The 288358-nt window shown below is 40.9% G+C and overlaps 2 protein-coding genes and 1 long non-coding RNA gene across 4 annotated transcripts in view; 2 read left to right on the top strand and 1 right to left on the bottom strand.

Annotated features, from left to right (window-relative positions):
- RERG (RAS like estrogen regulated growth inhibitor) overlaps positions 1-84065 on the bottom strand; it is a 101917-nt gene extending 17852 nt beyond the window's left edge. The window contains exons 1-2 of one of the 2 annotated variants that reach the window (XM_032689275.1): positions 83975-84065; positions 82229-82403 (exon numbers count right to left, since the gene is read on the bottom strand). In XM_032689275.1, the coding sequence (XP_032545166.1) occupies positions 82229-82289 (61 nt within the window). In that variant the 5' untranslated portion in view covers positions 82290-82403; positions 83975-84065. Of the gene's footprint in view, positions 1-82228; positions 82404-83241; positions 83370-83974 lie in introns of those variants that run through there. The other variant, XM_032689276.1, reaches the window with a different exon arrangement.
- On the top strand, positions 83588-92099 carry LOC116787553. Its single transcript, XR_004357325.1, has 4 exons — positions 83588-83689; positions 89609-89703; positions 90400-90516; positions 91983-92099. It is a non-coding gene; the product is annotated as an uncharacterized LOC116787553 (long non-coding RNA).
- Positions 92100-127382: 35283 nt separating this feature from the next.
- Positions 127383-283707, top strand: PTPRO (protein tyrosine phosphatase receptor type O). Its single transcript, XM_032687231.1, is given in 29 exon segments — positions 127383-127695; positions 127697-127736; positions 127739-127791; positions 214620-214893; positions 225566-225724; positions 227695-227847; positions 229483-229929; positions 230912-231073; positions 233834-234033; positions 236398-236518; positions 238414-238607; positions 240977-241088; positions 246833-246984; positions 250698-250818; positions 253762-253901; positions 256510-256642; positions 258007-258127; positions 260007-260075; positions 263503-263586; positions 267315-267350; positions 268921-269002; positions 270017-270107; positions 270623-270699; positions 273014-273148; positions 274551-274673; positions 276193-276347; positions 278688-278823; positions 281113-281233; positions 282306-283707. Coding segments are annotated over 28 exon segments (3795 nt in total). The 5' UTR covers positions 127383-127575; the 3' UTR covers positions 281218-281233; positions 282306-283707.
- Positions 283708-288358: the final 4651 nt, after the last annotated feature.

Below are 288358 nucleotides of genomic sequence, written 5' to 3'. Positions count from 1 at the left end.
CAGATTACATCACTTTTCAGTAAAATAACTCTGCCAGCAGAAGAATCAGAAGTGAGGACATTAGCAATTCACTACACTTAGAGCTGTAGCGCTCAGATTTCTGCTGCTGGCAAAAATGATGCTTCAGGCAAAGCCATAAAACTTCCCCCTGCCCTTAGTAACACTGAATAGAAGGAGTTGAGATGGGCATTACTTCCTCCTTACCTTAGAAAAGTTGGGTGTACCCTGTGACCTGTTAGCCTTATTTAGACATGCTTAACTCCAATACTAATACTGAGCCAAAAATAGCCCAACAGACTGAAAAAAAATAATCCAAATGCTAGGTTTTGATTCAAAATAACATTGAGGTTGACACTGTCTGAAACGCATTACTTTCTGACTAAATTAACTAGCTAATTCCAATATTCATATTAAAATGGCCATTTCCAGTGCTTATCCTCAAATGCATTTTGAAGCAGCCAAGACTAGGATTGATGCAGTAGTTAATAGGAGTGATTTTCACAGCCCTCCACTGAGACTAGTCCAGGCTCTTCCCCGAACACTTACTGCTTGTGAAATACAAGAACTTGCAGGCTTAGAAGGAAAGAATCTCCAACAAACTGCTTTTTGGATTCCCACTGTGTTTTTCAGAGACATGACCATTACCTAAGGGAATTGATGTAATGTCCCAGCAAAGGAAGAACAGACTCATGTCTCTTTTTGCCTTTCCTTACACCCTCAGTTCCAAGTCAGCTGTTTTGTACATGGTATAAATTAGGGTAGAACTTGGCATAGGGCTTTCATTCACTCACGTTTAAACCTTCTGCCTTAGAAGTTATTCTTGGAGAAGAAACATGACTATCTGTCAAACACATTTGCACTGCAACTCCACTGAAGACAATGAACTTAGATCAGAAATTAACTTGGCATATAAACTGAGATTATCAACCACACAATTAATCAAATTCTTTCGAACTTGTGTGGCTGAAGCCCTTATTCAGCTTTAAAATTCTCAGTCCATATCTTTTGGAACTTTTTTGTACGTGTGTGATATTTTGCGTCTTGCTTTAGTTCTTTGTTTGGATTTAGTAACGTAAATGCTCTGGCTAAATTTACAATCTGTCTGAATACATGTCTTCACGAATTTGGTGTTGTTCCAGCTAATGCAAGCTGAGTTTTTTGGGGAAGAAGGGAAGCAGGGTTTTATTTGAAAAACATCCCCCTTCCCAAAAAGCTACGAAGTTATTCTAAGAAAAATAACAGTTCAGCAGTGAAATAACTGTATGACGACTCTTATGCCATGAGAATTTTCAGCTGTAAAAAAGTCTAAAGGTGGTCTCATTATTTAACTTACGAACAAATCCATTCCTGGTGCCCTGATGATATGTCATCAGTAAACCATACTTGGCAGGAGACACCGGAGTGGTTAAAACCAAAGGCTATAACGATCAAAAGGCACTTTCACAAATGAAGCATTTAGTTTTTTTAATGTGTGTATTTTTGTTAGAGTTCATCCCCCATTACCCTTCTCAGAGGCCTTTCACATATTGGAATTTTAGTCCCCTTGGAGCATCATGTGGTAAGTTCCAGTCTGCAGGATGGCAGTGCCACGGGATTCTGGCATGCAATGCACTGCCTCCTTATGCAGCTCTGTGTCCAGTTTTGGGAAGTAATGGTTCATTTTAAAAATAAAACCCTGAGAATTTAATTTGCTCCTGAAAGTGCAGGTCATTTGGGGGTGTCTCTGTGTGTGTATCTGCGTGTGTGTAAAACATGAACTTATAATACAGACTCCTCTTCTGATCCTGATAAGTGATGGATATAAACATGCAGTTGTTACTTCTGGCTCTGCATCTGTGGGCCTGGGTTTGCCTCAGCTTTGACAGTATCTGTGGGAATTCAGTGATGTGGGTGTATGAGAGGTGAGCGAGACATCAACGGGAGGATTTCTCTGCGTTCGCTTCCTCTCTCGGACCTCGCTGTGGTCACTTCTGACGTTCAGATCTAATGCAGTAAAGTAGAAGTTTACTGCAGTAAATTTAATGGAGCAAAATGAGATCAGCGAGGAAAAAGGAAAGGAAGAACTGTGCCAAGTATAAAATGTTCTGGTCGATACTGTCTTGCTGTCTCAAACTCTTCATATTTTACTCAGTTTGTAGTCACTGTCTTAAGCAGTGAACTGTTCAGAAAAATTACCACTTATGGTTTTGTTTTTCTCTATAAGGGTACAGGGAGGTCCTCCACTAACTGACAATATAAATACAAAGACTATATATACTTTTATATATAAAGATCAATTAAATATAAATAAAAAAGTATATATTATTTTAAATATATATATACTGTATAGCAATTTATATATAACAGTATGTGTATATATTCATGTATACATATATATATATACTGTGCTATAGTAAGTACAGACTAGGATTAAACAGCTGTGTGATGAAATGTGTTGCTCTTGCCCTTCAGGAGGTTAAACTGCTTATTGTAATGTAAGCCTTTTTTCTTCAGTGGTAATGGTGTGGGCTTCAGTCCTGTGGACTCAAATCCGAACACCAAAAACGGTTCAAATGTCCTTTTGTTCTGGTGGGGCACAAAGGGACGGGAATACCTGTCTCAAATATCTACCTTAGTCCCCACAGCAGGATCATGGACTAAACCAACATTCCATGTCCAAGTATACTTCAAAACCACTAATATATTATCAAATGTAAAAACTTATGCACTACGTATTGGATTTATATTTACAGGAAATAACATTTTACATGCTGAATTTGCACGTAGCAGGACTCCAAAGACTGCTCCAAATACTAATTCACTACATTGTTCAATTAGATGTCAATAACTGACCTTCTTTTGACAAGCTGTTTGGAAAGATTGTCCTATTGTGGAAGACACAGAGGCCACAGTCCTACTCATCTGTGATTTTTAGCAGTCTCTTCATCCTTTGGCCTGACCAAATGTCAGTGTATTTAGCGTCTCTGTCATTTTTTCAATTTCTAAAAGGTTTTGCAGAGTATTTCTTTTGTTAGCAGCAATTTCAGTTTCTCTCAGATTTAACTGCACTTTACTGATGTGGGAAATGCGTGATTTTAGGAACTTTTACTGGAAAGGGCCTGGGAATTGCCAGTATCTCCCTTCATTGGTAGAGATATCTGGATCCCAGGTTAGAATCAAAATTTGTCACTACTCAGAGGCTGGGGAGAAACCAACCTTGGCACGAGCCTGTTAGTGAAATGAGGGGCACTTTCTTTATTCATAGGGAAAACACAGGAGTCGTTTGTCAAAATCTTTGATTATAACCACATGCTAATGTTAATAGCAGGAAGTGACTCTTTTCTTGCTTCTGGTACGCTAATTTCACAGTAAAAGAACATCTCCATGTATTTGTCTGGCCAGTCTACTGTGATCTTCACAAAATACACTGATTAGGAGTCATTCATCCCATCACCACTGAACAGGGGTATTTTTGTACTTATGTTCTGCCCATTGCTTTCAGTGCTGGAGGCATTTTTTTACAATAGCTGCTGCATGTGGAATATAAGCAGGAGGCTTAATTTATATTACGTTATCCCATTCCATAACACATCATTCCAATATAAGGTCGTTATTGTTTTTTTTCCACGGGTCTCCTTCATAAAAGATAAATGATCATACTGGTGTGTCTAAAGGTTTTGGTGATTTTAGGATCACAGTGTGTAATATCCATACTTCTACCATTTCTCCTCTCTTGACTTCATTGTATAACTTACGCCACCCCTTTTGTGAAGACTAAACTTTCTGGTTTGTTATCACAAACACATCTGGTTTTCCAAAACATAGTTAATAGTAACACCTCCAGATGTGTGTCTGAGAGTATATTTGTGATGGGGTTGTAGAGGAAGCCATATGGATGAAATCACACAAATAACCACTGCTTTTCTAGATAACTGACAGGGGTAAGGTTTGAATTTCGATGCTGTTTTGAAAGACACTGGGTAAAGTAAAGTAGAATAGGATTCTCAGTATAAAACTTTGACATAAACCCTATCCCCCATCCCAAGGTAAAAAATAAAAAAGGTAAGATTTGGGAGGGGGGGGGGAGGAAAGAAAGAATGGGTGGAAAGCTTTTTTCTTTAAAAATCCAGTTCATTAAGACAATGGCAAGATGCCAAAATTTTCAGGGGGCTGTAGCTTTTTTATATTTTATTTTCCTTACATTTCTTCCAGTGTTGACTTCAGAAAACATCCCACTCTCTTTTTATGGTCTAATTAGTTAGTCATCTTTAAAAGGAAAAAGAAAGGAAATAAAGGGGGGGAATTCTATAATGCTTTCACAATGGCAAGATATTCTTCTGGTTCTTGTCAAAGCATTTTGGCATGACTGAATTTTTGTTGGAAAATTTTGAACATAAAGGCCAGTCTTTGGAAGGAAGCTAGGTTTTTAGATTTCTCTTTCAAAGGAAATGACTGAACACCTCATGAATTGTCTGCAAAGAATGTGCAACTCAGGAAATGCAAATTTAAAACAAGCAAATAAACAGATCCAGCTTTACTAGCTTCTTTATTCTTTTACTCACTGTTGTTTTATATTACACTGGAGAAATTCATGGAACTAAATTGTGTCTTTTTATCCAGATGTCATTTTATAGGGAGATGGCAAAGATGCACTTTCTTGGCTGTAGCCAACACCAGCTACTCAGCTTCAGCTGATTTGTGTCTATCAAAAGAGTTCAAAGTTGATTTTGCTCTGTCAGTGCTGAGCTTGACCCAAGGTATAGGCAACATGAGACACTTGAGTGACAGTCCAGAAAGGAAGGGCTGTCTGGCTGTTTTGGAGATGCCTTGAACTGCTCCTAGGACAGTGTGGGGCTGCTGCCTCATCCCCTGCCAGGGCAAAGGGATGAACATACATGAGCACCAGAAGGAGTGGCCATACATACATACATGGCCAGTGCCAAAGTGGGGAGTTTTGTTGCTGTCCTGTTATTTTGGTTTTGGGGTTTTGTGGGTGTTTTTGCATTTGGTCTGATCCCTGCTCTGTCCCCCTTCCCATGCTCAAAAGGCAAGAGGTGAATAGGAGGAACTGGGAGAAAGGGGAGGGAAGTGAAGATGCCTTATTTGAGAAGGTCTGCATGTCCTGGGAGGCCTGTGGACCACTTTCCCAGGGAGTAAGGGAGGGGGTGCATTCTCATGACAAAAGGAGATGAATTTTTTCTAATAAATTGAAAAGACAATTCTGTGTGAGTCCTTGGTCGGGGTAGGGACTGGTCTGCAAGGCCCAGATGTCCTGTGAGAGCATCCTGCCTGTTGGCAGCAACCTGGTCATAAATCCTTAGCCATGCTTGAGGGGGAGCCTGATGGTCAGGAGCTCAAGGAACCAATTTGCCTCCTGTTGGGGTTAGTGCTTGGTAGTTCTGTGGGTTGGCCAGTGTTTCATCATCCTGCTGACTGCTGTCCTTGCCAGCAGCAAAAGACATTTTGTTTCACATGGTACCTTCTGGTATGACAAACCCATTCTGGAAAGGCACAACATTCTCTCTGCTGCTAGGCTGAAGATTTACAGTAACTCTAAATGCTTAAAAATACAGTTTTATCAGGCTCCAGCAAGTCAGCTTGAATGAGAGGGCAGTTAACACACTGTAAGTAAGGCCAGTGGCATTAATGCTGGATCACTGCCTGGTCTTGGAACTTCCACAATAGCAAAAAACTACCTTTGTCAAATTGCCTACAACTTTGCTATTGTTTCACTAAGTCTGTAGAGATCAGTACAAATGGTAACTAAAAATGACATAAAGTGTATCTTCTCTCATTTGCCTCAGGAACTCAGGGATGGAAAGGCATGCAGAACTCCATATTTCATTTCAGTAGACAACACTAGGTGTTTCTGTGTGGTCAGAGTCTGAAGACTAGCTGTCACTCTCTTCTCAGCCTGACTGTACTAATTCTCTTGTCTTATTTATAATCTATATATACTATATCAAATGAGACTACAGCTTGCATCAAATTAAAAACAAGCTGTTCCCTGGCTTTTTTCTGTGATATACTTCATTTCTTTTACATGCAGACCTTGGCTTTCTGGATTTGGCTCCATGGAAATGTCAGATAACCCAGAAAAACTTTGCATTGCAATTACAATCCAGCTAGAGTAGGTTATACAGGAAGATCTTGAAAGATCATATGTCCTGTGCAATTTCCATCTTTCTTTGACAAAAGAGCTTAGTTGAACACTAGAAGTTCGTTTTAGCCCTAGTGATTGATGTTCCACAAATCAGTTGATAGATACATGCCTGTAAGGTGCCTGTCTCACAGGGAGATGAAGAATCAAGGCAACATAATATATTGAAAACTGACTCATGGATTTTTCATGATCCCCTTTTTTTATGAGCCAGATGACACAAGCATTGACAAATGTTACATCTTTTTAATACAGTGCACAGTACAATGTCTATGGGGACCCATTTTTTTCAAAATCAGCTATTAGCTGATATTGTGTTGCAGCTCCTTGGCTACCTGGAATTTAGGCAAGAGGGTAAGGAATTATTTTCCTTCTGACAAGCTCATTGCCAAGTACCCGAAGCAAACACGTGGAGAAATTCCCAGAAAAATGGGAGAAAGGCATGTGAGAACAGAGACAGTGACCCACAGTGGTTTTCAGGCTTGTGTGACTATTTACTAGCAACACTGTGTATGTCTTCCAGCTGCCTCCAGCATCTCATGAAAAATGATGGCAAATGTCCTGATGGTGGCTGTTGTCATGTTTTAGCTATTTTGGTTTTAAACCCTCCCTCCTTTTCTGTGTTGTGATGATATCTGCTCCTGTTATTTCCGTGCCCCCTGGAATCTCTAACTTTTGTTTGTACCAGTAATTTATTTTTTAATTACAGCAAACAGCTTTGCCACTACACATTGACAGTTAAGAGACACGGCAGCAGGAGCAGAGAAGCTCTTTAAGAGGTATCATGTCTACAGTAGGGTTTGTGATACTGGAGAAAAACAAAAGTGAATGATAGAATGGCTATGATTAACAACAGAAGTGAAACGTGAGGTAATCACTATGGACTATGTATTTCTTTCTCACAGTAAAAAGAACTGTGTTGCAAAGTGGAGAAATTATTAGCTGAAGGAGAAAGCTCAGTCTGATTAAAGGTTTTCTGACATACTGTAGAGATGCTCATTCCTAGAGGTAAAAATGTGACCCTTTGAGAGATGGGACTGGTAGCTACCTAATAGTATCTTATAGTGTTACCCCAGCATCACCTCTTTTATTTTGTGGAGCAGGCTGGAGGAGCAGGTGTGGGTGGAGAGCAACTTTTTCATAAATCACTAGTGACCAAAGCCTGTTTATGACTGAAGCCTCCCTGGTGATCTGCCTGATCTCACATCATTGCTCATTCCATACAATCTCCGTCCGTAGGAAGATTAATTAATCCCAGAACCTGGAAGTAGTGATTTCTTATCAGAGCATGTTATGATAGGCAAAGATAAATACTGCTAAGTAGTCCAACCAGTATACCACAGTGTGGTGTGCTTGCTTCCCAGTACTAATAACAGAATTAAATGAATTTAAACTAATTAATTGTTTTGATAAACAACTATCATCTCCTATCTCTGGCTGCAACTACAGTTTTATGAGCACCCATTTGGTGCCTATAATAATGTAGGGGTTATTATTAGCCTTCTGCTTGGAATCTGGACACACAATCCTGGGAACTGTTCAGAGTAAACTTTAAAATTATGTGTGTATGTGACACAGGGGGAAGCATGATCTAAATTTAAATGGTAAATTTCTGCTTTCATTTTCAACGCTTAAGGGCATTCAGCTAATAAACATCACATGTCTTCGAAGTAAAAGACACAGTAGTAGATAATGGATGTTGTAAAACCTCTGACTTATCTCAAGTCTGCAATTTGGGGGATTAACATAACTTAGTTTATGATGTTCATCACAGCTGCCAGGAGACCTGACTCCTGCGAGTGCAAGAGCTACAGGAAGTGCTCTTCTAGTTTCAGCTGGCTAATTAACTGTACTTAGTTAAAAGTCTATATTAAGCAGAAGTTCTGCTACATTCCTCCATGCTGAATAATGAGTTATACCCCAAAAATCTGAGGTGCTATCTGTGTGAGATTCTCTTGTCCATAGAAATTACACAGACAGGAAAAATAACTAGTCACACATTCAAGACTCTTTCAATTATCTCATTCAGTGGTTTATCCAGTTTGAAGTGACCTTAGTGATGGATTTTCTTCATTCCTATTACATGAGACTGCAACCACCAAGTTCCTGTTTGTTCTAGGGGGACTTAAATCCCACGGCAGTTTTGCAATTGGATTGTCATCTTTCCCTTTATGTTTTCCTCCATCCTGAGGCTCAGTAGGTACATGCTACCTAGTGGATAACAGTGTCAGGGGTTCAAAGATCCTTCAGGACTAAGGAAGCTTGATACCAGCTTCTATTATTTTCTCAGGCCAGCATGACAAACCTCTCATTGCTAAGTTTTTTCTTTTAATGCTTTGTTTTAAGAACACTTCCTCAGTTTCACCCCATGTGCTTTTTAGAGTGAGCAGAGAGAATATAAACAATTCCACTTTCTCGGCCAGCATTTGAATAAGACAGTATACATTTATTTTTCCTGTTACTGACTTGCAGAGTGCCATACACTGACTGCAGTAATCTGCATTTGCTTTCCTGTTCACAATGACATCATAAGAGCCATGAAGAAACACAGCCCTGGGAATCTACAATTTGACAAGTAAGAAAACCTTCAACTGCTAGTAATGAAAGCTGATTCAGCTGCTAAGGGAGCCAGTCCAAGAAGTGCTTTACATTCCTTACTTTGCCATGCCTTTTGTTTGGCTTTGCCCAGAATAATGGGTGATTACATTTTCAAGGCTATTAGTGCCTGGCAGAACAGAGAGGTAGCCAGCATGATGCCCAATGGCATTTAAATGGTATTGGTCTCTATGGACTGCCCTTCCCCAGTGTAATCCCATCCATTCCTGCCAACCAAGAGTTGTTGTCACTCCCCAGTCTGTAGCTCTCCAACTCGACCCACTCAGCCACGCTGATTCAGTTGTGTGTGGGGGTGGATTCTGTGCAGAATTCATGAAATTATCCTGATCCAACCCCAAAACTGGTTTGTTGGGTTTGGTTTGGTTTGTTGTTGGGATTTTTTGTTGGTTTGTTGTGGGTTGGATGTTTGTGTCTGGGGTTTTTTGTTTGTTTGTTTGTTTTTAATATTATTTGTTGGGTTTTTTTTAACTCTGACTATTCTACTTATCCCAAAAAAGGCACAGTGCCTCCAACAGCCGAAGCGGGCAAAGTGAGAGCAGAAGGTGGTCTTGTGAGGAAGGTGGGGAATGTTTAAATGGGCTTTGCTGTTAGAGGAAACACACCCTGCACCTGGTTATTTCACTTACACTAGGACATTTCTAGAAATTTCTTTTGAGACCTAGCTTCCCCTTTCAGCCCCGGAGTAGCTGTTGAAAAATTTAGTCTTTAGTTTCTCTGTACATTCCTCAATTTCATCTGGAACCTGGGTGTAATGCTACTGCTGCTGGGATAAATGGACTATCACTGCAAACAGACAAAGCAGAAGTGTTTTAGAAATATAAACAGTGCTTGGATCTGAAACAATGCTTTCACAAATGTACCTTTAGAAGCTGCATTTTCAACGAGCTGTTTACAGACCACAAGAATCGTCTGTAACTGTTGGCTCCTTACTGCTTTTAAAAAAAGGGAGGCAAATTTAGCTGGCATTTTTAACTTTTCCAATGCACCCTGATTCAGCCTCCCCCAGGAGATAAAGATGAGTCCTGTGGTCTCACAAGTGACTCTGCTGTGGGGTGGGGTGAACGCTTCAGCTCCAGCTGAGTTCAGCCAAAGCTGAAAACTTCGCTTTCCTTACAGGAGCAAGGGTTATTTATTTTTTTTTTTTTTAAGTAGTCTTAAATCTTCTCTTTGTTGTTTTGGTTTCATATAGAAGAAAATACATGATCTTTAAACTCTACTTACACGTACTGTCCTGCCCTGTCCTGCTCTTTAGATGGTAGAGCACCTGGGAGGGCTGTGGCACCTCCTGCTCATTCACCTAGGGCAGATGTGATGAAGCCTCAGTGGCAAGGAGCTCTAGGGGGAACAGTAAAAACCAGTCATCCTGCTCCTGCCCCCGAGCAGCACTGCTCTGTCATTCTCTCACTCTAGCCAGGCTTAACTACTTATCTGCTCTACCTGTTGTCCTGGAGGATGAGCAGTCAAAACAGCAATTCCTGCTCTCACCACCGTTATCGAGATCAGAGCTCAAGAAGGAATTTTGTTATTCTGCCTCATTCTCTGAATTCCCCTCCCTCCCTTTCTTCAGGGTTTAGCCCAAGAGAAGTGGCAAAAAGAGCTGAATAATTCAGTACTCTAAAGGAATGAGCACAGTCTGGTCAAAAAAGGTGGAAACAATATAAGCTCATTTTATTTAGATAAAGTACAACACTTAAAGATATGCCACCCATTGATACAGTAGATAAGGCCAGGACTGTGTGTTTGGAAAAGCAGAGAAGCAGCAGGCCCATTGTGACTCATTGTCAGATAAGCCACTGAGACAGAAAGCATTGGCTGGGAAAAAAGAAAAAGACATTCCTGGAAATAAAACTGACAATGAAAGGGCACAAAACTCACATGCCATGGAAATTATTCCTAGAGGAATATGCATCAGAAGGCTATTTTCAATTGGGCTGTTAAACTGTTCCACAGCTGGGAAGTGCTCTACCATTGCTTAAGGTAGCCAGATGTATTTCTGGGATGATTTTTGTACTGAATGCAGCCTGAGGCACAACCTACTGGAGTCATCAACAGGTTTGCCTCTCTTTGTGTAGGTTGAAGCTCATGCCCCCAGGGGAGACTTGTTTAGGTGCAATGAGATAAGTAATGTTCTCAAATTGATACCAGCAGCTGACCCAACCCTACTAGAAAGAAGTTTAAGACTTGGAAGTGCTTTATAAGTGTCCAGTCCTGGTCAAAGGCATCACTCCCAGTGCTTACCTGTCTCCTCATGCCATTCCCACTAAGCCAAAGCCCTCATCTATTTATTCCCAGCAGATCTTTCTTCAAGCTACACTAATTTACTGAAGTAAGCACTTAGCTTGACAGAGGAGGAAAACAACATCCCACAGACAGCTAATGAAACATGGACAATAACTGCTAGCTAGGATTAGACTCAGCTGTGGCTTCATTATGGTCTTGCCCCACCAGACTTGAGCTTGCTTACCACTCTCTGTGACCAGAGAGTATAACAAGCACCATATGGACATGTTGCAAACCACAACAGGCAACTAATGAATTTAAAGAGGTACCAAAGTGGCACACAGGGATGGGTGCCAAAGGTGTCATGATAAAAACACTGGTTTAGTACAATCACGGGCTGAGGGGGGAGTGGACAAGACAGGGTAGTTAAATTTATGTAAGGGAAGTAGAGGATATATGCAGAGAAAAATTAGTATCATTATGACTATCATTGCCCTTGTCAGTAGGGACTTGATTGAAACTTTTTTCATCAAAATGCTGCCATTTTAGGTTATTGCCCCTTCAATGACCCCTCCCACTTTGTGAAAGAAAACCTGAAATACTTCAAATGTAGGTAAAATTTCACAGCAGGATTCCCCATCATTCTGCTTGATCTATTTTTCTTCTTCTGCCCTTCTAAGCAGAATCTTTTTTCTTCTCCACTAGAAATAGCTTAACACAGAAAAATATAACTTTTCTGCTAACTAAGGTCTGGTCTGAACTAGTTCTTAGTAATAATGTTCTCATGCACTTTTTTCCCCTTACTCATCCAAGTAGTGTTGGCCCAATTTCCCATGGATCTTTAGATTTCTGTATTTGAGTCTTGATTCTCCAATACAGACAAGTAAGTCATGATTCACCCATACAGAGGACAAGCCTATGACTTAAGCCAAATTAAATTTACTTTATTCCATTTTGAAGGATTATGTACTACATAAATGTCCTTGTGCTTCTCTCCAATAGGACTTGAATTGCAGCAAGTATGCATTTTTTGTCTCCTTTGGTCAGTAAAGTATCATAAAAAGGAGGTTGATAAGTAACTAGTCACTCCACAGACTTGGTGCATGGCTACACAGCCCATGGGTGTTTTCCACATAGTCTTGGCAAAATAATTTTTCTACTGCTCTGTAAGATCATAAAATCTGTTTGTCTCCAAAAGCCCAATGTGAGCAAATTCCTATAATATCATGTGGTCTATGGTTGTCAAAATTTTGGGTGACACCAACTTAAAAGATTAGGAAATCATTAAAAGGCATTTGAAAGATTTCCCTTCACTTCAGTGAAGTTAACTTTTTATTCAAAGGCCTACTTCCAACACCAGCCTCTGTTGAAAATTCCCATTTACCATAAGCGTAAGTATATTTAAGCTTTTCAGATGCAAATTGGGACATACTTAATAAAAATTTTGCCCCTCACTCCCTGTTTATAACTTGAAATTTCTGTCATTTTTATTATTTCCAAGAAGAGGTACAACCCTTACTAGCTTTGCAAGTATTACTGCACCTGTGCCAGTTTTGACTTTCATTATATATTATATAGCAATATATATAGTTATTCCCATAACTTCTATTTAAAATAATTAGAAGCTTTGTGCATTAATATGGTATTTGATGAACAATACTATGTTATATGGGACAGCAAAGCAGAGATGAAAAAAACACAGAAATAAATCAGGAGCAAGTACAAAAGTGTTAAAAGGTTTTTGTTTCCTCAGAAGTAATTATGCTAAGAGTGTTTTTCTTCGAGAAAAAGAAGTATAATTTTCAACTGCAAATCGTACTAGCAGTACTCCAAGATAACTAAGAGGGGCAATTCAGAGGCTGAGAAATCATTAGGAAGCTTCAAACAATTTTGAATTAGGTTCTTAAACCTAAACAAATCGGTGCCCGAGCTCTTGCAACCAACTTACTCAGCAGACATGAAATGTATAGTTGGCCACTTGCACAATCAGCTAAATGTGAGAAAACTTGGAAGCTTAGGCTAATATCTAAGATGTGTTAGGGATCTACTTACTGGCTTTAGCCTCGGAAGACTAATTTTTCTATTTGATAGATTAGGCTCCTAATCTCTGGAGGACCTCATCTCTGTGCCTCGGGTAAAGAGCTGCAGGGAGCTGATGCCCACATTTAAGAGTGTTCTCCCTGCTTTCCCCATCACATATATTCAGCTTTCAATAATGTTAAGGATATTTGGGTTCCTTATGAATGCAGGGTCCTTTTGGCATACTGTAGGAAGGTTAGGGGCAGATCAAGGCTCTCAGTGAGTAAATGTGGTTCTTTCACAGTGAACTGTTAAGAAAACTCGTCTCCTTTCCTGAGTAAGAGATGACAGAAGTGAGGGCCCAAAACAATCAGCAACAACCGACCAGGTCTGACTTGTGTTTGAACTGCAGAGTGATTGCTTTACCAGCCTAAATAACAGCTGGATTTAGGCTTGACCTATTTGATTCAAGTAAAAAGCAGTTAAGTCTTAGCTTTCCTGTGTGTTAACAGAAAAGGGCTGCATGGAACCAGAGGCAACTTACTGTGAGCAGGATGAAGAGAGAGAAAGAAGCAAGAAATGTCAATAGGAAAGGACAGCAAACACTGGCACAGACAAATGCAGTCCACAATTCCAGCCAACTGACACACCAGAAAAAGAAAAAAAAGCTCCACAGAGCCACAAGATTCACCTTTCTGCAGAATTCCTATTTTGCTGTTTAAGTCCATATATAAAGTAGATGGGACAGGGAGAGAGAGAAGTGACCATTTAGCACTGGTCAGAGGCTCTTGGGTCTTTACCTATGGCAAAGAAACACTGAATCAGACCCAAGCAAATGACTCCTCTGGTCTTCAGAGGCACTACTGGATGCAGGCTATTTCTGACATAAAAATGACAGCAGAGCAGAGAGTCACCCACACAGACAGTGAAGGCAATCTCCTGGCCACACTGCCTTTTCTTCCATTCTAGCCATGCTTTTATGCATTAATGTTGGCAAGGTGAGTTACTGTAGAGTCCTTCAGACCAGAGTACTGGCATTTCTCTGGATACCTTCCCTTTTTTTTTTGCCAGCAGGAAGACAGGCTACTGCCAGCAAATCCCACAAAAATGGCTGTGGCATGTAATTAGATGAAGGCCAGGGATTCTAGAGTGCTTTGCATGGTATCTCTGCTTCTCACTCAATCATAACAGCCTGCTGAGCAGATCTGCTGCCGTTTAATTAGAGCGTCTGGGCCCACCTCCTGTTCCTCCGTAACGACATTAGTCAGAAGTGAACTGTCTGGTTCCTGTCTCTCCTAGGTTAGCATGAGCTACTGATGTAGGGCTGGCCAGATTGGTTAATTGCAGCCCTGACTTTTAAAGGTCAGGTCTTACGGAATCTAATAACATTCAGAAGATTTTTCCAAAACAAGGTAGATTGGAAAGAAGAGCCTGGATTCCTCCCGTGAGACGCTGCCTGTTGAGCTTCGGGACAAAGCCACCACCCTGCAGCATCCCTCAGAGGAGCAGCTGGCCAAGCCCAGCCACCATGGCCAGATGGCAAAGGGCACCTTCGAGAGCAGCAGCTTTCCCTTGGGTTTTGAGCAGCTGGCACAGTGCAGGGTTGCATCAGATTCTGGAGCTGTGCACTTAAGGAGAGAGGAGGAGTAAGGGAAAAGTGCACCTGAAATGAAGCTATAAAAACAAGTCACTACTCAGCTGATTTGCCCTTATGTGAGGGACTGCATCATACCCTAAAAACTCTCTTGACTTATCCTAATAGGAGAACTGAATGGTTGCTCAAGCAACATCTGTTAGGTAGAAAACCTCAGAAACCTGAAAACTGGCTTGGGAAGAATAAGATGTTTCAGTAAAGGACACACGTCCTCAGTTTCACGCATGCTCTAACTGTCCTAGTGAGGAAAGCAGTAGGTCTGCTGAGAGGGACCTAACTCTGAGGTACAGTTTATATGGTTTATTCATTGAGGCAAATAACCTCTATACTTGAAGAGCAAATTCTCTTCTGTTTTACCCTCCTTCATAGGAACAAACCCAGCAACCGGTACTGCAAGCACCTCTCTCTTGGCAGAAGAGGGGAGATAGCTGAGGGCAATTGCTGCCCTTTTTCCCTCCCAGAGTTCCCTGGCAGGAAGGAAGGGAGATCCTCAGCTGGAACACTTCTTCTTTCCCCAAATATATCATTTTTCCTCACGCAAACACTTGAATGAAACAGCTGCAAATCCTAAAAATCTCCAGTCCTTCCACTGTTCCTAATCCAGCCCGCCTTGAGCCAGGTGGCCTTCATCGGGAGAGCCACAGAAATGGGGAAGTTTTGAGAGACATCAAAGAGGAGCTTTTGTTCTGCTGCTTCCAGAGGAAGAATAGGCAATCTGTTTAATTACAGCAGGGACTTCCATTTCTCTTCTTGGCAGACAGCCTTGTCTAAAATCTTTCATTTGCCAATTCACAACTGAGTTTATACAAGATGAGTAGATTTTTTTTTTTGTCTTTCTGTGGTTGAGAGTTTTCTGACATTGTTTAGCTAGTAAAAAGTTTGAACAATTACATTTATGTTTTCCTTGATTTTCTTCATCCTTTTTTGCCCCTTCTTATTGAGTTTCTAAGGGCCTTTTCCTTGAATTTTTGCCTGGGTTTGCACGTGCTTATTTTAAACTGATTTGCATGTAGATGATGTTCAACTGGAAATGCAGTTTGGGTAAGATGTTTACAAACTGATATTAAAACACTCTGCTTGTTTGCACAAAACAGTAATTGAATAAACACCAGTTATTAGTTTACTTGCATATTTGCTTTGCAGTCTTTCACTTGGTTTCCACAAATAACATAGCGATATTTGTTATACAATTAAGAACATTTAGAATAGTCTAAAATAAATAAATAAAATTCTTGGTGTGTTCCCTTCAAGAATATGGGTTTTGTAAGAGTAAGACTTAGAGAGTAGCTTTAGTTTTTCTTATATTGCTGTCTTCCTGATTATTTAATTTTTTTGGTTACATATTCACCCACTGACCCCCTATCTTTTTTGTTGTTGTTTATTCTCCAGTTTCCTCCATGATACTCACTTTGCCTGCAGCATGACATGAAATTCATAAAAGAAAGCCTGGCATAAATGTATTTATGTTTTAGGTATCAAAACAAATTTTATACTTCAGATTTTTGTTATATTCTTTTTACATCAATAAGAACTTTCATTCACAAAAACCCAAGGGTATGCTGCTGTTCTTTGCAATCACATAATTTTGCAATTTTTTGTGTACTTCAGTTGCAGCCTCCTGATCCCTTTTGGCATTACTCTTTTCTGAGTTTCTCACCTAGTGTCTGTATCTCATTCCTCCTGCTATTACCCTGACTTAATACAAGCTAAATTTTGGATTCCTAAATCCTGCATATGTATCTAACAGCCTTCAAAATATTTTGCCTGTCCTGCCAGTTTATTGCTGATAAGCAATTGATGTTTCCTGTTTTCCAGTTAATGATTCACAATTAGAGACTTGCAAGTCGCTTCTATCCGTGTAATGTTTTCAGCTGTATAAGCAAGTCGATATAAATATTTGGTATGAGGTGTTACATAAGTCTGTTTTCACCCACAGTTCTGCAAGATGACTTACTCACTAGAAGAACATATTTCACCAGTTTTTGATAAACATGAGGTGTATGGATAACATACATAACAAGCAGAAAGCCACCCTGCAAAGTTGATGTAGAAAGAAATCTCCAGTTCTGGACTCCAACAGGTAATGCTACTATGTGACATTTTGCTGTGTAGGCTGAATTTTTTGTAAAGTTAGAACTTTATTACCTAAATTTTTTCATAAAATATAAAGTATATTACATCCGCTAAGTATATTTCTATGAAGAAAAACAGCACCCAGAGTTACTTTGAATACCATCTTTCTGTTTCACATCTTTCATCCAAACTAATCTATCTATTTGTTTCTGTTACTTGAAGTTCTCTGTAAACTTAAATTGCTCAGCATTTCTTTTGAAGTTTGAAATAATTCCCTTAACTTACTTTTCCCGTAATTTTTTCACGTGCTTCCGTTCTGATTGGCTTTGAGTGAGATCAGGAGAAAATAATGAACTTTCCTCACAGAAGGTTCTCTTAAGATTCTGATATCACTTGTGCAACCAGAGGTAGGTTGCAACAAAGCATCAAGACATTCTGCACATGCACCCACAGTCCTGAGTTCTTCTGGCACCTACATGCAGCACTAAATAGTGCACAATGTGCAGGCTCAGGAAGAGCAGCTGCACTGTGTAAAGGCTGTAATTTGACAAGCCCTCCAAACATTGCAGAAGTTCAAAGCAGGCATTGATTAGATTGAATGTTCCTTCAATTTGCTATCAACTCACTCTCTTTTGGCATTAGTATTCACTTAAAGCAACAAACAATGCAAGGTGTATGGCAGCAAGGGTATGCCAAAAATTCAGAGGGTGTGTGGGGGAAAAATAGTAGGCTCATAATATTGTGCCTGCAAAGATCTGTGCAGATGTTCTAAGTATCTTTTTCTAGATTCTTACCTTACTTTAAAACTCACTTATGTATTTTGACATATATTTGGCTATGTATATATTTTTAGCAAAATTGGAGTCACATGCATGATTCATGTCGGTGCATGTGGATAACATAGAACAGGGAGCACGTACGAAGCCACGAAGTCCCAGAATGACTCCTGGATCTTTAAGCTATGAGTTGCAAAGAACAGATGCCAGAGAAAATGTGCATTTACTATGATTGTGGTCTAGGTGGTTGGACTACTCAGGAAAACTGAAAGTCTTCCTAGAGCTTTATGCAACAGAGCTGACAGAGCTCAGACAATAAGAGGGCTCCCATGTTGAGAATCTGGGTTCCCTGGTTCTTCCCTCATTGCTGACAATCCTGGTCTCCTGAGCATCTGAAAAACTCAATTGTACCCAATATTCAAACGTAACTGGAGTAGTTTTCTTCCAGACTCTCAGTTATGAGTCCTAGAAGTGCAGTGACAATCCAAGAGCACCCTGGGTGCCACTCTGCTCCACTTGTCTACAAGGGGGTTACAAGGAGGGAGCGACCATTCTGGTTACTTCATTCCTGGGTTGTGAAAGCACTGACGAGAGCAGGTCAGAGATCTCACTGGCTCTAAGTAGAGGGAAAATGGCCAGTGAAGTAAGACCTGCACAAACTACAGTAAGCAGGAGGCAAACCTTTTGTGCAGACCCCAACAATCTGACTGAAAATAAGAGATGAGTTTGAGCTTCACTTGAGGTTCAGTCCAACCAACAGAATCATGTTGATTTACAGCAGCTGAAGACTTGGTCCAGTAGCACTGGCTTGACTTCAGTGTAAAAAGAAAGTGTTGCCAAAAATAAATATCTCCTATGGGTAATTTTTTTTTAACTGAACAAGAATTTGAGTGGGGGAGTGATGGGTGAATGTTTAAGAACTGGCGAGGTTCAAGGTGGCTGTAATCTCAACCCAGAGACAGTGTGTTACTATTCTGCCACAAGATGCCCACTTTATTTCCAGATGAAATATGTTCAAAGACCTTTCCAGATTAGGATCCATATATCACCCAGTCTTTTTATGAATCTGTTTAGGAGTAAATCTTTTCTTCATCTTGTAAATTCTGGCATGCTTGATTACTGCCTTCTACTGCTTAACATTCCTGACTACCCACCAGTGCAGACCTCAGGGTTATTTTTTTATGCTGTGGACTCCAATCCTTCTGGTTAGTCATGGATTAGACATTCCTGGTAGTATGAGCCCAGCATTTATATCCACAATAAAAGAAAACTCAGGTCTGGCAGCTCCTCTAAAGGTCTAAATCATGACTCTTTCACAAAGCCCTCAGTAACATATCACCTATAACTAGAGATATTTATTGAAGACCATAAACTGTTTCAACATTTTGACAATGAAAATGATGCTATGGTCTTCTCTGGATGTGCAATGCACAGGTTAAACAGCTGCTGTTTGAAGTATTACTTCCTCTTACTTTGCTCTAAACGAAATGTACCAGCTATTAATCTTTCCAGAGAGTAATTTGCTTATATTTTAGAGAAACAGGAAGAAGTGACTACATTTTACCTTTCCCTTCATAATTACATGTTCTCATAATTCCTCTCCATACTGAATTTTTATTCCATACTCTGTAGATTCTGGTGTGAACTCTAATTTTCTGAAGTGCCTTCCCCTTAAATTTTTAAAGCTCAATTTTTGGCTATGGTATAGCTGAAGCAACCTAGAGTTTAGCAGTTAGGAATGTGAATTATTTATTATGCAGTATAATTTTATTGTGGTAGTTTTTGTTAGACCCTAGACCTGTCTAATGTACCCATTGAACAGCATTTACCCTGGAATCAAAATACTGTGGCACAAGTGGCTACTTCCCTTCAAATGTAGGAAGGTTTGAAGAGAATGAACTCTCTGCCCATCTTGCTTGATGTTGCTTCTCCTGCTCTGGGCTTCAGCTCTCATTAAATTACACACTCTAGTTAGAAACTGAAGCTTGAAAAGTTTTTGCACTGCAGGAAAATCATCACAGGGGAGAAGCTGCCTTGGCTGCTACTCGTGGGAGTGGAAGACTGGCAGCTCCTACAGTAGAGAACCATATTTTCTTGTGCAGCAGATGTGGAGGGTTTGCTGGAAGGTTACGACTATTTCTATTGCACCCTCATGCCAGGGGTCACGTGTAACCAATAAAGTCTTTCAGGCTGAGAGCTTTTGCTTCTGAATATTGGTCCTAGGACCTGAACAGGGCAAGGAAAGAGCAAAGACTGTAGGGAGACATCCCTGTCAAGGCTGTAGCTAAGTGTGAGATTGCTCTAGAAAACCAGTGCAACTGAAGAAGCTTGACATTTTCATTTTCTTGTTTGCAGAACTAAATTATGTTATGAAGAACAATGTTCTGTGGCTGTGATTAAAAGTTTGAAATGTGCCATGTATCCTTAGACATGTACTAGGGTGAATGCACTCTCAAAGGGCGAGGTTTGAATCAGCTGTTAGCAGAAAAGGAGCTAGGAAAACAAGTGAAATTGTCAAAGCCAAATTAAAATACTTTTTCCTCCTCCAGACTGTCCCCTGACGAGTTACTGTGTTAGAATTTGGCTTCCAAACCATTAATTTGTGACCATTGATTTGTGTCGATGCACCTGTAATGCTGGAGTCTCCAGTAGCACTTCTGTAATGGTATCTCTGTGCTGTATTTGACTTGCATCACAGCAATGAATAGTTTAAGTGGAAATTCAATGAGTGCAAAGGAGCATGTATGTGTTCTTAAGCTATTTCTAGCTCTGCTAGGGATAAGATCACTGAATTTGTTTTGCTAAATTAAAAAAACCTCCAGGATGATGCAGCCCCGCTACCTGAAAGATTCTTGGTATTTTCCTATTTAAATCCATACTCCTCTATCAGGAAAGAACATGTAACACTCAAGTAACTTTGAGCATAGCTAAACAGCCAAGTGTTATTACAGTGCAAAATTTCCCTGTGGTTTTATTGTCCCCTTGGAACACAATTGCTATAGAAGTGTCTGTGGGAAACTGTACTAAAACTGTCCCTTTGAATGTATTAATTAGAATCTGTCAAGCATATTTTGACTGGAAACAGTTCAGGACACAATGAACATATTTTTGGCCTTATAAGGATGCTAAGACATGAATGACAACAAAACTTACTTAATACCTGTTATATATTTTTGGTATTGAAGTCAGACAGCATTATCGTCATCAGGGACTACTCTTGATCTACTGACTACGTGGTCTACCTTGTAATATGAAATTCTACAAAACAGCAAAGCTTTTAATCCCCACTTGTAGGCTTGGGTTGTTTTGGGCCTCAGTGTTTACTATCTAGGGACTTGCATTCGTCAACCACACATGAATATGGCCTTCTGTTGAGCAAAGAGGTGCCTGATATTTATGGTCCCACACTGTTGTAGGATGAATGAGTCACATATTTACTTGCAAGATTAGACTCCAGGGATGTGCTGCACAGCAAACAACCAATGCCTGTAGGTTCTGAAGCACTTTGAGGCTGTAAAGCACCAGAATAATGAAGCTGTTCCTCCTGAGTAATGTCAAAAATGTCTTTGCTATTCAAATACAGCCTCCAACGTTATCTAAAAGAATATCTGTGAAAGGCAAAGAGAACTAAGGACAGGAATTGACAGGCAAGTCAGCTGGCTAGTTGTCATAGTTCAACATCTCAGGATATCAAATTGTTTTCTAGACCTTGAGCTGGACTCCCTCTCCCCACAGAGAACTTCAAATGTCACTGGTGTGCGTCAGAGAAGATTTAAACTTAAAAAAACCTTTAAAAGTTTAAGAAGAGAGAGATGCCCTGTTTCCCCTCTACTTTGGGGCAATTGCAGGGAGGAATTTTTTTTTTCTGCCAGAAGAAATTTCTGCCTGAGAAATTCTGCTCTTCTGATTGAGAGAACCTGCTCTGTTCACTCAGTTCTTCGGTGACCAGTGCCATTTAGTTCCCAGGCTGTATCTGCTGCTTGGCTGTCTGCATAAGGAGCAGTAGAGAGACTTGGGGATCACTTCAGATGGCTGAATTAAGGCATGAAGTGGCATTAGAAATTCCCCACAGGCCCTTACGTGGCTCTAGCAGCCATTTAGAAAAGCATGGGTCCTTGACAGGTCCTGTCTCACACCAGCCAGCCTCCTGTAGCTGTTTCAGATGGCACTGGGTGACTCTGTTGGAGTAACTTCATAGAGCCCTGGCTATACATGGAGACTGTAGACCCTTTGCTCCCATGTAAACATGCAGGCATGTTGGACTGAGTATTTGAAACCAAGCCCTAGTGCTAGTCTCCCTCAACATCTCCTCCACAGGAGACTTTCTATAGGACTTGACACCTAAATTTGCATTCACAGGATGTCAAACAGCCTTGGAGTAATCATGGCCCAATAATAGTGCTCAACTGATCCCATAAGAGTGATGATGTAATCCCAAAATATTGAGATTTCTACTTTTTTTCCTTTTTCTTGCAGATAAATATGAGTTGCTTCCTACTTTTTTTTCCTTTTTCTTGCAGATAAATATGAGTTGCTTCTTACTAATACCTTTGACCTGCATTTCTAAGGATTTTCCTCCTTACAAGAATGCAAATGCCAAGTCAGTCAGAGCCCACTTAGGAGAATAGCCACCTGTGACAGTGGTTTACAAATTCATAATCCTATCATACGATCCAAACTAAATCATTTCTGTGGACACTGCTACAGGATAGTTCATAAACTCACCAGAACAAGGTTATAACATCAGCTTGGGATGACCTCTGACAGGCTAATACCCACAGTTTATCTCATCTTAAATTGTTCCCACAGGCAAAACATTAGTTTTGCTTTTTAAGTAACCAGTGGGAAAGCAACTCTGTTGTGAAAAACAAAGACGTACTGTTTTGCCAAGGATGTTTGTTATCTCTGACTGGGAGAGGCAGGACATTTACACTCAGAACAAGGTTACTGTGTCACAGAACTGTTTGAGAATTAAGAAGGGAGAAGGTAAAAGTTTATTTAATAAATACTTTCCAAGCAGTGGATGGGAAAATTAGATGCCATTGCCCTCAGCTTTGGCAAGGTACCTTTTCCCCAAAGGGAGACGAAGTCGACCTCAAAATAGCCTCTGCCTTATAGGAAATATAGGAATTGCTAAATCCTACTCCACACATACAATTTCCCCCTTCTCCCTGCCCAGTTACAATCCCGCTTTGTGCAAAACTAATGAATCGAGTAACTGGAAAGGCCCTGATGAAAATAACATTCATGCTCTTACACTGGCGAGATCAAACAGAAACTTTTACTGCAAGAGATCAATATCAACATCTGTGACACTACATAAACCACAGTACAGAAAGACAAGTCCTTACCCCTTAAAGTCAAAATTGACATAAAACAGAGCAGGTCAGACAGGGAACAGGAAAAACTATACAAATATTTTGGGGTTATCCCTACCATTAGTTGCCTCTGTTACTATCCATTCATACTTGCTCACTTACATTAGTTTGGTGGAAGAGGGGGAAAAGTTACATAGTGTAAAATCTTCGGTGTTTTGTAATTGATTTACAATTTAATTCCATTTTGGATTATATATTGTGCAAGAACTGGAGACCTTCACCTCTACTGCTGTCCAAATCATGAAGTCAAACAGTTTTTGTGACCTCTCAAGTAGGACTGTGTTCTTACTTATGCTACAGCTCTTTATCTTGGAAAAACGGACTTAAAAGTTTGCACTAATTCAGGACACATCCCTTGTTTGTGTTTGGAACAAAGACAAAAACAATTATTCTGCATTCTGAGAATTACTTGCACACCATGGACAAATAAAATACAGTGCTTGATTTCCACAATCATCATAGATTTTCCTTCTCACCCTGGAGTGTAAGCTTGCTTTCGTTGCCTGAGGTAGGTTGGTTGAGAAAGTAAAATATTCAGTCATTTCATGCTTGACTCTATGAGATTGCATCTCTTTTGACTTAATTTTCTTTGGAGCTTTGTTCCAAGGATGCTACTGTGTTCTGGATCAGGTAAGACTTCATGTTTTTAGTCTCTACATGCTCACATATTTAAGTGTGTGCTGGTTCAAAATGCCATCTGCCATTACCTGACCAGTGCCTGATACTTCATATAACACCAGTGCTGCTGCCTGTACTCAGACCTGCATTTTATGCACCCTGCAGTTTCAGGCAGTGTCTTTGGTTTGAGCCATCTTTCGAAGTGCAGGTTCCCTCTTATCTTGCCTTTCCAGTGTGTACTCAGGCTTAGAGACTAAAAAGGAAGGCTCTTTTTAACCTGGGGTTTCCAAAGACAGACCTTAGATTGCAGGAAGACAGACCTTTGAAAAGATTAGGAAAATGTGGTTGATAAATACAATTAAAGAGGCTGCAAAATGAAGTTCCAAAGAAGTGAAGTATTTCATTTGTATCCCTTGCAATCACTCATGACCTTTTTATTAATGAATGACGTTTTTGCAACCAGTCTATCAGCGACACTTGCCCTCCTTTCAGAAATATGTTGTGATCCTTATCATGTTGCTGCTCTTTGTGATAGCAAAATGGCCTGAAGCAAACACTGAGCTCATGTCATTTGGCAGTAACTCCATGGAACTCACTGAAGCTACAAATGCTTCTCCGGGGACAGGATCAAACTCAGGGTATATGTGTATCTGTTTTTTTAGGAACATATTTCCATTTTTGAACACTCCAAAAACGCAATTGTGACTTAAAAATTATTTTAACTTCCCCCATCTCTCCAAGGACTCGAAAGGCACTTGCCATTCGGTTGCAAAAGAACTCCCGACCAATTTCAGTCTCGAAGGTTATTTTATTTATAAGCCGTGAAGAACCAAAAATAGCTGTGTAGGTAGAGGAGAATGGCCCTTTTATCCGGGCTCTGCATTCAACAGTTGTGGTTTCATGAGCTGTGGCCAAAACCAGGAAATGGGCGGATCAAATTTCTCATGCTGTTAGTGCAGTTGATATTACCCCAGGGAAGTAATTATTGCCTCAAAGTTTGTTATAATACAGTGAACACAAACAATTTAAAACCACTGTGTACTGCATCCTCTTCTGATTCTCACAAACCAGCAAGGGACTTGTCCCTTCTTGAGGGTGCTGGTAGATCTGTATTCCCATGGACCTGACATCCCAGGGACAGTAGTACCACATACAACCCAACTTGCAGAGCTGTGACTATAGTCTGGTCTTCACAACAGACTTCAGCACAATCACAGTGGTGGTCTGATCACCAAGAACTCATGTGAGGCTTCAAGCTGGAAGAAAAAGGCTTGCCACTGGGCTGAAGCTTTATCCTGCAGATGATGGATAAGACCTAGGGATGGAGCCTGGACACAGAGACAGCTCTGCTGGACATGGTCTCACTACTAGTCCCATTGCTTAACACCCTGATTGCATCAAGCAAACGAGAGAACATATTACTCTCTATGCTCAAATGAACAGCACAAATCCCAGATGAATCAAGTTAGGATGTGATGTAAACAGCAACAAGCTGTAACGACTCTCCAGTATCCTGGCTTATCTCCAGATGCATTTGGATGGGAAAAGACTTTTGACCAACAGCCATGTGGGATAGATCTGAACCAAGGATGAAAAGGAACATAATCTTGTTGCTGCTTTCCCACATACCATGTGTTACCTCCTAGCATGAAGTTTTCTGTTCACTTTTAGCTGAAAGTCTGACGAGGTAGAAAATATTGCTAGTCATTGCCACAAGCAATGCTGTCTCCTGGGAATCAGAAATGCATTTAGCAGCTCCTCTTTATGAGCATTTTCTTTATTTCCCAGCTAGCAGCAAAATACTCCAAAGATGAATTTCACTCTGTTCTATGCAGACGATATACATAAGGAACTCCCAAGGGCATAATGAGGTATGCAGTGGAAATGCATTTCTGTGAAAAAGTATTTTCTGTATTTTCAGATTTCATGAAGCTGTTTTATCATTAGGTTCCTCCAATTCTACACTAGTGTATCCCCCCTTTGATAATGTGTTTTTTGTCTCATCCTGGTTTCCCACTGAAGTACTTTTTTTTTTTACTGGACTTCCTTCTTACTTACAATCCTGCAAGCGCAAAGATAAAGTCCACTTTTATTTTGCTTCATTACCAAACATTTATTATACAGAATGAGGGTGTAATCTAGTTTACAGTGTTCAGTGGTGTTCAGAAAACATCTGTCACAATTTTTAGTTCATTTCAGCCAAGTCAATAAATTTTTCAGCTCTATTTTGTGTCAGATTATGGTATAATTTTTATCTGAGGAATGTTTTCTATACAGAGGAATTAATCACAGCGTAAAAGTGAGCACTCAGACAGCATGCACAAGTTAAAACATGCTCTGTCCTCACTGTGATACATTTCTTAGATGGTTTCTCCATTCTAGGGTGATCATTACTCTTGAAGATGCTTCCACAGTGCAAAAGTTTTGCCATCACTAGTGTGTAGTAATATGCAAATGAAAAAGATTTATATTAGTGTTACTACTTTAGTGTTATTATAACTGCTCTCACTGTCACCCATATTTAGAATACAAAATGAATAAAGATTTATGAATAGCAATAGCACAGTCTAAAGATGGAAAAGTGGTCTCTGACCTAAGGCACATTTTCTCTTTGCCTCTGCCACACCGTGGATGGGGTACACAGTGTCTCTGCCTGTGTCCCCATTTCCTCATTTGCAAAGTGCAAGATGTTGTGAGATCTTTATTACTTAGTGGTAAAGCATTTGCAAAACTTTAGGCATTCTGAGGTCCATGTAGGGGTCCATATGGTCTTTAAACAGCTGCTGGAAACGTAACAAGGAGCAGAATTTGGCTTAATGAGGTTTCCCAGATAACTGAGTGGGAGTGGGTTCTTCTGCCCCGGCTAAATGTCATGGCAGGGGGGGATATATCTTGAAACTTCTAAAATGTTCAGGGAAAAGCTGACTCTCTGTCTTCTGCAATGTTTTATTACTACATAATAACTCTTCCCTTCAGCCAGTGGCTCATCTATCTTCCATGGCTTCATTTCTTAAGGAAAACTTTCCAAATTCAGAGAAGATGGACTTAATGCTTTTTTTAAGCCATGACAGACTGACCCATAGATCTGGTTTCTCCTCTATCTTTTAATGCCATATATTATTACAAGCCTTTCATTTAAGAAAAATAATGGACTTGGAAGTTGTGCAGAACCTTTGCAGGAAAGCAAATTCAGAAAGAAATGAGACATGCTGCTTTTACTACCAAAATAGCAGAATAAGGATAAGTTTCTCAGCTAGTCCAATGCTCTATTTAAGCTAACAACTGATTTATGCTTGGTCTGTGTTTGGCCCTGCTTTCTCATGCTGTCCTGTGTGGTCTACAGAACAAACACCCTATATACTAAGCAAGATCTCTAGAATAACGTTTCAGTTTAGAAAATATTTTTTAAAATAAAACTTCATTTTCCACAGAATTGTGGAATTTCCTTCACGTGTAAAATGCTGGGGAACACTTCTGGGGCCTGTTCTGTTTAATAGTGTTATCAATGATCTGGACAAGGGGATTGCATCTACCCTCAGTCAGTTTGCAGATGTCACTAAGTTGGGTGGGAGTGGTGACATGCTGAAGGATAGGAAGGCTTTGCAGAGGAATTTGGAAAGGCTGGATCGATGGGCTGACACAAATTGTGTGAGGTTCAGCAAGGCAAAGGGCTGGGTCCTCCACTTGGGTTACAACAACCCCATTCAACCATAAGGTGCTGGTGTGTGCTGAAGGAAGGCCAACAAAACTGGTGAAGAGTCTGGAGCACAAGTCTTATGAGGAGCAGCTGAGGGAGCTGGTTTTTTTTAGCCTGGAGAAAAAAGAGGCTCAGGGGGCCCTTATCACCCTCCACAACTAACTGAAAGGAGGTGGTATTGAGGTGGGGATTGGCCTCTTCTCCCAGGTAACAAGTGGTAGGATAAGAGGAAATGGCTTCAAGTTGCACCAGGGAGTTTTAGACTGGATATTAAGAAAAATGTTTTCATGGAAAGGGTTGTGGATCACTGGCTGCCCAGGGAAGTGGTTGAGTCACCATCCCTGGAGGTATTTAAAAGACGTGTAGATGTGGCACTTAGAGACATGGTTTAGTGATGGACTCAGCAGTGCTGGATTAATGGTTGGACTCAATGATTTTAAAGGTCTTTCCCAACCTAAATGATCTGATGATTTTTGTCTGTTTCTGTACCAGTACAAAAAAAAAAAGGCAAGCCTGTTGGTTCTAAGTTGCTTTTCTTTCACTGACAATTTAATTAGCTTGCAGAATAGTCTGAACTTTTACCTAACAGGACCACATTCATTTTCCATTAAGAAGTAAAATATTTTCATTTTCCAATACTAACCACCATAAAAGTAATAACAAAAGAGCAAAAGAATTAAAAATACGAACAGTCATGTATTTTCTGAGATTTCTCCCAAGGCAAAATGATTATTTTCTTAAACATCCTCTAATAATAATACCCTCTAAGATCTCTCGAAATCTTTCTAGTTTCGACAGGATACACTACTGCTTTTGGTAATACCATTCACTATTTTTTTCATATTAGCATTCACATAAAGCACATCAGCCTGCTCCAAAATATCACTGATTTGTTCTCTCACACAGCCAAATTAGGATAAAATTGCAGTTAAGAGTCTTGTCTTCTCCTGATGTGTGATCATTGTACATTTTACTGTTCTTAATAAACACTGACATTACATTTTAATTGTCATTACAGACTAATTGCTTTATCTCTGAGACCCCTGGGTGGTCTTTGTTCTGTGCATAGCCACAAGGTGCAGCTTGTCTCTTCAACATTTGTACCACTGATGGAGAAAGAAGGCTTCTGAAATGACACCTAGTGACTTGTAATCACTGAATCAATGGTTTATTGCTGTATGTCATAAGTGTGTAACTTTTTGGTCTCTCAAAAAAGTTAATTTTATTACATGTGGCACAGTGATGTGAAGAGAGACTGAAATGAATGGGCAGCAAAATATGGTGAAGCCTGTGTAAAGAAAAACTGCAGAGATTCATACTACAGCCAGTTTAATTACCAATCAGACTACATTTATGCATCACGAGAAGTAGCTTATTAAAACAGCTAAACATAATTACCTAATCTCTAATCTAGACAGGTCTGACTGTCCTTGCACAAAAGCCAGCGTGTCACCTCATCTTTGATGTCTGTAATCATAAGCTTTTTCCAATCTGCTCAACAAGAATTTTTAGTATGTAGAAACTTTAAGTCCACCTACTTCTTTCAGTTTATCAGTAGAAACAACTGACTCCATAAAACTCTGTTTTAACTTCCTTGTTTGAGCACCTCTGACCGATACTTTCTGGACTTCTCACGGTTATCAATGTCCTATTTATAAAGAGTTGTTCATTTTTAACAGTAGTTTGAGACAATCCAGTTTGGGTGCATCTCTCTGAGGGACAGGGCACCACGTACCCTGTTAATGGCATCTCCCCAGGGAACTGCCCCCATCAGTGTTTTAAAGAGGGTCACGCTCCCGCCCTACAGGCTTAATTCTACTTAGAATCAACAAGCTGCCTTCAGACCACCCAGTGCTTAGTCCAGATCCCCTACAGACCCCCATGGCTGTTTCTTTCTTGCAGTTTTTCACGTAGAGGTGCCTGTGATCTCGTGTAGACTGTACAACAGCTTGAAAGGGAGTGGCATTTCTATAGCCCAGGAAGATGGATGGTTATTGTGTGCTATGGGAGAGTAATGGGAGAGTGCTTAGGGGTCTTTGAGAGTGCAGGGCTGATGGGGAGGTCCTGGAGAACATGCTTTGCTCTTCATCTCTACTGCTATAGGAACAGTTCAGAGGAAACTACTCCCAGAATCACACTTGGAGGGGAGTGGAAGAATATAGTTGCTTTATTCCATCCCATGCAGGCAACCAAAGGACCAGATCTGGGAGCAAAGCATGCAGAGAACTTATTTATTACACAGTGTGGACATACTCTGAACTGATTTTTTTTGCAGCTTGAAGATGACCTTATGTATACAAATACAAGCATGAATTCTCATCTGTTTGGCTCAGTTTCTTTTGCCACTTCATTTTATTTCTCCACAATTCAACAGCTTTGTAGCTTCAGAACCAAACATGTGAAGTTTAAGAGAGCTTTTTATTGACTTTTTCCTTTACTTATCCCAACACTGGCTATTTATTTTACAGCTTCTGAGGTGCCCCTCATATCCACCTCTACCCCCTTAGTTGAAAGGTGACTCAGATATTACAGTGCAAGTTGTTATACATTCCTTTCAGGGATATTTAGAAAGTTGCTTCAGCTATAAAGATTGTAACCAGATCTCAGTCTGTCTGAAAGGCAGATCCAATGTTTGGATCCAATTGTTCTGGTTTATATACATTGCTCGGAATGTTTAGTTATCATTTAACTGTAAATTATGTTATTCCTATGTGTATCTGAGGTAATTTCTTCTGCTATAAGTGACATTTCAAGTTTTGTTCTCAAGGAATTAGGGTAGAAATCCCCAAAGCACTTAAATCACTTGAGCATACTGGAAAATTTCAGCTATTGCAAGCTGCAAATCCTGGCCTCTGCCATTGTGCTGATAACGTTTGTTAGAAAAGTCTGATGACAAATACCTAAACCCATCACAACTTTAAAACAAAAAATCCAAAACAGCACCACCTCCTTGCCCTAAAATTTCACCAGTATATGAACTTTGATCACAGGGGTAGGAAGTGTGAGTCCATCAACTGTAACTTCCTAAGGTTGTTCTTAATTTTAATACTTTAGCCTCCTTTTGAGAGTATTTCTGATCTGAATTCTGTTCTCATTAAATGATGGCAAACTCACTGCAGAGGACTTGACTCTGAACAGGAACCCTGGGAACACAGTGGGAATCCTAAAGCAGGCACCCTGGCTGTACTATACAATCCCTGCCTATGCTTTCTTCTTCCCTTCTATTCCCTGTTTCCCTCCAGCTGCTGCTCTAAGCTGGGGTTGGAGCAGTGCTACATCTATAGCTGCTCCACAAAGTCCAACTGCTTACAGGACCAGGATTCTGGTGGTGTTCTCCAGCTCTGCTCTTTACACAAGTGAGTGCCTTCAAATGGCTTCAGGCAGGTTCAATGAAACTGTAAATGTGGAGATTCTAAATGCAAATGTGCTTCTCACTTTCTGTTTTAACTCACTGTACATATTTTGTCCTGATGCTGCTTCCACTCAAAGGGAGCCTAGAGTAGTTCCATCAGAGGAACTGCTTCTCAGGAGAGACTCCAGCATGAGTTAGAAAGGATCTGTTAAGCAGAACAGAGAAACTAAAAAAATAAAATGGAAAATATTTACCCAACTATAATTACTCTCTAAACTTACATTTATACTTCATCAGCTTCAGACGGAATTATTACTTAGGTTTGCTGATACAGCATACACAAAAAAAAATCTTCTAACAACAGCTACAGGTACATTGTAAATAATACTTAATTAAAACCTCATAAGTAAATGTCAGCAGTATCCTCCAAAGCTCTGAGATAAAAAAAAAAATGCAGTTTTAAAAAAAAAATCTCTACAACTGCCTCTTCAGTGAAGGATGGTGAATTAATCTAATACTTTCTGAAAGGTTTACTGTAATAGTTTTATTATCCAGAAAAATGAGCATGTTCAACTACTCCACATATTTGGGAAGACATCAAATGTAGATGAAAGCTCCCACTTCAAACTTTATTGATGCTTAATGAGACAATTTTGCAGGGCTGCTGTACTTTCTCTTATCAGCAGCCTCCTGAATCTCCTGGATTGCTAATAGCTTCTGTGAAGCAAATCAGATCAGCATCTGGTGTCTTGTAAAAACCAACACAGCAACATGTACCAACGCCTGAACAAAACCTGATTTTGAGGTCTTAATGACACAGAAATTTCCCATTCAAACAGCTGCAAATATTTTGTTTCCCTTTTTCTCTTTACTCCCCTCATCAGTTTAGTTGGAAACCGCAGACTCAGAAAACTGCAGTTTTCTCATAGGTTGCTCTCACATTTTGCCATAAGGAGGGGCCTGGAGTGAGGAATGTCCCAGGATGTGGCTGCTGCCCTTAGCTGCAGGGCTGTTGCCTTCAGCATTCCCTCCGTCCACCTTTTCTGCTTCAAAGACAAGAGCAGCCAGGAGGAGATCATGATGGATGTGCCTCCAGCACAGCCAGAAGTGTCTGGAGATCCACCCTAACATTCCTCTCAAACCATCTGACTACCTGGCTCAGAGGAAGATCAGAAGTCAGTGTGCATCTTCACGCTCTGCACAGGCCTGCAGTTGAAAACCATTGTGTTAGTGTATTTTTCCCCTTGGTCAGGACACAGTAATCAGCTGTGTGTATCTCCAGAGCCTTGCAAATGTGAAGACAAGCTGGTTGGCTGTTGCCTGTAGTTCTGTACACCAGCCACGTGTGCCATGTACTGTGAGTGTCCTGTGTTGAACCTTTTGCAGCCCTGCTGAAGGGAAGCAGCTCCTGGAAGCAGCTCCTGGTTGAGGGGCAGCTAGTGAGGGCTGTGTTGAAAAAACTCTCCCTTAATCAGTGGGGAAACAAATATTCCTACTTAGGACTTACATGTGTACAAGTTGGAGGGGGAGGGATAGGAAGCCTCCTCTCACCTATGGTAACAACTCAGCTACGTTTTCTTTTCAAAAGACTGTGAGGTGCAATCAGAGCTGAGCCGCTTCCCACAGCTGGATGGGGATGGACTGGATGAAGCAGTTTGCTGCAGTATCAAGTCCAGAGACAGGAGAGGAGGTAGAGAAGGAAGGAGGTTTGCAAACAAAACAATAATAAAAGGAAAATGCAGCTTTAGGAAGATTGAAACCATTCGTCAAATCAGCAAGTGGTTTGGTCTGAAAGAAGGGAGAAAATTATTTCAGAAAAAGCAGAGATTTTGCTTTGGACACAGCTTTTTCATTGCTGATTTGATGTCATTCTGTAAAAAGTGCAAACATAAGGGCTTTATAAACCTGCAGGAATGAATTGTGATGTTTCATTTCGAACTGGACAAAATGCCCCATCTGCAGTCTTTGTTTCAACTCGGCCACCCTACCTTCATTTCTGGTGGCAGCAGGGTACTGTGACCCATGTCTGAGCCCTCGAGCCCCTGAGGGCATTCCAACTCCCTTCCTGCTATGTCCTGTTCCCACAGCATGCCTCCTGTCTGTCCTAACTGAAGGGATCTGCAAAGTGCCAGTCATGTACTGAAGCGCTTATGGATCCTGCACTTTGGCCACAACAACCCCCTGCAGCCCTACAGGCTGGGCACAGAGTGGCTGGAGAGCAGCCAGGCAGAGAGGGACCTGGGAGTTTGGATTGACAGGAAGCTGAACAGAAGCCAGCAGTGTGCCCACATAGCCAAGAAGGCCAATGGATCCCGGAACAGTGTGGCCAGCAGGTCCAGGGAAGTGATTCTTCCCCTGTACTCAGTGCTGGTGAGGCCACACCTCGAGTGCTGTGTCCAGTTCTGGGCCCCTCAGTTCAGGAAGGATATTGAGGTGCTGAAGCAGGTCCAGAGAAGAGCAACAAGGCTGGGGAAGGGACTCAAACACAAGTCCTGAGAGGAGAGGCTGAGGGAGCTGGGGTTGTTCAGCCTGGAGAAGAGGAGGCTCAGGGGAGACCTCATCACTCCCTACAACTCCTGACAGGAGTTGCCTGGTCTCTTCTCTCAGGCAGCTATCAGCAAGACAAGAGGGCATGGTCTTGAACTGTGCCAGGGAAGGTTTAGGTTGGATATTAGGAAGAAATTCTTTACAGAGAGGGTAATCAGGCACTGCAATGGGCTACCCAGGGAGGTCGTGGATTCTCCATGCCTGGAGGTTTTTAAGATAAGACTGGATGTGGTACTCAGTGCCATGGTCTGGTAACCACAGCGGTATTGGACTAGGGTTGGACTTGATGATCTCAGAGGTCCCTTCCAACCCAGCTGATTCTATGATTCTGTGGTACAAATAAGACTACACAGAAACACCAGACAACAGCAATTGCTGGAGCAAAGCACTGCATTTTCATAACCCTCCCACTGAACTGCATTTGTATGTTTATGCTGTTACCTGCATGAAATAAAACAGATATATCCAATTATGTAGTACAAGCTTAGTAAAGGAGTAAGAACACCACTACCAATTTGCCTAAATTACTGCCAGTAACACCTTCTCTTTACATCTGTTTTCCTTTTTCAACCTATGCTTTCTACTGGGATTTAGCATATTGAACTGGAAACTACAATCTAGAAGTTTAATGTATCAAAGTCATGGATGGCAATTTATGGGAGGAAAAAAAGGTGCAACTGTGAATTACCCCCGAACTACTGCATTTTGGATGGAGAGTGTTTTGCAGCTATAACTAAATTGTCCTACCCGATTTTGGGCTGTGGGTGTTGTGTGGGAATACGCATGTGCAGAGCTGATAGTACACATGTGAAGCAGATACTTAGGTGCACTGAAGACTGCATACAAAGTGCAACATCTGAATAATTATCACAGTGGAGAACTAACCTCCAGAAGTGTGTTTTAAAGCTATTTACTCTGCAGGCACAAAAGCTACATGACTAAGTGGCAGCCTATGAACAGAATTGTCTGCTTCCTCTGACAGCACCAATTGTAGTCCACATCATCCAGCACCATCGTGAAACAGCAGGTTCATGACTTTGCCTCATAGGTCATCAGAGGAGCACTTTATGCACTCTAAAAATCAGATGCATGGGTATCATTCTCCTGGTTTTCAGTTGTCATTTCTGAAAACAGAGCCATTTTCTTGAATTACAGACAGAAGAGAATTATAGTAAATTGAGGTTAGAACGGGCATTTTAGTCATTCAGTTATGGATGAATGTCACAGCACGTTTAGATGATCAAACTCACGAGGATAAATGTGCCATGTCAACTTCCCTTTGTGAATACTTGACATATGTGTGATGGCCATATTCTCACATGCTTTCATCCATTCTTTTCCAGGCAAAGTACTTCTTAAAATCCACAAGCACAGGGCTGTGTATCCAGTAAGAGTGAGTCAACGAGAGAATATTTATTTGCAAAGGCAGCTTGATTCAGTGTTCATCAGACAACACTCAGGTATCCAAGATATGACAATACTCCTAAAATACCTTATGCTTTATTTAATTTTACAGTAATATACCTTAAAAATGCTATGACAAACACATGGGAAGAGTTGAAGCAATCTTCTTCCTCTGTGTGCTGTATCTCCACTCCACCTTTTGTATATAAAAGCTTTATTTACATGAAATATAATCTAAATGTTTAAGTGGATAAAATAAATGGGGCAACCATTTTTTAATATTACCTGTCATAGACACCCAGGTTTTAATTTTTTTTTGTTATTAATATGCTTGTTAAGTTTGTAAAAAACAAGCTTTAAGTATTTAGCATTCAGGTTTTCCATTATATCTTAATTTAATTACTTCGTATCTATTATAAAATATTTAGATGCATCATCATGTATTATTTTTTCAAGACCTCAGTCTTGAAGACCTGATCATTTATTATTTTTTCAAGACCTCAGTACCTTTATGTACTCTAGGGGGTGTGGAAGGCAGATTCATGATAATGAATGAGTTTCTCAACATTGGAGATCTGTCTCATTGATTCCAGAAGGTGGACACCATGCAGTTTAATTTTGGATCTGATTCTGTAAATCTCCATGTGAGAAAAATGGCCTTAAACCCCCATATTCACAGTAGTGAATATGTTTAGTAAAACAAAGATCTTTACTTCCCACCTAAGAATTCCTTATGGTTATGGACCACAGTTGGTTATAAGCTTGTCATCAAAATCATTCTTTACCTATAAACTGACTTCTGATTAGCCATAATTTGTATTAAATATTCCTCTAATTCACATAATTCCTCTAAGTTCATATAATGAAAGAAAATGATACAGTAAAACTTTAGTTTTCCAGCGATGTGCTTCATGTAAGAGAATTAGCTCTTAACTGCCACCAAAGTCATGACTAGGACATGGACAAGTACAAACATATTGTTGTTTAGTTTTTACTCTATTCCACTTAATCTAATGACCTTTCAAATCAAACCCTTCAGAATACAGATCCCATGTTTCTTTAATAAAAAAATAATTAAATACAGCCTCCAAGAAATGAGTATAATTGCAAAACTCATCCAAATATCCTGTTATATGCAGACTCCTTGTTTGGTATTACTAATATTATGAAGGTCTTTGGTGACTGTTAATAACATAGCAATTTCCTCGAGTTGATTAACATTTTGATCTTTGCTTTCGGGTTGTAGTGGCTAAATTGTGCTAATAGATGCTTTACTCTGGGCTTTTTTTAGGCTCATGAGCAGAGAATTGTAATTCCCAGTACAACTGGAATAGCAAAATATCTTTCAAAGTGCAAAACATGACATTTTCAGAAGTCTTACTAAGTCAATAACTCCCCCAACTAAGGTTCTACTGAGTACCTTTTTTGACTCAAATAAATAATTTTTTCCCATAAAATTGTGATTCCTCTTTAAAAGATATTACAGGCTAAATTTAGTTTCCTGAAAGAGGATAAACTCAAAGATATTAGTATTTTCCTCCTAAGCCTTTTAGGGATGGGACTGTGATTTCTTTCATGTCTGTATACAGCAAGGAACCAGTTCTGAGTCTTTCATAACCTAAACAAAATAATGGTAACAATGCACAATGACTAGAAAGGGAGAAAGAATAATTCCAGATCTTATAGAAAAAGGCACACAAAGTGCCCAAAGCAAACAGAATAAGGAATTTACATTAAAACCATAAAAGCTTTATTGGTGATGAACATAAGAAAACATTCTGTGATTCTACATAGGAACGACAATACAAATAGTAGAACAAATGCTGTATTCCTTACTGACTGTGAAATTCCTTTACATTCCTCCTGGTTTCTTCATTGTGCTGGAAGGTTTCAAGAGGTAAAATCTAATTTGAACTGATGATACACGTACCTGGAGTCTGATACTTCCTATTTTAAGAGTGTTCATTTCGCACTTACTGGATCAAAATTCTGCTTTCAGTTACAGAGATAACTAGGGATGAGTTTTATTGATTTCTTTGAAATCACTTTGACCTTGTTTCAGCTAGAAGTTGGCCTAATGTCATTATTCTAAATAGATGGAAATGTGAAGAAATTATAAGAATGTATGCCTTTTCTTTTACCTGGGCTGGTTTGTGGTGTATTTCAGTTTTTACATCTGTGTATCTGAGATGGAATATATTTGTACACTAAACACTAGAATGATTCTTTTATTAAGAAACTAGTAAATCACTGATATTATTAAAGCAGATTAGGGGTTTTTTGTTGTTATTGTTTGTATCTCTTGACATAAGCAGCATTGTATTTGTTTGGGATCCTCTGAAAATTAGAAAAATGGTTGTATTTCTTCAGGCTGTATAACCACTTTGAGGTTGATTTCCTCCTAGTGCAGTATTCCAGGACAAGGGAAAGGTATAATTTTGTTCTGCCATACATTGTGCAATTAATGCCTAAAATGTAAACAAAACCTTCCCAGCAGATGAATGTCTTGCCCAGCTCAAAGTGGAGGTTTAAGGTCTTTGTCATGCTTAGACCCACAGTCTGACGTTCATTTTTCAAAGGAGGATTTATATAACCCCATGTATATCAAAAGGATCTAGATTCTTAGCAAAAGGAATTCAGAGTAGGCAATCATAATTTATTTTGAGCAATTAGTCATTGCCCTGTCAATGCCAGCAGAGTTCAGTGGGAGTTTCATGTGTACAAAAATGGTCTTCATCTTATTTAAGCACTTAAGGATTGCTAACATTAGTATGAACAACAGCTCTACCATAATACTTTAATTTCAAATGTGCCCAGATTTTCTAAACCCAGACTTAATCTCTGCTCCACTACATCAGATTCAGAGTGAGATAAGCTAGTAAAATCTTAGTTGGCACAAAACTGCTGTGGCAGAGTAGAGAACCTAGTCAGAGACCACCTCTTTTCATCTCTTTGTCATTTGCTACTTCACAGTAGCATGAAAAGCCTTCACACGAAAAGCCTGTCTCCATGCTCTAAAAGTAATGAAATCATATGCAGTAAGGGCTGCAGGCTGGTTGTTCACCTTCAGAGTCTCCCAGTCACATATTTGACCAGGGCACGTCACGAACTCAGTGCTAATTCAAACCAAACTATTCCCAAAGTTGTACCATAACATTCCAGATTTTTAAACTTTGTGCTGCAGTTGAGATATAAATCTTTGAATGCATTCCCTAGCATTCAATTTCCATGGAAATCACTGAGACTGGAAAATAGGAAGGATCAGACTTTCTCACAAGATTTCACATTCTCCTTGGTTCTTGCCAAATCCAAACTGTCATAGGAGCAGTCTCTCCTGAGGAATTTTGCTGCCTCTGTTTCTGGTTGACATCAAGAAGTGTTGAGGTATGTGTAAAAGTTAAGATTTCCTCCCCTGAATCTCAAATAGCACACAAAATTCAAATGCAGTCACAATCAGACGTTGGTTCTAAGTTCTCCATGTCCTTGCTACAGATATTTCATTTCTAAAAGCAGCCTGTTAATGTCAAACATTTCCCTTCTAGCATTCAGAGATTATGAGTTTATTGCAGCAGCTGTAATCTTCATGTATTTCAAGGGAAATATATTAAGAGACATTTTAAATGCCTTTTCTTCTATTAACATAAATCTTGGCATCTTGGGTAATAAAGTCAAATAACAGGGCATAAATTAAACCAAAAGTCCTGAAACAATAAAGAAGTCCTAAAGGAAAAATAAAAATATATTAAGATTTCAGGTTTAAAATTTTGTGTGGGAATGCAGTTCCTCACACCAGGTAGTCCTTCTGTCACCAGCACACAAAAGCTGAGGTGCTAGTAATGGGACACAAAACTTTTCACCAGAAGGCTTAATCCCTCAGCTCCACAGTGCGTGGAAAACACGAATCTCTGCTGCCTGGCTGCTTCTTGGTGGCTTCTGCAGATCAAGTTCCATGGAGACATTAGAAAAGGCTGGAATCTCCTTGCATCTGCATTTCAAGTTTGTTCCTCTTTTAGACCAGCTATAACCTAGGTTGCTCAGGCCCTAGTTCAACTAAAACAGCTCTGGAAAGTTTCCCAGCAAATGGGAGGAAAAGGACATGGGCAATGCACCTCCACGTACTGTGGGTTTACAGCTGCCAAAAAAAGCCCACAGGGACCCTCGGCAACTTGTGCACTTCACCAGCATCAGCTGGTAAAGCATAAAACCAACTGCAATCAACGCCCAGACTGCGATACCACTCCAATCCTCCCCCTCGAGATGAGTTTAGCTGCCGTCCTCCACAGCAGCAGCCCCGGGCTGTGACTCAGCCAGCCATCCTTGCTGCCTCTCCAGCAACGCTTCCACCCAGGCCACCGACAAACCCCCCCCGTGGTGAGCATAAAACACCGGGTGTGGGAGGCAAGCCAGTGATCCCAGGGCAGGGAATAAGCTGTGGAGAGGGACCTCCTGTCACCGGCAGGCATCCGCTGTGGCCACTCGGGGCAGCTGGCTGCAAACGCTCTCACACTGGATGGGTAGCAGCACCTCACAGCACCTCACAGGCTCAGCAGCTGTCACCAGTGCTCAGTGAATCTTGGAAAGGAATATCTGGTGCTGTTTTCTCTTCTGACGCACACGCGAGAGAGCTCACGCTGCTGGTGGCGTCTGAGGGTGCTGGGTGCCCACACAGGGTTGTGGCTGAGAGTCAGCATCTTTGAGAACACACACGCCACTTGGGTGGGAGTGGTGGATCCACTGAGAGTTTTGAAGGTAAGTATGTGTTCAAGTACCCTTGATGGCATACTGTTTAAACTCTGCACAGATGACAGTGCAGTAGGAGAAAACTGAGATGGTAATTGATGAGGACTCAGCTAAATATTTTGGGTAAGCCCTTCAACTAAAGTCCCCAAATTTACACTTCATATTTAATTACATTGTTTTAATGCCTTAATAACATAATTCAGGCTTGTAGGGACTTATTTATGTAAACTTAGTTTCACTGCTGTGAGACTACAAATGACCTGTTGTGTACGTGATTATTTCCGATGCTCTAGTTTACATGACCTGTCTTCTAGCTGCTCAGCTAAACCAAGCATAGGCTATCTGGGGGGGAGCTGTGATGTAAAGGCTATACACTGGAAGTGTGATTATTGCACATGGGGGACAAACCTGAGTACCCACAGTCTAACTGGTTGGGAGTCTAGGTTGTGGTATCCTTACACCAGCTCTGGGTAAGTGAAAACTGGCTCTGGCCTGTCACAGGAGAGTTCCACCTCCCCATACAACACTGAGTATCTGTTCCCAGACTTGCCACTTTGCTCTCTCCAGAAAACAACCTTCTTGCTTACATTAAGATGACTTCATGGATGATCCTCACATTTGTCCAGTTTGATATGTACTGAATTATGTCCCTGTCCTGGATTAGAAAGCTCAGCCCAGAGCTGAACTGAAACCACAATGCCAGGAAGAAGCAATCTTTCTCCATGGTACAGCTCTACAAAGGAGTCTTTTTAAATAGCATCCAAAATACAGGTATACAGAGACACTCTCTCCCTTCATGCCTCCACATCTCGTGCAAATGGTCAGTGTTTCTTTTGTCTTCTGCTTGTTAGACCTATGTCTCTGCTAACTGAATAAACAGCTTTTCTCAGGAAAATAAGCCCATGGGAAGGCAATGAAAACACAAGAGACAGTACAGGTGACCAACCAATTTCTCTGCCCTGGGTTTCTTAGTTTGATGCTAAGAAAATGCTATGAACATTATTTCAAATAGAAGAAGTTTCCATGCAACCTTTATCCCAATCTTCCCTTTTTTTGCCACCGTCTTGTTCACCCATTCAACTACTTTGATTTGATGCCTTTCTCTGTTTAGGAACCTATCTAGTGTTTTATTTATTGACTATATGGTTTCCAAATGGAAATAAGAAACAAGGGAATTTCAGAAGATATTACTTTGGGAATGACTGGGTATGTGCTGAGGTCAGTGTGGTAAAGCTCTTGATACAGTAGCAAACTCGGTAACATTTTTTCTGACAACTTTGTGTGCATGTCAAAGTACTCTCCCACTCTCACAGAACTTTCTCATACTCTTAGACAGAAAACTGAAAACTAAAATGAAAATAGAGTTTCAGGGGTTGTACACACTCTGTGCCTGAAAATGCTCTATTTTTGACTCTCATTATCTCCTTCTTTTGGCTTGTTCAAGTGTATTTTTGAAGTGTTTTCTTCTACGCGCAACATTTTATAAGGAGCCAAGTTAGAGCAAGGTCTGCAGTCAGTATGGACTGAAGCTCCAGGTAACCATGTTAGCTTCTAAAACAGGCTCCAGGACGAAGTGAGGCAGGTGGGACGTTAGACTTCTCTCACAGATGTTAAATAAGAATCCTGCTAGAAGCCCAAACATGGGCAAGGTACTTTCCTGTAGCAGCCCTTTACAGCATTCAGGGATAAAAAAGGGGGGGGAGGCATGAAGGGGCTTTTGTCTGGGCCAGGCAGCTGCATCCTTGTGTGTGCTGTAAAACCCAAAGGAGTTGACCTCTGAATACTTATGTTTATGCGGACTTACGTGGCCCAAGCTACACCATCATCCATGCTGGAAGCAAGTGGTGGGCAGTGACCCTACCACTGGTCACTTTGGTCACAACAACCCCAAACAGCACTACAGGCAGGGCACAGAGTGGCTGGAGAGCAGCCAGGCAGAAAGGGACCTGGGAGTGCTGATTGACAGGAAGCTGAACAGAAGCCAGCAGTGTGCCCAGGTGGCCAAGAAGGCCAATGGCATCCTGGCCTCTATCAGTGTGGCCAACAGGTCCCGGGAAGTGATTCTTCCCCTGGACTCAGAGCTGGTGAGGTCACACCCAGAGTACTGTGTCCAGTTCTGGGCCACTCAGTTCAGGAAGGACATGGAGGGGCTGGAGCAGGTCCAGAGAAGAGCAACAAGGCTGGGGAAGGGACTCGAGCACAAGTCCTGTCAGCATAGGCTGACGGAGCTGGGGTTGTTCAACCTGGAGAAGAGGAGGCTCAGGGGAGACCTCATCACTCTCTACAACTCCCTGAAAGGAGGTTGTAGCCAGGTGGGGGTTGGTCTCTTCTCCCAGGCAACTATCAGCAAGACAAGAGGGCATGGTCTTAAGCTGTGCCAGGGGAGGTTTAGGTTGGATATTAGGAAGAAATTCTTTACAGAGAGGGTAATCAGGCATTGGAATGGGCTGCCCAGGGGAGTTGTGGATTCACCACCCCTGGAGGTTTTTAAGATAAGACTGGATTTGGCACTAAGTGCCATGGTCTGGTAACCACAGTGGTAGTGGATCAAGAGTTGGACTCGATGATCTCGGAGGTCCTTTCCAACCCAGCTGATTCTATGGTTCTATGCCTCTTTACTGAGCATCTTCTGGCGACAACACATCAGACAGGCTGAGTTAACAGCCTCATTGTACTTCTCCCCTCACCCTTGTACTGTTTCTGCTGCCTTATGCACTAAACAGCTGCTGTCACCACCAGAGCAGGTTAATACCAAAAGGGAGGCACTTTGTCCATGCTAAAGAAATGGTGATGGTATTGTATTGTATTGAGCTCTTCTTCTTTTATATAGACTTTATCAACAAATTGTTGGAAATAAGGACCCTAATGTCACCAAATCTGCCCTGTGAAAGTTCAACTATAGCTATTCTTGACAGATATTTATCTTGTGGGTATATGCCTTCTGTGATTCTTCAGCTTTCCCCAATCTGTTTCCAGGGGTCCATCATTCTTGCTGTTACATGTTTGGCCTCAAAGTCTAACTGAACCCTCATCACTGCAAATTTAAGAGCCTTGCTTTTGTTGAATGCTTCTTGTTGCTTTCTCACTCTTAAGCAGCTCCAGGTAGAGTGGAGTGATTACTATAGATGATACTCTGTTTTAAACATACCGGTATAATATTTTTCCTATTTGCCACAGGCTAATTTGACTCATGGTCATAGCTTCTGATTAATTATAACCCTCAAGTCCTTGATGGATAACATGATACTCAGTCAGACAACCCTGAGGCTCTGTTTATTTCATTAACTTCTTCAGCCTTGGTGCAACACTTTCCACTCCTCTATGTTGTATCACAACCTTTTTCTAAACAGAAGTGGCCTTTTTCTTTAATGAATAGTCATCTTACACCACTTCTCCAAATCACCAGGATCATTTTGAATTCTTATTCTGTTCTCTGACACACTTATTGTTCATCCCGGAATAGTGCTGTAAGTATATTCTCCAACCCATCATGAAAATTATCAATTAATAAACGGCCCTGTGCCTGTCAGAGGTCAGAGGCTTACAAAGAGTATTTGCAAATTGACCCATTGTCTCTCCACCACTGTCTCTCTTCTAAGTTCAGTTCTTTTCCTGAATCATTTTCCAGGCAGGTCCTCTTTGAGGCTTCCCTGTGCATGCAGTTTTCTTACAAATAGTTCATGACTGAACTGAGAAGACTGACTCTTTATGACTTACTCAAGGCTAAGCGTTTAAATTGTTGAAAAACAGTCCTTGATCTCACTGCAAAACACCAAAGTAGGAAAACTCACTTGCTTCAGTATAAATAGCGAGCTGTTAAAAACTTCTTTGTTACTTCAGATTAAAATCCAACTGTGATTTGAGGTTTAAAGTTTAAATAACTTCTGCTTTTTTATTCTTCTAAGCATCTTGGTGCACGACGCACTCAGTCACGCCCAGCACCTGACTTAGCTATATCTTCCTTTTATTTCTATCTGCTTCTTCTGATCACAAAAATAAGCCTGGCCAACAGAAAGGAAGCTCTCATCCTCAGCAAAGACTGGGGAAAGAATGATTGTAGTCACAAACCTAATGAAGTTATGCAAATAATACTTGCAGAGGCTATTACACTTGAGTACCTTAGTGAGGGATTCAAGCTGAGATGCAACTTTCTCATAATGTGCACTGGGCTGAACCAGAATTAGTTATCCTTGGAATCTTCTTGCACTTGAAAGGTTAATTTCTAACTTCTGTCATTTTTTCAATTCTAGTGAAAACCACCCTTTTACTTGAAACTTTGGCTCTTGGAGTTACACTATGGTCTCTATTTTTACTACTAAGCCAGAAATTTATGACTCTTGGTTATAAACATGAGACAGAAGTGTAGCCAAACACATTACAGAGACTCAAAAATACAAATTTGAAACACAAGCAATGTTTCCTTTTTTTTTTCTTTTTAATTTACAAACCCAGTTCCATCAGTTTGTGAAGAAATTCCTTAATTTGAGATGAAATATAGGTCATAATTTTTGAGTTCTTGGGCTTGACGGCACAATTTTTGGCCTGTAGCTTAAAATGGAGCCTGTCATCTGAACTTTGGGAATCCATTACTGTTGTCAGAATCACACAGTGTAATATAGCAACTGCCCAAAGCAAAGCAAAACCAAACAAAACCCTTCAAGATACTATAGTCATTGTATCCACCTGTCTTGCTATTCATAAACTAGTTAGCTGAGGTACTCCACACATTCTGGAGGCTGTAACTTGCCATTCTTGTTTATTTTTGCAGGTGTCCTTGAACCACGTAAAAAACAGCAAAATAGCACAGGGTTGAGAAGGGGAGAGCTTGTTTGCTGCACAGAGTGAAACAGTAGGTCCTTTTCTCAAAGGCTGAAAAATGATCTATCAACTGCACCAAAAAATTTCTGCAGTTGGTTCGATTCATTTGACACTTCCGGGAGTACTAATTGAGCATTCAACAGCTCTCTCAAACATCTTGTTCCTGTATGTCAAAGGCAATCCCAAGGGCTTCTACCTGTTGCTGACACATTCCAGAAATCATTTCGTTTTCTCAGTTCTTTTTTTTTTTTTTTTTAACTGGCAGGAGAAGACATGAAAGCATCACAAGGGTAAAAGAGAAAGCTTTAAGCTTATAAAAGAAATGTTGAGAAGAGAGGCAATATAGCTAATAAAAGGCAAAAATGCCAAACCTGCTGGTTTCCACTGCCCTTGGAATGCTGTGCTGTCCATGTACATATGCATGTACAAATAACTAGTATATCTGCAAAAAGATTATTTATTTGACTGCCCTCTCTGCTGATATGACATAGCTCTGTTGAACTCATTAGAATTACATCTTTGTTAGACTGTGGCTGTTTAGCTCACTACAGAATAGAGATAAATGGTCCTTGGAACATGAAGCTAACCTGCTGAAGTGTGACTGCCTCACACAGTGGGGATGTGCCAGATGTGGCCTTGTTCTTCAGCTGCGTTTGAGAAAATATCAGGAAATAAAAGAACTACATTAGAAGTAAGACCCTTTCTATTTCTCATTAGAAAAACCTCCCCCAAAACAAGGTTATACGCCTGTCCCTGACAGGATAAGTGAAGTCCCTTGATAGTAACAAGCACTTTTCACTAAGCAGGAGTTACACCAGTGAACAAACAACAGGCATCTCCAAGATGCATTTCCCTTCCTGTAGAGTAACTGGTAAAAAGAAAAACACACAATTATCGTATTTGCACAATTCTTTTACAAAACTAGTTTCTCAGCAGTTTCAAAGACACTGTTTCATCTTCTTCCCATTCCCTTCAGGGATATTAGTGTCATCTGGAAAATTTAAGTCCATCTGAAAACAAATATTCTGGTGAAGCTAATAGCAACAGCTTTCAAATATTCTTTGTGCTTCTTGGTTAGGAAGTCAGGATTAAAGATTTACTATGTGTTTCTCCACTTCATTAAAAGCCTACATTTGTGTGCCAACAGTAACACATCTGTCACTGGCAACAGTACTCATTTTACCAGTGGTAGAGTTCAGCTATGGGAGAACCTACTGTGGTTCTCCCTGTGTTGTGGTAGACTCACAGTGGGTCATCATTTCTCGCCTACGACGTATTGTTCCCGAAATTTCAACGCATGCAACGCTTCCTCACTCCTTGACAAGGTTTACCAGGCCTGTCAACACCGTAATCCCAGGATCTCACATTAATTAATTTATCCTCACAGCATCCCTTTGTTAGATGCCAGATTTTTCAGAGAGCTCAGACTCAAATTTTTGAGTGCTCAACACCTAAACTGGATCCAGATTTTCAGAAAAGCTGGGCTCTCTTTTAGATTCTTAAAGTAGGTGCAAATTTTCCAAAGTTCCCAACAATGCTCACAGCAACGTCTGCTGCACAGATTGTGTGAGAAGTTGAGGACACAGTGTGCTAAAGTTCTTTTCTACCTATAAACATTGCATTTTGGTGCCTAAAGTGGAGGTGATTTCCTCGTAAAGTCTGGCTGTCAGAGTGGGAGGCTGAGTTCTTTTGAAAATCTGGATTGCTATTGTAAGGTTATCACTACTTTGCAGAAGACAAGCTGACAGATAGAGTGAGACCTCAGTGCAACGGAACATTTGCACGATGGGTGGAAACGAAATCAGAATTCAGGCTTTCAAGCCACCCATTTCAGTCCACACACACACGCATGAATTGGCCTGCAGTACGGGTGGCTTGTAATAGCATTATGTGTTCATCTCCAGTGAGAACTGCATGTCATCAGTGTGTGATGTGGGCACTGCTAAAACACGAGCTGAACAGCATCCTGCATGAGGACAGAGATGCCATATGCGACACAGGGAAGGAGAAAGAATTAAGCAAGTTCCTAGAAAGCAGCAATATAACACTTCGTGTGCCCTCCTCCTACTCAGAGGAACTGAGAACAGGCATACTGACTATCTGTGCTTGCATCTCAGAATCAAAGCAACCCCAGGAAAAAAAAAAAGTTTGTTGGTTTTTTTTTTCTGCACTAATCACTATCTTTTACTAACTCTGGTTTATAGCTTGATGCAGATTCATCCATTGCAAGGGCTCCTGCTCACGACAGCCTCAGAAAGAAAGAAGCCCACAGGGCTGAATGAACTTGTAAGTCTACACAGCACAAGTACATAACACTGAATGACACAGGGGCAGAAAGCACGACCAGGCATTAGCCTCAGTCATTCACACTGTTCACCCCTCAGGTTGCCCTGGCTTTTTTTTTGATTGTGCTAAGTAGCTCCCTCTGAGAAAAATCTGCCTCAAATGGAGTTAGCACTGAGCTCTCCAGGCTCTGGGAACTGGTCTGTAAGTCTATTAGCCACAAAGCCCAAAATAGCCAGCCTTGCCAACATAGAAGGTTAATTACTCCAAGCATGCATACATCTCAGCCAGTTGTTTCACTTCTCTTTCCCTAGGGACCATATTTAGTGCTTACTTGTTGAGACCCAAACGTACTGTTTCACATGGAGCAGCCATGCCTAAGGCTGAAATCCCACAACAGCCATGTCCAAAGCGATGGTAAAGCTCAGTGGTTTTGGTAGAGCAGGAGTTTGGCTCAAAGGAAGGACTGTATAATTGGTTTACTGCTAGAAATACTTGGTAAGACAGGAGAAAAAGCTTACTGTTAAGATACAGAATCCTCCCTTTCTTTGAAGATGTAGGCAGAGCTGATTTTCAAGCATTCCTATTTAGGCTCTGGCAATTGTTAGGTACCATATTCTGGTAGAAGTGGGTCAATTTACAAAGGACCAGAGCAAGACGGCAAGGGCCACCAACACTGCAGGTAGAGAGGGGTGGTTGCTCATCATCTATAAAAATGGCTGAAGCAGATTTCAAAGTGGGCCTAGATTTTCAAAGCCAAGGTGGCAGTATTTCAGTTTCCCATTAACTCTGCTTCTCCCAGTCACATAGGCAGTTCCACACAATATCTTAAATTTTTAAAATATTTCCAAACAGGCTATGTTAATGTTACAGAAGGGAATGCTCTGTCAGCTCCCTACCAGTGAAACATTTATAAGGTGGTGTATGGCTTCAGAAAGCAACACCTTAGGAAACTGGGAGGGTGGGTTTCAGAGGGAGGAGCTTTCTCATTTTAATTTCAAGCAGCAGGAGCACGAGTAGAGTGAGTCATAGCTCTTCAAACACGAACCCCAAAAGCAAATAACAAAATGGAACATGGAGAAATATAGATTAGGCAGCTAGAGCAAACAATGCTCTTAATCACTGCAGACCTAGATGGCGATTTCTCTGCAAAATGCCCAGGGAACGGGATGAGATGCTACAGAGGAAGGTAAATCATTGCTTAACTTCATTTATTCAGCACCTGACTTGGGACATGCTGAATACTGAGTGTGTGAGGAGCTGCACTGATGGGCTCCAGTGCAGCTGAGGGGGGCCATGGCTCATGTTTGCAGTCCTTCAGGGAGGGAGGGAGGAAAGGTGTGCGGCTACCACAGGAAAGCTGACTTCTTCAGAGCTGGCTGGGATGTTTTACGAAGTTTAGAAACTGGGAACACTAATTACCGCCACACTGAGTACAAAGGGTGGGTGGGGAAGATATTTCTAGTTCTCCTCACACCCCCTCCTGGCAATATCACTAACGTGAGTACCCCCATAATGCGCAGTGTAATGGTATCCCAGCAACCATGCTGAAATAATACTGGTTTGTACTGTATGTATAGAGCAGTACCTGTGCAAAACTCAAAACCCTTTACAAAGACGACAGCCATAATTATCCTAAGGGCTAATTTTGTAAATCAGAGTGGCACTGGAATACCAGTGATGCTTTTGCCAATCAAACAGGGGAACAGATGTGTATTTTTCCTGAAGACATTATTTATTTGTGTTGGCCAAAGGCAGGTTCCCTTCTGGATGGCTTTACCATAAAATCAACCTTGGTTACCTGCATGGCAAAATATGGTTTAGCTCATAAAGAAGCACTATCTTGCTGTGTTTCCTTACATGATGTTCCTTCGAGATCCAGAACTCTCTTGGTTGCTGTGGTCCAATACACCCTTAATCTAGTCTTCATTCTGCCACTGCCAGATTGCACAGTTAGACAGCAGGGTATGCTCTCCTATTTGCTTAGTTGGAGCCATTGCACTTCAATATTTACTAGCACTCCTGAGAAAAATTCCAGCAGAGTTGGGTTTGGGTTTGTTTGGGGTTTTTTTCCCTCTTTTTTTCCACTAGCGTTTGCTTATTTTTCAAAATTGAAACATTTTGAAGAGATGGTTTCTTTTGACAGTTTTCCTTCATAACCCAGGAAGCTTTGGGATCAGTCAGCACAAAGGCTGGGTTTCTTAGGGCTCTTGGCATTGCACTGCCTGTGGGGAAGAGAGCCAAGATGTCTGCTTCAAAGTTCTAGTCCCCTGGCTTTTTCTTTTTATGGAGAATTTTAAAATATGTCTCTTGTCAGAATAATACCAAATTTCAAACTATCTAAATTCTCTCTTAAGCAGAATCACTTTTCAACGCAGAACTGCAATATTTATGGACTTAACACCACTGCCAGAGGCACAAAAGTACAAAGCAGTCCTATTTGGAATATTACCCAACACTTACTTGTATTACAAACAATAATGTAGTGTCTTTCTAGAGCACATGTGAAATAGAAGGTCTCCTCTCATTGATTCATTGCCACCCAGATGACAAAGTCTAACTGGAAATAAATGCATCTTGTTAGATCTTGGATAGATCCCAGATGTTTCTCACTGGCTTTTCCAATCCAAATTCTCTCCAAATTTTAACAGCCTTTGTATTTTTAGACCTCTCTAGCATCTTCCATCTTGGACATTTGTAGGCCTTGGAAGCAGAGGAAGCACTGCAAGCCCCCATTTTGTAAATGAGAAGACTGAAAGCAGGAGGTTGCCAGAGATCACAGTGTGGTTCCAAGGCATAGCAGGGAGAGCAGGACAGACCACGACCTTGCAGGAGAGGGGAGAGTGTTATTTCTGGCACATCCATTCTGCCAGCCTCCATTCTAGAAGCTGGGAGGGCTAAGGAAGCCCTTCATTTTTCTGTCCAGAAAAGCCACAGCTACTTTGTGCTATGAAAAATAATCCACACTTTTCCCTTAAGAAGGATGCATTTCAGGAGTAAGTGAAACAACTTGCTCCCAATGGCAAATGTACCAAAAGGAGAACATTTTCCTGGGAAAAATGCTAACATCCCTAACTGTGAGCAAATGACCTCCTGTCCCTCTCTCCCCAGCTTCAATGTCCTTAAATGCAGGGGGCCTGCAGGCAGTTTCTGCCTGGCTGGTTGGCCCTTGGGGATGAGCAGCACCAACACTAGGAGACCATGCCAAGAGCAGAGCTTTGTGCTTCAGCTGTGCCCCACGGGGATTTAGAGACTAAATATTTCATTTCTTCTGCAGAAAGGACTGTGGTGTTTTCTCAGGAGGTTGATATTAGGCAGTGGCATTCATCTTGCAGGGTACAGAGAATTTCAGCATCCTAGGTTGTTACCATTTACAGCATTTTGAGAATCAATGAAACTGTCTGTGTATCATCTGTTACCATGGCCTGGAAGCATTCATTTCCAGAAAGAAGAACAGCTGTAGTAAAGTAAAAGTTGTAGTAAATACACAGCATATAGCTGCATTAGAACCGCTACATTAGAACCGCTATGAAAAGCAAACCAACCACATCCATTTCTCCCAAAACTTCCTTCCATCTGCACGCTAAACAACGATCTAATTTTGCTGGTGGCCTGTCAGGACTTATTTCTCTCAATTGGTGGGGCTGCACCTGCTTACTCAGTGTTGGTGAATTTGACTTACAAGCATAAAATTACCTTTGCAGGTCTGTTTTCATTGCAGTTCATGGACTATGAATAATTAACTAGTCATCTGCAACAGAGACATCTGCTTTGGCATACGAATTCAGGTTCTGAGCTGCAGCTGAATTCAGCACTTGAAAATCCTTTCAAATGAAGTCTTCTAATTCTCCCTTTGGTTCATTCTGGGAATATAAGAAGTGATGCACTTAGACTCATCCTTTAAGTGCAGTTCGTCATCACTTCTTGTATAACCAATATGAATCAATGTGGGAATGGCAAGCAACGCCTTCTGTTGCCCTACTAATTCTTGTGGATGATAAGTTTGTTCAGCTCAAAAACATTCTTTCTTTATAAGTATTTCCTTCTGTCTTCTCATTTATGGCTTTCTAGTTCTCTTTGATATGGTCTTTAATGCCCACTAAATGGCAAGACGGTTAAGGGGAAACTGGCTGCCTTTGAGCTGTTTGGTTGCATGCCAGGGAAAAGTGAAACCCTCTGCCCTCCCACCTGCAGCTGTGTTGTGTAAAGCCAGTAGAATTGCTACACCATGTGAATGCACAGTAATGTGACATCAAAACCCTACAGTATATGTGATCATCAAGAATGATGAAGTGAAAGGAAGGATATTGAAGGATATTGAGGGGCTGGAGCAGGTCTAGAGGAGGGCAACTAGGCTGGTGAAGGGACTCAAGCACATGGAGAGGCTGAGGGAGCTGGGGCTGTTCAGCCTGGAGAAGAGGAGGCTCAGGGGAGACCTCCTCACTCTCTACAACTCCCTGAAAGGAGGTTGTAGCCAGGTAGGGGTTGGTCTCTTTTCCCAGGCAACCCTCAGCAAGACAAGAGGGCATGGTCTTAAGTTGTGCCAGGGGAGGTTTAGGTTAGATATTAGAAAGAATTTCTTTACAGAGAGGGTGGTCAGACATTGGAATGGGCTGCCCAAGGAAGCAGTGGATTCTCCGTCCCTGGAGATTTTTAAAAAGAGACTGGATGTGGCATCAGTGCCATGGTCTAGCAACCACGGCTGTAGTGGATCAAGGGTTGGACTTGATGATCTCTGAGGTCCCTTTCAACCCAGCTGATTCTATGATTCTATGATTCTACGAAAATGGAGAGTGAATGCAGAGGCAGGTGGGAGCACCAGGAAAGCACACGCTGGAACAGTGGGGGATCTGACAGGGATGGGACATAAGCATTCAGTGAATGTGTAAAGATCTTCAATGTGCATTTCTCCCACAGTCAACAGACTGAGCTGTGTGGAAGAAGCAACAAGACAGCTTGATTTACAGATGATTAACCCCAGAGGGACCAAATAAACGTCATGGGATGCAAATACAAAAGGCTCCTGGGTGTCCAGTCCAGGATGGTGTCAGAGCTATCTTTTTTCCTAGGCCAGTGCTTTGTTTCTCATGTTTGTATGTCTAGATGTATTTTACTCTGGAACTATTTTCTACACATTATTCTGCTCTGTTAGTCCTCTCATGACAATCTTCATTCTCGTGCTCTTCTTGGTCTGTGTTTGCATAAGCACCCAACACAATCTGGTCTAGTGTGCTGAGAACTGAACTGCTACAACTATGGAGGCAACTAAACCTGGGAGGGGGGATAGTAATGGAGTTACTCAGGTTTTGGTTTTTTTTCAGATGTGGCTCCCAAGATTAAGCTCAGATGTCTAAAGAGGACAGCTTACAATGAACAATTTCTTCACCTGGGGCTTAATGTGCATTATCAGAACATAATATGCCTCAGATAACTGCATCTATTTGTCAAATTCGGATGGAGTCTGGTCAGCAAATAATTAGAAGAAGAGACAGATGGCTAGACAGAGTATGACAGAATGATGGGGGGGAAAATGAAGCTCCCTTAAGAAACCAGAATCACAAAGACAAAGCAAAATGGGACATTTGGATTCACGTATATTCTCATTCCACATTTTTTCTTGTGACAGTTCACACTTCTCCAGAAGTACCTCCCCTTACTGTTTTTCCCTTATCAATTAGACTTGTTTTTCTTGTGCAATTAAACTCACATCTCCCAATTTCTTCAAGACAGAATTACAGCGTAAAAAATAATGGACTACAGTAAATTAATGTGAGATTAGAAGAGTAAACTCAAAGCACATTTAAGACACTGTCTCAATAATAACCATTATACTCCAAAGCCCTTGCACATCCAGAAAAAATCTTCTACTAGACAAGTTCTCTGATTTTCTAACTGTATACCATCCTCTTACACTTTTTTTTTTGAGCAACAGCAATTCCAAATTCCACATAAATCCATGAATTACCATTCTACACAGCCCAAGTCCAGTTATATCACCCCTGGTATTAATGCATCCCTGCTTAGGAAAGATTCACAGAACCATAGAATCACCAGGATTGAAAAAGACCTCCAACATCATCGAGTCCAACTGTTAACCCAGCACCACTTTGTTCACCACTAAACCACGTCTCCAAGTACCACATCCACATGCCTTTCAAATACTTTCAGGGATGGTGATTCCACCACTCCCCTAGGCAGCCTATTCCGCTGCCTGACCACCTTTTTAGTGAAGAAATTTTTCTTAATATCTAATCTAAACCTCCCCTGGTACAACTTGAGGCCCTTTACTCTCATCCTGTCACTTGTTTACCTGGGAGAAGCTACGTCAAATGTGCTAATGTTGATAAAATACCCTCCAATAAAATACAGTAACAAAATACATATGGAAATGTACTTATGTATACCTAACTGGCATTCTGTGCAGTGGACACATAGCAGGGACTAATGTTGCTCATAAAATGTGTACATTAATATTACAATAGAGACAAAACAAAACTATATTCCCATCTCAAGCCAAACCTATTTCATGCTCAGTAAACCCTGCTTAAACACTGTTGTGGGTTTTTTTTCCCCTCTATGCTCTAGTTTAAGCAGAAGCAGAGGCCTAAAAATCTCATTATAAAGTGTATTCTTGCAAGACTTCCAAACTATTTTAGGATGTTCTGAAACTTTTAATAAATACAGTCAAAATAGATTTTTTGTGTTCCTTTCTAATCAAAGTTTGAGATATGTTTTTAACAGTAAAATCTCTTACACAAGAAAACAGTTTTAGATTAGTTAATATATAAATAGATAATATATAAATAATAAGATTAGTTACAAAACAGTTCCCCTTTATTTCTTTTGTTTCAGAGAAACACTCTCTGTCTGAGATTTATAAGTCATCTCCTTCCTTGGCATTTCAAAAGGTGATATTTGCCTTATATACAGTGGAGCATTTTAAGGCCACATTTTCAGCACAATTCCTAATGTAATGATATAGGGCATAAACATTGCAGAACCCATTTGTTGACCCTTTGTACAAGGCTCTATGTTGAAATACTAAATCCAATAAAAAAAGCCAAAGCAGTGATGGGAAGACTAATTCATCTCTGTCTTGGAAAGAGGAAATATAGGAATGAAACCATGAAAACTTATGAAAAACTGAAGCAAAATACTGGTAAGTTTTCAATAAATGACCTACTTCTGAGATCTGCAGCCCATTGGGAATACTGCATAATAGGCTGATAGTGCCCACATCATGAGATAACTTGCACAATGTTTCTGCACAAGCAGAAAGGATTTCTCTTTACTCTGTTGAAGGGCACCATTTCATAAACTCTCCCTGATAAACTCTCCTTCAGCTATTAAAAGCTGAAATATTGTACTTTTGCTGGATAACTCATAGGTTGCACAGACAAAAACATCACATCATTAGCAAGGCCAGTATCAAATGTAGCTGTAAACCATCAAAATACAGCTTTTGCTCACAGATCACGGCTTGTAATTTTGAAATTTTATGTTTAGATAAATAACTTTCCTCATCGAGAGTCACAGCTTTAAAAACTGTACTTTAGCACCATGGTAACTTCTTGGAATGCTGATTTTCTCAGGATGCAGGAATGTACTCTGGGCTCTGGCTGAGCACTTGGGTATATTATTCTCAATTTCAGTAGCAGGAACCAGGCAGTCCACTCTTGTACATGTCAAGACTATATATACAGCTGATAATCTCTCCCCAAATCTTCCATACTCAGGTTTGCTGGTATTTACTTCCTGACTATTTTAATGGGCTTAGATTGTGAAGTGTGATGCAGGTTTATAGCGTAGTGGCTTCTCTCTCCCATCAGCTTCATTCCAGAGTAACCTGTGAAGTAAAGAGAGCTGCCAGGGAGCTTGCAGAGCCCCTGCTGAAAGCCCTGTCACTGTATCTGCCCTGTCACTTGCACCAGCTGGCCCCAGGGCAGCTGTTTTTCCATCATTCTCTCCACCAGGGTGGTTGGGAGCAGCACAGGACAAAGCTCTGATAAGAAATGCAGTCTGTGGCCGTGGGGAAATAGGGGACAGGGTGATGGAGATCAGCTGATTGCAGCAGTCCTTTAAATTGGGCTGCTTGGGATAGTCTGAGCTTGGAGGGTACACTCTTGGGTGAGTGGGAAAACTGCTCAGAAATTTGTGAGGTGCAGTAATTCTGTGAAGTAATTCAATACCTGGAGATGAAGTGGGAAGCATGATGAAAGAACTTAAGAGTGCTATGAGGTTGTTGAGGAGCTGTGGCCCCTGTCTAGCACTTCCACTCCACTCACTTCTCCTGGCAGAGCTAAATATATCCCACTGCCATGTTGCTTATTCCACAAAGGACAAAACTCTCAGTTTGTAAAGACAAGGACTGAGGTGTCTGGTTGCTTGCCTGAAGTGGGAGCAGCTGAGGGAGGATAAGGACTGTAGAGCCCTGCAAAAGTGGTAGGAGACCTGCCCTGTAGCACTTGTCTGGGGCTTGATTCACCCCTGGAAGAGTGGAATTCTGCTTTGGCTGGATGTACATTGCTGGATGTACATTGCAATTTACCACCACGGGGATAAAAGTTCGGAAAGCTGGGAAGGAGTCACGTGACTCTGCACAGAAACCAATAACTGTGGATGTTCCTGAAGCAAAAGCTGATTCTGTGCCTGGATATGGGACAGGGATTTTCCTGCCTTCCTCACACATCAATTCCACTAATGTAACACATGTGTAGATTTATGACAGTGTAAAGTAACTAAAGAAGCAGTGAGAACTATTTTACAGTACATATTATTACAGGAGGGAACTCAGGCAAGGCTCTATCTTCTGGCCAGAGTTAAAAGAGCAAAGCAGAATCCCTTGGGGAATTCAAACTGGACTGGCTGTGGCAATTTTTCTGCTTTGCATTTCTTGCGCAGAGAGCGGCTTGAAAAATTTCCAGCTAGCTTTTTTTTTTTTTTTTGCACTGGAAAATGCCAATTCATGAAAATCAAGTTTCATGGGAATATGCTGATTTATTTTTTTTTTAATATTTTCGTTGTGCAGAAAAGTAAAAAGCAAATGGTGATGACAAGGTCAGGGAATGTTCTGATATTTCATTTCAAGCTTGTCAGTTTTAACATTTTCTCTTGTATAAGATTTTAAACAGAGGCAAAAATGAACCATGACTTTTTTAAATAAGAAAATCACTTTATGGTTAACTTTTGTAAATGCATGGAGCTGGAAACAGGGTGTGCTGAAAATAACAGATCCTTTGTGAGACTCCAAAATCTACTGCTGTTGGTTTCTGCTAGGGAGTTGCTTCCTGGGTCAAGGAGCTTGAAATGGGAGTGGGTAGGGCTGTGAATGCCCACTAGTTATCCACTTAAGGAATCGAGATTCTGCTGTTACTGATGAGTTTAAAAGAGGACGTTGGATCATCGTATTTCTAAGCCTGGAACTATAGCTTGGTGCTAATGCATTTCATAAAGCTGTGTAATACAAGCCTTGGGATAAGATGCTTTATGTCTGGAAAATCTATTCTAAAGCTTTAATTCTCACCTATCCCTTTCAAATACTGATACCAGAGTACTTGTATCCCCCATCTTATCTTGTAGGAGTGTGACTTTAATATATCCTTAACTGTGGCCAGTGAGGCCCCAAGCCCATTTTTGTGAAGAGTTGTATATTCATCCAGCCTTCTAATGTGATCAGACATAAAAGTACTATATAACCAGTCTTGGTTTTGATTAGTGGTCTCTGCTCAAGAATAGGATTAAGCAAGTTCAGATGTTCTAGCTGCTCTCTTGGGAGGGTTTTTTGGGTTTTTTGGTGTGGAGCAGGAGTGAGTGGTGTTACAGGGATTGAATATTATTGATTTTTAAACTGGTAAACAAATTTTAGAAGATTTGCTTCTCCTTAAGAACAAAACATATCTGAACATGAAATGCTTCTAGAGAATAAAGTGCTTTTTATTAATTTAGATATCTATGATTAACATCTGGGCTAAAAGTACTTCTTTTTCTGAAGTTAATCTAACTGATACAAAGGAATCCATTTAAACTCAATTTAATGAAAACCTGGTCTTGAAATATGGCTTTTATGCAGAAAGTGTCAATTTTGTAACACAACTATATGTGCACTAATTCCCATGTGCAAACTGTACCTACATTTAGGCCAGAAGTGTTAGATTCAGCATGTGTCTCTTGTCTGGTGATGGAAGAAGAGCAACTCTCAGAGCACCTTGTGAGGCTGTGTGTTGAAGCTGGAAGCCAGATGCCAGATGCCCCCTCTGATCCCTCTTGGGGATCTTCATACACATTCTTTTATATTACAGTAGACCAGACTGATGTGAATACCTGTTTGAACAGCACGGGATCAGAGCTTTAGAGTTTTTTAGAAATCCCACTTCAAAGGTTCCTCCCATCATGTAAGTCAGGCACTTCTATTATTTATCTAGCTCTGCTCCTAACTTATTTTAATCATACCAAAGGCTCCAAATAGCCTCTTTTATGACCTGTTTTCCAATGCCTTTCCTACATGCTTTGGAGAACAAGATGAGAATCCAATCTGTGTCCATGTTCACCCTCTCCATTTAAAGGGAAATACAGCCATGTGGGTGTCAAGCTGCTGCTTTGGGCAACACCGAATAATGAATGCAGGAACAAAATCAAACACTGAATGCCATCAAGCCTGTCAAATGGGCACCTCCCCTCTAACAACCTCAATTCAGTCTCCAGCCCTGAAAAGACCAGAGGTCAGTTAAGCTGCTGCCCCACCTGCAAGTCAGAATCACTGTCCATGATTTCAGGTGCTCTCCTCTTTCGTCCCAGCCTGAATCTGCTCTCTGTTTAATCAGAGACTCACAGAATATTCTGAGTTGGGACACACAAGGATCGTTGAGTCCAGCTCTTAAGTGAAGTGGGCCATACAGGGATCAATCCCACAACCTTGGTGTTATTAGCACCAACCAGGGTAATCTCAGGGTCAGTCTTGAGGGAGCATCGGGCTGGCAGGCTTGCAGCCTGCACATGCTGTTTGGATGCCAGTCTGCTCTGGGTGCAAACAGTGACTAGGCTATTTGAATTCACTTTATTTCCTAGCCCAGGTGAAGAGATGCAGCCCTTACTACAGACTGGCCTTTGCTTGTCTGACCTTAGCAACATGCAGATCCTAGGAAAGGCTGTGTTTTCAAGGGATGTGAATGATCTGATGCAATGAAAACAGAGGTGGTGCCTGGCTACAGTCAATGGAAAGCACTGAGAAACCTTCCTAGGTAGAAAATGTTCTCTGCTGAAGGCTTAGTATTTGGGTCTGAAGTAGTCAGTGAGTCTTTTGCTGTTTTTCTAGACTTTTGGCTTGACTCAGTTGTGAGTGGCCCTTCTCCAAGAAAAATGTTATGCTGTTTCTATGGGATACACAACAAGTCAAAGTTTTTTTCAGGATCTGATAATCCTACTTTCCTTGTACGCCAGTGTATCCTGCTATGTGATCTAGTAATCATCTGTTAGCTGCTGGTACTATATTTTGATCCAGCAGCCACCAAAAACACATGCATATAAACACCACGTGCTATCTGGAAAATGTGGAGAACCTTTAGAGTTCAGCAGCATAAGAATTCCCTAAAGAGACAAAATCTGTCTCAGTAGTAGACCTGGTATGCTCTGTATAGCTTCAGTCACACATATGCTAGAGAAGGGAAGACTTAAAGGATGGTACAAGATGCAAGTTGGTGTGAGAGGTCTGAAAGATCAATATTCCTTTGCCTTGCTTCTGATACAATACCATCTCTCACCAGCTTCAGTGAGGATACTGGCTCTTCCACTGAGTTCAGTCTCAACACTTCTCAGTGTCCATCATGACAATCTCAGTGACACCACCTGAAGCAATGATGAAGTGTAATCCTGTTGTCTTGAACTCTAGCTAAAGAAAACTTCATCTCATTATCTTGAACCAGCCCTGCAAATCTCGTTGCAGAACCTGTAAGAAAAATTGCATAAGGCATTGAAGCCCCTTCAGGTAGGGAATATGATCATTGTGGCTCATAAACCAGGATGCAAAACTTTGATTTGACAGTTCTATGAGTCATTTGATATCCTACAGACAATACTGGAAGCTTGTGTTTTATTTCTGAATCCCTGATGTGGGAAATGAAAGATATACAGTTTGAACTCTTGGAGCTGTATTTTGAGCAAATACCTGAAAAGGAATTCAACTGAATCATAAAATCAGGAGAGTTGTACAGAGAAGTATTCTAGTATAGTCATTATGCTCCAAATTTGCACTATCTCTTCTTATTTCAGAGAAATTTCCTTATCTTCTGAGAATGCCAGGACAGTTCTTTGCAGGATGTGCTCATCTCAGAGCTGCCTGCCATTGCAGTGTGCTGAAGATGAATTAGGTTTAATCTACTTCTAAGGTTGTGCTAATTCATCTTTATCCATTAGCAGAACAAATTCTGCACACCTTCCTTCACATACCTATAGCTGCAAAGTCCCTATGCATGCAGGCAGAAATACTGGAGGAAGGTCCTTTGGCATGGGCAGCATATTTAAATTTGTCATCTGTCTTAAGCTGTCCTGTGGAGCAGGATGTGTGTATATAGTACTTGTTGCTAGGAAATTTTCACTCATAAGGAAAAAGAATCCCATATTTACTGTAACTCCTTGCTTTGTAGTGACTTCTGACGGGGTTTCAGTGGTTCTTGAAAGGAAGCATTCTTAATTCTTACTGCACCCTGATGCTTACAGGCAGGTTTAATATCTCAACCCACCTGCTTGTCATAGGAAAAGGGCATCAGGTATACATTTAGGGGCTAATAGTACCATTGGGATATTGCATGGAGATGTTCTCTCAACTGTATCCCTCTCTGGGACAGAAGTTTCTACAGGGGAGAGCTATTTCAGATTAGTGCTTCACTGCCAGTGGGAAAAACATAGGGAGAGGGTTTAAAACGGACTAAGAGGAAAAACATTTTCTTTAAACCAACTTGCTGAGTGTCCTACATTCCATTAAGAAACATTTTCTAACCTCCAGTCTTTTTAAAGCAAGCATATAAGCCTGTTCCTCACCATAGAGAGAGCAGAATGTTCTTCTGCTTCTATTGGAAGACAATGTGCTTCATGCCCTTCAGAAGGGTCCTGGTGTATTCCTGGGTCAGGTACCAAATGTGTTGACCCCCTGCTCCATGGCAGTGTGAACTGGTGCTGCTGTCATTACTGGTATTTTGTCTTGCTAAACCCCAGTGCAAATTACTGATTTAGCAGTAACAAAACCCTGTACTATAGAAGGCTGTATAGAATCCAGGCTGTTTGCACAGGGATCCATGGATGCTGATCTGCTCTTTAACACAAAACATGCTTAAATTGGGAACACACATATGCCATATCCCACTGAGGCTAAAAAGATACTGTGTGGTTGTTATTCAGCTGGGGCCCCAGTGATAGCTCTTCCTCTTATAGAAACTGTTGTCTTCAAATGCATCACAGTCCCATCCTCTGAACTGCACAGACCTCTTAGCAGCAAAAGCCCCCCATAACTTTTTCTGGTTGTGCTTGTGGTATTTAGCTGGATTGTTCTTTGAATGTGCTCAGTGAAGGTACCCCAAGCCAGCGTGTCCTAGACATGTATGGGCTTGTGTGCCTAATGACTTTGGGGTGGGGGGGAGAAAGAGGGAGTTAAAATGCCTCAGCAGTGAGGTGGGAGGAAATGCAGGAGCACAGGGATGTGTTCTGTAGGACATATGAAGGCGTCTGAGTAGTGGATTCTGGTTGGTCCAAGCAGGAGCACCCAGAAGGCTGCTTGGATCCTTCCACCTTCGAGATTCCTTATGGAGAACATGCTCTGTTGGGTGCCCAGTGAATGGACAGGACGCTGGACTTTGAGGATACTGCCAGAGATGTTTTGACAAGATGGTGAAGGTACAGGTGAAGATACAACCTCCTTAGTTCAAAATATTCTAATTGATGTTTTTTTCTCCCCAGGAAACAGGCATTTCCCACATTCACACCTCCAAATGTTTTTCTTATAGATGATCTTTATGGTCCCTTTTTTTTACAAGAAAATCATTTTGACATTAAAATACATTAAGAGAAAACTAACTGGAGGCCAAGGAGGTAAATAGCAATAAAACAAATCTAATCTACTTTTTCTCCCAGTAAATTAATTTCCTCAGCAACCCTAAATACATTACGTCCTGACATATAGTGATATATCTTTTATTTCCTCCAAACCATTTTTACACAATTGTAACACAAGCTGACATGCTTACGTGTGGAGCCACCCACTGATGTGATATTCAACTATTTAAAGGTCTAAAAGCATTTATCATACCCAGGCTTTGTTGAAGTGAACATCTAGTTTAACAATCAGAGCTGAAGTGACCGACCTAAAGTTGTACAAGACCTCTCTGACAGATGTGAAACTTGGGTTCAAGTCATTACTTTTCAAAGTAAGACATCTATTCCTTAATAACAACTACATCATGAGACATAGGAGAAACTAATTCAGGCAGACACTACATCATCCCATTTACCTTTACTAGCTGCTGTTTGCATAGTCTTTCCCAAATAAAGAAAGAAGTTCACCTCCCATTAGGGCTATGCTGCATCTCCCACAGGGTTTCTTGCAGATAAAAAAGTGGGAGAACCAAACCATTCAGCTGGGCTGACATTAAACCCTTCATTTGGTCTTGAAGCCAACCGAGATAGCAAACCTCTCCCCAAAATCAGTGGCCCATAGCATTAGTACAGACAAAGGGCTTTCTGCCAACATATTAAATCTACTCTACAGAAGCATGGAAACTCTACAAATGGTTTCTAAGAAAGGTGACAAAGAAAACTACTCACAGAGAGTACATTCAGGGAAAGCTCTTTAATTTTAAGGACAAACATTCCCCTGAGTCATAACTGCATTAAACTTCCATATGTTAGAGAAGGAGGAGGTTGTGGCGTAAAGGAAATGGGAGGTTCCTCTAGTAAAAACTTCAGCTGAGCAGTTGCTGCTTCAGGCATCTGCTTGCAGGAATATGCCAGACAAAAACTTTGAATCCATATGGTGCACTGCAAACAAGGCACTCGTTGGTACACAAACATCAGCTGATTTTTGCAGAACTTTTGCTTTCTAGCAAAGAGTAAAATCTAGAAAATCCTCTAGTCTCTGCTGGGGCTTGCTGGTTCCTACTATAATTAAAGAGGAAGTAGAAAATCAAAAGTTACTGTACTCTTCAGGGGCTGGGAGAAGCTGAGGTAGCGAACGATTGTGACTTACCAAGACCACACAAGGAGTGAGAGAAACCCTCTTCTGTTTCCTAGTCTGCAGTCCTCATTAGGAGATGTGGGACTTTTGCTTTAAAACTCTACATAAAGCACCATGAAACTTGGAAACTGGATCATGGCACACCCACTGGATGCCCAGATAACCTCCTGGTTTCCTTATGTGCTCCTTGCAGCACATGGGGACATAGGCAAAGAATGTCTTACAGCCCAAATCCTCAAAATAAACCACCCTGTGCTTGGGCACAAGTAGGCTGCACACCTTCTTGCTTTGCTGACTTAATTGTAGTCCTCTTAACTGAGGGACTTAAAATTATCAAGACTGCATGTTCAGGTTGATAGAGCTCTTTTGAAGAACACTGTAGTCCTACAGGGCTTTTGATAAAGATGTTTAAAAGCACAGCGGTATAGCTCAAGTATTTGTTTATAATGAGACAAACCTTTTTTTTCTGCTTGGCTAAAGACAGATTAGGGGTTTAGAAATTGCTCCTAAATATCTGGGTAACTGTTTAAAAAAAAAAAAAGGAATAACAACCAAAACAACACAAAAAAGTTCCAATGAGCAAAAAAAAAATGAAACAACAAAACCAAACAAACCCCACAAATCTGCAACACTTTCAATAGCCCTAAATTGAAACTTTGTTAGACTTCTGAATAAGCATTTTTGTGTGTTATCTTCTCTTATAAGGGCTGTCTACACCTGCTTCCAAGGGAAGAGAAAACCCTATGGATGGCCCAGCTATCACAGAACTGGCCTTCCAGATAAAGTGCCCTTGAAAGGAGACAGGCAGAAGCAGAATAAAATATAAGCCAGCAACTTAAGATTCACATTAAACTGAAATGCAACTAGTCAGATTCTGCTCTCCATTTCATTGGCATTGGTTTGCATGGTCAACCTGTTGGCAGAAGTTTCTACATGATAGACACAATTCATCTGCTCAGCCTTAAGAAACACCCCATCCTGCTGTTACTGTGGTTAAAGGGGTCCTCTGTCAGGAAAACAGTCTTTTTGTGCCTTTTTTTTCAAATACCTGTGCTGAGACTTAATATGCCACCTGTAACGTTTGTTTTTCTTTGATATTGACATTTGAAACAGATTAATTTCAGAAATCTTTTTTATTTGTGGAGCTGAGTGCATATAAAATCATCTAGATGACTGACAGCCAGCTGCAGTCCTGTTTAGTCACAGAAATATTGCCATCTTTCATGACTTAACTTCATTTTTTGGACATTTTCTGCCTTTACTGCAGCCCTGACTGATGGCAGCAGACATTGTTAGAATCTCAGCTTTGTCTGAAAGCCCATGGAGATGTGTGTTCAGTCACCCTGATAATGCTGAGGAGTTTGAAAATGTTGTGCAGGTGTGTCCTGAATGTCCATTCCTGGAATGGAATGATAGTAAATTTAAGCCAATCTTATACTAATTTCATCAAGTGACCTTATATTCAATGAACTCTATATTCAATGAACTTTCTATTCCTTTTGCCCAGCACTTTAATGATGTGTTAATTTCTATTTGTGGAGTCCCATTTTCTCCAGTCTCTCATTGCAAAGCTGTTACATTCCCTTAATTTCTCATTTTCTTCAAACCACCTCAACTGCAAAGCAAATTCAGTCACAAACGAGCATCTCTGACTCTATCCAGGTTTCTGGCAGCCACAGATCCTGCAGAAGCACTTGCAGAACTGTGTATCACAGGAATGCAGGAATTCTCCTCCACCTTCCCCTTCTCTTACTCTATTCCCAGAGAATTTTCTCCACCATCCCCTCTTAGCTCTTTCCAGTCAATGATTTTAAGCATTTCTCTGAGATTAATAAAGCCTTCACCTTCTATCTCAGCATAAAATGGTGAGCAAGGAAATCCAAAATTATGGAAGTTTTCCCAAGTTTATATAATAAATAGCAGCAGAATTAAGAACAGATGCTAGAAAACTGGGACCAAAGTCTCTTGCTGTCAACAACAAATTGAGATGCAATTTCTGGATAACACTGTAATATGATGTTACTTCAGGTTTTTACAACAACCTGACTTCAAAGTTAAATATTTAAATGTATGTATTTTTTCAGGCTGCAAATTGGTGTAGACACACTTGGACTTCAGAACTGTCATTCGTTTGCTATGTGCAGGTAAATGTGATCCTTGCACTTTTATTTATACTAAAACTGTTCTCTTTAGCAGTTAAAATTCACTGAGAGTACTTTTGAACACTCATGTGAACTTGTATGAATGACACTGCAAGTCAGATTATGATTCTCTAGGAGGTGCAAAAAAGTAGGGACACGCTACCTTCCCATATCATAGGAAGAAAACTACTAAATTCTCTATCAAACTAGTAGAGCAATTAACTTTTTCCTTTTTAGGCAGATTTTAAGCCTACTGCTCAAGAAGGTTCAACCTCTTCTCAAAATCACCTTATCTTCTTCACATACAAAAATATAGAAATATCTTGAGGAAAAGCTTTCGTTCTGGATCTGTAGACATCTCCTGATCTTTGCTGAAGATCAGACTTTTATCACTTGCTGTAGTTGCAAAATTTATATGCGTCAGATTAATATAAATACTGGTTTCATGCCCCCGCAAGTCGCAGTCGAAACAGTGAATAAATACAGCTTTCAGAAAGCTCTGAACAAAGCAAAGGCCTAAGCAGGAAAAGTCAGACACAAAAGCATCCACTGCGGAAGGAATGTGTCCCCCAGAAAGGCAGCAGAGCTGTACGACCCCCCTTTCTACTGTCCTTCAGCAAAGGGATATCTTGGAGGGAATAGGGGGAGGAAAAAAAAGATGGTAAAGGGAGGCAGTGGAAATCCATCGAAAATCTTCTTTGTAACAGTGTTACGAAGACCTAGGGAATTTCAGACCCTTAAATTCCTGTGTACAGGGACAAATGCTGGAGGGGAGTTTTGCTTCTCCTAGCAAATACACTCAGCAATAGTCAGAATGACTAACTTAACACTTCCATAGGCCAGTGACACTACCCCGTGGGTAGAACTTAACTAAATTTTCAGTTCCCTGTCCCTAGGGCTTAAGCAAACAAAGGTGCAGTTTAAATAAGGTGTCATGGATGAAGAACTCCACACCAACCCATGCCTTTTCTTTTTTCCTGGTTTTCCCTGAGTAATGCACAAACAAAATTCCAAGTCTGGATATACTCCCAGAGTTTCAGGGGTTTGTCAAAAAAATTATTTGATTTTCAAGAGTCTGCAAAATTGGCCTTATTCTCAACTGGGATAACACACTTTTTCTCAGGGCAGTTTTGGACAAGGAAGCAAATTCATTCAGAGAGCTTGCTTTGGTATTGAAGTAGAAAGTGGAGGGAACTGAAGGGAAGAAATTACTTTAAAAAGAAATTGCATTAAACTCACTTTCTGAGTGACCACGAAATTGAAGTTGCCCTTAAACGAATTATTTTCCCCCCAGCTTGTTTCAGCAGCAGATGAACTCCAGCACACTGACTTCATTCATTTGTTATGTTTGGGGGAAAACACAAAGTGGAAGAAATGACTATCTAGTTGTGTATAAGGCTCTGACTTAGGCTAAGTAATACCAAATATAAACTCATGCCAGTGTTGTTGTTTATTGCATGCATTTAATGCTCATTTGTGATGTGTCTCCACGCAGTACATGCATTCTTTTAACATAAATTTCCTGGTTAAAATTGCACTAATGGTGTTAAATGGTGCCTATGTTGGTGGTAAATGTGTTGAGCTTTGAGGGTGAGATCCTTAGATTAGGGGTGAAAAGTAAGGTGCCAGCAAATCCATCAGATGAGACTGATCACAGTGCTGCTGTCGCTGCAGTAAAACAGGACATAAAATTCCACCAAAGCTGAACAGCTGAGCTGGTGTAAATGCCAGTGCATGGAGTGCCCTGCACTCATCACTTGGGGCAGCCTAAACTGGAGTCTCAGGACAAACAAAAGCTTCCTCACTGCCATGCAAGTGCTAAAACTTGGGGAAGGTGCATGAATCACTAATTTTTTTAAGACCCTTACAGGCATTTAACAAAGACAACTATCTATAAGTAAGGTGAACACTTAGCATTAATTTAATGTACTGACAGTGGTATCTGGAGCTACTGCTGCACTGTACATACTCAGGGTGTTAGAACTGCCTCCCAAACTGCTCACTGTCCTCGCTTGAACACGGTATTCCAGCCCTCCAATAAAAAGCCTGAAAAGAAAATCACTCAGGCCACGAGGAACTGATGAAAAAGTAACTGTTCTGGAATGGCTTCTATCTAGGACAGTAGACAAAACAGAAAAATAAACGATACCCTGATGTTCCCTCAGTGGCCTGTGTTTGAGAAGAGGTCTAACAGAGGCAGGCTTTTCTCTTTTAGCAGCACTTTATAGTTTCTTCAATTCATAAATAGCCCATATAAACTCCTTGTTTTGTTTGAGGACTAGAACTTTTGCAGGATTGCAGGCTCTGCCCAGGCTACTCAAAGATATGAGGCCATAAGCCCCTGCTGCCAAAAGATAATTGGAGAGAGACATATTTGTGTGTGTGCACGTATATCCACTTCCCTATATGTTGATACTGTACTTAAGTTAAATTTTCTCCTGAACCAGTGAGGTATAAACCAAAGCAGAGGGCTAAGGGTTTTTTTGTGCTGGGAGAGGTACTGGTTGGCCTGACAGCCACTGAGACAGGAGATCTCCATTTATCCACAGGGTAATTAGCCAACAGGCAGTAGCAAGAGGGAGATATCCCTTTGCCAACATTTTGCAACACTACCCAGTAGGGAAGTGTCTTTAACTGGCTGAGGGAAGCATTTCTAAATGGGTGAGTTGGATTAATTCTTTATTTCTAGTTGCACTTGATGTAAAAAAGATACAGAGTGCAAAAAGCTCCATCAAAGGCTGAAGAGAGAAAGGTTCACACTGATGTGCAGAGGCTGGGATGTCAGATGAGGCCAAACTTTTGCCACTGATCCCTGAGGCTGGGAGCTGCATTTTTTAGCTTCTAGAACTGCTTCCTGAGACAAATCTGTTTCAGATAAACTAATGGAAAGGCAGTCTTCATCCTAAATTGCTGTTTGCTCTTCATCTCTTTGGACTTTTGTCTCCCATGCACTTCACTACTTCTTCAGAGCACCTCTGTGCCAGCAAAAAGGAAAATGCAAGGCCAGTGTGCCCACCTTTATTCCTTACACGGCTCCCAGAAAATAAAGTGTCCTGTATCCACAGATGGAATGCTTTCCATAAGGATAAACTTGTGAGGAAAATTTAACTTTCAGCTCCAACATGTAAAACACAACTCAGGATTTCCAGAGGCACTGGTTTGCTACCAAACACAAGTATGCTTTCAGAAGCATAGGAAAAGCATACCCTTGCTGACTTAACTAACACCCCTCTTGCCATATTTTGTATTCTTGCTTTGGGGAATGATAATACTATAACACCTGGGTAAAGTAGCTGCAAGAATATTTTTTAACACAGACACAACCTATCTTTTTTTCCTAACCTGTTCTTAGAAATGTCTGTATTACTTCTGCAGACATCTTCCAGAAAAAAAAAAAAAAAAAAAAAGGCAGCCTGAAGCAGACACCGAGCAGGGAAATATCCAGCCTGAAAAGTTAAACCTAGGCAATGTCCTAAGAAACTCAGAAGGACCCTGGTATTACCCTACCACTATTTAAGGCTACTTTAAGTAGTTTTGCTTCCAGCTCCACCTGCCAGACTGAAAACTGAGGCTTAGCCTGAAAGATGACACTTATCCTTGGGAGAGAAAGAAATGCAGGAGCCACGCTGTAGTTGCTTATACAAGTCAGCATTTTGAGGCAGCACATTTAAATAGCTGCTGTTACTGAACCTGGGATCCTGATACGTTGTGTGCTAGTCACTAGCACTGTCTCCTCATTATTTTAATTGCCAAAGCTCTTAACAAATCACCTCTATTTTTTTTTTTTTTTGCTCCTCTCAGCAGCCTGAGCCAAGCTCATGTAGAAGTACCACACTGCTGTTGAACGGAAAATCTCTGTAATTGTGGGAATATCTTTATTGTCCTGTGATAAAAAGCACTCTGCTGGGTCCTTGTATCCAGGAGATGAAGACAGAAGGTTGTGGTACATCTGTAATTACATGACTGAAAAATCTAACATGCTTATAGCAGCAGTTCAAACCATGCAGACAGCAGGAAGAGAGTCCTTGGTCCAAGAAGTCATGGTCTAGATTGAGATGGAGTGGTCTGGGTTAGACTCCTGGAACAGCTACCAGCTTGGTATCAGTGCCTTTGGGGTTTTGTCCAGTGTGTGAAATACATGCTACTGCAAGGGCATGTTAGTGCAGTGCTATATGCAGCCTAGTGTTGTTGCAAGTCAGGGTGGAAAAGAAGTCTGAACCATAACTTTTTCGGCTGATGTGGTTTAAAGAATTTGCAGGAAGTGCTCCAAAGTCTGAAGGCAAAACAGTGCATCACCTATGACTGAGGAAATAGCACACCACACTTTTCCTGGTTTTGCCCTTGCAATGCTTGCTTTCAAGTTGTATTTTGTCTTTCAATTCATTATATTACTTTCTGAGAGTCTGCTAGAACTGAGTGTGGGGACACCCCAGACTCCCGCTTTCCTCCCTGGAGGAAATGTCCCACAGAAGGACAGTGGGCACAGCTTATGTCAGAACTGACCCTGCTCTTGATGGCCTTGCTCAAAAGTCCACAGAAATAAACATAGGCTTTTTCATTTATTTCCAGACTTTGGATTCACCTCCAGATGTCTGTCAATGCTTCTTACTGTGGAAATACTGCTAAGGAAACTAAGTAATGATGGCAATTCAGAAGAGACCCAAGACAGGTTTTTTCTGGAGGACTGGAGAAAGAAAAGTCTTGCTGCTTATCACTGTGTGGATTGTCCCTGGAGTTCTAAGGTTGACAAAATGTACTCTTAATTTAGAGATTTTTAAAAAATATCCCAAAACATCGACCTCCACACCCTTCCCTCAGTGAGTGTTTTGAAGCTGCTGTTCTTCCAATTTTCTAGAGCTGTGTCTGAATAGAGAGAACCTCTTTTAAACTGGGACCTTCCTAGCAGATTATCACCTCTAAGGATGAGAAAACAGTGCAAAAGTAGTGGCACCAACTAGCTGCAATTCAGATTGTTTGAAATAAGATATTATCTATATGTCAACCTCCTATCTGCTTGTGAGGGCCACAAGCATTTGTTCAGGACACTGTACAAGGTTATTTAGCCTAACATTTTGTGGAGCCTTGAATTAATTTTCCTAATAATCTTTAATTTTTCATAACTAATGTTCTTCAGCTTTGAAAATAATCCTGTGAATTTTTCCTCTAGTTTTGAAGAGTTGTAACTAAAGCTCACCTTTCTGTGACTTTTTCATGTTCTAAGAGTGTTAACTTAGATTTTTCTTTCTAAAACTAATTCCTAGATTTCCTTCCCAATATGTGCAGGATCTCCTCTGTGCAAGCTCTTCGTTTCTTTGCCAGTGTGTCTTTAAATCTTACACCCCAGTCAGAGCCAAAAATATTCATGTTAGTATGGGTCAGCAGAAAACCCTGAATTCTTGTTTTGATCGTCATATGAATTTACACAAGAAATTGCATCTGTATTCTGCTATGCCACATGCTCCTGTTAATCCCTATTCTTGCAAATAAACCACTGTTGCACGAATTGTGCTGTTAATTTTAATGAGTTCAAATGCATAAAACTTGCAATTTCTCATTAATGCCCCTGTAGCACAGTCCAAATATTGACTCGGCTAATGCTTTCAACTTAGTGCCATAAAGTTGTAAGTTCAATAAAACAAATACAAAAAGTTACATTTTTTTTCTTAAATACTTAATGTTCTTAGAAGAGATTTCATAACAGTATTATGAAAATCATCTCTTTCATAAAATAAAGATGGGGCTCCATGTGCAGGAACAAGCAGATATATAGAATACAAAGCGTACTAAGAAAAAGGAAAGTTCAAGTGGCCCAGAGGAGAGGATCATGACTAATAGCAGTGTTTTAGGTCAAGGAAAAAAAAAAATAAGGCAACTAAGTACCAGGGAAAAATTCTTAATTTAATATACTCATGGTCAACAAGATCATATTTTTCAAGTCACAAAGGGTTACTGCAGTCATCTTCTCTGACCCCCTTGCAAGTAAGGACATAAAATGTTTGTCATTGGGGAAATTATTTAATGAGGAATAAAATCCTAGAGGGTTCATGAGTTACCTAAAATTGGACAAGATCTGCACAGCTGAGACTAACAGGCTAGAGAACTCTGCACTGACTGCCTAATGGTAGAGGCAGTCCATGCATGTATCTCACATTAATGCCATTCAGCTTCTTCAGCTTCTTCAGTTATTTATTATTGAAGTGTGGTATCAAAAGCACTACCTGTGTGACAATATTTAGGCAACAGTGTTTTGTTTCAAATGCATGGGTTGAAGGAGCTGCTATGACTCAGCTTCTGGAGACACAGATGGTGCAAAGTCTTCCTCCAGTAAGGTGATAAATGACTTGTTTTATGGTACAGTATTTTTTTAGAAGCGGTGTCTACGATGTTGTGTTAAGGTAACAAAATTTTCTGGTCACATTTTGGTACTTCATCAAAGTCCTTGAGTTATATGGGGAGTTCACACGTTGGTATTATTGCCTTCACTGCACATTCCTGCCCTGTGCTAAAAGGTGTCCCAAACCCATAAGGCTTTTTTCAGTACTGGCTATGAGAAAGATGGGGATAAACTTTTTGGCAGGGCCTGTTGCGATATGACAAGGGGTAAAGGTTATAAACAAGAGGGTTGACTTAGATCAGATATAAGGCAGAATTTTTTTTATAAAGAGAGTGGTGAAACACTAGTACAGGTTGTCCAGAGAGGTGGTAGATGCTGCATCCCTGCAAACATTCAAGGCCAGGTTTCATGGGTCTCTGAGCAACCTGATTGAGCTGAAGATGCCTCTGCTAATCGCACAGTGGTTGAACAAAGTGACCTATAAACATCCCTTCCAACCCAAAGTATTCTATGATTCTATCCCTCATATGACATGTACAGGGATAAACTGAAACCACAGAGGTGCAACTGGACTATGCCTTACAAAGTGACCCAGGTGTAAAACTACTCTCACTGGTTTAGTACTCCGGGAGGCACACTGAGCATCCTCTGTTCATTATTGGCCCGTAAACGTTTTTCTGAGAACAGTTTGAGATGAGAGCACTTTTGCAATCAGCAGGTTCAAAGTTTTCTGAAATGTCACATGAAATATGCTTTTAGAATGACACAGGAGTGTAGAGCCCTGGATTCTTAAGAGTCACCTGCTAAAGTGGACAGAGAAGTCCTGGAATTGCACAGTGATTTAGTACTTTTGACACACGAAGTCAGACTGTCCACGCTTGAAACTAAAGATTTTTTCCCATCCTCTGCCTTGTTATCCATAAAACACTAAAGTATTTTAACCTTCACCAAGAGCAACAGCATTAATGGGAATGAACAGAAAATGACAGTGCACAATCAAGCTTTAAGGTGTTTTTGTCATGAGCATGTTTCCCTAACCCCTGTTCCAACTCCTGCTGTTGGTCATCATATTTTCCCTGCCTCTCTGAATAATGTGCATGTCAGCTACCTCCTGTGTAGAAACTAAAGGTAGGATCTAAGGTGGCAGTGCACTGTTTTAACTTGACTGTGAAGGTCATCCTCTTCTGTTGAGTCCCCTGCTTCTATCTGCAGCCAGTCCCTGTCTGTGCTGTGGCACTGGGAACAGAAAGTAATATTTGCAGCACTCTGATGTGCAACAAAGTTCCTCTGACTTGATGGTATTAACATTTTCACAGCTTATTAGAAAGCACCATTCAGTAAAATGTTTAGCAATTGAAGAAATGCTATAAAACGAGACATGCAAAATTATTTTAGGTGATTAAAAAGTCTTTCAGGCACAGACCTATTGTGAGGTGAGATATGATACATACACATGATACAAACGAACACGAAATTAGTCTTAATGGTACTGAAACTTTGTCCAGCTGGATCTGGAGACCTGCAGGCAGCTCACGATACTTTTCATACCTGTAAAATGTTAGAACTTAAGAAATTGCTCTAAGGTTCTTCTGCATTTTCCATGGACTATCTCTTGCCTCATCTTTACAGGGATGCCAAACTCCTGAGCTGATGCTTATTGTACTGCGTGCATCAGCAACTGTAATGTATACATAAGACCTGTACAAGTATTTCTTATAGTACAGGTTCCCAAACTCCTCCAAACACAAACTGAGCACTGTGTGAATTTCCACCACAGGGGGTGCTGAGTTGAATCTCAGGGGCCTCTTTCATGCTAGATCCTAAATAGAAAATTAATGAAGAAAACAGCCATACCGAGCATGTTTAAAATAGAGGTTAGTCTGTTTTCATAAGAGAGGTTTGGTTATTTCAGATGCCAGGTCAGAAACTTCAAACAAAATTCAACAAGAAATCACCAAAGTAATACTGAGCATGCATGGTGGTGGTTGGTGAGAAATAGACTGGTTTAATTACACCAAACACTAAAAGAAGAGTATTCTTGCATGAGATGTAGTTGAGATTTCCATGTGACACTGAAGATTAATCAAAAGCAATATTTTGTTTTCTTGCCTCAGCCTGTGCTTGCTTTTATTTCAGTGAGGCAGAATCAGTTATAAGGAGAAGGGTGGGCAGCTGGTGCTTCCAGGACCAGTATACCTCTCTCTCCAAATGGGTCTGAAACGTCCATTTGGGTAAGTCCCTTCTTTTCAGGCAAAAAAATGAGCCTGTATTGTTTTTATCATTTGTGTCATTTTCATGTCTTACTAGTACAGCTCATAAACGAAACCTTCTTCCACTGACACTTAACGGGGAGAATTTAAATTTTTCACTCTTCAGTTATCAAAAGCATGTGTTTCTTCCTGCTCAGTTTGGATTGTTTTCCATCTGTGGCCAACCTATGTTTGCTAGTCTCTAGCTGGATCATTCACAGTCCTATGCCCAAAGTTGTCAACAGGACAAGTATATGAATGTTTGATTATCCAGGACACAGCTTACTGTATTAAGCTGCCTGTCTCTTGTTGTCTTCAACCTTTCTGCTTACAGCTCTTCAGAGGCAGGGTTTATTCCTTTGCATATTTATGGGAAAATTGCTGTGCTTCCTGTTCTTGTCATTTGATCAGCAAGGTAAACATAAAGAAACAGAAGGGGTGGACTCAGGGGCCACATCTGCAGTTGCTCTTGCTAGATATGAATTACAAGAGCTCTCCATCCTCTTGCTTCAGCGAATTTGTTGACTGTGGTCAGGAAACAGGGCAATTTTCTCAGCTCCCTCCTGCAGCCAGGGGAAAGGTGAGTGTGTGAGCACTGCACAGCAGTGGAAGGTAGGCAGCCCACCTCCCACTCCCAGCTTTGTAAAGAAGTTTATTTGGCCAGATCCTCAGTGGGGGTAAACAGGTACCCACTGCCAGAACAGGTGCAAGACCCCGTGTCCCTGAAGGATACTTTTCTAAATAAATACATGAATAATAACACTGATATACCTCTCTCCTCCTCCTTGATAATCTCAAGACCTACCATGCTCACTGTAGATAAAGGTCAAGTTTTCTTATCTGGAGATAAATCTTTTTGAAACTTTGCCTGGAAATAGATATAACAGACAAACTCATGCTGTGGATCACTATTAAATTATTTCATGTTGGAATTCAGCCTGGAGCAGAACCAACTCCAGTGCATGTAACCACAAAAATCCAGTTGGGTTAAGCAGCAGTGCTTGACTTCAGAGATGCTGCCACCGAGGTTGGTTAACACAAGGTGTTTGTTTTGGCACTCATACTCCCATGCCCTACATTTTGCAGAGCATGGGGTTTGGTGAGGAGTTTTTGTTTGGGGTTTTTTTTCCTGCTACCCATGGGTCTAATACTGCTTTCTTCTGTGGTGACTCTTCAACATATTTCAATATATTCTACAGTGAAGAAATAAATAGCCCACTCTGATTTTTTGGCTTCTAATTCTTTCTTGCACTTTCCTGCTTCGAATGTCAGATTTGAAGTTCTCCCTTGCTTGCAAAGCTCCTCAAGGGCACAGGTCCTGCTGGGTAGGTCAGGAAAATATCATGGTTGACAGCTTCTGCCATTGCAGAGAGTGGGATTTTTGTTTCCCAAGGCAGAGATAAGCCACTGACAAAAGCAGCTCTCTAGAGTAGGGTTGTGCAAATCTATGATAGATTATATTATAGTTAGACTGAGAGTTGGATGGCAAATATAGCCACATGAAGGGGAGAAAGGAAGTAAAGACAAGCTCCTTTTGTACTTGTGGTCCTGTGGGTCAAAACGAAATTAAGCACTACTCGGTAAGCAGTGAAAGACAGGATTGCCCAACATATTTTTAAGGAAAATAAATGTTACTTCTGTGCTTTATATTGCTGTCAATAATTAATGCCAGTGCATGAGCCATAAAAAGTCCTCAGGATCCCACAGGGCTGGCAGGGGTTGGGTCCCAGATGCCGGGTAACTGCTGCCAGCCTGTGAGCCATCCATCAGGATCTCAGCAGCCCTGGCCCTGAAGAGAAATCATGGAAAGGAGCTTTTGTGCCCGAGTCACAATTCCCTTGGTGACTTGAGGCTATCAGGTTCTTCCTTCCTTCACCACAGTTGCAGTCGCACACCTTGCAGCAGGGTTATGGTGGTGGCCATTGTCCCCTCAGCCTTTTGGAAAGCTACAGCGCTGTTCAAGCACTAAAGAAATTCCCTCCCTGGGGGAGTATATCCTATGCATTGTCCAGTTGCATTCTTCCAGCTTGAAAACTTTTCAAGCTATGTATCTAAGCAGTTCCCACGTGGTAATGCATTGATGCCTCAGGCCTCTGCTCTTGCTCCTCTGCAGCTTCTTTTCTACCGACCCCAGGGCGGCAGCAGTAAAACAACCTGTGAAAGTCAGCAGCTTCACGTGCTTTCAAAACCAGGCTTGATGTTTTCAACATATTCCCTCATTTTCCTGTGTGCAGACTACTGCCTAACATTTCTGGAAAAGCAGCTGGAAACTCCAGCCAATTTCTATGACATTTTAAAGCTGCACATATGTTAAGTACATCTACTACTTCCTTCCCCAGAGTTTCATGCTTGTCTTGCCATTCATCTTTTCATCCTGTATGCACAGAATATGAGTTATCTACAGTGTCACTGCCATAATTTATGGCATTTCCCAACACCTACATGGCAAACCCATTAGAAACTGTAACAGCTGCAGATGGACTCCAGCAGCATAAACGCTCTACCTGGTGGGAAACATTCACAAAAAGGGCTTTTCCCATTCAGAATTATGAAAAGTCAATAGAAAAAGATTCACCTCCCTTCTCAGTTATTTTTCTGTCTCCAGGAAGAGGTAAGAGTCAATGAAAACAGAAGGGGCTGTGAATGGAAAGAAATGTGGGTTCAAACAGCAGGCCAGGCTGAGAGCTGCTGAGGTGGGAGTCCTGTAACTATTGGAATGGCAATGGGGAGTGCTCTGGCGGCGCCCCATAAACTGTGTGTGGAGAGGTGAGGAAAGCTGAGGGGTGCCTTCACCCAAAGTTGTAACTGCCTCTGCAGCACGGGGTATATAAAAGAATGTCAGTAAAGCTGAACAAGAACAGACTTGGAATAAAAGCAGCAAATGGATGAGGATGCCACAATTTCCTTGCCCACTGCTATCTTATAAGAATTCCTCTGCTCTCCTGCTCACCACAGTGTTGGGAATGCCTGCCAGGCATGTGGTGAGAGGGTACAAACACCTTCAGTCAACAGCAGCTATTCCCAGCCCTGTAACCAGGGCTCAGCTGAAGCTTAAAGCATTTCATTGATACTCCTACTTTAGGACAGTGTCAGTTTTTCATACACCTAAGAATTTTTGGGTTCTGTAAATGTAAAAGGCACAACGACAAACGCAGAAAAAGAAAGCCTGCTTGAGAAATACAGTCATAACTTGTTTCTCCTGCTCTGCCACAAAGCCAAAATAGGTAATGATCAAGGCTAGCTACGTAAAGATAGACGCTGCTTCCCATTTTTAACCTGTGTGAAGTTGGCTTCACACAATGAGTGCCTGGAGCAGTCAAAGATTGGAAAATCCTCAAAGTCCAAACCCGGGAGTGGATTCCAGGACAGTAGGAACCACTTCAGAGCGACTGTTCTTTGCTGCATCACATCACTGCTGCCAGGATTAGCTCATCTGGATGTCGTGCACTGAGCCTTTAATGATGCACAATGCACTCACAGTGTGGACAAAGAGGAACGAAGGGGCTGGGGATGAGAAACAGAGATGGAAGGAAGCACAAAGTGAGGAGGTTGGGAAGGCAACTGTAAATACAAAGTTCCTATGTAAATTACAACCCATTTCACCATAGGCAGGCTTTAGGCAACATTTACTAAACAGACAGGGGGAAAGGCAAGGGTGACAGCTGAGCATAAAGAAGGCAAAAAAAGTACATGCAAGGCAAGGGGTAGGCAGGGACTCCAGATAAACAAAAAGTTTGTGGAAGAATAAAAATCTTGGTGTTTTTGAAAGGACCTGTGAAGGTCAGCAGTCTGGGACACAGCAGTGCCCTGGTGGGGAACAGCAGACTGACCAAAACACTGCAAGCATTCCTGGGACTCCACCAGGAAGCTTTACAGTTGTGTTTTGCAAAATCACAGGAGACAGAAGTGAGCAGGATGGCTATCTCATCAAGGCAAGAGCTGCAGGGGGTGGCTAGGCACAGGCCTAGAGAAAAACTTGTGCTGCAGACATAAATCTTGAATCCTGGCATTCCTTTCCCGGTAATCAAACAGCAGGCTATATTTAGCTCAACCTAAACAGAAACAAGGAACAGCAGGACTAGTCTTAGCTCTAACAGCTGCCACCAGCTGCACAGAGGGGACACAGGTAGAGCTGATGTCACATGTAGTTAAATGAGATGGAACAGGGGAGGCAGCGATGCTTGAATGAACAACGTTGGCATTTGGTTAGAGAAATTCTGCCTTTTTATTATTTCATGGTTAGGCAGAAGGAAGATCTAACACCGAGCAGAGCATGAATGCTTTCTACACCAAAGGCAAGGCTATAGTGAACCATGGACAGGCAAACAAGCAGAGGAAAGGGAGGAGGTAACAGATACAAGCAGACGGTCTTGCCACTCAGAGCAAACTTTAGCCCAAGTTCCTGGTGTTCCTTCTCTTTAGTTCTAGCACGACAAGAATCAACAAATGCAGTTTGAGAAAGTCCAGGAAAGACTGTTGACTAAAAAGCTCGTGTCTGTGTGGTAAGAACAGTGGGGCTTTTTCAAGCAGCATGTAAGGGGGGCCAGCAGGTACTGCTGATCACAGTAGGGCCCTGCACTTGGCTATGTACACCCTGCCTGGCCCCAAAACTGCACATCTTGGGGCCACTACATCAGCAGCCCCTCTCCTTGCCAGCATGGAGACATATTCATGGGTGACAGTAATTTATTTCATTGATCCATAAACCCAAGGCTCACTCTCTATAAAAGAATCAGCATCATCCACTGGACAGGAGCATGGAAAGGTCATGTTAATGCAACTGGTTGCTTGGAATATTACCTGCTCCAGCAAGACATATTTGCATTCTTGCTGACAAAGAAATAGTCTCAAAATTAGCGAACTAATTACTGTTACATTTCTACTAGTACATGTACACACACATGTACATGCACAGCACCTTCAAAAACCTGGGGCTGGTTGAAGAGTGTAAAACCAGAGGGTGCAAAAAGTGGGAGTGTTTAATGAGTACTTTACTAGCAAAATAATACAGGACAATTAATACAGTGGGTGTTAAACCTGATCACTGAATTATCACTTAAGCATCTGGTTGTCACTGCCATCCTTAAGAACAAAGGAAAAAAAGGCTACTGATCTATTCCATTAGCACAAGGAAAAAGCCAAAACCCACAACAGAAAATCCAGAGTCTCTTTCCAACCACATTTCTGGATTTCAGAGACACCTTATTACAGTAATTCTCCTTTGATACATCAACTGTTATAGCACGGACTTTGAAGCTCATGTGGTAGCTTTCCTTGCCTTACTAGTAGAGTTGTGAGTTTGATAACTAATCGCTCCTTAATAACTCATGTTTCCTCCCCAAAAGTCCCTGAAATGAAATTAGTTGGGGAAAATATATGAACAGGGATTTTGTGAAGTAGAAAAATCGCTTTGGGCTTCTTTCCCAGTAACCCACATGATTTTTTGAATGGGGGTGGGGTGACACTGAATTCAGTTCTGTTCCCCACATGCCCAGACCTTGCAATTAGGAAGTGATCCCTGATAGAATGTCTCAAACATATCACCAAATAACAAAAAAAACCCCACAGATTTGTTGAAGGCCTCTCTGGCTCGGCTCCTACTTGAATTTGTTCTGTAGGAACTTGCAAAACTTTCATCCTGGGTTAGTCAGGGAAAACAGCATAAACCAACAGATACAAATATATGTTTGCTCACAGCTTTCCCAACTGTGACACTAAAATGACTGGAGTTGGTGAGATCTTAATTTCTGTGATGGGACAAGCTCTTTGCCATATCATACTTATTAAAGCCCCTTTACTGGTCACCCTTTTGCCCAAATGCAAGCATCTGAGCTACTGCAGGATGGAAAGGTGACAACAGCCCTGTGCCTCATGTATCTGATTGCATAAGCAAAAGTGATTTGCATACCTGGCACATTTACTGGGGGAAGCCTGTGGGGTCTTTAGGATCTTCCCTGTTGCTTTAACACCAGTAGAACCCACACAAACTTCCATGTCCCATATCACGTGTGTAGCTGCATGGCCTGTCCAGACACATGAGAACTGTGTTTGCCTATGGCTGGGCAAACCATAGTAGTCAGCCTGGCACACACACAGCAAAAAGGCAAGTTGGTTAGCTCATGCTGCAGCTGGACATTGTCTCTTTTTTGGCCAAAATATAAAGGCTCTTAAGCAGATGTATTTTGAGCATTCATAGTCAACTGAGTTACGAGGTGGAAAAGCATCAGCCATGCAGTGTTATCCAGTATATGCCCTATTTTTCTGCTCCTGGTTCATAGATTTTCACTCCTCTTTAGCTTTCTGAGCACATACTGTACCTTGTAATAACATGGAAGAACAAGGGCTTCGAGTCTTTATTAATTGCTACTACTGTAATTTTACAAGGAGCTATTTAGGAAATTCTAATTTTTGTTACCATAGGAATGAAGCTGTAGGATCCAGCAGAAGAACAATTTAAACAGCAATGTTTAAGTAATTAACTTCAACTTTAATTCTCCGCTCCATCCAAGCTCCTCTTGGGCATAAAGAAAAAGACTTTAAAAGCTCTCTCCTCCTCAGTGCCACTTGACTCTAGCCCAAATTAGGAGGTACAGCTCTGTTATCTATAGCAGGGCTTAGCAATCTACCTTCCCACCCACAGAGCATTTCCTCCTCTTCCCGAGTGAAGCAGCTGCAAAATCCTCCTTGGCTCAGGCAGAGCTCCTCATCTGCTTTTTTTCAGCTAGTTTAAAGCAATGTTTATGCAACTTTAATACATTAAGAACTGGGTGAATGGAGGAGCATCTAGTCCACAGGTTGGGATGCTCATACCTGATGAGTTTGCCCATTACTCAGTGTAACTACATAGGGCCACTCTTGTGTGCCCCTTTCTGAGCTGATTTGCTCCTTTTTTTTCTATTTGAAAGGTTTAGGTCTACATTAAGTAAAAAACCAAAACAGGACAGGTAATCAATTAGCCATTCTGCTGGCCTTCCCCAGCAGGCAGGAGGAGACAAGGCAAGGAAGGAGAACAGTGAAAACCTGACACTCACACTTGCCATTGCCTCCTGTTTGTTTTTTAAACCTTTGAACCGTGTAAACTTATAAGCAGCAAGAAAGTGGAGAAAAGTTTTATCTTCCCTGGCTTTAACTCTTTTGAGATCCTACTGTTACTACTCAGATTTGTGAACAGTGTTCACCTCATGTTTGAAAGAGTCTTGGAAGGGACTACTTTGTAGAACAAGGAATCTTGCACCCCTTTAAACAGATGTCTAGCATTGATGAGATTAGGACATTCCTCAGCTCCCAGTAATGGTAACAGGTCTAATGACTTTCATAGTGTAGGAGGGACAGCTTTAATTGTCCACATGTCCTGAAGCACAACACTTCTTTCTTCATAGATGCTTTGACTCACTCATCCAAAGTCTCAGTCAGGAAGTGGAAGAAGAGCTGTGTCTGTAACTCCACAGATGCTGTCAGGTGGTGAAGCCACTTAGAGATTAAGAATCTAATTCCTGGCTCTTCCTCAGCAAATGAAGATAAGCCAAGAAAGCAAGCCAGTGACCATATTTTGGCATGATTTTCTGGCAATTATAGTGGCCTTATTTATCACCCAACATCTCCTTTTCATTGCACATATCTGGTATGTTCCAGCATTCTGCCTCACGTTCTTGCTTCTACAGTCTGGCTTATCTTTCAGCTGTCTGGCCAAGTCTATTCCAGTAAGCTATGGTCACAGGATCCTGCCTCAACAATGCATTACAAACTGGTCACAGGAATAGGGAACTACACAGTTACACCAAAAAAAAAAAAAAAAAGACAGTATCAACACTATCTAGCAGGGTATTATCAATCAGACCCAGCTATCTGGAGATTACTTTCTGTCCAGTTCTGTTTTTTAGCACTTTCATAGCTCCCACTATTGTTACTGTTGGCTACAGGCAAACAGGTATTTTCAGACACCACCCCCCTCACACACACACACACACACAGATACACAGACACACTTATTTCTCTGGAGTTGCCTGAGCTGTTGAAACTGGATCCTTTTATGGGAATGTACAAGAGGGGTTTTCATAAGCAAGCTGGAGAATCTGGGAGGCACAGCTGGTGCTCTGTGGAGGTAGCTGATAGTGCTCCACCCCCTTAAATTCACCTTGCTGTTCTTGCCCACTTATTTGTGCCTTCATTTCCACACAGATTCACATACGTGGTCACAGTCAAAAGAGGAGACCTTAGTCATATTTTATGTAATATTTCCTTGCATGTCAAGTGGAAAAAAAAGGAAAGAGGAGGAGGATTCTGAAGGACTAGGATGTTTTTATTGGCTTTTCATTTCTTTTATCTCCCACCCGGTTCCAGGACCACAGGAAAACATTTTTACCACAAAATCCTAGTATATTGAAATCTACAAAAAGGATGCAACAGGTAAAAAAAGGCTCTTGCTGATCCTATGCTGGTGTAGCACTTTAACTGAGCACTTAACAGGTAGTTTTGTAGTTTTTAAAGACAAGCTCTCAAACTATTAGGAATACCAGGGTAAGGGGACTCTTTCTTAGTGTTTCAAGTTTCCTGCAAATACTTCAGCATTCTTTTGCATTATTTTCAATCCAGTCAAAAGACTGGACAACCACAGAAACCATCAACTAAATGTAAGATAAACCAAAAGGAGAACCACTGAAGTTATTTACAAAACTTAGACATGACAGTGAAATACAAATACAAAAGAGGGGTGGGGTGAACACAGCAGGGAAGAAGGAACAGTTTAAATTTATCCCAGTATATTATCAGAATTCCCTCAGGTGTTCTATTCAAAAAGGTAGAATTTAATCTGCATTGTCTTTGAATAAGTAATTTAGTCTCCAAGAAGTTCTGCCTCACATACGCCTTTTTTCGTGAAGGCCGACAGAGCTACTTCACTGACAGTGTTCTGGTAAAATACCTTCTGGGTAAACGTGCTTTTATAAACGACCCATTCTGAAGTTAGTGAAACAATAATACATTTATGGGACAGAATCTTGGCATGTCTAATATAAAGTCACTTTGGGGAACTGGAGATGGTTGATAGCAGCTCAGTCTAGTCTAATGCTCTTACCAGTACATCATTATCTCCTGGCTTCTCTTGTGCAGATTTTTTCTAGAATAAACAGCATCTTACAGTTCCCAAACTGGCACAGGAGCATTATTAGACTAAGTCTCCTTATTTCCTCATCCCTGTGGGGCAAAGATATGTTAGAGTGGTCATGGAGCTGTCAAGTTAATGCAACACCACTGAAATACCTGAGGGAGCTTGCAACTCTCATATTACACTCCTTATCTCATCGAAGGAAAGGCTGTCTGTAGAAATGGATTTTTAACATTTATGCCTCCCCCTTGTGTTTCTACCATATGAACTCACCAGACTATGTTTATTTCTCAAAAGATCTCTACAAATCCAAACTTTACACATCGTATTTTCTTGGCTTCCTGGCAAATACGTAAAACCAGGAGAGCACTGAGAACAAAAATTCTTTGAGTTGTTGAGTCTAAAATTCCTGTGGAAATCAACCAGAATTACAACTATTATAGAAGTAATGTGATATTTAGAAAAGGATCTGATCTTAGGGGAGAGGGATCATAATATAAATGCTTTCATCTAGCACAAGCTATGAAGAGACAAACTGAATATTATTAATTCTGTTCCACTGGAAAAGAGGAATGTTGCCACTTACTTCATGAGAATTGGGTTTGATTTGGATTGGGAAGTTTGTTTGTTGTTGGGCTTTTTCTTAAAAAGTGATAGAAGTATTTTTATTCTGGAGAACCTGGAGAAAATAGCATAAAAAGCCAAGGCAGAGAGAATTCCTGGCCTCATCCTGACTGCCCTAACAAGAATAAGGTCACAGATATCCTTTTGTACAAAGAGTTTGTCTGCACAGAGGGAGGAAAAAGTTGCCTGTTGACAAGCAGAAGAAAAAAGCAGAAGACAAACATACCTGACTTGCCCACACCAGCCCGACCAAAGATCGCCAACTTCACTTCTGCACTCTTAGCCATGCTGGAAGGAATGGGGTGGTGGCAAACTCACTCAATTATCAAAAGTGAAGCAGAAGAACTGTTCCCAGCTCCTGTGTTTGGCTTCACTGTGTCATTGTGACGTCAATGCAGAGCCTGGGGAAGAATACCACAAGGATGGAACTGCAAGGAGCCAGGCTCTCCCCCTCCCCCGCCCCCTTCCCTTTTTGCTTTTCTTAAATAGTCACGATAATCGATGCTCCGTTCCTGCTTTAAACACTGCAGTAACACCACTGACATATTTGGCACTGTTTGTGCAAAACCTACCTTCAGCTTTCTGGCTACTGCTGTTTGCTTCATGCTGGCACTGTAATATTGCAAAAGGTACTCAACAAGGCAGAGTGCCTGCCTTACAAGGCTCCTTATTCTTTCTTTCTCTTTCAGTTGCAATTGCATATTTTTACTGTATTTGACTCAACTGCAATGAATTACTTCTTGTAGAATATTATTTAATAGCTGTGAGCACTCACTAGTAGCGCCTGCAGATAGCTAATCTTTCCCTGAGCCTTCCAGTTCCGAAAAAGGTTTCAATTACTCAGCTGCAGTTGCTTAAAAACCTCTAAGCACTTGTACCTTGCCCATTGCACTAAGCAAATCTGTACCCAGGAAGTTAGTGCTCACACATAAACGTTCAGTAAAGCATGGGGTTAGCAAAAGAATGCCAGAATTGCTGGTAATGTACCTTTAACAGGCTGTATGGGAATTATCTATGTTCACAGTTTCACTGCCTTACTTTGAGCAAGTCACCTGACACTTCATCTCTCTGATTTGATTTCTCCAATCTGGACAGTAAAATATATAACCATACTTGTCACTGTAGAATGTTTTAAAATCTTGAGGGGAAAAAATGGCAACTCAGATGATGATGATGACCCTCAGCCCTGACTTAAACATCAAAAATTCACTCTACTTTTAAAACAGGGCAGAACTTTACCTGTGAATGCAACGTGTTATGAAGGTTTGCTGTTGTGCTGAAGTACCCACTTTAGCCATAAATTCTAACAGTGACGTAGGAAGCTCACTATGTCAGCATTACCTGCTCTACAGCAAAATCCATTTCAAACACGTTTCTTGAAATAAAAGCCTGAGGCTTTTTCCTATTCAAAAAAAAAAGCTTGCAAAAAGAAAGAGTAAAGACACTTTACATCGAGAAGGGTCCGGATTCATGTCTGACGTCGTAGCGCTCCTGATTCCTTTTGCCTAAGCCTAAGTATCAGATCACTCTCACTCTGCACGGACAGTTAGAAGCACGAACTGCTTCAGGACGCAGCGGGATGGGCGGAGGGGACAGAGAGAGAAGAACACTGGTGTTTGCCTCCTCCGATCGCCCGCCGGTCCCTAACCCCGCACCGTCGCCTGCGGCACGAGCTGCTGCCCCGCAGGTCTGGTTTACGTGTCTGTGCAGATATTGACTCATCACCGCCTGCCCCGTAACTCCGGGCGGTCCCGGCAGGTGCCGCCCGCCCTCCCGCCCGGCGCAGGGCGGCTCCCGCGGCTGCGGCCACCGGCGCTGCCCGGCACGCCCGGCTCCGCGACCCCTGCGGGCACCGCATCTTCCCGCTTCACGGTAGCCTCCTCAAGCCCCTCCACCACCTCCCGGCTCCTCCCTTCTCCCCACACCCGCGGAAAAGCCCCCGCAGGCACGCACAGCCCCGCCCGGCGCTCACCTCTTTGCGCGCTGCCGGCAGCGCGGAGGGGCCGCGCTCGGCGGTGCCCCCGGCGCGGCGCTCGGCGAGGGAGGCACGGCCCGGCCCCGGCCCCGGCCCCGACCCCGGCCCCAGCCCCGGGCGCTCCCCCGGCGCTCCCCCGGCGCAGCGGCGCGGCCGCACACGGCACAAGGTCCGCCCGCCCCTCCGCCCGCCCGGCGGGGCTCCCGCAGCGCCCGCGGCCGCCGAGCGGAGCCGCCGCGCCCCCTGCGGGCCGCCGGGAGCGGCGCTGCCGGAGCCGGTGTCGGTGTCGGTGCCGCTGCCGGAGCCGGTGTCGGTGTCGCTGCCGGAGCCGGTGTCGGTGCCGGTGCCGAGCAAGGAGGAGGCAGCGGCCTCTCGCCGGACCCGCTGCCCGGCGCGGTGCTTTTTCGGAGGAGCGGACGCAACCCTGTAATTGGGAGCGCTCGGCGGTACCGCAGCGTTTAAATTACGGGGGGGAGCGGCTGTTGTTCGCTTGCACGAGTCCCGAGCGAAGCGCTTGCTAGCGCCGAGTCTGCCCCGCGGGTTATTTTAGCGTCTCAAGGATTCTCCTTCCCTCCCTCTCGCTCCCTTAGAGCTGCTCGCCAGCACCAGTCTGTGCAACCCTGCGCAGAGCCGGAGTGTCTCCCTGTCCTGACACACATGACAGCAAAGTGACAGTAGGGCGCCTGCCCCATTAGACCGCTTTCCAGTAGCACCAACTTTTCACGCGGAGCTCTTCCGACTTTCTCACATGGCTTACGGCAAAGGAAAGTGCTGTTACTTCAATTTGCAAATGTGGAAAATGAATGGTGTAAATACATCAGCTTCTCCAAGAGGTTCGTGTCAGAGCCAGGGACCGACTTCTGAAATTATAGGACCAAATTTATCAGGCAGCTCTTGCTTCCATGTTTATTAACTATCCAGTAACACAAAGATACATTAGTAACAGATGTGAACCAGAGCTGGAAAGCACTTACAGTTCAGTGGATGTTCCTCCTCTGTTTCTGTTCCAGCCCAGATCTGAATGAGATACAAAGCGAATAAGAGAAAAAGCTCTCCACTCACTGTATTCCTTGATGCAAAATTAAATAGGGGTTGGACTGGAGAAGATCTTCCATGGTCCAAGTCTCTCTACAGGAGCATGATAAACGTTTAGGAGGCAGGGTGACAGATCTGAGGAGAAATGAGCACCTACTATTCCCTCCAAGATGTGCCAGCTGCAGGCACTCAGGAGCAGATCTTAAAATAGTTTCACTGCATATCATTGAAAGGCAAAAAAAGAATTAAAAAAAAATTAAAAGGCAGATGTGAAAAGCAGTAGTGTGGTTAATGTTTTACTTGTTAAAAATAAATGCTGGATCTTTAAGCCTTCACTCACTGTTTGGTTTGCATAATTTAGAGGGATTAGCTTTTTCCATCTTCCTAAGAGAGCAACTGGTGAGTGTCTATTTTGCATCTGGGGAAATGTGCACTAGTCTCGAGGCCTGACATTTGTTTTGTGTCTGTGGAATTCACGCCGTATGGGGCTGTCAAATTAAATATGATAACTGGCTTTTCCAAAGCAGCAGATAATTTATTGGTCATTAAAAATCCTAGTGGCTGTGCAGTCAGCTTGTGCTGAAATCTTTTATTGGTGCCAAGGCATAAGATTTTAGTAAATACTAAACATGGACACAGGCAAAGGTTTCGGATAGTTCAGGCCCAAGGCTGGTCCAGGATTGCTTCAACTGCTGCTTGCTTTCTGTGTACTCACTGTGTTTCTTTTACATAATATTACTGAGTTTGAGTGGGGTTTTTTTCTATCAAAAATGGGTTTTGAAGGCCTTAGGCTTTAGTCCTATAGACCAAGGGCCACCTTGCTTTGTCATAAGCAATGTTTTTTTGGTACTTGTGTCTGACGTGGTGTATTTTCTCAGTGGCATTGCCACTTCTGCTGATCAAAAAACATGCTTATGGATATTATCTTGGAATGGGTAATGAGATCATTGAGTGAAGACCATAACTCCACTGACTGCCTGAATGATGGGGCAGGTTCATTTTCTGCCCTTCCATTTTATGAAAATTAGGGAGAAAGGAAGCAAAGCTGAATGTACGTGGGGTCTGATCCCAGATAGTCTGTGTGCTGTCAGTCTGAATTCAGCCTGATCCATCAGAAGTCAGGAGAAACCCCTTTCCACCCACCAGAGCCATGTGCCCTGGATTTCTCCCTCTTTCCCCTTGCATCTTTGGTGAGTCATAGTGTTTCACAGGTTAATTCATTTTTGAAAATAGCACTATGGTATATTTAAAAATATATTCTTGTTTTACCAGGAAAAAGAGCAGTCCCAGCACAGGAGGATAGCTGGCTTGTGGGAATTATTGACTGAGATGGAGCTAAGGGTAACTCACTCTTTTTTGTAGGCTCCTTTTCTACACCTATCAAAGCAGTGAAGTGTTTCTACCCACAGTCCTCAGTGAGTTTATCTGTGGCTTTTTGACTCCTAGGGGCAACACTGAGCCTTGCAATAAGGCAGAGCAGGTGACCTCCTCTCCCTTGGGGAGCACAGGCACTGCAGTTGAGTCACCACCAAAGAGCTGGGCCCAGCCATGCTGAGAGCATGGAAACTGTGGCTGCAGGTTCTGTAATGTGGGCCTGCACCTCATGATGCAAGGGATATAGCTGGCTGTAGTGGGTTGGCCCTGGTTGGACGCCAGGTACTCACTACAGCCACTCTCTTACTGCCTTCTGCAACTGGACAGAGGAGAGAAAAAAACCCAGTGAAAGATTCATGAGTTGAAATAAGAGCTGGGAGAAGTCACCCAGTGATCACCATCACAGGTAAAACAGACTCAAAGTGGAGATATTAACTGAACTTACTAACAGGATCAGAGCAAAAGAATGAAAAGTGAAAAAATCTGAAAAACACCATAAAACATCTTCCCCCCCCCTTCCTTCCATGTTCTCCCTCCTCCCCCCCAACAGTGCAGGGGGACAGGGAATGGGGGTTGTGGTCAGTTGTTGTTTCTGCTGCTGCTCAGGGATAGGAGTTGGAGTCCTTCTCCTGCTCCTGTGGGGTCCCTCCCATGGGAGACAGTCCTTGATGGACCTCTCCAGAGTGAGTCCATCCCACAGACAACAGTTCTTCATGAAACTGCTGTCCCGTGGGTCACTCCTCCATGGGGTGCAGTCCTTCAGGAATGAGCTGTACCAGCGTGGGTCCCCCACAGGGGCCACAAGTCCCACTCAGGAAAAGCCTGCTCCAGTGTGGGCTCCCTTCCCCATGGGCTGCAGGTCTCCAGCAGGACTCTGCTCCATCTTGGGCCTCCCACGGGGTCACAGCCTCCTTTGGGCATCCACCTGCTCCAGCAGGGGCTCCTCCATGGGCTGCAGGGGAGTCTCTGCACCCCGATGGTCCCCCATGGGCTGCAGGGGCACAGCTGCCCCACCCTGGTCTGCCCCACAGGCTGCAGGGCCTCAGCTCCGGTGCCTGGAGCACCTCCTGCCCCTCCTTCTGCACTGCCCCTGGTGTCTGCATTGCCGTTCCCATGTTCTCACTCTGCTCTTCCCTGGCTAGAATTCTGACTGCACAATAACTTTTAAATATGTTATCCCAGAGGCATTACTGTCACTTTTGATTGGCTCAGCTTTGTCCAGTGGCAGGAAGCCCATCCTGGAGCTGGCTGGCGTTGGCTCTACCAGACAGGGGAAGCTTCTGGCAGCTTCTAACAGAAGTCACCCCTGTAGCCCTCCCCCTACCAAAACCCAGCCACAGAAAACCACTACACTGGCTTATCTTCCCTATTATCAACTGGAAATGTTGATGAATCTACACACTCTTAAGTCAAAGCAGAATGCTGTTTCATGATTGATTAACACAGGTCCATCCAAGCAGTCACAATTTACAGAGGTATTTTAGAAAGACTCACAATTTCAATCAGCACTAAATAAAACTTTACTGACTTAATAAGATATATCTAAGTGCTGCCAAAGTCCAGAGTGTTCTTTCTCTGTGGTCTGGTGGAGCTACTTGTTTAAAGACAAAATTCTGTTAGCTTATTTTTTTCATTTTGGATGCTTATGGTGTCTTTACTGAAGGTGTTACCATTGTTAAAGCCAATGCCACTTGATTCCTGAAATGGCAGAGGAGAGAGGACTGGTAGGAGAGAGGATTGGTGGGACACTGCAAGCCTGACAGTTAACATGTGAAGAACATATATGAGCAAGAAAGGAATGTTGAAGTCGTGGTTTGTTTGGTTTTTTTCTTCTGAAGCTGGAAATCCCATTATAGATGACAATTCTGTAGGTTTCAACAACTTCCAAAACAAGATTTGGGCATGAGAATTGTGAAGAGTCACGAGAATAAAAGAATGACAGATTTCAGATGGTCATTTAGGACACTCTGAATCCTACAGAACTGAGTGGCATTTCATCTTCTGAGCAGCTCTGTGCAAGTGAGTCCAAGTGTCTACAAACTGTAGAGCAGATCATGCCACTGATGACATGGACAAGAAAACACATTCCTCTGGTACAATTCCTGCAGTAAGGAAGGGGTTATTGAACTCATGGCTGTTGTCTTTGCCATTGCTGTAGAAGAGCAGCCCAGACCTGCAGTGAGGATTGCTCAAGAACAGAGCACACCTGGTCAGAGCTGGATCCTTGCTTCAAACAGCAAACCCTCAGTGACCTGGTCTGGTTTTTCACCCTTCCTTCCAGCACTCTCGTAGGAGCTGAGATGATACTTCATAACTAGTAGAAAAATTACCAAATAAATAGCATGTTAACACAAATATTTGTAGCTATCACTAGAAGTTCACAGGGAAATATTCAGATTGTTTTCTTAATTTTCACAGAATATCTTCCAGTAACGTACAAAAATCTGTTCAATAACTTTAAAAAAATTGCAACTTTGTCATTAAATTATGAATGACCTTTACTGTTAGTTTGATTTATAGTCAATATGAAGATTGCTCTTTCAAATTAATATTGCATTTTCTCATATTTTCTCCTGTAGCTTATAAAACACTGAGTTTATTGTGACAAGTTTTGTTGAGTGGAAGCCAAACTTCTTTTCCCTCAATATATAGAAGAAAAATCAAATATGTATTTCTAAGATGCAGGCTTTATTCTTAATAATTTTTTATGTCTAATGGAGTAAATAAGACCACAATCTTGCAAATATTTGTTTGTGTTTAGCCTCCCATGGACAGGTTTAGTGGAGTGGCCAAGGCAGCTGCACCTTCCCCATTAGTACCACTAGAAGGTGCACTGCATAGCTGCTGGCAGAATCCAGGCTTCAACATTCTGAAGGGCACAGGAGATACACAGGGGATGCTCTTCACAATATCTTGTGGATCTCATGCATGAAAATGCCTCTATGCTATGCCCTAATGCAGACCTTCTGTCTCAGTAGGTGTTTGGCACGTTTGTGCAGAGATGTGTGGGCTTGTTGCAGTAGCAAGACTTTTATCAGGTGTATTTGACAGTGATACATGTGCAAAGCTGAGACACACAGCTTAGTGGGAACTATTGCCAAGTGGAGTAGCAAGGTTATAAAGCTTATGCTTTATAACACGTGGCCAATACATACTCTTCCAATTGCACAGGGTAAAATGCGTAAATTTTGCTAATTTTTGATTCTTCTCATCATTGACTAGGTTGTATCCTGACAATCTGTCCTTAAAAATGGGCAAACTGTGACTCCACACTCCCAGGAATACAGCTGTGACTGCTCTGACTCCATCACAGCCTGGTATGTTATTATTTGGTTTGCTCTTTGTTTAGGGTTTGCTTTTCTGGTATTATTTCTCCCTCCACAGTTACTCAGATCACAGAGAGGTCTTTTAATAGGTTTTTGATAGTGTAAAATTAATTGATGTATTATCAAAAAGAAAGCAGGGTGGCTGTAACTCTGTTGTACATATTTTTAATGATTAAATATCTACTTGCTTTAAACCTGAAGAGGTTCAGTTTCTTCACCAAAGTAAGACTGGACTAAAAATAAACCACCTAAAGAATAGTCTGCAAATTAGTTAGTACTCTCCCACCAGAGAGATTTGTGTTATGGTTTTAATAACATACACTTAGAGAATTAAAAACCACTGGTAACAGTTGCGACAAATTTTGCAACGAATGTGCAATACCAGACTTTATTAATGAATGAGTTACAGCGCCGTGTCATCTTAATATCTTACAGATGTGTTCATGTTCTTTGAAAGGACCAGTAGAAATTGTCATAAATTCATTTAGTGTTCACAGTAATGAATGCTAGCCCTTATTCTTCCTCAGTGGTATTATGATTGCAATCTGGGTTGCCGTAGGGATCCCACTGTAATTCATCATCGCCTCAGTGTTCAAATTCTCTGGTGGAACCAGATATTGGTGTCGACAACATCTGCAGTTTTACGTCTCTCATCTTTTTTCTGCCTCCTTCCTTCTGTTTAATCAGGAGAATGGGAAGGGGAAATTGCTGCCATCGTTAATATCTTCAAGACGCTGAATGACTGCCGGGACTTCGGAGGATATTTAGACCTAGGGTGGAGGAGTCACAGGCCTGTTCAAAGAGGTGAGACTGAGGAACATCTGCTTTTGACATACTGTGGTGCCAGTTGTCATAGCATGCCTGGAAAGGTGGGAGGCCACTCTTCCATCTCCCATTCTGAAGCCAAGCTGTGGATTTGACATTTCTTTCTTCTCTGGAACACCCACAACGTCCTCCGGGATTTCTGTGGGACACGGCCTAGAATGGAATTCGAAGCGCTCTTCCTCCTACTGCTTCTCACTCTCACTCTCCTGAATCCTTTTTTCTGTTTCCAACTCAAAGCTGATGGGCTGTGTGACATCCTTCATAGGTCCTTTCACAGGAGAATGTCTTGCCAACCATACACCCCATTTCTTTACTGGGGCCATTTCATGTCTTTTAAAATAGTTCTGTATAGTTCTCTCTCTTGTATCAAGGAGAGCCATATGTTAATGCAGATTTTAAGTAGGAATCTTTATCCATGCCTGATCAAATCCTGACTTGCTTCCCACCCGAGTAATTCAGATGCAAATCCATTCTCAGGGGCAGGGTTTGAACGAGCTCAAGGATATACTGCAAGGTAAATCTTGAGTGTGGGCTGTTCCTTTGCACAGAGCCTGTCTTACAGTGTATGACAAGAAACTGTTTTGTGGGAATGTGACCTTGGCAAAATAGATACATCCTTCCTAAAAGGGCCTGATAACACTTGCAGCAAGGTGCTGTGTGAATATTAGGCAAGGCCAGGTAGCAGGATGGGGATACACAATGCTGCCAGAGAATATCCTTAGACGTCACTGAAAGGGCTCACTCCGCAGTCCTATGGCTAAGGCAAAGACAAATGCAGCAGTTCCTGCCATAAAGAATGTTTAGTTACATCTATGAAAACTTTTCTGTGGCAAAATGATAGCATCCTGACTCTAAATAGTGTGGTATTTATGGATGGTGTAGTCTTGTGAGTTTGGAGAGGGATGGAATCAGAACTCTTCAACAAAAGACAAAATTCAGCTTGGCATCATGTACAAAGCACTGGCTAAAGGTAGGGTAAAGATAAAAGGGGGAAAAGGGAAGAAATTGTCACCATGAAAATAATTTTCTTGACTATTCTGTCTAAGCTATCCAGAACTGAAATGCTTCTTTTTATGTTGGCCAGACCACAGCATTAACAGCAAAATGAAATTTGTTTGTTTGTTTGTTTGTTTTAAGAGAAACAGACTTTTATCCTTTTCTTGTTTTCTCACTGTGTGTAAGAGACAGGAATTTTGTTTATAAAATCCAGTAATGTTTATACATTCTCCAGAAACATGCTTTTGTGCTTTCTTCTGTCTTGTCTGCTGTGCTTGTGGGACAGGCTCACATAAAGATAATTCATCATCCACATTCAAATATAGCCCTTAAAATCCCTAACATCAACTTGACAAATGTTTGTCCACAGATGTGTTGTGACCACTGCCTATTATGCTAAGTAATATTTTTACAATCTTTGTCTTTCTTCATCTATCCAAATCCATCAGTTGTATTCCAGGACTATGAATGTGCTGTGCTAGGGAACCAAGCTTTGTGTATCCAAACACTCTGCAACTGGAATGGTCTCTGCACAATTCATGGCATCTTGTAAACAGCTTGAAGGAAAAATAGTAAGTACATTTTTCAGTCAAGGGTTGAATGATCTGCTGTCCATTGGTCTTGCAAACTCAAATCTGATTCACCTACCCAGGGCTGTTGGGGCTGAATTATTTCTTCTCTCATTCATCTCATCATCCATCATGTGTGCTTAGACTATGTAATTTTGCCATGAGGTGCACCCGTGTATTCCTTCTCTTTGGTGCTGTTTTAGAGAATGACTCTCTGGAATTTATATTGCCATTTTTCTCTACAATATTTGGGGACCAGTTCTGGAGCAGAAAAAACCCCACTAACTACTTAAATACTTGACTCTTATGACATTTTAGCATCATCTAAATACTTTTTTGGAACTATCCCTGAATTCATTATGCATAAAGCAATGAAGAGATTCAAGCAACCTCAGACCCTTCTCTGTTCAGGGCACAGCTGGTGAAGGAAATGAGCTTTTCCAGCATTATAGGAAATAGTTGGAGTTGGTAACAGATGCTGAGCATTTCTGTTCTGCTCTGTGACTATAGGACATGAGGAGATGGCACTAGGGAAAAAATCCATCCTTGTCTGGAAATCATTATTGCTAACCAATCTAGCTTTTGTATACTAATTACTGTTATAATATTGCTTGTCAAAGTTTCTGTGAGCTGGTTTCTGGGGCCGTGTGTGCACTAAAAGTTTTGGGGATCGACAAAGACTTTTAGGCACCATTTGTAAATGAGTAATTAATAAACCAACATAAAAGTTCATTAAGATAGAATGAGAGAGGCAGTCAGAGATACCCTCCAAAGAAAAAGAAGAAAATGTTAACAAAATGTTAACCAAATGTTAACCAAATTTCTCAGCATGTTATCCTGTGAGGTTTAGAAAACTCTATAAGGGTTAATTTTTAAAAGCAATTAGTAATACCAAAAGTTCAGAAATCTTTTATGCACACGTCAAATTCCCATGGATTCCCTGTTCAACTGATGACAAAGCTTGAAGGATTCAATAAGAAGCAGTAATTAAAATAGCAGAAAAAAAATACTAAAGGTTAAGTCTCTAGTTCTTTAACCAGGGTTCTCATCTTCATATAAACACAAATCCCATGGAAAACAGGGTAACATTTTTATAGAGATTAACTAACTAAACAGTAGCTAGTTTATTTAAACTGTTCATTATTTCAGTATCCACTGATAGTTGGATAGCAATAATACAATTAAGAATCCTTCATAAGGAACACTATTCTCTAATGTCTATACTATACCCTTCATTAGCATGGTATCATCCATAATAATAATGTCTTTTTAAAAATTCATTAAATGTTCTGGGTGCTAGTCAGACAAAAGACTAAAAGAACAAACGATTCATTTTTAAGTACTTACAGCTAATACTTAAAATTAGTTTAACTTATTTTTTCGTTTGGCTTTATCTAGAAAAAAAAATCCTACAGAAAACTCATAATTTAGAGCAATGAATATAGCTGCAATATCCCTGCATGATTAAAGAACATCCTGTACAATGGTACATTGTGGGTTTTTTGTTTGTTACTTGGGTGTTCTGCCTCAGGAATGAAACAGCACATTTTCTGTAATGTCACAAATGATTGGAGTTCAGCCACTTCATACATGCAGTTGCAGTGCAAATGAGCACTGAGAAAGAATACATCAAGTGAAATAGCTTAGTTATAAGAATTTTAATACACTTTGGCTGGTGTGGGTTAAGTTTATTCTAAATTGTGACATTGTAAACAAAAATACCAGTACTTTTTCCATAGTCAAGATGATTTCTATTTAGAGATTCTATTTACATCTGGTTAGGGACAGAGTTAATCTAAAATCCTTACAGCAAAGAATAAAAGATTAAGACTTTTCTGTTGTGTTCCAGGCTGAAAAGTCAAAACAACAGCTCACTGCTGCCCTTGAAGCAAAACAAGGAGACACCAACATATTTGAAAGTGTCGTGCACAAAGCAGGATATCTCTTTTTGGTAAAGTAACACTGATGAATATAGCATAAATGGTTTTAAGTATTACTACTTATATAGAAGTTCATCAATTGCTTACCTAAAGGTTTTGGTAAAAAATGTTAGAAGATAGCTGTGTTTCAAATTTTTTGATGTCTGTTTGGGAAGTCTTTAAGGGCTCATGATAATAATGAAGAATTCCCAAGCACACACTTTCTGAGTTTTCTGTTGCTTCGAAAACACCAACTCTTGTCTAAAATTACTGTTGATTGAATCAGTATTCATCTTGTGTATGATTTAATTAAGGGATGTGGAATCTGACGTGTCTCATACCAGTCTGATGTTCAGACAACAGCGATTCAGTATTTTGTAAATACCAGTTCTGTTCTAGGTGTTTTCAAGAAGGCAGCCAAACTGAGGGAGCCCATACCATCCATCTTGCATATGATGTGAATGTTTCTCTGTGTATAGGTTACTCTATATTGTGACTTCTCATGATTCAATCAGAAAATAGGCTGAGGTTTCAGCCTGAGTACCACATGATCATATGTGGAGAGTGTAGCTGGTGTCTCCATTCTCAGTGTTACTGTTAATGGGTATCCTGTTAAAAACAGCTGGGGGTAAGTGGGTTATTTCATCCATGTATACCCATTTAATACACATCTAGTCTAAGCTACTGCTCTAACTTTCTGCAGTCCATGGAGTTACCTCTAACAGGCAGTTCATCTCCTTCTCTCTCTGAAGGCATCTTGGAGGCTCCAGTGTTTCAGTACAACCTAGCAATTTACTGCTGATACAACCTACTTGCAACAACCCTTCTCGCCCAGCTGGAGACTGGTTACAGGCATCCTACCTCCTCCTAGAGTTGGTCACCTATTTTGGTGACATGCATCAAGTTTAGCACACTCATCTTTTTTTTTTTTTTCCATTGACTTAGAAATTATTTAAGTAGTTCCGATGGAGACATTTACTATTGGTCAAATAAATCCCATTTCCACCTGAAGTCTTGAAGGTTTAATTCTCAAGGTCCATCCCCATTTCTGAAGAAGTGACTGTCCTGCAGCTGGAGGTGTAAGATTTCTCTCCAGTAGTTAAAAATTTGGCATTCATATTCTATGCAATATGACCTACCAGGCAAGTTTGTGGCTTTCATTCTTGTTTTTACAGAAGAGAAATCTATAAAAATGGAATGCGTTTCTGTTACAATTTTGTGTATAATTTTGGTCTGAGGACAATTTTTTGTTTTCCAGACCACAACAGAAGCATTCTGGAAAGCTTCATCTGTGTAATTCCTGAGAGCTTTTCACCCAAAAAGCTTTGCTCTTAACTCATGGTTTTGTCTTCCTCTAACTTTTGCAATCAAAAACTTATACGGCCACTTTAACGGTGAACTGAAACCTGTCTGCCTTTATTATAATAAGATCTGAAGCAGTCACCATAATCACCTGCAGCTAAATAAAGAGGTTGATTGTGCCTTCTCTTGAGCCTTAATGGGGTAGACAGCTTGGTTTAAAGGAAGTCCACTGTTGTCCTCAGTGCTAAACTTCAGTCACTCCCCTGGCAACCCCTGCACCTCCAGATGCACACAGCTGCTTAACGTGGGCTTCAGGGTAGCACCTCTTAAAAGGCACAGACTAGCAATCTGTATTTAGAAGTTTGAATTCCTAGGCTGGATTTCAAATGAAACAAAGATATCTTCCCCTTTTAGGTTTCCTGGGGATGCCATGGTGAGGGGAACGCATTTTATGTGCTTTTTTTAAGGCAGGCAGCATGTGCATTCCATGGCCCTGTGCCATCTGCATCGTTAAGCCACCTTCTTCCATGATTTATATAAATCTTGCAAGCACCAAAACTCTGCTAACTATCCAGCCAAACTAAAAATAATCTCTGAAAATAATCCAGTGTAAAAATTTACCTTCCAAGAGAAGAAGCAGTCTATTCTTTACAGCCCTTCAACTGTGTTAAAACACTGATGAAGTTACTGCTTATTGACGGTACCAAGAAATTTAAAGCAATTATTTGCTTTAAGCTGCTTCTGTGTGATAATTAGAGAAACCTGGTGTAGTTGCTGCTTTGAACTATTAAAATGCTGTTAGATTAATGCTATGGAAGAAATATATTGAGCTCTTAAGATTACACATGCACTGAAATTTCCTTAATGGGGTGCAAATTTATCCCTTATTTTTTTTTATTTGTGCCACTGTTGAACACTCATCCTCTATTTTTTAGTGTTTTCCTGATTGTGCTCATTTTTCACATGACTAATTGGAAGGTTGTATTAATGAACAAAAATTTGCAGAGCAAAACCAACACTATCAGTGGGGCTGTTCATTAAATCATGCTTTCCATGTATACCAGCCTAAAACAACCCTAATATTTTAACTACCCTGTAAACAACCAAAAGCTGGGGATGTGGTTTCATAATTATGAAGGGCTTTTTTTTTGGGAAGGGAGATTCATCTGTTTGAGTGCTGCTCTGTTGTCAGTGTAGAAAAGGAAGGATTCCTCCAGGTAACTCAGGACACCTGCAGAGCTTGATTTCTGGTTCATGTAACTCTTGACAGAAGCATCTCCTGATCACTGCTTACAAATGATGTTTAGCCCCCCTCTATAAAATTAATTTCTTGGAATTAATCCCTTTGCTTCCTAAGACTCACAGCTCCCTTAGGTGTCTTCCCACTCCTGTGCCAGGTAAGGGGATGGTCTGCAGGAATGCAGACTCCTAGAAATATTTATTAATGGCTACACCAATCACAAATGGTTGTTACATATGAGCTCTGAATTTATTGGAAAAGGTTCATTGCATGCTACATGTGGTATCTTTGAAATGTAATAGCCAGCCATCTCCTGCCACACAGAGGAAATTTCTAGACAGGGACCTTACCAAAACTCTTTAAACATTTTCATTAAATACATAAGAAAAACAGAAGAATAACAATAAAAAGAAAACAAAACCAAAACCACCAGACCATTGATAGCTATTTTGTGATGTGTTGGGTTTCAAACTGCTGAGAGTGAAGCAGAACTCTGTAGCCAAATCATAACAAGAAATGCTTTCCCTCTGTTATCAGGGCAGTAACACTGTCAGAGTGAGCATTTCCAAAAAAAATGGGGTGGAGAAGCTTCAGATCCTATGTCTGCCTGGTTTAATAGTTGAACTCTGAAAAGCTTTGTCAACCCCATGCAATGAGTATCTGGGAGTATCTGAAAAAAGTGTTGGAAACATTTGTTAACAATAGGGTTTCAGTGGCTGAGTTTGAACTATATTTACTGAAGGTCTTTCTCTGATGCTATTGGTCTCAGACAGCAGCATTTACATTTAAGCACCACCTTTAAGTCCCAGGTCCTACATCTTCTGACATTTCGTTCTCTTTTCTCTTTTTTCTTTCTTTTTCTTTTTCTTTTTCTTTTTCTTTTTCTTTTTCTTTTTCTTTTTCTTTTTCTTTTTCTTTTTCTTTTTCTTTTTCTTTTTCTTTTTCTTTTTCTTTTTCTCTTTCTCTTTCTCTTTCTCTTTCTTTCTTTTTCCTTTTCCTTTTTCTTTTTCTTTTTTCTTTTTCTTTTTTCTTTTTTTTCTTTTTCTTTTTTTTTCTTTTTCTTTGCAATGACTGTAACAATCACTGCAATGTACAAAGCATGTTTTTATTTCTAGCCTATCTAGCCTATTGTATGATAGGATTAACCTACACATTCGGTGTTTTAGAATGTAATGGTAATTTTATCCCCTGTATTTGTCACAGACTAAATAAGGTACATTACCTTTGCACTGGTGGTGCAAAGCAAAGAAGTTGCCTGTGCTGGTTGTGGCTCATTTTAGCATGCATATTCTGAACTTGGAAGAGGATAGAGATTAGCACAGCCCTGTGCAAGGATGACACCCAAATTTAGGAGTTGTTTCACATCATGTCATGTGGTCACATGTCCCTGAACACACTTGAGCTTGTCTAACCTTGAAGCTCAGCGGGGTTAGACTCCAAAAGCCAATACTGGGTGCAGGCTTCCAGCTTAACATAAAGGGGAAAAATGTCACCCTGAGGACAATCAGACCTTGGAAAGGGGTACCCAGAGAGGTTGAGGACTCTGTTCTTGCAAACTTTTAAAACCCAGCTCAAGAAAGCCATGGGCAAGCAAGTCTGAATTCAGTGTGGAACCTGGTTTCAGCAGGAGGCTGAGCTGGAGGACCTGCTGGGGTGACATCCAACCTGAATTATTCTAGAATTCTGTGGTCTGAGGTTGAATTTTATGTATTTCAATGCCTTTATGTAATTTTTGTTGATTAAGTTGCATGCTTACACGGGTTGACTGTAATGATAATATTCAAAATTATAATAATTGTATCATAAGAAAGAGGTCATGCTTTGGCAGGAATAGAGAAAAAAAAATTAATAGCTTTCTAAAGATAGCACTAACTGCCATAAGGCTTGCTTTGTTTATGCATAGGAAAATTTTTCACCAATTGCTAATGACAGACTAACAGCCTATAAATGGAGTAAATAATAAAATAATAAAAATAATTGCAGTAGAGTTTCTTAGGATAAAAGCCTTGTTTCTTTTCTTCTCCTCTGTAAGAAGTATAAATGACCAAAACCAGGGGTATGTTTGTGATAGAAGCAGAGTAGGCTGGAGTACAACTCACAGAAATTACATGATTCAGATATCACATAAAAATTTTGCTTTCCAAGATTCACCCACAACTAAGCTTCTTGTTCATTTAGCAATATATTAGTTTTTCTTTCAGATGAAAGAACAATTACTAGGTATTTTGAAAGGGCATGTTTTTATTTTTGGTTGTTTATCCTTCAAAATACGTAATTACTCACATGTGTCCAAAGTTGTCTATTTCTTCATTGTTGAAAAAGAACTAATTCATTCTCCCTTTGGCTGTTTTGAAGACCTGGATGGCAGGGTTGAAGGGTTTAAAAATATGAAAAGTCTGACGTTTTCCAGCTATTGGAATATACTTTTTTACAAAGTGTAAAGTGTAATTGCAAAGAGGATTGACTGTTTCAGGAGAGGGAAGGTGTGGGAGCACACAGGCTGGCTTTGAAGAGAGAGGGGTTGAATTTTGACCTTGATTTAGGTATTTTGCAGCTGCACTCCTCCTTAGTGGAGCCTGTCGGTTAGAGCTCACTTTTTCTAGGGCTGTGAAATCCAGTCCTGGAGCTGTGGTCTTTACCAGCAGGCATGTTTTGTTGGTTACTTTTAACTGTAATTAGCCCTAATGGCTTCAGGAACATGTTGTTGGGAGGGAGGTGCTTGTTAGGTGGACCACATGCAACAATGGCAAAGTCCTTCACGGGGAGGCTTGGTGGAAAAGGCTGGGTTGCAGGGGGAAAGTAGTCATTTGCATCATATAATTAAGAAATGTATCACTGAGTATACACCTAGTGAAGGTAAATTATGAAGGCTTTTGGACAGATTAAATCTGGAATTTTATATTGTGTGCATTTTTTTTAATGTAATATATTTAAACGGCACACAAAATGCATATTTGATCTGAAATTACACAGAAAAGACTAGTAACACAATACCTGACAAGCAGAGAGACAATTCAAATAATTTTGGGAACTGCAGCTGCTATGAAAGGCAGCAGCTTTCTTTGTAGGAGTTGCATGTAGTAAAGATGCCACAGCAGTGTCTGTAACCTGTAGGAAGGGATGTGGAGACAAACAGATATTTAATTACAGCTCTTGAAAGAACACGAATAGAAATTCAGGTTTCTGAACACGTTTTTGAACCTATTCTTTACTTTCTGGTTCAATTAGGCTACACCCAGACTCTAGAACCTGGGAATAGTCTTTAGATTTCCAGGCTGTGGGCATGTCCAGATGTATTTTGATGCAAGTCAAGACAAGGCCCCAGCACGCCCCAGCAGTTGTAGTCTGCCTTGCTTCTACCAAAAGGCAGATAGAAACCATCTGCCAGCAACACAAAGCATATCTTCTTGTATCTCCACAAATCAGTATAAATGTGGGCTGCTTATCTGGGCCCTGGCTCTAGCAGGACAGTGGAACTGATCATATTATTCAGGATCTGTCGATGTTAGTATTTCACTAACTCTTAAGATCCACCTATTCCAGGACCAGCTCAGCTTGCTTTGCTTGCTGAGGGCTACCCCACTGCATGTTTTTGTCAAGACACACTGCAGGAAAAACATGAACAAGATTGTATTAATGTTAACATTAAAGAATTAACATGTATCATATCATTGACTTCTACCAAAGCAGATTTTGTTTGAGGGATCATGTGTGAAAATCTTTAATTATAGTAACTTTATCCAGAAGCGTTCTTAGCTCACAGAAATATGTACCTAGATACACCTGCTCAATAACCATCTGTTTTTTTTGAAGGATAGTCAAGTAATACTCCTTCAAAAAAGAGAAACTAAGTGCTCAACATATTAAAGAAAATCAGGATTAATCAATGATTTACTACATTATAAGCAATTTGCATTTATAATAAAAATACTAAGTATTTAAAATTCTAGCACTCTTGTCAAGATGCAAGTAAAAACAATCTGCTTAGAATCATTTGCCTTAAAATTAACTTGAGCTGGTATTGCTGTTTACTAGATTAGGCAAGATGTTTTTCAGCTGATAAATAAGGAATGGAGGTTTTGCCAGATGATGCATTCTCCTTAAATCAAAATTGACTTTGAAAGGATTTGCTTTGCTTCTTATGTAATTTTTCTTTTATACAGCATGTCTGAGATGAGCTTTGGCCAACTTTGCAATGAGATGTGATTACTTTCTACTGCTGTATTTAACTGCAAAAATTGCTGTGACCTGCAAATTCACTCACATGCTGAAGTTCAGACTGAGCTATTGTCAGAGCTATGGAGAGATATGGAAGTCAAGAGATTGTGTCACTTGTTCTGCATGTTTTGTCCATCAATGTGCAACGTGATGGTGTCAAGTATAGTAGCCTATGGAAATGATAAGATTTTCACAAAATTTTGTCAAATAATTTCAAACAGAAAAACAAGGTAAAATTGCATGGGAGTTGAAGTCTAGAGCAATGTGAAGGGCTGACTTTAATATGTTTTGAATTCAACTAGAATAAAGGAAAAGAAATTCTGTCAATGCCTCACAGGTGAATGAGAATTTATTCCCTAGCATACTGCAGATTTCTACCTCAGTGATTTTTGCCAGAAATATTGTGAATTTGTTTTTTAGACTTGCTACATCTAGAAGTTAATCATCTCCCATAAACATGCAGGCCTCTAAAGCTTATTGGAGTGTAGTAATGGATTTTAATTTCCTTTTTCTCTTCCTTGTTTAGGTCCTCTTGGTTTATGCTTGTTACCAGGAAGAGCTTGTTGGCAAAGAACCTGTGCTTGTTTTCCTTCTCATGACAAAGAGGAGGAAAATTATACTTTGGTACAGTTTTATGCAACTGTACAGCAGGATCTACAGAGGGAAAGACTTTTTTTCCTAGTGACCAGCTGTCTGAAACCAGCAGTGCATGAACACATTCATTCACCCAGATAATAATTTCCCAGATTTGATTTAAGACACTTCATTGAAGTTATTATGTTCATGTAAAAGAGCAACAATATATGAGTGAATCAGGCCTTAGGCCTTGATTTTCATCCAAAAGAAAAAAGCAAATGAAGAAATTCAGAGAACAAAACAATGGGTAAAGAACTGGAACTGAACCACTTCTGGAGGGAGATTTAGGACTTAATCCTGCAAAGAAAAATCTTCTCTGGCCCTGATCCAAAACCAGTACTCAAGTCTTAACTCTAATTCCATCAGCAGTTTCACTGAAGCCAAATGTCTGTCCAAGTGCTTTGTAGACTGGGGCCAGAATATCAATGATTTGCAGAATTAAATCCTCAAAGATCTTGGTCAAGTGATAAAGACTTGACCAATGGGCTGAACTTGTAAGAGAAATAAAAGGATCTAGCTAGGGCATAGCAATGGGTTGTAAAGTCAAGTGAGTATTTAGGAAGTTGCAGCAAAACCTGCTGAAAGAAAGTAGCTTTAGTATTATTTAAACATTTTCAACTTATTTTTCTCCAAATAAGATAATTTCTAAACAGGTTTTGAAATAATACAGTGTTTTTGAGAACCGATAATTTTTGTTGTGGCAAAATTCATTTTTTTTTCCCTCAAACTTTCTACCCAAATTTGCTAGGTTGGAATTTAGAACCAGAATTTAGGCATACGAGAATGCCTCCACATTTGTTTTCTGGATGTACAGGTTGTTTCCTGGCTTTCTTCTGAAACAAATACTTCTGGTGTCCATTCTCGTTATTTGAGCAATATATATCACTCTTCCTTTTGCAGTTTAGTGGTACATGTATATAAATGATATATGTAATATATTCTTATTATTTACCATCAGCATACTGATGCAGCCTATATCATAACCCATTCCTTGCAGATTGCTGTTTCTTGAGCTGAAATCTTTCTTAAACCACTTAAGAGGTTTGTTCCACGGTTCCTACTCTATTCAAGTAGACAGGAGAGAAGTATTTAGGCTATGGGGGTAAAAGGCAGTATCTGAATGGTGAATTTCTTTTCATAAGGCAAGTATGCCTGTGGCAGCATCAGTGGAGATGGAAATAGTGGATAACTGCTTGACACTGAATGTAGGTTTGGTAAGAGCATTCCATGCTGAGTGAGGTGGGAGAGCAGCTCAGAGCACTCAGAGACAGCCCAAAGCTGGCCAGTCTGCCTCAAGGGCTGACATCAAGGACTGATTTTGGGGAGCCTGGGTCTGCCTGTGGTCTCCTCCCTCTAAGGCCAGGTTGTGTTTCAGCAAAGGGACCACATCCCCTGTCCCTCCCAGCCCTGGGAGAGGTGTGCTGGCAGAGGCTCCTGGAGTGAGAGAGTCACCCTGTCACCTCCTCCCATGGCTGGGCTTTGAGTGGTTTCAAGTCCTGCGGGGCCAGTTATGCCTGGCGTGTAGGGCTGCTGCATTTCGGGTTCTGCATGTTCCTTTCCAAACCAAATGTGACAAAAATTTACTTTATAAGCAGTGAGCTGTGCAAATAACCCAGGAATCTGTAGCTCATATGTGGCTCAGAGTTCAGCTTCAATTTTGAGCTCACGCTCATTGTCTTACAGCAAGCTGGTTTAGAACTCCTCATGCTTCCCAGGATTTGCATTAACATCCAATGCTTGTTGTTTTTTGGCTTTTTTTCCCTTGGACATTTGGATCTGGGACTGTGATTTGTGCTATTTGAGACAGGATATTTGGATCCAGACATAAAGTTTACATGTAGATTTAATCTGAGCTGTCTCTAGTTATGAGCACATGCAGAGGAAGAGAAATGGGGAGTAAAGAAGGTGACTAAATTCCCCAGTGTGTTCATGTTCAATTTCATTTGGTTTTGGACAGAGATTTGAAATGATTTTCAAGTTATTTAAACAGGCTGCCTCTTTATGTCTTAATCTAAACTGGACATCTTTCTAAATAGATGTTTTTAAAAGCCCTGCTATAAACTAATTATAAATTACTGATATGATGCAGGAATTCCTAATTCAGAATCAATGGCTTGTGGTATTTTACTGTTTCCACTGGAGGATATACTGTTTAATCATTAGGACGATTAAGAGGAAGACATGAATGAAAGTAACTGCAGATGGTTCTTAAACTGCTGGAGTGCTACATCCAGATTTCACATAGACCTCCAGCTGTTTATGTTCTCAGTATGCAAAGCAAAGGTTGCCCCACAATTAACTTTTACTGCAAGCACTCAGCCAAGACTTCGACTACACAAATGCCTACTAAGAAAATTTCTACACTATACCACTTCCTTTACATTTATGCCACACTTCATTATAGGTGGTAAATAAACATTAGATAGCAAGCAACCAACAAGAGTCCTTTTGTCTACTACCCTACATAGGAATCATCTAACCTTAACAGGGAAGATGTGCTTTTGCAGTTCAACCAAGCTGGTAGTAGTCTTTCTATATTCGCTTTTCCTTAAGAAAATGCAGTTCATGCCCTTTCCCAGTGAATAAATGGTTCTAATTATCTGAAACATTTCACATTTTTTCCAGTGTTTAATCACTGGCTTCCAAAAAGCCTGGACTTGGAACAGAACCTTGAAATTCTGCATGACCACAACAGTTGCTCTTATCTGACTTAATCTTGCCCACCTCAGGGATAATTTACAGCTATTTGATCTGCTGTGTAAAATACATCCAAGGATAATGACCTATAGCCTCCTGCAATCCCACTTGCTCACACAGGATATTCCAGGGTTGCTTTGGTTCAATTGAGAAATAATATTTTCCAAAAGTAGCCTCAGTGAAAGCCGTTCCACCCAGGAAAGAAAGCCCTGATCCTCCATTTCTCTTGTGCACTTGGTGGGCCACTCTTGGCACTCTATGGGCAGCAAAAGCTTTCTGTGAGGGCACCTTTTGTCTGGGAGGAATCTTCATCCACATTGAATTTTGGGAGTCGAATGGCCAATTTCTGCACAGAGCTCCTGGCTACTTGTTTTGGAAAGTCACTTTTACTGTGTGAAAGTACCAAAGTCTAACTTGGGATAATGCTGCTTCCTCAATAAAGACACTTACCAGGGTGGTAGAGAATAAAATAAAGCAATTAAAAAAAAAAAAGATATTACAGCCTATATCATTAACAGCGTTCCTGAAAAAGGGAATCTACACTTAACTGAATGTCTGTGGGTTTTTCTAGTGCCTAAGGAGATTGAACTTTACTTGTTACTTGTTCAGGGTGGGGGAGGATCCTCAAACAAACACTTGGGTACAGTGTTTGTTGTGCTCCAGAAGTGGCTGCTCCTCAGTACTCTGATGGCTTCAGGCAAACTGGAGTTAATCATATACTCTGCAGAATGTGAAAAACTGGTGGCCTCTCGGGTGTTTGGGTTTGAAACTACTATTCACTCTGCACAAGACAAAAAAAGAAAGGTGTTATCCCAGGGAAGAATCCTTTTTGTTGTTGTTTTCTGCTGTTAGCTGAATGACTTAATATTCCGAGAACATTAACTCAGATGGATTTACGAAGATGAATGTGTAATTAGGGGTACAATCCACCTCCATATCTGAGAAACTGTGTAAAACCAGTGAGAAGGAGCTGTACAGCAACAGTCACATGTGCCCCTTAAGCCTGATGCTGACAGGGACTCCTTGGCCGGAACCTTTTGAAGTGTGACCTTTTGAAGGCTCGTAATGGAAAGAGGAAGAAATGTCTCCTGACTGTAAAAATCTAGTTTCCCCTCTCCATCCATGATAAATTGACTGCTTTGTTAAAGTGACAGTTTGCCCTGTTTGGATGCCAACAAAGGCAAAAAAATGAGAGCATGCCTGCCTGGCACAAAGCATGTGAGTAAGCCACATGCCTCTCTGCACCTCTGGCTTACTGTGCCGAGGCTAAATTCACAGAAATTCAGAATTTGAAATATGCCTAAGAATGTACTGGATGCAGCATCAAAGCATGGACTTGATCACCGTCATCCATTCACAGTCTTGCAGAGTGTAGTAATGCATATTTTCCTGCTTATTCTTAGATTGACCCCTGAGAATTATTTTAACTCTTGCTGAGACTGGGGGAGTAGACAGGCTACACTAGAGCTTTGATATATTAGCTGATTAGAGCTTCTGGCAGCCTTCAGGATGGGGTTTCTCAGCAGCAAGTTCTCCAGAGGATTTCTGAGGGTGGGATTACTGTGAAGTTTTTTTTCTTGATGGCAGCCCTGCTCCTAGTAGAGTGTGTGAAACAAAGGTTCAAATGTTGGCATATTCCCCTACGGGATAGCAATATTCACAGTAGAAAATTTCTCTATCTGAAATAAGCTACACAATTTTTTTTTTTCTGATCCGTGGTGCATTCAGATGAAGCATAATCTGTATACTAGTATATAGTGTAACTAGTATAGTTATATTTCTGTACCACTTTTCCCAAGGTCACCCAAATTAATGTAAAAAGAAAAAAAATCATAGAAGTTATGTGATTGTTTTTCTATAAAAACAGAGTATCAAGAATTGAGAAATCAGGAATTCTTGATACCTCAGATGCCTGAGTTAGAAGTATAGTCATTGTTCAGCTCTGATGCAGTCTTTGTAGAAAGTTTAACATCTGAATTTCCTCCAAAAGTGCTAATTCTCACCAATGACTGTAGAAAAATCCTGCTGTACCTAGGTTCTTATATTTGATACTTAAATTTGGATGGGATTAGTTCCCCTCACAACTGCTAGCACCTTCTGGTGCTTACTTCTGTTCTTCAAAAGCTTTGAAATCTTTGATAGAAAGATAACTGTAGTTTCTTTTTTTTTTTTTCCTCACCCTTTTTGGAACTGCATATGAACCTTACACTGCTAAACCACTGGGAGACTATCAAGAAATAGTATCTTTCAGACAGTTTAAAATAGATTCAGAGTAACCAAAATGCAGAAGATGCAGTATATCCTTTCACAAATCCCACAACCTGTGCAGGTTAATCCAGCAATGTAAAGTAATGCTCTTCATTGCATGTGTGATATTAGGTTTAAGGAAATTTGAAGACTAAGAGATTTTAATTTGCTCCCTGCAGTAGTTAATTACAATCTGGGAGTGCGGGTTTCTCTCCAGTGCTTTTGCTAAAGAAGGTGAAAAATTTCTTTCTCTCGTCTAGCTAAGTAAGAGAGCTGGGATCCTGAGATGTGTAAGATCTTTTTGGCTTCCAGTGGAGATGCTACAGCTGAGCAAAAGTTCCTTTCCACCTCCTGGCTGTATACTCCTTATTACAATATGTTGCTAATGTTTATGAAGGAATTCACACTGTTACCATCTCTTGCTGCTGTTCTCAGAGTCCCACCTACAGACTTTTAGAGGAAGAAACATTTCCTTTCCACCTTCTTTCATGCCCCTTTAGCAATTTGGTCCCCACCACAGGCATGGCTGAGTTGCTCACCCCTGCCTTCCCAGCCCTTTGAGCCACATCCAAGCACCGTCCCATGCAGCTGCCACTTCATCTCCACCCCTTCTACATCAGAGTATCAAGCCACAGGAGAGGCTGCTGCCTCTTAACTGTATTTTTTACTCTCTTAACTGTATTTACTCTCTTAACTGTGTTTTTTTGTGTGGTTAGGAGGGAGAAGAAGGAGGAGCAGCCCAGACAAGATGACCTTGGTGCTTCCTCTGCCCTATTCTGTGGGTTCAAAAGGCTCTGGAGTCCCTAGGTGAGGATCAGTTGCTGTGGTGTGATAAGGTGTGCACCCGGCCATGTTGCTGCATTTGTCATTTAATTTCTGTACCTTTGATTGTCATGATGATGTAGAAGGCTAAACCCATATACAACTCATGCTACATTGTGGGTTGATGAGATCTAGGGGGAATTAGTATCCTCCAGCTGCTCATTTGTGGAGCAAAAAAGAAAAGGAAGAGAAATTATGAATACTCCCTCTTACTTGTAGCAGTATTTAAAATATTGATGCTTCTGGAATAAATCCTTTGCCCAAAGGAGTCTTAAATGTACTGAGCCTGGAATGTTTATTTACACCTCCTTTGAGCCTGTCAAGGTCGGCCAAGTACAGACCACAGAAAGTATCAAGCAGAGAATATAATGAAATCTAATTATTCCAAAAACTTTATCAGTCCAGAAAACACATGTAGGAAACCTGTAAATGGGGGGCAATTAAACACAAGTGTCAGCAGAAAAAAAGTTAATTCAACGCTGGAAAGTATCTTACGGTGAATACCCAGTGTAGGCTGAAAATAAACAAGTGATCTATGAAACGGAAAATACGAGTAGTGAGAAGACGACCGTGTTAAATCTTCAGGCCCCCTTGTGTAACCCACTCTTTAAAAACCGATCCAACATTGCCACCTGCAGGTCGCTTTGGTGAGGAGCTGGAGGGGCCACGGCAGCCTGCCCGGTGAGGGGGACACGGGCACAAGCGTGAAAGTGGGATGGGAGTGTGCCCTGGTACAGCCCGAGGGCGGGGCATTAGCCAGCACAAATGCTTGGTTATATTCTTCAGACGCAAAATGTAGCGCTGCTTTGAGACGCTGATAATTAAAACACTCTTCCTGTTATAAAAAAAGCCCGTTTCACTGATTTACGAGAGAGGAAATCATTAATCATGGACTCATTCAATCAGTTAGGCTGGAAAAAGACCTTTAAGGTCATTGAGCCCAACCATTACCCAGCACTGACAAGCCCACCACTAAGCCATGTCCCCAGGTGCCATATCTAAATGGTTTTTAAATCCCTCCAGGGACGGTGACTCCACCACTGCCCTGTAGCGAAAGTTCCACTTTCCGACTTTTTTGTCGCAGATGGACATCAGTATGAACCCATAACTTTATTCCTGTGGATGAACATCTGCAGCCCTACAGCCTTGCTGCCTGAGGAGGGACTCACTAACCCCAGGCATCTCCCTGGTGAGCTGGAGGCTGGTATGGAGATATCCAAGCTAGCAGACCTTCCAGCCAGTGTGAACTTCCAACGTGGCTCTGAATGCAGCCCAGCCATTTTTTGGAAGTGTGGTGCTGAGACTAATACACCTGCTCCAGAACAGTCTGTCTGTGGGTCCTGCCAGATGTACCTGGGGACAGATTGAAGTGAACCAGACCTGTGATATGTTTTCTGAAGGGTAACACTGGACCGACTGAATATTCTATTAACAACAGCCCTCACTCATTTTGAAAATGAAATACAGAGAATGGAAAATTGCTGATTGCAGAATACGTGGAGGTCAACTGTTACAGTCTTTGTGTGAAATAAATATTGGATACTAACAAATAAGTGATGTTAGACTGAAAAATGTTAGAAGACTTTGGCTTTTTGTTCTGAGAATGTGTTTTTGTAGAGCATCAGATAGGAAGGCTACAGTATATGTTTTAAAATTAGGCTTTGTTTTTCTCCATTCCAGCTAGAAATTTTTTGAGAATCTGAGATAAAATGCCAAGGCTGTCAGGAAAGTAGTTTTGTGGTTGGGAGTGCCAAGGAGAGTCCTGTCTGGCAGCAGGAGCTGTATTTTCTAAAAGTCTTTTTCTGAAGGAGATTCAGGACAGCTGAATTCCTTAATTTTTTTCATCTCTGTAACTAACTGTTTGTGAGATCTAGAGTCATAAGTAAATAAAATGTTCAGTTCTGTAAGTCAAAATCCCCAAAAGGCAGAAGGAGAGGGATCAAAATTTTTCTACTTGGTAGTAGTGTTTTTGGATTGCTTGCTGCTTTTGATTTAGGCTTGCTTCCGAACAAAACATAAATTTAAGACAACAAAGGAAAAGAAGATTGGAATAGTAAAAACTTTTCAACAATTTGAGATATTTTTTCAGGGTTCAGTGAAAAGATCTAAATCTCTCCTTGTAAGGCATATTTTTCATCATGTTTCTTTAAAGCCTCCCTTCCACAATCAGCTAATTACAATTAAAAGTGATGGGAAGGGTCACTCTCAGCAGTTGCTAACTGCAGCTAATCCATTACAGAAGGGGAAGAAGTATCTCATCCAGCTGATGCAGGAAAGAGCTTTTAAAGAGTTAGATCATATTGCCCAGACAAGAACTTGGCTATGATGGTGCATTTAGCACCCCTAATCTTAATGGATGAGCTATGGAATGTTTGCTAATCATGTGAGCAGTTAGGAAATTGGTTTTATGTCTCATCAGAAGAAGTTAAAGAAAAAAGAAAAGGAAGGAAGATGTGGGTACCTGCCCATGTATGACTAAATCAGTTGTACCCATTGCATATTTTCTCACTTTTTTTGGAGTACCTGCTCAGGATCCTTTTTGTGGTCACAACTTTTCTGCTAACCAAGCTGCAGAATTATTATCTGCAGCACACTTGCAGGTGCTGACTTGAAACTGGTTGGTAAACCCTAAGCAGAGATTTAATTGGACACTTGGATAGCACAGCCCTTCTGTACATCACCTGTGTTTATTACCTTGATTACAACTGTATTGAGACACCACTTCTGAATAAGAGCCTTTTGCTGGGTGCAGTGGGGATTTCTGGGTGCTGCTAGTCTTCCACGAAGGAGGCTCTGACCAGTGTTTGGGATCTTTGTGGTGTTTGGGAGCGAGAAACTGCTGTTGGACCTGTGTATGCATCTCTCCTTGAAGGTTAATCCCAGGAGCAACCTCCCACAGGCATCTGGCTGGGTTGAGCCACGTGGTCCTCACTGCACTGAAGGCTCCCACATACCCTAAGAAAGCCCCACACCCAAAACACATTGCACAAAGACAGCCCCTACCCAAAGTTTCTGGAGTTGCAGTGAAGCAGAAGGGGCTACAGATGGTAGCCTGCAAGAAAAAGGTGGCAGGGGAAGCAGAAAGAAACAATAAGCACCTCTACTGTTGTAGGCAGCCCCTGCATTAACTATGGTGCACCTAAGTTCCCACTGTTTGTCTGCCTTCAGGCTTCTCACATTTGCTGCTGAATACAGGCACCAGATTTTTTCACTTTCTCTGGGTTTCTCCCAGGCTGCTTATGTTCAACTGTGTTTGGGGTTTCTTTGAAGGATGGAAAAGCATTGCTGTTTACCGGGAAGGGCTGAGAGAGGATCTCATCATCCTCACTGCTTGAAATCTCATGAGGTCCCTTTCCATAGCCATGGTTTATTTTTATTAACTCATAGACAGCATTACATTATAATAATGACTGAGTGCTGATGCAGGCTGAAATCAGGAATCACTGAAGTTAAAGCTGGGTATGCTTACATAATGCTGCTTCTCTCTGCATAGTTTTGGTTACACAGCCTGATAGCATTTCCATTTTGCCTCTGCCCCCCAGGTAATCAATAAGCTCTTTACCACCTTGAATAATTGCAATTAATTTTTCAGACCCTCAAAAGGGAGCTGGTGGAGATTTCTCCTCTGCTGTGTGCAGCTGCACAGAGGCTGGGTAAGCTGATGCTTTACCAACTCCACCCCCTGTGCAGCCCACTGGGATTTTAGCCAAAATTTAGCCATCGTGGCTTAAACACCAATCACAGCCCTGGCATTTTTTTCTCCTTTGCTTTCCTCAGATGGGGCTAAAAGCAGGAAGCTGTTTCATTTTGAGTGTCCCAGTTATGCTGATGGGTTAATTGTAGGCATTTGTAGGAGAATGAGGGAGCAAGCACCCATCTGTAGGCACTACTGCCTTTCTAGGGTCCTACACAGTTTGTTTATGCTGCAAGACAAGGTGGCCTCACTCAATCTCATAGGCTTGTCCTGGTGAGTCTGACTCATATTAGTGACATGCTATTTCATTTATTTTAGAGAAATGTGTGTTAATCACCGTGTTAACTCTGCTGTTAAGGAGAAAAAACCACACCTTAGGGGTTACCTAGATTTATATGTTTTTAAACTTTCACGTGGCTCAACCCAGGAAGTATTGTGGATGTTGTTTGTGTTTTTTGTGGTACTTATACTGCATGATATATCTGGCAGGATGAGGAGCAGAAATGACCTCTGAAATGTCACAAGCAGCTAAAAATTATACTGAACTAATTTCCTTTCACACTTAGTACTTCTGCAAAATAAGGAGAATTTGTTTAAACTCAATGGCCCAGTCCTACTGTATGTTCCAACATACATTTATCTCTGAATGGGAGACTTGATTTTCTTCTTATAAATTTAGATTTAAGCAAGCCAAATAATAGGCTAGGTTAAAAATGCCAACTGTTTCCCAAAGAAAATTTCTCTGCCTGCACAAGAAAAAATTACCTTTTTAACTTCCAGTGTAGGACAACCAAAACACCTTGATGGGTAATTTGCATTTAAATTATTTTTTTTGGTATAAAAAGTGTGATGAGTTCTTTGACAAAATTTTGACAAAATACATAACATGAAAGCAACTAATTAGTCTGCAAGTATCCCTCTCTTTACTTGTCTTTGTAACAGCAAGGTATTTTCAAAAGCTCTATAGCATCTTTAGTTCTCCTCTTTCCAGCTTTTGAAGGTTATGTAACTTATTGTCACACTGCTATTGCTTTTCCTGTTTATTTTGCTATCTGTAATGTCAAACAGCATAAAATTCAATACTTGCCTGCTATATGTGGGGTTGGGCTTTGGGCCTCTGTGGGCAGGAGGAGCACAGTTTCTCTAGTACCTCAGAGATTAAATTACTTTTTCTTACTCCTGAGAAATCAGCAAAACATTTCTTTGAATGAACAATGCATTTGCAGTGTTAGATAAATATATGAATAGTCTGCGATTTTCCTCATGATGAAAATTTATATTCTTTTATATTTCATTATATTCTTAACACATACAGAGTGTTACTGTGTAGGGAGGGGAGGGGGAAGGTTATTTTACTTACTTCCGGAAAAAAAAAACTAAATAGGGTTTGTTTGGGGTTTTAATGGGTTTTTTTCTGTGTGTGCTTGTGAGGCACATTATTGTCATGAGAAATAGTTAGTGTGTTCCTCTCTGAGCTTAAATCAGGAGCAACTCCATTTGAGTCAGCACTACTATCTAAATTTAAAAGGAATTAAAAAGAGCCCCACAAACAACAAAGCAAACTAAACCCAAACCTCCTCTCTTCTGCTTTTTAAAAGCAGTTGTCGATTTTAGTGTGATTTCAATTCCAAAATTCAAGGGTGCATTGGAAACTGTGGGCTTCACAGCCCCCTAACAAATTAGACCTGTGTGTGTTGAGGTTTTTTGTAGATTTTTATTCTGTGAGGGGGGGGGGGGGGGGGGGGGTTTGGTGTGGTTTGGTGTTTTGGGTTGGTTTTTTTTTTGGGTTTTTTTCCCCTGTAATAATGTCACTGGTGGGAGTAGATGCTAAAATCTTTCTATGGAATTTAAAATCTGCCCTAAAATCTTTGTCAGTGTATCAGTAAAACTTAAAAAATATTCTCCCTCCGTAGCATGTCTCCTTAAACATGTTCATAAGCCTCCCTTGACAGTGAGGTGATTAACCCTCTGATCAGTACAGGATGAATCTCAGCCTCAGGGTGAAGGGACTGGAAGAGCTCCATGCTGTCAGTGGAGTGCTTGGCCCTGACAAGAGCCCATTAAACCCCTCCCTGATGGCTTACTAAAATCTGATGATACTCAATTAATAAAAAAATAAAATGTAGATGGATGTGTCTGCCTGCAGTGAGACACGTGGCAATACCCTGCTGCCCACAACGAGGTGTTGGTAAACCCTGCCTGCCTTACCTTTGAATATGCCATGGCAAAAGTCACATAAATAATAATAATAATTAAAAATCTGCCTTGCTTGCTCTCAATCAAGAGTGGAAAATGACAATTTAATCTTTGGGATTTATACTTACTAAGATGCTTAAAAATGGCAATTCACAAGTTTTGATCATATAGTATTTGCGTAATGTACATTTGTGTAATGTTTAATTTTAAAATACCACAATAACTGGTCTCAGTGATGTTACTAGAGTGTCTGAAGATTACTGTGGTTTTGGTGTACCTGGGTTTTTAGTGGTACTTATACTGCATTGGGGTTTTCTGGTGGTGTTTTGTTTCTGTTTGTTTTTTTTTTCTCTCTATCTTAATTGGAGCTATTTCTTTGCCAGAAATTTTTCTGTTTTTAGCATTACCTGCCATTAAAGTTAAAAGCAGATTTACAGCAGTAGAGAACTAATTGTTGAATAGAAAATTGAAAGTCTTATACTTTCAGTTGCCACACCGTGGCAATGTTTCAGAGAATTTAGCTGAAGCGCCGACAGGGTTGTTGAGCCCCAGCTCGGCTGGTGGTGGAGCATTTCCCTGTAACCCTCTACTCTGCATAATTCAGTGTGACCGGGACAAGCACCTGTGTCAAGAGGCAGGAGGAACGCACTGAAATAGCAGTGGTTGAGGGTGAGGATAGGGTGGAGGGATTTGATTACGTTTTTTAAAATTCTCATCTTTTTAATTGGGATGGGAGACACCAGCATTGCTGTTCTCTGACCCCTTCGTGTTCTCTTCCTGGTCGTTTTTTTTCTCCTACTCAATGTATTTATTTTTTGTAGGGGAAATCAGAACTGTTATTTCTGAAAGTGAAAAATGGGCAGGATGGCACACTTGCCTGTTTCTCTCACATTTATATCCAAATATTCTGTAATGCAAACCCAATATATCAATAAGATTCTTAATTGCAATAAGATTGTCTACCATCTTCCGTGTTATTGGGGTTTTTTTCATAAAGTAATCAATTTGTTCACACACATACTGTCTTAGTCTCTCAGTGCAATGGGAACCTGTGCCTGTTGGAAGCTTTACTCCAATAAATGCCTGTGAAGGAGTAAATGCCAACATAATTTCTCAAATTTGCCATATTTGACAAAGACCAGAGATAGGACACAGCCAAACCCTGGATCCCGCTTGCTTCATGCTCAGTCAGAATGTTGTAGCTGAGGCAGGTATCTCTATATTTCCTCAGCATCCATACCTCCTTGAAGAATTATTCTGTATTTAAATATTAGAGTGAAAAATAAAATTAATTAGATGGACTTTTGCTGATTCCTCAGATTATGTTTTGACATTTTGCCTGGTAATTGTTGGATGTCAGGTTGTATATGACCTTTTTGAAGGTCAGTATAAAGGAGCTGAAATTTGAGGCTGATGGAAAAATGATATTTAGGAAAAATTGTTACTGATTAGTACACACTGCTGCCCCATGTAATGACATACAGTTGTGGATATACAAAGTTAAAGGTATCTTTTCCTTTTCCTGGATCTGCTCCCTTTTCCTTCTTCTTTTGTTTAATCTTGAGGTGGAGCCCTGGGGCTCTGCAAACACACTTGCCCTGGCCAGACTCTCTCCATCAGGTAAAACTACCCAGTACACACTGGTCAGGACTCTGGGCTAACTAGGCAATTTGTCAGCTATGAAACTGAGCCCTAAAGAGAGATTAATAAAGTGTGCAGGTACTGGGCACACCTCTGAATACAGGAATATCTGCTTATTGCAGTTTATCCCCTGCAGAACTGATGTGGAGTAACACAGGCAGAAAAGGAGAGTGCAAGGTATGGTATGAACAAGAGTTGCTGTGAAGCTGCTGCAGTGCTCCTGCCTATAGGAGAAGTAAGAACAAAGTTTAAGAGAACTGCAGTTTTTTCTGGCCATATCTCTCCACTTCTTTACCATAATAAATAAAAGAAAAAAGGATTCAAGGCCTTCAAACTTGTTTTCTGTGGTGTGGAAGATTATCCTCAATATTCAGCTCTATTTTCACCCACAAACAAGGTCCAGGGGGACATTATGGCTGCTGCTGTGAGAAGATTTATACTGTCAATGTCAATTTGTGTAGCACTTGGTGAATGGGTTGTACATTCATACCCTGGTGTATTTGTGTTCCTTCTGTACCAAGTAGTCTAGTGTATCTCCTTGCCCCATCCCTCTAATTTTAAAGGCATATCTCTGAATGTCCCTCTCAACTCATGGAATAACCTGAGCAATAGGAATCAATAGATGTTTCCCAAAACATAGAAGATATTTTTTTGAAATATTACCAAGTTTGCACAGGTATAGTTTAGCAGCTATTAGTTTCCAATGATATTCATATACCTGAGGGGATCTTAAGTTCATTGAAGGGTTTTCCTTAAACACTGCAAGATATTAAGCAATGGAGTTATCTTTGATACCAATTTAATTAATTTTGCTGCAAGACACTAATGTATTCAGAAGGCTACCACAGATATTACATGTACACTGTATCTCTTATAGCTAGTCTAATTTAGTGTGCTGCTTGTATTGATTTTTACTGTGGCAAAATAGAGTCAGACAATAATGCATGGATTTGGAAAAGCTTTATAGTTCATAAACATTGGCACATTCATATTTGACTTTGTCAGCAAAGGAAAAGTAGTTCAAACAGAGGTGCAATGATTCATTCACTGCTTTGGGAGCCTCTTGTTCAGAACTTGACATTGATAAACTGTTATAATTAATTCTTTCCATTTAATGAGATGGCTTACACCATCAGCAAATGTGAGCTTTGATGTCAACATATTATATTGACCATCTTCCTATATTAATTAGAACATGCCTTGATGGAGTCTTTCTGTATAGAAGACCAAAAAAGAAATGCAGTGAAATTTGTTTTTGTGCCCAGCCAGCTATAGATATTGAGGCAGTTTGTGCATGCTTACCCAGAGTCAGAGAATGTTTTTTGGTGATAAAGCAGAAGGAATTGGGAAAGTGGAGTTTTTGGCTCTATTCCTGGATTTGTCATTTAGTCAGGCAAGTCATTAGACACAGTTTGACTCCAGCTTACCTATCTGTTTAATGGAGATAATAAGATTTTCCTGTTAGGGAGAGGGATTTTAAGGCTTAATTAATTAATATGGTGAAGCTCTTTGCCACACTAAAATGAAAGTCAAAATATTGCTCAGTGTGGGTTAAAGTGCATGAAAACAAAGTGTAATCTGATAGTGCTTTAATTTTATGAATTTTTACTGAAAATTAAAGTAACTTGATTACATTGATGCTAACATTCAAATATTTAAGAATTATTGGAGAGCTTGTACTGAAAATGAATATCATAACAGTTTACAGATTTGCATGTAAAGGACTAAGAATAGCTGGTTAGCAATGCTGTTCTCCTCTGCTGATTTTACTTTGCTTTACAAGTGCAGAGAAAGTGCCAGAAAAATAAAGAATTGTAGGATGTTTTGACATTAACAGACACTAATAAGTGGTACTCAGTGGAGCTGCAAAGTGAAGTGATTAAGTAGGTCAGTTTACTTAAAGAATATGGAGTAAAAATAAGCTAAAACAGATGTGTAAATAAGTAGAAAGCATAAAATCCATAGAAGACACCAATATTTGTAAAGGCAGATAATGCCCTGGTGATGACAAAAGAGAACCACTGTTAACACAAAACAGACAGTTTGGCAAAAGAGGTTATTTGAAATATGTTTATTGGAGTCCCACAGTAGTGTAAGTGGGGAGGAGGGGCAAAAGCAAGCACTTCAGCAGCTGGCAGTGATTGATCTCAACCTCACACTGCTATGCCTGGTGCCACATCAGGCTACTGCAGCACCTGTGTCTCATGAAATCTGGAGGATTTGATTGTGTTTCTACCAGGCAAGGGTTTTGCTTACTCCTGAGACTACCTGCCAGACTCTTGCCCGATCCTGTTTTTTGGATGAGGATTTTCTCTGAGTAAGCATGACCTTAAATGTCCATCTGTATGTATTCTGCATGGGTAATCTTACCAGTAAAACTTCAGTTGACTTCCACTTCCATTACTATTTGATTCTCTTTTCTTGAAAATATTTTCCAACTTTATTAATTCTGTTCCAGTTATTAGAACATGTCTATCTGTGTTTCTTTGTCTGCTCTGCTCATGAGATTCTTGGAAGAAAACAAGCATTTTCAGGCTCAGTTGAGCCTTTGTGGCTACTGAGTCCAGCAAAAGTTTCTTCCTATCATTGCAAGGATGAACATATTCCCAGCACAGTAACCAGCTTCACCTTTCTGGTTACTGTCACGTTGACTACTTGAATCAATATTGCACCTTAAAATGATAAAATAGTTGATTCATGTTGGATGGATCAGTGCCATGATAATGATTGACAGAAATCTTGTAGATACGTCTCTGAGACTTAGAATGCACTGGAAATTATCCTGAAAATCTGTGTTTTCATCTCGGTGTTGTCTGTCATTTTAGTTTCATCCTCTTTTCTGCAGGAATTTCAGTTGACCTCAATATGTTGTGTTGTTTTTTCTAGCACAGTCTGATTTTTGTAATAAAGTGTGTTGCCATATATAACAGGATCCCATTTCTCATTTCTGTCAAATGTAATTACTTTGATGGCAATGCATTCAAATCCACCTTGATATTAGAACATTACTTGTTTCACTCAGTGATGGGACAGAAACTGAAGAGTTGGGGTTTTTTTATATGTATCCTTTCAGAAGGGCTTTCATGGTCAAACATTTGCAACAAGGGTACTTAAATTTTTGTCTTGGTATTCTCAACCTCAGCATGTATCTCTGCCTTTCTGCTAAGTATTCATGTGTGCTACTGAAATAATAGAATCCTCTTTATTTCAATCTGTCCAAGGTCAGCAAGCTCCCCAAGTTAGAAGCAGACCTGAGTGAAATTCCTGGGAGCAAATATATAATGAGACTTGGAAAGCAGGTTGTGTTGTGCTGCCCACGTAAGGATGGGTTGAAAAGGGGTATGAACCCCTAAACCAAAGCATTCTTGGCACAAATTTGAATTATTTTCCGCTTCTGAATTCCATGGACCAAGTTCTTAATCCTTTTACACTGAATAAATGTTATTTTCTCCTATAAACTGATCCATTGACTTAAGTGGATGTTTGCTATGCGAATGGGTTGCTCTAACAGAGTAAGCTGTTGTCAGAATGCAGTCACAGCACTTCTCCCCATTTCAAATGGGGAATTCCACATTTTCACTTCCTTTGCTGAACAGAAACTTAAGGAATATCCAACCTCACGATCATCACCCTTTATTAGTTGCTTCTGGTTACACCCAAAAATTTTGAGGATTACTGTACCAAGGTGCCTTTGTTTTTGGTGCTTTTTAGCCCTCTGCATGTTATTTGGGTCATGTCAGCTAGCAGTCTGCTTCAGAGGGGCTGTTGTCATGCACAGCCCGAGCAAAGCTCCACGTTTAATTATTGCAGCTGAAGCTATTATGCTTGGGAACACATTACCTCTCTCCAAGTCCTCATGATGTCATTCTGATGTTTTCTACGCTATTGATCCACCTCCCACCCTGTGCAGATTTCCTAAGCTGACAGAAAATGTCAGAGCTGTCTTGTCCAAAAGTACTGGACCACTCCAGCTGTTTTGTGGCTGCCTCCAGTTTTACAGGGCATCCACTATGTACTTGAACAGCTCTGCAGATGCCTGTTTGATGTGCAATGTGCAGCCTCCCAGGGCTCCAGAGTTTCACCCCGAGCTAATGCCAAGGTTCTACTCTGTGATATGGGAATGCCAAGGTAATTTCATGCTTTGTAAAGCTCTATGAATATTTTTAATTATGACGAAAATGCCATGGAAATGAAGATTGTTCTGGGTTTTATTGTTGCATGTAGTTTTGTATGACTCTAATTTCATAGCAATTTAGTTCATTTGGCACTTTGAGATTTGTGAGTTGTCTGGAAGCATAAGAAAGCGAACCCCATATTTGTCATGGATTTGATAACCTTGGCTAAACTAATGTAGGGACTTTTCTGCACAGTGCTAGCAGTGATGGATTATTTTTTTTCCTGCCACCCCCCTTGGAGACTGAGAGTCTTAAGTCTCTGAAATGCATTAGTACATTATTTCCCCACACTATTTCAGTAGACTTCAATACTACCCTGTAAGGACCATGTGAGTCAGGGTAGGAGACAATGTGTTAGTCTTCGTCAGCTCAAACTTTGCTTTCTCTTCAGAATCAGTGTGAGTTATTCTTTGTGAAGTCCCTTCTGCCTACTCAGAACACCAAGTGGTTTCCTTTAGGCCACAGGAACTCCATGACTGAATAAAGCCTCCAGGTATACTAGGTTGATACCTGCACTGGGTCTGGGCAATGTGTGTCTTCTTATCTATTATCCCACCTTGAGCCATTGGGTGGGCATAGCTTTTGGGGTGTTGCCACTGGGAGTGGGTAAGGACAGCAGCAGGAGTGTGCTGCAGGGGTAGAGGACAGGCACTTTGCTTCTGCCTCAGCTGTCCCAATCTAACCCAGGTCAGTGTCACTGCCACCAGCTCTCATCCTCTGTCCTCCTCCAGCGTCAGGTAAACAGGCTGATTGAAAACACAAATTGTTTTAGGTCATGGTAAAGCAACTCCCAGCCCAGGCAGAGGGAGTTGCCACCCGTCATCCCCTTAGTGCTGCTCAATGGGTGGTGATGGACACAAACATTCATGGCATCCTCCTGGTGGGGCTGGGTGAAGAGTGAACACCTGTATGGGCAGAGAGGCCAGAAAGTTGCAGATGTGCTTGGGGGACTCGTGCTCACCCCACCTGAGGCTTCAGCTGCTCTGTTGGAGGAAGAGGTGCTGGTGCTGATCTCAGCTGAAGGCAGCAGCTAAGGCCTCAGCTTCTCCTAATTCACCCTGACAGCACAGCTACCCAACTGACTTGCTCAGGTCTGCTGTCTTTCTTCTGATTTAAGGGGTTGTTCAGGATGTCAGGGCAGGGACAGCAAACCACAGTCTTAGCATATTTTTGCACCCAGCTCTTTCTGTGTGAACTGTGAAGGAGTGTTCCTGGAGGTGAAAATCATGTCAGAAAAAAACAGCTGGCTGACTCATCCTACCGATGTCTAGTAAACTACTCCCCAAAAAATAAGGCATCCTATGTCCACTGAAGTCAACAATGCAACTCCCATTAGTGTAAAAGTGTGTTAGTTTGTGATGAGTGTATTTGACATATTAATGTGCTAATTTATATAAACTGGATGGACGATCATGAAAAAGGAAAACAGGCTATTTTTTATTAGGATCAGGTGTGTAGCAGGTCTGAAAATGAAAGGGGATATTTTGTAGAGAATGTTCTAACACTCATATTTGAAAAAGATTTTGCTTCCCTTCCTACTGTTGGACGTCTTCTTTCGAACACTCTGGAATGAGCCCACATATAATGTACAGGAAGGCAAAAATGAAAAAAAATAATATCCTACATCATACTATCCTTTGTGTTTAACAGTCCTTTTGACCCCTGAGATTTTGAAATATTAACCACTGAAGTTAAATAGCAAATATTGTTGCCTTACCTAGTAAATTTACAGATTTTCTTCGTATTTCCATATAATAGGTAAAATTCTCTTAAATCCTGCCAACCCACTTTCCTCAGCAATTGGAATACCTGACTGTGCCAATAACACATTTACTGAACCTTGTCTTTTCTCTCTCCTTTGAATGAAATTCGCCCCCTCGGAAGTAAATTGTTAGCGAATGAAATGGGATTTTTATGAATATATTTATGATTTCAAGCAGTTTGACCCATTCTCACATAGCTGCAGGCCCACTTTCCATACTGTGTTGCTTTTGAAATTGTTTACTCTGAGTACCTGGTAATTGGCACAATTAATCAAATGGTGTGACCAATTGCTTCAGTTGGATGCTGTTGATTGATTGATCAGCTGGGGCTTTCCTGAAGCAGAGGAAAGATGCTGAGAGTCCTTCTTTAAGCAGTGTCTCACTGCAAAGGGGTGAGGGAGAGCATGGTGGGGTTGTGGCCAGACTGGCAGTAGTATCCCACCAGGCTGGGTCAGGGCTGCTCATCCTGGGGAAAAGAGTGGCATCAAGGATGCTACTGTGGGAATATGGACAGGGACTGGGTAAAATAACAAGGCACTACAGGCAAATGAATGAAATTATCCTTTTGTCTTAATTTGAATTTCACACTGCTGTCCATCCATGGGTAATATCTGCTGAAGAGGCAACAAATCTGACAGCAGACTGCACAAGAGCTTTCTTTTTCTTCAGTTTTGAGGTGAAACTTTGAGGTGCTTCTGCTCTACTATAGAGCACATGAGCTACATACCTCCCCTGCCTGCAGAGCCAGTGGGGCACCTATTCTTATTCCTTTGAAAAATGCTGCAATACATGTGTTTGGGAAGTAATAGATAGAAGCTTATATTATCTTTGCATAGGAAAGAAATATTGCTGATGCAAAAAGTCTGCTTATTGAGGCTGCTTGGGAAACAGGAGTGAAAAGGCACTGCTTTAAGAAGTGCACACTTGTACTGGGATATGGTAACCCCACACCATGAAGACAGAGAAAAAAATTCAGCAGAGATGCCAGGGAAGAAAAGAAGGATGTTATCTGTGAAAAATTTCAGCTCCTACTGCAAATTTCTGGGGAGAGAAATGTTTCCTGTAACTATGACTCAGATTTCTGTGAATCAGTAGAGCCCCTGAGGGTCAGAGGAAGTCAATATATTTTAGAGGAGAAAGGTACTAAAGCCTGTGGCTGACTGGATCAGTCTGGAACCTGTTTTTTCTTCTGGATATTTTTTCCTTTCATTTTTTTTCAGGACAATAAAATGCCTGGATGGTTCAGCAATGTAAAATTCAGTTACATTACTGAGAATGACTCCCAGAAAGATGTACCCATCTTAAACAGAAAAAAAAATCACTTGATTTTTAATTTTTTTTTCCCCCTGCCAACTTATATGGCTGAAGAAGGTGTTAAAGACATTCAGAAATTCCCAACCTCCCTCTTTCTCCAGTGTGTGTCTTTAATGTGCTCAGATCATAGACAAAAAATGGAGAATCAAAGTGCATCTGGAAGGAAGCACTGAGGCTATGATACAAAATAAGAACAGGTAGAAACTGCTGCGAATTTTTGGGGGGATTTAGTTGTGTTTTTTTAAAATCAACCATATCTGCTGAGACTTGAGAGAGAACTATAAAAGAGACGGTTCCTGATAACAGGCAGGGTTGATCAAATATTTAATAGCTCACTAGAAAGGTGTTTATATTTATTTTTCTTTTATATATAAAACTAATCACAGAACTTGCTCTGTTTCTCAGGCATCCTGTAGTATCCAGATAGCCTAGGACAGATAAATGAAAGTGGCATACACTGTTTAAATGTTAAATAATTTCATTGGCCTTTATTAATATGTTTAATGCTTCCATCCTGGAAAAAAACCAAACCAAAACCAACCACAGAAACCAAGCCAATTCCTCTCCACTCATTATTTCAGTGAACACTGCACAGTGTTCAAGGAAATAAACATCAGACAAACTTTCTCATAGGCTTATTTGTGATGAAAAGGTTCAATGTCAAAGACAGATTCCTGCCTATTTTAAGAAAGGGAAACGACCTTTTGCGCTCCAGTTCACTGCTTCTCTCGCGCTGAAAGACATCAGCATCTGGAAGCTGCTCAGGTTGCACGACTGAAGTGTGTCAATCATTCCTGTTATGAAAAGACAGGCCTTAAAAAAACCTGACAACTTGTTTGTTGGGGGGGACTGTGGGACATACTTTTAAAAGTCACAGGGCCTGTACTTCCCGAACTGAAAAGCGGAGATGAGTTTGCACTAGAACATCCAAGTGCCAACCCACGTGCCTTATTCTAGGCACCCTTGCACTTGTTTTTGTTATTGTTTTATCCGTTGCTGTCATTGAAATGAAAGGGCTTTAGGTGAGAATACATTTAAGAAGGATCCACACTTTGTTTTCAAAAGAATATCTGTCACTGAAAAATAGATTTTCTTCTAAAATTTCATGGACTAGCACTTGTTCTACTTACAGGGAGGCTTTTTTTTTTTTTTGTAAACCTCATTTCATGTCATATTTATCCAGACTTGCTGAGGCCTGTGAAGCTTCATATAAATCTGGGTTTATGCTGCAACTCAGAATAAATGCTAATTTACAGCTTTTCCCCCTAGGCCAGGCAAAGTTTGTATATCTGACTGAGTGTTGCTTTGTGGTTTTCAGGGGCAAGGGAAGAATTGACCGTAAACCTTAAATTAAGTCCATGTAAGCTACCAACAGGAACACTTTTATAAACGCTGAAACCACAAAACATCTTGATTTTTATTTTTCTCTGATAACCAAGGGGGGGTATATGTTAATTAGTACTGGTCTAGTTATGAAGTTACATTCATTAAATCACTGACTACAAGTGACCATGGTTGTTTTAATTTATCAGGTCATTAAATTAAAGGTAAAGCTCTGGCATTGTCACTAATACAACCTCCAAGTGGTTGATGAGCTACCTGAGAAGTTGATGTGGAGTCCTGCTTGCAGGTGGTGCTCTTAAAACACAAGAGGATTTTCTTTTAAAGGTTTTTGTCATCTAGTGATGTGTCCTATAATACCTTGCAATATCTTTTTCATGTTCCTGCATACCATGTGTCAGAAAATAATCCATCCCCAGATTTTACAGTAAATCTAGTGAGTACAGACAGGACTCTCTGTCATAATACCCCGTTGTGTACCTTGCTGTCTGGTCCCCCTGCTCTAAATATGAGAATTATGCTTTGGCATAATTCTGCCAGGTGCATTTAGAGAGAACCAACGTCCCTCAGACTTGCTCTGATAGGTATGCACTGCAGCCCAGTGTACATCACTGCCCAGGAAAAAATCAGGATGCCTTCCAAGCATATGCTTAGAACATATTCCAAAGGGAAAATGAGATATGCTCGTGATGCAACATGCTCTTGTCACGTATCCATGTTATAATGGAGGAGATGGACTTGGATGATCCCTTGGGTCCAATTCAGGATATTCTATAATGCCATATATGACCTTTGATAAATTCTGGCAAAAGATATTCACAAGTGTCAGTTTTATGTGACTGAAGGGAACTTGCTGGTGGAGTGAAGGACTCCCTGTTCAATTAGCTGCTCCATATTGCAGGAGTTCCACAAATGCCAAGGTCAGGGCTTTGACTCAGTCCTTGCTATAAAGTTGTCTCAGTAACTGGAAATGTGTTTCAGCTTGTACTCTGCCAAGAAGTTTTTTTCAGATTTTTGGAAAGCAAAGCAGAGAGAAAAAAAAAGTTTTAGTTCAAATCACCAAAATCACAGTATCTGATTCAGAAAAAGCCCTGTTTGACTCCAAAATTTGTTCCCCATTTGAGCACTTTTTTGCTGATTTTTGCTTTTTAATTTTTTTTTTCAAATGTTTGAATGTTTTTCTTTCAAATAAACAGAATTCCAGGCTTATTTGTGAGGCATGCTTCTGAATACTTCCTTCCTTTCCTCCTGGTACTATGTAGAGGGTTACAGAGCTCTTTAGAAGCCTTTTGACTGTTGGTGTACCTTTGACCAGTGGATCAGGGCTTGAAGGACTTATGGAGCTTCTGGAATACTCTCATATCAGTTAGATTCTCTAACTGAGCAGTTGCAAACACTTACTGATTGTCCTGTTTCTTTTTTCCATGACTGCATGAAAGATATCTCATTGTCTTGTTATTTTTAAAGCTTTGCTGGTTTATTAATAGACTCGCTGGTTTTATCCTTTAAATTCTAGAAACAAATATGATTGCCCTTGTTTTCTTAGATCCTCCCATTTTTCTGCTCTGCATTTCTTTTCACTCATCCTATTCAGTAAAGAAAAAAATTATTTTGCTTATCTTTCATATCCTAACTTCCTGCATTCCTAAGAAATGCTTTGTGTGGCTTTCCAGGTTTCATCCACTGAAAAAGCCTAGTATGCCTCCAGTGTGCCAGTCTTTGCTTTACTCACATTATACCTTCTTTCCCTACTTGAGTGTGGGCTTTCAGTGGGAGGAACTGTTCTATTGCCTGTGCCTAGCACACCTCTGAATAGCTGCTAGAAAACACATTTTTAATTTATTTTTTTTTAATAATGAAAAACATTTAATGATCATTTTGTGAAGGATTAGGTTCTATTGGCAGATTAGAATCTTTCAAGGCACTGGAACTTCAAATAGTTGAGTATCCCACAACTTAAAAAGAATGCAATCCATGAGTTGTCCTGGCTGTGTTTTTCTGTGCTGCAAAAGCCAGACCAGAATGCTTTAATATCTTGGTCCTTTACTGAAGGTTTCATTCCAGAAATGTTTCTCACTTCTTTCAGCTATTCCTCACTCTAACTCTTTGATTCAGGTAGTGTTGTCCTGAGGCTAAAACGCTACTAGCATTTTATATTCATTTTTTTTCTCTTTATATATCTTTAATATTTAAAATCTGCTTATGCCATCATCATTTTAATGTCTAAATATTTGTAAATTAGTGGAACATTGCAGTAGAAGCAAGCATAAAATACAGTCCTAAGGTCAAAAATCACTGACTGATGCAGTTCAATTTTCTTAATAAACAAGAGCCTTGTAGCCTAAAATTCAATCCACAGCTTGGAAGTACTGCTGACAATCTTAACTTCCTAAAGAAATGCACTTCTTTGTCTTTCAGATAACCTCTCTCTTCATCCTAAATGTGAGTACTGAAGGAATTTTAGCTATGGTTAACCCCTTGCATACCAATTTTAAATAATGCTGAAAACACCATCAGAGTGGTGGGTACCCGAGAGAGGTCTGTGTCCTTCACTGGTAGCACTGAGTGGGTCTTTTCTGTCCCCAGCTTCTTACAAATGAAGATATGAGCAGCATTTGCCTTTTGGACTTCTAAATTTAGGCTTTGTGCCAGTATGCACACAGGAGCTGAGTTTCTCCTTCACTTTCTGGATTAATCCCAATCAAGTGTGGCAAATCACTGCTCAAGGGCCCATTTCAGTACAAAGTAAGCACATCCCTCTCTGGCTTTGGCCACTTTGAAATCAAGCTTTTGTTGACTGAAGGTCCAAATTATAAGGAAATCAAAATTATGCCATGTATAAGCCGGGTAGGGCTCTGAAACACAGATCCATTATTGTCCAATTCAGTAATGCTGTTATTAAACAAGTTTGCAATTGTTCAGTTCAAAGGACATTCCCAGAAGACTTTGATAAAGTTCATCTTCCCTAAATGACTTAGAAAATTTGAAAACAATCTCAGAATTTACTTTTAGCCATTACTTTATTTTTTTAAGGAAGAGCGAGGTGGTGGCCCATTACTATAATTAATGGAACCACACCTAGGTCCAAAGTTGCTCTGAAGTTTAATGCCCCAGACAAAGACTTGTTAGTACACTTAAAACCCTATTTTGTTTAGGTCAGTGTTTGTTATTGATCTGATTGTGGCACCAAGGATGTATCCTAATTTATACTGGTGTGAGAGAAAGAGTAGTCTGTGACAAACTAGATTCTGATGCAGTCTTCTCATTTTGGAAAGACTGTTTTCATCATGGTGGTTGAATGGGGGAGTTGTTCAGGTGCTGATGTTCAGGTGATGTGGGATTTTGTTTTGGGCTTTCCACCCCTTTTTCTCTAGGGATGCCCTCTTAAGCCAAGTTGAATAGCTTGCCTATGTTTAAGTTTGGAGGTGGCCCTGATCAACTTGCAGGATTGCCGGGTGGGATGTTGGGGGAACACACAACAGGGGGTGTGACCTCACTTTTCTCGGTGTGCCCCTCTAATCACTGGGCCTGAGTATCTCGCGGGACAGGATGAGTTCTTCTCCACCTCTTGAAGGTTCAGACCTATGCCTTAAACACCCGAAAAGCTGCCCACACGTTTAACCCGCCTTCTGAGAACAGCCCCGGGGAAGTCCACGCTGCGTCTTCGGCTGGTACCCGGGTACCGGCCGCTGCTCCTGGAGCTGCAGCTCCAGCAGCGTCGCGGCTCAGCAGCCTCCTCCCGCAGGAGCCGAAGCCCCGGTCCATTCCCTGCCCTGCCAGCCGGGCAGCCCGGGGTGCTCGCGGCATTCCTGCCCCTCGATCGCGGCGGGAAGAATGACACTGGGGAGGGGCTGGGGTGCCTGATGGGGAGCGGTAGCGGGGATGCGCTTCTTGCCCGCCGCTTTGCTTTTCCTGCCCGCGGCGGGGAGATGCTGTCGGGAGAGGGAGGGCCGGGGATGGGGAGGGTAGGGCGGTGCGGGGGGGAGCGAGGGCGGCGGCTCCGGGCTCTCGGCTCCCGTCCCTCGCCTTCCGCCGGGCTTGGTGCCGCCCCCGCCGAGGAGCCGCCGCTCCCAGCCCTGCCCGTGCGGCGAGAGGCGCGATCGCCCAAACTCCTGGGAGGGGAGACACCACCCGCCGCCGCCACCTCCTCCTCCTTTTCCTTCTCCACCTCCTCTCCCCCCTCCCCGCCGCAAACCCCAAATAAAAGGGGCGGGGGGCGGCGGGATGCGCCGCTCGGCGGGGAGGTCGGCGCCGCCGCCGGCCGCCTGATGCTGCCGCAATTCGCCATTGCCGGGCACGGCTCGGAGCCGAGCGCAGGGAGGCGGGGGGCAGAGGCGGGGGTCCCGGGGGCAGAGGAGCAGCAGCCCCCCCTGCCTGGCCGCCCCCGCGGGCCGCGGCCGCCGTCCCCCCCGATGCCCGACCGCCGCCGGCGGGGGGCCCCGGGGGCCCGCTCCTGTCTCCTCTGGCTCTTTGTGTTGCTGAAGGTAAGCGCCGGGGAAGGGAAGGGAAGGGGTGCGGGTCCCCCCGCTCCCGTGGGCACCGAGCCCCCTCCGCGTCGCCTTTGTGTGCCTTTCCCGGCGGGACCGCCGCGCCCGGGCACGGCCCGCTGGCGACGGAGGCAGGGGCTCATCCCCGGCTGTCCCCTTCTTTGTGCTCCCGGGGGATGTGCCTCTGGATATGGGGGAGCGGCGGGGAGCAGCGCTGTCCGCCGTGCCCCGGGTCGAGATGCGCTCTGTCTCCCGCATCCCCACCGAAAGTGCCGGCAGCCCGGGGGAGCCGCGGCGGCGCTTACCCCATCCTCTGTCCCCTCCAAAGTTCCCCGGCTTTCAGCCGAGGCGCTGGGAGAGGGGCGATGTGGCGTTTTGGGGAGCGCTGCCCCGCGGGCCGGGCGGGCGGCGGCGGCATCGCCGCGCTGTCCTTCAGCACCGCCCGGGCACCGCGCCGGGCTCTCCCGCAAATCCCTCTCACCTTCACCCCCAGCAAGAGACCCGCTAACGAAGATGCAGCTAACAAAGGGGAGGGTGGTGTGTCGTGTTGGTTTTATCCTGGCGGAACTGAACGGTTCTTTTCTGATCAGCGATGTGCCATGTTCAGGCTCAGCCCTATCTTCTCGGCAGATTAATTTTTCAAAGTTCTGCCGAATACTGCGAGCTTGGTTTCACATGACATTTTTTTATCTCCACGCTTTCGCTCCTTTAATGGTTTCTCAAGCGTATTTAATGTGCTTCGTGTAACTTCCAAAAGAAAATGTATGTACTGTCTAGGTGAATACTGCTGACTATAAATGTCATTGCCCTAAAGAACAGAGCTCGGCACTACTAAAAACTTTGTTGTATATTTGTCAGTCACTGTTAAGGAGAGCTCTGCAACTAAGGACCTGACCTTTCGGAGTCATGTAAATGTTCTGTGGAAATCATCAGAATTCCTTGTGTGAATAAGAGTTTGCAGGATCATGTCCTAGAACAGCAGTGGTGTCGCTTCTAAAATTGACATTGCATTGACAGAACTATTTAAAGGGAAGCTTTCGCAGCATCTGTTCACATATAGTAGTCAACTGTCAGCTGTCTCATTTTCATAACTGCTGAAACATACATTTATGCAAGATAAAATGTTAATACACAGAAAAAATTTTGTTCCATAGAATTTGGCAATTAAAAAAAAGCAAAAGAATTATTTTTAAGAAAATAAGACCGTGGATGTTAGGGTCCAGCAGAAAGATTAAATTTCTAGTTTGATCCCAAATATAGAAGTGCACACAGTCTTAAGTATCTGTTTTATCCCATAATCACACAATTTACATTACTGTAAATCCTGACTTTTTAAAAAATAAATGAAGTTGTTTTGGTGCTGTGTTTTTTTTTAATAGCACTACTGTGGTAAAGCAAGACAGAAAATGGATAGTTTAAATTTGTAAAATACTATACTTGAAAAATAAATAATACATTTCAAGAAATTTGGTAAGGTGTGAAGGCAGCCAAGGCCTCAGGTTTTCATTCTGTTAGAAAGTAGCCATCACTTCTGTGCTGGATAAAACTCAGACAAACCTGGGACTGTAAAGACAAAGAGAGGTGATGAGCATTAGCAGAATGTTGTAGTGTAAGAGAAGGTAAAGCTGTAGCTTCAGATAGAGGTGCATCAGTAATGCCATGTGCCTGAAATTCACTGAGTTTCCTTTAATGTCTGTGTATTTCTTTGCAGTGACAAACAATTGAAAACAACCAATTTCAAAACAAGGCATTCCCTAGTTTTGTGCTGTTTACTTCTGCCAACTTGTTGAACCAATACTAAAATTACCAAGCTTCAAGTTATTAAATTGGTGTTTTATCTAGAAGTTACTCTTGTTGAGAAAGAAGTGGCATTGAACTGATGAATCTGAAGACAGGCAAAACTGATGTCTGTGTGCTTGCTGTTTCAGTGTCAGCAGCCCAAATGTCACTTGCTAAGCTGAATCTGCTTGATGTGGCCTTGATGCCCATCTGGCAATTTGTAAAATCATCAGCAGACTTTGCACAGTGACAAAACTGCTCAAAGCACATTTTCTCTTCTCTTCCAATCGTTGTTATTTTGTGGTGCAAAGTAATGATTCCAATTTATTCTAAATCCTGACGTTGTCTGAAGTTGCTGGTACAGTCAGTGACTAGGGGAGGTCAAACAGGGATATTGCCCAGTGCATGTCATATGCCTGATATGGTTGCTCATTGGCTAGTAATATTTAGTTCCTTCTTTCACAGCGTGATGTGAATGCTTCCTGTGCTCCAGGGTAGTACTATAATATTATTTTTGGAAATACAGCAATGTGATCTTGAAGCTTTATCACTCTCTTTCTTTGGTAGTTTTCTTTTGTGATGGCTGGTTTAGAAATTAGCAGAAGAAAGGCGTTGTGTGTGAGCTCAAATATGAATATGGATTTACAGTACTTTGTAGAGGAGCAGGGCTGTGTCTTGCTTCAGAGAAAATACTCCAACCAACCATGCTGCTGTAGGATCTCTTAATATATTGCCATTTTGCAGTGGGTCTGTGTTCTTTGCTGTTTCAGTCAGAATGGATGGAAGGCATAGTCTTTAGCTGCTTGCTTCATAATCATCTCATTTTGGTGTGGCAAAGGCATGGCTGATCACAGCTGAAGGGAAAAGCTGTACCTCAGCTAAATAAAGAACAATGAGAAGTAGACACTCTCCCTGATTCCAGTGACTGATGTCATCTTTGCTGTATCTTTTAATTGCAATTCAACAACCTTTCCTTAGTCATGACTGCACTGAGCTTTGACCAGTTGAAGGTCTGCTCTGGATTATGTGACTGGTATGTCAGAGGTATGCCCATGCTGTTGGTATCTTGTACTTGAATGATTTTATGTTGCTTTCATTATTTATGTGGGACAAGGTAGAGCTTAAGTAGAAGACAAAACCATCTTGAACAAGCCAAACCTGATGCTGGGACGTGATGTACAATCTGTTACACCTGACCAATGCTCTCAGTAGGAAAATAATGAGAAAACTGGTTGTCAGAATAGTTCCATGTATGGACTAAACAGGAGGAATCACACTCTTCAGGACAATTTTCTACAAATAAAGTAATACAAATCATATTTCCAGGAGACTGAGGTCCTTATATATCAATCTTATATATGCTCTTCATATAAAGCAGCAACACTCTCTCTCTTAGCAAGGACAGCTTTTTGTGTCTAGCAGAGTAGAATTTTATCCAATACTACATCAGTTTATGGAGTTTGGCATCACAGCAAAGTCCTACTTCAGGTTTACATGGACCAAGACATTTAAGGAGATTTAGATTCTGTACGACTTTACTCAGCTCAACCTTACCCAACACATGAAATATGTTTCTACTGGTGTAATTTTCAAGAATATCTACATCTTCAGTTAATAATCTGAAGTAGAGGTCATACCATCAGGATACTGCCTCTTTCTGTGGGAGAAACCTTTTTGAGAGAAAGGCTGACTTCACATCTGGGAACCCCAGTGCATCACCACTGTTTCCTTCTGCCTGGGAAAAGCAATATGTTAATGTGAATTTTGATGTAGAGTCCTTTTAGCATCTCTTCTCTCTCCAAGAGATGGTGGCTGAAGCTCTTACCAAGAAAAAAAGTTTGTTTTCTTTCCTTATGATCTTGTTCTATTAGCATCAAAATAAGATTTAAAAGAAACCCCAAACCTATCCTACCAGTTCATTTTTGTTTGCAAAACAAATGTAAGTGTTCCTCGTGATAGGACAGGCTCAGAGGAACTACTGAGGTAAAACAGTCTTTTCTGCTTACCACTAGTCTGAGACTATCCAGGCTGTACGAAAGAGAAATGCATCCTACCAGGAAAAGCATATATCTTCTTTTTAAAAAAACTTTATTATAAGTAGGCATCCTTAGACCAAAACTTCTAAAAGTCATGTTCTCTCTCATTTAATCATTTTTATGGGTTATTTCTAAACCAGGGTGATTCCAGAGGGGGAAGCTAAAGAAGTGGATGCTTGTGCCAACTCATGTTTATGGAACTGTAGTAGGCAAAACCCTCTCTGCGAGTGGAATGAGAGTCTGCTGTTACCCTTTGGCAAATTTCTGATTTCGTTGCGGTGAAATGACAGGGGACCACTGAGAAAAGATCTTTCCTGCCTGCAGGAGTTATGAGCCTCAGACTCAAATTGCACAAGGTCAGGAAGGCAATTTCTAAGTTCACCCCGGTCAGAAGCCGCACTAAAGGGTGATCCCTCACTTGGGTTCAGACAGGGACTGTGCGGAATAAAAACCCACCTGTGGTGATCCCACGGCCATTGATTAAAGGACTCTCGGGCAGTGTGCTGGCTGAACTTGAGAAGCCCACTAATCTCTATATTTCTGCTGTCACCACACAGAGGAATATCAGGAAACGACCTTACAGAGCTTCAGAATGAATGTTAAACTGAACAAAGTCTTGTGTAAGTCCACCTTGAGATCTCTTTTACTAGTCAGTCTCAGCTTTGGAGGAGAGAACTTTTTTTTACTGAGGTATATGGGTCAGGACAATAAATGTCAAGAAATAAACCTTTAAAAACAGATGTATTTACTGAAGAACTTATAAGGCTCATAGTTAATTTAGAGTCAGTGTTTTTAAAGATTATTTACCTTTCCCATTGCAGAAGTATGTATTGTTGTCCTGAGCACTCTTCTAGTAAATTAGTGGTTTCATTTTTGTTAGTCAGGATTTTAAAGATTCTGTTCTTAAGGGAAAAATGAATTGAATGCAATTTAAATAAAAAATCAAGTTTTGATAAATGTTAAAAATGTTTCAAAATAAATATCTTTACGGAGTTTAGTACTTAGGAGTGCACTCATAAATTGAAGAGACTGGCTTATTAAATGTTTTGCAGCTATTACAATTTTTTTTTTTAAATTAAACTTCTATCAATGTATAGTTGAAAAGAGGAAAGTCTTTGAGAGAAATGTGGCAACATATGTCAGCTGCCACATAAGTGGTATAACAGATGAATAGGGAATGGGAGATAATGGAAACACAAAGGTTACCTTGCTTTTCATAGCATTGTGTAGTCTTGTAGTCTTCACAAGCAGTGAAGGGAGCAACTCCTAAGGAAGGTGTTTGGTGTCTCTTTGGCAAGCCAAACATGATGCATTCCATTTTGGGAACTCCTTCATTCTTATGCTGGGAAATCACTGTGGCTTTTAAATGGAGTTCCAGAAATAAAATTAAATGCGTCATGTCTGACTTGCCATAAAAATAACCAGAGCAAAAGTAGTAGGTGCTGTGCTTGAATGACTATGGTTATCTTTGCAGTTTCTCTTCTCACACTTATTTAGAGAAGAAATGCTTTACAGTAAGCATCAGTGATGGGAAATTTGGTGACACAGCTGATGGTAATAGAAGAGAGCAAGCAGGACATGTTTTCAAGGGAATTAAACTCAGCTTTTAGTATACTGGTCTTCAGGTGGCAGCATGGACATGAGAAGAGAATATGTGGGATAGGTACTGTGACTGAGCAGAAAACAGAATATTAGGGATGGAAAAATTTGAGTAGAACATTTAAACTCAAGGATTGAGCACTTCAGAGGAGCTGAACAGAGATAACAGAAGTAAACAACTCAGAGCTATTTTTCTATGTCAGTCAGAAATTTAACATGAGGTAGGTGTTTGGTGGATATGAATCTTTTGGGGGAGAAAAATCCTAAATTCCTTTTTAAGTTCTTCTCGTAAAAACAGATAAGGTTGCCTGTCAGTCTAACAGATGTGATTTTGAAATGATTTGGCCCCAGTGTATTTTAGGTTATTGAGGCATGGATCTTCTAGCCATGTCAGAAGGGTTTGAACAACTGTAACTCCTTCGTGTGCTATAAACCTTTAGGTCCTCATATCAGTTATATTGACTTCCATATCATGTGAAAACCATGTCTTTGGGATAAGAGAGCTAAATCCCTAAGTCACTAAGTTGTCGATCAGATCAGCAATTCCTTCAAATTTAACAGCTTTCAATAGTTTTCTTGACACATCCCTAAAATCAACTGAGAAGGGGCTATTCTTCAAGGCTGAGATGAGACCCCAGAGCAGACCACAGGCTTTCCCAGTTGTCCCAGTTGTCTTGTTCCCTGTGTGTAATCTGCTGCTTGTCTCCTGTCTATTATCTGTACCACAGCTATTCAGGATCCTATTCTCTTTGTTCATGTGGAAGTCATTTTAATATGGAAGTAATTTTAACATGGAAAATCTTTACTCCTCACTGATCTATTAGACAAGAAGGAATGGTCTCATTCTACTTACAAACAGCAAGGAATTTTAAATTCAAGTAAGAACCCCCCCCTCAAGCAAAAACACCAGATAAAACACCCCAACATCCTATTAAATGGGGTGAAGAACAGTAGAGAGAATTGGTTGGGAAAAAAAATCCACAGAAATAATGCTAATTAGTGTTTTCCTGAAGTACCATTAAGTCAGAATTATGAAAAAAATGAAGATTTGCCAACAGCAATGAAATTAGTTTATTTATTATTTGCTTAGCTCTGCTGTGCCTAGCTTTATTCTGTGTGCAAAATATCTGCAGACTCTGCCTGAAGTCTGAAAGATAGACACATCAAAATAAGGATGCTCTAGATAGCTTAGAAATGATTATCATATGTGCCAGTTACTGGTATTCTCCAAGGAGCAACAAACCTTCCAAACAGAAGTCACAATTGCTTCCCTCAGGAGCTGAGCAGAGAGTTTTTTGTTGTTGTTGTTGTTTGTTACTTTTGTTTTTTATTTTATATTGATTTCTACAGGATGTTGCTCATCAGGGCTTCTGGACATTTACATCAGTTTAAAACATCAAAAAATAATTAATAATCAATGTGACTTTAATCCCTTCAAAGAGAACCCATTAACCTACAAAAAATGCTGTAGCTCACAATCATTTTGTGAAAGTAACTGAAAGCAGGGCAAGAGATGAAAGAGAGAAACATCACTCAGATATTTTCTTTTTTTTCAAAGAGAATTTTATTCCAAACAGAGAACATAGCTAATATTTTATTGCAGTCAACTTACTGTAAACTAGGAAGTTTGGAGGGTTTTTATATAATTTTCTTCCTCTAACTTGGCTGCCCCTGCGTAATGTTGTACTGATATTATCTTGAGTCATCAGTGTCTGCTTCTGAGGAAAAGATTATGATGTCACAAAATCAATATCAGAGGATCCTGTACTGTAATCCTTTTTCAGGGAAGTCCATTAAATCAATGCCTCTCCTTCTGTGAGTAATGACTGTAGAATCAAGCTCTCTAATTTTGCTGTGTGAAGGAATAAGCAGATGGGATGGGATTTTACATAATTAACTAGCAGTTATTAAATACAACAAGAAAAATTATGACATTTTCTGAAAGATAAATGAATACATAGTGAATTTCTAAGTGAATTTCTAAGTGTAAAATGATCTCTGGTATAAAATTACTTCACAGTTGCATTGCAAAATAACATGTTAAACCAAAAATGCTTTTTTTTATTTTTAAAGCTTTTGAAAACTAACTCAGAACTCCATAGGCTCTGAAGGCTCATCAGGTTTCCTCAGCAGTACTGGGGGGGGGATCATGAAAACTGCAGAATGGTGGCACTATATGATGTCACCAGCATTTGGCTGAAATTGAAGCACTCTGGGAATAGGGATAATAATTTTGTTATCTCACATGTTCTTCACGTGCAACAGCAATGTCTGTTAGCTGGAACCAGAACTGACGGGTTTCCTCTAAATGTGCAGGGTGCTGGGAGCTATCAGAGAGTCCCCTGTGCTTCTGGGAACGGGTCCAAAGTCCAAGAGAACTCAATGGATGTTTTTATGTTGTTTTAAATGGGTTTTGGAGCAAGCTGTGTTGGGAAGACCTGCAACCTCAGCCGGGTGGTGCTGTGAAGTCTGACATGCAGCACAGAGCCAACTGTGATGTGCAAGTGACCCTGGGCTCACTGCAGCGTTGGTGGCACAAACTGGAGGCCGTGGGAGGGTTTTGATTTTCAGAATCTGAGAGTCTGATAGCTTAAAGAAACTCCCCATTAGATAAACCCTGAGCAACCTTCTTGTTTAGGGAGTAGCTGTGTTGGCAAGAAGTGGTGTGCTGCAATTCACTGCTGAAGCCAGTGTAATAGGAACTAATGTGAGTGCTTCTGCTGCTGCAAGTGAAGCTTTTTTTGCAGGGAAATTAGTTTTGTGACTAGCACTAGGCAAAAAATAGGGTGCTTTTCTCCAGGCAGAGCCATCAGTCTCCTCTTTCTCTTCCTCTGCATATTTCAGGGGCTGTTTAAATAAGAGTTCAGATGTAAGTACATTTCAACCTACAGCAACTTTTGCAGCATTAACACAGATACACGGATGGATGGAAACTAAATTCTACATCAATACCAGATACTTACTTGTATCTGGATCTGAAAAATACAGCTGGTCCCTGCTTCTTTAATAGGCTAGCTGGGTTAAAAGCTGTACCAAAACCCAATGACCATCTGGGGCCTTTGAACTTCAGAACGTAAACTCTCATCCTGCTCAGCTCAGGTGCAATCTGAACAGAGACATTATTTTCTAGACTTACATTTCTAGACTTACATTATTTTCTACACTTATATAATTAGAAACCAGTAGATTTCCATTGCTGTGATAACACAAATATAAATACCAGTTAAAAAAACATGCTTATCTGAAATGTAGAAATGAACCAAAATTTGAGAAATAATTTAAGATTGGTGTCTGGAATAATTTTTCTCTAAAGGGCAATTTCTCATGGCTAAATTAACAGCTGGCAATGAGTCCAAGTTACGTATTGAGTAGTAGAGCTGCTCTTGCTTGGAGGAACTCATGGTGGAGTCAAACCCTCTGAATTGTCTCTGAAGAAGAGAAAAATGGATGTATTCTTAGATGTATAAGCCAAGCAATTGTGGAGATTATTGAGCTGTGTCTGTTTCTGCATGGACATGTTTTTGTTTGCTTTAAAACTTAAGAATTAGAGGGCTGCATAGTCAAAAGAAATTAACAATAAAAGTAAGTAAAAATAGCCCCTTGACTACAGTGATTCACAACAGCTTTAAATGGGATCTATAGCAATATTTGTTGCATATTGTAAATATTCTTTAAAAATACAATATTTAGGGGGTTTTTTTAATGTTTTGTCATCAATGACCTGAACTTTGCAGGAGCCTTTTGGCAAAGTATTGTGGTTGAACCCCATGTGGTCACTTACCCCCCCCGCGTGGTGGGATAGGGAGGAAAATCAGAAAAAACCTGTGCATTGGGATAAAACAGTTTAAAAATTGAAATAAAATAACATACAGTAATAATAATGAAAAGGGACATAACAAAGAGAGGAATAAAGTCCAAGACAAGTGCAAGTGCTGGGGTCCATCAATGCTGGTCACTTTTCAAACATCACCTCCTAAGGGCACAGGAGCAGCAATTCCCAAAAGCTGGAGGTCAAGCAGATGAGTCAGAAGGCCAGTTTGGCTGAGCAGGGGTCTTCTCTTGGAAATAAGGCAAAAAGGGAAGGTGTATGCCCAGTGGAAGCAAGGTCAAGTTTATGGGAAGAATTCAGAGATGATGCTTGCCTCTGTAGGGAGAAAATTGGTGTGAACACAGCTCAACTGGAGTTGAAGCTGGGCAGAAATTTTGGGGGACAATAAAAAGAGTTTTTTTCAAATATATTAATGACTAGGCAGTATAGAAATATCCTCAACCCATTACAGGATGGGGATGGTCACCTCACAAAGGGGACACAGACAAGGCAGAGGGGTTTAACACTTCCTTCGCCTCTGTCTTCAACACGGATGACAGACCAAGGGGGCCTCAGTGCCCTGAGCTGGAGGACTATGACTGAAAGAATGATCAAATCCCAGTCAACCCTGAAATTGTGCAGGATCTGCTCCTCCAGCTGGATCCCTACAAATCTATGGGGCCTAGTGGGATTCATCTAAGGATCCTCAAAGAGCTGCTGATGTCATTACAAAACTTCTCTTTATGATTTTTGAGCTGTCTTGGGAATCTGGAGAGGTCCTGTCTGACTGGAAGCTGGTGAATGCTGTCCTGATTTTCAAGAAGGGCAAGAAGGAGGATCCCAGAAACTACAGGCCTACCAGTCTCACTTCAGTGTCTGGTAAAGTTATGGAGAAGATTATTCTGGTAGGGATTGAAAAACACCTGAAAGACAATGCAGTCACTGGTCACAGCCAGCACGGCTTCACGAGAGGCAAGTCCTGCTGATCAAACCTGATTTCCATTTATGACAAGGTAACCCACCTTGCTGATCAAGGGAAGCCAGTTGATGTAATCTTCTTGGATTTCAGTAAAACTTTCAATGCAGTCTCTCACAGGATCCTTCTGGACAAAATGTCCAGCACACAGCTGGATAAACACATCACACAATGGGTGAGCAATTGGCTCAGTGGTCGAGCACAGAGGGTGATAGCAAGAAGGGTAACATCAGACTGGTGACCTGTCACTAGTGGGGTTCTGCAGGGCTCCATCTTGGGCCCTGTGCTCTTCAACATCTTCATTCAACTTGGATGCAGGACACTGGAAGGGGTATTGAGCAAGTTTGCATGATACAAAACTCAGAGGAGCTGTTTACTCCCTTGAAGTCAGGGAGGCCCTGCAGAGAGACCCCGACAAATTAGAAGACTGGGCAATCACCAACTATATGAAGTTCAACAAGGGAAAGTGTCAGATTCTGCACCTGGGATGGGGCAACCCTGGATGTATGAACAGACTGGGAGCAAGGTGCTGGAAAGCAGTGCCATGGAAAGGGACCTGGGGGTCCTGGTTGATGGCAAATTCAATAAGAGTCAGCAGTGCCCTGGCAGCCAGGAGGGCCAACTGTGTCCTGGGGGGCATCAGGCAAAGCATCACCAGAGGTGATTGTCCCGCTCTGCTCTGCACTGGGGTGGCCTCACGTGGAATACTGGGGCAGTTTTGGGCACCACAATATAAGAAAGATATTAAGCTATGGGAGAGTGTCCAAAGGAGGGCAGTGAAGATGGTGAAGGGCCCTGAGGGGAAGCTGTGTGAGGAGCAGCTGAGGTCACTTGGTCTGTTCAGCCTGGAGAAGAGGAGACTGAGGGGAGACCTCATTGCAGGTACAACTTCCTCAGGAGGGGAAGGGGAGGGGCAGGCACTGATCTCTTCCCTGTGGTGACCAGTGACAGGACCTGAGGGAATAGCCTGAACTTTTGTCAAGGGAGGCTTAGGTTGGATATTAGAAAAAGGTTCTTCACCCAGAGGGTTTTTGGGCACTGGAACAGGCTCCCCAGGGAAGTGGTCACAGTACCAAGGCTGACAGAGCTCAAGAAGCGTTGGGATGATACTCTCAGGCACATGGTGTGGCTCTTGGGGATGGTCCCGTGCAGGGTCAGGAGTTGGACTCGATCCTTGTGGGTCCCTTCCAACTCAGCAGATTCTGTGACTGTGATGCACAATGTAATTGCTCACCATCTGATGCTGACCGATGCCCAGCCTGTTCCTGAGCAATGATCAGCAGTTCCCAGCCAACTACCCCCAGTTTTTGTACTGGGCATGATGTTCTGTGGTATGGAACATCCCTTTGTGTAGTTCAGGCCAGCAGTCCTGACCATGCTCCTGCCCAGACTCCTGTGCACCTGCTCCCTGGCAGGGCATGAGACACCGAAAAGTCCTTGGCTCAGGGTAAGCACTACTTAGCAACAACTAAAACATCCCTGTGTTATCAATGTTACTCTCATGCTAAACCCAAAACACAGCTCTCTACCAGCTATTAGGAACAAAATTAACTCTATCACACCTGAAACCAGGTCAGCAAAGCAACAAGCCAGAGCTCAGTTGGCTATGGCAGACATCATGGTTGATGCTGGGACAAAGGGCTTTCTGTGAATTGCCTAACAGCCTAACAATTAGATACCAGTTTTTCCTGGTAGGCATTACTACACAAGGTGATGGACAGTTCAAGTCAGGATATCAGTAAGTGTCCAGGTGGAGGACAAAAATTCTGGAATGTCTGTTGTATGATGCATGAGCGTTCAGCTTGGAGCAGAGCCAGAATGCCTTCCCTGTGGCCTCACCAGAAGGACTGGTGTGATTGAAATAGTTGCAGGTGACATTATTTCATACACAAATAAAACATATTTGTGAATATTATGCGGTTAGGAGATAAAATAGAAAAGAAACAGAAGCATTTTGGAACATAGCAGAGCATATCTTGCAGGCTTTGTCTGTTCCAGTTATGTACAAGGTTATTTCTGCACCCCTTTTCTTTAGGTAGCTAAGCTTTAATAAAGATGTAAGCTGTTTGGAGACTGGATTTTAATAATGATATCTTGTAATGATTGTATAGGATCAACTCTTCATTGTCAATATGTACTGTGGGTAAAACTCACTTACTGATCAAGGCATTTTTATTTTTATCTGAAAGATTTTATTTTTTACACCCCCCCCAGAGACAGGGGTTTATTACCCTTATGAGTGCTGGTTATATGGTTAAGCATATGAGAGCTAGTGGACTATCATAGATACCTGCTCTACCTGGCTTTAGGCTGGCAGTAATGCTGATATTCCTCACTCCACTGCACAGCTGGAAGGGTGTAGAGGGTAACTGCAGCACGTGGGGAAAGGGGGAAGCAAGAGATTGCAGCAGGGGTATTGAGGAAGCAGGTGATTCAGAATTGTCCCCTGGCTGTCATCAAAATGGCAGTGGATGTAGTACAGAGGGACTCTGTGCACCTCAGAGGATGCAGGGACACCTGTGACAGTTTAGAGTCATTTGAGGCTGGAAGGGATTTCTGGAGACCATCTGGTCTGAGCCTCGGCTCAAAGCAAGGCCAAGTAGGTCAGGGGCTAAGGGCCATGTCTGGATGAATTTTGAGTATCTGTGAGGATCAAGATTCCACCATCTCCCAGGACAACCTCTTAGGACCCTGCAGGAGAGGAATGACAGCCTGTTAAGTCTTTTAAAAAATCATGAATTGGGACTCAGAATATGAACCTGTTTTATAAACCTGGCTGTTTTGTTGGGATTTTTTAAAATTTAAAAATAATTTATGCTGTCTTTCCCTGTAGATTTTCATACTGTGGGTTGCAGTCATAAGTTCTACGCTGAACTCTGCTTGTTTTCTTGCATTCATCAGTGCCTTGAAGCTTGAGCTTTAAATATAATATCAAGGATCAAATTCCTAGAGCTACCAGTGTTAGAATATGCCCTAATTATCACTTAAATGTTCTGCAGAATCAGGCAGGTATCTGCCATCACTGCACATTGACTTCACAGGTTCATATTTTTCAGGAAGGTTTTTTTTCTTTCTTTTTTCTCTTTTTTTTTTTTTTTTCCCCGTCTTCTGAATTACACTTCTGGGAGGAGAACCATGACTTCATATATTTTACAAGCTTAGGTCTTAGACATGCAGGAAACCATTAAAGGTTTACCATGGGGGTACTTGTCAGCATCATGAATGAAAGGCTCTTGGTATAGGACTGGCCTGTGTCCTGGCTGGCTCAGTGCTAGAGCAGAGAAATCCCTCAGCACTGCATCCAGTGAGAGAAACTTGTATAAACCAAGGTGGAAAAACACATGTCTCAAAGGAATATGTGGAATCTTTCCTAGAAATTTCCCTTACACTTTTTGTATTGATAACTGAAGCATCAATCCCAAAATCAATAGAAAATTACAGGGACTCGATGCACTTAATGAGCTCCAAAGGAACAGTTACTTTAGGCTGTGATTACAGCTTCTGCTGCCTGACTCCACATCATATCAGCATTTTATTACTAATGATTTGTAGTGTTGGAGGGGAGAATGAATTTGGTAATTCATTTGCTTTTTCACAGATTTTTGCCTTTAAATTAAGTTAGCTCATACTTTCAGATGTTTAATTGTCCGTGCTAGAATACAGATTTCTAGTTTTTAACTATAGGATACAGAATTAAAAAAAAAATACTCCCCTTCCCCCCCCCAAAAAAAAACCCCAAACAAAACCAAAAACAAACCACCAAAAAACCCCATAAACCCCTGAACAAAACAACCTTTCCCACTCCAGTTTACAAAGTCCAAGATGGTGGTTATTCTATGGCCCTTATGTCTTCCAGTTCTTTTCCATGAATCCCGATTTCCAAACAATCTCACCCTAAAAAAAAAAAAAAAAAGCCTTGTATCTTTAAAAAAGATTGTATCTTTAAAAAGCTTGTATCTTTAAAAAGTCAGATCTTCCAGTTAATAACATAAAAGAATATCTTACAGTTCAAAAAAAGGTCTCATAGGTCGTCAGTTAGAGAAACAAAATGATGCTTTTCCCGTGGAGACCCTACAATGCCAGATTTAATTTATTTTGGGAAGAAAGAAAGATTATTCTGTGGAATGTGCTTACCACTTGTGAAGTAAAAGGTGTTGACAGAGAGTGTGAAGATATCCTGGAGAACAGAGCTTTTACAGAAGAAGATGAGTTTATGGAAAAACAAAAGGAAAAACCTCTGCACTACTCTGTATTTAGCATAAAAGAAATCAATAGAAGGGATTTTGAGATGTTGGCCATGGACTGGGGCTAACCAGCTGTGCTCAGACTGTGGTTTCAGAAAGTTTGGTCCTCTAATCCCAATTTCTCTGCAAAGCCAGATTTAGCTGTGCTGAACTCTCTGGCCTGCACTGCACATGGAGGTTGGTGAGAAGGAGGAGACCTTGAGGTCTGCTTCACATGCTGCTGTGCCCGGCAGAGCTGCAGGGCATGTGGGAAAGGGCTCCAGGCTGAAATGGCTCTGCCAAAGAGCCCCTCACCTGCAACGCAATTTAAATGCATGATTTCAGTTGATATTAATAATTTGGAAGGTTTATAAATTATTAAAACCGTAATTGCCTGACAGTTATGTGTCACGTGGATACAGGACCTTCATATATACCCTGGTTTCCCGTAGTGCATTGGGTTTTTTTGTCTTTTGCAAGTCTAAAGAACAGAGTCTAGTGGTGTCAGAGGATGCCTGGGATTGATTCTTTACGTCTTTGTCCAGAAATGCTACACCCTGTTCCTCCAGTACTGTGTGATGGGTGGCTGGTAATTGCTGGATGCCCAGCGTGAATTTTTGCAATGATAATGAAAAGTCATTATGAAATGAATCCCAACCTGAATGAGAGGAAACAGATGGACTGCAGAGATGTGTCTATCCTGCACCCAGGAATGCACATGGTATGTTAAGAAGGCCAATAGAGGGGAAGGGGAATGTCCCCTTCTGTTCCTGATAAATCCATCTCTGTGCTGTCAGAAATGGCTGTAAAATGGGAGCTCTGCGATTTTTCTCTGCTGAAATGGTCTAGTCTCATTTATCTCTTTTCCTCATTGCACATTGGCATATTCCTTCTCCGTATGTATTTATCCAAAATCGTTACTTGGTGTGTTGGACTAAAGGTCATATCAATTTTTTTTCTCTCTTCTGCTGCCTTTTTTCCCCCTCTAGTCCCTCTGTTTCTAAAGATGCCAAGCTAAATAACTGATGATTTCTTCTGATGCCAGAAGGCCTTCATAATATGCATGTTGGGGTTTAGTGTATTTTTCTTTTCTGCATCTCAGTACTTTCAATTTATATGCAGAGCCATCCTCTTACCATGAACTCCTATGCCCAGAGCTGAGGATTATGTTCTTATCCAACATATGTACTCAGCCTGAAATGCTAAATCTCTGCTGCTAGAGGAACAGAAAGATGTTATGGTTGAAGGAACTGTGTCAAAGTAACCAGTCAGATCAATCCATAAATCATGGAGAGGCAAGACTATTTGTGTCACTTGACTAGTACTAACTCATAAGTTTAAATATTGCTATTCCGGCTGCGAGGGATTAAGCAAATATAGATTTTAATTAAAAAAAAAATAAAAATCAGTTTTGTGACAGGTATGGAGGAGTCTCTGTGGATGCTGTCTTCTACAGAAGTGATTGGATTTTGGTAGCCTGTAGCATGGGGACTACAGAGGAAACGTGAAAACAGAGGATGATAGTAGGTCTTGAGTTGTTCCTGGGTGGTTCCCCCACCTCTTCAGCCAGCCTGGTCTTACTGGGCAACTAGGAGCAGTTCCTGCCTGCTAGTGTCCCTGTTCCATCCTGTCCCTACTGCAACAGCTCACACAGGAGGAGAAGGCAGAATAATTTACCTTGCTTTGTAGCTTCCCCCAATTCTGCACCAGGAGTTGCTTGCTGATACTGTCTGTCAGCGTGTACAGCTGCAGCACAAGGGTGGTGTGGCAAGGGAGGGTGGCAGCAAGGACGTGCCCAGGTGCTGGGGAGGATCCAGCTGCTCTTGTATCCCAGTTTTGCCTGCCTGTGAGTCATGCCAGGGGTCATGGAGGCAGGTGGTCAGCCAGGATTACTAATATTGCCTTGCTAATGGTACTCCTCCATCCCTGCAGCTCCATGCTGGAGAAGGATGCCGTATCTCCCCATTTTCAGAGCAAGGCAGCACTGCTGGTTGTGGAGGTGGCAACACCATGCTTTTAACTGGTCCTTTCCCTTTGAGGCCACTTGCACCCTATCTTCTTCCACAGTGCAGTTGGACTGTGCTAGTGCATCTCTGTTGGACACACAATGGGTGCAAGCCACAATGTGATACCTCAGCACAGATGTTTTCCAAGGGCTCATGTTACCATTCATATTATCATGACAGAGTGCTGGCTGGCATCTAAAAAGCTGGCAGGGAGCTTATCCAGGGATAAACTGTAGGCTAATCTGGTCTCCAGTTTGTGAAACTAGGTGTGGTACTGGAGGGGGAAAGAAGGAGCACCTCTGAGGCAGCAACTTGTTGGAGAGCTGAAAGAAATTTCTAGGAAAGTGAAAAGACAAAGAATATTTTCCTTTTCCTTTCCCTTTTCCTTTCCCTTATGAATTAAATACTAGATGATTTCTTTTTAATGGGCAGAGTGTATGAATGTTTTATTTATTAATGCTGTGCAAAAAATGTTGTAGAGCCTGGGCATTCAGAAAGTTCGAAAGGCAAAATAATAATTTGGATTGATCTATAAACATTATTTTTATAGTTTTTGCTAGGATAAAGAAGCTTAAGAAGCTTTCCAGGATATATTTCTATTCTCCAGAAAGAGCATTTCAGTCCTAAGCTTTTAGCCCTCTCTAAAGAAACATGGAGGCATGTTTCAAGGAATATTCAACAATTAACAACCACTTGAAGGTATTTGCAAATAGTTGCAATCATATGAGAGCTGTATTTTTCCAAGAATAAAATACTAGCCCATTTCTCACATTTATAATTTCTACTGTTTGTCCCCTCGCTCTTGTTTCCTTGGCCTCTTTCCTTTCCAGCCCACTTCTTCCCCTTCTGCTTCACTTGTCATCCCTAATTCTCCTCCATCTGCACTTACTCTGCTCAATCCCCTTTGGCTCACACCCAGCCTCCAACACACCCTCCTCACCTAAACTGTGCAACCTCATTTCTCAAGTATTTTGCTTTTGACTTCTATGTGAAGTTGTATTTCTCCAGAAAACATTTTGGATTGCTTTTTATAACAGTGAAAGAAAAAGCTTCTTTGCACACACCATTCAGCTCAGTAGTTAACTTGCAGTGGAATGCTAAATAGTCACAAAAAGACTATGAGTACATGAAACTACTATTTTAGTGAAGATAGCTGCTATTCAAGTAGAGATCATATTTCTCAGGGAAAAAAAGGGCCAATTACTAGGCTTAGTCACCTGAATTCACTGTGAATTCAAATGATCTTCTTCTAAAGCAATGTTGTTACACTGATTTTTGCCAAATGTAACTAAAACCAGCCAAAAGTCCCTGTGATTTTCAGCTCAGCTGGCTGTAACTATGCTGGTTTTCAGAACCTTGTCCTTGCTGCAGTTTACAGAATCACAAGATTCTTGAGGTTGGAAAGGACCTCTGGAGGTCATCTGGTCCAACACCCTGGCTCAAGGAAGGCCACCTAGAGCTGGATGCCCAGGACTGTGTGCAGACAGCTTTTGAATACCTATAAGCACGGATTTCCATAAACTCTTTGGGTTGGCCATTTACCACCACCAAGCTGGCTCTGGGATACCAGCACAGAATCAACACACAGCAGACCCCATAGATATGCTTCTGTAAAAGATAAATAGATTTACTTATAAATTTAGCTTTTTCCCCAAACTAAAAATTATTTCTTCTTTAGAAATATGTGGTTGATTGTCTTAAAAGTATTGTACTGTAATCTTAGTAGGGTGCTGGCTTCAAAGCCTTTGTGAAGAGCTTAAAATTGATGTTCATTCTTCCCCCACTGCCTTCACCTTTTCATGGGAAGCATTTAATGCAAGTTTGTTTGGGTATTTTTGTCTGTCTGAATATATCTTTCTTCCATTTATCACACTCTAAGCTTTCTGGTAGATAAATTGGTCCTCCTCTACACTAGGACAGGTTGATGGCCCATAAAATAGATTTTCCAGGACTATTGCTGTGGTTATGTGATTTATACTAAGGCCCTCCCTGAGTTCAAAACCCACAATTGCTAACAATGGTGGGACTCCCACACAGCATACTGGAATTTAATCAGTGATATTATCAGCAGAAATGCTTTCTGCTAATGAAATTGCTTTTGAATATCACTGTTTGACTTACAAAACTTACAGTTCTTTCTAGAAAACCGGTCATTCCGTCGACTTGTGAAAGCGAATAAATAATGAACTAAAGCCACAAAAGCATGATTTGTGAAGGTTATCTTCAAAGAGTTTCACTGGGGGTCTCCAATCCATGGATGGGAAGCCAGTGGCTAGGTACAGGCTCCAACATCCAAGGAATTGAATGACAGCCTTAAGCTGCAGCTGGGCGTGGTGTGAGACCCCTGCAAGAGAAATGTCCTGCTGAGGGCACAACTCTGTGGCTTTACTGATGCATGGGGATCTCAAGCAGGTGGTGTAGCTGGACAGATGGCTCTGGAAGAATGTTGAATGGCACGTGGATCACGTAGCAGCAGGGAGGGGCTGAGCTGTGGAGGTGAGGCAGGGGCACACAGTAGGGACAAATGAGCAAGCCGCAGGTGGCTCTGCCAAGAATCAGGTGGCTTTGCAGATATTTCCTCTTCTTTCTTGCAGAAATATTGTCCAGACACATTCACGTGACTTTACAAATCTTCCTCAGTTTCTGAATGTCTGGTAACCAGGGCAGGTTGGATACTGGTCATAGGAGCTTACTGGGCTGTGGAGCCTTGCCTAAGCAGGAGGTCCAACCTCCCCAGGGTGCTGAAATTGCTGTGCATGTGCAGGATGCCTCGCAGGGTTAAGAGGAAACTGTTGCCTTTATGCTTATGAATGTGTTAGGAAGAACTGTGAATGCCTTCAGAAGCATCTGCATATGTGTTTCTGTACAAGTCCAGCAGCTTGTTTTCCTGTCACACTGACATAACCACAGGCAGAACAGCAAGGCAGTAGCCTAGAAATTTGTGAAGGAATCATGATGGGACTGCTGCCTTTCGTGTCCTGTGACAGGTTTCCTAAATGATCTTTGTTAATGGGGAACAAGGACAGATAGTAAAGAATGGCCAAAATTTTGATGAAGACCAGAGCCAGTTTTAACCTTGGGAATTCAGTTGTCTTCTGGTAATCTCTGCAAATGATTTGCCATTAAGTAAGACTGTTCTAGATGTACATCAGCTGTTGCTTGAAAAAGGGTCTAGAGATGAAATACATTAAAAATGTTTGCCATTATTAAGCAGATAAAGCCACCCAAAATGGAAGCGTTTACTTGGTCAGCAAACCAATTACTAATTTAAAACCTTGCTTGACTTCATTTTGGTAAGCTGCAGTTCTGCATTGGAATTTATTATTTTTTGGTTTTTGCTTCAATGAAGTTTCTGCTGAAGTGGAAGAATGTCTGCAGATTAGCATGGGGCAAAAGATAATTAAAGCCTGGCACCTAAAGATGCTGAGGGGATAGAGAGTATTAGCACTGGTGTTCTCATGCTTGCTATTGTCTGTCTCATCTCCATATGTAAATAAAAATTAACAATGAAGTATTTTATATTTTGATGATTCCATATCTGTGTTAATTGCAGTTTGTAAACCACAAATCTTATCTTCCTGTCATTAATATGCAATGAAGATACCGAGTTTTATTTTATGTTTTGTTTTACTTTTTTAATTATAGATTAAAATGTCCTTTTTAGACAGTTTACATCTGGGTATCCTGCCCATGGTGCACCTAATGCACTTGTGTAAAGGGGAATAAGACCCAGGAGAACAAACTGCTGCCTGTTCTGATCACAGAAATGAGTAACTTATTGAATACAAACTAAATTTCTGTCATAACTAACGCATTAACATTAGTATTACGCCATCAGCATTGCCCTTCCACCTTTAATAGAACTAAAGAAAGTTCATCTTTAAATTGTATTCAGATTTATAATTGAGCATTTTGAGTGATGGCTTCATCTACTGCAAGCAAAAGAAAATGATTTACAATGTCTGTCAGTAGAACATTGTTATATGAGGAGAGATTAACAATCAGACTTTCAGACTCAACAGTATTTATAATTCTGAATTTTCTGTTTTAATGCAAATGCTCTGTCTTTAAATACTGTGCTCTGTCTTAATTAGGTAAAATAACCCTTCCTTGCTTGGGTAGTCCCCTAAATTAGTGATCAGCCTAACACCCTCAAGATCATGCTTTTGCCTTGCTTAATCCATTCCAATTGTACAAATTGAAAGAAAAAGAGAAGAAACTGGTCTCTCACACAAGAAGCACAAGAAGCATGACTTCAGATCTAAATTCCTCTGGATTAATTTCCAGTTGTTCATGTAGGGATGTGGTTTAGTGATGAACACAGTGGTACTGGGTTTGTGTTTGGACTTGATCATTTTAGATGTTCTTTCCAACCTTAATAATTCTGCAATTTTAAGAGGAGGCTCCGACAGGCATTAGTGAGCTCAGATCAGACTTCCTCCAGCTGAGCAGGTTCTGCACCACCACACTTACTGGGAATTTGAGCACTGTAGAAGTGGTGTCAGTAGAGAGCTGACCAAAGGAGTGTCAATGTGACCAAGTGTACTGCTGACACAATGAATGGAGTACGCTCAGGCAAGGAGGCAAGATCTGGGACTGGTCCCCTGTGATGGTGGCAATTACTCACTGGTGCTTTGGCTGGATGGGTCTGCAGCACAACTGGGATACGTGATTATGCCTCAGGTACCTGTGCATGAACTGGTTTTAGTCTAATCGGGTCAGCTACAGCGAGCAGCAGAGCTGGGGTGGTGAGGGCTTCAGCTGCTGAGTGTGCAGCCTGCGCTGAAACCGATGTTTCCATGGCTCCATAGCTAGGGGGCACAGGGCCAAAAACTCCCTTCCACATGTGTAATCCTGTTAAACTAAGTGGGACTGCTTCCACGAGGGAGAAGCAGCAGAATTAGACTGTGAAGCAGAAGCATATTAAAACTGCTTGGCAATGGAGTGCAGCTGCATTTGCAGCAGGAGTGCCTGGGAGCGATGGATAACCAGCCTGTGTTGGCATCAGGTCCTCCCTTCACAGGAAAAACTGCTTTCTATACCTTGGTCATTGCAGCTGAGACCTGTGTCTGTGGTGAGATTTGTTTTACCTCATATTAGCCCTTAAGAAAACGTGTATAGCCTGGGCATGAGCTGTATATTTTGCTGTATACTCAGTGGAGGGGAGTGCATTATGTATCCCCAGATGTTTCATAGGGGTGCAAAGATGTGATAACTTATCCTCCAGACAGAGTCATCTCTGTCCAGACAGCGTAAATCCAACTTGCTCAGCCCAGGTGCCCCAGTTTTGAATAGTTTCAGTTGTGGGTGACATAAATCCAGTGATGAAACTCAAGGTTTTCTGGCAGCAGCCAGCCCCTCTGTCCAGGAGTGTCTTCCCTTATGGCTTGGATCGTTTTGTGCTGGCTTTTCTTGCCCGCATGACAGCACAGGCAGAGGGATTTGGAGACAAGAGCTACCAAATAAAATGCAGCATTGGAAATTTCCTGGCATCCTTAAATACTGAGATTCAAATGAAGTTTCGTTTAAAAGCTGTTTGTAAACTATACGGAAAAGTGATAGGTGCGTTTTTTCTAGCAGTGCGTGGCAGGAACTTTTGTGGGTTTTTTGTGCCTCAAAAAATCATGTCATTTTGAGAACTGACAACAACTTTAAACTTTATTAATAGCACAATTGCTCCCAGGGACTTGGTATGTGGTGCTGGAAGGATAGATGTCTGGAAACATTGGACGTACATTTTCTCCTCATTATTCAAGAAAAAACTTTCAGCTAATGGAGAGAAGGGTCATTAGTATTTTCTCAATGCCAGGTTTTCCTTGGGTGGTATTTTTGTCTCTGCCCCCTTTAATACAAGGGGTTGTATAGGACTGTGTTTTGTATCACTCTACAGCATTGCCAAAACCTGACATAGGATTTGCATAAATTTCAGAGCCAATATTAGAAAAAGTATCTAATATTTATTAGGCCTCACAGTGAAACCTGCCTGGCCTCTGGTTCCACTATAATTTTGAAACTCCCATTAGACTCGTTGGATGTTGTAACTGAAGTTCATATCTCTTAAATGCACCTTTTGGCTGCATATGATTTTATGCTGCAAAAAGCAGAGGTATTTCAGCATCTCTTGTTCATGAAAGCTTCTGGGTAATTTCAGCAGTTTTGAATAAAGTCATTTGGATGAAGGTTTTCAAAGCTCTGGCAGAGATTTAGAAGAACATTAATGGGAGGTGAATATTAAAGCCTCAACCCAATGTTTTAAACCCAGAATTGATTTCTGCTGCCATCAGAGTTAGGAATTCACCCTGAAGTCTTAGTGATGAAACTAGTCTGAAACATAGTCAGTCCTCTTTCCCTTCTACATATTACAGGTTAAGCCAAAAAAGCATGGATGAAATAAAGAAATATCTCTTAGTGACTTTCCCCTTGCTCTTTTGGAGACAGAGAAGAGTCAGCCAACATTTTTTGGATGCATTTCCATTTCAATGATCACTTCTTCTCCAGTTAGGTGTAGAAATACTGAAAAAGCATGAGAGAAATGATTCTCTGGCTAGTAGAGAAACTGCCTGGGATCACACAAAAGGTCTGAACAAGCATGCAGATTTTGACATGCTTATCCAACCTATTAAAAGATTGTCCATGTGATATCATCAGCTTTTGATGTTACACGTCCAGCAGCAAGGCTTTCTTATGCAGAAGAAAACAAGGCCAACAGCCTGTGTTTGAGATATGCTATAATGTACCTTTTCAAACTGTGTTCACTAGATTCTCTTCTCTCCAAAGCATTAAAATCTTTAATTAAATGTTTAAGGAAAAAAAAAGTGTAACTTGGCTTTTAGGGTGCATACAAAGCCACGTGATTCCTCAACTCTGACTGCAGAAAGTATAACCTGTGTTGGATTCTCAGCATCACAAGACAAATGCATAAGGCTTGGAGTACAGTCATAAAGTAATTTACTCCCTCAGCCCCCAGCTTTTGGATCTCTACAAACTGTAGAGGTTTTTCCAAATTGTTTGTGCTGGTTGCTGTATTGTTGCCTATTTTGCTTATTTTGGCAAGCAGCCAGTTAAATTTCTCGGAAATCTTTTAATTTGTGTTATCCAATCCATGAAAGGTGCTGAAGCAAGTGGCACAGAGATCTCATGTTGAGCTGAAGGAGAAACAATAACATTTATTCCTTTTATGCTTAATCTGTTTATTAAAATGCCTTGAACTCATAGGAGATTCATTTGTAAAAAATCCTTCTCACTTCTCATAGATTGAAATATCAATGCTAGAAGTAAAATCAGCTTTAAAGCGCTTTCTTTTCATTGGGATATTTATTTACATGCTTCTTATAGTACATAGTGAAACTACATTGTCTCACTTTGTATTCCTTGCTGGGTTTCATTTAGTAGTTTGGGTTTTGCACTTGATTCTCACAGTCCAACATGGTGTTATGGTGGTTCTTTTATATAGAAGGAAAAGGTTGGGGGGTTTCTTTGTTGTTTGGGTATGGGTTTTTTAATTTTATTTGTGGTCTTCTTTTTTTGGTTCATGTCTATTGTATGTTCTTTAAATGTAACAGGCTTTCCTATATTATTTGTGTTCACATCAGGCTCCATAATATTTTTTCTATTAACTGACTTTGTTATTGTTACTAACATTTTACAAAACACAGTTTTGAGGCTCAAACAAATTGGTAGCACCCTTTGAAAGGCTGAAATTGGTCTTTGAAGTGTAGCGTGATATGAATTTGACAGCTCTTTGAAACAAGCAAGGCTGGAGATGTGGTTTGCAGAAATCCTCCTGGATGCAACCCATTTCTGCTGCCTGAGTTTCAGGGAAGTGGGTCAACAGATTTTGCCAGTGGATAAAATATGGGAATAGGATTGTTTGGTTGCTTTGGTTTTGGGAATGGGTCAGGTTTGTGTTTCTTCTATCTCTTTTTGTCATAGGAAATTTTATTATCTAGATTTTTGTTCCTTTTCGAGTCAGAATAATACATTGCTTTTTTTATAAATTGTACTTATCTGTATGTATTTCTATTATTCATAACGTAGCATAAGACTTATATGTAAGATAGTATGAGTAGGGAAAAAAAAAAACCCTCACACACTGTCTGATAATTAAACATGTCAAGACCCATAAGCTGTGAAAATTCACGAAGTAATGCCTGAATCCTATGGTAATATGATTTTAAACAAATATTTCTTGAGTAAACCGTGTGGCTAGGAATGGTTTTTCTCTCTCAAAAACTGAATAATACCAGCAGTACATGATAACAGTGAATACCCATGTGAATATTTCCATTTCACCTGCCAATCTTGCACTGCTTTACACAAAAGAGCGAGTAGCTTTTCCCGCTGCGTTTACAGGAGGAAGTTTGCTGTACTTCACACACCCCTTACAGATGGTTATAATTCCTAGAGCCGTCACTCAATTTGTCTTGATGGTAATTTAGCCCATGGGAATCCTTCTCACTTATGTTCCTCATTCCTTTGTTAACGTGAAAAAAACCCAAGCACTGGGTAGCTGACACCAAAGCCTCATTTCCATGGAAAGGCAGAACTTCCCTTGTGCCTCTGCCCTGGACCATCATTACACCCCCGTGCAGACACAGCTATAGCTGGTTACTGGACTAGTGAAGCTCCACTTTTCCTTAGCATATGCTGGTGTAACACTTTTTCTGACCTTCTCACTTGCACCTCTGCTGAGGCTGTTGCTCCTGTTGCAGCCCCCCTGGTTTTTAGGGATGAGCCTGACAGCTAGGCTTATCTGCTGCCACAAGAAGGCAGCAACATTTGCTCTCTAATGCCCTTGGAGCTGGATTAAGTAGGAACCTATAAAAGAGGCTGTATATCCACTTTCCAATCCCTTCAAGCCATTTATTCCTATTAGCATAACTTTTTTTGGCATCAATTTATTTTCAATCGCTGAGATCATTATCAAAATGCAGTGAAATTAATTCAGAAAAGAATATGCAAAGGAAATAAAGTATGCTAATCCCAGGGAATTACTTTTTCATGGTTCAAATAAAAGCAGCCTCTCTCGCTTTCTTTTTTCTGCCTTTCTGCTTTTTATTTCACTTTTATGACTGCAATTTAAATCTTAGGCCCTCTTTTATACTAAGCAGAAGAACAGCTTACACGTCTCACTGGCAAGTGCAGAGGTCTTAATGTGACTATGTCTTCACCTTGTCAGAGGGGTATTAAGAGACCTGTGACAGTTGTGCTGGTTCTACCAGAACAAAATTTTAAGCAAGCTGCAAGTGAATATGACATGGATATTGTAACTGGTTTATGCCTGGTTTATGTCCCTTCTTTTTATTTATTTGTTTTTTCTTCGTCTTTAGGTTCTTTTCTTGCTTTCTTCAGAAATCAGTGGGTTTGTAATTAGCTGGGCAAGATGGTGTTTGAAGCTCCTGATTTATTGCAGATATAGGTGCTGGGGTTGGTAAATACAAAGCAGAGACATGGACCAGTAGCACTGTCTGAATCGAAAAAAGTCAGACAAATAAAGGATGTATCTCAGATCGTAATCTGAGTAACATGGGAGTCCTATAGGACCTCAGAGTAGATAATTGGAGTTTCATGACTTTTAAGACTGCTGATGTATTTAGAACATTTTATTGCTCTGTGGAGCACCAACAAAATTTGATTTCAGCTTCAGGAGAGAGGCATCTGTGATTCCTGTTTTGCAAAAACCAAGCCCTGTCACTGTGAGGGACCATGTCGTAAGTCAGTGCCAAATTAATTTAATTCCCCTTGTGCTTACATGATGAGTGGGTGAGAGTAAACATTTCAGCACCTTGGAATTCTTCTAGTTACTTGCCATTTAATGCTCTTATCAGACAAACTGTAAATAAAAGTGTAATTAATTATTCTCTACTTACATGACAAGTTGCATATAAGTTCCACCCCCCTGGGAATCTATTGTTTACCTGATAGTGAGGGGAAATTACTGCAGGGTTGTCTGGAGACTACCAGGAAGATGAGCATGAGTTTTGCATTTAGTTATTTGTACATCCTTCCCAACCTGATAGCTAGATTTTGCTGAACACCCCACACAAAGGAGGAAGAGTTTAGGAGACACCAGCTCTTATAATTGCAGCTGGCTCATATTCACTTGCTTGGAAGAATCAACACATGGCAAATTCTTTATTCCTAACTAAATATTCTGCGTAAGAAAGCTGCCAAATTCATAGTTCTGCAGATGAAATCCCGGTTCTTACCCACACTAAAGATGCCACTGAAAGTAATGCCAGCTCCACATGCTGCAGTTCTTTCCCAGAGGCACTTTGTTGGGGTGAATCTCTGCTTTTTGTCCATCACAAGATCCTCTGCTTACTCCTGCTGTAACCATTGGGTAATGAGTCATTCATGGTGTGTATAAGAAACATCAGTAAATCTAATTTTCTTCTCCAGCTAGTAATAGAACTGCAGTCTGTGTTTTCAGTTCCTTGCTTTGGGCCCCTCACTCCTTTCTGGTGTCTTAAAAAAATATTTTAGACATAAAATTGAAGTGACAAAAATGTAGCTAGTGAGAAAATTCCTCCAAAACGTTGCACAGGAGAGGCATTAAGACATTTGCAAAAGAGGAAAGGGGGGAAAGGACTAATAAACCTTTTGTTTTGTAATTTTCATGCCTTTGCCTTGAAATTTTATGCATCTTCCAAATTTCAAAATGGAGATTTAATGCATGAATAGATGCAAAAGTATCTCTCCTGCCTGCCCCAACTGTAATGTCTGGGGATGAAGTCATAATTTTGAGTGAATTTCTCCTATAGTACTGTAAATTAGAAGGATTATGTAGAGACCACAGAAACCTTAATTAGAAACCTCATTAATAACCACCATAACCCTTATAATTGCTTTAGGATGACTCAAGTGTTCAGTAAGTAAACCTTTGCATGAAATTTTTTGCAAGTGAAGTTGATGGGAGCATTAACACTGACCTCACAAAGAGGTAAGACTTTACACCCTAGCCTCTCCATATGCAATCAACATAATTCAAGGTTGTGTGACATAATGATTTTTCTTATCTTCCTCCAGCTATTCTGTCTGTTTTGTAATTACCTGCTGCTTCTCCAGGCACTGGGAGCAAGATCTTGCTTCTAATAGATATTGAGAGATTTGAGGCTGTTCTTAATAGAATATATAACACTTAACGTGTTAGTAGCACACCGTGATCTTTAAATGCTCTTTTAGGATGGGAGTTCACAGTTAAATCTCTTAACGTGTTTCCATTTTGTTCAAGTGGGTTTTATCTGAAAAAAAATCTTGCAAAGAGTAAGACTGGCTCGTTAGTGGAATTGTTATTCTGGTTTTCATTTGTAAGGGAAGGAGGTTCGTTGACCACCTTACTGATATCAAATGCGCATTTCTCGCCATCCAAACACAGACATCTTCAATATTTGAATGAGAGAGAGAAAGGCATTAACTCCTAATCTTCCCACTCTTTGCATCTTCTTTAACACCTTACTAGAGAGGAGCAGGTTCAGCGTTTTCTCCAACCAAATGACTCAGTTTAATTGCGGGATTTCCCTTCCTCTTCCCAGCTGATTTTTGCAGGTCATTAACCTATTGCAGGGGAGCTGAGTAGCTCTGATCTGCTGCTGGGCTTAGTAAGCAGTCTGATGGTCTCTACAGAGAAGAGGGCTCCTTTGGATTTAATATAAGTATGGTTTGGAGCCAAAAATTATCTGCAAGATCCCACCAGAAAATGGAAAACAGAGCAGGTAGGGAGGGTGGAGAGAAGGAGTGGAGTTTGATCTGTACAGTTGACTGCACATATGATGGGTAATGTACAGCAGGATAAGGCTATCCATATGGGAACTGAATGCTACATGTTATCTTTGTTAATAGCTTTCCCATTTCCCTGTTAGTTTGGATATGAGAATTTCCTCAGTATCTCAGCTGTACTGCAGTGGATTAAACCCTGTTGGAGATGGCCTCTGAGACTGAAAGGAAGTTATTGTGCATCCCTCCAACTAGTTCCTTCCGCTTCTGCTCTTCCCGATTTTCCATAATTTCCAGCACAAGTATGGCTCGAAGGAGCAGGCTCTGTCAGGACCACCTGGTGTGGCAAAGACACCTACTCCACTCCACCATTACCAATTTTCTAGCTCTTTCTCTTCACATAAACTGGATATTCACGTTAAGTGTACAGAACCAATTTTCCGTGGTCTTCTGTCTGCAGAAATTTTTCCTGGCTGATTATCTCAATACTATTGCAAATATTACATATAATACACCAAAAAAAGAAAAATAAAGGAAAAAAAAATACAAATATAGAAATCTGAATATTACTTGAAAGGGAAGAGGTAAAAGAAGTAGAAGAAAGGCTTTACAGAATAGAAATAGGCTAAAGAAAAGCAGCTTAATTCAGTAACCAATTGCCCAAAGCCAATTTTAACCATGAAGAGGTTTGTCAGTTCAGCTTAGAATAAAATTGGCAGGGGGAGGAAGCCCAAAAGTGAAATGGTTTAGCCTTCTAGGGTGAGGAGAGAACTGTGAAACTGTTGCAAGCCCGCACATTTGCACACCACTGGATAGCGGGAAGCAGCCAAGATAGCATTTCTCATTTACCTGCGTGCCAGGGCATGATCCTGACTACAGCTTTCCAGGTTTATGGGAAATTGGTCCTCAAATCTCATTGCAATTCAATTGGAGACAGCTGTCTAATTTCCTCCTCTGCAAATCTCATTTTCTAGGAAGCACACAGCCACAGAGGGCCAAAAGCAATATCCCCCCGGGTAACAGCCCTGTGTTCAGCGCGCTGCACGCTGGGCTCAGAAGTTTACCCTAAAAGCAGTTGTGGTTTAAACCAATAGTACCAACAGGGATGTGACAACAGGATTTATTGCTGTTTAGGGCTGTGATTTTAATAGTAATTCTACAGAATGGAATTTTGCAAGAGCGAAAATAATGTTTTACACAGGAACGGGAAAGCCGCTGAATGGAAATGCAAAATTCCCATCAACCCTTTGGCAGTGAAAGGACGTCTTAGAAGCTTCAAAGTTCTCTGTTATTGTATATGAATTTGCATAAATCTCTCATCCCAGAAATGAAAATACCAAATGCCTCAAGCCACAAAATACTCCCAGTGTATTTCTGATTTCACTGTGACAACAAAGCATTGGAAGTCTCAAGGAGATGAGTGGTCTCAGGGGACTCCACTCTGATTTCCTTTAGAAGTTGGCACAGCATAGGTGTAAAATCGCTTCAGATGAAACGATTCATGAGGTAATTTAAAAAAAACCAAACAACCCAGCCTGATGAATGAGGTATTTTCAAACCACAGTCTTAAGATGTAGATGAGGATTTCATCCATATTCAGAAGCAAATTTTATGTCTTGCATTTTTCTGGGGTTGGCTCGTGGTCTCCTTGACCTTTGCTCTCATACTTCAGGGACTGAGTACTGCCATTCTCTTCTCACTGCAGGTGGCTCTTTGAGTTACACCAATTTGTCCTTTCTCAGTCCACTGGACGCCCTTCACCTTCTTGTGAAGGTCAGGAATATGAAGAGGATTGCAATAAAATAGCATTGTTCCAAAATGCGCCTTTTTATTAGCATTAAATCTTTGAGCAGCTGCTAAGAGGAAAGGATCATAAATATTATTGGGCACTTTTAATCATAGTGAAAGACAGTTCCAGGTTGTGTTATCCTGTCATCCTTTATATTCAGCATGAGTCTTTCTAGGGTAAAACTATAATATTGAGTTCTGCCAATACAGTCTTCTTGAAATCATATACGTATGGAAGACAGATCCTGTTTGCTTTCAAACCCAGGTAGACCTATCAGCAGAAACATCAAGTAAGTTAAGTGAAAGGAATGTGACACTTGCTTTTTTTTGGCATGAAGTGAACAATGCCAATGACTATAATTTGCAGTCTATAAATATTCATGAGGAAAAGCTGAGTTTCTGTGACACAACTGGGTTGTTTTGTTGAATTTTTGCACCAAACTCTCAGCACATTCAGGTGAAGTAGGACTAACAAAAAGTAAATAAACTCAGCAAAAATGGGTTTATCTGTGATTTCTCTCAGTATGGCATCTGTTCACATTGCTTGAGTCAGAGCCTGGAGTTTAAACACTAACTTGACTTGTCTTTAAATTGCTGAAGTGACAAGCCCAGACTCCAGTTCCACTGACCCAGTTCTCTCACTGGAAAATCTCCTTTCTCTGCAGAGTGAGTGTTATGTTTGCAGCAGAGCAAACCTGCGATCCGCTCCTTATGTGATCAGAATTAGCTAGTATATTTTATTTTTAATTTTCAAGCCACTTACAAAGTGTTCTGGTGGGTTTTTGGGGTGTGCGGTTTTTTGGGTTGTGTGGTTTTTTGTTTGTTTGGTGTGGGGTTTATGAGGGTTTGTTTTGTTTTGTGTTTCTGGGATTTTTTTACTTCTGTGCCATTTATGTTTATGTTTAGACTTACTCATTTCTCAGCATCATCAGCACTTATCTACCGTGTCACAGACTGATTTCTCATGCACAAAACCAAAACAAAGCTTGGTGAAGTTTCTAATGGAGTGAAATCAGTCAGCTGAAAATTAGCAGCTGTATGCCTATCCTGGGCTATGAGACAGGCAAAGAGAACTGACTCCTAAGTCATTGCTAAGATGTACTAGTCTGAAATTCTCCTGGTTTCTCTGCTCCTTTGAGCCCTGCTCACTTAATCTCTGCCCAAAGGTTCAGCACTCACTCAACATAGCAATTAGCCAACCCATGCAGCAGCAGACATATGTCTGTGTTGCGTATTTGTACCCCACTTTTTTTGCTACATGTTGGTATTTTCTCTTTTGAGGACAGACAACCTCAGATGTAGATATGACAACCTGGACATAAATGACCAGGTCACCTAATTCCATGGTGGACGTGGAGTGGGATGAAATTGCAGCTGCACTGTCAGAAGTACCAAAGTGCAAACCCTGGTCTCCACCTTGGCTTCCTCTGAGCAATACTATATTACATGTTAATGGCTTTTTCCAAAGAAAAAATGCAATATTTTTTCTGAAATATGCTCATTAAAAAACTGAAGCAGTGTTGGTGACTTTGACCATGTTAATGTAATTCTGCTTCCTTGTAGTTAGTACCTTCCCACTTTCAGATGCAAAGGGGTCTTAACAGTGTTTAATAACTTGCAAATTCATCTGTTTAAAGGAGTAGTTTAGAAAAGATCTTCTTGCAACTTATCAGGGCTTTTTCTGTGCCTTGATGAAAAGCATTTTCAAGGGCAGCTACAGGGACAGGAAAAACACTGGTTTCCTGGTACTAATTTAATTTATCAGAAAAAAGGGAAAAGTCAAGTAATTAGGAAGAGAAGTTCTTGTCTAATCATGCCCACCTCTGCAGAGCATGGGCACTGCTGCTTACAAGTTTTTCTGTCAACCCTGTGCTGCCAAACCTGGCCTACAAGCTTTTGGATCTTTTTTTACCCAGGTGCTGGATCTCTCTCAGGTGTTCTCAACCCGCTTCCCAACTGCCCAGTTATTCTGCAGCTCTGCAAATCACACGTGCTGGGTCACATCCCTGCTCCCAAAAGCCCTGGCATTAGCACTGAATGAGTGAGGTGGGAACAGTGTAGTTTTGTAATTTCGTTATAGAATTCAGTGGGAACCCAGAGTGAACTTCTCTCCTATAAATTATCAGTTATGTAACCCCTAGCTTGGTGCAGTCAGGATTTAAAGACATACTGGCAGTATTTGTAGGATGGGTTGTTAGAATGAGTTGTTCTTTGTTAGATTCAGCAGTAACTTGAATGGAGTCCTACACATATCTTTAGGAACTGGTTATGTAGCTGACAATCGTAACAAGATCTACAAATGAGAAACCTTGTTTATTTCTTGGCAATCATTGCATCTTGATGAAATCACCGAGAGCTTTGACTTACAAGGGGGAAGGACTGAGAAAAAATTATTCTTGGATACACCAGAGAACAGACCAACTTTGGCATTATCTGTGGGTTTCATTCCTTTTTTGCCTTCCATGGGACTGGTCATGTCTATCTTACTTCTCAAGTGCAGGTCCAGCATTGCTCACCTGGTTTATTTGCTCATGCAGAAGCACAAAGTTAGGAGGGGCCTGGGCTGAGCTCCTGTGCTCACTGAAGTCAGAGAGCCAAAGACATCCCATACTACACTGGAGACACACATCTGCCTTCTGCCTGTGGGCAAAGTGGCCCATGAGTAAAGGTGCAAATGAGGATAAGCACTGCATGGGGGGGGAGGAGGCATTTTCTGAATGCCAGGTTCACATCCTCTGGTCTTTGCAGAAGGAGACCTTCCCCCTCTTCTCCTTGGCTGGTCCTGATCTTCCTCTGCCAGACAGGGGAAATCAGACAATACTACAGTGAGCTGGAAGATGGTCTTCAGAGCCATGGTGAGATATGGCAGACAGTTCTACTGTTTCAAATAGTAGGATTTTTAGTATATTAAAATTAAATGTTGCCTGCTGTCTCCCATGCACTCACAGACAAATATTACACATTCAAAGTCAGTCTTCTGATTCTTGTCCCTGTTGACAAGAACTAACTGGGGAATTTCTTAGGGAGAGTGACACAGGGAAGGTGAGCTAGAAGGGAAACTGGACCTTCGTGCTAATCCTAAACTAAAATCTGCTGAAGTAAATAAAAGCTCTCTATGGAGTTAAAAGCGTTCAGTCAGGAAGAGCAAGTGCATTTGTACACACAGAAGCAAAAAGGAGGTAAACGATCTGCTTGTGTCAACTTTGCTCTTCCTGAAGACACGAGCGTGGCTTTGGTTTCTTTTTTTTTCTTTTTTTCTTCCCCTCTTTAACAAGAATATATGTCCTAGGATTGATACAAAGAAAAAAAATATTTTATCTGGAAATTTTTGTTGTGGGTCCATTCGCCTGCTCATTAAAAATCCCACTGAAATGTGAAAATTTTCATCCATCTCATTTCATTTGTCTGTGAGCATCCGGAGTCCATGCTGAGGTCATTGATATCTCAGGTGTATTACCTCACCACAGTCTGTTGCTATGGAAATAGCTCCAAGCATCTTCAGTGCCTTGGCTGTACACTGCCCATGCATCTTGGCAAGAAAGGCTGAATACAAGAGAGCAAAGAGTAGTTTTAAAACATAATAATCAAAATTTGAACATTTATAGGTATTTTAAATTCTTTATTTGCTTGTAAATCCACCATACTTGGTGGTGATTTTATGCAGACGTATTTTCTTCTTACCTGCCTGCTTTTTATGTGTGAAAGTGATTTCTGAAGAAAAGGAATGGCCTATACAGACAATAATAATCATATAAAGAGAAAGTTTTTTCCTCCCATTCATCTTTCAGTTTTCTAGGTGTTCCTATATGTAGCTTCCAGCAATATAACTATACAAGCACTGCATCCAATATACCACTGTATTTAATAATAGATCAAGCAGCAGATAGTGTCATATTCTCCCTGAATTTACTGGTTTGACTTATTCTCTTCAAACTATACTGGTAATTATCAAATGGATTAAACATAGCTAATCATCCAGGCTGTTTTGCACCTTTCATTTAAGGATCGTCAAGAGCTTTATATAAGTTAGGACTGAATTAAGCTGCTCTTATCTCTCTGAGGGAGTATGGAAGAATTATCACAATATTTTTTCTGTTGCAGCTGTAGCTGCTGACTCTGTGGTTTACAGCAATAACCCTTGGCTTAAAGGAGAGTGGAGCACTTTATGGGTGTAGACTAACTGAGAGGTGCTGTGTCCCTGTGACAGCTGGGAAAGGTGACAGGTCAGGGTGGGTGATGATACTTGGCTGCCAAATTTCCCCTGGAGAACTATTTGTTGCTGCATTCAGAATAAAGGCACTTGTGAAGCTGGTGTTAAACTTCTTGAAGGCTGAAGTGCTCTCCTTTCCTTTTCAGCCTAAAGGTGAAATAAAGCAGAAAGGGTTTTTTCTTTTTCTTTCCGCCCCAGTTCCTTACTTTAACTATGAGGTGGCATTCTTCTGATTAATCCAGAGGTGAAAGTTTTAGATATTTTACCAGAGAAAATCAGCCAACACTTGTACACAGGAAGGAAGCTGGGGCATTAACAGAAGCACCTCCTCTGTGGGAGATGTGTGGCAAGTCTCCATTATCTGTGTACTATCTTCGCCTTTCTGCTCCTGTGCTGTTCCCTGTTGCCACTAAAACTTTGGAGTCCTTTTTTTCTTTATTCTTTTTTTTTTTTTTTTTTTTTACCCTCTCTAAATGCCTTTCAGAAAAGCCCAGATGATGCAATGAGCAAGAGTTATGTTTTTAATCTGCGTGGTTTGAGATGCACGGTGAGCAGTCCCTCTGCCATTCCCCACTCATTCGATTGTGCTGTAAGCTTATAAACTTCTGTTTGGTACAGTGCTCTGGAGACTTGCTAATCTCCCAGACCCAAGAATGTGGGCTATATTCTGTTTCCACCTTTTTCTCAGAACATAATCACTTTCAGTGCTGTTGAACAGATGTAACAGAGACACAAATTTCGCCGACAGACCTCGCAAGGTGGTTCTGTTACAAACCTGTCTATCAATGATCATTAGGGGGTTGAATTAGTACAACAAATAGTTTCCTAGTATGCCTGCCTGGCTGCTAGTGTACGTAATTGGCCCATTTATATCAGCAGGCTGGCTCAAGCAGCAGCCATGAGCCTGAGACAATAAAAAACCCCATAAAACCCCCTAGAGCACAGGTTTGTTTGATATCACAGCAGGCAGAGCAGGAGGGTTTGCAGGATTTCTTGCTAACCCTTGTTAGTAATCGACTTGGAGTTTGAAACTGTGAGATGTGATTACCTTGTTTTCCCATGTCTTCACTTCGTGCTCCATGTGCACACACACAAACACACAAGACACACAGACGCTCAGACACACGGACACACACACTTTTCCCAGGCTTCTCTTCAGAATAATCATCTTGGAGAGGGGCAGTAGGGACGAAGGGGCAGCAGTAGCACACAACACTTTTCCTTCTCAACATCTGATTCCCAGCCTTGCTGTTATCCAAGCACATATTTTATGCTTGCACTTGAAAGAGAGGACTTCTTCGAGCTTTAAAATTCCCCAGAGAAGAAAATGCTGGGAGTTTTATTGCCTGCTCTTTCATTTATCATTGTTAAGATGAAAAGAAACGGAACTGTTGGGAAGATCCTTGCCTGATGGCAGCTCATAGTACTTCAGACTATGAGAAATCTCTGCCAAGTTACACCCAATATGATCAGGCTCGTTTTGGAAGGAACTGTGCAAACAAATTATCATGGAGTGAGATGCTGGAGTTTGTGATGCTACAGAATGTTGCACCTAATATTTAGCAATGGAATTTGGCTTGGTTTGCGGTGTTCTTGCTGAGTATGACATCTGGTATGATGGAAACTTATACTCACTTTATGACATGTAAGAAAAGTATTTTCAAATTAATTCTGGTGGCTGCTAACTTTAGTTCCTGATTTGGTTGGTGGGATGCAGAGTTTTTACTGGGATGGAAGGCATTGTTATCATGCTTGTTGCAGTTCACGAGCTATATGTGGCCCCAAGGGAAAGTTAACCCATATCACCTTCCAAAAAAAAGGAGTGAAGGGGCAGGAAGAGAGCACTCTCTGCTCCCAAAATTTTGACTGTAAAGCCCTTATCTGCAAGCATTTGTTATAGACTAGAGCTGTGCATTAATAGGCATTCCTTCTATGAAGAAGCATATCCTTCCTGGAACGTGTCTTTCCCTGCCAGTATGTTGCAGTGAGGGAAAGAGACAGTGATGGAGAAGAGATTTGTTGGGACTGAAGGAGATCTTTTGTTTGTTAGTGAAATGTTGCTCTTGAGGAGCTAAAGTGAATGTCTGCCAGGGTGTCATGACTGCTTCCACTAACTTTTGTGTTGACTTATCAACATCAACTCTGCCAAATATAAGCTTTTCTCTCTTTTTGAGGTATTGGAGAGGGGAAATGCTGACTACTGCAGGTGTCACTGGTGTTGATTAGTGGCAGTAATAGAGACATAGAGCCCAAGCAAAAAAAACCCCATCATCTTCCAGCATCTTTATAATTGTTTCATAGAACTTTAGATAATTATAATAGGTACCTGCAGGAGATTGTCATGCCAAGCCCCTGCTGATGCTGTTGTGAGTGGAGCTATACCATTGTAGGAAATAGTGGCTACTCCTTTGCAGCAAAAACCTCTTGCATAGACATATGCTATTTACAGACATCATTGACAAAAATTTACATTTAGAACAGACTAGAATGTGAAAGGTACAGAGTTTGCTGGCAGGAATTCATGAAGCCCATACATTACTGGTTTCATTGACAAAGACATTAAGAAGTGACAGCTGACTTGGGGCAAAATATTTTTGGATCCTCAAACAGAGATGAGTTAAAAGCTAGTGATTTGTAAGGATTAGGCACTGAACAACTTATAATGGTGTGGACATAAATTTTTCTGTCTGTTCATACCTTACTATATCCTTGCCACTTCCCAGTCATATTGGTCTATCCCATGCAAACTCATATCTGAGAAAAACTATTTGTAAGACAGGATATGCTGTCAGACTGAATATGCTGTCAGACTGAATATGCTGTCTCCAATGTCAAATGCCTTGGAAAGCAATCCATCTGGTTCTGGTTTTATTTCTATGTTTAAAATGTGTCATTTACTTATGGAACTTTACTGTATTTTCCTTCTTTTTTTTTTTTTTTTAAACACAGAAGAAAAACCAAGATGGAAACAAGACTTTAAGGAAGGGAGAAAAATCCCAGCACCTCCCTTCTATACTACACTTTAAATTTCAGTCACAGAAATGTTGTCAGATCAAGTGCAGAGCCATTTATTTCTTTCAGCTGTCAGTTCTGCATTTTTTTGTTTATGCTTGCTAGAGATAAAGAATGCTTCCACTTTTAAAGAACTCTGTATAAACCACAAGTGTATCAGTTCTGATCCTGTGGGATTGTTTTTACATTAAAATTTGTGCTAAAGACATGAGGACAAAGAAGGACCCAGAATCAGGCCCGTTGCCAGGAAAGTATGAAAACTTAAAAGCCAAGCAGAATAATTGGATGTTCGCTAACAAACTGACAGCAACTGTCATAGATAATCAGATTAACATGGCAGAAAGCCCTTAAAAACAGTGACAGAGTAATGTTCATCTCTTACCCACGGGAAACTTGGAATTTAACAAGCCAAAGAACAGGCTAGCTGTGCATAAGGTCATTATCAAAGCCAGTGTGATGTTTGCTGTCACACCTGTATCTCTCTCCCAAACCTTTTGAAGAAAAGGAAGACCTGCAAGTGCTTTCCAGAGGAACCTCAGTATTTATTATCCCTGAGCCCAAGGGGCATGTGTGCCCCCTGCCTTTCCCAATGTCACCCATCACAGCCAAGGCTGCCTCCTCAGTCTCCCCTCTCATAGTGCACTGTGGCCACAGCCAGAACCAGACCGTGGGTGATGACCATCTGAACCTCCTCTCAGAGTGACGTGTTGCCAAATCACTGTAAAAACTAGCACTTATTTTTAGCACAGCCAAGCATGTTGGAAAAGCATTCTCCCAGAGCTGTTGTCTGCTGATAAGATACGTATGCAAAAGGCCTGTGTGACTTATTTGATTGGGCTTTTCATAGTGAAAATTAAGATATGCTAGGGAAGAAGAAAAGGGTAAAAAAAGCAGCAAAAATACCAACATAAGCCTATTTCCAAATCCTCCTTCTTTAGATATCTAATAGAGTGATAGCAAAAGCCTAATTCTCCAAATGTCTATTTGGGGGCTTTTAATGTGTGAAGAGACTTCTTCTCTTTAAGCCTGGGCTTTGTGGAAACCTGCGTTCCATTTCTTCAAACTGCGTCTGTTGTCTTAGGCAAATCACTTTAATCTCCCCCTGCCTCAAATCTCTGCAGTGTAGTGGAGATAGATTAAGTTTACTGCAGATATCCAAATTATCAATGGCACAAACCCTCCAGGAAAAGGCTCCTTTGATCCTGCAGTAGGCGGATCCCTGGTGAAGCTAATGAGAGTGAACATGCAGGATGCTGAAGTGCTGCTGGAGGTATAACAAGGCTACTGCCAAGGTGGGAAGGAGAGTTAATTTTTCCACTGCATCTAGATTGCATTTTGTTGGTGGAGGGAAGGTGGAAATCCAAGTGGGTCTGTGTTTGTGTCTGTGAAATGTCAGTACATTCTTGCTAATGTTTGCATTCTGCTCTCCCCACGTTCCTCATGAGTATATGAGCCATCCTCCTCCAGTGACCCATCAGTGATGAATTACCTCTCCTACACATCGTTTAATCACACTGATATTTTACATGGCACGGCTGTGTTGCACTTGCTGCTGCTGGAATTAAATGTCCTCTCTTGCCTTCACCTCAAAAAGGGCTGACCCTGCAAGGTGTAGCACATCCTCCTTCCTCCCTGAGAAGTTCTGGCTGATGATCTGGGTGACACCTCCCAGCTCAACTGCAGGTCATGGGGCCAGGTCCAGAAATTGGACCCATGGCCTCTGTGGTGCAGGATGTAGGCTGAGGAGGTCAGAGTGTCTTTAAGGTGATCAGTCTGTGCAGTCCTGGCACTGAGGTGTTCAGGATTGCCCAGACTGAGGCTGGAGTCCCTTTTAGCAAAGCTTATTCCTGCAAAATGGTACTTTAGGAGTGGAGAGCACCATGAAGTTGCAGGCTGTTATTTGATGTATTATTTTGCTAAATCTGCTGTCAATCTGTCTACATGATTTTGATGGAGCTTTGTTAAGTGATGCTTTTCTGTTCTTTGTCATGCTTTTTTCTACTCAGTGCTGTAGCAAAAATGCTAAGATATGGCCATATCCCTTTGAGGTGGTTAGACACGCTGTTCAAAAACAATCCCTGAGAACAGAGATGCTGGTAGATAAATTTCTTTTCTATTTTTCTCTATACAGTTATTTTTATTCTTGGCTGACAGGGAGATGCCTCATTAGTTATCAGTGGGGTTGGAGTGCCACAGAATAATTAAAACTGGAAGGGATCATCAGGTGGTCATCAGGTCCAACCCTCCATTTAAAGACTCTTTTAGAAATTTTACAGAAATAATGAACTTCTTGTGAAAAACCAAAAATGGGACTTCGAAGATGTGCATTAACTTTTCTTCCCTGCCTTGGGTTTCTTTCAATAATCTCTATATTATTTATAGTAAATACCTGCAGCTATTTTATTGTCTAGATCTTTTTATATTGTGTTTGCTACTTTGTTCAGCTAACATTTCCTTTCCCCACACTTTGTCTGTTGGTTGTTTTTTTTTTTAATAATCAAAATCTTTAGGGAAAGGACTAGTTGTCACTCTGTACAACATCTAGTACATGCAAATCTCAATTGTGGTTAGATTAGAGTTACAATACTCTTCGAAAAAGATGACACCACCACCTGCAGACAGGCCTTTCATAGGATTCTAGATACTAATTTCCTGTGACAGAACTGTAGTATAGGATGTTCAGCATCTATCATAAAATGTTCTTTCTTGAAGCAATGAATGTTGGTAATAAATAATCACCATTGTCTCTTGTACATAAATGAAAATGAATGTTAATCATTATAGTGAATAATGACCCCAAGATGCATCTTATGGAAACAAATGTATGTCATTTTCTTTGCTTCAGTAATGGTCATATTTGCCTCAATAACAAAATACAAAATACAAAAATACAAAATACAAAATACAAAAAGCAGCTCTTAGCTGCTTGTCTGCTACCTATCAGTGGGTCATTACTGTGCTGTGGTGGTGTAGCACACAAAAGCACACATACAGCATATTGGATCCCTACCTATGGCAAACACCTCAAGGAAAAATGTGTTCAAGGCAAACAAAGGCAGCTGGTCAGGCTGAGGTAAAGCCTCCCTTAATAAACCTGTACAAGTTCAAACAAGCTTTTTTAATACGCATGCTCTTGTAATTGCAGCTTTTGGCAGCTACTGATCTGGTTCCTTTGCACTCTAAAAATTGCTGTATGGACCAGAGGTCTCTTAGTCTAGACTTGTCTTCCCTCTTGGAGAGGGAAAGGCATGTCAAGGCCCTAAGCACAAGAAGAATTGATGCTGCAGGTCTGCTGTGCTTCATCAAGTGCATTCCAAATCTGGCAGAACCTGAGATACTGGGGACCTGTGGGGTCACCCTTATCCTAAAGTTCAACTGACCTGCTTTGGTCTGTCCTACACATCAGAGGTTTACAGAATAAATTGAGAATGCCAAAGGGCTTGCAAATGACCTTTTAAGCAGCCCCAGACATCAGAGCAGGCTGAAGGCTTACAGTCAAGGACTATGAAATATTTTGGTTGGTTTTGACTAGCATAGATCACTAATGTATGTCAAGAACTGTATGCAAGCTTTTGTTTTGGTATAGTTTTATTTCTGTTCTCTGAAATGACTTCTGCTTTGCACTGGTGTGTAGCACTCAGATTAATATGTGAACTAGCTAGGATAGGACATTTTAAGGCTCTGTCTGAAGAAGAAGAAATAGGTTTTAACTTCCTAATTAAAAAAAAAGAAATCATTTGGAATCTCTTTCAGTGTTTTCATATTTTCAGATTTTTTACATATTTTCAGAAGTTTTTACATGCATACAGCGTGGGGACTTGTACTGGCTGCTGTTCAAATACAAATACAGAGGCAACTTCCACACCAGAGATCTACCTAGGAAAGACAAAGCCAGGCAGCTTGATCAGCAATATTGCAGCTGCAGGTGGTTGAAGATGGAGTGATGCTGTGATATGAGCTGACAGGACTAAGCAGATGTGCACTATAGCTTAATTATCAGATGCAGGGGGAGAGCAGTATATGCCACCAACGTAAACATCTTTTTTTTTTCAGAAAAACTGACTGGTAGCAAGAAAGGCTAGCAAAAAAATAAAATAGAACACATAAGGAAGAAATACAGAGCATCACTGTATGAGCGTGGGATTTGTTGGTTTGGGTTTAGATTCAAAACCTTGGCATAGTGGTTCATCTTCCTACACAAAGAATTGTGTGTATATGTGTCTCAAATTTAGCTTTATTTTAAGAATGATTTCTTGGGCTAGTGTTTTTACTCCTCAGTCAGAATTCTACTTAGGCATGTATCAATTCCAAGGAGACTTTCCCCGAAAAAATTACTGGGTGAGTAATGAAATCTTTAGTTTTGAAGAAAGACTGATCCCGGAGGAGGTAGTATTTTAAGGACCTGAGTACTGTTCTGTGATGTGCAACCCTCAGGTCCTCCACCTGCTTCAACAGGCTGCCATTTTACGAGCAAATGCCATAAATTATTGATGGTTTCATGATGGCCCTCTCAGCCTTTGTTGTTGGAGCTGCCACAATCTGAGTTTATAATATGCAGTGCTCCAATATAAGAGTGACTGAATGTATAGCCTGGAAATCAGGCCCTTTGTGTGGCATGCTGTGAGCAGGGGGGCTTGAACTCTAATTTTCCACCACTCATCCTTATTCTTTTGACCATAAGCTCAATTTCTTTTGGGCCCCATATACACAGAAAGTGATGACTCCAGGAGATGAAACATGTGAAATCTGCACCAAAATATCATGTTCAGATGCAGTTAAAGGCAACAAAACTTTTCAAATGGGAATATATTACCTTTTTGTCTTCTTCCCTTTCATTTAATCTGGCTTTTCCTCCTCTCCCTGCTTCTCTCTTTCCTTTCTCCTACCTTATGTTTATTTTCTTCTGTGGAAAATGTTGCAACCTCTGCGTCATCTTGGTGAAAAATAGGGAAAAAATTAATCTCAATTTCTTTCTACAAGGGGAAAGAACAATGTCCCATCACTTAAACTGATGTTCAAGTCAGGTAAAAACTAAAAAACCCTGCATATTCAGAAGGCAAAAAAAATTGTAATTGGTACTCCCACTAGATGCAATAATCTTTCACTGCTGCCAAGCAGAGCTTAGAAAGGTGAGAAATTATTTATTAACACGTTTGGATGAAAAATGCAAGGAAATAAAATGTTTCTTGGTGTGATTCTTATGAAAATACCCAGCAATTTTAATAAGAGTGGAGAGAAAACAGCATAAGAGAAGAAAAAGGGCACAGAAGAAAAATAGTCTCTTAGGAAGTAAGATATGATTATGCCTTTTAGCAGTGTCAGCGCTGACATAATTAAGCTGATGTAGGGCCTGGTTTGTGAGAGGTTGCTACAGAGGCAGCTGTGTTTGTACCAAATCTTATTCCTTACCAGTGACTTATTATTGCTTCCACTAGCTTTGCAGAGGTGGAAGCAGCTGGACAAAGTCTCCACCAGAAGAGGTGGGTGAAAAGCATGGAAGGGTGCTGGGAAACAGTGAACAGAACTGCAGAAAGAGTTAATGATTAAGTCAGCAAATTTTTAACACCTTATTTTAAATTGTCAGGCAAGTTCTGGATAGTTCAGGGATTATTAATCTAGCAGACTCTGTCTGCAAAGCGTGGGCTTTGGCAGCCATGCAGGCTTTGGGTTTCCCCCACTTCTCCTTTTTTCCCATTCCAGCGCCATGGTGAGACCTAACCCTGCTGCTTGCAAGTCTTCGCTTTGAACAGTACCGTGGTGCTGGTTATCCTTTCCTGCCGAGGCTTTTCCTTCTCTTTCCCTGTGTGTTTTCCCTTTAACCCAAATCATTTTAATGGCTGGGTTCAGAGCAGGGCCCCAGAGTGGCCTCCCTTGGCAGGGCTGTGGGGTGGAGGGGGTGGGCGATGGAACACCGCAGTCACAGCACCATGGCCTCGGAGCTTCCTCACTGGCTGCTTTTATAAAGGTGGCAGTTTCACACCTTTTCCTCTGGTGCTGGTTAGAGCCATGCCAGAAAAGCAGCCCCTTTTGCCCCTGCTGTAACCTCCACCTGCTCATTCCTGTCTGTACTCTCAGACCATTCTGTTCCCATGCCTTCATTTGTGTGGCTACACAGAGAAGGAGACTGGGGGAGAGCTTCATCTTGGAAATGATCACTCTTAGTGAAGCAATGCAATATGTGAGTCCTGTGCCCTCAAGCAATGGCACAGACTCTTCTTTTTTATCATCATTCTTGATATAATTGTAATTTGTGCCACAAGAGAAAGTGTCTCCTTTTATCCAACCTCTGTCCTTCTCGAAGTGGCCAGGTAATGCATCCCTGGAGCTGCCACCCAGCTCAAACTTCAGAAGCCTTGTTATAAGGTTGTGGAGCCCATTAACTGTACATTTCCTCAGAGAGGAATATTGGAATTGTTTCCAGAAGTATGTGGTTTTGTCTTCCCCTGAAACCTCACATACACCCACTAATTCACTATTCAGAGATGAAACCCATCATCTTTCCCACTTTTCCTATGAAACTGAAAGTTTCTCCTCCTCAAGAAGGTGGCTCAGTGCAGAAGGGATGCCACATAGGAAGGTGGAAAACTGAGGTCTTCTCTTGGTCTGAGGATGGTGAATGAAGAGGGTTGGCAGAGGGCAGCAGGATCATGGTTCCTCAGGAGGTTCTGTCTGGGGTAGATCAATACAAGTGAATAACAAATAGGGCCCCTGAAACATCAGGAGACAGAGACTGTCTCTACAAGCCAAAGTCCACATCTCTTTGTCTCAGCAGATGCTTTAGAAAACTCCTCTCATTTCCTCTGCCTCACAGTACTGTGATGCAGAGGCTGTTAGTGGCTGATGTTCCCTGCTTTCCTGAGGCATAAAATGCAGGAGCCTAGAATGCAGGCAATTGGGACCACTGCAGAAATGCCAAAATTAGTTTGCAAATGTGTCAGTTCATGCATTTTTAAACAGGTGTCAGAAAGGGTGGCTGTTGTTTCAAAAGGCGTTTAATTGGCATTCCTGTTTGTCTTGTTTTAATTGCACAAAAATGCAGTGAGAAGAAAACCTGTGAGTGGGAGATTAAATAGGACAGTGTCTGCAATGAAATGGAGTTTCCTTAATTAAATCTGCTCAGAAGTTACTAAAATTTTGTCACTTGGTTTATTTCACCATTTAGTTTCTGGGAAGAGGGGTTATGGTCACATAAAAATAATTTATTAGCATCATCTTTTGTAGATGTTTAAAAGGCTGACGTTGTGGGGTAGAGTTCCTGGTAGAGAAATGGTTGAGTCACAAAGGCTTTAAGTTTTTTTAGAACTTTTGCACAGTAAATTCAGGAATTCTTTGAATTCTCAGCATCTGTGTGTGTCATATCTGAATCAACGTGCTGACTTCCAAAGTGCACTTACTATTCAACAGCATGAATCAAGACTGTAAAAACTAAAGAACATGACCCTAATCCCTGGCTATTATAGTGATATATTCCCTACTGTTTGCAAGGGAAATCCATGAATCTGCCAAGTTCACCACTAAACCAGGTCCGTAAGTGCCACATCTACACATCTTTTAAATACCTCTGGGGCTGGTACCACAACCAGTTCCATGATCAGCCTGTTCCTATGCTTGACAACCCTCTCTGTGAAGTTGTTTTTTCTAATATCCAGTCTAAACCTCCCCCAGTGTAAATTGAAGCCATTTCCTCTTATCCTGTTGCTTGTTACCTGGGAGAAGAGGCTGAGCCCCACCTTGCTACAGCCTCCTTTCACATACTTGTAGGGAGTGATCAGATCTCTCCTGAAGCTCCTTTTCTTCAGGCTAAACAACCCCAGCTCCTCATAAGACTTGTGCTTCAGATGCTTCACTAGATTTGTTGCCCTTCTCTGGATGTGCTCCAGCGCCTCAGTATCTTTCTTGTAGTGAAGGGCCAAAAACTGAGCTCAGTATTCAAAAATAAATACATAAATTGAAATCTGGGTGAGATTTTGCTCTGGGCACTCAGATAGCTATAAAAAGTTGCATGCTCTTTGACCACCAGAAGGTTCTCTGCTCAGGGCACAGCGGCAACTCGTGGAAGCTGCTCTTGAACTGCATAGCACTAGGCTACAGTTTGGGCTAATGCCCAAAGTACTCCTCACATGAGCCTTTGGGCACCCTTTGGGTGTCTCCTTTGATATGTGCAATGTTCCAAACTCTGACCCTTGCTGATAAAGAATAATGTTTCTCATTATTTAGGGCTAAACTCTGAAATCCAGCAGCAAGTCTTTCATGATCAGTTCGACTTTGGTGACTTTCTTGCCTGGGTCAGCCTGTTGGCTTTTGCCCCTGGGGAGCAGGTTTTTTTTCTGGTATTTAATCCAGAACATGGTGTTTGCACTTCATAGGAGGAAACCTGTAAGTGCAGGTGAAATTTCTACAGCCCTCACCCAACAAGCGGCACATATAATGAGTTGGCTTAATGATGCCACTTCCCTGGGAGCAAACTGGAGATTTTCACTGCTGCAGTTGGTAATTAGAGATTTCAGCTGTTCTGCACGGAAAGAAGTTGAGCTGAGAAAAGGGTAATTACACTGCAGTGCATTAAAAAGCAGGTACTGCACGTATAATTACTCAGGACTTTGTGTGTGTGTGTTTTTGTGACTTCATAGTCATCCCCTAACGACAGAACCAGCGACGGCTGGCGAGGGGTGCTTGCCAAGAAAAGCAAATTAGGAGGGTTATTACATGTGTTCAAAGCCAAACTTAACAAATGTTCGCTGACTCCTGAGAGGGGAGTAGGGAACGGAAAGAGAAGCAGAGAGTTGAATTTCGGAAAGAAATTAAAGTAGTTTGTTTATGTCTGTGTGGCTGTGTTCTGCCTTTGCTGTACCACTACTAGTGTAATAAGAGAGCGAAATGGCAGCACACGGAATCTTGGAAGGCCATCGGTATTTATTTCCATGTGGGGTTTCGTGCCGTGCATCTCCATGGAGCTGGATGGGAGCACCAGTAGCTGCTGCCTGAGCATTTCAAACTTCAACAGCAAAACTGCACAGGGGTGGGTGTCCCCTGCCTGGGAACTGTGCTGCCTCTCTGTGCTGCCCCTCTGCCACAGGCCTTCTCCCACAGGGGAGACTGGGAAACACCAGTGTTTCAGTGATGGGTGTTGTTGGCTAGCAGAAGCTCTCTTGTGTCTCTTGTGGCCTTTTTGTTTTCTGGCATTTAATCTGTTTAAGTTTGGACTGGATCTTACTTTATCATTTGATATATGTCTTCATCTCTGTCGCATCCCCAGTTTCTGTGTGAAATAGCATCTCCAGCTCTTCTCCCCTTGCCTTCATGGGGACACCTCTGATCCCACTGCCAGGAGGGTCCATTCACTTTTTCTCCCCTCCTCTTTTCTGTCCTCATATCTTGAAAGGGTTGGGAACATGACAGCAGCTCTTTTCACCTCCAAGGTCATTCATACGTAAGGACATCTTTGCCCATGTGGAGCTGCTGGCGCAGCTGAAAGTAAAGGCCATCTGTGTCAGGGATGACAGTCACAGAACCACAGAATCACAGGATATTTGGAGTTGGAAGGAACCCACAATGATCATAGAGTCCATCTCTTCGGTGAATGGCTGGTACAGGAATCAAACCTGTGACCTTGGCATTATTAGCACCGTGCTCTAAACAACTGAGTCTGTGAAGATTAATTTGGAAGTTCCCATTGCCAGGACCCCTTTGCTGCAGTCATGTGTGGCTGCTGGCAGCGAGGCGGTTTGGCATTGGTCTGACAGCTCACCTCCTGGTGAGTGACTTCCATACAGCTGGGGCAGTGAGTCTGGGGCCAGGGCATTGGGCTACTGTGCCACACTGTCACCCCACTTCCCTACAACACGGCAGCTTAGGCATAGCCTATCCCTTTAATGTTTAAATTGCTGCAATAGTCAAAATAGGCATTGGTGTGATGGAGAAATTCATGACATTTGTGTGCATATTCAACGTATATTCCTTTTCTTGCAAGGCAGGGCAGTGTAGCCTCTCAGACCATGTGTAAAGGTGAGGATCTCTGGGTTGAATTTTCTCACAAACTATGATCGCTAACCTGAAGCTGCCTTATTGATGTTTTGCATTAGAAATATATAAATTTAGCAAATTAAACACTGCTAAAGGAGACCAACTGCTGGTAAAGGGGCCCTCAGAATGACACCAGGCTGTCTCCCCAGCCCAGAAAGCACAAGCTGCATCTCTGAGCAGGAAGGGAGGATGGAGAAACATCCCCTGCAGTTCCTCAGGCTTTCAGTCTGCAAACAGGGATTATCAGGAGTGACTGCATCTAAATTAAAAGGGAAAGCGATGGTAATGTGCTGGTGTCATGATTGGTTCTTCATCCATACTTGGGTAGATCAAATTAGCCTTTCAAGACATCACACAGCAAAACACCTCTAGGTACAATACCCAGAAAATGAATGTGTAGTTGCCTTCTGTCGATAAAGTTGAGGGCTTTAGACCTTGGAAATCACAATTTGTGTTGTTCATCCTCTTTTATGACACATGTATGTGAAGGAAAAAAGAGGGTTAGTCTTCAAAGACACCACAGCTGACTGGGGAGATATTCCTAGAGAAATTATATTTCTCAAGCATGTTTTTAGGGTATGAACAAAGAGTGGAGATGCCAGTATTCCACTTCTGTATCTGAAAGGCTACTAAAGTTTTTTTCACCAGGTATACAGGGAAAACAGCAAATACCAGTGTGATACTTTAGAAGGCCATTTCTTTCCACATGCAGTACCCACGTAAATGCAGAGGAAATAATGGACTAGTGAAATGCTTGCTTGGTGGTATCCATCAAACTTCCTCAAAAACCTAAAAAGCAACACTGAAATTTTATGGTCTCTAGCAAAATAATGCTGGTTGGCATGCTGCAAAAACAAATATGCAAATTTTTTTCATTATATAGATGCAAGTGTAAAATAAATTTTCTTTTCTCCGTAGCCAAATATATCACAAAGAAGGAAATACAATAATTTGTCATTTGTACATGAACCTCTCTTAGGGAGAGTAATTTCCACCTAAGGAAAAGTGCTGTTTTATCATTAGCAAAACAAGAGTAACAGTGAATGTAAATGAGGTCATCTCTCTACTGATCATCCAAACTGTGAGTCTGCTGCTGCAGGCATGGCAATGAGCATCCTGCCTGAGTGAGGAGCCCTGAACTGCATTCTGAGAATAAGGGAAGTCTGCTCCTGCTTCACGTCCTAAATTATTAATCTAGCTCCTCCTGCCATGTTAACATTGTAACACTGTTTCCAAGGTCTTTAGGCAGGCAGGGCTGCTCTTCCACCTGAAAAACCTCAGGTTTTTTATATTCTTCGCCAACCCCCATTAAAAAAAAACAGACAAACAAACAAACCAACCAACCCAAACCTACAACTCAAACCCCTGGAGGTTTTTATAACCAGCACTAGTAAGCTACTCCCAATTGTATTTTTTTGGTTACAAAATCTACAGTTCCATAGTACTTTTTAGGCTCTTTTGACAGAGAAAGTAGTTTCTTTACTAGTCTGCATTGTCGCTGATTTTGAATTCAATTTGCACGTGCTGAGATACAATGCTACCCAAAAGCAAGACTGCTGGAATTTGGATTCTTAATAGAGCAAAATGGTTATAGCAGAATAACAAAGATTATATCTGCACTTACCACTCTAGGCTTTTACATCTTCATAATGGAGGAATTTTTGCTGACAAAATAAATGTGCAGTTCTACATTACATGATTTAAGGCTCATGGAGATGCTGTTTATTGTGTCTGGCATAGTTATCTGAAAACTATGCAAAATTTTTAGTGGAGTGTAATATGATGTTTCCTGTGGCATCCTGACAGTCCTGTTATCATCCAGTGAGGATAACAGTGTTGTGGGGATAGGAAATGCTTTGATTAGATAGGAAGGAACAAGATGAAGCTGATGAAATTCCTCCAGATCAATAAGTCCTGGGATAAATATCGCCATGAGATTTGTCATTTCAGGGTCTCTGCAGACTTAGGTACCTTGTACTGCATTGATTTTTTTTTTTTCCCCTCTGGACACATTCTCAACTGTTTACTGATCAGGAGAGTTTGTTGGTTTTTTCTTTTCTCTTTTTTTCTCTCTTTTTAGCAAAGTTTTAACTTTTAGTTCATTTATACACCAGTAGCCAATGTCTTGATGTGTCTTGGGCCATAACAACTTGCCACAGTCCATCAGCAGATTTAGATTAGAGGATTTAACTGAGAAAAAAGGCACAGGACCTTAAAAAGTTGCTTTAAGGAAAAATTACCAGGTGCCTTTGTTTTTTTCCTTTGCCACCTTGTCACTGCCATGATGTGACTAGAGCCTTGGTTACCACCACTCTGATCCATGGCACTTTTGCATGTGTTGCACTGTTTGCAGTCCAGGACATGAGGGTCACTAGGGTCTGACATCACACTAAAAGCACAAGCCTAGGGAAAAGCTAAGAATGAGACATTTGCTTGATTGCACGTTTTCCAGTGTGCTGGCTCGTTCCTCATGTTGAGAACAGAGGTAGCAGTGCTTGCTGCTGCTTTGCAGACCTGGACCTTTGATTCCAACGGGATGAGGTGCAACAAGGCCAAGTGCCGGGTCCTGCACTTTGGCCACAACAACCCACTGCAGGGCTACAGGCTGGGGACAGAGTGGCTGGAGAGCAGCCAGGCAGAGATGGTCTTGGGGATTCTGATTGACAGGAAGCTGAACATGAGCCAGCAGTGTGCCAGGTGGCCAAGGCCAATGGCATCCTGGCCTGGATCAGGAACAGTGTGGCCAACAGGTCCAGGGAAGTGATTCTTCCCCTGTACTCAGTGCTGGTGAGGCCACACCTCGAGTGCTGTGTCCAGTTCTGGGCCCCTCAGTTCAGGATAATGAGGGGCTGGAGCAGGTCCAGAGAAGAGCAACAAGGCTGGTGAAGGGACTCAAACACAAGTCCTATGAGGAGAGGCTGAGGGACTCAAACACAAGTCCTATGAGGAGAGGCTGAGGGAGCTGGGGTTGTTCAGCCTGGAGAAGAGGAGGCTCAGGGGAGACCTCATCACTCTCTACAACTCCCTGAAAGAAGGTTGTAGCCAGGTGGGGGTTGGTCTCTTTTCCCAGGCAACTGTCAGCAAGACAAGAGGGCATGGTCTTAAACTGTGCCAGGGGAGGTTTAGGTTAGATATTAGGAAGAAATTCTTTACAGAGAGGGTAATCAGGCACTGGAATGGGCTGCCCAGGGAAGTGGTGGATTCTCCATCCCTGGAGGTTTTTAAGATGAGACTGGATGTGGCACTTAGTGCCATGGTCTGGTAACCACGGTGGTAGTGGATCAAGGGTTGGACTTGTTGATCTTGGAGGTCCCTTCCAACCCAGCTGATTCTGTGATTCTATGATTCTATGATTCTTGGGGACAGGGTGGCAAGACAGATCAGGCTCATGCTGCACAAGTGAGGACCCCATTGCTGCTCATCTCAAGTGCAAAACTTTCCCTTAAATTGTTACTGGTTTTCCCCAATGAAGTTAATTCCAGCAGCTTTCCCATGGCTTGTTTGATGTGGGCTGTCTGAGGGAGAACAGAAAGAGATCAAATTAGGTTTTCCTGCTCTGTATTATACGTATAATTCCAGCCAACCAGCCTTGAATCTTTCGTGTGAGCAAGACGTATTTACATTTAACAGCTGTACAAAAGAATGAGGATTCCTCATGAAAGGCAGTATAGAAAGAGGCACTTTTCACTCCTCAGTAAGAGTTGGTTTGTGGCTTTAACATACTGGCCCTTCCTAATTCTGAATTTCTCTAGAGATGGATTTTCACCATTCAGCAAATGCAGAAAAAAAGATAATATTACAGGAAACAAAATTCCTTTTCTTAATATCTCTAGTTCTTCCTAGATCTCTTTCTGCTGTCTTTGGGTAGTTCAGGTTCATTTCTATCAGAGATCTCCATTACTGGTTTCTTTATTACAAGCAAATGCAATTCCACCAATAATTTTGTTTCTGGACTAATAAAATCCAGCTTGTGCTGGATCTTATAATGACATCCAACTGCCTGGTCTTGTGATTCTGCAGGCTGCTGCTAAGCTGTGCTTTTTATATATATCTTAAAAACAGATACCATAAACTTGAAAAAGGCTTAGGAAAAAAGGTATGAGAGTGATGCTTGGGGAACATTCCTTAGAGTGGGAGATTAAAGAAGTTTGATTCCCATGGATAAAGTTAGTTTATCCATGGGAAGGAAAGGAGTCAATTTGGTTATAGTCTAGAATAACCAACATGGAAAAGAGACTTCTGATACCACATAGTGTTTTGATCTCCATATTTTTTTATTCTGTTAGATCTGAGGATTTGATGCTGAGTTTAATATGGAAAAAAATACATTATGGATAATTAATCTCTCTAGATATTTAGGGAAGTAATGGATTCTTCTTCACTTGTAAGTCTTTAATTCAGTAATACCTACCTCGTTTATACATGTTTTTCTTTTATCTATTATAAGGCAGAGGAATGTTGATACAGGTGACACCAAGACTGGATATCTGTGTAAAACTGTGTTATGGCTCAACCAGAGGTTTTAGTGTTAAGAGAAATTAGTTGGTGTTCTCTGGCCTGAGTTGTGTGAAAGATTGTAATAGAGTATGGAATGCTGCCTTCTTGCCTTACAAAAATAAATCTGAGAATATGATCAGTTAGTAAAATAAGATGTTACGAATCAAGGGGTATTACTAAGCAAAGAAATATGTAGTAAACACAAATATTAGGAGAGAAATGACCAGACAAGGATTTTCCAGTCTTGTTTCCTTCTATCTTAGCAAACCTTGTCAGTTTGAATGTCTGGTGTTATTGAACCAATAACGGCCAGTTGTGCTTTATTTGCTCTGTTAATGTGTGACAGACGAGCAGAAATAAAGGTCACAGGCTGGTGCTGGTTACCCTGTCAGGGAAAGTCAGTTAGCATGATGCTGCAATGATTCTGCAGAGATTGATTAAGCAATGCATTTTGACAAGGCTTGCAACATCACTGCAAAATAATCAGACCTCTGGGAACTTTTAAGATTACCACCACAAGCCTTGGGTTCCTGTGGGTGTGTTTATCACATGGGATCCTCACCATAGAGTGGTTATTAATACCCAGCTCTTTGTGTTAGAAATATTTTGCTGCTACTGGTCAGGTCCCTTGGAAGATTCATCTGGTTTGTTTGACTTGCTGTCAAAGACAGTAAAGCCACACTGTTGACTTTAAATCTCTGCTTCTTCTGCTTAATATTGCTTCTCATCTGCACCCAGGTACAAACAGAGGTCCCCATGCTACCTATCTCATCGAATTTACACTGTTAGTAAAAAATATTAGCCCCAGCAGTAGGGTTGTCAGGGATCAGTGGCCTAGCACTGACAACTGATCTCTCCTTACAAAACAGTCAGCAGGTGAGAAGCTCTCCTATAAATGCCCTAAATAAACTGATATACCCTCTCAGTGACAGCTTATTTTCCATGCTCTGCCAGAGACAAAGGTTTTCCATGACTTCCATGGCACAAATCTTTTTTACAAACTCAGTCCCTTTCTGGTGTGGCAGAGAATAAAGGGAACAGTCTTCTCTACCACTGGCAGGAGGCTGAGGCTTTCCAGCAGCGTGCCCTGCCTGTGGGCTGCACGTGCCAGAGTGGGACAAAAAGGGCTGCCTGCTTACCCCTGCTCGTAGGTCTGCCATCCACTCAGCAAGGCTGCTGAGCTTTCTTTTCATCCACTCGAGCTTTCCTTGCCCTTCACTTTCTAAGCGTCCTTCTTTGTCTGATCTGCCCTACCCTCTTGTCCAGGGAAGATGAAGATCATGTCAGCTGCTGAAAAGTTCATGTGCTGCAAGGATCCCGTTTCTCTGCTCGTTTTTACACCTTTCTGGAGCAGAAGAAAACAGCAGAAGTGAAACCGTCAGTCTTCATGTAAGATGATAACACACTGCATGAGGAAAGTTCTTGACAGAGCTTGATTAATTGAAGCACAGGGTCATGTTAATTGTATCTCTGTGGCTCTTGGATGAACCTAGGCTGCACACATGCAGCCTGAAGCCTGGGCAAACCATTTTCCCATCTGTCTGCAAAAAAACCTCTGTGGATATACCCTGAGCAACTCAAACTCTTTCAATTAAAAAAATAATTGGCATTAGCAATTAGCTCTTTATTTCAGCGGGCTTTGGCTGTGGTTGAAAGTATGTAGTACCTGGGAAATACCTGAAATAAATCTAAAGGAACTGCTGCCCATCAGCACTAATGAGGCACTGGAAAGCACTGCTGTGGCATGACTACACTGCTGTGTTTCCCAAGTGCCCTGTTCCCTCTTGTCTTGTGTGTGTGCTTCTTGGAGTGCAGTGCAGGAAGTAACAGCTCTGTGTAAGCAGCCCTCACTCAAGCAGACAATGCTGTTGTCACCCCTAAAATTATTTGTGTGGTGTAAAGCTTGAAGTCTGATCAGTCTTTTCTCCTAATTTAGGGTTTTTGTTTAGCTCTGCTAGGAGAGTTTCCAGATTGTGCATTAGGAGGAAAGAACAGGGTAACAGGCAGAGATCTGAGTTTTCTAAAAGCTGGAATGAGCGTCCTGGTGTAATAGCTGATTACTTCTGCATCTCCATCTGTGTGGAATCTCCCTGGTTGTATCAGGCACTCAAACTACAAAATTTTGGCCTGTGTAGATACAGGGTTTTGCACACAAAAGGGAAAAATCTTGAGTCAAATTTAAGAATTTTGCTCACTTTCATACACAGGATTTGTGTGTGAGGGATGGATTATGTTTGTTTGTTTTTTAAAGGGCTATAGTAAGAAAATGAGAGGAGAACTAAGAGAACAGATTGTAGAATGCAGATATTATTGAGGTCAGCTTAGTAACTTAATTGGATTCAAAGAATAGAATTTAGCAGTATTTCAGTCACTATTGCTTTGACTGGATTTAAGATAGTTTTACTGGAAGGGAGGGAATGCTAAAAGTGGATGATGTATTCTTAAAGTGTTAGTTCAGTAGCACCACTTATATAAGAATGACCTTTCCAAAGCCAAGTTAAAGTGTTATCTATTGAATAATGATGCAGCGAGCAACTATTGCCTTCTTGCTCTTAGCATCCATCAGGTTAAATCTGCATCAGTCATTCTGCACAGTGCAAAATGTCATTTTAATAGAGCAGTGACACGGGATCAATACTGCCTTCTTTGAAATTTCATTGTATTTGTCTTGTACTGCTTGCTGGATCTTCAGGAGAGGACAAAGAGAGCAGAGAGTATTCAGAGTAATACAAAAAGTGAACAAAACTGTGTTTCAGTAGTAATGTTGAAATATCCAGCATTAAGGAGTTTGCTGTCCTGAGACAATATCCTAATCTTCTGAGACAGGTTTAAGTCTGTCTAAATGAATTATTTACGTGTTTGCTGCACACACACTCTCACATAGAGATTACCATGAAGACATAAATTGATGTGAAGCTGTCTCAGGTAACGGTCCAACAGCACGTATGTACCTGGATCATGGAGGAACTCAACTGTGCTCCCAGTTTATAGGTCATTGCAAAGCAGTCTTCTGTGGAGAAGCTGTTCAGTAAAGCACTACTGTATAAACAGTAAGATGTGAGACGTTGACCAAATGTGCTTAGATATTTAGAGAATGAGTTCAAAAGTCCTTTATGAATCCAAATTTAGACAGTGATGTTAATTTCAAAATATGTCCCCTCTTGTTTTCATGGTCACTCCATTCACCTCAACAACTTTTTCCCCTTTGAGCTTGTCTTATACCAGGTTGCAAGGGCTGTGATGGGACCATTTATTCAAACTGTATAGAAAACTGAGGGACAATGGTAGCTGGATAATAGAACTGGTGTTATCCTGGCACGGGATCACGTGCTGAACCTAAATTCAGTTGGAAGGCACTCTCAAATCATATGTATGCATATGGGTGAAATAGGCCCAATAAGTTTTTAAGTCAGCTGGTTGTTGGTAAAAAGGTCTTTTGACATCCACTGCATTGGCACCATCACTGCCAAGTAAGTGACTTCTTATGGTCTCCTGTCTTTTCATAATTGTATTCCACAATTCAGCATCTCACACACCTGAAGATGAAACCAGCAATAAGGTTAATTTCTGGGTTGGATTACTTAATGAAAAATATGTGGGGAGGGATGACTTACAAACTATGCAATGAACACAGAAATATGGTAATTAAATGAACATACACTTTCCCTAAATTGCTCCAAATTTACGGCTCTGCAAGCTAAAGGGAACTGAAAACAGACATGAGGCTTGGTGAAAGGGAGATTCAAGAAGCAAAGGAATGGCACAGACATGGAGAAAGGAACCTGCAGGAAAAAAGGCTGTATATTATTATTACAGCATCGTATATCCTATTTTTCATCAATGTTTTACTGATTTTCACTATGTATAAAACTGATTTCATTTTTATTGATCCAATTATATAACCTTAAATATTTAAATATAGTCTTAAATATATCCTTATTAGGATATATTTATTTATCCTAATTAAAGCTAATATAGCCTTAAATTTCAATAATCTTTTCTCTTTTTCTTACTGGCAGTGAGCATCGATCAAGTTCAGATAAGACAGTGTGTGTATTTTGACCCATGATAATATCTGTGAATGCTGCATCATGTCATCTTTTTGATCAGAGTCCCTAATTTTTCCCATCAACAGATTAAAGTGGTCCATTTATTTGAAGGAAAAAAAAACAGCATTTATGGTTTATGTCTTTAAAATATGGATGTGAAGTCTACAGCGATGTTAGCCAATCTGTATTAGATCTTGAAAATTAGTAAGTATTCCTGGCTATAATAACAGCTGTAAGTTCAGGTGCAGAATTTCAGGAAGCCACATCAGGAGGAGGTGTATACATTGAAGCATCTGAAAAACAGTACTAAATCACTGGAAAATTAAGGGATCGCTTGTGCTGTAATTTAGTCAGTCTAAAACATCTTTACCAATTTGAGAATATACTCTGTGTGTGCTTACACAGTATTTACCTATACTATATACAAGTGAAAGCACTTCTGGATGTTGTTTTCTTTGTTTAAAAATATATATTTCATTGTTGTATTTATCTAGGCATTGCATTCAAACCAGAAATGAATTCCAGTGGAGCAGAGCATATTATCAGAACTTTTTTGAACTTGGTAATTATTATGAGAATCATAATGGGAGGTTTGTTTTAGTTGTTGGAATCACATCTGTGTGGATTTTCCCATCTCTTTGGAGGACTGGAAGCAGAATTAATGACTGAAAACTACCTGAGAGAGCAGAGTGAGGGTGTGCACTCAGCTTTCAGATTCAGCCTTTCTCTCCTCAGAAACTCAGTTCTAATTCAAGAACAGGATGCCTGGAAAAGCTTCTTATGTTATTTCTGTGCTCATCGTTGCTCTCAACATGTCAGTAGGATGAAAGCCACTATAGAAATGTAAAATCATTATGATCATTCTTGTTTTCCTCAGCATGGAGTGAAAAAGAGGTCATGGAGAATAATGTTAACAAGAACGACTGGAGAAAGGCGAACGAAACACAGCTGTGTGACTTCTAATGAACATTTTGACAGATTAAGTTGAAAACAGGATATTTCCTTGCTCTGACTGGAATCACTGATGGCTGCGGCACCACAATTATTAGCAGAGAATTGGCAGTGCTGGGTCACATGAGTGGACCATGCAGCGCTGTTTTCCCTCATTTTCTGTGGTAGTGTGGTGATAAAACACGTTTAAAATAAAAATCAAGAGTAGAGCAGACACTGATTTCCCCCCACCCTGCCCCACTTTCATTGCTCTTACATGGCAGTGAGTTCCCTGGAGTCACATCTGCTTCCTGCTGCTGCCAGTGCAGAGTCTGGTGAGGGAAGCTGGCAGAAGAGGTTGTTGGTTTGGGCTCTGTCCCCATCTTGGCCCCTGGCTTGAGCTGTGACCTTGGACTAGCTGATCCTTCTCCGTGCTGTTTTTCCTGGCTGTGAAAAAACTATAGTAGAAAAATTCTGAATTACCTTACAAGGGTTTTGGGGGGTCTTTATGAATATTCACAGAGCACTTTGAGACCCTTGAATAAAAGAAACTATAAAAATGCAAGATGTTATTATTTATTTATGAAGGTCCTCTGGGTTTTGGCCAACAGCATGAATTGTTGACATTTAATTATTGAAACAGTATGCCTATCAGACCCCTTATGGTAGGAAGAGATAAATAATGCAGAAGACTTCAGAAAACCTGGTCAATACTCTCTCAAGATCTGAAGCAAATATACCAGACACATAGCTCTAGCCTAAAAAGAACTGAATAATTAAACCAAGGAATGAGATCGGTTGTTTGGAATGCTTTTTATAATTTGTGCACAATGTTCTACAAATTATTTACTATTAGTCCATTACTTCCAAGCAGCCTTTTCTAAATAAATATTATACTCCTTGCCTATAAGGGTCTTTTTATTGGGTGAATGTATCAGGGACCAGTGAAAATGTATGAGCATTTTAAGTTGCTTGAACAATTACAATGTTTCTTCCTGATATCTTCAAGTGTTAAGGGTTTTTAAAAAAAACCTTGTCATTGAACCGATTAATACTTTTAAATATGCAATCAATCATCCTCATATGAAAAGAAAAAAGGATTTAGATGCTTAGAATGCTTTTGAAGAAGCTGCTTGAAAAGGAGGAAGAGTCTGTGCAGTCACATTAATTATACAGAGTACTTTAGATGATGTTTTTCATCCAAGCGTTGCAAAGTTTTTACAACTGTTGAGGCTTAATGTCACTGCAAGGCAAAGTACATAATTTACAGTACTGATATGAGACACTGATATCTAATAAGACAGCCTATGACAGGATCTTGGGTGCACAGCAAAGAAAAAAGGAAATTCTATTCTTCCTCCTCTCCAAACTGTAGAAAAGCAGTGGTATTAACATTTACAGAGGGCTACTAGGAGGGAGGCACACTTCAGGAAACCAGCAAACCAACACCTTTTGCCCCACCTTCTCAGCTGTTTGCTCATTTTAATGCCTCGATTTTGGTGACACAAAGATTTATAAGTAGATGCAGTTGACTGACTGTAGCAAGTTCTGGTTTATCTGATGCCATGCTGCAGGCTGAGTAAAACTGAGATTAGAACTCCTCCATTCCATGACAATGCAGTGATGTGTGGGCACAATGCTAAATGAAACCTCTGAGCAATGGGACTTTTGCTGTGGTTTGAATGGAGGGAGTTTTTTTGCCAACTTTCTTGCAAGACATTAATTCAGGAATTTATCCATTGCAACAGATCACAGTGATTTTGACTAATTTTGAGCTGTTCGTTAAATTATTCCATCATTTCAAGTAGAAACAGTATTTCTCTTTGTTTCCAGCTCTGTGCCAATTGTATCACAACTGACTGTACTGAGAGAAGGATGCTCTGTGCAGAATCATGTAAAGTGTAATTTGCTGTCCATCGATTAACCAGCATCGTCTCCACAGCATCTCGCCCGTTTCGGGCTGTCTCTTGTTAAAGAACTGACCGTGTCTGACCCTGCCTCAGTTATCAGATATGACAAGCTCACAGCCTCAGGTAGTGTGACTCAGAAATAGTTGGGGAAAGGGACAACAGCCAATTTCTGTGACGGCTGTAGAAGAGGATTAGTAAATTCCACAGATGTGAATGACTCCTTCCAGCAATGCAGCTACCGAGCCAGGGAATATTGAAGGAAACTAATAATTCAGGCTGAAAATCCTCAGGCTGAGGCAAGTGGTGTTGCTGGATGCTGCTCCTTATCTGAGTGGGGACTGAAGGGATGAAAAATCATATTCACCTTCACTTCTCTCTCTCTCCCTTCCTCCTTAGATGCTGTAGTTCAGAACAGCCACTGTACATTGATATTTCCAATATATTTGTAAAGTTTTGGAAACAGGACTGAAGGTTAATATTTCATCTGACACCACAAAAAAAAAAAAAAAAAAAGAATAAGCAGGTGATTGTCCTCAGGCAATTACTCTGAATTTACACCAGCTTAAGTTAAAGGGCTTTCCTTCATTCTTTCCTTCATTTTATATTATATTGTACAAAAAGCTACAAATGAATGAACAGATTTTTAAATGCTTACTGATGTGTATGGCTCAGTTCTTGCAGTTAAGCTTTCAAAATGTTTGCTGTGATACTAAAACAATAGGCATTTCACACACTGCAAGTATATGGCATTTTGGAAGAGTCTAGATTATAGCAGTGTAAAGTGTGGCTTCCATTTTACTTTGTCACCAATAAGCACTGTGGTTAGTATGAAGTCCAGGAATTGAATTTTCCCTGCCATACACCAGGATAGTGGAAGATTGAAAACAGAAACCATACCTCCAAATACATCCTGTGCTTAAAAATCCAGTGCATTCTGGGATCCCCAACAGAATGCAAAAATGTTCCCATGATCACCTTCCTCTACTGATTCTGCTTAATTGCCTTAAATCTTAAAGACAATCTGAAGGGGGAAAAAAAGTGGGGGGGCAGGCTTAAAACATGGACAAGAAGGTCTGGAGTCAATCTGTGGCTCAGACATTGACTTAGCTTAGTGATGTTAAATAAATCTGATTCTATTCCTTTGCCTTGCTTTATTCAATGAGAAGGAGGAATGAGAAGTCTGTACTTGTCTCAGTAGAAGGTATTCTGGGACAGGGAGCCTATGGCTGTACAGTGCTCAATATAGTGCTTCCCCTAGCTTGAATAATGTCATGAATTTAACACAAACTGTAGGAGTGCAATGGTATGGAGCATGGCAGGGAAAGCAGAAAGGAATTGTGGATATTGAAACTACTGCAGTTTTTGAGAATCAAGGTCTCATATTAATTTCTTCCTCACATGAACTTTCCTTGTCTTACCAATATTTTCTGTGGGATGTGAAGTCATATCTGATATTGATTTCTGTGTAGTCTGAAGCACAGATCAGTGTCAGCTTGCATTAAGCAGTAGTTAGACCTCTCCTCTCCTCCCCAGCCCTCCCCCTTCCCCTCAGTGCTTTAATGCTGTAAGTAGGTCATTGCAGAACTGGAAGCTGTATTTTTTTCCTTCTCCCCCATGTGGCTGCTGGAATACATTTAATTGCAAAGCAGAGCATCAAAGCTGGGGTAGCCAAGCTCACCTCCAAAAGATAATTAGCAAATCTCTGTCGGTGCAGTGCGCTGGAGGGTGAGCTACAATTGGAGGTGGATAAATAAGCTGGCGCTGGGAGTCCTCACATTTTTTAAAACAATTCCTTTTTGAGACTTCAACAGATGTGTGTTTTACTAGGCCAGAGCAATGCTTGGGTTCCCAGTTCAAGTGCACTGATGAGTGTATAGTCAGGTAATGAGGACATGGACGACTTCAATGCCGTAGTTTGGAGGCCTGGCTAAAACATAAAACAGAAGTAAAAAAGTGAAACTGAGGAGGAGGAGAGAAATGAGTTTTTACTCAAAACTGTGTCAGGTGAAGTGCAAAGGGCCAACTTCCAGCAGACGTGGTGAAGCTGTAATACAGCCAGTGATGCTTGATATGCTTTTGGGTGTTTTGGCACCAACCCCTTTACTGTGAATATACAAGGACAGCTGTTTGAAAACTCTTGATTTCTGGATGTGTTTAACATAAAGACTATTTAAGCTTTTGGAAGATTGAGATGGAGGATTGATTGGAGTAGGGTTTGTCTGTAAAAGTCCAGAAAAGCTGCTGGGTTTAAGCATAAGATAAGAAAATAGGGTATCTAGAGTCTCTTCCTGACACTGCTGGGAACTTCCTAAATGAATTTATGCAGTAATGTAGTCCACAAAATAAGGATTATGGTCTTATTTTAAAGGATTTAGTAAATCATTCCACTTAAGTGATTATGAGATAAACTGATAAGCAGTGTCACAAAAATCTTTACTAATAACCCAAATATAGAGTCCCATATTGCCATTTTAAGCATCATACCAGCATACTTTTTGGGGTTTGGGTTTTGGTTGAGTTTGGTTTTGGTTTGGTTTTTTCACATGGGATAAACTTCCTCATCTTGGTCAGATAGATTGTCTTAATAACTGCGTAGTTAAAGGATAGAAGTTTTATCTGGAATTCTCTTGTAGCCATAAAGACACATGTTGTCATTCATCACTGAAAAGGGCTGTATCTGCAGGGACAACCTGTCACACATTAATAACGCTAATTAAGCTTCACTGGCAGCTACAGCCAGAAGATTTTAATCCAGATGTCTTCCTTTCAGGTTAGGAAAAAAAAAGTTACATAGTTGTAGTGGGTTTCTGTGGCTGGGTTTTGGTAGCGGGGGGAAGAGCTTCCCAGCCAGGGAGGAATGGAGTGAGAACATGGGAACAACAATGCAGACACCAGGGTCAGTGCAGAAGGAGGGGCAGGAGGTGCTCCAGGTGCCGGAGCTGAGGCCCTGCAGCCCGTGGGGCAGACCAGGGTGGGGCAGCTGTGCCCCTGCAGCCCATGGGGGACCATCGGGGTGCAGAGACCCCCCTGCAGCCCATGGAGGAGCCCCTGCTGGAGCAGGTGGATGCAGGAAGGAGGCCATGACCCCTTGGGAGGCCCAAGATGGAGCAGGGTCCTGCTGGAGACCTGCAGCCCATGGAGAAGGGAGCCCACACTGGAGCAGGCTTTTCCTGAGTGGGACTTGTGGCCCCTGTGGGGGACCCACACTGGTACAGCTCATTCCTGAAGGACTGCACCCCATGGAGGAGTGACCCACGGGACAGCAGTTTGGGAAGAGCTGCTGCCCGAGGGATGGACTCACGCTGGAGAGGTCCATCAAGGACTGCTTCCCATGGGAGGGACCCAATGGGAGCAGAAGGACTCCAACTCCTATCCCTGAGCAGCAGCAGAAACAACAACTGACCACAATCCCCATTCCCTGTCCCCCTGCACCTCTGGGGGGGAGGAGGGAGAACATGGAAGGAAGGAGGGGTAGGGGGAAGGTGTTTTTAAGACTGTTTTATTTCTCACTCTTTGGCTCTTATCCTGTTAGTGATAAATATAAGTATTATTCCCACTTTGAGTCTTGTTTTGCCCATGAAGGTAATCAGTCATTGACCTGTCCCACCTCTTATCTCTACTCATGAATTCTTAGCTGGATTTTTTCTCTCTCCTCTGTCCAGTTGCAGAGGGAGAGTGAGAGAGCAGCTTTAGTGGGTACCTTGTATCTGGCCGGGGTCAACCCACTACAGCAGTCCTAAAATTCAAAATCTTAACTTTTACGTATACATAGTATGTTGAGACCTCACGTTACCATTAAATGGGAGATTACTGAAGGGTTTTTTTGGAGATAGCGGTGAAATTCTGAATGGGCCATGACTTGTCTCAGGATGGGATATTCAGAGGAGCTAAGGGCCCTGAGAAGAGCAGACCCAGGGAAAGTGCAGCAATGTGGGACCTCCACAGCCCAGGGCCTCGCTCGTGTTTTGCATCTCACCCCATGGACCAGAAGAGAGAGTTTGGCCGTGCACGTCAGAGCAGAGATGGTGGGTCAAGTTCACAGCTGAGGTGAATTTCCCTTGAGGTTGTGCCAAGCTGGAAGTGACCCTGTGTGCTGTAACTCTTTGGAGCAGTTACATTAAGGGTCTATGAGTGGACCTTTATCAAACCTTGGAACAAATGTCCATACTGGCACTGTGCTCCTGGCTCTTGACTGCTACACTTTACCCATTTTCTGAAACAGGGTAAAAATTTCATATAGTGTTTGTTTTTTGGGTTTTTTGGGGGGAGGGGGGATTGATTGTTTGTGTTTTTTTGGTTTGGTTTAGTTTGGTTTTTTTTGTTGTTTTGTTCTGTTTTTATTGTTCTGTTTTTATGGTTAGTTTATTCAGTTACAGTTGAATCCAAACTGACAAACGCAGGGGAGATGTTAGCCCACAGTAAAAGAAATCCCTGCTAACTGGAAAATGGTTAGAAATATGTACACTATTCCCTTGTTTTGCCATCAGATCAGCTTTGCTTTATTAGGCCTCCAGTTTCTGAGTTTTCTGTATTGTTTTTCTGTAGGTTTCTAATCTGTCCTACATTCTTGTGGATATCCTTTTTTATTTGCCTTTTATGAAAGCCTGTCCCTGGATCTGCTAGTAGCTCTGCTGGTTACATGTTCCTTTTCATGCCTTAATTTATGAAACAGGATAGTGCTATATTCTCTTCCTTTGTAAAACCACTGAAGAGTTGCAGCTGAAAAATGAGCTTGGTATCATTATTTTTTCTTGCTGTGTGGGGAGCTCCTTTTCTGTGGCAGAAATAATAACATTCATTCTTTATTAATTTAAATTACAAATCAAACATCACTAGCTTCTCTGCAGAGATGGTGACAGCGTGGCAGCTCTGGAGTGCAGCATGCAGAGTCAGGCCCTGGGCTGATACAGCTCAGCATATTCCACTGGAGGTAATGAAGCTGTGATTTACAGCAGATAAGCATTTACAATATCTCTAAAAGCCCTCTCCACAATCTGTCACCTAGTGGTGAGCTAGTGTGGGCTCAGCAGCAGGATGAGATAATAGGAAAGATAAGGAATTACAAAATGTCTTTGTTTTCTTGTAATAGGGGAAAAAGAGCCTGGTTAGAAAAGGAGGGCATAGTGTTAGTCCCTCTGTGATCCAAGCAGCACTTGCTCCAGACCCTGTCCAGTACCTGTTGCTTTGGGCCTCTTTTGGCTTTTCCAGAACTTCAGGGCCAGATTTCCAAGCCAGCATTTTAGGTACTGGTTGATGGGAAGGCAGTGTGTGATGAAGTGCACTAAAATGAGTTCCCCTTGTCTGTGCAGCACGGCTGTCCTTACCTGGGGGATAGGGTTGCTCCAACCTGTGTTTTCCAGCCACAGTGTTTGAAGACAGCCAGGCTGGGGCACAGCATTGCCATGTCCCTTGTCTTGGCTCCCTCGGGGCGTGCTGGCAGCTGAAGGAAGGGCAAAGGGAGCTGCCTGTGTTGGCTCTGAGCTAGATAGAAAATCCCACAATTTTCCTTGCTCTTTGCCTGGTTGGAGCAGTGCAAAAAGAGCAGATGGCATTAAATAATTTGGTCGATGCTATTTTCACTGTTTATTCCACTGTAGAGCTTTCACATAAAATCCGTGGTTTGGCCCCCTGCTATAGGTAACTTTTTAAAGGAATTATATGAACGTAGTTGCAAACACAAAATATTGAATAAACAAGGTTTTTGTATTCTTATTGTCTTGGAGATGATATTTTAATGAGGAAGCAAGTTCAGCTGTTGATAGCTGTTGGCTTTATATTAATCACCTTTAATTAAATAACCTTAGAAACATTCTTGTATATTTAAAGACAGGGGTTTTTTGAAAAATCATAAGTTATGTGCTTCACCTTTAAAAGGAAAATTTTTTTCCCTGAGGTGTGAAAATCTGGTTTTCATTTGTCTTAAAAGACAGAAAATATCGAATTACATTATTCAGCAACTATTTTTCAAGCTATGTTTCTTTATTTTCTATTTTTCTTGAGTGTCCAAGGAAAGCTAATTACTGTTTGGTTATACTGGCTGAAATGTGTAAAATATCTTTGACAAGAAAGTGGTGTTCACTTGTCAGTGGTCATCAAACAGACACTTCATCAATCTAATCTAACACCTCATATAACTAATTTCCTTCCGGATATTTTATTTCTTTATTTCAAGATGCAAAACCACCACAATTTTTCCATGCTTTTGTTCTTTTGGACATCTCCTACTCAGGTGACAGATTTCTCTTTCATATAGTTAGAGATCATATAAAAAGCTGCAAATTTCAGATCTTTCTCTTCAGGGAACCGCCTCCTGGGCCATAAAGAAAAAAATCAAAAGTTATTTATTTCCTGCAAAGTATAATTAGACCACTTTAAAGAAATTTTGTAATGAAATACGATGCTGAGTTAGTGCACAAAAGCACATTGTGTGTTTCCTTGAAATTGTTTAGAGAGCAAAAAGAATTATTATTATTATGTGGCAGTTGATATTATAGTGCTGTCCTGTCATTATCTTTTTTGATGAGATCCCATAACTAGGGCTGAGATAAGCACTTTCAAAAAATTAAAACTTTTCTCTTTAGTCCTGCAAATGAATCTTGCTCCTAATTAAATCTAGACTTTTTCCAGCTGGTGGATTTTTTTTTTTTGACATGTTTTTTTCCATGCCTGATATCCATTCGGTACAGGAAGTGGATGTATCAGAAATGCAACAGGAAAATTGGGTGAAGAACTGTAATAGCAGAAAAAGTATCTCAGATCACCAGCTGAAGACTCGTTATTCACCATGTTAAGTTCAAAATGGCATAAATTTGAACCTGGCTTTTGATCCTTGGCCTACTTAGATGTATAGAAATGGGTTTGAATAGACAGAATCTTTAAGTGCTTGTAATACACCTGTATAACATTTTAGAAAGATTGATGCATTTCCTTGGCTCTAGGCGCTTTTTTTTTTATGATCTTGACGTAAGGAATTAAATTTTTTAAAATATTAAAATTTTCATTCCTGAATCATCTTGAGCTGTACATCTTAGACCCTGTTTTATGGATATTAGAAATCTTAATGAATTCACATAATCTTTCCCCTCCCCAGAGTCTAAGAAATATAAGCCCTTCTGAAGTCAGCAGGAGAGCTGCTAGCACATTACTGACAACTTTTAAGTATCACCCTTGACCCCTAGAGGTGCACTGATGTCCTCTCTGAGGCACACAAAGCTACATGTACCAAAATTCAGAAAATTCTGTCTGACTTTTGTACATGGTCAGACATTTCCTCCAAAATAAATGTAATCTATTGAGGCTGCCTATATAAGGCTGACACGGGGACCTGGGTTTGAAGTAGAGAGTTTTATGATCGTGCAGAGGGAGTTTATTCCAATGATTTCTACTTTTGGAGCATAAACCACTTCAATGCTGCACTGGTGCTGCAAACTTCCTTTTGCTGTCTGTTGACTCTGTGTCTTGATAGGGAGGTGGAATGAATGAGAAATGTTCCCCACCTGTGTGAAATGTGAAGCCTTTAAAAAGGAAACCCACATTCTCCTTCCTCCTGCTGGAGGGCTGGTGAGATGCTGAGGGAACAGGCAGTCTGTTGCTCGATTTTGGAAGAGGTAACAGTTTCTCTGTATTAACTTTCCTTCTTTGAAACCTTCTTTTGTAACTTATTGATGCCCTGTAAGAAAGAAGCTGGGTTTTGAGGTCTCAGTTAGTGCTGGTCTCTAACTGACCCATGAGGGCACCACTGACCTTTGATTCACCTTGGTGCTGGGTGCTGAGATCAAACAAATTTCGATTGCCTCCTTTTTTAATCCAGTAAAAGAGAAATACTGGACTATATTTGCTGCAACCTGGCCATATCTTGTTCTCCATGACAGTTACAGAAATCTGATGTCTACAAGAGGAGGTGAATTTGGTTGGGAGGTGCTCTTCTTAACCCTCTGAGAAGTATGATGAGAATGCAGCAGTCCATGGAAGCTGATTTATGCTAACCTTAGTAGAGTCACTTAATTTAGGTCTTCCTGTTTACTCCCTGCACAGAGCATAAGATGCTGTAGGCTCTGTATAATACACACTTGTTCAAGTTACTTCATATTCTGTATCATTGCTGGATGCCCTCACGATCATAAAGAGTTTGACTGGGTGGGGTTTGTATTCTAGAGGTTTATGTTCCCTTCTGAATACAGACTCCATTGCAGAGTATTTTTCTCTGTAAATGTCTAATTAAAAATATAGTATTATAAAGCCTTGGCTGACAAAGCCCCTTATTTAGCTAACCAAAAGGTATGGGATCTGGAGACACACTGTATTTTTTTTTAAAAGTTGTAACATGAGGACGTGTAAGGATCAGGAACAAAAAGGTCCAGAAAGGCTGAGAGCAGTCACCAACAGATGACAAAACCTGACCTAGATTGTCAGTTTATCCTTTTTAGTTTCAAAACTTACATTTTTAGCTTGTAAGACCTTCTTCTGTCAGATTTTTTTGGGGCTTGGGGATTTGCATTTATTTTGAGCTAGTCATCTGAATATTCTTTGTGGTTTTTTTGGGGATGTGCACACACACATATATATAAGATGTTCTTGACAGATTTGCTAGGTTATATCATGTACACTGTTTCATGCTTTTCTTTTCCTTTTGTGGTACGTGTTGTTTTGTGCTGTCTCACGATAAATTGGAGATGACAGTAAACAACGTGCCTGATTTAGTATCTTGTATGTGATCTGAGGGCAATGTCGATTCCATCCTTCAAGGATTTCCCTCAAGATCTGTGCCTCAGCCTCAGACGTGGCAGGGGTAAAAAATGCTCCCTGTCAGAACTGAATCCCTTTGCACAATAAAACTCTACAGATACAGTTGCAGAACTGTGTTAGAAATGAAACTCGGTTTCTGGTGAGGTTTCCAGGAGTGAGCCTGCCCGTGCAGAGAGAGGGGAGCAGACCAAGGTGGAGAGCATTCCAGCAGGCATTGCCCAGGCACCACGGGGCCCCCCAGGTTGCCATCTTCTCCCAGCTTGCCCATGGCTGGCATCACACCCTGCAGAAACCCTCACTTCCATGACAGGAGGGGACTGTTTTGACTTTGAGGGGTCCGGAACTGGTCCAGACCTGGTGATACCCAGCACCTGGAGAAAGGTGCATGTCTCAGGGCTCCCCACCCCAAGGGTTTTTCTCCCTCTTGTGTACTGAGCACCCCATCACGTGCCACGGTAGCACTTAAATCTCTGAATCAGGAGTCATGATTTTAGTTTTGTTGCAAAAGCCTCACTGCTGTAGTTATTTTATAAAGGTGCTCACCTCACTGTGAAGTGAGTCCAGTTTCAATATTGTCCTACATATGCAGTAGCATGAATGAGTATTAACTGAGACTGATGCATAGTAATTACGTGAAGTTGACAGATAATTTCCATTGAGGAGCAGGACTGTGTGCAATTAACTTGCTGAAGGAATTACACGGACAATTATCCTATATTTTGGGTAATGAAGAAATGCCAACTCTCTAAATGGGTGTCTTCTGAGTAAACAGTTGTGTTCATTTCAAACCTCATTTATATAACGAATGATATGCAAACTGCATTTGGACTGTAATAGATACAGCTCAGGTCACCAGCTAATTTAAAATACATATAAATAATATAGCTCCCTTGCAGATATAATTAGTGGAAAGTACCAAATTTGGAGCCCCTGGTCTTGGAAAAGGGAGCCTTAAGTTCAGAAACTGGTAGACTCATTGGCAAATTGCTGCACAGCTTCACCCAACATTTTGCAGGTCAAAGGAATAAGCTACTCTTCCCACCACATGAGATTTCCCATCTCCTTTCCCCATCTTATTAACCCCAAACTGTCATCTTCTTTCCTCACCTAAAATACAGTAGGGTCCTAAAGTAATTCCTCTCTCCCCCCCTCCCCCAAGTTATTAACTCATGAGAATAGGGGCCATTTCAATTTTAACTCTCTCAGGTGTTTCACAAGAACGCTGCTTTTTCCAAATTATACCCTGCCACAAACAGCGATAAATCCTTTGGGTTTGTAGGAGCGGCCGCCTCCCAGACAGTCTGTGATCGACCCATCCCAGTGCACAGCCCTTTCTCCTGGGTCATCTCTCAGTGATTGCACATGCTTTGTCATCAATTTTTTTCTTAGCTTTTCATGGATTGACCATCCCTAGCCAGTCAGTGGCTGATGGGGTGAGGGCTGTGCTGTGTTGCTGCAACGTGCAAGCAGATGCACTTGAATTTTCTGATGTTTCCAACCACTGTTCCAGCGGAAATTTTTGGAATGCCAGAGCGTTGCTGTGCTGTCAAAGCAACAGAACACATCCGTGCAGACCACTTGCAGTACAGCAGACCAGGCTGAGACAGAAAGCTTTTAAATGGCAAAGTTCTTAATTCAGTCTTTAATTACTACAGGAAAGGCTTAAATGCATCGCTTAACTTGGTTTAAGCTTCAGTGGGTTTTCTGAATTTTCAATAGACGTTTTTCCATTTAAATCAAAATTTGCAGTGTTAAATTCTTAGCCATCATAGCAACTTACAGAATGAAACTTGCAGTGGTTGTGGATGGCTTAGAGTTCAGAGGTAGATGATAGCTATAGAATCTGCTCTCAGATTTGAATATTGAGAAGCTTGGAGTTATTTAGCTTCAGGATAGAGAGGAACCATTCATAAAGACAAGAAATGAGTCTGGTTTTCAGTGTGAGAAGGGCGGGAGCTGAGACTCCTGGGATTCAGCTGAAGCCTAGAAAGATGGTCTCTCTGTCCTTCCTCCCATTTGGAGGGTAAGAGGAAGCATCTTCCTCTCCTTCTCCTCCTGCTTTCTTTGCTTTGGGATAGCAGTGCAGTTACTGGGGTTTTCTACTCTCCTTCCACCCTGTCTCAGTGCTCTCACCTGTGTGAATGCTGCTGCAGAATTTGCCTTCTTTTTTTTTTTGGCCTAATTCTACCATGCCAATCATCCTGTATGCAGGAAATAAATAAATCACTGTGAAATGGGTGGTTTCTTCCACCTTTCTTGATTCCACTAAGACTGAGCTAAAGAAATCTAGTTGCTGTGGTTTCAGCTCTATTATTTACCCTCTGTAAGGCCTTTAACCTTTTATTTATCTTACAGTAGTTTACTGACAGACATTAGTTTGCTTACCCATCCTCTAAGCTAGCAGGAAGCTACACTAGCTAGTGCTAACCCCATGCTAATATACTTGACCTCTCATCAACATGTATGACTGCAGTGTCCTATTTATCTCAATTAAAAAGCATCTGTCTGGCTCACAGTTCCTGTAAAGTAGCACACAAACAAATCTTTCATATGTCTTCATTATTGTTCTGTTTGCAGAACCTCCTAGGTAGGTAATTGCCACAGGAGTAGAGTGAACACTTTAAAATTACTAAGGGCTTTTCAGGAGCTTAGTGTTAATAGTTAATCAGCTAAATAAAAATGTCTTTCAGTTAAGGGCGTAGGTAAGTTTAAGAGATTATATATTGATTTTTTTTTTTTCCCTTCTGCTTTATAATTAAAATCAAGTCCCACAGAGGATCTATACCTTTTGGATCCATATCCATCCCCCAGCAAAATTCCTTCTCTTCCTCACACTCTGCTATAGATCATTGGCATAGCATGGTGTGTTCAGCATAGGAGCTGTTATACATTGCTTTAGAGATTATCTTCTTATTAGAAGAATGCTCTAAATTTTTGCTCAAGAGAACTGTACTGTTGTTGTTTTGCAAGGCAGTCATGCAACGGGAGGGTTGTGATAGGCAGGGAATATTTCTCTCAGCCTGAATCTTGCTAACTACTCAGCCTTGTGGCAGATTGACCCCTGAAGACACAGGTACTGCTATTTTGGCTAAGTTCTCACAGAGGAATTTGCCTGAATGCTGCTCTGTCACTCCTGTTCAAGCAGCGATGTAGGTGATGTAAAATTAATAAGCCACATAAGTCATATACTCATGATATTGTATTTATAGCATTCTTGTGAGGTCTCATTAAGATGTATTAGAAAAGTACTTGGAAAGTCTTCAGAGAAAGTTATCATATCACAGAAATACAGGGCATTTTCCAATCTTGACATCAACTTTAATAAGTTCTTCAGTTTAAATTTGTTAGGTCTGAACTTCAGTTTAGGATCTTCTCCTTCAGGGTGGCAAGAAGGCTACAAGACTGAAGTGCTCCCAAACTTTTTGAGAAACTTAATGATGGTCCATGAAGTCCATGGTTTGAGCACTTCCCACGTTACATTTGTACCATAAACCACGCAGATTTTCTCCAGTCTTTAGCTGTTAGCTGCAATACCAACAGCAGAGCCCATAATTAACCAAAAATATTCTTTCATTACTATTTGTTAACATAATAGCTGGAAATGTAAGCTCAGCCAGTCAACCAAAACACACTCCTTTGCTACTGAATTTGGAGTGGGAGGAAGCATGGTGGCGGGGAGAACATGAGGACAAATTGCCTTTTCTCCTCCACTCATTTGTTTTCAGATCTGAGTGGATGTGCTGCCTTCTGAAAGGGAGAGAGACAGAAACAGTTAAGGGAGCAAATTGGGATTAGTCACTGCAGCAATCATGCATAGAGGAGTACGTGATTATTTCAGGCTGACTTTTCTTGGTCTCTTGTCAGAAAGCACTGCTTCTGTGCACAGAGTAAGTGGAAAGTTAGCAGAAGGATTTTCTGGGCCACCATGACTGACATTAGAAAATAGTTCACAACTGAAGGATTTTCAAACAAGATTAGTGGTGGGGTTGTCGTGTTGCTTCAGGTCAGGTTCTTGTGTGTTAAAGATGACGTCCTTCTGCATAGAACAGAGGAGATGCAAAACCTTTATCCTTTGGGGGGAGCAAACAATGAAAATTGAAATAGATTCATTATCTTGTGGCTGTGCTGGATGGCTGCAATGCAGACTGAAGGAGCAGCAAGAGCTCCCAGTAGGGCTGGAAACCTGCCAAGCCAGTTGCTGTCACCACTGGATGAGGTAACCAGCATGGTCTCCAAAGGAGCAGCATCAATCCACATCAGCCAGGAGCAAGGAAAAAAAAAGGCAATACAGAAGAAAAAGAGAGAGACTGCAGAAAGCAATACAGATAAATCAGTCAGATACAAAACATGTTTCTAAACTACTCTTTTTTTAAATTAATTTTTAGAGGGAGGAACATAGGAGCAAACCACATGCAAGCTTTATATGAAATATGTTTCCTTTTAAATAGATACTTGAAGCAAATTGACACAAGCGAGGTTTATTACAAACCTCTATAAAAAGGAGGCATTCTTGATTTTTGATGGCAAGCCAGCATCATGTAGAGAAAGAAGCAGAAATAGGTACTTATATCTCTTGTTGCTGGCAGAACAGGAGGCAGGTAACAATAAGGAAAGAGTAGCATCCAATAAAAGTAGCAAAAGTCTTTGGGGAAAAGGACAAAACCTTAGTCTGTGCAGGAGAACCAGTGAAGGGATTCTATAAGAAAGCTGACATCATCAAAACACACAGGAAGTATATCTTAAATATTAAGTGTTCAGTTCAACTCTTATCTAGGATAACCGGAGCTGGGATGAACCAAAGTCAGAAGCAATAAAACATTTATAAACAGGGCATTAAGAATATGAGCAACGCATCCACCTTGAAAACTTACAAACAAATATGTAGCTTTGAACTGGAGCCAGTGGAGAAGGGGAAGAGTGTGAATGGCTTGTTCTGTGCATCTGTCCTTGTGTGGCAGCCCCAGGCAGGCAGCTGAACCAGGGCAGAGCTGAACCAACATAACGAGAGCTCCAACATCTGCCCACGCCCAGAGGTGACTGTGCTCTGTGGATGGAGCCCCCGAATTTGATCACCCTACATGTAACAATTCTGACCAGCAATGGCTCCAGGGGATTATTGTTCAGAGCAAATAATGCTGTGTCAAGCCCCTTATGTTTCTCCAGTGTCTAACATGACACACCATCACTAAAATAGACGTTGCTTTCATGAACCTGGTGCTGCTCCTGCAGCAGAACAAGCCCTCCCTCTGTTAATTGAGACACAGAGAAATGTATTTAGCTTCTCAAATTACTGAATCAATTTTTTTTCCTCCTCCCCCAACTTCCTTGCTTTCTCCTTCTGCCAGAGATCGCTGTAGCAGGAAGGAAGTCAAACAGCACACTTAAAGCAGATAATTACTTCCTGGATGGTATTGTTTTTCTTTTGGATATGCTGCCTGACCGTTAAAATCTCAAAGAAAAAAAATCTGAGGAGTATTTAATTAAATCTCTCTTAAAAAATAAATCTGTCTAACCAGGCTAAAATCTTTATCATTTTTTTGTATATGTAGAATCAAATCAATTAGTTATCACAGTTGTAGCTTCTTCTACCCCTTGAGGAGTTTTGTTTAAATTATAATCATTATTCTATCTGTGCTCTTGGTCTTTCTCCCTAGATCCTCACTCTGAGCTGCTTTTGCAAAAACATGCTGGAATTTCTTGGAATAGCTAACATGAAATACTTAAAATGAAACAAACCAGCACCAACCATGTAAGATGTGGATATCAAATATGTTCCTAATAATTTTTTCAAAACTTAAGTGGGAATAAAAAAAAAGTGCAAGTTTTTCACCTTCAGGTAAAATACTTCAGTTCTCTTAACAAATACAAATCAACATTAACATCAGTGAGTTAGCCTAGTTCTGCAGGAATTGTACTTTAGCCCCTGGCATGGAAGTCACAAAGGCCAGATTTGTACGTCTGTGAAAGTACAAATTGGTGTCAGTGGGATTTTTCAAAGCAATAATTTTTATACTGGATCTGTAAATACCTTTAAAAATTTGAGAGTGCTCTGCAGCTACTGCAGAAACCTTTGGCAGTACTTTGCTTAGCCATGAGGCAAAGTCAAAGCAGCACTGGGGTTAGCCACAGTGAGGGATGGCATGATCCTGAGACCACGTGTTGAGATCACAGCTTCCCTGGGGTGAAATAAGGAGGGATGATCTTGCCATTAAGCTGGCAAACTGGAACCCAAGGAGAACTGACTGGATTCATGTTTGAATGGAAAAGGTGGCTTTGTTTCCATCCTCACAGCTACAGTGATCAAACTGTACTGTGTCAGGTGATGAGAACTGTAGGCATTTGATTTCAAGCTGTATTCATGCCATGTTGGATGACTGCATTTTTCTGACTTGCATCTGAATGATAGCTACTGGCTTTTCTAGGAAGCTTAATAAAACAGCATGGTCTTTACTTTCCAACCTCTGCTTTACCCTGTGTAGGTGGCAGCTGCTTTTTTCTGGCAGAGACGTGGTTTTGTGTGTTTGGAATTATTTGTAATGTGATTGTAGCAGATTTCAACCAAGAGTGGTGCCTTGTAGGAAGTACAGTGTTTTCCTTTTGTAATTATTTAATTCCATATGGAAGAATGAGTTGCTCTATAAGCCCTTAAACCTTACAGCTCATGGGCTGAAGAGGCTCCAGTGTGCTGTGCTGCACTGGGCACACCACTGAACCTATTTTTTTTCTTTATTTTTTTTTTTCCCCCTTAGCACTTCAAGAGAAAACTTTGTGACACTGGTCACAACTTAAGTGACACAGGTACGGTCTTGAATCTTTCTTCAGATCTCAAAATCTTCTTTTCCTCCACAAACTTCTTGTCAGGTTAGGGGAGTAATGGGGCGACAGTCTGAGATAACAGAACCTTGTAACTCATAGCAGTGTGAAGAGGAAAATTTTCAGGAGTTCAAATACATCAGTATGAGGCAACAAGCTCATCTTAGAGAATGAAACTGTTATGTACTCATAAAGATGTCTGAATTGCAAAGCTGCCCAGGACTATAGAGATGTAGCTCTTTCATTTTAGTTTTGCTCTGTGTACCTTGCTAACAACTGGTGTGGTGTGATTTTTTTTGATTTCACACTTGCTAATTGTTCCATGTTTCAGGATCATGCGCCAGTTTTCTTTCACAGCAAGAGCTCTAATCATGAATGACCCCTCAGTGCTGCTGTGCACTTTCAATCCTATTCTTGGTTAGTCAAAAATGTCACACGTTATGACAATACGAGGCACTTGGAGAGAAGCCTTTTTTTCATGACAGAGGTGAAGACAAGTTACACCAAGGCAGTGTATTGAGAGAATAATAGATCTCCCAAATCTGTATTCATCTGCACATGTTGTTTTGTACATAATAGGACTTTCATCTGGCTCAAGGAATACAGGACAAATTATTTCACAAGGATGATATGTCCTTGTACTGTTTCTCCAGTGAATTGGACACAAATAGGTCTTCCATTACCATCAGTCATGCGTGTTTTTTTTTTTTCCTGCTTTCAAGTAGAGAAAAATGGGGGAAAAAATCCAAGATTTCCCCTGCTTCTGTTTTTACTGTGACCAGTACTAAGACATTCCTGCTTTTTAGACCGTGGTTTCTGGTCTTTGGGTTTAATTTTCTTATTTATGTAGACATTCTGCACTTGTGTGCAACTTTATAAGGACATTGATGTTTTTCTGTCTTTTTGGTATGCAAAGTGTGAGAACTGAATGAAGAGCTCACAGGGCTAATAAGATGAGGAAGAGGAATACTGTCAAATTGATTATAGTTTATTCATAAATGTGCAAGCATGAATGTTCTCTTCACATACAAAGAGATGTATTTGCAGCAGCAGAGATAAGAAAAGCACAGCTAATTTTTTTTACCAGAGATAAATACATTTTTTGTTTGCAGACTGAGCTATAATAGCATAATTGTGCTTATGACCCAAATCTTTGGGGTGATTTAAGCCAGTAATTTTTACCTGGTGCTTGAAGCAAACTCAGAGTATGCACCCAGTCTGTTACTGCTGGTGTTTCATTAAGCTGTGGAGAAGCTGTTGCTTGCAAATAACTTTTGGTGCTGTGAGTTGTAGGGAACTCACAGTGCTGTTGGGTGATGAGTTTCTCCTCTAAAGTCTGAGGAATGGACAGAAAACCCCGTGGCATCAGTGATCTACACCTTTCTTCTCTGTGGTCTCCCTACTTCTCGTGTTACGAAAACGTTCCCAGAGTTAAAATATTTAATATAATCTGTTGTCAGCCACAAAAAGAACCCTGACAAAACACCAAACCTTCCTCCTCCTCTGCTGCTTTAAATTTCTAGAGGCTGATGGGAAACACCTGGGTCAGGAGTGTACTTCTGTCCATTGACTCTCCTGGTACCTGAGTTAGGTGGCAAAAATTACATTGGGAGTAAACCTGAGCTGAGAAACAACATTGTAGACTGATATTGAGCATAAAGAGTTTTCATTGCTCTATGAGCACACTGGAATGGCAAAGGAGAGAAAACTCAATGATGTCAGTAAGGACCCGGTAAAGAATAAGTAAGCAGTGTAATTAAAATTTTAAAAGGCTATAAATAACTAAGAGAAACCACTCATTTGCTTGGAGATGAAACAGCTTCTGTTACCACAGGGGCCCACTGCTGCCAGTGTGCATGTTCTTGCATCTTTTTCTGGTGGGTAGGTTGTGTATGTATTTGTACATAAGGGACCATGATCTGAAGGTGGAGAGATTTAAAGAGGCACACTTGCCTTTCAAAAAAAAATATATTGGTGCCCAGCTCTACTTTTTTGAAGGATCTTGTAGATACTATCTATATCTAAGACATCTGTATACATTTACAAAACTGATTCTAGTGACTTTTCATAGTCACATTTGTGGAAGAAGAACCACACATATTTTGGTATGCTCATAGGAGGATCATGAAAAAAAGCTTTGGTTCAGTCACTGAATTGGGTAAGAGCTTAGGAAATGAGTTTATTGCTTGAATTTTGAGTGCAGGAATTGATAAGAGAGATTTATTTATATACATGTATATTTATACATTATTTGTATATTTATATAAATATATTTATAAATTAGTTGTTTATATTTATATATATTTATACATTACTATAAATATTTATATAAATAGCATTGCAGTTATTGAGAAATGACCATACCAAGACCTGCAAGTGGCAGTCAGACAACTAGACTAATGTATTTTTTGCCTGGATTAGTGTAATGCAAAATGACCAGTGTTCATGTATGGAAGCCCCACTTGCTGTGAATTAAATAAGAACCAAAAGGAAATCCGTGTCATCATACTTCATAGTCACGCTTCCCTTTTATTGGTGACAAAAATACTTCATAAAATAGAAGAAGAGAACAACGACATAAACAAATACATGGTGAACTCATATCTAGAAGTTAAGTAGGAAAGAAAATCATTTAAGCTGTGCATATTTTTAAATGTCACAATGGTAGTATTATATACTGCATCTTCCAGTAACCTGAAAGCTTTTTATATTACCAATGAATTAATGCCTGTGAAATAAAGCTCAGTAAATATTTACTGTGGGGTATGTCTGGGAAGGGTCATGTTGACTCATTTAAGGTCATGATGTTTATAAATTCATCCAATTTAGAAGAGACTGTAAAGGTTTAGAATCCTGAGTTAAAATGAGGTAACAGTGTTCTAAAATTATATATTTTTGTTTTACAGTCAGTTCTACCATAGGGACCAGACTTCCCACTGAAGATTTCCACACAGCCTTTTCTCAGCTGATTTCATCTCTCAGTTTATTAAGCCTTCTCTTGCCTGGCTAGCCATTGTCATGCTGGGGAAAAGCTCTGTCAGGTATTAAAAGAGAAATATATAAAAGAAAACTATTGGCTAAGGTTTAATACTTTAAATTCTGTGTTCACAGGGTATGTAGCTGCCAAACCAGATAGAAGTTTAATCTGTATGCTCTCCATACTGTTACTACTGAGCTACCTCAGCCTAAGATATTAGGCTGATGAATGTATTTCTAACCATTTGTCTGCATCCTTCTTGGCCACTGGATAACTGCCAAGTTTAAAAACCACATGACCACACCAGGGAGTAATAATTTCTTTTAAGAGAGCACTAGACCTGCTGAACAGTGGTCTCAGCATCACCCAGTGAACCAAGATTTTACTATCCTTCAAATGACTTTTTGGCAACCTCACTCCATAAAAGACACAAAACAAATTAGAAGGAAGTTTCAGGGGTTTATTACTCTTTGGCAACTCTAGAAAAGAGACCTTGACCTCCTGATTGATTCTTTTTGTGCAGGGCCTGCCATTGTCACATAGGCAAAAAATTTATGGACATGCTTACATCTTTTGCTGAGTAGAACGCTTTGTGTGCTAAAAGTTATTTGTCTTGCTCAGTCATGGCCAACAGGTACTTTTAGACTGCTGAAAAAAGAGAATAAGTAAATAAAATTTGAACTTTATAATATCAATTTAGACAAAAAAGATTAGAAGCCATAAGACATCAAAATGGCTTTACAAATCTGAGTTGCAGCTGGAGTCATACCATACACAGCTGATGTTTCTGGTCTCATCTGACTCTTAATGGAGTTTAAATGGAAGTTGCACAGAGAGAGAAAAGCATCTGCAGAAGGCAGTTTGTTTAAGGTTAAGTGGATAAATCAAATTCTTCAGATCCGTCTCTCCCTGGAGAGTGCAGAAGGAGCCTAGATGATAAGCCCAATTTTTATGATAAAATGAAGCCAGATTAATTCCACACCAAGTACAGAAGTCTCAGCATAGATGTTCTGACCAATGTGTCATCAAGGTGTCCTCACTTCGAAGGCAACAGCGTGTTTAGTCTCTTAGTTAAACTCACAGAAGCAGAATATTTAAGCAAGTTCTTGTGACAGCACACAAGTGGGTCCCATGAAATGTAAATGTGGTGACTGTGTATTAGAGTTGAAGTAGAAGGAATTATTGTTTTCTTGGTCTGGTAAACACGGTTGCAGAAGATTCAGCTTAGTGAGTTGAAGCCATTAAGCTGCTGGGAGAGGACATTGTAGCAGAATTATGTATTTCATGAAAGGTATGTAACACCCAGTAACCTGGGCTGTCCTTCCTCTCATAGGCAGCAGCAGTCCTTCTCCCCTGGCCGGTCTCTTCTTTTGGGCAGGTGGGGTGGCAGTGTCACATTTGAAAAGACTTTCTAACAGCTGAGAATCCTGACCCATTTAGTGAGCTCTTTGTATTCACTCCTCTCATCCGCTTCCTTCAAGTCAACCTGTGGCAGCTGCACTGAAAACCAAGTGCTTGATACACTACGACCAAATAAATCCTGCTGGAGTTATCCCTGCAGGGGAAGGTGGCAGTGACAAGTTATGAGTTTCTGCAGTGTTGGAGTTTGGTGGTGTTTGTGACTTCTGAGCAGCAGGTGTGACAGAGCATTCTTACGTGGCTAAGAATTTATTAGATCTGTACATGTGGCTGAACTGAGCCTAAAGCCACGCTAGAAATGAATTGAAAATCAAGCTGTAACCACAACTGAAATGTTCTGTGTGGATTTGCAATTTGCCTTTGCTGTACAGAGAATTACATCTCTTGCTAGTAATCAGGGAAATGGCACTGGCTGCTTGCCTCTTCTTGAGCACAGGTCGGGGAAAAGGCAAAAAATAAACCCATCAAGCAAAACAACCACCAACATCCCCTCCCCCAACCTGCACAGCAAATTCTTAATTAAGAAAAAAAACCTTTCATCTGCAGGAACTATGTATAAATAACAAGAGAATCTCAGCAGGTTGTCTTGTCAGTTCTTGCCAATCTAGAGAACATGTGAACACCAGAGTAATCGAAGTACAGAACATCAGGTTCCACTTGGATCTGAAAGCAAACTTGCACTTAAACCTGAGCAAGCAGTCTTTCAGGGATAGCCATACCCACATTATAGTTATGGCTTGGGGCAGAAAATAATAAGTATTTTTGAGCACAGAATGTGAAAACTGGTGATCTAGATTTAGACTTCTGTTTTTCGGACCGTGTCATGACTCCTCTGACCCTTGAAGAAAGTGGCAGGTGTTTGGAGCTTTTTTTTTTTTACTTTTAAGGAGCAGGGGCTGATAGGAAAATGAGTTACAATAAGGCAGACTGGTTGTTTAAGGTGACAGGGAGACCAAAGTGAAGTCAGCAGCTTAGATGGGGACCCAGTGTACCCCACATCTGCTTCTGAATTCTTTGTGTCACAAAATCAGATTTGGAACAGAATTTTTTTTCTATCAATGGATTCTGATTTCAAATTTCAAAACCTCTCTAGTAGACTCAGAATTTTGAAAATACTTGGGAGCACTTTGGTACCTAATTCCCATTAAAATCACCTGCAGATATGGAACAAGGAGTTAGGATTCTGGAATAACCATTTTGTCTAGTCTGTTCTCTTATTATAGATTGACATGGAAAGAGAACATAAAGTCTTGTTCTCTTCCACCTTGGTCTCCATTTTCTCCAAGGGAGAACTTCCTCCCAACTCTGGTCTTTGTAGATAATGTAAATGGCAAAGCATTGTATTCTGCCTTTAAGAACTAGTTTTCTTGTGTATGTAAGAGGGTATATATACACCCTATCAATTCAAAATTAAGGCATTTTCTCTTCTGTGGTACTCACAAGGCTCAGTTTCTACCCCCACTGTCATACATTCTCTGCCAGAGCATGTAAGATGAAGTTCAGCTGACACCAGTTCAGTCCAGTTCCTCTCAGCTGCACAACAGTGATGGAATAGGTCATGGTCACAGTTTTCTCATGATGCAACATCAGTCTTCATGTTCTGCTGAACATCAGGAATTTTCTATGTGACTTTCTAATGTCACCTTTCAGTATCAGTAGTTGTTCAGAAGCTGTTTCAGCATCAGAAGCTTATATTACAGGCTTTCATTATTTGCAGAGGTGAATCTACAACTTTGGAGCTGAAGCACTAAACAGCATGAATGAATTTGTCCTTCATCATCCATGAAACACATCTTTTCCAGTATTCCTTTTCATCTCATATGGGACACTTTGAAATGTAAGACACCTCAGAGATTGTTTCACGCCATGGAAAGAGACACTTCTTGCTAATATTTCAAATTATTCAAAATCTACATGAATTAACTGATTAGTTAATTAACTCATTCACTCTGCCTTCTCCTTCAGCCTTATCAGGAGGTGATCTGTTTGTCCTTTTCTCTATGATGGAGAGCAGACTGAAATGTATATTTGTAATGTATGTTTTGACCTGTAGATGCTGTGCTGTGAAAGCACTTCCTCCCAACTGATGGAGAATGTGTACATTCTTGGGATAATATATATGTGGAGTATTTTTTTCTTTTCCTTTCTCCCTAACTTGTTGTTTTTGGAATTTAACAGAGGAGCCACCTAACACGGCTTCATCCTCCCACCTGGCATACGTACAACTCTGATCATTTTACAGTCGTTCAGGCAGAAATTTGCTCTTGCTCCTCTCTCAAAGACAGAGAACAAGCGTTGACTGGAAAAGGGACAGTTTGGTAGAGTTAAGGGAATTGATGAGGCAATGTGATATGTTTTCTGTGCCCCTTTTTTGTTTTCTGTTATTCACACGCAGGCTCAAGAGAGAAGATGCATTTTAATTAAAGCACGTGGTTTAACTGGCATGTCTGTGGGTGCATCCACAAGGGATGGCTAATCTTTAATTGCAGAGGCTCTGTAAAGGTCTGAAATGAGGAAAGGGAACCAAATTCATATATTTCTTCAGCAGAATTATCCTTTCTGATATAATTTTAGTACTAGGGAGAAGATAAAAATCTAGAGTGGAGAGAAACCAAACTATATCTGCCTGGGTGTGAATTAGTGTTGTATTTGGGGTGTACATGTGTAGTCAGAATCAATAATAGGGAGAAATGCCATCTGTGAAGTTCTAATCTAGTTTTAAACTTTTTCAGCATCACTGTCTGAATGTCTGTGCTTGGGCTTTGCCCTCTCCAGTTTGCACTAGAAAGATGGGATAGAAGTACATCTTTAGCAATACTTTATTAAATATTGGATGTGTTAATAATGTGATATATAAAAGATATCAGCCTGATATCTACTGAATTGATTTCAGTAGAAATCAGCATTCTGGAATTTACTTAATGCTATTGCAGTAGAAATCAGCATTCTGGAATTTACTTAATGCTATTGCAGTAGAAATCAACATTCTGGAATTTACTTAATGCTATTGTAGTACCAGTTGATTGTGTGAAGAAATATTTCCTTTCTGACTATTAACTTCAGAATGACAGCAAAACGTGGTGGGCTGTACCTACCATGATGATGTTTGCATATTCTGCATTTGTGGGCAGAAATGGGAAAAATACCTGTCCCTTTAAAACTGTCCCTCAGAGCAATGAAATGTTGAAGCTCATTTATAAAATATGACCAGCAGATTGTTATTACTGGCTTCTTGAGCCCGAGAATAGCAACAGTGCTGAGGACACTATTCATAGAGCAGAATGCCAGAATTGATGTGTTAACCTGAATCACAAATCATGAATTATTAAGAACTGCTGCTTTTGCTGTCTTTTCTCTTGTTAAAATATTCCTTTTTTTCATGGAAAATCTTGAATATATGGGTTTGCATTTCTCCCATGGAGTATTTCTTCTAAAGACTATTTATTAAGGAATGTTCTCTGCACAACCTGTGGAGATGTGTAGATAAAAACAAAAGCCCCAGAAATAAATACCCTTATTTTCAAGAAGTCTTTACATTTTTGTTACAGGGCTGTAACATCTTTGTTCAGACTCTTGAAGACCATTTCAAACAATCCTTTCTTCTTGCAGTTGGCACTCAAGTCTATGACTGCTCCAGAATTCAATGTAACGTGTGGAAAGCTTAGGCTGTACTCCCTAAATTCTGTAAGGATGTTTTTGCCTCAACTGTAGGATCTAATCATGTTAGTTTGCAATTCCAAAGAGGCATGTTTTGCTATACTATTTATTCCTTAGGTACTTTCTGTGGAGGTGCCTCTGCAAGACTAGAGCAGAGGCCAAGATTGCAAAATCCATCTTTGCTGTAAGACTTAGACTCACTGCAGCCAGTGATAGAGGACTGTGGGAATTTTGCCAGGCTGGGACCACAGTCCCTTAGGCTTTCAGTGCACTTTCAAAAGTCATTCCAACCTCAGATGAATCCACAGGTACTCTGCCTGAAAAGGTCATCCTGGCTCTTAGTCATTCCACTTAAGTACCTAAAATCAAGTAAGGTGAATCGTGGTGAGAATGAATCATCATATGATTTAGAATGAAATTAACATTATTGGCCACCAGAAGAAAATATATGAGTGTAGCAGAATCACTCACAAAATGATCAGTATTTCCAACACATCCAAGAGATCTGGATATAGTGTTCAATATTTTCTTGTAGTAATTGCATTGATGTTATTTTTGTCCAGCATTATACGGTAGGTGATTATAATGGTTCCTAAGAAGTAGATCCTCAGAGCTTTGGGGATTTCAGATGCCCACTTTGAAAACACTGTGATATTGCAGGATTTACTCTGTAAGAGCTGACACAAGTCAGATTTGTTCAGGATTTTAGTTCCACTTGTTTAGCCTTATATAATGTGATGCACTCACCAGTACTTTAATTTTACAGAGCTGATGAGCATTCACAGCTCCTCCTAAAGTCAGCACAACATGTAACTACTTGCACTTATGGTAATTGGGTTCTGGCACAATGTGTTTCAGAGTGAGACATTCAAAAGCTAGAGTACTTAAAAATTAGTAGTTTTGCAACTTTGAGCTCTTCCTCATTCTGTTAAAAGGAAATGAACTGAGGATATAGACTTCTGAAAAGAGAACTCTGAGCTCTGCTGCACACCATTTATTTTCCTATTACTCTTTGAATATTGTTTATTTCACATGTTGTATATCTCCTTGCCTCCCTTTCCTTTTTTTTTTTTTAATTGGGACCTGGTTATTGGCTGGAAATTCCACTAGTATGACTCATCTCTGAGCTGAAAATTACTGTGAACAGGCATCACATGGTGGGATTTACTCCCCCCCTTCTTTTTTAGTTTCTAAGTACTTTATCATGGCACGAGCTTGTAATAATAAACTAGGAAGGAAGTAGGAGCTAATCATTTGGTTCTGAATGCACAAGCCCTGCCAAATTTCCCCACAGGCATGAAACAGCCGCTCAAGCTGTGACACCAGCAAATTAAATCCTGGAGGTAGCTGACCAGAAGTAATGAAATGTGTATTTACCATACTGATGCTGTCAGTCTTAAGACACACTGGCTTTACAATCTAGTTAAGTGGGGCACGTTTGTCACTTCCAGCGGTGCTTAGGAAAAATACTCAGGTTTTTTCCTAGCCTTCCTTTCAAAATCACCAGCCCAGTTCTGTCTGGTAACCCTCACCTTGTACAAGGTGGAAAACAGAATGACCAGAATGATCTGTTCTTTTAAAACGCTGCCAAAGTGAAATTCAAATCCCAAAGGAGATTTCATCTTATGACATGTTAATTGTCAAGCCCTTTTATCCATCCCTTATCTGCCACTGCATTCTATAATCCAAACCTGAGAGATAGAATTAATTGATAAGAGCTCTTTCAAGAGCCTATGGATAATAAGCAACAGATGCCTCCCACAAACCATGTGTCCCATGCATGCAGCAGTTTAAAACCCTGTGAGCATGCAGTGTTGTGGAAGAGGGACAAATAATCACTGAAAAGGTACCACTCAAGAGAAGGATGCATTATGCTGGTGGGCACAGGCATGGGATGGACGAGGCACGCAGCTACTAAAGAGATGTCACTCAAAAAATGCCTGTATATCATGGCAGCAGTGGTTCAAGAGCATCTGGACACGGAGGAGGGAAGTTATTTCACAGTCCCCACATGCTTAAGGTCATAAAGGACTCAGAAAAAGTTATTTACCCCAGTCAGATGTTGTCATAGGTAACCACAGCGCTTGTCTGAGAGGTTTTATTTAGCTAGCAGAGGCATTCTATGCCAATTGTGTGAGGACTATTCAAGAAGGTTAGTGAATCACTTGTTCAGTGGTATTTGCTGTGGATTCACAAAAATACTGAGAGGGGGAAAAATGAAAGCACAGTTTTCAACATGGTTAATACAATACCCATGGAAGAATCAAAGAATAAAATCACAACCCATATGAGCCCTCTCTGAAAGCATCTAATTATATCTTAGGAATGTCTATGACTCTGCAATTATATGCTTAATTTCCAGCTGTACTCGATTAACACCACAAATGATTTATAATACAACCAACTATAAGGAACTTGCTTTGAACTGTTTGCTGCACATATAAATTTTGTTTGGCACTTTTGGCTGTCTCTTCAGAGCCAGGTAGGCACATTGAGTTAGGACCATGTGGTTCAGTGGCAAGGCCAAGGGACGGCCAGAGTAATTTTAGAGATAGCATCATTCTTTTTCCTCTAGTGAAGCATTCAAATGCAAGTCTATGGAAGGTCAAACCCCACAGACTTCTGTGGGATTATACATGCACTTCAAGCTTAATATGTAGAAATAACCTTGCTGAATCTTTGCTTGGTCTTCAAAGACAACCTTGGTTTCTGTGATACAATGACATACATGCTTCTGATAAGCCAGTTTGTGTGTGGCTTTCTTTTACTGTCTTCCCACATCAGGAGGGCTGAAGTAAGATTCATTCCACATTTCCTCAGTGCACAGAAAATGGGGAGGAGGGAGGATAAGAGAACCTCTGCTTGTTTTTGACCGGATCTAAACATGTTTGAATCTGTGTGAATCGAAATGCTAGACTGGGATTTTAGGCAAGATACAACCACTTGATCTGTGGTGTTTTGATCTGCTCAAGGGTCAGGCTGTTGAATTCAGGTGAGGCTAAGGAGAACACATGGAAGCTTTTACATAATTGTAGTCTTACACTGTAAACCTCTTGGAGCAATCGCTCTGCCATCTGTCAAAAATTATCCAGGCTTCTGCACCAAAATATTCTTCCACTGATAGCATTGGCTTATAGAATTTTAACAACTTAAAAGTAATTTTTAAAAAGACTAATCAAAGTAAACCTCAAATCAGGAGTTGAAGTTGCACTGCCTCTGTTTATAATCAAAGGGTTGAAGCTGTTTAGACAAGTTTTCCTATTTGGGCTGAACTTGTTACCTTGTCCTCATGTTGGATCAGATGAGTGGGTTTGCTTAAGTCCTTCTTCTCAAGTCTATAGTTTTGCCTGTAGGATAATATTGCCTTAGGTACACTGCAAATGTCAAAGCCCAATGATAACAGCATAAATATGTGAAAAGATGAACTACTGTTGTTTAAAATCCTACACTCCTAGAGCCAATGCTTTGTTCTTGGTGGGAGTTTTGTTGTTGTTGTTGTTGTTGCTGGGTTTTTTTTTTGAATGCCAGGAGTTGGCAACACCATATGTGTGATTTCAAAATAGGGATCCTGGCTCCTGCAGCATAAATCCCAGAAAGATTATTCTCCTGGAAGAGTCCCCACTAAACAAAACTACAATAAGACAGGAGGTAGCCAGGCTGCTAGAATTAGTCTCTGAAGGAAGTATCAAGCTTTTTGGTACAGAAAGAACTTGACTGAATAAGTTGCAAACTAGCCATGGTTGCCCACCCTGCCCTGAGAACCTTACAGGGAGTAAAAAAATTCTGAGGAGTGGTGTAGTCTAATAAATAAAAAAGCAACTCTTAATGTAAGCTTCGACTTTTCCTTCTCATTAGTTACCATGAATCTGTTTTGAAATTCCTGTGGAGAACAAGTACTTCTCCTGATAGCTGGTTTGAAATTAATAAAAAGGAAAGAGTTTTCAGCTGTCAATGACTTAACATGCTCATGATACATGAAAACAAGGTTAAATTGCTCCTTCCCCTCTACTACTAATAAAAGAAATATTGAAAATGAAATGCTGTAGCTTAGGAAGTGAAAAGTGCCAGCCAAAACTACGGACATAGTGCTGAGAGCTGCTTATCATCTGGTACTTGCTGGAATGGGCATAATTGGAAAAGCTTAGTCAGTGCCAAGAATTATTCTGCAGTTGTAGGCTTTCAGAATATATTGCATTGAGAAATATGTGATCCCGTTTCTGCAAGATAAAGGAGTCTTGGTTTAATAATATGTTTTTCAGGATTTAAATGACTTTGAGACTTTATTGGAAATCCTCTTGCCCTGACACTCTTTTCAATCTCATCCTTCTTCTGCTCTACTTCACCTTCTGTCAGGAAAGAATGACAGGGGCTTTGTTCCTCGGGATGTAAGGAATGAAGTATCCAGAGCATCAGAAAGCACGTGGCAGAATCCAGCCTGTGCTGCAGAGAGACTGGCCTGATAATCAAGTGCCTGTGAACTATGTGGCTGACTGTGAATTGTAGTCTGAAATAATTGCTAGGATTTTATGTAAACTCTCTTAGGGAATACAAAATGTAACTTTATTGCAAATATGATATGAGTATCTTATTGGAAATGTGTGAAAGCAAAATTATTTATTTTACTTCAGCAAACTCTTTATTCTTGTCTTGCAGAATGCAGAACCTTTCCAAGTTACTGTCCGAGAAGACAATTGTATCATTGTCTCCCTGGAAGCATCTGATGTGGTGAGCTCGTCCTCTGTGTATGTTGTGAAGATAGCTGGAGAATCCAAGAACTACTTTTTCCAGTTCGAAGAATTCAATAGCACTTTACCTGCCCCCGTTGTTTTTAATGCCAAATACCATGGCCTGTATTACATAGTAACTCTCTTGGTAGTGAACTCAAATATGGTTTCCAAGTCAGCAAGATCAATCACTGTGTTAACCAGTAAGTAACACCTTACTCTTTTTTTCTTCTGTTTCTTGTCTTTTGGGGGGAAAGGGGGATGTTCCTCAGAAGTTCTTCTTATGGAGAAGGTTGGGTGTGTTTGTGGGTTTTTTTCAGTAGGTCCTGCTTGTGTGTAGGACGCATCCCTGTGTGAGAATAGTAGGGAAGATATCTTAAGAAGGTTTGAATGAAAATTCACAAGATCTGGGCAAGAAGAAAGGAATGCCTGTAGGTTTCCCCTGGCTGACCATTCCTGAACACTGTGATATAATGTACTGAAATAGTGTGATGGATGAACCTCCTTTTCAGATTTTCATCCTAAATCTTTCAAACCAGGAGTTCCAAAAATCTAGTAAAAGGCATGAAAAGTGCTGACTGACATTTCAATGTAAAGCACTCCTGTTACATGGTGAAGTTTATTCTGTTTTAAATGCTATAACAATGTTCTTTGATTGCTAATATGTTGAAGAAGTACTAAAAGTCACCAAAATGATGTGTTTCCAGCCAGTACAGCTGGAGGTTTTTGTGATGGAGACCATATTTGTAGTAGCTTGTCTCTTACTACCTCCAGGTACATTGTTCATGGGGGAGATGTGGGATTTTGTTTGCTCTGTCATCATGCAAAGCAGCACAGATTTCTGTGTGATTCCAGCTGTGTTTCTGGCTCCGAGACTGCTCTAGAACTGTTTCCATGTGCCAACGTGAAAACAAGTTGTAGAATATCAAATGATTTCTTCATCTGGAAAATGACAAAAATTTATTTGGATGGAGCAAGACCAATTTCCAGTGTTGTTTTTTTGGTTGGTTTTTTTTGGTGGTTTTTTTTGTTTTGTTTTTGTTGGGGTTTTTTTGTTTGTTTGTTTTGGTTTTGTTTTGTTTTGTTTTCTTTTTTGGTTTTTTTTGTTTAGTTGGTTTTTTGGTTTTTTTTTTTTTTTGTTGTTGCTAAATGGCACCTGGGAATCTATGGGTGGTTTTAGTTGGTTTACAGCTGAGGAATGATTATGATTTTTTGTACCTCTGTTGTTTTTTCAATGAGGAAACATCATCTGCTGTAATAACATTCAAAGCCTATTAAAGTAGACTCATATATTATTGAGTGTGCCTGAAATTTAGGACTAACGAGATTTTGCATCACTTATATATTCTTCAGCCTTCCTTTGTGTGCTAAAGTTGGGCAATGATGAGACTACCATGGGAAAAATATCATGTTGTTGGGTAATGAAAGTCTTAAGGCATATGTGCAAGAACATCTGTGCATAGTGAACAACTTCAGGGTTTGCAGCCAGCCTGAATGTCCTCTCCTTTGACTGCTGTAACCTTGCATACAAAATAGTAATTCTAATCCAATTTCATACTTTATATTTGTTTTCTTCAAAGAATTTAATGGAAGCATCCAGTGTCACATGCAACTGAAAAAAAAGAGCCTCAGTACGCATTTTTAGCGGGTTTTGAGTGCTGCACTTGCAGCTGTGCAACAGGGCTCTGCTCTTTGATTTCCAGAGCCCACAAAGGTTTCTGGTAGCAGGGAAAGTGTGATCCAAGATGACAGATGGTATATACACTTCTGTGCAGGGAATCTCTGAGGGAAGAAGGAAGCCGACCAAAGCCAGCCCCAGACTTCCCATTTCTGGTTGAGGGGATTTCCTCAAGGTGTTCCTGAAGAAGCGTGAGGCTGATGGCTCCAAGGGGCATATCCCATGTCGCTCTCCCTCCTCCACATCTTGATGGTGTCCTTCCTGATGGAAAGGAGCCCACCCCTTTTCACCACCTGTCTTATGTGGGTGTGTGCTGGCAGCATCGTGGGGTTTCCTGCTGTGGCCTCTGCTGCTCACCCACACCTTTGAAGGACTGGTGATTTTGGCAGTCAGCCAGCCCTGCTTGGGGAATTCACGTAACAAAAAGGGAACAACGGGTTTCTCTGGTTTTGTCTCAACAGAAAAAGAACCAAATTCATTCCTGCAGGCAGCATTGAAGGATGCTTTACTGAGAACTAAAAGTAAATTGTGAGCTTCGGAAGGGAAAGGGTCCAATCTCCTGCGTAATATTTTCTGTCGGGCAGAGTGATGAGTGCTGGCTCTCATGTAGCAGCCTCTGCTACTAAGATAGTTCATCTTCTGGAGCACAAGGCTACAGCAATGAAAGTAAATTTGGAATGAAAAGACAGTGTGGCAGGGTGGGCTTTTAAAGGTATTTTGGTACCTTTCAGCTTTTGAGAAGAGATCTTAAAACTCCTGTAGTGACCACTGGCTTCTCCTACAAAAATTCATGAGGTGATAGTTGGCTTGGGGTTTTATTTTCCTCTTATTGTTATTGTCCACTGCCTGTTTTACATAATTTTATGACTACTAATTAACTTGATCTTTTTTGGCAGACAGTAATTAGGGTAGTTTCATATTTTATTTCATGCCTTATGCTCTCTCAGCCTGTTTAGCATTCTTGTTTTATTTTAACCATACAAAGACATAGAACTATCTAATTTATTCCATCTATATCTTACTCATGAAATAATGGCACATTGCAATTCTATGACCAAATTAATTCCTGTTCTAAGTTCATTGATATCAGGAGAGCTTTACCAGTGGCAGATTGGCCCCATTCATTACACTGCCGCAGAATAAATCAAGCAGGATAGCCAGTGATGCCAATGTGGTTATTCCCAAGGCTGTACTTCGATTTTCACAACAGTTTTCTGGGATGTTCTGATGTCTGCAAATGAAACTGTGCAGGGAGATGCAGTCTTTCAACTTGGCCATATGCTGCAGATCTGAGCAGTGTGTATTCAAATTGAGCAGGTCAAAACGAGACCAAGGTCCTTCAAAGACATTGGCTACTTAGAAATTCGGTGAGAGTCATGAAAAACCTCAGCTTTCTGATGGTATATCTTGATGACATTTCCTTTCTCCTATTCACATCTCTCAGCAGTATGCTACATCTAAGCAAATTGGCAAGAAATGACTATGTCTCTTCACAGGTTGAAGCTTTTGAAGAGAAGACTCCATTTGAGTAAGAGAAGACTTATATTACCCCTTAAAGGTTTCTGGCCAGAAAAGCTTTTAAAAGCTAACAAAATATATATTTATACATTATGTCTGTGCATATATAGATATATACGTGTAACTATGAATACATATATGTGTGCATAAATAGGGACATAGAGAAATATAAAATAACATTATATAAATATACATATAACATAGAATTATAGTATCATTTAGATTGGAAAAGACCTCTAAGATCAACGAGTTCAACCATTAACCTAACACTGCCACACTAGCCCATGTCTCTTCAAGTGCCACATCCACATGTTTTTTGAACACTTCCAGGGATGGAAGTGACTGAACCACTTCCCGGGGTGGCCTATTCTAATTCCTGACCACACTTTCAGTGAAGTTTTTCCTAATATCTAATCTAAACCTCCCCTGGTGCACATTGAGGCCATTTCCTTTTGTTCTGTTACTTGTTACCTGGGAGAAGAGACTCACCCCCATCTTACTACACCCTCCCACCTTCCTTTCAGGAAGTTGTAGAGTGATAAAGTCTCCCCCTTGAGCCTTCTCTCTAGGCTAAACAACCCCAGCTCTCTCAGCTGCTTCTCATCACACTCGTGTTCCAGACCCTTCACCAGCTTCATTGCCCTTCTCTGGACTCTCTCCAGCACCTCAATGTGTTTCTTGCAGAGAGGGGCTAAAAACTGAAAACAGGATTTCAGATGCAGTGCTGAGTACAGGAGTATGATCACTGCCCTAGTCCTGCTGGAAACACTATTTCTGACCCAAGCCAGGATGCCATGTTTAGGATTGCCTCAACTGAAGTGAAGCATCTTGCATTTAGACTTGTTGAACTTCATAAAGTTCTTATGGGCCCACTTCTAGAGTGTGTCCAGATCTATCTGGAGGGCATCTCTTCATTCTCTTGTGTCGCTGCAGGCTTACTGACAGTGGTCTCTATCTCACTGTCTTATGTCATTGATAAAGATCTTAAAGAGCACCAGTCCCAAGGCAGAGCCCTGAGGGACAGCACTCATCACTGGCCTCCAGCTGGACATAGAGCCATTGACCACAGCTTTCTGGAAGTGTCCATCCAGCCAATTGCTTATCCACCGAATAGTCCACCGTTCAAATCCATATCTCTTCAGTTTAGAGATAAGGATGTCGTGTGAGACCATGCCAAAGGCCTTGCAGAATTCTAGGTAGGTGATAACAGTCAGTCTTGCCCTGTTGACCATTACAGTCACTCCATCACAGAAGGCCACCAGATTGGTCAGGCACAATTTGCCCTTAGTGAAGCTGTGATGGCTGTTTTGGTTCATGTCCTTGTCTTGCACGTGTGCATGTCATATATTCGTGTAGGTATGCTACCGTTTGAGGTTTCCATTGTTAATTTGGGCCTTTTCTAAATTTATGTTCTGCTTGTCTCTTCAGGGCTTTCTCATGTTAATCAAAACACCACGAACTATAGGGTTTCCTTGTTTAGGTCTCGTAGTCCAGATTGTTGTAATGCAAAGGATAAGATATTTGTTGCAATATGTCTTATCAGAGCCTGTCATAGGTTTACTTGTTCTAAAAACCAAGTGGGGAATTTTTCTTTCCCCTGCATCACTGTGAAAGAAAGATGTTGAAGGAGGGAGGGAGAGGGTGGTTTGGCTAGGGTGATTCACATACAGAAAAGAACTAGACATCAGACTCACATTCCAAGCTGATGGTCCTCAAAAGACCTGGGGGGGAGGGAGATGGTGAGAGGTTTTTTGTTCTGTCCTCAGGAAACTGCAGGCACTTTGTTTTTGCCCTGACTCAGGAAGGGTGTTTGTGTGTGACGGGGTTCCAAAGTTCATTTGGTTTTTGGCTGGGTCATCTGGCTGCTTTGGGCCCCAGTTTGTTTCCATTTTCCTGGGCCCTGTTCTGCCCCCAGCCTGGCCTTGCTCAGATTTCATGGGAGAGGCTTGGCCCTTCTGTGAAGGAATCTTTGGGGGAGGGGACCACCCCTTCCCTCCTTAGCTCCTGTGCTGGCAGCAGCTTGTGCCTGTCTACAAAGGGGGGGAAATCCCAGCCAGAGCCAGCTGCTGACAGTGTGAGTCTGTGGGAAGAGCCCTTCTTTTCCCCTTTTTCCCTTCCCCTTCTCAGTGGGGGGAGAGATCCCCACTTTCGGCTTCTCCCACACACCGGGGCCCCACACGGCGACCGCCAGAGCCCAACAGCTCCCCCTGCTGACCGTGGTTAAAATTGCACCAAAAGGCGGAAAGTACTGAACTGTTTTTCTTTGTAGGGAACTTTGGGTGCAGGATTATTGTTTAGTTGTTTTTGTGTTCTCTTGTTGTTCTGCCCATACACACATATCCTTTAATAAAGGGCTGTTATCTTTCCTTTCTCCATACTTCCTCAGTTGGAGCCTCGTAATTTCGGATTTACAATTGCTTGGAGGGAGGAGCTTGGTCTTCCTCATAACTCATCCTCCTTAGCAAAACACTTTGGTCTCATTAAACTGAGACAGAACCCGAGGGTTTTGTCAGCTGGAGCACAGCCCACATCCTTGCATTGCTTCCTGAGCTGTGACATAAGAAGGATGATATGAACAGAGAGCGTGCCTTCAGCTCTTAGACGGGAAACCAGTAACATGGAATTTGAGCACAAAATAGCATTTTTTCTTCTGATTCTGTAGCAAAGCTGTATTCGGCAAATTGGTCTCAGTACTTTACTGAAGGAGAGAACCTGAAACCCTGACTACCTTTTAAAGGTTCCTGTGATGATTTTCACAAGAATAGTCATGTGAATCACAACCATCCTGTCCAGATTCCTATGAGTGCAATTGTATTGTGCCCATCAAAGTGACTTTCTTTCCAGTCTTCAGTCTGGACAATGTTAGAAGTAGTTCTGGTATCTAACACAACTATTTCAAACCCACTTTCCTCTGCTTTTGGACCTCTGGCTTTTCAAGGGGAGTGAAGTAACTCCAAAATTTTTATTCATTTAGTGTGTTCCAAAATTTGAAGGAAAGTTCCATGTTATTGCTGATTGATTTCAAAGTAGTTTATGAGAGAAATAAAGAGTATGTCTGTAAAATAAGTAACTGAAATTCTCACTCATCCTCTATTTTTTATGGAACCCTGTTTTATTCTTCCCAGGGTGACTCATACTCATACAGCCTCAATTTTTTTTTTTCAAATTCACTGTCAACTTTTCTTTTTATTGTGAAGGCAAAAGTGTTTGTAGATTTGAAGGAATGGGGGAAGCAGTCAATTGAAAAGCTATGGTGTGCTGTAGGAAAAACGTATCTCTGCTGGGAATTGGAGAAACCAGGATCTGAGGATCTCTGATGGTAATTAAGAGCAGCTCTGCCTGACTTTTATTCGGAGGTGTGAGTGGTAAATGTCTCATTGTTTCAAAAGCTGATGATTCCTTACATACATCACTGTAAAATATATTCCCTTTAGGGAGAGTTCTGCCTCAGTGTCTTCTACAAAAAATATTCTCCTCAAGGGACCAACAGGCCTGCTGCCTGTGACTCTGATCTCCAGCTCTCAGCAAGTAATTGGCATTAGACTTAGTTAATGCTCCGTTGTCCTTGTGCCAGATGCTGCAGGAACTGATTCAGCAGGTCGAATCCTTTCCTTTGGCTTGTTAATGGATCAAAGTTGTTGAACTGGGAGCTTCACAGGTTGGTTGCTTTTTCTTCCTCAGAAGATGACATGAAACATCTTTAAAAAGGCTGGTTATCTGTGGCAACCCTAATTTTGAAACGTAACTCAGAATAGCATCTAGGTCCATTAATACTCAGGATTCTTTAGCAAATAAATCATGTTATTCTCTTTATAAGGTTAAAAAACCTCTCTATCACAATCAAAGAAACAGAAAGAACTGGTACCATATGATTTCCTGCTGTAATTTCCATTGTAAGGATGATCTAAATGACTGGACTCAATGTGTTCAAGAAAAATAGATATACCTTTGCTCTTGTGATAATATTATTTTTTAGTTTTATATCATCTTTTTATTTATCATCCTATGTGACCATGTAGAAATTACACTATATACCATCACTGTCCAGATTTTCACTTACATTCCCTTCCGTAAGCAATAGCACATGGTATCTCTATTACCTATCATAACTTGAACATTATGCTCCCAAAGTATTAAAAAACCAGCTTTTTAACCTCAAAGGAGGTTTCTTTTAGCAAGAGATAAAACAATCCTTAAGTTTACAGCATAATGGAAGCTTTACCCTGGCTGTGACTTGTTCCAGCTGGTCATATAGATACATAAATAGTGTCGTCCTGGGGAGAAAATTATATAAATCACAACTTCTTCATGTGAATAAAGGGGACTCCTGTGGGAGTTAGGTCACTCCATTAATGGGGCATCTTTTTCATAAAAGTCACAATATGGAGATAAATAGTGATTAATCTGGGTGTGAGTGTGAGAAGCAAGAGAGTTGATCTCAGTTGTGTTTCAACCAACCATATGTAATGCTTGCATCTAAGCTACAACAGTAATAAATCATTAATTCAATCTGTAGAGTGACACAATCTACAAATATTAGGATTGAAATATAGTGCTTATTTTTAATGTAACCCCCAGCCACTCCTCCCCCTCCCCGAATTGCAAATATTGATGTGTCTGGCACAAATTGAATGCATTAATGGAGGATTTAGCATCCAGAATTTTCCAGGGCATTTGAGGAAGATGTTGGGTGCATTTATTATGCTATCTTGATTCTTGTGTGATGCAAGTTATATACTAAATGCAAAATGCTGTAAGGTCCTGGAGAAACAGAGAAGCTGAATTTCCAATAAACAGATGAAATGGGAAAGCAGTTGCTACAGGAGCAGCAGATTCTGAGACACTAAGAAAAAAAAGGCAAATTTAGGTCTTGATCCTGCAAGCTTGTCTGTGTGTGTAAAAATATAATCTGCAAGTCTAAAAATAAAGAGATTGTACATGAAGAAATACCTTAAACAAGCTATTAGAGGGACACTGAAATGGCCTAGGTCCCTTCTGTAATATGACTTCAATGTGGTACAGAGTGCTTATAAAGCCCTAAGTATTGTATTTCTCTGATTCTATAATTGCACCTTATTTAGGTTATTTCTTGGGAGCTACTGAAATCTGTGACAAGCTGGATCCTAAATACTGAAAAAGGTAAAATTAAAAAGACCAGACTGTTTAATTATAAATATAGATAGTGAAGAGTGGCATTTTACATATTCTTTAATTTTAATAACCCTAGGAGCAGTTAGTAAGTGAAAAACAGAACATGATGGTTATCTGCTGAGTGTTCTTTTAATTTCACAGTGTGCAAATAGCTTTTGATGTGAAGATTTGGTGCCAAAGGAAGTAAGATAATGGAAGAATCTTTAAATTGCATTATATTACTCATGCTACTCTGCTAACATCAGCCATGAGCAAGGAGAGGATAGTGAGTGGAAGATAACAACACGAAAGAGAGTCTGTGGTGATTACCACTTAATTCAATTATTGGTTAATTAAATCAAAGCATCAGGAGGAAAAATCATTTGGATTAAAAATGAATATAGCTTCCATCCTTTATTTGATTTGTTGTAGGAAGGAACAAGTGGGGTAATTTAATCACTGACATAAGAAAGTTTCAGTAATTCTTTCAGAAACAAGACCTCAGATGTGAATGAGACAGCAGAAGAAAGCCCAGGGCACACCCACTAACATGAAAGACGACTGCGTGTAAGCGTTGTGCTGTTTAGAGATGGTTACTGACATTTAAACTACTGTCATGTGCTGTGTGAGCTGTGATATGAACCCTCTGGCCGTGTGGATAGTCAGATCCACTATTTATTTTGGAATAAGCGATGGGAAGAGTCTTGGCAGAAAGAAGAGGCTTTGTTTCCTGTGATCTGCTTTATTCCGATTTATTTCTAGGCTCTCGTGAAATGTCAGCAGGATTTCTCATAGATCCCATCACTGAAGTACCTGTTAGTATCTGTGAGATTGGGATTTTCTATTTGTAAGTGGTTGATGTACAAATATACTGATACATACTGGATGAAGCTAATGAAGTGTCTTGGCCATGAGAAATAGTTTTAAAGTCCCACACCGTTGCATTGCCACGCTCTGACAAAGTTAAACGTGACAACGCGACTTCTTCTTAAGACTTGGTGAGAGATTCTGTTTGCATCTGTGGTTTTGTTCCCAGTTGTTTTTCTTCTCTGCTTCTCATCACACTGGAAACTTAATGCTGCAGTGAAAACACTGTGCTGGTCATTGGGATTTAGTTTTCTCTTACATTATAGTCTTGCTTTCCTATCTTTGATTAACCTATTCCACCCTCTGTGGGGTAATCCCCCTTTTGATACTGATACTGATCTTCCCTTTCATCTGCTCTTTCTCTTGCCCATCGTGACTATATGGTTTTTGGGGAAAAACATTTTATTAGTTTTTCTCCAGGGCCTACAGCAGCAGAACTTTGAACTCAAATGGGTCCTCCAAGGCCATGCTAATCAACAGCCTGAGTTTTGCAGCCTGATCCCTACAGTGTGCAAGAACTAAATCAACATGCTGATCTTTGTAAGGATGTAGGCATAATTACATTAAATATCTCTATTAAAATATGTTAGTATGACAAATTTCAGCCAGCAGTATAACCTTGTTTTGAATATTTTCTTGTCCCTCTTAACCAATGTATAGTTGGGTTGCTATCATTTTTTTCTCGCTGAGGAGAGCATCAAGCAAAACAGGTTGGTGGATTGTTTTTTGTGGTTTTTTGGTTTGTTTGGGGAGTTTTTTTGTGGCTAAAGAAGGATGAATAAAACTGTGACTCTCTTATTTTTAGCAACAGTCCAAACTCCCAGCTGCGGTGAATTGACATAGTTTTCCTTAGCTCACGGAGTTACACTGGTCTAGATTCCACATCACAGGACACAGGGATGTTTTACTTACTTTTTGTAGCCTACCTGGCTCAGAGTTCAAAGCACTAAATTGTCAGTGCCTCACTTACCTCCTTTCTGGGCACAGGCTTTCCCTGTGTCCTCCAGTAAACCATTTTACTTCTCTGCACCTCAGTTCTTCATCTATTAAATAATGGTCATGGTTCTGCTATATTTTGTAGAAGTTTGATGTGGATAGATATGTTGAAGATGGTGACCCTCTCACACAGTAAGAATGGGGACTGTGTAACTACCCATGAAATAAAGAAATGTGTAGATAAAATAGAAAATCTTCCTTCATGCAGCTTCCTTTGGCCATTATGCTGATAAGCTTCTCAGTTAATCTTAAAAGCTTACATTTATGCCAAAGTCACAAGCAATTTCAAGTGTTTTGTTGTTTTTGTCTGGGCACTTTTACGTGATTGGCAAGTATTAAAGACGGGAGATCTTCCTGAGGTGATGACTGTGAGTGCTGTAAATAATAAATTCTATATGTCAACCTTATTTTTTATGGGAAATACAGCAATTTTTCTCTTAAAGTTTAAGTGTCAAGAACATAAATTACTTTGGGGGGAAGGTGGACACAGAAATATTGGCTTTGACAATGTCCCGAGTGGCTTTTCCCCAGACCTCTGTGAAGCCCTGAGGTAGCTTTAAGAGGGCCTGTGCCATACCTAGCAAAACCATTTATTTCATTAATGGTGTATATGTGTGGTGAATTCAGTTTGCCTATTAATCTGTTTCTTTCCTCCTTTCTTTTCCTTTTGTTTGTATATCCTTTAGAACCCCTTCCTGTGAGCAATGTTTCTATCTATGATTACAAACCATCTCCAGAAACAGGAGTATTGTTTGAAATTCAGTACCCAGAGAAGTACAATGTTTTTACCAGGGTAAATATAAGCTATTGGGAAGGAAAAGACTACAGAACAATGCTGTACAAAGGTAGGAGAAAACTATTCCACTAAAACTGAATGCTAACTCTGCTGGAAACATTTTAAACAGTGGTCTTGGGTGTGGTGTTGACATGTATTGTTTATAATGATTTATATTTCTGGTAATGTTTTATATAATAGTTTTTATATAATGAAGTAAGGGATGGGTCTTTGATTTGAGCTGGTATTTTCACTTGGGATTTTTAAACTTGCTTCTGTCCTAGTTATAGTGATATTTCCTTTCTTTTGGATTTTAGAGGAAGACTTGGTGGTCTGGATTTTTTTAATCAGTCTGAAATCAACCTGGGGAGGCATCCCCAATTCCTAGTACTTCCAAATTAACATGTACACTAAAATCCAAAAAATAATTTCCACCATTTCTTTTTATCTTCCCTGCAATTCAAAAGAAAAGGAAAAGTGAAAGAAACCCAAATCTCATTAGGAAGGAGACAGACACATTTTGGTTTCTAGATGTGTTCATTGAAATCCCTGGATTTTTGTGTCAGTTGAAAGCACTAAAAAAGATCCCAGTCTCTTCCCTCTGGCCAAGGTTTCCTGTCTGGTAAACAGCTGATAGGAAAGCTTTGGGATACCACAGAGCAGGGAAACCCATTCAATATGCCTGATTCTTGGCACAGGATCTAAAACTGGTTGTTCTGTATCATCATACAATGACACAGTGCTAATAGTACTATGCTGTATATTACTGTAACATTCAGTATTGTCCCTAAGCTAATAAACCATGCTGGGTAATATAAATTTCAATCTTCTTAAAATAATCTAATCAAAGGCAATCAATTTAACAGTCTAGACAGTCAGCCTAAACAATTTAAACAACCAATCTAACTACCTAAATGATCTAACAAGAGCAAATTCTGCTTTCTTTTTTCATTTTTTATAACTGAACTCCCTTTTGCCTGTATAGCTTCAGCACAGCATCTGTCTGAGAGATGTAAATGTGACTGTCCTGTGGGAAGCACCCTGAGGGGCAAGAAAGACCCACACACTCTGTGGGCCCTAAACCCCCAAAGGTTTAACACTGCATAGTGGCAGTAAAATGCCTTTGAGGAATCCAGTATGTGCTGAATTGAATTTTAGGCACTGAATTAAGGCTCCCAGAACAGAAGACTTGTCGCTGTAAACTCTCTTTAAAATCAGCAGAGGGAGATGAGCACCTCCAGACGGAGGTCAGAAAATTTTGGTGTCTCTGCTTCAGTACAAATTGGGTCTAGAAGTCACATTTTCAATGCTGTGAAGTGTCAAAAGTTAGGAAAGGCAAATCTGGACCATAGCAGAAAATATAGGTGACCTCTTTCCAAAGAACAAAAGGGATACCAGCAGTAATTTTTATCTTCTACAACTAATAGATGGTTCCAGGGGCTATAATGCTAAAGTTGCTGATAAACAAAAAAGTCAGCCTAAATTAAGAGATTCACTAATCAGCTTGCACACTGCTTCCTGTAGCCAAATAGCCCTAAGCAACTTTTCTTCAGGCCACACGTGCACTGACAGTGGATGTGAGCCGAGCCCTCAGTCCTGCAGCCTGTGCTCAGTTGCATGTGGATGCTCCTTTGAACATCTACCCTGAGCCTTGTGCCTCAGTCAGCAAAAGACCAAAGAAGGTTTTGCGTGCAGCAGTTAAAGGTCTGCAGGAGCTGTCAGGTGCTCTTTGAGATATTCAGTGTCATGTGGAACAGGTTGCCAGATTCAGTTCCCCTGCCTGTGAAAAGTAGTTCACGTTTCTTGTGCTGGGCTTTTTTTTTTTGTTTTTTTTTTTTTGGTAGCAAAGTGGCTTTGACAGCCAGGAAAATTTTTGGCAAACTGAATTGTTATAATTTCGTGTCTCAGAGCAGGCTGAGCAATGTTTAAACATCTGAAACACTGCCAGGTCAGCATGTGCAGTTGCATTATCAGAAGGTGAACATTTGATGCATTATCCTCTGCTTTCCTTTCTTCTTTTCTCTTTAAATCCTTCTGCAGATTTCTTTAAAGGTAAAACAGTTTTCAATCACTGGCTGCCAGGTATATGCTACAGTAACATCACATTCCAGTTGGTATCAGAAGCAACCTTCAACAAGAGCACGTTGGTGGAATACAGCGGGGTCCAGCACGAGCCCAAACAGCACAGAACAGGTGAAGAAAATTATTACATACCATTTCTTTCAACTCTTTATAGCAGCTTTTCTTTCTGTTGTGGGTAGGGGATTGACCCCACAGAGAGGAGGGTCTGTGCAGGAGCAGTCCTGGGAGCTGCTCCAGGCCAGGAGCCTGGGAAGAGAATGCTGTGGCTGTTCCATAGGGCTGTGTGTACAAACAGTGCAAAGGGAAATTTGTGTGAGTGTTTCTGTTATAAAACTTGCTTTTTAGAAAATAAATTCTGCTTCACATGAGATATCCTAGGCCTTGTGCCAGGAATTAATTTTTAAGTCAAGGGAATAGCTGCACTGAGTGTACTATTGATCTATCTCTATTGGCCTGTCTCCTTGTGCAGTGAATCAGAGCTAAACTGTTAGAGAAGGCCTTCCTCATTGTGCAGTTTTCTATCACACAGAAGAATGTTATAGTTGCCCCACTTGGTGGCCAGTTTGTGCCCTGAAGCATGAACTTTTAATTTCCAAGATACCAATATTGCGAAGGCTGAAAATTGCATTTGTTCAGGGTCCAGAACTAATTTAATTTGGTCCTGGGACAATGCCCAAAACTCTTCTAGTAATCTATTGGACCACAGACAGTTTTCAGGGTCCAAAGTGAAATGAACCAGTGTTAAAATCAAAAGGCCAAATCCACTGATGAATACACTGGTGTTGGTCCATTGCCTTGAACAGAACAAAGCCAACTGCTGCCAGCTGAGTTCTGTCCTGAGGATCCTAAATATAGTTATCCAGATATTGGACCATAAGAATGCAACCAACAGGATCCCATTTTTCTTTCCTGATGCCCTCCCATCCATCACTTTTCACATAAACTGCAATGAGGATATGGGATCTGATTTTATATTAGTGGCTGTGGCTGGGACAGGGGAGGTGAACAAATTAGTGTGTTGTAAAGTGCCAGCATAAAAGGAACCAGTCAAAATTATTTGCAGAGGCTACTCATGCTTGTCATGTGTAAGGAGAGGCAGACAAGCAACTATAGTGAGGCAGACAAAATGCTGTGTGATCCCCTCCTGGCACTTCTTTGCGTGCCAGAATCTTGTCTTCTGGAGACCAGACATCTTAAGATCAAGCTTTCAAAAATATTAAAATTTAAACTGATGTTTAATGCTTGTGAAAAGGTGGCTGCTAAAAGCATTTGAAAAGACCTACAGCAACGTGAAGGTCATTTTTTTAAAATATGAGCTATGTCATACATTAGTTTTGCATATATTTTTCAATTCATTTCTGTAGAGATATTTTTTTACCTTGATCAAGATCTTCCTGGAAGACACAATAAAGTAAATGAAGGTCCACTGTTAAAAAAATCACACTCAGATAGCCTTGTTGCTGTAATAGCACTGAAATCTGATTTACTGTGACTTCACATCTACTTTTCTTCCTGATATTCTTGAATCATGATTCTTCTGTGAAGTTATACTCAGCTTGATCCCACTAGAATCACACCTTCTATATGTATATGTAAGAGATGGGAGAATAATAAGAAGAACAAGTTGTTTCAAAGTATCCCTAGCTGCATTGTTTTTTTGCAAATATTATTTGTCTGGGGAATTAACACATGCTGAAGGTTCACACCAGACACATCTTAAAAGGCTAACCCTTGCTTCTCTTTCAGTTCCTTACCCACCTCGAAACATTTCCGTTCAGATTGTGCCAATCAGCAGAAACAACTGGGAAGAGCACAGCGGGAATTTTGCGGAAGAATCATTTATGGGACCACAAGAAGTCGTAAGGAAAGAAAAGCTTAGCCATTTTTCTGGCAACCCACCTGAAATTCCGGCAGCCAACACGTCTGCAGCCTGGTGGGAGCCCCGCTCGAACAGCACTGAGTACGAAACCACGTCGCAGCCGTTGTGGTGGTCTAACGAAGCCGAGTCATCGGAGGGTGAAGAGGAGTTTGTCAATGCAGTTTCCAGTGATTACGAGGCCAGTGATGCCAACAAGTCTGGAAGACCCACGCCAGAGCCCCCTCCCTTCCTTCCTGTGCAAATGGTGCTGACCTGGTTACCCCCAAAGCCACCTACTGCCTTTGATGGTTTCCATATTAATATTGAAAGGGAAGGTAAAGCAGAGTCTTAAACCCTTCTCGTACCTCTTGTCTCCAATTCCATTGATGGATTGTCTCTACAAACTAGTAATTCTCTAGCAATTATCTAGTACTGTACTTCAGAGGGCTTTGTTAGATCCCCTGTATTTCTTGAGAAGTTTCTTGCATTGAATAGCCTCTAGTTCTGGCTGGATGTCATAAAAGTAAGGCAGGAGAGGTAAATCACAGTTTGCAGTTCTATTTTGTTGAACAACATTTATACTGTTGCACATACCATCTCACTGTTTACACTGTAGTTTTTGTAAAGCCATTCTGGTTATAAAAGGAAGGAGAAATGAGCTGATAGAAATTTGAGACAAAGAAGGTGCATTATACCACACACTGTTGCTGAGAAAGGTTCTCAGGGAGAGCTGGACTGGAGGGGACATGCAGAAAAGGCAGTCTCGACTCAGATCAGCAGTTGTCACAGATTACAACTGCCAAACACGTTCTTCAGGCCACAAGGAGGCTGTGGTAACAAATGGGGAGATTTTTTTAAGAGATGAGGATACAAAAAGATTGCCATGGTGCTCGAAGATTTTCTGGTTTAAAATCTATTTTATCCAAATGAATTTTATTTTCTGGCAGTTTTCACAAGCCTTTCCATGCTGAGGGAAAATACTTTTTGGTTTCAGGATAAGAATGCGATAGGTGGAAAAATGGAAGCTCCTTTTCTCTCATGGTGTGATGTTTTTCACTAGCTCAGCCATGGCAACCCTATTTTATCATGCCTTCCACAGAATGAAAATTTGGCCTGGGTTAATTGTCCTATACTGCAAAATTTGTCATTAATTACTCTTATGCTGATGGCAAAAAATATAACTACCAATGTAAATCCAGTCCTTTTGGATACCTTTTAATCTCATGGCAGAAAAAACGTTAACATTATGTAAATAATCTTAGTCTCTGGAGTCTCAAATTTCAATTAATCCACACTTTTTTTCCCCTCCTGCTTTAGAGAACTCAATGGAATTTTTGACAGTAAGTGAGGACACTCACAAATTTGTTGCTGAACTGAAAGAACCAGGAAAATACAAGTTGTCTGTAACAACATTTAGCTCCTCTGGCTCTTGTGAAGTTCGTGGAAGTCAATCAGCAAAAACACTTAGCTTTTATATCAGTAAGTATCTCAACAATCTCTCAATCTTTTTCTCCCAGAATAGCATAACTGTAAGGTAGAGTTTGACCACTGTGGCACTTTTGGCATCTGCTGGAGGATCAGAAGAGTTTGGTCTTCTGTAATTCCCTGTGCCGGTGAAGGAAATATAATGCAAATGTGTTATATATTTTATCCTGTCCGGATGGGCCTTCATCCTGTCATCTTGGCAGACCTAAGAACTGAAAGCAGGTGATGTGATGGAGTCATTGCCTGGGGTTCAGAAGTGGCTCACTGAAAAAAAAAATAACCCTTTCGCATCTTTCAAAATGAGGATTTAATTCCGAGAAATAATTGGTGGTTATAGAGAGTCTTGGAAATATTTAATTTCCCTACTCTTGGATTATGCTGTATGTACTGGGTTAGGAATGAAGGGCAGCTCAGGCTGAGAGTGTGGGAATTGCACAATTAAACACTGAACTCTGAAATTGCATGGTCTCTGAGAGAACATGGAGCAAATTACAGTAGGTGAAGTAGTTCAGCCTGCTAAATTTAAAGGAGTAAAAGTAATTTATTATTTCCCTATAGAATCCCAGAGTTTCTTAACTGGAGATTTAGTAAAAGGCAAAGTAATAATAAACTACTGTGTAAACTAATACCGTGACTGACAATTAGATCAGCAAGCCAGACAGGTGTTGGTGAATTCAGATCATTATCCTCCTGATGGCTGTGGTCACCTTTGTACTTTTTTCTACAAAAGGAAATAGATATACACTATAGAATGCCCATACAATGAGAAAGGGGAATACTTGCAGCACTACACAGTTTTACTTGTGGGAAGACACTGTCTCCCCAAATCATGAATGCTGCAACAAGACACAGTAGTTAAAACTGACAGAAAAATTCATATTAAAAGGAAATGCGCTCAACGACTTAAGTGCTTGAGACGAATAAAGATTGTGTCTTTAGTAGCTCATAACGTTTACAAATACTAACTATTTAGACTTAAATTTATAATAATCCTTGACTGCACCAAACAATTCCACTATCTCTAGTGGTTTTTTAACAACTTTATACTTGAAAGAAACAGTAACTGAAAAACAAAGAACAAAGAGAAAACAGCACACAAGAGAAAGTGTCTCTGCTGTTATAATTTCACTGTTTTCTGGGTTTTTTTAGGAGTAGTTATTAGACAGCTTCATTGTATGAAAAGCATTAAAGTATGCAAATGTGTAGCACTGCTATTATTATCAAATGTTATTCCATTTTACAAGGTGTGACTTATTTTGGTCAAGCAATATGCATTTCAGGGTCCTCCATCAAGTGTGCTCCCTGTGGACAGACACCTGAGAGAAATGAGGACATACTAATCCACAGTGTAGGGGTGTGGATGGCAAAATAAAGGATGAACTTGAATCTCATTGGGTATAAGTATTAAGACGTTACAGGAATCTAAAAATATTTCGATTTTACGTATAACATATGAGAACATTTGGGGTTTGGGCTTTCGTCTGTTAGTTTTGCAGGCTTTTAGAACCAGATGAGGATTCTTGACAGTTTTCTTATTTATTCTGGTGAATGCAAGATCCTTAGTATTTTAGATAGATTTTTTTAATGTATTTCTGGTAAAATGCCAAATCAGAGATGTGTACAAGTAGTCTTACATTGAGATTGCTTTTCTATTCCTCTTTATAAGTTTGAGAAGGTAGGCACTTTGTGTGGGGACTACAACTCTGGGTCATGACATGTAGTATCTCCAATTCCATTCTCCAGCCTCCAATCTGAATTCCCTTGATGGCAGTGCTGAAACTGTTTCTGAATAGTAAGAACTACTTGTACATCCACTGGCTCCAGAGACTAATCTAATGATCAAATTCCTCTTTTTTACCTGCATGGGTGTGGGTCTGCTGCCGTGAATAAATTTTGCCCATAGCTTCAGTCTTATCTTCTCCTTGTAGCATTCAGTCAGTGAATCATCCTGTCAAAGTACTGGCTTGTATTACACAATGCTTTTGTTGTACCCAGGTAGCAGTATGGATTGCCAAATCTTATAGACTGATCTCAAACCACGTTCTTGCTCTGGCATTTGTTTTATTTTATCAATAAACGTAAATTGCCATTAGAATTGCACGGAGGAAGGAATGTCAAGGCGAGAGCTGTCACAGGCATCACTTAAAAGTGACAAGAAGAACTAACTATTTTCATGAAATCTGAAATTTTGACCAAGTCTAGCTGAAGTTATTTTCCAAACTGTTATTTTATCTATAAAGCTGCGTTGTCTAGCAAGTGCTTCAAAAAGTCTGATGGAGAATGAGATTCTCCGCTGTGGTGACCTCTGTGAATTTGATTTTCACGCTTCAAGGCTTAATAGTATGCTTGGAGGGTATGTTGGTATGTGGAGAGGCGAAAAATTTTGTGTGCTTATCCTTTAATATTGGTCAATGATCTGTACATTATTGCCTATCACTGCTTTTAAACATTCCCTTGAAGCAAATCTGATATTGCTGGGTGGTTTCTGGTAAGCAAGAGAGAATACTGCAGTCTGAATTTCCAGACAGTCACATTTCTTTTGTCATCTGCTCTGCTACAGGTAAAATAACTCAAGGTACAGACTGTTTCCCAGGGGCTTCCACCTTGACTGCCTAAGGGCTGTGGAGATGGACAACAGTGAGTCCAGCCTCCCTCACTAGCAATAAATAATTCCATGAAGGAAGGGTGTTTTAACATATGTGCCTCAAATGGATAGAGTGGCTTGCTCACATATGCTTTTGGGACATGTCCCAGGTCCCACAGGTGAATGGATAGAGGAGCTCACTGAAAAGCCCCAGCATGTGACCGTGACAGTGCTGAGCTCCACTACTGCCCTGACATCCTGGACAGCATCACACGAGAGCGGCGGCAACAACACCATTGTGTCTGTGCTCTCCCTGACCTGTCAGAAGCAAAAGGAAAGTCAAAGGCTTGAAAAACACTACTGCACTGAGGTAAGGAGCAGAAGCTGGAGCCTTTTCAAATCCAGGAAAAAATTTCCCACAGTCCTGCTGTCTGGAATCGTCGTGCTCCAGGGCTCTGTCAGGCTCAGGGCTGCAGAGTAGGGGAGAGCACAGCATTTAGGAACAGAAGTGTGCAATACACCCCACAGTATTGTTAAAACAGGGTTTCTGTTGTACTGACTGTGACCAATCCTTTCTTCAAGCCTATGAGTTATGGTGTACCCTTTGAGACATTTTTGTGGCAGTAGGCAAAATGGTGCCATACCATAATAACACTTGGGCAGGTACTGTAATCCATCTGTATTAAGTGGAGTGCTCACATGCATCATTATAATCCAATTAGCATAAATTATTTCTTAGCTATCCTATATATGAATACAGAGCCTGACTGTAAACTTTCTGGAAGTTTAGAGATGATCAGAAGGCAGCTTTTCTTTTCATCCATAGGAAAAGATGTCAGCACTAGGAAGTAAATAGCAATTCAGGCCACCTGTGATTTGGATGGACCACAGTTCTTTATTGCTGCTGTGTGGGACGTGTTTATAATCATCAAGAATCCTGAATCCCAAAACATGCCAGTTTTCTGTTACTTGAAGCCCTTAGTGAGGGCAACCCCACATCAGATTCCGTGTCTATGATGGGTCGGTGGCGAGTGGCTTCAGTGAGAGAGAGGTTTCAGCCCATGTCTCAGTAACCTTACCAAGATGTTGATAAGGCCATTTTCTGAGCAGTGCCATGATTTCTGCCTTGCTCCCTAAATATGTGTGATGATGGAGTCTGCAAAGGACTGCAGTGCTGCCCTGCTGCACCCTCTGCTCACCCATGAGAATGGAAGGAGACCACTAGCACTCCCCATAAATCTTCATCTCCTTCAACTCTCTGAGTAGCACTGCAAGGGAATTAATATGAGACTCTGTGTCCCTTAAAAATGTCCTTTAAAATGAATCTCTATCAAAAATTTGGAGTTTTATTTCAAGAATGACTGTGAACTTAGAGGGTTTGGAAGTGTCTTTTCATGACAATTTGAGAATTGTTTTTCAGAATCAGCTTGTAATCTCAAGTTCTTTATTAAAAGTGTGGTCATTTAAATGGGAAGCAAAACAATATGATAGGTGATTATAAACCACAGGTCACAAGTATATACATTTATGATTTAAGTAATTACTACAAGATGCATCTACAAACTCAAAAATAAGTACCTAACCTATGAATAAACAAGATATCTGTAAAAGTACAGATATTGTGTTTATTGCCAGTAGGTAGGAAAGTCTAACTACAGTTACTTGATTCTTTCTGCCATTACAATTTTTTTTTATCAAATTCTACCAGTTTTTATACATATATACCTGCTTATTATAGCTGCTGGTGTGAATTCTTCTTGATGAGCTGAAAAGGGGCAAAATGCAGTGCAAAGTTCTATCCATTCTAACATGGTGCAAGATTTAAAAGTGATTTAGCTTTCCAAAGCAGCTGGTAAAATCAAATTCTGTTCCTCACTAAATCTGTGCTGGCACTAATACGTTCATGTGCTTTGCAGTAAACCACCAGTGCAGAGGTGGCTGTGATACAGACTTTGGAAAGGTTGTGAAGAAAATATTAGGAGGAAATACCAGCCTGCAGCTCGAGAAGGAATGTGTGAAGGCTTTTTCTCAAAGCTGTTCTGTGCATTTGCTGTTAGTGGAGTCTTCAGGAGATAAGATTTTTTGTATTGTATCAGACCAGGAGTCACTTGGTCAGGCATTCTGCCTCCAGCTCTGACTGAAACCTGGTGTGGCACAGCAGAAATTTTAATGGTGATGTTCAAACTTGTAAAGAAAAAACACAGTGCCCCTTAGTCACATTTTTTAATGCCATGGAGGGGAGAATGACAGAGAATAATTCCTCTCTGATTTCACTGTGGAGTCACTTACTACATGCATTCAGAAGACAGCTTTTCCCATAATGCTGCCTTCAGCTCACATAGCTGCAGTGGATGATGGATGAAAAGCCTCAGGCTTTGATTGAAAACACATGGTCTAAATACTCCAGCCTGAATAATATCACCTGAAAATTAATAATGTAGCCTGAATATTTTAATAAACTTTGACAGCAGGAGAGAGTGGGTCTACAGTGTGATAGCTGACCTTATGCAGCCAGGCAAGTGTGATTCTCTGAGTCAGATTATTTGTCAAGTCAGTCCTGACCACTTTCACAGTTTTGCCATTTTGGACTCAATGAACAGATTTTTTTTTTGCTGTCGATGCCAGTGTGTTCGGATTCCTGCCTTCTGTAACTGGAGTCATTCAAGTACAGTTTCAATATCTTTCTAATTAACCAAGTAAACACTTCATATCTGATGTGTTCCCCTCCTATTAGGTGAATTCAAGCAGCAGCCTCATTGAAAATCTCGTTCCTGGTGCCCAGTACCAAGTTGTGGTCTACTTACGGAAAGGACCATTGGTGGGACCACCTTCTGACCCCGTTACATTTTCCATTGGTAATCCCTGCACCTACTGTTTGAAAAGTGTTTGTTTGAGTTTGTTTTCAAATATGTGTGGTATATTCATAAAGTCCTAGATCCCAAGAGGGAGTAAAAAATTGTCATGTTGGTTATTTCAAGTCTAATGAACACTTACTGAGAATATTTTTCTTGTATTGCCTAGCCCATTACTGAGGTAGTGAAAATACTTATTCAGTGGAAGGAAGATATTTCACATTTAAATGTTGTTACCAAAATTAAATAGAGAGAAGTTATGGACAGGAATCATGCAGAGAGTGCCCTGTGGAAAGAACTGCCTTCACCCTTGGACACTTGAACATATGTTTGTCTCTAGTGGTGCTCATTTTTGGTGCAAAGAGAAAGAGATTCAGTATATAGAGTTACTTTTGCAGAGAAATGTTCAACCTGAATCACTCAACTTCTCCTTTTGACAAATAGTCTGCCCAGTGGGAGAGCAGGTGTAATTTTAAGTCTGCATCCTCTGTGACGTAGAGAAGAAAGTGAAACAGAAAAAGAAGTCAACCTTTTAACAGTTAAATCCTTACATAAAAGCAAATATGTGGACTAGTGAATATGATGAGGGCCTTTTCATTCTAGGCAATATCCTTGTGTATTTTCATAAATTGGGTCTGAATAAAAATTTGAAAAAGTATGAAAAATATGAAAAAAAATTGAAAAATATGGTGTATTTCAGTAAAGTAAGAACATAGTAAGTAAACAAATATTTAGTTATTATTGAAGTTTCTCTCTTTGGACAATGTTTTTAAATGCTTTTGATTTTCTTTCTCGCTGTAGTTAAAAAATTCTATTTTTATTTGAGAAAGTAAAATCATGTGTTCCCAAAGTAAATTCCTTCATTTTCTCCCCTTTTTTATGGACTCACTTCCATAAAAATTTCTTACTAAGCTCAAAATGGCAATCAGAACATCTCATAGGTTTATTATTATAAAGAGGATGTTTTTATGCACTAACACGACAGCCATATGAGTTTTCATTTCATAAAAGGATATTGAATTTGATATTAAAATAATAGAACTGCAAAAAAAAATTGTTCTGTGATATTATCAGCGGTGGTTAATGATGAATGAAATTCAAATAAAATAAAATCCACTTTAAAAAGTGCTCAATTCTCCCCATGTTTAGCCTAAGGCTCACTTTCACTGTGTGAGTATTAGCACTTTAGAGAAAGCAAAGAAAAGGCATAGTAAATGATTTATAAAGGTAAAGGCAATCATGTGTTAGCATGGGTTGAAGTAATCTGGGTGCTAGTCTCGGTTCTGACCCAGTGTGCAATAGCTGGGGCTCTGCAACCCTTGTGAATTGTATCAAAGTACTTATTTAAGTAGCCTCAGTTAAGTCATGAAGAAGAATTGCTTTCCAGACCAGTATAGTTTGCAGAAGTTGACCCTTATGTGACATTTTTCAAATCACTTGACTCCTCTTTCTCAGTGTCACCACCTGTGAGGCAAGAATAGCAATACATGACAGAACCTTTAGTTTCCCCGGGGAAGGAGGGCTAGAGATAAAAAATGTTCTTTCTTATGGTGTCACGGCTTTTGATGCTTTTGTTTTTGAGCATCTTGAAATATCTGCTAAGCATCCTGATTTTCAAAGTAGAATGGAACTCTCATTTATGAAAAAGCAAGCCCTGTGCCTTATCTCAAGCTAAGCAGCCAACACCAAGTGGTCTGTAGACATTTCTGAAAAAGTGATCTTAAGCTGGAGAACAAATGCTTAAAAAATGGTATTCAACTGTGTCAAAGAAGCTCTTGGGAATTAAAGTAAGGAACAAACCAGAAATAGGTAGAACTCGATTAAGGAAAGGTATTGTTTTACAATAAAGTGCAACTGATAACACATGCACGTTACTAATGATAATTTCTGATTTATAGTTCCCACTGGAATAAAGGACCTGACACTTTACCCTTTGGGACCTACTGCTGTGGTTTTGAGCTGGAACAGACCTTTCCTTGGGGTGTTCAGGAAATACGTTGTAGAGATGTTTTACTTCAACCCATCAACGATGACCTCTGAGTGGACAACTTACTACGAAATAGCAGCAACCATCTCCTTAACTGCCTCTGTGGTAAAGTGACCATTCCTGACTATTCCTTTTTCCCTGCCTGTGTGGTCCTGGCACCTTGTGACACTTCTTTGCCCAGCCTTTTCCCCATGAATACGTACATATGCCTTTAAGCCTGGCACAATTTTTCCAAGCAAAGCAGAGAAAATGGCCCATATGCTAGAGGCATTTTCTGTTCTGAAGTAAGGGAGTGCCAGCTGAAGCGTGCTAAATTTCCAGCAGAGTGATGAGGCAGGAGATAAGCCTCTTTTTTTGTTGTTCAGCAAGTCCAGAGGCGGGTTCAGTTTGTGGGTCAGTTTGTCAGTCGAGGCTTTAAAAGTTCCATCATCTCCTTGGGGAGCGTCGTCCAAAGCCTTATCTACATAGTTAATATGGATAATATGGATTTGGGGCTCGTGGGCTAGTCTTGCAGTGTGCCATCTGGAAGGCTTAGATGCAGAGATGTTTTTGTGAAAATAGCCTCCTTCATGTTTCTGAAGCTAAAAAGACTTATGCCAGGATTTTAACCAGTTGTGCACCGATCTCTCTAAGAACACCCATACATATATATTCACAGGCGTCTTTGCAGATATGAAGTGAAATTTTCTTCTTCTTTTCCATTATTTCCTAGAGAAGGTAAACAGATTTTATTCAGACTTTGCTGTAGTGCAAGACAGAAAGCAATTTTAGCTGAAATTAGTAGTTCAGAAAGTTATGAGTATGCAAAAAGGGTAGCAATAACTTTTGCTGCTGGTGAGAGCCACAGTGATTTACTGTAATTGATTTGCAAAATACCATTTGTGGAGTCATTTTGGCTGCAGCGCCTTAACTGTAATTGGGTACGTGACAATAAATCTCCAGGGAAATTAAAAACAAAAATAACTTACCAAATGAGTAATTAATATCTTGTAATCATGACTCAGCACAAATAGAGTAATAACTGAGTGATCTGGGTCATCTAAGAAGCAAAGCTATCATCCAGAGTTAATGTGGTTCATTAGGAAATGAGATGATGTTACCCCTTGCTGTTGCAAATTCTGCTCAAGGAAGCCTTTGTCTGGATTTCAGTCTGAAATTTGAAAGCATTTCTTAAAGAATAATTTTAAAGAGTAAGCTTGTATTAGGAAAAACATGTCTCCCCGTCCCTCTGTTATCACATTTAACATACAGGTAGATAGTGGTGAATTTTTGTTTGGGTTCTCTATGGTGCTCCAGAATCCCACCATGTCCCAAAACTTTCCTGATGATCTACTGACATCTGTGAGTGGTGTGTTCTGGAGCAACAGTGAGAAGGCAGGGGAATCAAAATCCAACCACTTGAATAATCAAATATTATTTCCTGAAGTCCTAAGAGTTGGGGAGAGCCTTTGGAACTGAATTTGTCTTTTTAGTCTGTTTAGTTGCTTCATTAATTTTGTGCTCTGAAACTTATTTTAAAGTTGTCAAAGCGACGGTATTTTAAATATTACACCAGGGGCGTGTCAGAAGAAGTCCAAGCAACTTCAAGATTTTGGTGTCAATCTGGATACAGCTTTTCCCAAAAATCATAAAGATAGATCACAAACCCTACATTTGCATTGTCTTGTAGTATCTGGAGAAAAAAAAAAAAGGCCACTGCAAACAACAGAGATCTGTAAAAATAGCAATTATTTCCACTTTGTTGAAAATGTCCATTATTTCCAATTTGCTTTTATTTTGAATTTTATAAATATCACGAGGCTTCTCGTTTAAACATAAAAATTAAATATTTGAAGTGTTTTGTGCTGTCAATGGAAGTACTTGAATTTAACCTAAATATTACGTGTGATATTATAATATAACATATATTGCATTTTATACTTCATTTATATCTCATTTACATTTGCATGTCTAATTTATGTCTCTTATGTTTCATTTGCATTTCATTTATAATAAATGATAATGGAAAGTGAAAAACACTGGAAAATTGGAAAAAAACGTCTTTTAAGGTGACAATATTTGAGTCAAAAACATGGTTTCTAATTTATTCTCAAGACCTATTTAATCAAAATAAAAAAGTTAAATATTTTGCCTTCATCACATCAGAATTTTGTGATGGAAGATTGCTCTGTGGGTATTGTTCTTCCCTCCCTGGAAATCAATGAGAGGTTCCCATGGCAGGTAGGACCTTGGAGCAGGTGCATGAGGTAGATGAGCAGCAGAGCCATCACAACTGTGTTTGCTCTCCCTGCACAGATTTTTTTTTTTAGTAAATTGAAAGGCCAAATTTCGGAGGTTTTGACTGAAGTAAGGTATGGAAGCTCAGTAAAATGAGTGTGGGCACCAGATTTATAAATATCGTTGTATTTCGTAAGTCACACCTCATGCTGGTGAATTTTCCCCTCAGCTGCTCTTTGTGTTTTGTCTCCTTACAGAGAATAGCCAACCTGCTGCCTGCTTGGTATTACAATTTCCGGGTCACCATGGTGACCTGGGGGGACCCAGAGCTGAGCTGCTGTGACAGTTCCACCATCAGCTTCATAACAGGTAAGCAGCCAGCTGGAAAAAACTCTGGGAGTGCTCCTGGGAGCAGAAGCGCAGAGAGAGTCTGACTTGGGTGTTGTGCTTCACCTACAGACAGTTGCAAGTTAGGATATTTATCTACCAAGTGGTTTTTGGTTTGGTTTGGGTTTGGGTTTTTTTTTGTTTTATTATTTTATTTTTAAGGAGGGCTTTGAGAACTGCTTTAAATGGATATATATAAAATTTTCCTATGCCAAGCACAGTGCTTGGTTATTCTGTTGCAGTCCTCCAATCAGCTGAATGCATGGCTCCAGTGAGGGCCAGTGGTCCTGCTCATCTTTTACCACACCATATGTTTGACACGTGGAGAAGTTAATAGGTAAATAGGTAAACCTGAATTCTTAGGTTTCCTAATATTATGAAACACTCTTCCATATATTTGCTGGCAAGTCATTAGTAATCTGGATTCTCAGCTGCAGTTAATTGGTATAACCACATGGATTGCTCTCTTCCAGTGGAGACCATCCATGTATTTAACACACTCTGGCATCTCTTGTTAGATTCTTTGGGTTTGAATCTTCAATATGTCCTACAGATCAGCCATTGAGGGACTGGCATAAAACAGGTCCTGTTAGCACTTTGCCACATGTTCCTAGCATCCAGTCTGGTTAGGTCAAAGTCAGAGTTTCTCATTGAATCATTTTGCTTTTATGTGCCATTGTTTAGTTCGCTTTGCAGAAGTATCAGTGAGACAAATCAGGCTATAATGTCCCAGCCACTCACTCCAAAGCTGATACTACCCTAGTCCCAGATTTTCTGTTTGTGAAAGACTAAAAGAATGTACCTGAGGAAGTAACTGAATAAGAGCCATTTGCAATTATATTCAGTACAGTGCCTGTGCCTGACAGAGCCACAATAGAAAGTTTATCAGTGGGTTAAGTCATAGCTCCACTGCAGCCAACAGAAACCTTCCCATGCTGAGATGTCTGATCCTAAGCTACACTGCAGACAAATTCTGGCACTTTTCCAGTGTATCAGAAACTCATAACACCTACCACAGCCTCCTAAAGGGTCTCCAGGGATATTCATTGTCCTTTGGCATCAATCAACTTTTCTGTGGCACTGTAAGGAAGCAATTTTCCAGCTGGTTGGTTGCTGTATGAGGGAAGAAATGTCTTTTCCAACTGATTTGGGTATCAGGCTCAGCATTTTAGAGTGGAAATGTTCCAGTGGGACACTCACTTCAATATTGTGTCTCTGGAAACCTGCAGGAGAAATGAGGGAGATTAAGGTTCTTCTAAAATATAAGCTGTCATCAGTATCAGTCTGAATCTCTGTATGATGACAGTAAGGACTGCTACTGCTGTTAAGTGAAAAATGGATCAACTTCTTAACTAGCAGATGTAGACAAAACCAGAAATGGATGAATCTCTTAATGTCATACATTTATGATTGACAAAGTCTCTCTTAAAAAAGGTCACCCGGTCCTTAGTGAAAATATCCAGCTGGAAAGTTGTATTGATAGTTAATTCCTCTCACTATCAAAAGTTTACACCCTGTGTTTCTGATCTGAATTGTTCTAGTTTTAATATACAGTTCAAAATTCTTGTTGCACTTTTATCTTATTGATTGAAGAGATACAAAGCTTTTTTTTTCTGCTCTCTATACAGAATTTAGCTTCACTTTTTTTCTTTTAATAAATTACTTCCATTGAACTCTTTGTGTGCTTTCACTGTAAGGTGTTTTCTCATGTTATGTTTTTCCCTATTCTGCCTTTCTAATTTTTCCTATCTTTACTAAAGTACATAAAAACTGGAAATATAATATCAGCCTGCTGAATACTCGCCTAGAGGCAAAATCAGCTCCCTATTCAAAGCTCTCCCATTTGTGTATCTAGATGATTGCATTTGCTGTAGCATGACACTGGAGAACTGTGTTGATTTACTTCTACTATGTGGCTTCTAACAGAATTTATCATTTGGGAAATGTTGTCTACATGCCATTTTCCAAAAAGTCTTAACTTTGCACCTGGCACTTTGAAACACATTTTGTCTGAGCAGGCCCAGTGTAGAGGGCAATAATTTGAAGCACAGCACTGTCCAAATTCTCCACTCCTGCCAGTTGCCACATTACTTGAGTGGTTCATCAACACTGCTTGTTCAGAGTATTGATGGAAATGTTAAATAGCAATGAGCTAATAAAATCACACTGTGATTTTAAGTGAAGAGTCCTAACAAAGAAAGTTGATTTAGTTAAATTACAAGTGCTTATCAATAAATGGTCACCACACTCCTATCTTCTGATTGCCTTATTACTTGCAATCTCTTCAACTTTGTCCAGGGACTGCTGATGGGTTAACTTGTGAGAACATGGCATGCCAGTTTGCCACATCTGCAGGTTTGAAATATTTGTTCCCCGAAGGTGCTGCCTTTTCAGTCTTTCGGGTTATCAAGTTCTTTAGCACCCTCAGCCTCTTTCTTTCCAGAGAGGGAACAGATGGTTTTATGGAGTACTTGGTCTCTTTCTGCATCATTCCAAAAGCACTACCTCCCCTGCACAGGTTGCCAGGAATTAAAACAAATAACAAACCACACCAAAAAGCCCTTAAATTTTAACATACTGGAGTGGAGGTTTCATAGTCTTGACAGTACACCATCTGTCAGTTCTTCTGTGTATAACTGGAGAGCTAACCTCTGCACCTGGAACATAAGCTTGAGTTTTAAAAACAAAGTAGAAGGATCATCTGGGAGTTTGGGAACGCACCTTGCAGAAAGCTCAGAGCAGATAAACCGTTTCCCTAAAGCAGGATCCCACTGCTTGTATGGAGTCTCTAGTGAGGCTGGGGCTTTACTGAGCTGCAGTACTTGAATGAAAAGGGTATTACGAGATACCAGATGATATATAGCTCTCTCCCATGACAACTAGTCAGATGTCCCCAGGAGCATCGAGGAGATTTGGGGGATCCAAGAGACTTGTCAGAAGCAGCATTTGTTCTCTCAGACTCCTGCAGCAGCAGTTGAACACAGTTATTTTAACTCAGGGAGAGATTGTGGTGCTGCCAGTGTTGCTGTGGTGACTAATGAGTTTAATGCCACCTGCTGTAAACAGCTGGATTTAAAGCAATCAAAAGTAAGGACTCTTTAGACCGCCAGCATTTTCTTTTTATGATGAGAATGCTTTTATCTTTGGAGAAGCAAGAGGAGTGAGAAAGACAGACTCTTTGTCTTGGTGACTGTCACCACATCTGCTGCCTGTGGATGCTTTCAGCTGTCACTTTGGACCAGGTCAGCAGTGGGATGTAATTTCCTACAGCCTCTCTGTGCCACTCAGCTCCCAGTGGCACATGGAGCTGGGGGAGTGTGTCACACAAGCCCTGGCCCTTGGTCTCATTTGACATGTGCTGGACGTTTGTTGTAAGACACCTAAAACAAACATTTGTGTGAACATTAAGAGGGGAAGCATGTCATCAATAATAAGATACAGGAGGAAATTACTATTAGTGTATAATATTCATGCCAGTTGTGACCTTAAATTGTAAGGAATACACAATCTGTGGGAAGGGATGGACTGGGAACTCTAGAAGTTGAAAGAAACATTGCTTTAAATAAACTAGGCTTTTTCCTCTCAACAGCATAAAAGGGCATCTTCATGATGAATTTGGGAGAATAATCTTACTAAACGTTTCTAAATGGCTCTAAATTGCCCGTGCATTGTATTTGCTGCCTTCCTCGGCGATTACTTCAGTAAATCTGCTCGCCAACGTATATGTCAGTGCCAAAGTCACAGGAGCCTTCGTGAAAGCAGCAGTGACATCTTGTGGCCCCTTCAGACAGACCCGAGCTCCGAGGCAGTCCCGCGTCTCCTCTCGGCTGCTGGTACCCGCAGCTGTGCTGGCGTCCAGGACTCTGGTGGTAGGGAGGCAGCTGCGTCTGACCTGCCTTTGCACAAACACACTGGACTCCATGGGGCATGTGCAGAGGAAGATCAATCAGTCTGTGATCTTCCCTGTGTTGCTGCCTGAGAATTTGCCAAGCATAGAGATTCATATATTTCCCTGCTTTATCCAGGTTATCCAGGTGCTATCACTTTGAGAGGGTGTTGAGATCTTTACTCATCACTGCCTTTCACTTTTGGGTTTCCACTCAGTGTTAACTCCTCACTGGGGGCCTGTGACTTCTCATTAGGCAATCAAGGTGTGCTGACCAACTATGCTCCCTCTGCAGTTAGTGGGGACACACCTCCAGGAGGTAATTCTCATCTTAAATATCTATTTTAGGAGGAGATGAGTTGTTCTGGAGCTTGCCATCTTTCTTCTGCCGTCCCACATACGGGCAGCACCAGTGACCGGGAGTGCCACAAACGGGGAAGGCAAAACAGGATGTGGCACAGCAGCTGGCATGGCAGCTTGTGCAGAAGGGCATGCAGGGAGAGTGCTGAAGCCCTGCCAACTCAACCAGGGAGCAATGGTGTCCACCTGCCAGAAAGCCACAGGCTCCCTGAGCTCTGCACCCACCGTGGCCGATGCAGCTGCCCAGGCAGAGCTCCGGTGGGAATATGTGGTGCCCCAGGTGCCAGCTGCAGGGAGTGCCCTGCTTTTAGGCCAACACCAACAGCAGAAGTGAGCAACCCCATGGGAGGTGTGCCCAAGTAGAGAACTCCTCTGCTCAGTGACAGAGCTCCATGAGAAGGATTCTTTAAGCTGCTGGGAGAAGTTTCTCACCTGCCAGCCCTTGTTCTTCAGAGGGACTTCAACTTAACAGTTGTCTGCTGGAAATACAGCAAAGCAAAGTATGTGGGGTGTAAAACTTCCTGACACAGATGGTGAGAGACCCAACCAGGGGAGGTGGTCGAGTCACAACCCCTGTAGGTATTTGCAAGACATGTGGGTGTGTTGCTTAGGGACATGGTTTAGTGGCAGTGCTGGGTTAATGACTGGACTCAATTTTAAAGGTCTCTTCCACTCTAAATGATTCTGTAGCTCTTGGGCTGCACAGGGAGCCAAGGACTTGCTGGCAGCTCCAGCACAAAACAAGCCATCAAACAGCCTGTGGTGGGGCAGTCTGAGCTGTGCAGCACAGAGGACAGTACTGAGCAGGAGATGAGTATGGGGAGGAGGAGGATGAAGAAGAGCTGTTTCACCTTAGACCTAATAATGTAGCTACCACGTGCCTGTAGGTTGGACACTTGGTGCTCAGGTGACTGTCAGCTGTGGCTGCCCTCTGTGGTGGTGGGACTTTCACCCTGGGAGCAAAGGTGGTCATAACATTCATGTGAAAAGTTGTTCTTTGTAAAACTGCAGGTTTGGGGCTTTTCCTCTTAGAAAGATGTGAGCTCAGTGATAAGACTATTTTTTTCTGTCAAAAAGCTATTACAATTATTTACAGTACCAATTCATTATTTCTTTTCAGTGCAATAACACAATGAAGCAATTTGTGAGACTTTTAGCTTGATTTTGAATTCCAATTATAAATGTTGACTCAAAAAATTATTTGTATCATCCAGTAGCTTTGTGATTATTTTTTTTTTTTAAACCGAAAGATTGCAAAAAGAAGTGTATTTTTGTTCTGATTATCTCCCAGGTTCAATGACAGCTTTCACATCTTTCAGCTAAAGCTCAGATGCAGTAGCTTTTACTAACACTTTTCTGCTAACTTTGTGATATTCTCTTCACAACAGTATCCTTTGAAGAAGGATCCAGAGTTTATTACTAGATTTGGTAATCCACTGTGTTAGACCCTGTCTATAACATATGTACCTTCTTCCTTCAGCACCAGTGGCACCCGAGATTACCTCCACAGAATATTACAACCACCTTTTGTATGTCACCTGGACCTATGGAGGAGATGGTACTGACCTTTCTCATTCCAGGATGCTGCATTGGATGGTCATTGCAGAAGGAAAGAAGAAAATCAAGAAGAGTGTAAGTGTGAGTGGGGACTGTGGGCTTTTTTTATTCTTTTTTGGGGGGGAGAGGAAAGTGATGCTTGCTTGCTTGGTTTGGTTTGGCTTGCTTTCCTGAGTTGATAACTTTGTATTACAAAGTTGCAGCAAGTTTTAAGTTTCACAGTATTAGCATGCACTTCCAAAGACTCAAGATCTCAAAATAGCCAGTGAACAAAACGTTTCTATGGTGATCTAGTAATTTAGGTAATTTTAAAATAGCTTATAAACTTCTGAGCTGCAGACAGTAAAACAGTATTTTTTTTTTTATTGAACAGATGAGGTCTTTTCAATTTTTAGGTATTAATAACCAGAGTACTTTACTGGCTGAGCTTTTTTAGTTCATTCAAGCCAGGTGCTATCACTTTCCATTTTCCAACTTCATTCAAAAAATCCTTAGAAATTATGTGGTTTTCATTTTATGTTTGAATACAAGTTCCACTAACCGATGGGATGAGGATTTCACACAGAATGTGTGCACTTCTTAGAAAAGTTTGCTAGGTATTTAGATGCTTTCTTGGTACATTCTCTTGAACATTTTGAAAATTCACTTAGAAAAAGAAATCTGGAGGCTCCAGTTATGGATTAAAGTCATGGTGCTGCAAGGTAGTGAGATGCAGGTTTAAGCTAAAGTAAAAGAGCAGCCCCTGGACTTACAGTGAGAAGTGTTTGCAATAGTGGTGGAGCACTGCAGAGCAGGAATGTGTACAGCCAGCAGTGGAGCTTCAAACAGCCTGTGGTCTGTGACTGTCTTCTACACCAGTATTGACATTTCAATAGTTGGCAGGAAGAAAGTGTTCAGTCTTTTTCAAGGGAAAGGTATCTAATCTTTTTCAAGGGAAAGTTTTCCCTTCTACTGAAGACTTAGCAGATGCTGAATTGAAAGTGTATTTTCAGCAGAAGTGCAAATTCATCAACAATTTTTGTTTGGGTTTATATGCAGTAACCTGCATAGCTTTCGTTGGATTCCTTATGGCTGCAAGAGTGCACCCTTCTGGAGCTTGTTCCAGCATGAATCTAATTATGTGATTAGAATTGATGACATTTCTCAACAGCAGGAACTTTCACTATTTAGATCTTTGTTCCAAACAGGGGAGAAAACTCTATATTTTATTTTTTTTCCTACAAATAAAATATTCTAATAATTGAATTCTAAAAAAACTGTGCAATGATATCCCTCTCTACTCTTCCTTCTAAAAGTCATGATCTTGGTAAGGTTATTATTCTTCCAGTAAAAATCTAATCTCTCTGCCATTCATAGAATCATAGAATCAGCTGGGTTGGAAAGGACCTCTGAGATCATCAAGTCCAACCCTTGATCCAACACCGCCGTGGTTACCAGACCATGGCACTAAGTGCCATATCCAGTCTCATCCTAAAAACTTCCAAGGACAGAGAATCTCTGGGCAGCCCATTCCAATGCCTGATTACCCTCTCTGTAAAGCATTTCTTCCTAATATCCAACCTAAACCTCCCCTGGCACAGCTTAAGACCATGCCCTCTTGTCTTACTGATCACTGCCTGGGAGAAGAGACCAACCCCCACCTGGCTACAACCTCCTGTCAGGGAGTTGTAGAGAGTGATGAGGTCTTCCCTGAGCCTCCTCTTCTCCAGGCTAAACAGCCCCAGCTCCCTCAGCCTCTCCTCATAGGACTTGTGTTTGACTCCCTTCACCAGCCTTGTTGCTCTCCTCTGGACCTGCTCCAGCCCCTCAATATCCTTCCTGAACTGAGGGGTCCTTACCCGTGCTGGCTGGGTCTGATCCCTTGTCCATCCTGTAGGTGCTGTGTGATTGCACTGAGGATGATCTGCTCCATAACCTTGCCAGGCACTGAGGTCAGGCTGACCAGCCTGTAGTTTCCCAGGTCCACCTTCCAGCCCTTTTTGTGGATTAGTGTGACATTCACCAACTTCCAGTCATCTGGGACCTCCCCAGTGAGCCAGGACTGTTGGTAGATGATGGAGAGTGGCTTGGTGAGCTCTTCCACCAGCTCCCTCATCACCCTTGGGTGGATCCCATCTGGTCCCATAAACTTGTGAGGATCCAAGTGGCTCAGCAGGTCGCTGTTTCCTCCTGGATTACAGGAGAACTATTCAGCTTCTTATCTCTGTCTAGAAGCTCCAGAAGCCAGCTGTCCTCAGGACAATCTGTCTTACTGTTGAAAACTAAGGTAAAGAAGGTGTTAAGTACCTCAGCCTTTTCCTCATCTTTGATAACTATGTTCCCACCCATGTCCAATAAAGAATGGAAGTTTTCCTTGCCCCTCCTTTTGCTATGTATCTGTAGAAAGACTTTTTGTTATCCTTAACAGAAGTGGCAAGATTGAGTTCAAATTGTGGCTCCACTGAATATGAAAATTGTATATTAAATAAATATAAAAGAAACATTTAATATGAAATCAAATTAAAAATAAAATTGAATATGTAATTTTACTCTAAACAAAAGATTAAAAATAGAGGGTATCTACAATACAGTATACCCACAAATAAAATAAAAGCTTTAGGGTTGTCTTTAAAAATGTTTGTCTTTATATTCTTTTCAAGAGAAGGGAACACAGGGAGTATTCTTTAGGAAAATCCCGCAACAACCTATTTATAACTTAACTTTTATGGTCCTGCTCATATGGGTAATTATGGGTACACACTTGCAGGCATAAGGGTGTACCTGTTCTCCTAAACTGTTAGTCACTATATTGCAATCTCATAATGTGATTTACTGAAATTATTAAGATTGCTATTATGGTTGTTTTTCTTATGGGATTATTGAAATAAATAGGAAACACTGTCAGACAATGCTGACTTTTTCTTCCTTGCTACTTGTGTATTTCCCAAATCTCCATAGGAGTTGGTCAGATTTTAGAGAAGTGATGAAAATTTTGTGCAGAGCCCTATTAGTCTTTATTCAGAACTGTCAATTTCTCTTGCAACTGAAAAATTAATCTTGAAAATTAAGTGACTATGAAAACCAGTATGAGATTCCTGAACATGCCCTTTGTAGATAGCATACAAGTGCTCCAAAACCAGTCTGTTTTGAGTTCTGCATCCTTCTCCATGACCCTGGAGAAATGAGGAGGCTACCACTATAATAATAGGAAGAAGTTATTCACAATCTTTTGAAGCTCAGCTCAGTTTTGAGTCATATCTGATTTCAAACTTGCAGATGAATGAAGTCAGACCCTGAGATCTATTGTCAAGTCACCAGGTCTCCTGGCAGGTGTTAGACTTTCCAAGGTGGATTTAATTTTCAGGTTTGTAGGATATATGAAGGCTTTGCCTACATGTCGCTGGTGTGCTCTTCTTAGAGGTATCTGACCTGATTTGAATTCCTCTAGAATTGCAAGGGACCCAAGTCCATGGCTTGTTTAGCATTTTAGCATTTTGCACAACTTGAAAAATCTAGATGCAAGAGTCCTCTCAGTGTGTGAGGGAGATTTTCTTTCTCCGTAAACTTTCACATGGAAAGTGCAGCCTAAGATTGTCTTGTTTTTGCATTGTGCTATTCTGCCAAACATTAATGCTTTCACAGTTTGTGTCAGTGGGAACTGGTTCATGTAGCAAACCTGGAGTATGCAGAAGACATCTGCTGTGATGCACAGAACTTCCTTTGTAATATATTAAGTAACCAGATTAATTTTTACAAGGAAGGTGTATGGTTTGCATCATATTTAAGTTGGTGTGTGTCTAATTATTTAGGTAACACGCAATGTGATGACTGCAGTGTTGAGCTTGCCTCCGGGGGACATTTACAACCTTTCAGTGATTGCTTGTACTGAAAGAGGCAGCAATACTTCCCTGCCCCAGCTTGTGAAACTGGGTAAGAAAAGTTTGTTTGTAAATTATAAACTCACTCCTTCTCTCGTTTGACTGTAAAAGTAACTCTGTCGGCAGATGCAGTACCTTCCTTGTTTCAGAATTATGTACCTGTGACCCCATTTCTTTTGCAAAGCTGCAATTTTCACCTCACCTTGCTGTGAATATTGTTTCATTCCTGCATGTGAAGCCACTCTTCTGAAATAGTTTTGCTCAAGAGGAGCAAGAGTGTCAGAATTTGACTGTAAATGGAAGTAGGAGAGTGGAAATCACTTAGTGCCTCTTGGAGAAAACAACAAAACTTCATAGTTGCTTCCCTAAGATCTTGAACACATGCAGGTTTTGAGAATGGCAACTCAGGCTTCACAGATTGATTTTTCAATAAAAAGCAGAACCTTCCTTGTTTCTGAGAAGCCTATTTCTGGGTCTGCACTCCTGGCAGATGCCACCTGGTCTGCTTTCCTGTCTCCCCTCCTCTCTCCCTGGACATCTGCATAGTCTTCAAACAACAAAAATATACCCTTAAATACACATCAATGACAGTGCTCTTGAGAAAAACAGTCAGATTTGTGGTTGTGGAATCCGCCTTTGTTATAAGTGAAATATGTGTAATGTACTCAAAAAAAAAAAGACGACTTGAGAACTTGATCCTTAAGGAAAGAGTTTAAAATACGACTTTCTGCCTAACATCTTCCTTTACCTGGGAGGAAGACAGGACACTGCACCATTGTACCTTAAGAAATTTTACTTCTCTTTTGAATGTACTTAGAATTGTTGAGTCTTAGGTATCTAAAATTGTGAAATTTCCCAGTGTGCCAGACTGCTCCAACAGGCATTAACTCCACTGTGAAGGTGGGTAAAGAAAAGTTTGTCATTTCAAACTGGATTATCTTCCCTACATGAATAATAAACCTTTTGTGAGTCATAGTGAAAGAAGTGAGTTTAAAGTACTCTATAATTTCTAGTTGGATTAGAGGTCCTGAAGCAGCCATTGTCCTTTTATGTTTTTCAAAACTCTTAGTCAAATCCCTGAAACGATGCTGGGCTGAGCAGTGCAGAGACAACAATCTGAAGTTCTTCCGGATCTTTTGACCAAAGGCAATGTTTGAAAGATGTAGACAAATTCTACAAATCTTTTCTTCCCTTTGCAAGGCCTGTCCACTGTTTTCCCCATGCCTTGTTTCTGTGTGCAGTTAAGTGTGTTTGTCCCTGTGGCTGGGTGGGTGGGTGTGTGAGGATGAGTATCCCCCCTGTTACAATTGTCCAAAGATTCTTGGGAGGTGTTTCAAAACACCAGCCAGCTTTATCTTTCAGACAGATCCACGAGTATTATTCATGTTGTACACCCTGCAGCGTAGTTGTATCCTCTTGTTCTTTCCTTATGGACAGGCACTTATTGAACTGAGGCAGGTATTTTGCCTCTCATTTACAACAACAAAAAGATGGAATGAATTCTGTTTTGATAAATCCCTTCTAGACTTCTGCCTGTGGGTTTTTCATTGGGTTGAGTTTTGTGGGATTTTTTTTCCTTTATGATGTCTGAACTTTGAATGGACAGTAGTAAGGGTGTCTTACCAGAGGTTTTCCTTCTCTCTGTTTCTCAGAGGAGCAATGGGAATTGTAATTAGCAGTAGTGGAAACTGAGTCTGAGTGATAGACGACTTGGCACTTGGCAGTCATTTAGGCGTTCCTGCCAAATGCTCTTCCCTCTATGATGTTTGCTTCATCCTGGCAACTTTCCACTTGCAGAAAAATCGAGCCATTTGCTGGAAGCAAAGGGAGGATTTGCTTGGGATGATGCCCAAACACAAACCTCATATTTTAATTGAGGCCATTTTTTTTACCTGGAGTGAGGGATGGAATGTGTTTCTGAATCCAAGAGCAGATATATGGGTGTAATTATGGGAGAGGGATGCTTTCCTTTGTAGTGCTGGGATAATATATATGCTGCAATCCCTGTGACACACGTGAATGTGCTTCAGTCCCTGCCCAACTCTCTCCATAATGCCAATGTAATTTTGGCAGCCTCCAATACAGATCTGTCTGATTGTTTCAGGATCAGATACATCTCCAAAATGTCTATAACTACTTGAACAAGTCCTTTGTGCCCTTTCTTGTGGTGGATCTTACGCATCACATCCAGGTTCCTGTGACAGCATCTCACAGAATGAGATTAACAAATTATTTGTGAAGGGAAAGAATAAAACCAAAATGTTCTTGTGCATCACTCATTTTATGCAGTGTGTCAAAATCCTGGAATCAGTTCAGTAATTGAGAATGACAGCTTTAATTAAACATCCGTAGATGAGGAAATCTGAAAACTGTGGAGAACAGTTCAGAAGTGTACAGCCCAAACTTCACAATCTCTAGAGGCAAAACAGAAGAGCCCAGGATGCCTAAGGCCCTTAAATGTTAGCCTGGGAGAAAAAAAAAAAAGACTGCAAATGTTTATTTAAACTGATAATTGATAAATATTTCCTCTGCAACAATTAAATCAACCTAGACAGTCTTTGCTTGTGGGAAGCTGCTTCTTTATCATCTCCTGGGGCAGGCCTTTAGAAGAGTTTTCTCAGGCCAAATGTGTTGCTAACAGGTGGACAGTCATCTTCTCTGAAAGAGTCTCTGCTAACATTGTTCTATTAATAGAATCCACTGATCATCCTCAAACAAGGGCTCTGCTGAAAAGGGAAGTGAAGTAATTATCCATCTGTCCAAATAGAGAACAGTTTAAATAGAGAAGAAAAACCAACACACTTCATCATCTTCCCATTTTACAGTGGTAGTCTATCATCCTGAGAGGTTTTACACTGGCAGATTTTATCTGAAGGAAATGAAGGATAGAAGGGCATCCGGCACTGCTTTCATTTTTTTTCATTTTTCTCAGTTGTCTGGAAACTTAAAGATAAGCTTAATAAAAGGAGATTTATTTTTTTTTCCTCTTAATCAGAACCAGCCCCTCCAAAATCATTGTTTGCTGTCAACAAGACTCAGACCTCTGTGACGCTGCTGTGGGTGGAAGAAGGAGTGGCTGATTTTTTTGAAGTCTACTGCCAGCAGGCTGGATCTGGTCAGGAAACAAAAGTCCAGGTATGTAAGTGTCTCTTCTTTGGTTTCTGCTCTTCATCTCTAAAACTGAGACTGGGCCTTGCATCTTTCTGGTTTGGCTTCTGCTAGTTGGCATGTGCATATAAAGCCCAGTGACATTTTATATCAAATGTGATAACATGGCTCAGAATTAAACCTTTAAAAGCTAAACTAGTAAAGCATTTCAAATGCTAAAATATTTTGTTATTTTTCAGTATTAAGATTGGCTTTGGTTGGATAGAAGCTATGTGAATCCAACAGTGTCAGGCTTTGGCTACTCATGAAAATGGATCTAAAATGCCATGGAAAATCTAAAGGGCCACAAAACTAAGGGAGTGTCAATTAGCAAGAAGGGAAAAATGATCAGGTAACTTGATAAGGAATGGGAAAAAATAGACATATTTAGATGCCATGAGATCTTTTATGCAGCATCTATTTATTTCTGGCATACTTTATTTCTGGTTTTGAGATCTGTTAAGTAGTCCCAGTTAAGTTCAGTAGCTTCAGCAGCTTCATTGCTATTCAAAGAGTACCTTTCTGCTGCAAATGTGGCTGCTCCTCATGCATTTTGTCTCAGGGTATTTTCTTCAAGACTCACTTTCTCAGCCTCAGAAATGAACCTGCTTTTCTCTCTGCCCAGTTAGGTACCTGTGCTCAGAGGCCACCTGAATATAGGAGTGTTTAAGCTGAAAATGCTGTTCAGTGAAAAAGAGAGCGCAGTAGTAGATTTAATTCCTTGTCATTCAGTGCAACATGTGAGGTTTACTTTGTGGTTTAGCTGATGGTATAGTGAATCACTGTGAGCATATGCCATGAAACATCATTTTCTCATGTGGACTATCACACACAAAGGGGAAACATTCAGGAAAGAAGTGAAAAATAAGCTAGTTAAACCACTGGCTATCACAAAAGAGACTTGCACACTCTTTAATCCTGTGGCATACCAATCTGAATTATCTAATATTCTTTTAAAATAGAAAAAGACACTGACTAAAGGCAAAAAAATCTTTAAATGGACTTTAATCTTTTGGGTAGTTTGGAATCCACATCTAGATTCCTGGTTTTTCACTCTGTATGGTGAACTCATTATCACTTAGCAGAGATTCAAAATAGCGATGTGATCAGGCAAGGAAGGTACCACAGGATTTGCAACTTTAGGGCAGAGCAGATCTGGTTTAAGAACATCAGGAAAAGACTGCTTCATTGGGCAGATGCTTCAGTGGGTGTCACATTTGTTGACATGAACATCTGGCACGGGGTAATGCACAGAGATTGTCAGCTCACTGCTCATTAGATTCATCACTGTCTTTTCTGTCTCTGTGAAGAAAATGGGAAAGGCTCCTTTTTTGAGCTGTAAAAAGGGATGCTTTCCAAATAAACTGGTGAAAATTCTTCGTGATTTTCCATGGTAATTACGTGGACATTTTTTGTCCCTTTCCTCCATCTTCAAATCAGCAAAGTGGAAAGCAAGAGCTTTCCGGGTTTGAACATCTTGGATTTTGCTTGACTAATTTAAATTTCCCAGAGGGGAAAATGGAAAACATCCAACCAAGTCCAAATGCCAAAGAGCGGCCTCTCCTTTCAGCTCAGGCAATAAGACTCTCCTCCCTTCCGCTAATGCCCGTGTGATTTCATCTGCATAATGCACCTCAGAATTGCACTACAACAGGAGCCCTTGCAAGCCTAGGATTAGGCCAGGACTGAAAACAAGCTGTTGTAAATAATGCTTGAGACTTGTTACAGCATCTTGCACTCTCCATCTGGAGTTCATTTGTAACACTTCTCCTTCTTCCCTTTCTAAACTACTGGTTCAGTGTCTCTGTTTTTTGCAACTCCAAACCACCCGTGGTTTTACTGGACAGTATAGAAAATTGAGGACCTTCAGGAGCTTTATCTTTAAGTCAACACACATGGAGTACTTGTGTTTGTTTTCGTTTGTTTTGTTGGCATTTAAAAACCACAAAAGCGTTTACCGGGGTCATAGTAATTAAAACATTTTATAAATATGTTATTTAAAGAGTTTCTAGCTAGAAGAACTGAGGTGTAGGATATCTGATCGTAGTTATTACCAAAAGGCTCTGCTCTAGCTTTGTTTTTCACCTGGGCCACTCAAAGGGCTCCCATCCAGAGGAGCTGCCTCAGAGACAGAGATGACATGCATTCATATGAGGGTGCAGAGGTTGTGGCTGTCTTGGCTGTGCTTGGAATAAAAATAACTTTGCTTTCCTCCTGCCTGTATGGCTTAGTAACCAGAACTCCTAAGCACTGCCCACCTCTGAGGGTGTCCTGGAGGTCACAGCTCTTGCCCCCACCAGGCATGTGCCTGACCAGCCTGCTGTGAGGCACCCATCCTCCTCTGCCCAAAAGGCATTGAGGTCCTTTGGCTGCTCTGGGCTGTTCTTGCTGCTGTTTTCACCCTATCTCTCTCCCCTCTTCTGCCAAACTACCTGTCTATTTTCAAGGGCAGATCCTGATCACCTTCCCTGTGTTTCAAGGTGCTGATTTCTTTCACCAGATCTTACTTTACGTGGCCAATTATATGGAGCACTGATTTGTGCTCTTGCATTTGCAGGAGAGACAAACTTCTGTGTGTTTTTCCCCATGTCTACAGGAACCTGTCACCGTCTCTTCACACGTCGTGACCATTTCCAGCCTAACCCCTGCCACTTCCTACAACTGCAGCGTGACCACCTTCAGCCACAACAGCCCCAGCATCCCCACTTTCATCGTGGTTTCCACCATGGGTAAGCAGCACTTCCCTGCTTTCTTCTTCCTTATCCAGCTTCATCTGTCTCCCCTTGCTTTCTAAAGCTGCGCTTTGTCATGTTGGCCCCAGGGGTTGTTCGTGTCATGGAAAGGCTGCCAGATGTGGATGGGATGGGGAAGCAGCTTTAAAAAGTCCTTAGAAAAGTCCCCACTAGGGGTATGACTTGGAAAAATTATAAACTAGAGAGTCAGTTCTGTACCGGGCTTTAGAAATCAGGGACCTAATTTGTGGTGTCAATACTGAACATCAGGGTAATGCTTGATGACATTTATGGAGAAAAAATGTTTTCTCAGCCAATCTCAAACAAGAGGGAAATCAAATTTGTGAGCTGTTAAGGCTTTCTGCATTCATCAAAGAAGTGAGAGAGAAGGAGAAAGGCCACTGCAGGATCTTGAGCAGTCCCAGCCAAAGGATGGAAGATCCCTATGTGACGAAGATTGGCATTATCCTAGCTCTGAAATAAAAATAATGGTGTTGAACTGGTCAGAGCACTGGACTTTTCTTTAAAATCTCCCCTTCTCAGTGCTCAGTATCATCTCTGCTTATCTGGGGAGTTGCATAGCTTTAGTCACTTGTCCTGTGCATCATACCACTCCATGATGGAGTTCAGTGTCTGATTCTTAGCTTAAAACTCTCCATGTTTTTTAATCTAAAAAATGCTTCTGTAGAAGCTGTGAATGTAAAGTTATTCTGAGCACACAAAGTAGAGAGATTTTAATATACAATGAGCAGAACAGGGTAGCCGGTCTCATAGTAGTATAGTCCATAACCATGTAATGTGAAACAAAAATAAATCAAGGTGTTGTTACTGAGAGTTGATTTCAGTTATTATTTAAAACAGAATATTTTGTTTAAATTTATCTTCCAGAGTAATTAATCAGTTTCCACCCACCCAGTATATTACAGAGCCTCTGCCTATTGTTTTGCTTCTAGGTCAGAAAAAGTATTGATTATTGTTGGAGAACAACTTCTGAGTTGAAATGTGATGATCAGCATAGATGATGGTGAATAGCTGTATTTTACATTACCAACACCATTTTCTCTTGTGTTGTGAATGTCAGTTAAGAAGTTAAAAAACCCAAACAAATCAGAAATGCCAAAGTTTAACAAAAATGCCGGAGTGAAGTCAAAAGAAATTTTCTAAGCCAAAGAAATTTTCTAAGAGCAATAGCTGGTCAAAACCTTCCTTTATTTCTTGTGGTAGATTTTTCTCTCTGCAACACTCCAGGCTGAATGAGTTCAGTTTTAAAAAAATAGCACTATCAAAATTCAGGGCAAAACAGAACAAAGTTGTCACTGCTTCTGAATTGAATAACTGAGAATCACTTTTTGTATTTACAGTCACTGAGATGAATCCCAATGTAGTGGTAATCTCTGTGTTAGCCATCCTGAGTATCCTTCTGATTGGACTGCTGCTGGTGACTCTTATTGTACTCAGAAGAAAACACCTACAAATGGCCAGGTAAGTCCAGATTTGTGCTAATTGCAAAAAAAAAATCAGACAGCAACAAACACATCATGACAATAGTTTCAATTAAGAATGTGCTACTCAAGATGCTTGTGAACAGGATGCCTTTAAAATAGTTGTTTTATTGCTGTTTAGGAGTAGCATGTCTTCTTCCTCTATCTACTTTCATTCTTGACCTGAGTTATAAGCCTCAACCTTTGTCTCATTTTGAGCTTTGCAAGACTGATTTATAAGGGTTGTGTCAGGAATGTAAATGACAATTAGGGTCTGAGGCAACCAGACGCAAGCAGGACACCAAGATGCTTCGCGAGTCTTTCCTATGGTTTGGAACAGGAGATTTTCCATATCAGGAGATAACATGGTTTGTTCATCAGGTCCAGGATGATGCATTTGGGAGGTCATGTGAGGCCTGAGCCCTGGCAGCCAAACCCCTGGGGTGAAGGAAGATGTGCCCAGTGGCCTGAGAGTCTCTCTCTAGAACATTTGCTGGTCTGCCCTCAAATGGGAACTGCAGCTTGGGCTCCCCTAAATCTTGTGTTTCTATGCAGTCAGGGTGCAGCCATCTGTGCACATGAACCCAGGAGGATTTCATGTTCCGCTGTTCACTCATATCATTAATGATCCCATTTTGTTCTGACGCACAGAGAAAAGGAAAAATTATCTTTTTCTGAAAGAACCTTCAGCTATCTGCACCAATTGCTTGTACCTGGCTATTAAAATTCAATTTCCTTTTTTTAGGTGATCTTACCTGTATCAGTTCACTTTTGTGTGGGTTATGTTATGGCATCTGTGAACTGCAGCAGCTTCTCCAAACCCTAGATATGTGTTTTACCCTCCTAGTTTTGGACATGTCATGGAGTCTTCATCCTTTAAAAAAATCTATGTGATATATTTTTTTATTGATTTACTGTACCATGTCAAGAAAGGAAGTTATTTCATGTAAAAAAACTTCAGTGAAAAATCTTGCACTTAATTACCTAGTAGACACTCCATTTTACGAGTCGTGTCTTGTCTATATATTCCATACAACAGATGACCACATCACACATATTTTGCAGGTTATCTCTTTCAGAGAACATTATGTGATTTGTTCCTTTTACATGTAACTGTCTCTGTGAAAATCCCAGCTAAATTAATTCTCTTTCCTATGTAATTACTGTGCAGGCAGCCCTAAGTTTTTCTTTTTTCTCTTTATCACTGCTTCTAGCCACAGAAGATAAACACCCCAGAAGGAAATTTTAAAAAATAAATCCAATAAGAAGCTGCAAGCAATTGTTTGCTTAAATCAAGAAATCAAAAATAGTCAAGTCAGTTTATAATTCATAGCCGAAAATAATACACTTGTGATAAATTCCCTGGAATGTTATTCAGGAATTCTTTTTCTTTTCCCCCCCAATTATTTTCTCAACTCAAAATTTCCACGGTCCTGCAAAAAGGACACAATTAAACATCATCTCCTTAGAGCAGGGACAGTGAATATTTAGTATAGAAAGGTAAATATTTAGCATCTGTACTGAGGCCAGAAAACAGTGCTGGTGCTGGACTATGGAAAGCACAAATCTGGACAGAAGATGAGATCTATTTGAGAAATTTATTAACAACTTCTGCCTCATTTCACTTCACTCTTTGTAAGCATTTTTAGGTAATTTGATCTCAGGTGGTGCTGAACATTTATTGGTTTTGGACAAGGGATTTGATTTTGTTAAGGGGTTTCTGTTCCTTCTGTTACAGATTATCTCAGACCTAGTCACAAATGTGAGTGAGTGTTCAGCACTTTTCTGCAACTCCGAGAGTTCTCTGTTAAATCAAGCTCACTGCAACCATTGTGAATCCAAAAATGTTAACTTTTTATCTAATGGTCTTCCTGAAACAGGGAATGTGGGGCTGGAACCTTTGTGAATTTTGCATCTTTAGAGAGAGATGGAAAGCTTCCCTATAACTGGTGAGTGTTTGAAGCAAAGCTTATGTTTTCTCCCATCTCTGCTTTTTGGCAAATATTATCTATAATGTTAAAGTGCCTATTATTTATGTCATTGCTGTCCCTCTTTAGGATTAAACTACTATACCTGCTAATGTAGTATTTTATTCCTTGACTGTATTTTATTTTTTGAATGATGACTGAAGACATGCATTCTGTCACCTGCTATTTTTAGTAGGGAATGATGTATATACATGTCAGCCAAGTTGTGTAGATGTGTTTTGGGAGGATTTTTTTTTCCTTTCTCTTTCAGACATATTTTCTAAAATAACACAACTTTGGAAACTTGATCTATAAATCCATTAACACTTCCATATATTTATATCCAGGAATAAGCTTGCCTGTAGATGACTAATTAGCAACTGTCTTCATGCAGTGGCATTAATTAATATTTCCTTACACTGCAAAACAATTTCTTTACAATTGCAAGAATAAAATATATACTGTAACTTAATGTTCAGTGGTGTTGAAAAAAAAAAAATCCTAAACATATTCTTGCTAGTCTAGAAAACCACCTTCAAGGGTTGCAAGTACTGACTATGGACTCCAAACCATCACTGATACCATCAGCTGAAAAGAAGTATTTGAACAAAGAAAGTCTGTAGGATTAGCTTTTATAGCAGTAAAAGGCTTTGAGAGCTACCTGACTGGCACCAGCATGGTCATTTCCACTCCTATTTTGATAATCAAATGAGTGGGGATGACAGGCTCGAGGTTTGCAGTTTTGTCACCAGAAGTCTCTGCAAAAGCCTCTTCTTTTTCAAGGCAAGTCCAAACACAGACATTTAAAAGCACAACATCAGCCCCATTCCAGTATGTAAGAAGAAGAAAATGTGTGCCTTGGTTTTACAGCCATGGTCAGCTTTGTTGACAGCTAAGAAGTTGGAAAGAAGAGTTGGTGTGCAGGGAAGTGCTTCCATGATCTCATAGGACACACAGCCTTCCAAGAGGGACGGGATTAAATGGTTTGACACCCCACTACAACAAGCCTTTTGCTAATAAGCTTGCAAACTGAACTAACAAGCCCAGTGAATCTTGTCAGTACCTCACTGTGCTGCTAATTAACTGGGTATTAAACAAGCTTCACTTGCTTGGTTCAGCTTTAATAGCAGCCAGCTGTATGCTGTACAAACGAAGCCATCTTTCAGCTTCTCTTGCTTGGACTATATTAATGGCAAAGAAGGCAGAAGATCAAACACTCACGTTAATTAAATAGCCAAGCTTGAATGAAATGATTAAACTGGCAAGAGACATTATTAAAACCGTAAAAGTCTTTTTTTTTTTTATGGGAAGGGGAATTAATAGGTTTGGATGTGAAAGTGAAGGTTCTTGTTGCTTGATTTGGTGTATGTGTATGTATGTGTGTGTATATATCTATGTGTATATACACATAGATATACACACACATAAATTATGTTATAAAAATATAAATTGGGGAAAATATACCTGCTTAATATCTCCACAGTTTTATGTAACTGATGGCAGTGTGCCCTAATCCTATGGTCCCTATTTATCTGAGAGTTGTTTTGTGTGCCTCTGTTGTCTAATGTGAAGACCAGATTCACCATCAATCCAGGCAGCCAAATGGAAAATATGGCACCAAAGACAGGTAGAAGGATGAAGAAACCCATTTTGCTTGGGGTCATTCCAGGGAATCTAGTAAGGGAGGTATGGGCATATCCACTGCTTCCTAAGGGAAGATCTGCTCAGCAGAGTTTTCAGGATATAAGCAATCTCTGCCTCTCTTTCTTTAAGTAAAGTTGTTCAGTACATGTGAGCAGTATGTGAAAGACCACATAACTGCATGAAAACAATTTTGTATTTTCTGGGCAGTTACACATTTTTCATACGTTGAATGAAATCCGTTTAGATATCAGAGCTCTTAATCTGTGAACAATATTAATTAGGTTTGCAAGCACATTAGCCTGTGATTTGATAAAGTGTGGAAAATTCCTGTGATGATTTGATGATGAAAGAGGCTCAGGCCTAAATAATTCCTTTTGCCTCTGTAGGGCAAGAAGAAGTAAAAACCTCGCTTGGAGTTTTCCAAAGGCAAGAGGAGTATTCCAGCTAAATCATCACTTCTCTCTTCTGAGCCTAAAGGAAATCTAATTGTGGCACCCGAAATCTGTTTAGGGAAAATCAAATTTCATCCTCAGTTCAGTCCCATAGAGACTGAACTTAGGGCTGATGAGCCCTAAAGCCTGATGCTGCAGTTGCTATGGCATATGATTAACTAGAACAGGCTCTTGCTTCTGGCTGACCCACACAATTCCTCCCAGTGCCTGGGGAAGGTGCCCTGCAGAAACTGCACTGCCCACTTTCTTCACAGCAGCAAAACCCATTAAAGCATAACTTGCAGTTTTCACTATGTTTGGGCAGAAGTTTCCTCCACTGGTTGGAAGATTAAGATGAGAGATGATTACATTTGACATGACTTGTTTGTCAGGGAGAAAAAATAGTATCTACTGACTTTTAAGAGCTGAGAGTACTGAATAAGGAGATTTCACTTTTTGGTTCCTCTTTAGAACAGTTGCAGAAGGATGGTATTGCTTTTTAAGACAGCAGATTTTCTGAAGGCTTAAAAACACACTGAGGGTGTATTTGGCAAAAAAAAAAAAAAAAAAATCCTTCCACTGGAGAAATGTTTGTTTACTGGGTTAAGGTATAGCAGAATCTGGTAAATGGTGTGTAAATGATTTAGAAGTTTGGAATTATTTTGTACTCCAATTTCTTTTAGCCACAGTTAAACCTGATGTGAATAGTTATTCGTAGAAACCACAGTTAGAAGAACCGTTTAAACCACCTTTAGCTGAAAACCTAAGAGATAATTTAAAGCACTCTCTAAAATGTTATATGGATGCTTTCAGAAATCTGACTCAATGGAGGGTATTAGGAGATACTATAAGCATCTTAATTTATATCTGATATAGATCTTCTGATATCCACAGAATCACTTGCAGGAACAAACATGGGAGATTATCATAGCTCTACATGGTAAAACCAAGCCTTGTCAGTCCTGAAGTATCTCAAAACATCAAAAAATAGACTTAGTACCACCTATGTAATAGCTGTAAACCTGTTGATGATATTTTCATACCCTTTTTACTCTTAAAATTTGGAATAACAGGCCTGAATCAATACTATAAAACACATTTATTTTGATCATATAGAATTTTATGTTGTATAGCTGAAAATCCTGCAGAGGGTGTCAGGCTGAGAGCAAAAATTCTAGGGATGCTAATAATATTCTTATGAAGTAAGTAAGGAGAAGGATTTATGGGATTAGCTGATTTTTAAAATAGAATTTGCTGATCTCCTGATTTCTGTTTGTCTTACTAACTCTCCTCACTTTTTCATCTTTATGTGTGTTATCTATTAATGCTCACAGGCGTAGAAGTGTGTTTGCTTTCCTAACTCTGCTACCCTCATGCCTTTGGACTGATTATCTTTTGGCATTTTATATTAATCCTTGGTAAGTGATTTACTTGTTTTTCCATATGCAATGTGTAAACAATGTTAATTCAATTCCTATTACATGAAAAATGTGGGATACCTTTGCTTTCAAACGGGTCGAAGCTTTTGAAGATACAGTTTTCTTGTACTAGAACATGGATTGGAGAGGATGTGGGTATCAAAGTATTTGCTACCCTGCTTCATCTGGTTCGTCTGCTTATGCTCCAACCCATTTTGGTATTAAAAAGCTAATCTTGCAGTGGTCATCATATTCATCTCATTGCTGTCCTTGCAATTTTTGCCACTTCATTGTAAATCCTGGCTTCTTCTGTCCCAGTTACTCACCTGTTCATTGCCTGGCACTGGCTTCTGTGGATGCTGTTCTATTACTAAAATTGCTTGATCATGCCCCACCTGTTTGGTGTGTGATGTCAAATATCTTAGTTTTTTTAAAGGTGCAGTTACGTTCTCCTGACACAGTAAATGTTTTGCTTTTGAAAAAAACCAGTTCAGTGAGAACTGATACAAATAGAAGTCCCAAAGTGAAAAAACTGGATCACTGTGTGCATGTCTCACTGTGTATCTGTGTATATTTAATACTTCAGTCTGTAAATAATTTATAAAGACTTAGTAAACAACTGATGGTTTTTTTGAAAATACCTAACAAAGCCATGGGTCTACTTAGAACCAGAACTGTTTTACAAACCATTTAAGAAACAACTATAAATTTACTATGATCCAAAACCACTTAATTTATGTAAAGAAACCTAATTTCCTGATGATCTTGAGTCCAAACTATAGGGATTTACAAAACATGTGGTATGGAAGTTTAGATTTATTTTTCCTGGTCTTACCACATGACACCAAAGCACTGGCAAGCAGATATCAACATCTTCAACACAGGCATTTCTGAGGCTGAGTTCCCTTGAGTCACAGTAGGTCTGAAGAAAAACCCATCTAAAGTTTCAGTGGGCCCAGAAATGAGAGCGTTTATGTAACTGAGGAAAGGTCCATTTCTCCTCTCAGGAAAATAAAATCATATTCTTTACACACACACAACTGAAGAGCAGATGGAAGTCTTCCACACCTCTCCAAGGTTCCTATTATATTGACTTGTAACTTGTCTGATGTAAACTCAGCTAACTCTTGAGCTGAACAGTGGTGGAGCTCCTGCAAAAAGAATCTTCATCTTCTTTTGCCCCTTTGGTTTTTTTCTTTTAATATGCATTAACTCACCTTTCCAGATGTGTACCTTTCTTTGGAGGTTTCCTCTTCAATCAGTCTACCTAGTTTAGTTTAGTTTAAATCCATAGGAGCAGAAGTTGAATGAGGTGAGATTAACCCCTCTCTTTGTATTTTAATCTGTAGAGTAAATGGAATAACAGATGAAACACCAGCTAACGTTTCAAATGTCTTTGTTTTGTGCACAAGTTGGCTTAAAATATTTATGAACATTCAGAAAACAATTGCAATGCTAAGAAACAAAGGCCTCTTGAGACTATCAAAGCACATGAAATTCTTGCTGACAAATGTATATCAATCGTTTGTTTTATTGCCTCTTGAAGTGTTCCTTGGAGAAGCATTCTTAGAAGCATCCCCATTGTTGCAGAATGATTCAAATTTAGTAGTAGAATGGCTAAGGCTTAGTAGGAGAGTAGGCCTAGAGAGCAGCACTCCAAAGTAGTAGGTTAGCAGCCTTGTTCGTGAGAATGGAATGTACTGAAGAGGTAGGAACAATAATCAAAAGATTTAGCCAAGCATGTATATAAAGATTTGTTACCTTAGATACAGTAAGGGTCTGCTGAACGGTTTCTATGGGGTTTCTATGGAGTAGGACAACTTAAACAGATTTATGATTAAAAGTAGATGATTACCAATTGTTATCAGTATGAAATATGAGTTTGTGTTTGTAACTAAGTGTAACTGCTTACAAGTAAGAACTGCACGTAGACATGTTTGTGTAAAGGTATAAAAACTGAACTGAAAATGAGGGTCTTTGGAATCCTGACTTGGGACGCTAGTCCTCAGGTTCCCGGGCCCCGAATAAAGCACCCATAAACCGGCACTCTGTTGGTTTGTGTTTTCGTTACGGGCAACACCATCATAAAGAACATTTAGGTATTCTTTTTCTTTTCAAATTAATTCCAATGTGCCCAACATTAAAAGGTTTACCATAGTCACAGGGGATAGAGATGTGTTGAATAATTTACTGATATGAATTTTAGGAGTTCATTGGAAGAATTCTTCGAAGATGGAGAGTAAATACTGCTAGTTTATGTGTACAGTCCACATTAATGTACAGATACTATACAGGTAGTATCTCTACAGATAACATGGTAGGCTGCAGAGGTTTTTAGTATTTGCAAAGTAAAGCTCTGCAAAGTAAATCTCTGCATTAATGTAAAGCTGGTATTACTATAGTTCTTGTTAATTCTGCAGGCAAAACTCCTTATCTAAGTGGAAATGTACCTTGACAAAATACCAAAATCACTACAGGATGTGGCTGCTCCAGAAACTGAATATTTCTTAAAGCTTAATTTTGGAAATTCATTTTTTTAATTTGACTTCTAAACTTAGTGGGGTAGAAAAATAAAAATACTCCACTTCTTAATATCTATTTCTGCATATTTTCATTGCTTTAAATTTAAAAGCCTTCTCCTTTAATTTCCTAATTGAAGCTATGAACCAAATTATCTAGAAGTCATTTTCATGTCATCATGAAATTAAAAATAGCATTATTATAATGTGGAAAATGAACAGATATTTTGTAATGACCAGTAAGAAAAGAAATTACACTACTAAAATTCTTTTTGAATAAGCAGGAATCTGTTCTTTGGCTGATTTAACAAAGGAGATAACTGTTTTCAGACCTCTAGCCAAATTATTCTAAGGTGCTTACTTTGTGTATTTAATCTGATTGATTGCTTAACTTTTTGTGGCAAAACTGAAATGAACACACACTCCCCCCTCCAAAAAACCACATGATGGTAATTAGTGTAGTGCAGTTTTTAAGTCGAAACCTTTGGGTTGTACTGCTTAACACATTGAAAAATTTGCTCATAACTGTCACTAGTGAATTATATCACTTATGAATCATATGCAGACTGTATTACACGACTGGCATAATTATCCCTAGCTGTTAAAAGTCAGTTAACATTACCTAAGGTTTAAGCTTGAGTCCCACTGAGGTCAGTGGGATATTTGCCATTGCCTTCATTGATCATCATAAGCAGGTTATAAAATAGGCCCTTTCTTTTTTTCCTTCACCCTTTCTCGAGTTGGCAGGTGGTGGTCTTCTCCCTTTACCCAACAGATGCTTCTCGTTCCCAGTTGCTCTCCAGTGTTGACATCCAGGTTCCCAGCCCACTGGAGACTGAGCAGAGCAGCCCAGGGGACACTCTGGTGCCGTGTTCCCCCCAGCAGCACAGCCCCCTGCCAAGCTCGACTGGGCTCAGCCCACCCAAAACCAGCAACGCCCTTGGGTCAGGATTTATAGAGGACACAGGTTTTCCTTTTCCCAAGGGTTTTCCTTTTCACATTCTCAGAGCCACGGAGTGGAAAATGCATCCCATTGGAGTCAACAGAAATTTTGCTGTCAGCTTAAAATTGTCCAAGTTATTATCACCAATCTCCTCCTGAGTATGGTGGTGGCCAGGAAGCATACATTCTTAAATCAGTATTATCTTTGAATAGACAATAGTTTGATGAATGAAAAACACTTATCTTTTGGGTTTTTTCTTTTTACAGGAGTAAAAATGGATTAAAGAAGAGAAAGCTGACCAAGTATGTAATTTCTTTGATATTTAAGAGTAAGACTTAGACTAAATATGCATTATGGAGTACGTCATAGTGGTATTGCAGTTACAGATACAGAAAGCTTCTAGATAAACATATCCTGAGAGAGATATCTGCAGGCAGAAAACAAACAATAATTGGACAAAAGCAATTCTTCTCCACAGATTGTAGTAAAACAGCTCCTTACTGATAGAAAATTAGTCATCAGGGAAAAGATCAATTATTCAACTTAGTGATTTCAACAGAGCTTATCCTTAGTTAAAAATGACAAAGGGGGGAGAAACTGGGATGGATTTATTTCTACTGATATTTCCCTCCTGACATCAGGCTCTCATTACAGTTGTTGCTAGAACATTAGATCATTAATGCTAACGGGTAAACAGGAGTAATTAAGTGGTGATAAGACAGGTTCCTTTGGGCATATTGCCTCAAAGTAAATGAGAAGATTACTGTGTACATGCTTCAGTAGCTTGTAAATTAGAGCATGATAATTAGGTGAGGGAAGCTGTTTACCTGTGTTTCGTTGTTCAGAGCGTCAGCCTAATTATTTCTGCGTTATGTTCAGAGGCTCTGCCTCTGCTATAGCAGATAGATCCTCACCTGGTGAAAAAGTGTGTACAATGATGGGAGTCATTAAATCAAGGCTAATTCATACCTGCTGAAGCTCTCCAGGATTTTCTGCAGTTATGTGCCACTTTTTTTTAACCACCATATCTCTTTGAGACATTGACCTCTAATGCCAAATGTGTACAGTTCCCGAAGCCAGCAAAGAAAGCAGTCGGGACAGTGGCATCCAAAATGATGGTTTAGGGGGATTTTTTTTTGGTGGATCAAAGCCTAAATATGAAATCAATTTCTCTGCATGAGCAAAGCTCAGACAAGTTTTAAAAGCGTCTCTTCCAGAAGTGAAATTATCCGAAAGCAACATTTCTCACGGCACAAGAGGCAACTTAAATGAAGCAGCAGCAGGTGCTCTGGTGCCAGAAGCACATTGGTGGGATGGCACTGAGAGTGGGTCTGCAATGGAGTCCTGGGTCACCACTTCTTACTGTGCCACCTGTGCCTTGGGGTTGCACCCACCTGCAAAAGCAGTTCAGTGGCTAGTGATTAATTGTAGGAAGGGTGCATGGGCCATTCAGACCAGTGGTTTCCTGCAGGTAGAACAAGTCCAATCCCTTAAAACATAGTGCTTATTATCAGCAGCACTGGCAGCTGCAACATTGAGCACACCCAGAGGGGTCAGTACCCCTCTCTCAGCCTCTCTTTCTGGTGCTGTTACATTGTGTAATGAGCAGTACACCCACATTTTGTGGCCCTGAACCACAAGGTTGCTCTTTATTGTTGCTTTCTAGCATTAACAGTTGCAAATACATATTTATGACTTGAGAATCACAGAATATGCTGAGTTGGAAGGGACCCACAAGGATCATTGAGTCCAACTCTTAACCCTGCACAGGACTATCCCCAAGAGTCTCACTGTTCTGGGGGAAACAGAAATGAAAGGCACTTCAAAAGTTGGGGGTTTTTTAATTAATTTCTGTATATTTTTCCTTTAAAGCCCTGTCCAGCTGGATGATTTTGACGGATACATCAAGGATATGGCCAAAGATTCAGATTACAAATTTTCTCTGCAATTTGAGGTAAATCTCTGAGGATTCTGCCCTCTGCTGCTTGCCATGCCCAGATCAGCTTTCTCAAGATGTTAAGTTTGTGTGGTGTGTTCCTGTGCTCTGTGTTGATCGATGTGAGCTGTTGCTGGGTGGGTCAGCTTCACTTCCACTTCTGCAGAATTTGAAAGTGGATGTTGGTGTTGCTAAAGCCTGCATTTAGTAAACTAATTTGAGTGCCTCATCACAATGAATTCAAGATAATTGTCAGAACAACGCATTTACTTTAAGATGTGCTGGTAGACTGAATTGAATTTGGGATTTTAATATCTTTATTTTATATCTTAAATGAGAGGAAGCATTGGAATGAGAAAGCTGCATCAAAAGTCTCTGTAAGAGCAAGGAGATCTCTCTAAGACAGGTTCAGGTGCATTCTCTTAATAACCCAGAATTTAAAGTCAATTTAATAGTATAAATCTAAAAAAAAATCCTATCCTCGGGCTGTCTTCCAAAGATTTAAACATGGAAAGGGACTGGGGAAGATTCTCTGGGCGTTGAGATGGCTGGCATGATCCCTTCCTGGCAGTGAAACTTCCTCTAATGCAATATATATTAGATGTAACTACTGAAGGTAATGACTAGAAAGATCTTCCAAGCATTCCCCTAAAATTAAGAGCCACTTGAGGGCTTGAAGAAACCCCTTTAAGTGGGGCAGATGACCACCACAGAAGTAACTTAGCAACCTCCTGGTTTGACAGTGGTTTTGGGTAATTAAATGTGGGTAGAGAGGAACAATCTGCAGTCACAGCCTGGAAGGCAGCAGTGTGTTGGCAGCATTCAGCAGGAGACTCCAGCTTTGCTCTCCAGCTGCTTGGAGTCCAACTCAGAGGCAACAGATAAGGAAAGTCAGTATAGTCCTACGTCAGTTTATAAAGTGATTCATAAACATTTTCTGTCTGGTACCTGCTACAAGTAATTGCTTCTCAAAGAACTATTTTTTGAGCGTGTGTGAGTTTAACCTTAGTGTTTCTCTTTCTGTTACCCCAGGAGCTAAAACTGATTGGGCTTGACATACCCCACTTTGCTGCTGACCTTCCCATGAATCGCTGTAAAAATCGCTACACAAATATCCTGCCGTGTAAGTACAATGCACACTAAGTCCTGCTGACGTCCCCAGCGAGGGAAAGAAGAGTTTTTAATAAGAAAACTGGAAAATCAAGGCAGATTTTCTGACCGTTCTAAAAATCTGCTCTTGCGGAGAGCCAGGCAAGAGATGGTTTTTGTTAGCTTTGAATAGACATAGCTTCCTGGGGATGTTTTATCACAAAAGTTTGGAGGTGAGAAACACAAGGTCGTTTCTGCTACTGAGTAGTGTTATTATTTTTCTCTTGTGATTTTAATGAAACCTGAGGGAGCCCAGAGGGGTGGCACTTGGAGGATGTGTTTTGCAGAACAGTAATGATGGTGTGTCCGTGTAGCGTTTGCTGAATCAAACATTGCTCTCTTGGTAAATTTGAGCGTTTTCTATTTTTTAATAGATTTTTTTTTTTTTTTCAGTTTCTGTAGGACTGATTTTAATTTTGCCTGGTTGGGGATGAGTGCCATGTTTGAGAGAAAAAGTTTTTGTGTTTTTTTTTTTTTTTGCTTTTACAGATGATTTTAGTCGTGTCCGCTTAGTCTCAATGAATGAAGAGGAGGGATCTGATTACATTAATGCCAACTACATTCCTGTGAGTACAGAGATTTGGTCAGTGTAAAGTTAAGTGTCCTGCACAGCAGTGTGCCCCCAGCAAACAGCACAATAACTCCTGGAAGCTCAGTCATGTTCTCACCATCTCGTTCAGCTTCCAATATTTTGCTTACAGGGAACTGTGTGTTATGTCAGCCACCAAAACAGAAAAAAAAAGGTGGCAGAGGGGAAGACTTTGACAAATTTTGCCACAGTAGCACTGGGTGAGCTTTGTGAAACCTAGATTGGACTGACAGGGAAATGGGGAGGAAATGCTGAGTGTCAGGGGCCTTTTAAGGCAGCTAACAAAACCATAAGCTTTTAAGTGAGAAATTTTTCTAGATTTATACAGCACATGGTAAAAGGGTTAACACTCCACGACTGACAAAATGCACAGAGCCCAGATGGTGCGTGGAGGGAATTTCTGCTTTCTGCCTCATCTGTGGTGCTCCCAGAGGGCCTCCCTCTCTCTGCCTGGCAGAGAACAGCCACTTACCAGGGAGCAGCACCCACACTTTTAGGATAATTAAAGTGTACACAGACCTGCAGCCAAATGTTTTGACACTGAGGGGTTGGCTGAAACCTCATCAGCTTTTCCCACTCTCACCTGTGCAGTCACTTAGGCTTATCCCTACCACTGTCACAAAGGTTCTCCCCCCTGTTACCCTCCCGTACCACGGCTCTGTGTAAGCTGGAGAGCAACATCCACTGTGTTTCTCTGCATGGAGAGGAGGTAGAGCACTACAGCATCCACTTAGAAAAAGGTCTTTTACTTGAGGACCACAGACAGATGAGCATCTCTGCAGTCTTGCCGTGAACTGAAGGCAGAGCTGGCTCTGAAGAGAGCTGAGTCAGCATTACAGCAAAGGGAGGAGCCCTCAGATGAGTCAGTGAAGCCACTTCTCTGTCACTGTGGCACTGCCCATGTGTGGACTGTTGAGCAAATTGCCTGTGCTTGGCTCCTATGTGCCAAGAGCATGACCTTGCATGACCTTGAGCACTCAGGCTGCAAGTGCCTGAACTCGCAGAGAATCAAGAAAGAAAAATGTTCCAGCATTCCAAAGCATCATGAACAACGCAGGAAACTTCTGTGACATGGGATTATGGATTATAGGATTTTAAGTAGAGGTCCCTTTTGGATGTTCAGCTCTGCTTTACATCTCTTTAGTATTACTTACAGCACAATGCTGACCATAGAAACTGGGACAGACACATCATCTTAATGCTTAGCTTTTCCTGAGGGTCGCTTCTCCACTGAGTTCCTGCCTCCAAACACATAAACCAGGGGGAATCTGTGTCTCTGTGCTAACAGAGAGATTGGATATTTAGGTCAGACATAGCCCATGCAGACAAACAGGCAGCAAATTCTGTGTAGTGCAAAAACTCAGACTGAGCTGACTGGTAATGATGTCTGGAGGAAGCCGTTTGTGGAAAGTGTTCCCAAATGACAAATAATTTTATTATGTGCATACTGTGGTGGCACAGAAATTGTCCAATTTGCTCAGGATGGGATCATGCTGTGTGTTGTACGTATTTTTTCCTCTTACTAGGGATATAAAATAACTTTCCAAATGCAGTTTTGATAATACAATCTCAGCAAATATGGTTATAGCTGATGCCAAAATGGTCATTCTGTGGATCTTTTATTATAGTCTTAATAACAGTCTTTTGGTTTTGGAGCATGGAAAGAATCTTTCCAACTAAAAGCATGTTGATAGGGATAGAAAAAGGAACACATGGGTATAAAACATTTGAGCATCTGTTAAGAGCATTGACTCAGCATGTTCTCTATTATTTTAAGCAGAATTCTAATTAATATTTTATTATTTCAAGTCCTTATGACATAAGCACATGCATTCATTGCTACCTTCCATTTACACCAGGGACTGAAAATCACCACAGGTACTGCTTGGGATGAGCAGGCTGAGCATATGTAACTGGGTTTATGCCTGTAACTAAACAAACCCTAAAATTACATAATTTGGAAGAACCTGAAACTTTGGTTTAGGGTTCTTATTACTTGCTTTTTTAATGTTGCCTTTTCTGCTCTCTGGGCAAATGATTTGTATAGTAACCATTCCATCTTCTGTCCTTCATTCTAGATTGCTTACATTTCAGGAGCATCAAATCTGGCAAAAGTTGCCACCGCAAAAATAAATACAAAAGATCATAAAATAGTTTCTTTATATTAGAAATCAGTTTTAGAATTTCAAATTTACATGAGCAAGCTAAAAATAGTATGAATGCCAGAGAGAAATAGATGTTCTGAAGCAGTAATCATGTTGGCAAACAGCAACTATCTCTTTGTTTCTTAGGGTTATAATTCACCCCAGGAATACATTGCAACCCAAGGACCACTGCCAGAAACTAGGAATGATTTTTGGAAGATGGTTCTTCAGCAAAAATCTCAGATTATTGTTATGCTCACTCAGTGCAATGAGAAAAGACGGGTACGTAGTGTAAAAGAAACTACTCTGAAAATGACATTATTTTCTGGTGAGTGAATGTCTTTGCATTGTTTTCTGATCATAAGGCAGTATCACAACCTGACCTAGAATAGCACTTCCCTTATGGCAGGCATTCCAGGACTTTCTTTGACTTTCCCAGACCTTCCCTGACCTTCTTTTAACTTTTCTAACCTTCTTTGATCTTCTTCAACCTTCCCTGGATATCATTGACCTTCCCTGAGCTTCTTTGACCTCCTTTGACCTTCCCTGACTTTCTTTGACTATTCTGACCTTCTTTAACCTTTGTTGACCTTCCTTGACCTTATTTGAACTTCCATTACCTTGTTTGGCCTTGTTTGACCTTGCTTGACCTTCAACCTTGTTTGACCCTCTTTAACCTTCCCTGACCTTCTTTGACCTTCTTCAATCTTCTTTGACCTTTTTTTACCTTTTTCAACCTTTGGATTCCCCTGACCTTCCCTGACCCTTCTGATCTTCTTTGATATTCTTTGACTACCCCTGACCTTCTTTGTTCTTACCTTCTTTGACCTTCCTTGACCTTATTTGACCTTCTTCTGACCTTCCCTGACCTCATGAAGCCTCTTCTCTTACATGAGGAGAGGCTGAGAGCACTGGGATTCCTCACCTCAGAAAAGAGAAGGTTCAGGGGATCTTGTCACTGTGTATAAATACCTGATGGAGGGTAATGGAGACAAGGTGCCAGTGACAGGTCAAGAGCTGATGTGAACAAATTAGGAAAACACATTAAATTCTGTCTGAAATCAGGAAACATTTACTGTGAGGTTGACTGAGCCCTGGCAAAGGTTGCCCAGAGCATGTGGAGTCTCCGTCCTTGGAGATATTCCAAAGCCATCTGGACATGGTCTTGAGCAGCTGGCTCTAGGTGAGCCTGCTTGAGCAGGGAGGCATTTGGATGAGATGACCTCCAGGAGTCCCTTCTAACCTCAGGCATTCTGTGCTTCTGCTCTTTTAAGTTTAAATACTAATAAAATACAAGGACAGTCCTTAACATTTTTCCGTGATGTTACAATAGAAATATTTGGAATATGATAGAATATATATAATATAGATGTACATTCTCATTCTCTGTGTTTTGATCCATTTTTTTCTATTATATTAGGAAAAATAACAATCTATAACGACACTGTTTTTTCTTTCTTCACTGTACTAATGCTTACCCTCTGGAAAACCAATGTACAGCTGATGGCCAGTTACACAAATAGGAATGATCAGACTGGAAGGCATTGCAGGATAAATCACCTCTTTATTGCAGCATCAAGTGACCAACACTGTAGGCGTTCCTAAACCAGATTTTGATTGTACTTCTTTATATATGTGTGTATTTATATAAATACAACTATGTGTGGATGCACGTCCCTTCCAGGTGAAATGTGATCATTACTGGCCTTTCACGGAAGATCCGGTTGCATATGGGGATATCACAGTGGAGATGCTGAGCGAGGAAGAGCACACAGACTGGGTTTATAGGAGCTTCCGAATTAGCTACGTAAGTGAAACACTTTGCGTGGTCCTGCCAAAGGAGTGGGAGTAATTTCGGTCCAGCCTTTCCTTAACTTTTGTCCATTTTTTGGCATCCGGTGGGAAACACCCAAGGGAGATCGATGTACTGACTCACTCCACACAGGCAGAGGACCAAATCACAAAACTTTCCCCTAAAATTGTTGTCTCTGTGAGTTTCTCAGCATGGTGCAAAACTGAGACAAAAGTAGAACCAGAGCTCTGGACACTTCTGTGGTGCCAATAATTAGTGACAACAAATGTGTGAGTTTCTTCTTTTCTGTATCTCAGGCACACCTTCTTACTATAAATTGTTCTTGAAAACTTGAAATTACCAATGCAGAAATTTAAAATATTTTTCAAAAGGGCAATTCTGCAATAATCATGTCTTCCCATGAAGTATTGAAACACATGTGAGAGCATGGCATTTCCAAATTAAAGCTCTCCAGACTTTCAAGCATTACCACCCTCATTTCCTGCATCAGCTCATTGCCAGCACCAGCTCATGAAGGAAAGGTTAGGGATATGGAGGGGACGTGGGAAAAGCTGTGCACTGGCAATTCCACATTGGCCCAGGACTTAGTCCTGCCCAGCCTTTCCTCACTGTGTTCCAAAGAGTGCACAGGGGGCAGGCCAGGAGTGCAAATATGTAAACTACGGTGTTGGGGTCGAGTGAAAAGAAAAGGCTGTGGTTTGCAGTTGAGGTAAACTGTCCTTGACCAAACCCAGGGTGCCTTCTGATCTCATTTCTTGATATCCTTTGCCTAAGGATCAGCTGTTCTCTGTGACTGGAAGGAGGTTAGGGAGTAGGGAGATTTGGCCTGACCCAGAACAGAAAAACAAAAGGCATTGCTTCATATGGCTTTTGGTGAGGACAGCCCTCCACCCCTCACTATGTCTTGAGTTCCTTAAAGGCTCAAAGAAAAAACGTGTTGTGTTGAGGATCTTATTTAATTTAAAGCTAGTTAGAAATTTTAGCATCATAGAAGTTTTTTATTATAATGAGTATTTTCCTAAATGGTTCCTTTCCCCCTGTAATAGTTTTCCCTTTTGGGTTTTTTTCTTTAATACTTGAAAAGAAAAACTCTAGAGAGTCCAGTGTTGATTGTTTGCCAACAGCATTGTTCTTTATCTCTGGCAAAATGAGAAAAGGAGAAGGAATGGAACAGGAAGAGGAAGAAAGTCTAAACTTGAAAAATGCAACAGTTCTCGATTTGAAAGCAAAATAAAATAGAACCACCACGGAGACAAAAGCAAAATACAAATCCCAAACCCAGAAACAAGAAGTTCATATCACTTTGATTATAATGACCTGCTATCCCCTCGCCTTTTTAATCAAATGGCACGTACATTCTTTACCACTTTTTTGGCTGACTTCACTTTCTTAGGCTGTATTTGAGGGGAAAAAAAACCCCACCACAAAATGACAAAAAGCCCTCAGTGCGACTGAGCGTGACTGCACTGTTAAAACTCCTGTGAACATGCTGCTGTTGTGCTTCTTCCATTAGGCTGATGAGGTGCAAGATGTGATGCATTTTAACTACACTGCCTGGCCAGACCATGGTGTCCCCACGACCAACGCTGCTGAAAGCATTCTCCAGTTTGTACAGATGGTCAGGCAGAAATCAGCAAAGACTAAAGGCCCCATGGTCATACACTGCAGGTAAATGCTTCAAGGAAACGTAGAACTACAAGTTGTTACATTAAATAGCTTGGGAAGAGATTAGAAGGAGAGATTTTTGGGTTCCTCTCAGCGTTAGCTGAACATGGTTCTCTCTGATATTTAGTGTATAGAATTGGTCCTGTGCTTTGATTGCAGGGGAGCTGGAATTTCAGCCTGCAGCCATAGGCACTAAGGCATTTCTTTCTAAGGAGAGTCATCTCTTTGGGTGTTATCCACAAATGGCTTCAGGAGGCCTAGCAGGTGATCCTGATTTACACCAGCTCACAGCCTGCCCCTGCTCTCTCATTTCCACCCCTTTGTGATACAGACAGTGCAGTACAACCAGCAGCTGCTGCAGAGTGCTGCTCCCCTGCAGATGTGCAGATCCTCCTCCTCTGGTCATTCAGCTTTTGGGACATTCAGTGTGCCAGCAGTAATATCAGTATCACATGCCAACAGTTATATGGGTTTCTTTCCGATTTTTTTGGAGAAAGGTTGTTTTATGTACTGTCAGATTTCTCCCCTGCATGTCATCTGGCCTCTTATTAAGCTGCTAATTTATTTGTCCTCTCCGTGGGCAGCTGCCATGTTAGTGGTGCTATCATACCAGATTGGTTCCTGATGCAAATTTCCCAGCTGACTTCAAAGCTCTTCGTAGCTCCTCATGGGAGAGCTACTCACAAGAAGTTTCTTAGAAATACATAAATAGATATTTGTAGTGGATGAATGTGTGTACATTATGGTGACATACTTCTAATGGAAGTCCAGGCTTGCATCTCCCACCCCAGAGATGAGTTACATTGCTGCACAATGAGTCAGCACCTACCAGCACTGTCTTTCCTGGTGGTGATGTGATGGTCAGTACTGACTGTCTGTTCCCAGCACTTTGCACACTCCTTCTCAGAAAAGAGTCTTGTGTAGTAATACCATTTCTAGTTTCCAGACATGGCACTTAACGTTCTACTGGAAGCCAAACAACTACAGCATTTGTAAGTGCAGCAAATCATGCAGTTCTCCCCTGTAACTATATGGGGGATATTGTTCTGGGGAGATATTTATATACATTAGGAAATCAAACCCCATTTATACTAAGTAATTGTTTTGGGAAGCAACAGAGAGCTGGGTAACAACTTCAGTATTTCCTTTTTCAGTAGGATGCTTATAGCAGCAAAGAGAGATATTTTCAGATAGTATTTTTGGACTGTATTGTACGTCTTACTGACCACAAAGAATAAAAGTAGAAATGATATGAAATTGGTGTGGGGGAAGAAAAACAAAGTATTGATCAACTCCTGCAGCAATTGTTCTCAAATGCTAAAGAAGGCACAGAATGAATTTATCAGTTAATGAATCTGTCAAATGCACACATCAAAATTCTGTTGTATTCAGCTTATTTAAGAAATTAACATAACACAAGCAAAAAAAACCCCAAACCTGTTTTGTGACAGTTATGTTGAACTGTATTGAGATGAACTCTTAAATACTTTAAAGGCTTTTCAGAAAAAATATGACAAGGCAGAAAAAAGAACTTTTGCCCAAGATGCACACTTCTACCCTTAGTAGTAGGTATGGTGTTGGGATGGTGTGTGAAACTCTATAAAACCTCTAAAGCCACAGTCAGTGAAATCAGATTTAAACATTACATGTGCAATCACAATGAAAAGGATCGTACACACATAAGAATCCCTAAATGAAAGCAGTATGTCTTTTTTACTAGTCACTAAGCTTCCCTTTGAGGGAATGAAGATTTTCAGCTGAGTGGTTGCTGTTTCTGCCTTGTGCTCCTAAGTCAGAACCTGGAGTGTAGGCTCTTCTGGGTGGTTTGTCCTGTGAGGATGAAGTGCAGTAGTGCAGTGCCTGTGCAAGCCAAGAGCTCTGCAGCTTGGAGAGCTGTGGAAGTGAGTCCTGCAGGTTCAACCCCCGCTGCCTTTGTGCAGCAATCGCTGCCAAGCAGACCTCTGCACTTGTGCCTACAGCCTCTGGACTTAGAGGGGTCTCATGAATTCTGTGAGGGTGGCAGTGAAAGCAGGAAGAGCTGACAGCCAAGGGTGGATAAGGTGTGCATGCACATTCTGCGTGTAAGTGCACGAAGAGTAGTATAAAAAGGTGAAATATTTGCAGAGCCACCCACTCCATGAACTCTGCTGAACCAATCAATGATGGATTGCATGGCATTAAATCCAACAGGTTAACCAGCCCGCCTGACCTCAGGTTTGCTCTGTCTGATTATCACAGCTGCAGGACTCCTGCTTTCTGCAGTGCCACTGGTTGTCCTGTGTGTGCCTCCTTCAGAAAAGCCTGAAATGAGATGCATGTCATGCATGTCTGTGTGTGTTGCAGTGCCGGAGTGGGACGAACAGGAACCTTCATAGCCCTGGATCGGCTCTTACAGCACATTCGTGACCACGAGTTCGTCGACATATTGGGCCTGGTGTCCGACATGCGGTCCTACAGAATGTCCATGGTGCAAACAGAGGTAACATCAGTTTGCTTCAGCATTGTGAAAGTCCTGTCATGTCCAGTTAGTGTGTTCTTGTCCCTGAACACTTGACAAAATGGCTGTGAACAGGTATAATTAAGTTCTCATCTTTGTTGTAATACTGTCACGTTATTAATCTGCTGCATAGGTGGGTCTGATAATATATCTGCGATCTCATGGATATCTTCCATGAGTTATTCTCATCCTCTGTGAAATTAATATGCAAACAGTGCACTAGAAGAGATTAACATATGAGATTTTCAAACCACATTGAAAAGAATTGAGCTTGCTGAGGGGATTAATAGCTCATGAAATGATATCAGTATCAGGCAGCCTTGTTCAAGTATCACGTTGGTATCATCTAGCCAAGCACAGGATTTCAATTACACAATGGAAATACAAATAACAAGCAAAACAGAAAAGAAGGACTTTGAGTCTGCCAGACACCCTCCTCACCCTTCTCCCTACCCAAATATCTACTGGCTAGTTATTTTTCTGGTTTTAAGACAAATGTACTGGGAAAATGTACTGGGAAAAAAATCACAAACTCTTTTTTCAAAGTAGAAGCTTTTATGCATCTGAAACTTTCTCAGTTCCCTTAGTAATGAGGGAGAGATTTTATTGCTGTTGTACTCTTCCCTGGTTTGGCACAGTATAAGGTTTGACATAGTTAAAAGCTGGCAGCCTCCATACAGATGGAAGTGCCACCATCACTGTTTTCAGGCTAGGTCTGACAGATTGTTGCCAAGGATTGTTGAATCCAGAGCAAAGCAAAGAAGTTTTAGAGAGAGGAGAGGAGCAAGAAAACCTGCAGTGACAATACCTAGCATCTGGAGATGAAAAAAAGTTCATTATTCTCAGTCCGTCCTGGATCATTCCTATCAAACTGCCACTTTTCATCACAATTCAGTGTGTTAAACCAAAGGCAGATCCATATGTAAAAAAGAGAGAAAGAAGTCCTGATGATTCATTTCAGCTGGAACTGTGTTAATCATTCCAGAAAGGATGTGGTTTTCTGTTGGGTTTTTTGGTTGTGGAGCTTTTGTTAGTAATTTTTTTCTTTTTTTTTCTCTTTTTTTTTTTTTTTCTTTTTTAATTTTTTTCCCATGTACAACCTCATTGCCTGCCTGGGGCTGATGTCAAGGGCAGTTGCTGAGCTCCTGCTGCTCCAGGCAGTGGCCAAGCCTGGCCTTAGGGGTCACTGGGTGACACTGACACTCAGGCACAGAGGCCACTGAAAAGTCTTTTCTTACAAAATCTGAAACCACCAACAGCTGACCTGAGTTCATGTTGCCTTGTATGCTGGAAACTTGGCAATGCCTCATTGAGCACTTTAAAAAAACAAATGGCACAGGCCCAAAAGGGGGATGAGAATGAAGAATATCATGAATTGAAATAGTCACTCCAAATTAGTGGGGCTGAGGAAATCCTGACATTTCTGTGGTCTGAAACATGCTTCAAACTCACACTGATATCTCTGGCATCAGCAGGCCACTGGGGACAGGGGTTGAAATCCAGACTTGGGGTTTAGAACAGCTGTTTTTGCTTGGGATCCCCTTGCTCCCTGTGCATCATTTACATAAAGGTTAGTGTAAGGATACATCAGGATTTGCCTTCTCTCTCTTTGAAATTAAAAAGTCATCAACTAAGGTTATTCTAAATTGAATTACAGTGTTTAATCTGTCTAATGATGATGCTAAGAAAGGTCAGTCTGTAACCAAAACCAAAGATAACCCTGCTCTTGTTGCACAAAAACCTTTCCACAAATACAGTGGTGCATGTGATTGACCCAACTTACTTCTAGCATCACCTGCACAGATGTTGATAACTCCCCAAATAATTAACTGCTCTGTGAACAGAATCAAGTTTTATCTTTTTATTGGTAGAGAAAAAAACACTAAGGAACATGAACCTCAACATATTTCAGATGTGTATGTGGCATGGGTACAATTTGTTGCACATAAAGCAATTCTTGGAATTCATTCATTTTTAGGCAACGTAAAGTAGACCCTCCTTAGCTCGGATTCAACTCTTCTGTCATCATTCAGGTTATTAATAAATGATTATGGTGCCAGGTGGATTTCATGCTTCCCCCACTGCTACCTGTAACAGTTGTGGGCTATTATTTTGGATCTGATAACTCATTGTACGTCGTGATGGGCTGAGGTGGGAGAGATGGAGCTGTGCAGGCTATCAAACTGTGAACTATCAAACTGTTTCGCGGTTTGGGTTTTTGCCAGGCTTTCTGAGGCACAAAAATGCCCACTCATTTGGTCTTTTTTCCAGGAGCAGTACATTTTTATCCACCAGTGTGTGCAATTGATGTGGCAAAAGAAGAAGCAGCAGTTCTGCATCAGCGATGTCATATATGAGAACGTCAGCAAGTCCTAGTTCAGAGCCACGGGTGGTAAGTCAGGCAAGCCCTGCCCTGTTCCATGCCCAGAGCCTCACATCCCAGCTGCTGGCAGCAGCCAGCATCACAGGTGTTTGTTCCAGGAGCTTTCTGAGGCTTATTCCCCTCTGATGTTCACGTGGAGAGTGCAAGGAAAATCTGTGTAGCCTGTGACAGTAAATAATCCCCTGCACTTTACACAGAACTGTAAGAGTATATGGGCTCACTCATTGTTCAAAGAAAAAGAGAATCCAGAACTCCTGAGTAATCTAACCATTCCCTGCCACTTGTCCTAACACTCCTTACAAGCTTAAAGGAGAGAAGGACTTTAACACCTTCAATTATTCTTTAGTCACTTAACCAAGTGCCAGGTTAACAAGGCCAGCAAAGTTTTGGGAATGCTCTGCTGGAGGGCGAGAGGGTAACCAAAAAGCTCTGACATGAAATGCTGGGGAAATTTTTTTCATAAATCTAGAACCAGCAAACCAGCATTGGTTCTATCAGTATTGGTACAATCAGCAGTGTAAGTGAAGTGACCATCTTGCTTTTCCACTGAGCCCCTGTGCCTGGCCTGTCGCGTGAAACTGGCCCAGCCCAGTCCCCAGCTGCAGAGGCTGTGATGTAACAAGAAGTTTGCTGTTGGGGACAAGCTGTGAGGATGTGCATCACTGCTCTCCCAGCTACTGAGCTTCGGTTCATTAGGTGGCAGCAGTAACCCAGCCATGACTGTAATATTCACTTTTGGGTGGAGCAGGAAGCTGCAGACTCTCAACTCAAACTGGTTCCTCAAATAGCTGGTGGAGGGCTGGGCTGAGGGCACCACCACCAGCTGTGTCCAGTGTGTGTCTGTGGTGTTGCACATGTGCCATTATTAACCTCTGTGAACGTCATTCCCCTGCCTGTAAAAGAACCCAAATTTGCCTCACTTGTTTAGGTAGTTTACTGTCTAATCCAAGTCCCAGAACCCAGCTGCCTGTGCTGGTGGGCTGCATTCCCAGCTTGTGTGGAGGGTCAGTAAAGCCAAATGCTAAGAACTGTATTTATTTCCTCTTCTTATTTCTAAAGCATTCTGTTTGTTCGGTTCCAGGTGAGACCATGAAGCACACCCATCTTCCCTTGCTTCTGATTTTTTTTCTGTTGATGGTTTGAAGGGCCAGGTGTTGTGCCACGAGAGATTGCTGCTTTGCAGTACACGGACAATGAAAGAAACTTTTACCTTTCTGAAGCACTGGGGAGACAAAGCCTTAACAAGCCTGCGGTGTCTTTTGAACTGTTTAATTTCTGGACTTTTTTTTAAATACTGGACCAAATTCAGCTAAACAACATGAAGGAAAAGACACTATATGTGCATAAGATAGATTGCTCCAGAGTATTGGGGTTTTGTTTGGTACTTTTGGTTCATTTCTTTGATAATTTTTTTTTTTTGGTGTGCAGGTTGGGCTTAAGGTTAAAGTAAGTGCAATATTTTTTTAATGGTTGACTGAAGAGCTTTCTTCATGTGTCACTGGTCAGTGCTAACGTCCCTAGGAGAGCAGGCATTGTTAGTATCTAATAATACCTCATTAGTGAATAGCGAGGCATGAACATACATGAAGAAATCTGGAGATTGTGAAAAGGGGATGGGAGGGCGTGGGGGGGGGGGCGTTGCTGGGTAACATGGATTTGACTGTTTCCTTACAGCACTAATGTACGTTGGGGCCTGGGGGGAGCACAAGACCTGAGGAACGGACTGACGAGCAGAAATGCAAACCGCGAAGCCTGGAGCAGGCAGCCGACACTGAGAGAGGGGGTGGTTTCGGTTCTTGACTGTGCTGCTGCTAATTAAGCAGAGGGATTGCTCTTTTTGCCAACCTTTTCAGTAATGCCACTGATGAGGCTCTTGTTTTAGATCAGTCTAATCACAGGGCAGCTGAGTTTCAAGCTGGGATATGTTAGCATATAATACTATTGCATTTAACTGTCCGAGCAGTCTATGGTGCCTATACCCCTCATTTGTTTATTATTTTTAATAATTATTAACCCTGTGTAAAAACATGAAGCTGGTTCAGGTTGGAGGGGTGGAAAGAGGAAAAAAAAAAAAAAGGTGCTTTAATGGACGTAACTATTTCTCTGAACCAGGAATTTACAATTTTAGGAAAACAAGGTTTTGGCATGTGAAGGGCTGGTTATTGCTTTATTGCTACAAGGCTGCCAAAGCGTCAGTATGGATTCCTACAGGAGCTTTGGGGTCAGGGTGGGGGGCTCTTTTCTTTTTCGCTGTCGGTTTCAGTTCTAGTCAGAATAATTAGCTATATATATATATATTTTTTTTTTTTGGGTCTTTGTATAATTCCGGTACATCATTGTGTATTGTGACATGGATGCTGCCAGAATGGATGTTGATGGCATTTTTTTGTAACCTGTTGCTTTGTGTCACCTCCTTGGAAGTCAGCAGCAATGGTACTCAATGTAAACAAAACAAACTGAAAGTAAACACACTGGATTGCTTACCTGTCAAGAAGTCACTGTCAGCAAAAGAGCAAACACACCTGCATGTGCTTTTTATTTCATTCCATTCATTCTGGGGCCTGCTACCACCTGGCAGGGTACCAGGCTGTGGTTCAGAAGCTCAGCTACTTCCAGGAGCCTGGTAATCTCCTTCAGCTGATATTCCACTTTTTTTCTTCCAAAGTTATTCCACTAACAGGTAAATAGGTGTATATTCCTTTAATATCTACATCAACGTTGTATTGGTTACAAGGGAAAATTTCTTTCAAACTATCCCAGATGTGGTATGCAAAACTCCATAGACTTAACATAAACCCCAAATAAAACAGGTCCTTGCAAAGGGTACTAAAGAAACAGGACTCCCCCTCTCATTACTAAATGGGTAAGGTATGCATTTCCCCTTCTTCTGTTTCCATGCATCTAATACTATTTCCACTGTTTCCACTAATCCCAGTCCTAAAGCAGAGGTACTGTTTCTCCAAGTATGATGCATAGAGATGGATGCAAAAGGGCAGAGCAGGCTGGTAACAAGAAAGGCTTCAGTAGTACACATTTCCCTCTCATTTCACTGGTGTGCCTCAGCTGGAGGGCTTGACATTCCAGTAGGAACAGCAAAGATTTGTCTGGCTTAATGTGAGCAGAAGGGAGAATTGTAAGTGAGCACTTGACTGTTTAGACCTTGCCTCCATGCTTTTTTTAAAAATGTATTTCAGAGTTTCGTTACATATTTACTCAGAAAATACGTTCACACCCCTCTAGAGAACTGGCAGGGGAAAAAAAAAAACAAACAACCTACAAATGTTCTTTCTCATGTACAGCCTCCTCCTGGCCATTGCCCATTGAGTCTATATTTATTCTGTATCACAGACCAGAGTAAGCAGGTTACTTCTAAATCATTCATAAGCCCACAAAATATCACAGTGTGAGCTGGCTGTAACAGAAGCTTGGCTGAACATGACAGGGTACAAGATTGCTGCAAAGATGCCAAAATCACGTTGTTGCAAACGGCACTGCCTGAATAGCCTGAATTTACTAGGCAGTTTTTGAATGCATGTCAAAAATTATTCCATTTGCACAGTAACAGGTGTGTATTTTGCCTTTAATAGCTACTTAATCACAAAATCCATTACAATGAAAACTCCTTCACAAAAATACCTTTTCCTACTCCCCACAGTATGCAAAACTGCATAAGCAGGCATGTTGGGATGACAGTGGAAACCACCTCTCCCAGCGTTCAAGGCATAACTGAAGTAACAAACAAGTCTGGAAGATGATGTGGTTCAGAAGACTCATGCAGACCCATTAAGCCTGAATTGACACATCATACTTTTGGTTTTACCTTGTCAAAAGAAGTCTGAAAGGATGTTTTGGACACGTTCTGCACGTTAATATTGTTTCCAGCATCTGTCAGAATAAAGCTCTCGAGTCATCGCAGCTGTAAAGCTGGCTGGAGCTTCAGGTTTGGAAATAGGTTTTTTGAATTATGGGTTTCATGTCCATAGCTCTGCTGACACTATGGATGTTCTGTATTGATCTGCTGCTCTTACAGCATCTACTGACCCAGATGTCTGTCAAAGCAGCTCTGCACAGTGAGTGACCATCCATCGAAACCAGGGCAGGTTTTCTCCTTGTTGCCTCATGCTGTGTGTGCTGCCAGGGAAGGAGCAAACAAGTAAACCTAAGAACAGGATTTAGAAGTGCTAAGAAGTTTTTAGGGCCATGTGTGGAAGTGTTGCCTCTCTTAGCATGCCCTGACATCCTTGGGTCTTCAGAACTGTTTCCTTCAAACCTCACACCAGGACTGAGAACAGGTTGGAGAAGCCTTACTTGTGCTTTACTTCATTTTACTGTTTTGGTTTTTTTTTCCCACACCGAAAGAAGACAAATTTCCTCTGTCAAATAATCAACATCATCATCCTATGCACTAAAACAGCCTTTCCCTCCCTCCATCCATTAACCACAGTGTCACACTACCTCCCTCCCACTTCTAACTTTTTAAAGGGCTTGTGTGAAAACTATATTTTCATTGAGGCAGCAAAAGCTGTTGCTTTCAGCCACTCCTTGTGGTTGAAGTTGTTAGTGCTCTTGATGTGCGTGGGTGCATTGAGCTTTTCTGCTGTGGTGGCTAAGAAGCATCTAGGAAGGCTCCCTGTTTTCTTTCATCTCCTCTTTTAAACTACAAAAATTATCAAGGAGTAGAAGCACAGACGAGTATTTTGATACTCATTTTGGTCTGAATGCTGAGGAAGTAGTTAAAGGCCGAAGTTGCAACCTAAGCAACTCAGAGAAACTCAAAGAAGATACAGGAGAGCCAAAGACAGTTAAATAGGCACTTACTTGCTAAAAAAATTAACAAAGCTGCCGCAGAAATTCAACATGTTTGTGAAATAAACACAGAACCCAATACAGAGTCCCTCATGTTTGCATTTCCCATACATAATGCTGTTGGGAAGTATGCAAAGGTGGCAGGCTGAGCACAAAAGTATTCCCTCAGATATTCTTGATATATCAGACTCAATCCTTATACAGGGCTGTTTTAGACACTACACAGACTTCACAGTTGAGGGAGAATATAATAAAAAGCCTGGGCTCCTATGAAGCAGTAGTTTGGCCAGAAATATGGGTTCCCATAATTATGACTCCCTTGTACATGAGACACAGCCCAGGAAAATGAATGGAGATACCTGCTTGGACAAGGGTCTAGTATTCAGCTATAGCTATATAAAGCTGAAAACTCAAAATGCCTTCACTTCCCACGATAGAAACAAAATAAAAATTCTGTGATTAACAGGTTTCCTAATTAGAAGGACTTAATTCACATCTTACGGTTATATTTGTTTGTTCCCTTGAATTATCAAAATACTGAGGTTACTGTCCAGCAAAGCCCTTCAAGAGATGCTTTCAGAGGTTCACAAAGACTGAAGAATACACTCAAAATCACTGGGAGCTCTGAGCATTTCAGACTATCATACCATTTTGGATATCTACTGCCTCATAACCATTGATTTCTGCACACATCAACCGTGGAAGTCTGCACTTATCTTTCAGACCCCTCCAAACCCACCAACATTTATACAGCAAAATGCTTTGTAGCAATACAAATATGTATAAAACCTCACTTACAGATCACAATTTCTCTGAATGAAGCAGTGTTTAACATTTGAATTGCTAGATGGTAATTAAACTGCTCCATCCATCCATCACTATTGGTTAGAAATGTTCTTTCTGAATTAAATGTGAGGTTTCACAGTGGTTTGCTCTCTCCATGGCATCATCCCAAGGGAACAGGCAGCCTAAAGGAGTGGGAAGAAGTGCCTTGCTGATGTTAAAAGGTTTGTGCTCTGAAAGCATAAAACTGCTGAGTGAACATGCACTGCTAAAACTCTTTCCCTCCACCCAGTTAAAAAGGCAGATTGTTGGTAGCAAATTAGCAAAGTAGTCCCTATGTTATCAAACATCTAATAAGGCACTTCCTTTGACATTTAAAAAACTGTTTTGTTTCCTTTTCAGACATTTCTCATGTATCATATCCTTTTAATATTAGTATTAAAAAATAAGCCTCACTGCTCAAATCCTAAAGAAAACATTTTGAATGAAACACTACATTTTACTACTGGTTTCATTTAAACCACTGAATATTCTGAAGTAAACATTTTCATTTGAGGAACCCCCGATGAGATCTTCTTTTGATTTCTTATAGCTGCCAACAAACTGAAAATTCAAAAACTGCACAGCATAGGGGTGAAGCTCCCTACGGTGCTTTAAACCACCAAGGAAATTAATTCCAGCAAAAAGGGAAATACCTGCCTCGGCCCCAGATTTCACAGACTGTAACACAGAAATCATAAAGGTTAGTTCAGCAAAGTTAAAGGGTAAAATACAACTCAAGTTGTACTGGCTTGTTAAGTCATTAGTAGCTAATTTAGGAACTATGAAAAAAGACAGATACAACCCCAGATTATTCTGCTTATCCCTTCAGTGTATGGAAGAAGTTTCCTTCCCCCCCACCCCCAAGTATCTCCAAAGATGCCTCTGAGAACACTGACCACATTCAAACTTGTCTGGCTCTTTCTAAACAACAGCCACACAGAAATCCAGATTCAAAAAAAAAAAAAAACCCACACAACTGTGAAACCACCTCTTTTTTTTTTTGTCAGAGATGAACTATGGGTCCTTCCACTGAGACCTCAGCACGCCAAACTCCACAGAGTCAGAAAAGTCTCAGAGCTGATGAGACTTTGCTCTTTCTGGGCAAAAGCCAACCATGTGCTGAATACTAGAATAAGCTTGCAGAGAGGATGAATACTGGCTTCCTATTTTGGTGATTAGCAGGGAAATAGAGGTGCAAGTTGCCGCCACAATGCTTTTAATGGAATCAGACCTAATTTCCATGGGAAAAGACAGGGACTAATTTTTAAATATGAATTTCGAAGACCTTTTAAAAAGTTTCCTACTCCTGTAGTTAAAAGTGAGAGCAGCTTCACATCTCCACTCTTCAGGCCAGGTATGGATGCTGAAAGTGTAGGGAAGAGGGAATTCTGAGTAAGAGAATATGCCAAGCCTTTGGAGACCTAGACCTGGGCTTGGCCTTTAATGACAGGCAGTGAGTGAGACAGACAATTTCTCCCCTAAAGCTCTACATATTGTTGAATG

The sequence above is a fragment of the Chiroxiphia lanceolata genome, chromosome 5 (assembly GCF_009829145.1).
Source record: "Chiroxiphia lanceolata isolate bChiLan1 chromosome 5, bChiLan1.pri, whole genome shotgun sequence".
Taxonomy (NCBI): Eukaryota; Metazoa; Chordata; class Aves; order Passeriformes; family Pipridae; genus Chiroxiphia; species Chiroxiphia lanceolata.
The sequence above is the reverse complement of the archived record's forward strand: the minus strand, read 5'-3'. Positions and strand labels throughout refer to the sequence as shown.